Raw genomic sequence first — 288,358 nt, 5'->3', positions numbered from 1 at the left:
CAAAGAGATTGACACAGTGAAGAAAACTTTAACCGAAGTCCTGGAGATGAAGAATCAACTCAGGGAACTACAAAATACTGTGGAAAGTCTCAAGAACAGGGTAGATCAAGCAGAAGAAAGAATCTCAGAGCTTGAAGATAACACCTTCCAATTAAATAAATCAGTCACAGAAATAGAGCAGAGAAACAAGAGAAAAGAGCAAAGCTTACAAGAGCTGTGGGATTATGTGAAGAAACCTAATGTGAGGGTCATAGGGTTACAAGAAGGGGAAGAAGACAACACTCAAGGGCTGGATAAGCTTTTTGAAGATATAATAGAGGAAAATTTCCCAGGCCTTGCTCAAAATCTCGATATACAAGTTCAAGAAGTCCAGAGGACCCCTGGGAGATTCAATGCAAACAGGAAGACGTCAGGTCATGCAGTCATCAGACTGACCAAAGTATCAACTAAAGAGGCCCTTCGAAAAGCTGTAAGACAAAAGAAGCAAGTAACATATAAGGGAAAGCCAATTCAAATAACATCAGACTTCTCTAATGAGACTTTGCAAGCAAGGAGAGACTGGGGCCCCATTCTCACTCTTCTGAAACAAAACAATGCCCAGCCTAGAATCCTATTCCCTACAAAACTAAGCTTCATATATGAAGGAGAAATAAAGACATTCTCAGACAAGCAAAGCCTCAGAGAATTCACCAAGACAAGACCAGCCCTACAAGAAGTTCTCAAAACAGTGTTACACATCGAACACCATAATAGAAACTCACGAATATAAAAAAAAAAAAAACCAACATCCAATGATTAAAGGCCAGATATCTCTATGGCTCAAAAGAGAAATCAAAGCAACAACATCCAACCCAACAGAATGAACAGTAATCTACCTTACCTATCAGTTCTCTCAATAAATGTGAATGGCTTAAACTCTCCACTCAAGAGACATAGGCTGGCTGAATGGATAAGAAAATACAGGCCAAGTATATGCTGTCTTCAGGAAACACATCTAACCTGCAAGGATGCATATAGACTAACAGTAAAAGGGTGGAGATCAGTATTCCAGGCAAGTGGAAGCCAAAAGAAGGCTGGTGTGGCTGTTCTAATTCGAGACGATTTAGTTTTTAAACCAACAAAAGTAGTGAAAGACAAAGAGTGTCATTACATAATGGTGAAGGGCACAGTTCAACAAGAAGAGATAACAATTTTAAATATATATGCACCCAACTTAGGTGCACCCAGTTTCATAAAGCAAACCTTACTGGATCTAAGCAAATGGATTAATACCAACTCCATAATCACTGGAGATTTCAACACCCCACTGAGGGCTCAAGACAGATCCTCCAAACAGAAAATTAATAAAGAAATAATGGACTTAAACAAAACTCTAGAACAATTGGGTCTGACTGACATCTACAGGACATTCTATCCCAAATCCACTGAATACACGTTCTTCTCATCAGCTCACGGGACATTCTCTAAGATTGACCATAACCTAGGACACAAAATAAACCTCAAGAAATTTAAAAAAATAGAAATCATACCATGTATCTTCTCAGATCACAATGGAATAAGGGTAGAAATCAACCCTAACAGAAACTCACATTTCTACACAAAAACATGGAAATTAAACAACCTTCTACTAAATGATTACTTCATAAATGAAGAAATCAAGATGGAAATAAAAAAATTCTATGAAGAAAATGACAATGGAGAGACAAGTTATCAACTCCTCTGGGACACAGCTAAAGAAGTTCTGAGAGGAAAGTTTATCTCCATAAATGCCTATAACCAAAAGTCAAAAAGATCACAAATAGACAATCTAATGAAACGACTCAAAGAGCTGGAAAAAGAAGAAAAGACCAGCCCCAAACCCAGCAGAAGAAGTGAAATCAACAAGATCAAATCAGAACTAAATGAAATTGAAAACAGGGAAGCTATTCAGGAGATTAACAAAACAAAAAGTTGGTTCTTTGTAAAAATAAACAAAATTGACACACCATTGGCTAAGCTAACGAAAAGCAGAAAAGAGAAATCTCTAATAAGCTCCATCAGGAATAAAAAAGGAGATATCACAACTGATCCCAAAGAGATACAAGATATAATTTATGAGTACTACAAAGATATTTATTCACAGAAACTGGAAAATGTGGAGGAAATGGACAAATTTCTAGAAACACACAGCCTCCCTAGGCTCAACCAGGAAGAAATAGATTCCCTGAACAGACCAATCTCAACAGCTGAAATAGAAACAGCAATTAAAAATCTCCATAAAAAGAAAATTCCCGGTCCCAATGGCTTCACACCTGAATTTTACCACACTTACAAAGAAGAACTAATATCTATCTTGCAGAAACTATTCCACAACATCGAGAAAAATGGAAACCTCCCTGACACCTTTTACGAAGCGAATATTACTCTGATACCAAAACCAGGAAAGAATCCAACAAAAAAAGAAAACTACAGACCAATATCCCTAAAGAATATAGATGCAAATTTTTCAACAAAATCTTAGCTACCCGAATCCAGACGCTTATCAAAAAAATAATCCATCATGACCAAGTAGGCTTCATCCCAGGAATGCAGGGATGGTTCAACATACGCAAATCTATAAATGCAATTCACCACATAAACAGAAGCAAAAACAAAGACCACATGATTCTCTCAATAGATGCAGAAAAAGCTTTTGACAAAATTCAACACCCTTTCATGATACGAACACTCAAGAAAATAGGCATAGAAGGGACATATCTAAAAATGATACAAGCCATTTATGACAGACCCATAGCCAACACCATACTGAGTGGTTAAAAACTGAAAGCATTCCCACTTAGAACTGGAACCAGACAAGGCTGCCCACTATTTCCACTTCTATTCAACATAGTACTGGAAGTCCTGGCTACAGCAATCAGACAGGAAAGTGGAATTAAAGGTATCTAAATAGGGGCAGAAGATATAAAACTTTCACTGTTTTCTGATGTTATGATATTATATCTAGAAAACCCCAAAGATTCAACCAGGAAACTTCTGGAATTGATCAATGAATTTAGCAAAGTCCCAGGATACAAAATCAATACACAGAAATCAGAGGCATTCGTATATGCCAACAACAATCAAATTGAGAACCAAATTAAAGACCAATACCCTTCACAATAGCAACAAAAAAATTAAAGTACGAGGAGTATACTTAACCAAGGAGGTAAAAGACCTCTATAGGGAGAACTATGAAACACTGAGGAAGGAAATAGCAGAGGATGTAAACAGATGGAAATCCATTCCATGCTCGTGGATCGGCAGACTCAACATCATTCAAATGTCTATACTACCCAAACTGATCTACAGATTCAATGCAATACCTATTAAAATCCCATCAGCATTCTTCACAGATATAGAAAAAATAATTTTACGCTTTGTATGGAACCAAAGAAGACCCCGAATATCAAGAGCAATTCTAGGCAACAAAAACAAATTGGGAGGCATTAATATGCCAGATATCAAACTATACTACAAAGCTGTAGTAATTAAAACAATCTGGTATTGGCACAAAAATAGGATTATTGACCAGTGGAACAGATGTGAGAATCCTGATATAAAACCATCCTCATATAGCCATCTAATCTTTGACAAAGTAGACAAAAACATATGCTGGGGAAAAGAATCCCTTTTCAATAAATGGTGCTGGGAAAGCTGGATAGCCACTTGTAGAAGGTTAAAACAGGACCCACACCTTTCACCTCTCACAAAAATCAACTCACGCTGGATAACAGACTTAAATCTCAGGTGTGAAACCATTAGAATTCTAGAGGAAAATGTTGGAAACACTCTCCTAGACATTGGCCTAGGCAAAGAGTTTATGAAGAAATCCCCAAAGGCAATCAAAGCAGCAACAAAAATAAATAAATGGGACATGATGAAACTAAAAAGTTTCTGCACAGCCAAAGAAACAGTCATGAAAGTAAACATACAACCTACAGAATGGGAGAAAATTTTTGCATCCTACGTATCCGATAAAGGGCTGATAACTAGAATATACTTAGAACTCACGAAAATCAGCAAGAAAAAATCAAATAACCCTATTAAAAAGTGGGCAAGGGACTTGAACAGAAACTTTTCTAAAGAAGACAGAAGAATGGCCAACAAACATATGAAAAAATGCTCAACATCCCTAATCATCAGGGAGATGCAAATCAAAACTACAATGAGATATCACTTAACTCCGGTGAGAATGGCCTTTATCAAAAAGTCTCCAAATAACAAATGCTGGCGTGGATGTGGAGACAGAGGCACACTCCTACACTGCTGGTGGGACTGCAAACTAGTTCAACTTCTGTGGAAAGCAATATGGAGATACCTTAAAGCGATACAAGTGAATCTACCATTTGATCCAGCAATCCCATTGCTGGGCATCTACCCAAATGATCCAATGACACTCTACAAAAAAGACACCTGCACTCGAATGTTCATAGCAGCACAATTCATAATCGCAAGGCTGTGGAAACAGCCCATGTGCCCATCAATTCAAGAATGGATTAATAAAATGTGGTATATGTATACCATGGAGTACTATTCAACTCTAAGAAACAATGGTGATATAGCACATCTTATATTTTCCTGGTTAGAGCTGGAACCCATATTATTAATTGAAGTATCCCAAGAATGGAAAAACAAGCACCAGATATATTCTCCAGCAAACTGGTATTAACTGAGTAGCACCTAAGTGGACACATAGGTACTACAGTAATAGAGTATTGGGGAGGGTGGGAGGGGGGGGCGGCTATATACATACATAACGAGTGATAAGCGCACCATCTGAGGGATGGTCATGCTGGAGCCTCAGATTTGTGGGGGGAGGGGGGACGGGCATTTATTGAAACTTTAAAATCTGTACCCCCATAATATGCCGAAATAAAAAAAAAAGATAAAAAAAAGTGGGCAAATGATCTGAATAGAAATTACTCCATAGAAAACATACAAATGGCCATGAAATATGTAAAAAAAAAAAAACCGCTATTTCTCATTATCAGGTAAATACAAACCAAAACCACAATGAGGTATCATCTCACCCCAGTTAGAATGGCTATTATCAAAAAGACAAAAAATAACAAATGCTAGTGAGGATGCAGTGAAAAGGGAACTCTTACATATTGTTGGTAGGAATGTAAATTAATACAGGCATTATGGAAAACAGTGTGGAGGTTTCTCAAATAAATTAAAACAGAACTATCATATGATACAGCAAACCTACTATTGGTTATTTATCCAAAGGAAAGGAAGTCAGTATATGAAAGGGATACCTCTGCCCCCATGCTTATTGCAGCAATATTCACAAAAGTTAAAATATATAATCAACCTAAACATTCATCAGTAGATGAATTAATAAAGAAAATGCAGTATATATATATACACAATGGAATAATACTCAGCCATAAAAAGAATGAAATCCTGTTATTCAAGGCAATATGGATGAACCTGGAGGACATTATGTTAAGTGAAATAAATCAGGAGCAGAAAGATAAATACCACATGTTCTCACTCATATGTGGGAGCTAAAAGGAAGAGTCCATGGAAGTAGAGAGTGGAATTGTAGATATTAGAAGCTGAGAAGTGTAGTGAGGAGAGGAAGATAGGGAGAGTTTGGTTAACAGATACAAAATTACAGCTAGATAGGAGGAATGAATTCTGGTGTTCTGCAGAGGTTCACTGTCAACCATATTTCACCCTACAGTGGTCCTACAGTGAATTCCATATTTACTGTAGGATGAATACGGTTAACTATAATTTATTGTATATTTTCAAAAACCTAGAAGAAGGGATTTTGAATATTCCCAACACAAAGAAATGATAAGTGTTTGAGATGATGTATATGCTAATTGCCTTATTTGATCATTACATATTGTATACATGTATTGAAATATCACTCTATATCCCATAAATATGTACAATTGCTACATGTCAACTAAAAAAGGAAAAAAAAATTCATGCATAGCCGAAATAATATATATATAATAAAATTCTACTGAGAATAAAAAGGAACAAATTACTGATATATAAATCAACATGCATACAGCTCAAATTGTTATGATGAGTAAAATATGTGACATGCAGAAGATTACATACTGTGTGATTAAATGTGTATAAAAGACTAGTAAATGCCAACTAATCTATAGTAAGATAAAGCAGACATGTAATTGATGAAGTATGGGGTGCAGGGAGGGATGGATGACAAATGTGCATCGGAAACAAGGGGTGATGAATATGAATATGTCAAATATCCTAATTCGATAGTAATTTAACGATGTATACATCTCTCAAAACTCTTTGAATTGAATAATTTAAATATGTGCAGTATAAAGTGTATCTCAAAGTTAATTTTAAAAAGAAATAAAAATAATATGTTTGTAGATAACTAGATTAACTGAGAAACTGAAATCCTAATTAAGCCTTTTAATTATTTTGAATGCTAAATGATTTGGAGCAGGGTCCTCAAACTTTTTAAACAGGGGGCCAGTTCACTGTCCCTCAGACTGTTGGAGGGCTAGACTATAGTTTAAAAAAAACTATGAACAAATTCCTATGCACACTGCACATACCTTTTTTTGAAGTAAAAAAACAAATGGGCAAAAACACCCGCATGTGGCCCGCGGGCCATAGTTTGAGGATGCCTGATCTGGAGGAACAAGCAGACCTAATCCTTTGTCTGAAAAAGTTTTCCACTCATCCTATTTTTGTCTCTGGCTCTCATACATAGCCTTAATATGAGGTAGAAGGAGTGTGATTAAATTTGGAAGTTTGATTTTTTGAAGATTATGTCATTAAGATATTATATATAATGGTCTACTTATATTTGTTCCTGTAGTCTATAAAAGTTCAAATGTTTCTCATCTATACACTGAAGACTGTGGCACCTGGATCACAATAATTATCTTCATCCCAATTCTCATTCTCTATTACATTTTGTTGACTTTATCTACAGACTTTCCACTCCTCCTTATTCATCAAATACTTGGGATGACAACCTTCCTCTTCACCGCATCCATTCATTAAACATTTATTGAATGTTATATCAGGATAGGCTAGATTGTTTTTCAGTAACAAATATCCCTCAAATCACATCGGCTTAACTCAACATGAGTTAGTTTTTAACTCATCCTACATGTCCAAAAATGATTGACAGGGGGATTGTCTTTATACAGTCCCTCAAGACAGCTCTGCCATCATCTGTCTGGACCATGTGGAACATATGGCTGTCTTGTTCACTGCCTCAGGGGAGACATAACTGGCTGATTTCACATGAATAATTAAAGCTCTGTTCTATAAGTGATACATGTCACTTTTTCTCACAGCCCACTGACAAGAGCTAATAACATGTCCTCACTTAACTTCAAGGGAACAGGGAACTATAATCTTCCCCTGTGTGTAGAAAGTGAGGAAAATTAGACATTGGTAAGTACTATAAGTTTTTAAAAGTGTGTACTATATGCCAGGTTTTTTTTTTCTAGTGCCAGGGATATAGCAGAGAACAAGACAAAACAGGTCTCTTCTCTCTTAGACCTTACCTTATAATTTGAGAGATATTAAACAAATAAGTAAACATATCCTGAAACATTCTCTTCCCTTGACTTCCCTTATTACCACTCTCATGGCTTTCCTTATACTTTTCTGGTTAGTCTGCAATTTCATTTGAATTCTTTACTTTTGCCTGACTATCTCTTAAATGTCAGTGTTCTTGAAGTAATTAGACCCCTTCTTTTCTTTGAAAAGAACTTTTTATTGCCTAAGTAATACATGAACACATTCTCATGATAACAACCACATATGTTGCAGATAATGTCCACCTTTTAATTCCTACCTCTATCCCTATTATCTCAAACCTGATTCTACATAAGAATAACCTGGAGGAATTATTAAAACACTGGTTTCTGGACCCTCTCCCAGTAGTTTCTGAGTCATTAGGTCTGGTATGGGACCCAAAAACTTGAATTTCTAACATGTTCCCATGTTATGCTGATGCTGTTGGTAGAGAGAGCAGACTTTTAAAACTACTTAATCTTAAACTTAACCTCTATGCCAGAGAATTTCATCCTATACATGGTTTCAATTACAATATATAAGCTTCTTTTCTGAAGAATGAACAATAATAGAAACTTGTAAGGACACAGCAGGGAAAGAGAGATTCACTGGGTTAATGAAAAGTACAGAGGGAAGGAGGGTCATTATAAGCATGCCTATTGGAAGTCATTGAGTTCTCTGGGTATACTATATATTTGTTGTTTCTGTCTCCTACCATCCATTCCCTCTTTATTTGGTAGTGCCATCCTGATTTGCCTAGCCTCCACCTTCACTTTATGTGCTTCGGGTAAAGTTGACTCTGGTTCTAAGAATAGTCATGGAACACAAACCTTGTAGGCCACCACAATATGTGGTTAAGCCTATGGTGCTCAAATGGTGATAGTCAAGGGTTTGGGGGAGGGGGAGATATACATCTTAGGGTTGTGGCAAACATTGTGTGTGTGTGTGTGGGGAGGGAATACCTTTAACCCTTTGTAGGAAAAGGCAAAGATATATAATGTAACCCAAAGGTCAAAAAAAGAAAAAAAAAAACTTTTATCTGGTGGTGGGAAGATGGGAGGGGGGAGGAGGGAAAGGATATATACTTACAAAATAGGTGTGATACGCACCACCTGGAGGTAGGACACTCTTGATGTTTTAGTAAGGCAGGGGCAGGGGGAGGAATGGCAGGGGCAATATATGTAACCCTAACAATATTTGCACCCCCATAATATGATAAAATAAAAGTAAAATAAATACATGGGCATATGACTCAAGTAAAACATTCTGATATGACCAGAAATAATATCAGAAATCACTCTATTCTACTGTCCTTAAAATCATAAAGTTATAGGCCAGGAATTATTGGCAACTATCCTGCCACAATGAGGAAAGAACCTTTAATAAAATAGATTCAATGCTGAGGAAAGTATAACTGAGAAATAGAGAGAATTTATATATTAGCATTATTTGAATTTCTAGATTCAGTCATATTACCTGAAACTAGATATATCCTTGTATTATTTTGTTACATGAGCCAATAAATTTCCTCTTGGGTAAAGTTAATTTAGATTAAGTTTCTTTTTTTTTTTTTTTTTTTTTTTTTTTTTTTTGAGACAGAGTCTCACTTTGTTGCCCAGGCTAGAGTGAGTGCCGTGGCGTCAGCCTGGCTCACAGCAACCTCAATCTCCAGGGCTCAGCGATCCTACTGCCTCAGCCTCCCGAGTAGCTGGGACTACAGGCATGCGCCACCATGCCCGGCTAATTTTTTGTATATATATATATTTTTAGTTGGTCAATTAATTTATTTCTATTTTTGGTAGAGACAGGGTCTCGCTCAGGCTGGTTTCGAACTCCTGACCTTGAGCAATCCGCCTGCCTCGGCCTCCCAAAGTGCTAGGATTACAGGTGTGAGCCACCATGCCCGGCCAAGATTAAGTTTCTTAATAGTTGCAAATATTAATCCTAACTGAAATACAAGTCATGTGGGTATGGAGAATTTTTTCTGTTAGTAAACAGGTATCCTGAAGCCTGCAGCAGGTTGGCCTGGTGTATACTGAGAAACGAAAGACAGGCAGGTCATTCAGGCTCAGAGTAAGCCAGGTTGAGTTTGGCACATTGCTTGATCAATTTCTAAGTGCCATTTCTTACAAATTTTGTTGCTGTGGATAAGGTGAAAGTTTAAAAGGACTTAGGTAGAAAAACATTCAGTTCTTGAAAAGGTGGAATAATCACATACCTCCATTTCTCTCCTATTGAACTCAACTGTAAAATGTGGACAGAATGCATGGACAACTATTCGAGAACTTTGAAAAGTAAACACCAGAAGACATACCATGGAAGAATACCAGAATTTGAAGTATCAATGAACCAGCAACATGGTTTTTTCCTCTGGTATCCCTGGTTTCAACTCAAAGCAACCCAAATCCCAAAAGTCACAGTAGTGCCAAGAAAGATTCAGGAGAAACTTGGCTCAAGGAGAATGAAAGATAATACCTAAAGTTCAGGGGTGGGAGAATATTCTATTTCTTCTCTCTTTTTCCTCCATTCTTGTGTGATCCAGACTCCAGATAATACTATGACAGTGATATAGCCTGGCACCAGAGGCATGCATAAACCAAAACTCAGAGAAGAGAATATTCCTCTCAATTGGATGGATTTGTGGCTCCATGAGGGCAGGACAAAATCCCATTGCTTTTTCCCCTTTCTTTATCTTCCTTTTGCTTGACACCTGGACAGGTGTAATCATGGAAGTGGGCAATTTGGGGCTGGAAGACTAGAAAGGAAAGACTTGAGAACTGAAAAATAACACAGAGGGAGGAACTTGGGGAAATGATCCTCAAAAGCTGTTGATGAAATCCTGAGCTGAACCTAACTCATTCATGCATGGATTTGTTCTTTCTTTTTCTTTTTTTTTTTAATACTTTTTAAATTTCAGAATATTACAGGGGTATAAATGTTAGGTTATGTATATTGCCCTTGCCCCACCCAAGTCAGAACTTCAAGCCTCTCCATCCTCCAGAGGGTGCACACCACACCAATTAGGTGTGAATATATCCATCTCCTCTCCCCCTCCCATCTTCCCAACACATGATAAGTGTTATTACTATGTATTAATTTAAGTGTTGGTCAGTTAAAACCATTTGATGGTGAGTACATGTAGTGTTTGTTTTTCCATTCTTGGGATACTTCACTTAGTAGAATGGGTTCCAGCTCTATCCAGGGTAATACAAGAGATACTATATCACCATTGTCTTATCCCCAGTGAGAATGGCCTTTATCAAAAAGTCCCAAAGCAATAAATGTTGGCTAGATGCGGAGAGATAGGAACACTCCTACACTGCTGGTGGGACTGCAAACTAGTACAACCTCTGTGGAAAGTAATATGGAGATACCTTGAAGAGATACAAGTAGAACTACCATTTGATCCAACAATCCCATTACTGGGTATCTACCCAAAAGAACAAAAGTCATTCTATAAAAAAGACATCTGCACTCGAATGTTTATAGAAGTACAATTCACATTTGCAAAGATGTGGAAACAACCAAAGTGCCCATCAATACATAAGTGGATTAATAAAATGTGGTATATGTATACCATGGAGTTCTAGTCAGTTATGCATGGATTTGATACTAACTAATATATCAAAGACTTTGAGAACTGAGCTAACAAATAGATCTTCACCCAGACCATAGGCTGACCACTGGATGGCACAAATGCTAAACAGACTCAAATAGTACTGCAAAAATTTTGAAAAGTAAACTTACATTGGAATCTACAACCCATGGAAGACTAAAACAAAAATATCAATATTTTTCTAGGATTTAAACATGACTGAGGGTCTCCAAATGTAATATTCAAAATGTCCAGGATATAAACCAAAACTACTTTACACACAAAGATGCATGAAAATCTCAACTTGCATGGGAAAAAACAACAGATACCACCATGAGATAACAGATATATTATTAATAGAATTTCTGACAAGGACTTTAAATCAGATAATAAAAATTCTCTAATGAGCAATTGGGAACACTCTTGAGACAAATACTAGAAATTATCAACAAAGAAATAAAAAAAGAGCCCAATAGAAATTTTAGAACTGAAACAATCCATGAAATAAAAAAAAAATTACTAGATAGACTCAGTGGAAAAATAGAGAAGGCAGAAGAAAAAGTCAGTGAACTTGAATATAGATCATTTGATATTATCCAATCTGAACACAGAGAAAAAGATTGAAAAAATGAAGAGAGACCCAGAGAACTATGGGATAATAACAAAACTTCTATAATTCACATGATTGGAATCCAAGAAAGAGATGAGAAAGAATGCTGAGTTGAAAAAAATATTAGGAGAAATAATGTCTGAAAATTTCTCAAGTTTGGCAGAGACATAAATCTACAGATTCAGGAAGAGGAGCCAACCCCATCCAGGATAAACTCTGGATACATCATAATGAAATTACTGAAAACTAGTGAGAAAGGAAAAGTCTTGAAATCAGCCATAGAAAAATAACGTATTCTATAGGGGAAAAGAGATTTCTCATTCAAAACTACAGGGTCCAGAAGGAAGTACACATTTTTCAAGTGCTGAAAGACTATCAACCAAGAATTCTAAACCCAGTGAAAATATCCTGAATAAAGGTGAAATAAATACATTTTCAGATGAAGAAAAACTAAAAAAATTCAAGACTAACAGATCTGCTTTAAAATAATTGCTAAAAGTTCTTCAGATAGAAGGGAATGATACCAGAAGAAAATCTGGATCATCAAGAATGAACAAAAGCAACAGAAATGATAAATCTCTGGATATTATATATATATATTTTTTAATAGAATTTTCTCCTAAGTTTCTTATAAAATGTTTGGTGGTTGAAAGCAAAAAATATAACAATTTCTGATAGTGTTTTCAATATATGTAGATGTAATATATAAGACAACTATAGCATATAGATGTGAAAGGTAAAGAGACCTATATGCTGGCAAGGTTTCTGCATTCCAAATGAATTGGCGAAATATTGATTCTAAAGAGATTGTATACATTTGGTAGTCTCTAGACCAACCACTAAATTATTGTACAAGGAGTAAGACTGAAAATCACTAATAAATATATTTTAATGGAATACTAAAAAATGTTTAAAGATAAACAAAAATAAAACAGTAAACCTAAATACAAATACATCAATAAGTACATTAAATGTAAATGATCTAAACACATCAATCAAAATACAGAGATTGTGTCAGATTGGATAAGAGAAAGCATGACACAAACATAAACTGTACCCTAAAAATTAAACAACTCATATGTTCTTCAATGGGTGAATTTGTAATTGTTGAAACATCCATACAATGGAATATTACTCAACAATATAAAAGAACAACCTATTTCTACCTGAAAAAAACTTGGCTGATTCCCAAAGGCATAATGTTGAGCAAAAGAAGCTACACTCAAAAGATCATATATCAATTCTATTTATATGGCAGTCTATAAAGACAAATTGTTGAGATGGAGAACAGATAAGGGTTTGCCAAGAGTTTGGGGTAAGGGGAAGATATAACCATAAAGGGATAGGAATAAGAAGATTTTTGGAGTAATGGATCTGTACTAAATCATGATAATGGTGGTGGTTATGTGTGTGTAAATCTATGTGGTGGTGAATCTATGTATGTGTAAAATTTTACACTGAAAGAAAAAAAGTCAGTTTCGGTGTGTGACAAATTTAAAAATATATTTTAAAAATACAACCAATCACAATAAGTGAATCTTATTTGGATGCTGATTTAAAAAGAAAATATATAAAATGTTTTTGACATTCAGGAGACAGTTGGAAATTTGAACACTATATATTTAATGATATTGAGGAATTATTAATATTTCTAGGTATATTTATAATTTTTAAGTCATTTATAAATATATTAAAAATGCTGACATTTTTATTGATAAATTTGAAAACAAAAGTACTTCGGAGAAATGTCACTAGTAACAAAGTGTAGAGTCCCCTCCCCAGCTCAGAGATTAGCAGAAAGCCTGTGGGAGCAACCAGGGCATTGTTCCCAACATTCAGTGGAAGCCTCCCTGCCCCTCACTCTGATCCTGCTGACTTTGATCAGGCACAGAATTCTAATTATCGAGTATTGGCTTTCCCCGGTGGAGAAACTGGGTGGTGGGGGAAGGCTTCACTTGATGCCAGGAAACAGACTGGGGACAGCCAGAGGTGGAATGCCAGGGAGGCAAAAGAAAACCCAAATCACCCCCAACCCCTCAAGCCTCAGCCACAGGCTCAGGTGGCCACCCTGGTGATGACCTCCATAGTAGGGCAAGGAAGGGTCCTACACTCACTGGCAAAGAGTTGCTGGATGTGAGGAAAGCCACTGCCAGGCCCACACAGGAGGATGCTGACTATGATCCAGGTGAGACCCACAGTGACGACTAGGGCCACAATGTGGAAGGGGCCTAGAGGCAGGACAGACACGGGTCAAGTCCACCCCAGACACCAGGTAACTTTGGAATGAATCCATAGCCTGTGATGACCAGGTCTCCCCTTCCACTTGGGAAGAAGTGACTGGAGGTCAGGAAGGTGGGGACCTGTAGCCATCCACCAGGCCTGAGAGGGAGACTCAAGCTCCCAGGAAGATGGAAGGAGGAAACTGAGTTCAAAGCCAAAGATTGTCTGGTTTGGCTCTCCCTGGAAGGTTTATAGGAGACTTCCAGAACTCCCTGCTTGAGAGGGGGTCCAGGCCTTCCCCAGAAACCCCTTAAACTTCCTGCCTCTGAGACTACCAATATATTTGTACCCCCTATACACCTCTCCTTTCCTCCTGTTCTGATAGAAAGAGTCCCTACTCCATTTTTTTTTAATTATTTTTTTTATTTTGGTATATTATGGGGGTACAGATTTTAAGGTTTCAATAAATGCCCATTTCCCCCCCTCCCCCCAAAAGTCTGAGTCTCCATCATGACCATACCCCAGATGGTGCCCATCTCACTCACTATGTATGTATATACCCTCCCCCCTCCCCCCTCCCACCTGCCCAATACCCTATTACTGTAGCACCTATGTGTCCACTTAGGTGCTACTCAGTTAATACCAGTTTGCTGGAGAATATATCTGGTGCTTGTTTTTCCATTCTTGGGATACTTCACTTAGTAGTATGGGTTCCAGCTCTAACCAGGAAAATATAAGGTGTGCTATATCACCATTGTTTCTTAGAGCTGAATAGTACTCCATGGTGTACATATACCACATTTTATTAATCCATTCTTTGATTGATGGGAACTTGGGCTGTTTCCACAGCCTTCCAATTATGAATTGTGCTGCTATAAACATTCGAGTGCAGGTGTCTTTTATGTAGAGTGTCACTGGATCATTTGGGTAGATGCCCAGCAATGGGATTGCTGGATCAAATGGTAGATTCACTTGTATCGCTTTAAGGTATCTCCATATTGCTTTCCACAGAGGTTGAATTAGTTTGCAGTCCCACCAGCAGTGTAGGAGTGTTCCTCTCTCTCCGCAACCACGCCAGCATTTATTGTTTGGAGATTTTTTGATAAAGGCCATTCTCACTGGGGTTAAGTGATATCTCGTTGTGGTTTTGATTTGCATTTCCCTGATGATTAGAGATGTTGAGCATTTCTTCATATGTTTGTTGGCCATTCTTCTGTCTTCTTTAGAAAAATTTCTATTCAAGTCCTTTGCCCACTTTTTAATGGGGTTATTTGATTTTTTCTTCCTGATTTTCGTGAGTTCTAAGTATATTCTAGTTATCAGTCCCTTATCGGATGCATAGGATGCAAAAATTTTCTCCCATTCTGTAGGTTGTCTGTTTACTTTCATGACTATTTCTTTGGCTGTGCAGAAGCTTCGTAGTTTGATCATGTCCCATTTATTTATTTTTGTTGCTGCTGTGATTGCCTTTGGGGACTTCTTCATACAGTCTTTGCCCAGGCCGATGTCTAGGAGAGTGTTTCCAACTTTTTCCTCTAGAGTTCTAATAGTTTCATATCTTAGGTTTAAGTCTGTTATCCAGCGTGAGTTGGTTTTTGTGAGAGGTGAAAGGTGTGGGTCCTGTTTTAGCCTTCTACAGGTGGCTATCCAGTTTTCCCAGCACCATTTATTGAAGAGGGATTCTTTTCCCCAGCGTATGTTTTTGTCTGCTTTGTCAAAGATGAGATGGCTATATGAGGATGGTTTTATATCAGGATTCTCACATCTGTTCCACTGGTCAATATTCCTGTTTTTGTGCCAATACTATATTGTTTTAATTACTACAACTTTGTAGTACAGTTTGATATCTGGCATATTAATGCCTCCCATTTTGTTTTTGTTGCCTAGAATTGCTCTTGATATTCGGGGTCTTCTTTGGTTCCATACGAAGCGTAAAATTATTTTTTCTATATCTGTGAAGAATGCTGATGGGATTTTAATAGGTTTTGCATTGAATCTGTAGATCAGTTTGGGTAGTATAGACATTTTGATGATATTGAGTCTGCCGATCCACGAGCATGGTATGGATTTCCATCTGTTTACATCCTCTGCTATTTCCTTCCTCAGTGTTTCATAGTTCTCCCTGTAGAGGTCTTTTACCTCTTTGGTTAAATATATTCCTAGGTACTTTAATTTCTTTGTTGCTATTGTGAAGGGAATTGAGTCTTTGATTTGGTTCTCAATTAGATTGTTGTTGGCGTATATGAATGCCTCTGATTTCTGTGTATTAATTTTGTATCCTGAGACTTTACTAAATTCATTGATCAGTTCCAGGAGTTTCTTGGTTGAATCATTGGGGTTTTCTAGATACAATATCATATCATCAGCAAACAGTGAAAGTTTGATCTCTTCTGCCCCTATTTGGATACCTTTGATTCCATTTTCCTGTCTGATTGCTGTAGCCAAGACTTCCAGCACTATGTTGAACAGAAGTGGAGATAGTGGGCAGCCTTGTCTGGTTCCAGTTCTAAGTGGGAATGATTTCAATTTTTCCCCATTCAGTATGATGTTGGCTATGGATGTGTCATATATGGCTTGTATAATTTTTAGGTATGTCCCTTCTATGCCTATTTTCTTAAGTGTTCGTATCATGAAAGGGTGTTGAATTTTGTCAAAAGCTTTTTCTGCATGTATTGAAAGAATCATGTGGTCTTTGTTTTTGCTTCTGTTTATGTGGTGAATTGCATTTATAGATTTACGTATGTTGAACCATCCCTGCATGCCTGGGATGAAGCCCACTTGGTCGTGGTGGATTATTTTTTTGATAAGTGTCTGGATTCGGTTAGCTAAGATTTTGTTGAAAATTTTTGCATCTATATTCATTAGGGATATTGGTCTGTAGTTTTCTTTTTTTGTTGCATCCTTTCCTGGTTTTGGTATCAGAGTAATGTTCGCATCATAAAAGGTGTCGGAGAGGTTTCCGTTCTTCTCGATGTTGTGGAATAGTTTCTGCAAGATAGGTACTAGTTCTTCTATGTAAGTATGGTAAAATTCAGGTGTGAAGCCATCTGGACCGGGACTTTTCTTTTTAGGGAGATTTTTAATTGCTGTTTCTATTTCAGCTGTTGAGATTGGTCTGTTCAGGGAATCTATTTCTTCCTGGTTGAGCCTAGGGAGGCTGTGTGTTTCTAGAAATGTGTCCATTTCCTCCACATTTTCCAGTTTGTGTGCATAAAGATTTTTGTAGTATTCATAAATTGTATCTTGTATCTCTTTGGGATCAGTTGTGATATCTCCTTTTTTATTCCTGATGGAGCTTATTAGAGATTTCTCTTTTCTGCTTTTCGTTAGCTTAGCCAATGGCGTGTCAATCTTGTTTATTTTTTCAAAGAATCAACTTTTTGTTTTATTAATCTCCTGAATAGCTTCCCTGTTTTCAATTTCGTTTAGTTCTGATTTGATCTTGTTGATTTCATTTCTTCTGCTGGGTTTGGGTTTGGTCTGTTCTTGTTTTTCCAGCTCTTTGAGTCGTTTCATTAGATTGTCTATTTGTGATCTTCTTGCCTTTTGGTTATAGGCATTTATGGAGATAAACTTTCCTCTCAGAACTGCTTTAGCTGTGTCCCAGAGGAGTTGATAACTTGTCTCTCCATTGTCGTTTTCTTCATAGAAGTTTTTTATTTCCGTCTTGATTTCTTCATTTACGAAGTAATCATTTAGTAGTAGGTTGTTTAATTTCCACGTTTTTGTGTAGAAATGTGAGTTTCTGTTAGGGTTGATTTCTAGTTTTATTCCACTGTGATCTGAGAAGGTACATGGTATGATTTCTATTTTGTTAAATTTCTTGAGATTTTCTTTGTGTCCTAGGATATGGTCAATCTTAGAGAATGTCCCGTGAGCTGATGAGAAGAACGTATATTCAGTGGATTTTGGGTAGAATGTTCTGTAGATGTCTGTCAGACCCAATTGTTCTAGAGTTTTGTTTAAGTCCATTATTTCTTTATTAATTTTCTGTTTGGAGGATCTGTCTCGTGCCGTCAGTGGGGTGTTGAAATCCCCGGCGATTATGGAGTTGCTATTAATCCATTTGCTTAGCTCCAGTAAGGTTTGCTTTATGAATCTGGGTGCACCTAAGTTGGGTGCATATATATTTAAAATTGTTATCTCTTCTTGTTGGACTGTGCCCTTCACCATTATATAATGACCCTCTTTGTCTTTTACTACTTTTGTTGGTTTAAAAACTAAATCGTCTGAAATTAGAACTGCCACACCAGCCTTCTTTTAGCTTCTATTTGCTTGGAATATTGATCTCCACCCTTTTATTTTTAGTCTATGTGCATCCTTGCAGGTTAAATGTGTTTCCTGAAGACAGCATATACTTGGCCTGTATTTTCTTATCCATTCAGCCAGCCTATGTCTCTTGAGTGGAGAGTTTAAGCCATTCACATTTATTGAGAGAACTGATAGGTAAGGTAGATTACTGATCATTCTGTTGGGTTGGATGTTGTTGCTATGATTTCTGTCTTGAGCCATTGTAATATCTGGCCTTTAATATCTTTGGGTTTTGGTTGTTTTTATATCCGTGGATTATTATTATGATGTTCCGTGCATAATGCTGTTTTAAGTACTTCTTGTAGGGCTGGTCTTGTCTTGGTGAATTCTCTGAGCCTTTGCTTGTCTGCGAATGTTTTTATTTCTCCTTCATATATGAAGCTTAGTTTTGCAGGGAATAATATTCTAGGCTGGGCATTGTTTTGTTTCAAAAGAGTGAGAATGGGGCCCCAGTCTCTCCTTGCTTGTAAAGTCTCATTAGAGAAGTCTGATGTTATTCGAATTGGCTTTCCCTTGTATGTCACTTGCTTCTTTTGTCTTACAGCTCTTAGAAGGGCCTCTTTAGTTGATACTTTGGTCAGTCTGATGACTGCATGACGTGACGTCTTCCTGTTTGCATTGAATCCCCCAGGGGTCCTCTGGGCTTCTTGAACTTGTATATCGAGATTTTGAGCAAGGCCTGGGAAATTTTCCTCTATTATATCTTCAAAAAGCTTGTCCAGCCCTTGAGTGTTGTCTTCCTCCCCTTCGGCTAAACCTATGACCCTCACGTTAGGTTTTTTCACATAATCCCACAGCTCTTGTAGGATTTGGTCTTTTCTCTTGTTTCTCTGCTGTATTTCTGTGACTGATTTATTTAATTGGAAGGTGTTATCTTCAAGCTCTGAGATTCTTTCTTCTGCTTGATCTACCCTGTTCTTGAGACTTTCCACAGTATTTTGTAGTCCTCTGAGTTGATTCTTCATCTCTAGGACTTCGGTTAAAGTTTTCTTCACTGTGTCAATCTCTTTGTTGAACCTTTGTTCCATTTCTTGGAGGTTTTTTGTGTTTTCTTGGTGTTAGTTATTGAGTTGTTCTTGCAGCTGGGTGAGTGTTCTTATGATCCACATACGAAATTCCTTTTCTGTCATATGGGTTGCCTGATTTTGGTCGGTGTCCATTTCTAGGGGGCTGGTTCTCCTCCTTGGGGGTGTGTTTTCCGTTTGGTTCTTCATATTTCCTGAGTTCTTTCGCTGATTTCTTCCCATGTCGATCAGTTGTTGTTTCTTTCCTTAGGTTATTGTTTGGGTATTCACACACCTTGTTTAGTTTCTGAGGCGTTAGATGGTGCCTGTGGGTGAATATGGACCCTCCCTGTATATTGAGTCAGTGGATGCCGTGGCAAGGCTGTGCAAGATGCTGTCCCTGTCAGTAGGTGGCGTTTGCTTGGAGGAACAGGCTATGGTGTTGATTTTGAGTCCTGTTATCAGCTCTAGTTCTGGGCGGAGCTGGGTTGGATAAGCCTGCCCTCAGGCCGTTAGCAGGGGTCAAAGTTCTGTTCTCAGCCTCCAGGGAAAGGTGTCAGGGCGGGGCTGGAATGGTCCCGCTCAGCCAGAAAGTCTGGGTGTGGGGGTGGGGCTGTCTGAGACCCGCAGTCTGCAGCAGGCCTAGCTTCTTTCCACCCTCCCCAACTCTGCAGCTACTCCTGGGCCTCTGCCAGCAGGCCAGACCACAAGCCACCAGGCCTCCCCGGACTGTGGTGCCGGCGGGGAGGTTCCCTGCACAGGAACGCCACCTGGGTTGGGCGCACGGCCTCCTCCTGGGAGGAGGGTTGTTCTCTAGGGCGCCGATCCGCCCCTGGAGGCACACAGCCCTCAGTAGGCTGTTCACGTATATCCCTTCTGTGCCCCGGGCAATGCTAGCCCTCGGTGCAGGGGATCTGGTCTGCAGGTCCGACCTCTGGGTCCCAGAGTTCAAACTGTATTCCCACCAGGGAGAGGATTTCCGGTCCTAATTCACCCACAGGGAGCCCAAGCTGTGTCTATTTCTCTCAGCCTCTGAGTTGGCACCGTTTTCCTGGGATCACGGTGCCAGCAGCACCTGGGAGGGCGGGCGGGGTCCCAAACGGGAAGGTCCCGTTCCCTGGAGGTGCCTCTGGCTGGTGGCTGTATTGTCTCTCTGGGCAGCCGCGGGTAGGGTCGGCGGAGGGGAGGAGGAGGCAATATGGCGCCTGCCGCGCGGCTCGAGTCCGTGCACACAGAGGTGCCCGGAGGAAGTTGGGAACCTGGTGCCACGTCTGCTACAGGCTCACCATTGGCAGGCGGCGGCAGTCTCTGGGCTGGTGTCCGCAGGTCTCTCCACCCGCTGGGGAGCCCACCAGCAGTCCCGAATGCAGGGGAGGGGAAACAGCAGATCCACCTTCCCTTGCCGCTGGTCTCCGGGCTGTTCCGGTGGTCTCAGCCTCCAGTTCTCCTCCGCAGCCTCCTCCTGTGGAGTCTCCCGGGGTCTCAGGTACCCCTCCTTCCGGCCCTTGTCCGCTGTATGCTCGTCTTCTTGCTTCTTTCCTCTAGTTTCTGCTAGAATCGGTCTTTTCTGCAGAGACCCTCTGTCTGGCGGTGTTATTCGTCCGCCATCTTGCTTCGCCCCCCTCCCTACTCCTTTTAATACCAGTCCCTTCACCTACCATGAGCTGCATCCCTCTCTACCTTACTCTTTTTCCTGTATATTCAACATCTCCCTTCATAAGAAATCAAGAAAAGTACTCCTTCAAAACCACATCCCCATCCTCACTCCCCTAACCTTCCTATTTCCTGTCAAACCCTTCCAAAGTTACCTATGCTCACTCTTTACAATATATCACATCTCATTCTTTCCCCAACCTGCTCCAATGTCTCCTTGCCTCCACCACCCCATGAAAACAACATGTTGCCAAGGCCATCGATGACCTTCATGGAGTCATTGCCTCTAGTCATCTGTCATCCCTCATCTTCCTTGCCCTCTCAATGCACTTCCCATGTATTGATAGACACACTTCTCTACTGATACCACACTTTCCTGACTTGACCTCTCTGCATACTCATTGTCTTTGGTTAGATAACCTTCCTCTACCTCGTCTTAAAAGCTGGACTTTCCCAGACTTCTGTTTCAGGTTGCCCTTCATGGCCCTTTATACATTCTCCCTGAATCATCTCATCCATTCCTATGGTCAAAATTACTATTATTGGGAGCAGAGCAAGATGGCGGAGGAGAAACACCACCAGACAGAGTGTCTCTGCAAAAATGAGTTTCTAGGAGAAATTAGAAGAAAGAAACAAACAGACGGGCATACAACAGCCAAGAGTCAGAAGGAGGGGTACCTGAGACCACAGGAGACTCCACGGGAGGAGGTTGTGGAGGAGAACTGGAAGCAGAGACCTCCTGAGTAGCCTGGAGACCAGCAGCAAGGGTAGGTGGAACAGTTAACTTCCCCCTCCCTTGCATCTTGGACTGCTGATGGACTCCCCAGCGAGTGGAGAGACCTGCAGACACCAGGTCAGAGACACCCACCACCAGTGAGTGGTAAGCCTGTAGCACACAGCACCAGGCTCCCAACTACCTCAGGGCACCTCCGAGTGCACAGACCCGAGCCACGCAGCAGGTGCCACATTACCTCATTCTCCCCTCCCCCATCCCTATCTGCAGCTGCCGAAAGAGACAATATAGCCACCAGCCGGAGGCATCTCCAAGGAATGGGACCTTCCCTTTTGAGGCCCTTCAGCTGACTGAGCTCCCTACCCGCCATCCCACCCAGGTGCCGCTGGCCTGGTGACTTCAGGAAAATGGGGCAGACCCTAAGACTGAGAGACATTGACCCAGCTTGGGCTCCTGTGAGTGAATTGAGATGGCACTCATCTCCCTGGTGGGGTCAGGGATTGAATTCCAGGGCCCAGAGGTCAGACCTGCAGACCAGATCCCGTGCATCCAGGTCTCGCATTGCCCAGGGAACAGAAGGGTTATTCATGAACAGCCTACTGAGGTGTGTGTGCCTTTAAGGGCAGATCAGCATGCTTGAGGGCAACTCTCCTCCCAAGGGGGGGCAGGAACATAGCCCAGGCAACGATCCTGCGATCCTGTGTAGGGAACCTCTCAGACAGCATCACACCCAGGGGAGACCCGGGGCGAGAGGTCTGGCCTGCTGGCAGAGGCCCAAGAGAAGCCACGGAGTTGGGGAGGGTGGGAAGGAGCAAGGCCTGCTCCAGACTGCAAGACTCAGATGGCCCCACCCAAACACAGATTTTCTGACTGAGTGGGGCCATTCCAGCCCCTCCCTGAAAGCTTTTCCTGGAAGCAGAGAACAGAACTATGAGCCCTGCTAACAGTATTTGTGGTACCTGAGGGAAGGCTTACACAACCCAGCTCTACCCAGACTCACTCCCAGACAAGCCCTCACTGAGGTGGAGAATAAGGACAAACCTGGAAGTCTCAGAGCCCCATCCACCACCTGAGGCACTAGAGTGCCTCTCCAGAGGATCAAGAGCAGGTTACAGGACACAAAAGCAACAATGTAGCCTGCTCCTCCGAGCAAACACCACCTGCTGGCAGGGAGGACATTCTGCACACCCTTTTCACAGCACTTACTGACTCATCATACAGGGTGTGGTCGAATTGCACCCACAAATACCACCTATTGGCTCCGAGACTAAACAAGGTGTGTCATTAAGCAAACGAAAACCTAAAGGAAAGAAGCAACAACTGATTAAGATGGGAAGAAATCAGCGAAGGAACTCTGAAAATATGAAAACTCAGATGGATAGCACACCCCCAAAGAAGAACACCAGTCCCTTAGAAAGGGACTCCAACCAAAACCAGACAACTAAAATGACAGAAGAAAAACCGATCATAGATTGTAAGAAAATTCAACAAGTTGCAAGAAACACTGGATAATCAACACAAAGAAAACAAAACCAAAAAAAAAAAAAAAAAGGCTCCAGGACCTGGAACAAAAATTCACTAGAGAAATTGAAACAATGAAGAAGAGTCTAACGGAACTCCTGGAAATGAAGAACCCATTCAGGGAACTACAAAACACAGTGAAAAGCCTCAAGAACAGAGAAGACCAAGCAGAAGAAAGAATCTCAGAGATTGAAGATAACAAATTCCAATTAAATAAATCAGTCACAGAGATAGAGCAGAGAAACAAGAGAAAAGAGCAAAGCGTCCAAGAGATGTGGGATTATGTGAAGAAACATAATGTGAGGGTTATAGGGCTACCTTAAGGGGAAGAAGAAAACACTCAATGGTTGGATAAGCTATTAGAAGATATAATAGAGGAAAATTTCCCAGGCCTTAGTAAAAATCTCTTGATATACAAGTCCAAGAAGCTCAGAGGACACCTAGGAGATTCAATGCAAACAGGAAGACGTCACGACATGCAGTCATCAGACTGACCAAAATATCAACTAAAGAAGCCCTTCCAGGAGCTGTAAGGCGAGAGAAGCAAGTTGCATACAAAGAAAAGCCAATCCGAATAACGCCAGACTTCTCTACTGAAACTTTACAAGCAAGGAGAGACTAGGGCCCCATTCTCACTCTTCTGAAACAGAATAATGCCCAGCCCAGAATCTTATTCCCTGAAAAACTAAGTTTTGTATATGAAGGAGAAAGCAAGACATTCTCAGATAAGCAAAGACTGAGGGAATTCACCAAGACAAGACCAGCCCTTCAAGAAGTACTCAAAACAGTGTTACCCATAGATCAGCACAATAAACACTCATCAATGCAAATCTACTCAAAAGCTAAAGATCAAAGCCCAGAAACCAATGGCTCAAGAGAGAAAACAGCGCAACAAAGTTCAACCAAAGAGAATGAACAGAAATCTGCCCCATCTATCAGTTATCTCCATAAATGTGAATGGCTTGAACTCCCCACTCAAGAGACATAGGCTGGCCGAATGGATAAAAAAATACAAGCCAAGTGTCTACTGCCTTCAGGAAACACATATAACCTGCAAGGATGCACATAGACTAAAGGTAAAGGGGTGGAGAACAATATTTCAAGCAAACGGAAGCCAAAAGAAAGGTGGTGTGGCGGTGCTGATTACAGATATCCTAGTTTTTAAATCAACAAAAGTAATAAAAGACAAATAAGGTCACTATATAATGGTAAAGGGTACAGTTCAACAAGAAGACATAACAATTCTAAATATATATGCACCCAGATTCATAAAGCAAACTCTACTTGATCTAAACAAATGGGTAAACAATAACACCATAATACTTAGAGACTTTAACACCCCACTGAAAGCATAGGACAGATCCTCAAAACCAAAAATCAACAAAGAATAATGGACTTAAATGGAACTATACAACAAATGGTACTGACTGACATTTACAGGACATTATACCTCAGAACCACTGAATATACATTTTTCTCATAAGCTCATGGGTCATTCTCTATGATTGACCATATCCTAGGAGACAAGGCATTTCTCAAACAATTTAAAATTTAGAAGTTATACCATGTATCTTTTCAGATCACAATAGAATAAAGGGGAAATCAACCCTAACGGAAACTCTCACTTCTACATCAAGTCATGGAAACTAAACAACCTTCTGCTCAATGATCACTTCATAAACGAGGAAATCAAAATGGAAATCAAAAGATTCTTTGAACTAAATGACAAAGGAGACACAAGTTATCAAAACCTGTGGGAGACAGCTAAAGCAGTCTTGAGAAGAAAGTTTATTTCCATAAATGCCTATATCCAAAAGTCTAAAGGATCACAAATAGACAACCTAATGTATCATCCCAAAGGGCTAGAAAAAGAAGAACAGACCAACCCCAAACCCAACAGAAGAAGTGAAATCATTAAGATCAATTCAGAACTAAACGAAATTGACAACTGGGAAACCATACAGAAGATTAAGAAAACAAAAAGTTGGTTCTTTGAAAAATAAACAAAATTGATCCACTTTTGGCCAGACTAATGAAAAGCAGAAAAGAAAAATCTGTAATTAGCTCCATCAGGAACAATAAAGGAGAAATTACAACTGATGCCACAGAGATACAAGATATAATTCATGAATACTACAAAAACCTCTATGCACACAAACTGGAAAATGTGAAGGAAATGGACAAATTCTTGCAAACACACATCCTCCCTAGGATCCAGTAGGAAGAAATAGAATTCCTGAACAGACCAATATAAAGTACTTACATTGAAACAACAATAAAAACCTTCCTAAAAAGAAAAGTCCTGGACCAGATGGTTTCACACCTGAATTTTACCACACCTATAAAGAAGAACTGGTGCCTGTCCTGCAGAAATTATTCCACAACATTGAAAAAGATGGAACTACCCCAACACATTTTTGAGGTGAACATCATCCTGATACCAAAACTAGCAAAGGTTGCAACAAAAAAAAAGAAAACTATGGAACAATATCCCTTATGAATATAGATGCAAAAATTCTCAACAAAATCCTAACCAATCGAATCCAGGTGCTTGTCAAGAAAATAATCCATCACAACAAACTGGGCTTCATCCCAGGGATGCAGGGATGGTTCAACATGCAGAAATCTATAAATGTAATTCACCATATAAACAGAAGTAAAAACAAGGACCATATGATCCTCTCAATAGGCACACAAAAACATTTAACAAAATTCAACACCCTTTTATGATGAGAAAGCTCAACAAATAGGCATAGATGGGGCTTACCTAAAAATGATACAAGCCATGTATGACAAATCCACAGCCAATATCATACTGAATGGGGAAAAATTGAAAGAATTCCCACTCAGAACTGGAACAAGACAAGGTTTCCCACTGTCTCCACTTCTATTCCACATAGTGCTGGAAGTCCTTGCTGCATCAATCAGACAAGATAGCAGAATTAAGGGTGTCCAAACGGGGCCAGAAGAAATCAAACTCTCACTCTTTGCTGATGACATATTATACCTAGAAAGCCACAAGGATTCAACCAAGAGACTCCTTGAATTGATAAATGAATTTGCCAAGTCTCAGGATACAAAATCAATACACAGAAATCAGAGGCATTCATATATGCCAACAACAGTACAAGTGAGTACCAAATCAAAGACTCAATTCCCTTCCAAACAGCAACAAAGAAAATAAAGTACCTATTTAAGTAAGGAGGTAAAAGACATCTACAGGGAGAACTATGAAACACTGAAGAAGGAAATATGAGAGGACAAAAAGAGGTGGAAGAATATACCATGCTCATGGGTCGGCAGAATCAACATTGTTAAAATGTCTATACTACCCAAAGTGACCTATAGAGTCAATGCAATCAAAATACCATCATCATTTTTCACAGATATAGAAAAAATAATTTTATGCTTCATATGGAACCAAGGAAGACCTCATATAGCAAAAGCAATCCTAGGCAATAAAAACAAAATAGGAGGTATCAATCTACCAGACTTCAAACTATACTACAAGGCTATAGTAATTAAAATATCTTTGCAATAGCAAAAGAACAGGGACATTGACCAGTGGAACAGAACCCAGATATAAAACCATCCTCATATAGCCAACTAATCTTCAACAAAGCAGACAAAAACATACACTGGGGAAAAGAATCCTTATTCAATAAATGGTGCTTTGAAAACTGGATAACCACATGTAGAAGACTGAAGCAGGATCCACACCTTTCACCTCTCACAAAAATCAACTCATGCTTGGTAACAGACTTGAACCTTAGGTGTGAAACTATTAGAATCCTAGAGGAAATCGTTGGAAATACTCTTCTAGAAATCGATGTAAGCAAAGAATTTATGAAGAATACCCCAAAGGCAATCACAGCAAAAACAAAAATAAATAAATGAAACATGATCAAATTAAAAAGCTTCTGCACAGCCAAAGAGACTGTCAACAGAGCAAACAGACAACCCACAGAATGGGAAAATTTTTTCACAAGCTACACATCCGATAAAGGGCTTATAAATAGAATCTATTTAGAACTAAGGAAAATCAGCAAGAAAAAATCAAGCAACCCTATCAAACAATGTGCAAAAGACATGAACAGAAACTTCTCAAAAGAAGACAGAATAATGGCCAAGAAACATATGAAGAAATGCTCAACATATCTAATCATCATGGAAATGCAAATCAAAACCACAATGAGATATCACTTAACTCCAGTGAGATTGGCCTTTATCACAAAGTCCCCAAACAATAAATCCTGGTGTGGATGTGGACAGATAGAAACACTCATACACTGCTGGTGGGACTTCAAACTATTTCAACCTCTGTGGAAAGCAATATGGGGATACCTCAAAGTGATATGAGTAGATCTACCATTTGATCCAGCAATTCCACTACTGGGCATCTACCCAAAAGATCAAAAGTCACTTTATGAAAAAGACACCTGCGCTCGAATGTTTATAGCAGCACAATTCACAATTGCAAAGTTTTGGAAACAACCCAAGTGCCCATCAATTCATGAGTAGATTAATAAAATGTAGCATATGTATACCATGGAGTACTATTCAGCTCTAAGAAACAATGGTGATATAGCACTTCTTGTATTTTCCTGAATAGAGCTAGAACCCATTCTACTAAGTGAAGTACCTCAAGAATGGAGAAACAAGCACCACATGTACTCACCAGCAAATTGGTATTAATGGATCAACACCTAAGTGGACATATAGAAATAATATTTATCGGATGTGGGGCAGGTGGGAGTTGGGAGGAGGGGATGGGTATATACAAACACAATGAGTAAGATGTGCAACGTTTGGGGGATGGTCACGCTTGATTCTCTGACTCGATGGGGGAGCTGGGCATGGGCAATATATGTAACCTTAACACCTGTACCCCCATAATACACTAAAATAAAAAAAACAAATAAATAAATAAATATGTTCAGTAAAGCATGTGGTAAATAGACATGCAGTCTTCCAAGTTTGTTGTTTCATTCGTAGAGCATAGAATAGTGTTAGCATATTTCTTAAGGACCTTAGGATTTTCAGAATGGTAAATGAGCACTGGCTTCAACTTATGTCACCAGCTACATTAGCCCCTAATAAGAGAGTCAACCTGTCCTTTGAAGCTTTGAAGCCAAGCATTGACTTTTTCTCTCTGCCTGTGAAAGTCCTAGGTGTCATATTCTTCCAATAGAAGACTATTTCATCTACACTTAAAATCTGTTGTTTAGTGCAGTTACCTTCATCGACTATGTCAGCTAGAACTTCTGGATAAATTTCTGCAGCTTCTACATCAGCACTTGCTGCTTCACCTTGCACTTTATGTTATGGAGATGGCTTCTTTCCTTAAACCCATGAACCAACCTCTGCTAGCTTCAAATGTTTCTTCTGGAGCTTCCTCACTTCTCTCAGCCTTCATAGAATTAAAGAGTTAGGACTTTGCTCTGGATTAGGCTTTGATTTAAGAGAATGTTGTGGCTGGTTTCATATTCTGTCCAGACCACTAAAACTTTCTTCCTATCAGCAGTAAAGCTATTTCACTTTCTTATCATTCATGTGTTCACAAGTAATTCACTGAAGTAGCTAGCACTTTTAATTTCTTTCAAGAACTTTTCCTTTGCATTCTCAACTTGGCCAACTGGTGCAAGAGGCCTATCTTTCAGCCTATCTCAGCTTTTAACATGCCTTCCTCACTAAGCTTAAAGCAAGAGATGTGGGACTCTTCCTTTCACTTGAACACTTAGAGGCCATCGTAAGGTTATTAACTGGCCTAGTTTCAATACTGTTGTCTCTCAGGGAATAGGGCGGCCCTAGGAGACAGGGAGATATGGGGGAATGGCTGGTCGATGGAGCAGTTGGAACACATGTAACATTTATCAATTAACTTTGCCGTCTTACATGGGCATGGTTCATGGCACCTCAAAACAATTAAAATATTAACATCAAAAATTACTGGTCATAGGTCACCATAAAAGATATAATAATAACGACAAAGTTTTAAATATTACATGAATTACCAAAATGTCACACAGAGACACAAAGTGAGCACATGCTATTGGAAAAACGGTGCAATAGACTTGTTTGATGCAAGATTGTCAGAAACCTTCAATTTATAAAAAGGCAGTATCTGTGAAATGTGATAATGAAAAGCACAATAAAACAAGGTATGCCTGTAGAATAAAAATAAAACATCCTCTAAACAGTCTAATACAGAATATGAGCTCAAGGATATTTGTTGAATGAGCGGTCCTCTCTCAGTATTGATCAAAGAGTATAAAGAACTCACTATACTCTGATTTTAGTTGAAAAACATACAATTTTTCAAAATTAATCTTTGCTGGGAAAATAAAATGCACAGTAATAATTGAGATTATAGATTACAGGTGTGTCATTCAAATTTATATAAAATATATCCCAGTTTGGCTTGGCTTGCACACTTTGCAAGGCATCACAGTTTTATATTTCTTTCACTTGCTTCAACCAAGTATTTTAAAGTGCCATCCAAAGCCAGTCTTTTCAGTTCTTTAACAGTATAGTTACTCCTCCCCTCTCACTTATGGTCTCTTTTTTTGCTCTAAGGGAAAGGGCTAATTTGGGAGCTCTGGCAAAGAAACATAGATTGTTAATTCACTAAATATTTGCTAAGGGATTTCTCCAGTCATAAAAATAGGACCTTAGAATTATATACTTTATAGATTAGCATAACAGAATCGCAAGTAGACAGGCCAGCATCTTACTCATCATGGTTTTTTCTGTCCCTTCTGAAGGATGGTGGAGTCATTCTATTGCAGTCATTAAAGTTTTTTTTCTCTCCTGAAATAATAGTATAGGAACTTTCTCCTAACTGCATTTTAGGAGATTGGAGTTAGAACACTTTCTCATAAATTTAGAGCACAGACAATAAAGGTAATAAAAGAAGAATTTCTGTTACACTAGGAGAAATTCCTTTTGAAAACAAGCTCATTCAATCTAGAAGTACTACTCCATTAGGATCTGTAGGGGTCCCCAAATTTCAGCCCAGGCCATCTCATTCAATGTGACAGTGCTGAGATACCCCTGGAAATATCTCTGTCTTATTCAAAAGGCCTACAAGCTTATGTGGAACGTGCCAATATAGCTAAACACAGGTCTAAAGTTTTTCCATAAGAACCAGATCTGGTGTGTTGCCTTCCTAGTGGGAGTTTTCCAAGGTTACCAGGGTGTCTAGTACCAAATAGTCATTCAGTAAAGAGTTCAGGCTGTCAATAGTTGTAATGAAATACTATTCTATCAGGAAATCCAAAAGTTTTGGCCAGGAAAATAGACAAACTTTCTTTTCTGATAAGACATTTATTGGAATGACTCCCCAGATCCACAATGGAGCATGACTTAAGTCCACAGAGATTGCATGTTCTTTCTAGGTTTGTAGGAGTTCTACTTTCTGGTTATATGGATTTGAGGGAGCAATATAACTCAGCCTTTTTTGCCTGAATTTGGAACCACTTGAAAGGTAGAGAAGTGATGCACATGGAGATCAAAATATTGGCTTTATTACTGATAAAACTGATATTGTGAAATGTGGCTTTCTTAATATTGCACCGAAGAATTAGTCAGACTTACCCATTACACAGGTAATACACAGGTAATGCTATACAACCCCAGGTAACCTCATGTGAAAGCCTGTCCCTGTAAAACTTAATAAATGAAGGAACAGACAAGAATGCATGTTTCCTAAGAGCAGGTAGCTCCCAAAGGAATAGAAGAAGAAAGAGGTTGAGTTGCACTTGCTCGTTCCATGCTCTTAAATTCATTAATCAAGTCAAGTCACCATAATTAGTAGGTGAGGAAACAAAAAGATGACAGGAGTGTGTAGAGAAAAATCTTCCCTCATGGAAACCAGAGGAGAATGGAAAAATTGGTCACTATCTTCCAGAAAATCAGTTTTCATCTGTAAAATCTAACATTCTATAAATATATGTCTCCAAGTAATCAGACATTTCCAAATTTTTGCATCAGTACCTTTTCATTGATGAACATTTATCTTTAAATTGATATTACTGATGATAACTTTATTTATGGCACCTTGTCAAATGACTCTGATTTGTTGGTATTCCTCATTGTGGACATGCGTGAGAAATGCAAATAAACAACTCTATCAATTCTTTTTTTTATTTCAGAATACTAGAGGGCTACAAATGTTTTGGTTACATAAATTGCTTTTGTACCATTTGAGTCAAATTTATGCATATGCCTATTCCCAAGATAGCGTGCACTGTGCCCATTAGGTGTGAATTTACCCATTCTCTCCTCCCACCTCCCACCTGCTTGATTTCCGATGATTTTTATTTTCATATGTGCCCGTAAGTATTGATCAGTTAGATCAAATTTAATGGTCAGTACATGGCGTTTTTTTTTCCATTCCTGTGATACTTCATTTAGATGAATGGGCTCCAGCTCCATCCAGGTTAACACAAGAGGTAGTAGATCACCATTTTTTATGGATGAGTAGCATTGCATGGTATATATATATATATATAAAACACCTTTTATTAATCTACTCATGGATTGATGGACACTTGGGTTGTTTCCACATCATTGCAATTGTGAATTGTGCAGCTATAAATATTCAAGTGCAGATGTTTTTAAAGAATGCCTTTTTTTCCTTTGGGCAAATACCTAGTACTAGGATTGCTGGATCAAATGGTAGTTCAACTTTTAGTTCTTTGAGATATCTTCATAATACTTTCCATAGAGCTAGTACTAGTCTGCAGTCCCACCAGCAGTGTATGAGTGTTCCAATCTCTCCACATCCACGCCAACATTTGTTGTTTTGGGACTTTTTGATAAAAGCCATTCTCACTGCAGTTAAGTGATATCTCATTGTGGTTTTGATTTGCATTTCCCTGATGATTAGAGATGTTGAGCATTTTTCTTATGTTTGTTGACTATTAGTCTGTCTTCTTTTGAAGTTTCTGTTCATGTCTTTTGCCCACTTCTCAATGGGGTTGTTTGATTTTTTTCTTGCTGATTTGCTTTATAAATTCTAGTTATCAACCCTTTATAAGATGTATAGCATGCAAATATTTTCTCCCATTCTTTAGGTTGTCTATTTGCTCTAATGATTGTTTCTTTGGCTGTGCAGAAGCTTTGTAATTTAATCAGGTCCCATTTATTTATATTTGTTTTTGTGATTGTCCTTGAGGTCTTCTTCATAAATTTGTTGCCTAGACCAATGTCTATAAGAGTTTTCCAACATTTTCTTCTAGAATCCTTATGGTTTCATGTGTTAGGTTTAAGTCCTGTTATCCATTGTGAGTTGATTTTTGTGAGTGGCGAAAGGTGCAGATCTTGTTTCTGTCTTTTACATGTGGCTATCCAATTTTCCCAGCATCTTTTATTGAATAGGGATTCTTTTCCCCAGTGTATGATTTTGTCTGCTTTGTCAATGTGCAAGGATGGTTTATATCTGGGTTCTCTGATCTGATCCATTGGTCTATGTCTCTGTTCTTGTGCCAGTGCAATGGTGTTTTAGTTACTATAACCTTGTAGTATAGCTTGAAGTCTGGAAAATTGATGCTTCCCAATGTTTTGTTTTTGCTTAAGATTTCTTTGACTATACAGGGTCTTCTCTGGTTCCATATGAAGCACAGAAATACTTTCTCTAGATCCGCGAAAAATGATGTTGGTATTTTAATAGGGATTGCATTGGATCTGTAGATCACTTTTGGTAGTATAGACATTTTAACAATGTTGATTCTGCTGACCCATGAGCATGATATGTTTTTCCACTTGTTTACGTCCTCTGTTATTTCAATCATCAGTGTTTATAGTTCTCCCTGTAGAGGTCTTTCTCCTCCTTAGTTAAATATTGCTAGGCATTTTATTTTCTTTGTTGCTATTGTCAAATAATTCCATGAATTATATGATTCAATTAACATTTATGATAACTGATCTGAATTGACTAAAATAATATATCTAGAAATGGAGAGGATGCGAAGAAAACATAGGAAGAACATAAAAGAGGCTCGAGATATCTTTAGGGACAATGAATAAGTTAAAAGCATGAATACTATGGTTTAAATGTGTCTCCTCCAAAATTCAGTTGTTTCTATTGTGATAGTATTAAGAGGTGGATCCTTTAAGAGGTGATTAGGCCAGGAGAGCTTCTCCCTTATGAATGGGATTGGGTGCCCTTATAAATTGTCTCTTGCCCTCCGCCTTCTACCATGTGAGGACACAACAAAAAGACCTTCACTAGGTGGAAATGGCTTGATCTTGGACTTATTAATCTCTAGAACTTTGAAAAAGAAAAAGTTTCGTTTTGCTTTTATAAATTACCTAGTCTCAGGTATTTTGTTATAGCAGCACAACACAGAGTGAGACACTGAGTATTCATGACTATAGATATTGCATATTTGAATATATTTTTAGAATAAGAATCTATAAAAGATCCTAGGCATCACTTGACCCAACTTATTTGATACTATTGTACAGAGAGGGGAAGGGACTTACTAAAAATCATAGCAGCAAATATGAGCACAGGGAGGAAAGTAGGGTTAAATTTTAGGTCTTCTGACTCCCATTACAAGATATATCACCAAGATTTATCCTTTGAGAACCACTTACATATGATGATTCATGTAGGGAAACTGCTTGGGCCATATGTTATGTTAATAGATGATTAAAATTGGATCAACACCTGAGTCCAGGAGCCTGGTGCTGCAGTGAGCTATGTTCACTAGAATACTAGAACACCACTGCATTCCAGCTTGGATGACAAAGTGAGACTCTGTCTCAAAATACATAAGGTCAAAATTACTCAGCTGCCATTTTTCCACCGTCTTCTCTGTCAGTGTAATTATATCTACAGTAGACATACTAGAACATTTAAAAGAGAAAGTATAACCCAAGACAGATGATAAAACAGAAGAAAGTATGTAGTTCACTCAATAGTTTCAAGTCTTCTGATCAGATGATTCATATTCCTACTGAGAAAAATTATGAATTAGATCCTTCTTGGTGATCTTGGAAGACTCATGGAGAATGGGAGAGATACTCTAAAACAGGGGCTAGAAAATGTAGTCCTTAGTTTCAAAAACATAAGATAAATTTCCATAATGTATTAAATGTGACCTCGATGTAAAATTTAATCAAGGCTTTAGAACTGATTTTTTAAAAAGAAGTATTAATATTAATGAGAAGAAAAAGAATTGGTGATCACCAGTAATTAACATGCATGACAAACAGCTACTTTTGACACAATAATCTAATTACTTACTGAAAACTCCATGCTCATGTTTGCTAAAACAGAAGACCCAAAGTAAGTTACTGTGAATAACCTATTTTTGTATGTGGTATAGCTAGAAATATCTGTTATACTGGTGAAAGCAGCTTTCTTTTCCCCTAAGCAAAATATTTTGCATATTATGCACCCTTGGCACAAAGTTACATTAAGAAGTTCAATTAACAAAAAACAATATATAACAACATTGTTAGTAGCTGGCATATGCAGCTAGCCAGCTACACCTATCCAAACTGCCTAATTCATAGTCTTTTGGACATCCTTTGTCTCGCTCATAATGACCAAAGTTGTAGAAAATATTTTAGTTTGGGAACCACCACTTTTCAGTGTGTCTCTTGACACCTAAAATCTTGTCCCTCCCACCATTGTGGGCCTCAATTGATTGCTTTACTTCTTAATTTTGGAGTTTCTGGTGTATCTTCAAGCTATGTCCTGGTCACTCTCAATTACTTTCATATATCACACATCCTCTGATTACTTGACCCCTAATATTTTCCTCTTCTCTTTCCATGCAGAGACACACTTCTGTCTTCCCTTGGAGCTGTTCTTCTCAAATAAACTATATATATATCTCCACAAATTCTTTTTGTGTACTTATTGGCATGCTACAACCATGCTTCCAATTTACCTTTTCGTGTCTATTTACAGATGTGTTGCACTTCCTTCACAGGGTTAGTAGATAAGATGAATGCTGTATACATAGTGTATCTGGATTGAACAATTCAGGCATTTGACAATGTTTTATATATTTATGAAAAAATAGAAAGGTGCCAAAACAACTATATAGGCTCATGACTAATTTAATAACTATACCCAAAATGTTCTGCTTATTTGATTAAATCATAAGTTCCATGAGGAGATGAACTTCAGGTGTTTTGTTAATCAAATAAAAGTGGTCGAGAAATACTAAGCAAAAGGATAGAAGGTATCAAATTTAGGGAGAGCTTTAGTCCTTGGCCTGTTCAATATTTTTGTTGATGATTTGGATATACATGAAAAAAGCTGAAAAGGACCTACTTTTTTTAATGTGATAATGATTAATGGAAAAATCCTTAAGATACACAGGATAAAGCAGACCTGGCTTAAGAGTTTGACATGTGAAAAAAGACTTAGAGGACATAGTTGACAGTAAGCTTGGGTCAACAATACATAGTTACTAAAAAAGCTAATAAAATTTCAGTCTTCATTAATTAAAACATAGTATGCAAAGGAAGTTATAAAAATCCTAATTAAATTTGCTTTAAATAGCACCTGAAGTAATGTGTTCTGTTCTGAGAGGCAAATTTTAGTTTGATAATAAATAGAACTGTATAACCAACAGACTTCCTTGCTTGAGAGGCAGTAAGTTTCTCAACACTAGAAATATTAAAACAGAGAATTGAAATATACTTGAAAAGACATCATACAGGAAACTCATCTTGAATATGAGACGATTGTGAAAAAAATAAAAATGAAATCTTGGAGCTGAATTGGTGTGTTGTCTTTCTCATACTTGTTCCCACAAATTGACTACAGGTATGCAATAAGATATTGATCCCTTCAGTCCCTATGGTGACTAGACATGGCTTTGGGCAGCTGGAACCTTTAAGCCTGTTCCCTTTGGCTGCAAGCAGCCTTACCTGTATGTCCCAGTGAAATATATCATACAAATAGAATGTTTTGTGTTATTATGTGAAAAAGATTGGGAACTACTATTCAAAATGAACTCTTGGCTCCTTTTAACTATGATAAGTGCATTGTCCAAGTTAATGTCAGAGTTGTCACTAGAAATTAGTCTAGGGTTCTTTCTAAATTATAGCTCCTATAATAGAGAGCAAAACATCTATAGAATCTGGAATCAAAGCAAAATAAAGATAGCTTCTGTGGAATTTGATTCAGAGAAAGATAGTAAAGAAGACAAATGGGTAGGCTACAGTTCTAAAAGATCTGGTACAAGAAAGTGAAATCCTATCCTTTATGCATTGATAGTGGAATTGACAAAGATGGCTGCCCTCTATTAAGTGTATCCTGAATCAGTGCTTATCTCCAGATAATTAGTCTCTCAAATTCTAAGGCCTTCTGAAAAAGAGTATAAATACATATGAATGGTAAAAGACTAAATAGAAAAACTCCAAGCAGGAGCTGCCCAAATAAGGAAGATGTGGGTGCAATGCTATAGAAGGAGGGCTTATAAAGCTTGGGACAGTCTGAAGGCATTGAAGATTTGAGAGTCAGTAGTCAGGGAGGTTGGAAGGGCACCAAAGAAACCTTGGCTGATTTAATACTTTGGCAGCATTTCTGACAAACTTCAGCCAGAAACTTCTTCTACTGCAATGTCCCTTTTGGATAATATCAGGTAAAATTTACTAAAACCAACCCCCAAATGATTTTCACAGGAGCAATTCCAGAAGCCTTTCAAATCTACTTTAATCTGATGAACAAATAAGAAAACAGTATTATATATGTATAGTGGTTTTAAAGTATATTATGTTCATTATCATATGTTGCTCTCATGACAAAAGGTCCTTATAGGCAGAATCTGTCTTTAGCTTTTGTATTTGTATCCTGTTGCCTAACAGAGCACAGCATTAATAGTTTGATAGATAGATGATAGATAGATAGATAGATAGATAGATAGATAGATAGATAGATAGATAGATAGATAATGAAGACACTATGGATATCTGCTCAAAAGAAATGTTTGACTCAAATAGTTGGATAATTGTTAGGGCTTTGAATGACACTCATAGCATAGCAGAAAATGATTTTTTTCCTAGCCCTTGGCAGGTCCTTTCTGCTTCCTCACCAGGCCCAAATACCAACTCTCAAGATATCCCTATCCTCTAGAACTGGGAGAAGCAATAACCTTCCTACAGAATAAAACTGGCTGTGTGCCTCAGGGATCAGAATGACTCAGGGGAGAGAGAGAGTGATTAACAAAAACTTTATCAGGCTCAAAGATTACTGTTTAAATCATAAGTTTAGAATAAGTAACTCTTTTAATTTTCCCAACCTAACCCATCTTTCCTTTATCTTTCCTAGTTCTACGGTCTCAGCCTCCAGTTTCCTTAAAATTGAGTAAATGCTGAGGACTCTTTACCTATAACTTCTGAATGGTTATACTTTTAACTTGGAAGTAATTATACATTTTAAAATATAAATGTGGTATATAGTATTATAATTCTGATTGGTAACCTTGCATGCTTTAGGACTTTATTTGCATCGTATTATCAGTTTGGGTGAAGAAAATATTTATGGATGAATTTCATTATTATTGCAGAATTTTATATCCTCTGTGGTGAATTGGGTATAGTTATCATGAAGTGTAAAGCTGAGCATGCAGCCATGAAGTGTCTAATTAATTTAGAATGAAAATCTACACATTTGCTTTCATACTGCAACAAAACTTATTGAGGAATGTCTAGATATCATCACTGTAGATTTAGGCATTTTCTGTGGATTTTTATTTAGAAAAATGTTTGTAATGCTAAACATGTCTAGTCATTAATTGAAACAGTACTGTGGTCTGTGTTGTGATGAGCAGATCATGTATCAGCATAGGGATTATAAATATGCTTATGATTTATCTTTCTGGAAAGTGTGAGATTTTCAGTTTGTACTCAGTTTCTTAGATATCCAGGTAATAATGTGGTATAATAATTTAACTTATAAGTATTATATACTTTAAATAGTTCAATGTTTAAAATGTCAGTAATGAGAGGCCCAAGGATAAATTTTAACAGGCTTTATGAAGATGAATGAGGAATATTATAGTATAATTATTTTAAATGCATAATATAATGTGAAGAAATAAGAACATAAGGATGGAGGAAGGATGAGAAAAGAGGGAAAAGGAGAATTAGCTTAAAGGTAACCTTATAATAGCTGTGAATGACAATTTAGAGATGTATTAGAAATTATTCAGTGCCCCAGAAAGCCCCAGAAAGAATCTCTTTATTATTTGTTTGATCTAGGCTGTTTATCTCCAAAAGCAAGTCATTGGAATGGAGCCAGTATTGCATTAGGATTACTAATAGCTCACTATGATTGCCTATTTTTTTTTTATCTGAAAGACACTTAAATAATCAATCCTCAGTAAGTATTCCTGAGCCCTTGGACCTTTACAACATGGACAATCCTAAATCATGGAACAGGCAAAAGGGGAGAAATAGAATATCCTAAGAGCTGACAGTTAAGACTTGGAACATAGTGACTGTAATATTCTATAAGACTGACCTAAGCAAAAGAGAAAAAAGAGGATCATCAATAGAACAGGGAAGACACAAGGACAATATGGCCCCAAGGAGACATATTTCTGTTGGGAATCCAAGGATAGTATTGAGTTTCATGGTTTAAAGCAGAGGCTTAAAAAAAAAGGAGTAAGAAGAGATGAAATATAAGAATTACTTCAGGAGCTTAACATTTTTATTAAGATATAACATGTATAGAAATGCATAAGGAGCAATAATTTTAAGTGTAAAGCTAAATGAATTTCCATATATGGACATATGCCTGTGTAACCCCTATTCAGATAAAGATATAGAACACATCCAGGACCCTAGCAAGTTCTCTCTGGACATTTCTGATTCTACATCCCATTCATCCCTTCCCAAGAGGTAACCTTACTCTGAATTCTTATTATATTAACAATAGAATAAATTATCCTTTCTATAAATTTCTATAAATGAAATAATACAGCACATACTCTTTTGTGTCTCTTTCGCTCAGCCTGTTTTTGAGATTTATTCATATCATAGTATGTGTCAGTGGTTCATAAGGGTACTCAGAAAAGTTTTATTCACTCTACTATTGATGAACCTTTGGGCTGTTTTCATCTTAGGGCTTTTCAAATCATTAAATGATGCTTTTCAAATCATTAATATACACATCTTTGGGTGAACATGCACATTTGTTTCTGTTAGTTATGTGCTTAGGAGTGAAATTGCTAGATTGTAGAGTGTTCATAATTTCAGCTTTGATACTGTCAAATACTTTTTTAAAAAGTTATTCCACCAGAAATGTATAAAATGTCAATTGTTCAACAACCCTGGCAACATTTTGGATGTATTGTTTAATTTTTAACCATTATTGTGGGTGTACAGTGGGCACATTATGGGTTTAATGTGCATTTCAGACAAAATGCAAGAATAGATGGGTAATGCAAGCAGAAAGATGGAAACTACAAAAGTAAAGGGAATTGCTTAAATCAAAAACACCGTAACAGGGGGAGGGACGCGCAGGGGCGGCCGCCGCCGTCGTCAGGCCACCTGGGCGACATGCGGCCGCTGCCCGAGCCTCGCTAACTTCCCGGGCGGAAGAGGAGGAGGAGGAAGGGGCTGTGAGCGACTGGGGGGATGCCGAGAAGCAGTCAGTTCCCTGCACCCAACACCTAACAGCCCTTCCTCCGTGCGCCCCGCGGGGCGGCGGGCTCGGCGGCGGCGCGGCGGGCTCGGCGGAGCGGCCCATGTCCGGCGCGGGCGAAGCCGGCGCTCCCGGGCCCGCGGGGCCGCAGCGCGCGGCCGAGGCGGGCGGCGGCCGGCTCGGCGCCCCGGCCCAGGGAAAATGTGATAAAGACAATACTGAAAAAGATATAACTCAAGCTACCAATAGCCACTTCACACATGGAGAGATACAAGACCAGTCCATTTGGGGAAATCCTCTTGATGGTGAACTTATCAGAACCCAACCTCAGCGTTTGCCTCTGCTTCAAACTTCAGCACAGGAACCCAGCGAGGAGGAAATAAGCAAGATAAAGAACGGCCACACAAGTCTGAGCAATGGAAATGGAATTCACCACGGGGCCAAACACGTATCCACAGATAATCGCAAATTTTCAGCACCTGTTTCTCAAAAAATGCATAGAAAAATTCAGTCCAGCTTGTCTGTAAACAACGATATCAGTAAAAAGAGCAAAGTAAATGCTGTCTTTTCCCAAAAGACAGGCTCTTCACCTGAAGATTGCTGTGTCCACTGTATCCTGGCATGCTTGTTCTGTGAATTCCTGACCCTCTGCAATATTGTCCTGGGACAAGCGTCGTGTGGCATCTGCACCTCAGAAGCCTGCTGCTGTTGCTGTGGAGACGAAATGGGGGATGACTGTAACTGCCCTTGTGACATGGACTGTGGCATCATGGACGCCTGTTGTGAATCATCAGACTGTTTGGAAATCTGCATGGAATGCTGTGGAATCTGTTTTCCTTCATAAATATTTATCTTTTGTTTGTGTTAAAACTGGAGAGTGTTTTAATTCTTTTTTTTTTCTTTTGAGGGGGCAGAAAAGCACATGGTAAGATTCTCATAAAGCAACGTGGTATTTGCACTGTTAACTTGTTATTTTAAGTAATCTCTGAATGCCTTTTTTCTTTAACCAAATCTATATGGTTTAATATGTGAATTTTCAACTACTTTTTTAGTTTTCTAAACTTCTTAATAGGTTACAATAACTTAGGGACATTTGGACACCCCCTCATATTAAATGTCTCCTCCTTTCTATTGCTATTTCTGTTTCTTCTAACCATTCTTAGGAGTCCCTCTCTCCAAATATATTATTTCCAAATATATTATTTAAACTGGACAGTTTATTTTTGGGTGTGTATCTATTGATGGTTAAAGGTAAGCATTCTTTGCTTTAAAGTACACTTTGGGGAAAAAATCCACATAATAGTTAGGCCATCAGTGTTGATATCTGCACTCCCGTTCCTTGCCTTCTCCATTTACTCAACCCACCTTGAGTGCCTGCTGTGTAGACTTTCTTGCCCAGACTGTGGATATGGGTATCATTCCTCTCCTGTCCACAGGAATATGCAGTTTAGTAGAGGAAAGAGACATGTAAAGAATGAACCATACTAAAAGACATATTGAAATGAAGACTACAAGAGAGGTAAACTAAAAAAGCTGTAGGAAAACACAGAAAGCAGCTACCAGAATATTCAGAAAGTCTTCAAGGAGGATGTGGAATTTGAGGAAGCTTCTTAGGTAGAGTGAGTCATCTTCTACTTGAATGAATTATTTAGATTTATGACAAAGTTTTAGATGGACAGCCTGGACTGTGCCTTTAACTAGTTAAAAGAAAAATGTCGTCAGCATATTTTGTTTTTGTGTGTGGCAGAAATACAGCTTTTTAAAGCAATAAAATTTAAATTCACTGAAAATATGCATTTTATTACCTATAATTTAAATGCTATGATAATTTTTGATGAAAGAATAATGCTATTATTTATAAAGCAATTATTTATAAATAATAGCTATTTTTTATAAAGAAGATTGAATATTTTTTGACAAATTGCATTTAAATTAAAATTGCATTATATTAAAATCCCAGTGTTCTGATTTTGATTTATTCAAAGAATTTCTTTTATTTTGAGAGCTCTATGTCTTTTTTTGAGGTAGAGATATGGTTCATTTGTTTTGGTTTGTTTGTTAACCAATGTTATATTTTATACATACAGTTAATATTAAATGCAATCCATTCCTTCCAATGAATGCACTAGAGGGATTCTAGACATCCACTAGTGTGACCAAATCTCAGTATTGCAATTTTATGTTAAATTAAACTAATATGGCAGGTTATAAAGATCCTTAAGTATAAAGAAATAAGTCAATTACAAGACTAATTATGTAGTTACTGAGACATAGAGACTGTGTGGCTCAGATGAAAGGGAGAGTAAATTTTCATACAATTTGGTCTCCTACTCAGTTTGATCTCTCCAAAATTATAGTTTGGTTTCATTTAATATAATTCCTTGTAGAAGTTTTAAAAGTGTACTTTGGGATTAATAATTATTTTCAGTTTTTCTGGCTGAATATCAAATTGGTAATAACCACAAAAGCATACTTTTAGGAAGCCTTTAGCAAATATAGACTTTTAAGAGAGATTTTTAACCTGAAGCATGAGAACATCACCTATGGTTTTTCCTTTGAAATGAAGCCAGGTTTCTAGTTATATCCTTACTTAAAGGGCTTAAGAAATAAAAAAAATGTTAGCAAACTCTTGAATCTCTCTTTTAGTGCTATTTACACACACACAAAGCCTTTAAATTGTTAGATTTAAATAGAATTCTAGTAAATAGCTGTTTTCCTTTTTTGTCCTCTAAAGAATTTATTTCATGTGTTACATCAAATATAAGGAGATCTTTGTACTATTTCACAATAATCAGAATCTGAATATTTACATATACCCCAAATTAACTTATGCTTATATATTAGAATGTAAGAGTATCATCTGTTTATGAGCACATAAAGCCTCCTAATGACCTGGAATTGTTAGAGTATTTGACTTTTTCTTTTTATCCTGCAGAGTATTTCAGTGAAGTGGGTTGTCTAATATTTAAATATATCCTGCTACTATTTGTGATAAAAATATTAGCACATTTGAAATAATGTTTCTCCATAACAGAGAACATTAATGGATACCAGAATTTTATTTTCATATTTATATTCATAGTATTTTTCCTCTATTGTCTACTCCAGGCATTCATTCCATAAAGCATCTTGTATAATTTCAAAAATAAAATAAGAAAGTAGGCAAATGTGAAAATAGTTTCAATACATTTTAGGATTTCTGTATGTAAAATGTTTTGTTGAATTATATGGCAATCGTGACTAAGTGCTGTAATTTACAGTTACAGATTTGTTCTGTTTTTAAATGTGGAAACCTAATCTTAAATATTTTTAAACTGGACCTGTATTATCCTGAATATATTATTTTAAAATAAAAAAAAATACTTCTTTAAAAAAAAAAAACACCGTAACAAAAATAAAGAATGCCTTGAGTGGGCTCATCGGTAGACAGAATATGGACAAAAACAATCAGTGAATGTAAAGATAGGCCAAGAGAATCCCCCCCAGAAACAATGCATCATCAGCTATTTAGGCATTGCTCAATCCAGTCAAACTTATACCTAATATTAATCACCAAAAAAGTGAAGGAGAAATAACTATTTTCTCAGACAAACAAAAATTGAAGAAATATGTCACTAGTAGACCTGCCTTGCAAGAAATTTTAAAGTAAGTTTTTCAGGGAGAAAGAGAATGATACAGGTCAAAACCTTGGATATATATACAGAAAGGAATAAAAAAACAACAGAGAAGGAATAAATTAATGTAAAATAAATTTAAATTTATTCTTATTCTTAATTGTTTTAAAATATAACTATTTAAAGTAATAGTAGCAAAAATGTATTGGCTGACTATAGCATATGTAGAGGTGAAATGACTGAAAGAAAAATCTGGGTATGGGAAGAATATCTGTTATAAGGTTTCTGCACTACATGTGATGCTGTATAGTGTTATTTGGAGAAGAACTTTGATTCATCAAAAAATATATATTGCAAACTCTAAGGCAATCACAAAAACATTTAAAAAGAAGTATAATTGAAATTCTAAGAGAGGAGATAAAATGGAAACATAAAGTGCTCAGTTAAAAGCAAAGAAGGCAGATAAAGTGAGGATGAAACAAAGAAAAATGCAACAAACAAAAAAAAGATACCAAATATAGTAGATATTCATAAAAATAATAATTACTTAATATAAATGGCCTAAATGCACAAAATAAAAGAAAAATCTTCACTGTGATCCTTTTGTAGTTCATAAGCATGATGATTTGGTTTTGGTTTTCACACTCATGTGTGAGATGTGCTTCCCTCAAACTTTGTTATGACATTGGTACCTTGCCTGTCTGACATGAACTTGGAAAAGATGTGTGTGTATGTGTATACACACATATATATTATATATACATAAAGATAGTGTGTATTTCAAAAGAATCTAACTATATATTGCCTACAGATGGCCACTTAAAAAAAGATAGCCCCTTTAAATACATAGCACAGGTTAAAAATTATGTGATGGATAAAAAGATATAAAATTCAAACACTAATCACAAGAAAGCTAGAATAGCTATATTAATTTCAGATAACTGGTCTTGGAAAAATAAAAAATTATCAGGGATAAAAAGGGGCATTACATAATGATAAGGGGTCAATTCTTCCAAAGCATAACAGTTCTAACATTGTTTTCTAGTTTCTGTACCTAACCAACAGAGCATCAAAATATTTGAGGCACAGACTTTAAGTTGAAAATTGTTACAAAAGACAAAGAAGGAAATGATATATTAACAAAAGTTAAATTCATCAAGAAGGTGCAACAATTATAAATATATATGTACATAAAAACAGAGTCCAAAAAATAAATGAAGAAAAAATTGACAGAAATTGAAGGGAGAAACAATTATGCAATAATAGTTGAAGACTTCAATATTCCACTTTCAGCAATGGATAGAATGAATAGACAGGAGATCAATAAGAAAATAAAGGACTTTAAAACACTATAAACCAAGTAAATCTAACATACATATAGAGAACACTTCACCCAACAAAAGTAAAATAAACATTTTCAATGATACATAGAAAATTATCCATGATACATCACATGTAAAGCCACAAAACAAGTCTCAATAAATTTAAAAGATTGAATTCATACAAATTATCTGCTCTGACCACAATGGAATGAACTAAAAAATAATAACAGGATGAAACCCCACAAATATGTCAAAATTAAACAACACACTCTTAGGCAACTAATGGGTCAATATAGAACTCACAAGGGAAATTAGAAAATACTATGTGATGAATGAAAACAAAAGTATAACCTACCAAAACCTATAGGATGCAGCAAAAACTCATGCTCAGATGGAAATTTACAACTATAAGTGCCTATCTCAAATAAATTACCTAGCTTTCCACCTTATAGAGCTAGAAAAAAGAAAACCAAACTAAACCAAAGTTATAATTGCAGAAATTAAAGAAGATATAAATAAATGGAAAGACATCCTGTATTCATGAATTGAAAGATTTAATAACTTTAAAATGTCAACACTTCACAAGGCAATCTATAGATTGAATGCAAGACCCTGGTTCCTGGCACAGAGCTGCTAAAACCCTCATAATTTCCCAAGCAATAAGGATTCTAGGTGAATCTTTTGTTCTAATATTTGGTCTTAGACCCTGGTTCCAGACACAGAACTCTCAGCTTAATCCCAGGAAATTTTCTGGGTGATAGGAACACATTTTGTTCTTATGAGGAGACTCTAGCTGGTCACCAGAAAGGCCAAGCAATGATCAGAAGCTTGGAACTTTCAGCTCCATCTCCAGCCTGAAAGAAGGAAAGAGGGAATGGAGATTGAATTAACAATTGATAATGCCTGGGTAATGAAGCCTCCATAAAAATTCCAACTACTATGGGATTTGTAGAGCAGTCCACAGCCCAGCCATCATGGTGTGATACTGTGTGGCAGGCATATCCCCTCGCACAGCCTAGAGATTCTCCTGACAAATTCCACCCTTACATAATCTGCAATCAGCTGGCCGGGCCTGGCTCTATCAATGAACTCTGAACTCTAGTATGGAGGCAGCTAACGCCAAGGGGAGTTACAGCCACTGGGGGGCCAGGGTACAGAGCAGACTGGGGTGCTACCTCCTCCCCCTAGCCTGCATCTTTCACACCGAAAGCGATAGGTTCCACCCCTGGAGGCAGGACAAGACAAGAAAAGCCACTCTCCCTCTGATCTAGGGTGAATCTTCTGGGCCTATGCACAGATCAATAGCTGACAGCCATATGACATTGCCACCCAGAACAGTTTAGGTCACCCAGTTGATCAAAACACTGGGGCTGGATCTCCTCCCCCAGTCAGTGGCCAACAGTCAGGACCGTGGTCAAGGAACAAATCCTCTGCAAGTGGCCACAATAGGCTCCACAAGTAAACCCTCATATCAGGGGTAGCCTCCCAAGTGTGGTGGAAGAGCTCTGTCCAGTGGCAGATCAAGAAACCATAGAAGAGAGGACACTCAGGTTTCCTCCTTAATATACCACCCACAGAAATAGTGTATACACAGAGTCTGCTACATATCATATGAAAACACAACAAGTGACCCAGATTGGGAGGGTTCAGCAAAATAATTCAAGAACTATGAAGAATCAATCCAAAAACACACCTCCAAAGAAATACACTGGCTCTCAAGTAATGAATATGAACCAAACCCAAAACACTAAAATGACAGAAGAAGAATTTCAAAATTGGATTATAAGAAACCTCAATGATAGGCAAGAAAAAATTGATAACCAACACAAATAAACCACAAAAATAATCCTGGACTTGGAACAGAAATTCACTAAGGAAATCAAGATCTTAAGGAAAAATCAATCCGATCTCCTGGAAATGAAGACTTTATTCAGGCAACTATAAAACACAGTGGAAAGCCTCAAAAATAGGGTGGACCAAACAGAAGAAAGAATCTCAGAGATTGAAGATAACACCTTCAAATCAGATAAGTTAATCATAGAGATAGAGCAGAAAAATGAAAGACATGAGCAAAGCTTACAAGAATTGTGGGATTATATGATGAACAATAACCTGCAGCTCCACGGGATTCCGGAAAAGGAGGGAAAAAAATGCAAGGGTTGGATAAGCTATTTGAAGAAATGATTGAGGAAAATTTCCAAGGTCTGGCCAATAACTTAGAATTAGAAATACAAGAGGCACAAAGGATCCCTGGGAGCTTCAATGCAAACAGGAAAACACCTCGACACGTAGTCATCAGACTGACCAAAATATCAACAAAAGAGACCCTTTGACAAGCTGTAAGGTGAAATAAGCAAGTTAAATTCAAAGGAAACCCGATTTGAATAATGCCAGACTTTTCAATCGAAACCTTACAAGCATGGAGAGAATGGGGCCCCATTCTCACTTGTCTGAAAGAGAATAATGCCCAGCCTAGAATCCTGTACCCTGAAAAACTAAGTTTTATGTATACTGGAGAAATAAAGACATTCTAAGATAAGCAAAAACTGAGAGAATTCACCAAGACAACACCAGCCCTACAAGAAGTACTCAAGACAGTGTTATACACGGATCAGCATAATAAACACTCATGAATGTAAAACACTCAAAAGCTAAAGATTAAAGGCCAGATATTACAATGACTCAAGAGGGAAAACAAAGCAACAATGTCTAACCCAACGGAATGAACATTAATCTGCCCCACCTGTCAGTTCTCTCAATAGCTTAAAGTCCCCATTCAGGAGACATAGGCTGGCTTAATGGATAAAAAAAAATACAATCCAAGTATCTGCTGTCTTCAGAAAACACATATATCCTGCAAGGATGCATACAGACTAAAAGGAAAGGGGGAGAGATCAGTATTTCCAGCAAGCGGAAGCCAAAAGAAGGCTGGTGTGGCAGTTCTGATTTCATAGTTTTTAAACCAAGAAAACAAGTGAAAGACAAAGAGGGTCATTATATAATGGTGAAGGGTACAGTTCAACAGGAAAGCATAACAATTTTAAATATTTATGCACCCAACATAGGTGCACCCAGATTCATAAAGAAAAAATTACTGAATCAATGCAAATTGATTAATAGCAATGCAATAATAACTGGAGATTTCGACACCCTACTGAGTGCACAGAACAGATCCTCCAAACAGAAAATTAATAACTAAATAATCACACTTCTTGTATTTTCCTGTATAGAGCTAGAACCCATTCTACTAAGTGAAGTATCTCAAGAATGGAAAAACAAGCATCACATGTACTCACCAGCAAATTAGTATTAATGGATCAGCACTTCGGTGGACATATAGGAATAACATTTATCAGGTGTCAAGCAGATGGGATGGGCGAGGAGGGGATGGGCATATACAAACACAATGAGTGAGATGTGCAACGTTTGGGGGATGGTCACGCTTGAGGCTCTGACTCAAGGGGGAAGGGGTGTATGGGCAATATACTCAACCTTAACACTAGTACCCCCATAATATGCTAAAATGAAAAAAAAAGAATTAAGGGACTTAAACAATATTCTAGAAAAATTGGGCCCGAGTGACATTTGCAGGATATTCTACTCAAAATCCAATGAATATACGTTCTTCTCATCAGCTCATGGGACATTATCTAGGATTGACCATATCCTAGGACACAAAGCAAGTCTCAAAAAATAAAAAAAAATAGAAATCATACAATTTATCCTCTCAGATCACAGTGGAATAAAAGTACAAATCAGGAGAGAGAGTCAAGATGGCTGACGAATAACACCGCCAGACAGAGTGTCTCTGCAGAAAAGACAGATTCTAGCAGAAATTAGAGGAAAGAAGCAAGAAGACGAGCATACAGCGGAAAAGGGCTGGAAGGAGGGGTACCTGAGACCCCGAGAGACTCCACGGGAGGAGGCTGCGGAGGAGAACTGGAGGCTGAGACCACCTGAGCAGCCCGGAGACCAGCGGCAAGGGTAGGTGGATTTGCCGTTTCCCCTCCCCTGCATTCGGGACTGCTGGTGGGCTCCCCAGCGGGTGGAGAGACCTGTGGACATCAGCCCAGAGTCCGCCGCCGCCAGCCAGCAGTGAGCCTGTAGCAGACGTGGCACCAGGTTCCCAACTTCCTCCAGGAACCTCCGTGTGCACAGACCCGAGCCGCGCGGCAGGCACCATATTGCCTCCTCCACCCCTCCACCGACCCTACCCGCGGCTGCCCAGAGAGACAATAAAGCCACCAGCCAGAGGCACCTCCAGGGAACGGGACCTTCCCTCTTGGGACCCTACAGCTGACTCAGGGGAACTCAGACTGTGAGCTCCCTAACCGCCCGCCCTCCCAGGTGCTGCTGGCACGGTGTTCCCAGGAGAACGGTGCCGACTCAGAGGCTGAGACACATAGACCCAGCTTGGGCTCCATGTGGGTGAATTGGGACTGGAATGCCTCTCCCTGGTGGGGATACAGTTTGAACTCTGGGACCCAGAGGTCGGACCTGCAGACCAGATCCCCTGCACCGAAGGCTAGCATTGCCCGGGGCACAGAAGGGTTATAGGTGAACAGCCTACTGAGGTGTGTGTGCCTCCAGGGGTGGATCGGTGTCCTAGAGGGCAACCCTCCTCCCAGAAGGACGCCATGGACCCAACCCAGGTGGCGTTCCTGTGCAGGGAACCTCCCCGCCGGCATCACAGTCCCGGGAGGCCTGGTAGCTTGTGGTCTGGCCTGCTGGCAGAGGCCCAGGAGTAGCTGCGGACATGGGGAGGGTGGAGAGAAGCGAGGCCCGCTCCAGACTGCGGGTCTCAGACAGCCTCTCCCCCCCACCCAGATTTTCTGGCTGAGAGGGACCATTCGAGCTCCACTCTGACAGGTTTCCCTGGAACCAAAGAACAGAACTTTGACCCCTGCTAATGGCCTGAGGGCAGACTTACACAAAATCAACAGCATAGCCTGTTCCTCCAAGCGAACGCCACCTACTGACAGGGACGGCATCCTGCACAGCCTTTTCATGGCACCCACTGACTCAATATACAGGGAGTGGTCCAATTTCACCCACAGACACCACCTCACGCCTCAGAAACTAAACAAGGTGTGTGAATACCCAAACAATAACTTAAGGAAAGAAACAACAACTGATCGACATGGGAAGAAATCAGCGAAAGAACTCAGGAAATATGAAGAACCAAACTGAAAACACACCCCCAAAGAGGAGCACCAGCCCCCTAGAAACGGACACCAACCAAAATCAGGCAACCAATATGACAGAAGAGGAATTTTGTATGTGGATCATAAGAACACAAACCGAGCTGAAACAACAATTCAATAACCAACATAAAGAAACCACAAAAAGCCTCCAGGACATGGGAAAAAAATAGACACAATGAAGAAAAGTGTAACCGAACTCCTGGAAATGAAGAATCAATTCAAGGAACTACAAAATACAGTGGAAAGTCTCAAGAACAGGGTAGATCAAACAGAAGAAAGAATCTCAGAGCATGAAGATAACACCCTCCAATTAAATTAATCAGTCACAGAAATAGAGCAGAGAAACAAGAGAAAAGAGCAAGGCCTACAAGAGCTGTGGGATTATGTGAAGAAACCTAATGTGAGGGTCATAGGCTTACCAGAAGGGGAAGAAGACAGCTCTCAAGGGTTGGACAAGCTGTTTGAAGATATAATAGAGGAAAATTTCCCAGGCCTTGCTCAAAATCTTGATATAAAAGTTCAAGAAGCTCAGAGGACCCCTGGGAGATTCAATGCAAACAGGAAGACGTCACGACATGCAGTCATCAGACTGACCAAAGTATCAACTAAAGAGGCCCTTCTAAGAGCTGTAAGACAAAAGAAGCAAGTAACATACAAGGGAAAGCCAATTCGAATAACATCAGACTTCTCTAATGAGACTTTACAAGCAAGGAGAGACTGGGGCCCCATTCTCACTCTTTTGAAACAAAACAATGCCCAGCCTAGAATATTATTCACTGCAAAACTAACCTTCGCATATGAAGGAGAAATAAAAACATTCTCAGACAAGCAAAGGCTCAGAGAATTCACCAAGACAAGACGAGCCCTTCAAGAAGTACTTAAAACAGCGTTACGCATGGAACATCATAATAATAACCCACGAATATAAAAACAACCAAAATGCAAAGATATTAAAGGCCAGATATTACAATGGCTCAAGACAGAGATCATAGCAACAACATCCAACCCAAAAGAATGATCAGCAATCAACCTTGCCTATCAGTTCTCTCAATAAATGTGAATGGCTTAAACTCTCCACTCAAGAGACATAGGCTGGCTGAATGGATAAGAAAATACAGGCCAAGTATATGCTGTCTTCAGGAAACACATCTAACCTGCAAAGATGCATATAGACTAAAAATAAAAGGGTGGAGATCAATATTCCAAGCAAATAGAAGCCAAAAGAAGGCTGGTGTGGCAGTTCTAATTTCAGACGATTTAGTTTTTAAACCAACAAAAGTAGTAGAAGACAAAGACAATTATATAATGGTGAAGGGCACAGTCCAACAAGAAGAGATAACAATTTTAAATATATATGCACCCAACTTAGGTGCACCCAGATTCATAAAGCAAACCTTACTGGATCTAAGCAAATGGATTAATAGCAACTCCATAATCGCCAGAGATGTCAACACCCCACTGACGGCACGAGACAGATCCTCCAAACAGAAAATTAATAAAGAAATAATGGACTTAAACAAAACCCTAGAACAATTGGGTCTGACTGACATCTACAGGACATTCTACCCCAAATCCACTGAATACACGTTCTTCTCATCAGCTCACGGGACATTCTCTAAGATTGACCATATCCTAGGACACAAAGTAAATCTCAAGAAATTTAGAAAAATAGAAATCATACCATGTACCTTCTCAGATCACAGTGGAATAAAAGTAGAAATCAACCCTAACAGAAACTCGCATTTCTACACAAAAACGTGGAAATTAAACAACCTCCTACTAAATTATTACTTCATAAATGAAGAAATCAAGACGGAAATAAATAAATTCCATGAAGAAAACGACAATGGAGAGACAGGTTATCAACTCCTCTGGGACACAGCTAAAGCAGTTCTGAGAGGAGAGTTTATCTCCATAAATGCCTATAACCATAAGACAAAAAGATCACAAATAGACAATCTAATGAAACAATTCAAAGAGCTGGAAAAAGAAGAACAGACCAAACCCAAACCCAGCAGAAGAAGTGAAATCAACAAGATCAAATCAGAACTAAACGAAATTGAAAACAGGAAAGCTATTCAGGAGATTAATAAAACAAAAAGTTGGTTCTTTGAAAGCAATATGGAGATACCTTAAAGCGATACAAGTAGATCTACCATTTTATCCAGCAATAACACTACTGGGCATCTACCCCAAAGTACAAAGGACGATCTACAATAAAGACACCTGTACTCGAATGTTTATAGCAGCACAAGTCACAATTGCAAAGCTGTGGAGACAACCAAATTGCCCATCAATACATGAGTGGATTCATAAAATGTGGTATATGTTTACCATGGAGTACTATTCAGCTCAAAGAAACAATGGTGATATAGCACATATTGTATTTTCCTGGTTAGAGCTGGAACCCATACTACTAAGTGAAGTATCCCAAGAATAGAAAAAGAATCACCACATATACTCACCAGCAAACTGGTATTAACTGAGCAGCACCTATGTGGACACACAGGAATTACATTTAGTGAGAATTCGGCAGGTGGGAGTGGAGATGAGGGGACGCGTATATACACACATAATGAGTGAGATGTGCACCATCTGAGGGATGGTCATGCTTGAAGCTCAGAATTGTGGGGGAAGGGGGGTGAGTGCATTATACACAACCTTAAAATTTGTACCCCCATAATTTGCTGGTATTCAAAAAATCCTAATGACACTTTCTGAAGAAATAGAAAGGCCAATCCTAAAATTCATATGAGATTATAAGGGAGTGTGAATATTTGAAACAATTTAGAAAAGGGAGAAAAAATTTGGAGGAGTCGCACTTCTCAATTTCAAAACTTATTACAATGCAGTAATCACAGCAGTGTGGGACTGGCATAAGGACAGACAATGGAATCTAGAAATCAATAGAGTCAAATTGAAATTCCAGAAATAAATGCAAATATCTATGTGAAACTGATTTTTAACAAGGTGCCAAGACCATTACATAGGAAAAGAACACTCTTCAACAAATGGTGCTGGGAAAACTGGATATTTACATGTAAAAGAATGAAGTTGGACCCTTAACATCATGTATAAACATTAACTCAAAATAGATCAAAAGACCTAAATATAAGTACTAAAACTATACAAATATTAGAACAAAACTTGAGAGTAAATCTTCTTGATGTTGGATTAGGAAATGATTTCTTAGACATGGCACCAAAAGCACAAGTAACAAAAGAAAAACATGTATACAAATGTTCATAGAAGTACTATTCACAGCAACCAGAAAATGGTTAAAAACCTAAATGTCTATTAATAGATGACTATATACATAAAACATGGTGATATACATAATGGAGTACTATTCAATAATAAAAAGGAATTAAATTTTGATATATGATACAACATTGATGGAACTTGAAATCATTGTACTTATGAAGTAAGCCAAACACAGAGGGACCAATATTATATGATTCTGCTCACAAGAGGTACCTATAATAGGGAAATTCATAGAGACAGAAAGTAGAAGTTACCAGGGGCTGTGGGAAAGGGGTAAGGAAAGTTATTGTTTAATGGATATACAGTTTGTCTTGGGGATGATAAAAAAGTTTTGGGAATAAAGGGGTTGGAGGTGTATCAAGGCAGACTAGAAGCAGACTTCTCATGCTGCTCTCAAGAGAGGATCAAAAGTTGCAAGTTTATGCCCTCCTATGGCTGGTTATTCTTGGAGAGAAAACTGTGAATCATTGGAGAAGAAACAGGGGATGCTCAGAGTGAAGGAGAAGCTGATGGGGTGATCCACTCTACAAGATTGGAAGGTAACTGGGGGAGACATCCATACATCATGAAGAAAGGGGAAAGAACCCCAGGGCTCCATGCTCCCCCCATGAACACCTGAGTTGTGAGGGGGCCTCCCCCCACACCACAGACCTCTGGACTAATCAGAGAGATGCTTGAAGTCTGTGCAGTGACAGTGACATTGCACTGGAGAGTGGGCAAATCAGGGACCCAGTGCCTTCTGTTCCTGAGTTGCTGCAACTGATCCCATTCTGAACTCTCAGGCCAAGAGCACCTGGTCCACACAAGGTTCAGATTTGATGCAGCCACCTCTGCAGTGCTCAGGCTGGGCTAGGAGGGAACAGAGAGAGCAGACACTTTCATATATCCAATGGCTAGGAGCCAAGTACCCCCCTCCTACAGGGGATTTCTGTAGAACTGGTGCTACAGATGCTAACCTGAGAAGTGCTGTGGCAACTGCCTCTGTGGGACCGGGGCAGTGGGAGAATTATAGGTATCATGGAGGGAGAAGAAGAGAAAGCAAAAACATGGAAAACCTATTTGAGGAAAACTTCTCTGCTATCACCAGATATTAAGATACTCAGATAAAGAGCAAGACGGTGGGTGAGAAAAATCGCCAGCCAGAGTGTCTCTGCAAGAAAGACAGATTTTAGAAGAAAGTAAATAAGTAAGTAAATAAATAAATAAATAGGCAGACAAGCATAGATCGGATGAGGCTAGGAAGGAAGGGTGCCTGAAACTACAGAAGACTCCACAGGAAGAAGTTGTGGAGGAGAACTAGAAGGAGAAAGGCCACTGAAAGGCTTGGAGAACAGCGACAACGGTAGGTGGAGCTGTTAAATTTCCCCTCCCTTGTATCTCGGACTGCTGGTGGGCTCCTGAGTGGTCAGAGAGACCTACCAACATCATCCCAGAGATGGTTGCCACCAGTGAGCATTGAGCCTCTTGCAGAAAGGACACCAGGCTCCCAGCTCCCGTGGGGAATGTCCCAGCCCACAGAACCAGCCAATAGGCAGGCACCATATTGCTTCATTCTCCCCTTCCACTTCCCTACCCACAGCTTCTAAGAAAGATAATTTAGCCACCACCCAGAAGCATTTGCAGGGAATGAGACCTTTCCTTTTGGGGCTCTACAGCAGACTGAGGCATACTCAGACTGTGAGCTCCCTACCCACCAGACCTCCCAAGTGCTACTTGCCTGGTGACTCCAGAAGAGTAGGGCAAATCCTGAGGCAGAGATACATCAGTCCAGCTTGGGCACTCTGTGGGTGACTTGAGACAAGCACTACTCTCCCTGGCAGGGTCAGGTATTGATCTCTATGGCCCAGGGGACAGGCCTGTAGACCAGATCCCATACACCCAGGTCTCAATCACATGGCCCCGGGGCACAGAAGGGATATGTGTGAACAAGCCTACTGAGGTATGTGTGCCTTCATGGGCAAATATGGGTGCTTGAGAGGCAACACTCCTCCCATGGGAAGGCCATGCACCCAGCTCCGACTGTGATGCTGGGCAGGGAACCTCTCAGCCCTCATCACAACCAGGGAAAATCCACTGGCTTGAGGTCCTACTTGCTGGCAGAGGCCCAGGAGAAACTGTGCAATAAGGGAGAGTGGAAAGAAGCAAGATCTGCTCCAGACTGCAGATCTCAGAGAGCCCCACCCAACACGCAGATTTTTTGACCAAGTGCAGCCATTTCAGCCCCTCCCTGGCAGCTTTGCCCAGAAGGAGAGAACAGACCTTTGACCCTTGCTAACACCACTTGTGGAGTTTGAGGGTGGGCTCATGAAACCTAGCTCTGCCAAGACTCATCCCCTGACCTGCTCCACTGAGGTGGAGAATAAGGACACACCTGGGAGTCCCAGGGCCCCGCCCACCACCTGAGGCATGAGAGTGCCTCTCTAGAGGAACAAAACTGGTTACAGGACCCAAAGAAAACTGCAGCCTGATCCTCCCAGCAAGCACCACCTACAGACAGGGAGGTCATTCTGCACACCATTTTACTGCATCTACTGACTCATCATACAAGGTGTGGTCAAATTGCACCCACAAATACCACCTACTGGCTCAAGACTAAACAAGGCATGTCACTATTCAAACAAAAATTTAAAGGTAAGAAGCAATAGATGATCAAGATGGGAAGGAATCAGCAAAAGAACTCTGAAATTATGAAGAATCAAATGGAAAGCACATTCCCAAAGTGGAACACTGGTCTCTAGCAATGTACATCAATCAAATTCAGAACACTAAAATAACAGAAGAAGAATTTTGAACATGGATTATAAGAAAACTCAATGATATGGAAGAAAAATGGATAATCAACAAAACCACACACACAAAAAATTCAGGGCTTGGAAGAAAAACTCACTAAAGAAATTTAAATATTAAAGAAAAGCAAACTGAACTCCTGGAAATTAAGAATTTATTCAAGGAATTACAAAACACAGTGGAAGTCATCAAGAACAGGGTAGATCAAACAGAAGAAAGAATCTCAGGGATTGAAGATAACACCTTCCAATTAAATAAGTCAGTTGCAGAGATAGAGCAGAGAAATAAGAGAAAGACCAAAGCCTAAAAGAAATGTGGGATTATGTGAAGAGGCCTAACGCAAGATTGATAGGCATCCATGATAGTGAAGAATGGCTGGATAAGATAGTTGAGGATATAATAGAGGAAAATTTCCCAGGCTTGCTAAAATTCTAGATATCCAGGTACAAGAAATTCAAAGGACTTCCAGGAGATTCATTGCAAACAGTAAGATACCATGACACACAGTCATCAGACAGATGAAAATAGCCACTAAAGAGGCCCTCCTATGAGCTATAAGGTGAAAGAAGCAGGTAATCTACAAAGGAAAACCCATCTAAAAAATGGCAAATTTCTCAACAAAAACATTACAAATGAGAAGAGACTTGGAACCCATTATCACTCTTCTCAAACAGAATAATGCCCAGCATAGAATCTGTACCATTCAAAACTAAGTTTTGTATACGAAGGAGAAATAAATGCCTTTTTTAGATAAGCAAAGAGTGAGGAAATTCATCAAGACAAGACCTGCCCTCCAGGAAGTACTCAAAACAGTGTTACACATGGATCAGCACAATAAACACTCAAAATCATCCAAAGCTAAAGGTCAAAGGCCAGTCACTGGAATGGCTCAAGAGAGAAAACAAAGCAACAAAGTTCAGCTCAACAGAATGAACAGAAATCTGTCCCATCTATCAGTTCTCTCAATAAATGTGAACGGCTTGAACACTAAAGAGGCATAGGCTAGCCAAATAGAAAAATATACACAAGTCAAGTATCCACTGTCTTCAGGAAAAACATCTAACCCACAAGAATGCATTCAGACTCAAGGTGAGGGGATGAAAAAAAATTTCAAGCAAATGCAAGCCAAAGAAATGTGGTTTGGTGGTTCTGATTTCAGATAACTTAGTCTTCAAATCAATAAAAGTAATGAAAGACAAATAGTGTCACTATATAATGTTGAAGAGTACAATTTGACAAGAATACATAACAATTCTACATATTATGCACCTAACTCAGGTGAACTCAGATTCATGAAGCAAATCCTACTTGATCTAAACAAAATGATAAACAGCAACACCATAATAGTTGAAGACTTCAACACCCCTCTGACAGAACAGGACATATCCTCCAAAAAGAAAATAAACAAATAAACAATGTACTTAAATAGAACTCTGGCTGATATTTACAGAACATTCTACCCCCAAACCACTGAATATATATTTTTCTCATCATCTCATGGGATATTCTCTAAGATTGACCATATCCTAGGCCACAAAGAATGTGTCAAAAAATATGTAAAAAGTTGGAATTATACTATGCATCTTCTTAGACCACAGTGGAATAAAATTGGAAATCAACTCCAACAGAAACTCTCATATCTACCCTGAGTCATGGAAACTAAACAACCTTCTGTTGAATGATTATTTCATTAAGCAGGAAATCAAAATAGAAATCAAAAGATTCTTTGAGCTAAAAGATAAAGGAGACACAAGATATCAAAATCTCTGGGACAAAGCTAAAGCAGTCCTGAGAGGAAAATTTGTATCCATAAATGCTTACATCCAAAAGACAGAAAGATCACAAATAAACAATCTAATTAATCATCTCAAATAACTGGAAAAGGATGAGAAAACAAACCCAAAACCCAGCAGAAGAAAATAAATAACAAATATGAGAGCTGAACTAAATAAAATTGATAATAAAAAAACTATATGGAAGATTAATAAATCATAAAGTTGGTTCTTTGAAAAAATAAACTAAATTGACATGCTGCTAGCAAGATTAAGGAGAAGCAGAAAAGAAAGAACTCTAATAAGCTCCATCTGGAATGAAAAAGATTAAATTACAACTGATGCCACATATCATCTATGAATGCAAAAAAACCCTCTCTATGCACATAAACTGGAAAATGTCGAGGAAATGGACAAATTCTTAGAAATACACAGCATCCCTAGGCACAATCAGGAAGAAATAGAATTTCTGAACAGACCAACATCAAGCACTGAAATTGAAACAGCAATAAAAACCTCCCTAAAAAGAGAAGTCCTAGATGAGATGGTTTCACACCCAAATTTTACCAGACCTACAAAGAAGAACTGGTGCCTATACTGTAGAAATTATTCTACAACTTCGAGAAAAAAAAAGGAATCATCCTCAACAAATGTTATGATGACAACATCATCCTGATACCAAAATTAAGAAAGGACACAACAAAAAAGAAAACTACAGAACAATACCCCTTATGAATATAGATACAAAAATTCTCAATGAAATGTTAGCAAACAGAATTCAGGTGCTTATAAAAAATATAATCCATCAGGACCAAGTGTGCTTTATCCCAGAGATGCAAGGATGGTTCAACATATGCAAATCTATAAATGTAATTCATAACATAAATAGAAGTAAAAACAAAGACCATATGATCTTCTCAACAGACACACAAAAAAATTCAACAAAATTCAACACCCTTTTATGATAAGAAGGCTTAAAAAATTAGGCATAGATAGGACTTAGCTAAAAATGATACAAGAAGCCATATATGACAAACCCATAGCCAACATCATACTAAATGGGGAAAAACTGAAAGCATTCTCGCTTAGAACTGGAACCAGACAAGGTTGCCCACTATCACTGCTTCTATTCAACATAGTGCTAGAAGTCCCAGTCAGAGCAATCAGACAAGAGAAACAAACCAAGGACATACAAATGGGGGCAGAAGAGGTCAAACTATCTCTCTTTGCTGACTTATGATCTTATATCTAGAAAACCCCAAAGATTCTGCCATGACACCACTGGAATTGATAAACAAATTCAGCAAATTCTCAGGTTACAAAATCAATGTACAGAAATCAGTAGCATTCCTAGACGCCAACAACAGTGAAACTGAGAACAATTCAAAGACTCAATACGCTTCACAATAGCAACAAAGAAAATAAAATACTTAGGAATATATTTAACTAAGGAGGTAAAGACCTCTACAGGGAAAACTATGAAATACTGAGGAGGAAATGGCAGAGGATGTAAACAAGTGGAAAATCATATGATGCTCATGGGTCAGCAGAATCAACATTGTTAAAATGTCTATACTACCAAAAGTGATCTACAGATTCAATGCAATCCCTACTAAAATACCAACATTATTTTTCATAGATATAGAGAAAGTAATTCTATCCTTCATATGGAACCAGAGAAGACCCTGTATAGTCAAAGAAATCTTAAGCAAAGAGAACAAATTAGGAGAAATCAGTTTGCCAGACTTCAAGCTATACTACAAGGCTATAGTAACTAAAACACCATTGCACTGGCACAAGAACAGAGACATAGACCAATGGATCAGACCAGAGAACCCAGATATAAACCATCCTCACATAGCCATCTGATCTTTGACAAAGCAGACAAAAACATACACTGGGGAAAAGAATCCCTATTTAATAAAAGGTGCTGGGAAAATTGGAATGCCACATATAGAAGACTGAAACAGGATCTACACCTTTCACCACTCACAAAAATAAACTCACAATGGATAACAGATTTAAACCTAACACATGAAACCATAAGAATTCTAGAAAAAAAATGTTGGAAAACTCTTATAGATATTGGTTTAGGCAAAGAATTTATGAAGAAGACCCCACAGGCAATCACAGCCACAACAAAAATAAATAAATGGGACCTGATCAAATTAATATGCTTCTGCACAGCCAAGGAAACTATCACAGAGCAAACAAGAACCTGCAGAATGGGAGAAAATATTTTCATGTTACACATCTGATAAATAGCTGATAACTAGAGTCTATATAGAACTTAGGAAAATCAATAAGAAAAAAATCAAGCAACCCCATTAAAAAGTAGGCAAAGGACATGAACAGAAACTTTTCAAAAGAAGATAATCTAATGGCTAACAAACATATGAAAACATGCTCAACATCCTCTAATCATCAGGAAATTTCAAATCAAAACCACAGTGAGATATCACTTATCTCCAGTGAGAATGGCCTTTATCAATAAGTCCCCAAACAATAAATGTTGGCATGGATGCAGAGAGATAGGAACACTTCTATACTGCTGGTGGGACTGCAAACTAGTTAAACCTCTGTGGAAAGTAATACAGAGATACCTCAAAGAGATACAAGTAGATCTACCATTTGGTCCAGCAATCCAATTACTGGACATCTCTCCAAAAGAATAAAAGACATTCTATAAAAAAAGACATCTGCACTCGAATGTTTATAGCAGCACAATTCACAATTGCAAAGATGTAGAAACAATCCAAGTGCCCATCAACACATGAGTGGATTAATAAAATATGTTATATGTTTACCATGGAGTTCCATTCAGCCCGAAAAAAGAATGGTGACATAGCACTTCTTGTATTATCCTGAATAGAGCTGGAACCCATTCTTCTAAGTGTAGTATCCCAAGAATGGAAAAACAAACACCACATGTACTCACCACCAAATTGGTTTTGACTGATCAACACTTAAGTGCACATATAGTAATAACATCCATCTGGTGTCAGGCAGTCAACAGGGGTAGGAGGGGATGGGTATATACACACCTAATCTGTGTGGTGCACACTCTCTGGGGGATGGGCATGCTTGAAGCTCTGACTTGGCTGGAGAAGGGAAATATATGTAACCTAACATTTGTACCCGTTTAATAGGGTGAAATAAAAAAATCTAGATTCACATAGGGAGAAAAACTGAACTGAAGATAATGATAGTGACAGTATCAGTAGTGACAGTATTTGATCCCAAAACTTAGCTGTTCTTGCATGTTCTTGCATTCATGCTCTCTCTGTGAGCAACAGCAATAGTTGCCAGATTGAGTTTCCACCATAGAAGTGGCAGTAATTGACATTACTGGCTGCTAGTAAGGTTGAATTTCTGTTGTAGAAGTAGCAGTTATATGAATAGCAGCATCTAGTATTTTATGGTAGCAAAAAGTGTTTTATGGTTAGTGTTTTATGGTTTCCTTATCACATCAGTTGTACAGTGAGGTTTTGGTGGTTAGTCCTGGAAACCTAGTCCTATGCCTGATTCTCCATGCCTCACAATGATTATGTTAGCTACCAAGTATTTTTTTTCTAAATTAAGTTTTATTGATGTATATTTTATATACAGTTACATGTATAGATATTAACTGTACAGATCAATGAGTTTTGACAAATGTATAAACTGTGTAACCAACATCACAATCAAGATATAGAAGAATATCATCATTCCAAAGGGTTCTGCCATTCCTCTTTTCAGTAAATACATACCCACTCGACCCCAGGAAAACATATTTTGCTTTCTATCAGCATAGTTTAGTTTTATGATTTCTAGAATTTCATATAAAATGAGTCATACAATGTATGTTCTTTTGTATCTAGCTTCTTTAGCTGAGCATAATATGTTTGAGATTCATCCATGTTTGTTGCTTTTGAGGAATTCATTTCTTTTATATGTGCCAGTAGTATTCCATTTTATGGATGTATAGTTTATCCACTTGCCTGCTTTGAATTGTTTGCAGTTTGGGGCTATTACAAATAAAGCTGCTGTAAATTTCCATTTCTCTTGCGTAAATATCTGTATTCCTGAGTCATGGGGAAACTGTATGTTCAACATTTTTGTTGTTGCTGTTGAACTCTTTTTTTTTAGACAGAGTCTTGCCTGTTGCCCAGGCTGGAGTGCAGTGGTGTCATAGTTCATAGTTTGCAGCCTTAATTCTTGTGCTGAAATGATCCTCCTGCCTCAGCCTCCTGTGTAGCTGGGATCACAGGCATATCCCACACGGGGATAATTTTTTTCTTTTTACCTTCTGTGGAGACAGTGTCTCACTATGTTGCTCAGCCCAGTCTTGAAGTGGCCTCAAGCAATCCTCCTGCCTCAGGCTCCCAAAGTGCTAGGATTACCGGTGTGAGCCACCATGCCCGGCCATATGTTCAACTTTATGAGATACTGCTAACCAGTTTTCTAAAGCAATTGTGCCATTTTGTTTTGCCATCAGCAATGTATGACAGCTCAAAATGAGCCACAGTCTCATTAAACACTTCTTTTAAATATTACATATTTTAGTTTGTGTGAAGTGCTTTGTTTTTGTGATTTTACTTTTTCTTCAGTTTAAAAGTAAGTGATGTTGACCATTTTTCATTTGTTTATTGGCCATTCATACATCTTTTGTAAACTGCATGTTTAAGTCTTTGTCCCATTTCTCTAATCCAAGTCCTAACCAGGCCCAACCCTGCTTAGCTCCTGAGATCAGATGAGATTGGGCACATTCAGGGTGGTATGGCTATAGACTTTTTGCCCATTTCTCATTGGGGTTTGTTTGTGTTTTTATTTTTGATTTTTAAGAGTTCTATATGCAATACACACACACACACACACACACACACACACACACACACACACACCTGACTTTTGTAAGATATATGTATTGTGAATATTTCCTCTTTAGCCCGTGGCTTGTGTTTTCATTTTCATGTCTTTGATGTGAAGAAGCTTTTAATGTTGATGAAGTTTGATTTATCAATTTTTCCTTTTATGGTTAATGATTTTTTCTATTCTGAGAAATGTTTGCCTAACACAAGATCATGGAGATATTCTCCTATGTTTTCTTCCTTATGCTTCATAGTTTTAGCATTTATGTTTAGGTCTATGATTCATCCTAAACTGACTTTTGTGTATAGTATGAAGTAGGGTTTGAGGTTCATTTTCTTCAATATTCAGTGGTTTAAGAGATTTCCTTTCCCTATTTAATGTCATTGGTGACTTTATAAAAATTAATTGAAGTAATCAAGACAGTGTGGTGTTGGCAGAGGGTTGGCACTTAAATCAATGGAACAAAATTAAAAAAAAAAACAGAATTAGATGCACACAAATATGCCCAACTGATTTTTGACAAAGGTGCAAAAGCAATTCAATGGAGTAAAGATAGCCTTTCAACAATGGTCCTGAAGCAACTGAACATTCATACGCAAAAATATGAACATCAGCCTGTTTCACAGGTAAAAACAAATCACTTAAAATGGATCATAGACTTAAAAATAAAAGAAAAAAACTATAAAACTATTAGAAATATTGAGAAAATCTTTGGGATATATGTCTCAGCAGAGGTTTATAAGACTTTACATCTAAAGCATAATCAATTAAAAATTGACAAATTGGATTTAATCAAAATCTAAAATTTTTACTTTGTAGAATACTCTCTTAAGAGGATGAAAAGACAAGGAACAGAGTGGCAGAAAATATTTGTAAACCACACATATAACAAAGGATTAGCATCTTAAATATATAAAGAGTTCTCAAAACTCAACCATAAAAGAGAACCAAACAACCCAAGTAGAAAATGAGCAAAAGACATGAAGAGGTCTTTCACCGAAGATGATATACAGATAGCAAATAAGTTCATGAACATATGTTCAATATCATTAGTCATCCGATAAAGGCAAATTAAAACCACAATGTGATATCATTACAGACCTATCAGAATAGCTGAAATTTAAAATAGCTAAGATAAAAAATATTGGCAACACACACAAAAAAACTGGATCTCTCATATATTGCTGGTGGGAATGTAAAATAGTACAGCCACTCTGGAAGACAATTAGGTAGTTTCTTAAAATATTAAATATGCAACTAGAATACAACCCAGTAATTGTATTCCTGGGAATTTAGGCCAGAAAAATTAAAACTTGTGTTCCCACAAAAGAAATGTACATGAATGTTCATATAAGCTTCATTCACAATAGCAAAATACTGAAAACAGCTCAAATGCTCAAATGTTCTTTAGTGGGTTAATGGTTGAACAAACTCTGATATATACATACCATGGAATGCTACTCAACAATAAAGGAGAATGAACTATTATTCAATATACACAACTTAGATGGATCTCAAGGGAATTAGGCTGAGTGGAAAAAAGCCAATCCCCAAAGGTTACATATTACATGGATTCCATTTGTATAACATTCTTGAAATGACAGATTTATAGAGATAGACAACAGATTAGTGGCTGCCAGGTGTTGAGGAGGAGAGAGCGTGGGAAACGAGTGTGGTTATAAAAGGACATGAGGGAAATGGAATGGAAATGTTCTGTATCTTAACTGTGGTGGTCATTATATGAGATTACACATGTGATAATATTTCATAAAACTATACACACATATGTATGTTTAACTGGTGTAATCTGAATATCCTCTATGAATTGTACCAATGTCAATTTCTTGAATTGATAATTTACTAGAGTTATGCAAGATTTTACTATTCGGGAAACTGCATAAAAAGTCCATGAGATATCCCTGCAATTTTTTGCAACTTCCTGTTAATTTATAATTATTTTAAAATAACAAGTTAAAACAAACAAACAAAATGACCATATATGTGTAGGTCTATTACTGGATTCTTATCTGTTCCATTGACTTATTTCTTATTCCAATCCCACATTGTTTTGCTAAGTACAGCTTTACAGTAAGTCTTGAAACCAAGGAGTATAAGTTATATAACTTTTTCTATTTTTAAAGTTTTGCTGGAAATCCCACGATGTATGTTTGCCCACCACAACATCTGCACAGCTTTGTCCTCTCTGAAGCCTGGCTCTACAGATTTCAGCTGCTTTACCTACCCAGAACTCTGATCTTTGCCTCCTCCAGTTGATGAGACTGCCTAAGGTCTGAAAATTGTCAACAGGCAAAGAGCTGGGACAATCTTGGGCTTAATTTATGAATTTCTCTTTTCCTGAGGATCATAACCATGTGCTGACTATTGTTCAATATCTATAAACTGCTCCTTGCATATTTTATGCAGTTTTATGATTTTTGTAATAGCAGGAGTGCTAGTCTAGTGTTGTCCCCAATATAAATTTATTAAACTTTTTTTTCTGCTGAAATCTGCCAGATTCAGCTTCTGTTGCATGCAACTAAGAACCCTGACTGATACAAGCCCCTAGTTTATGCCATGCCCTATGACAGGTTCTTGGGATTCATTATGTGATTTAATCTTCATTTAGAAAAATCTTTCCTCATGGAAACCAAAACAAGGGCAAAAAGGATTTATCTCCAATGGTGAGGAAGAGAGTGAGGGGAGAGAAGTTTCAGTGAGAAAAGCATTGTAGATAGAGGAAGCATGTATAAATGCACAAGACAGCATGCAAAAAACAAAGTATGAAACCTTTGAAATTTTCAAGGAAATGGTCCTGAGACCTGCATAAATTTTCCTGATCCAATAAAACCACTATAACATAGAATTTCCTCTATAAAATGCAGTAAAATATAATTTGTTGTAATGTAGGTTCCTATAGGATTGTTTTAGCTGTCCCTGCCACCCGCATTAATATGGGCACCACTAGAATAACCAACCATCCCAGTTTGCCCTAGACTGTTGTAGTTTTAGCAAAGACCCTCATCCAAGGGAATCCCTCCATTCCAGGAAAACTAAGAACATTCTCTTTTAGTATCATGAGACCTCGTTCACCTGGCTACAGTTAATTGGTCTTGGACGGGTACCAGACTCAAACTTGGCCAATGAATCCCTCCCTAGATTTATGGATATGGGACCATAGTGTCTGTGGTAACCATGTAAGTGCCTTTCAGATCTTTCAAGAGAAAACTTACTGTGAGGTGTAGAGTCAGCTAACAGCCTCTAGCTGGAGCCCTTCTAGGATATTTTTGCATCATTTGATCCAAAGCCATTTCCTTCTCATGCATCTCCATCCAATTTCTGAGTATAGGAGGGATACTATGGTTGTTTCTTCCCAATTCAGGATTTCTATAATCAGCAATCTTTGCTCTAGGTTTTCTGGTTAGGGTGGTGGGGACTTCCCTAGGGCTGTACTATAATCTGAAGCCCTTCCTATCCATTTCTCCTTTCTTTCCTCTCCTTTTATAAGTATCAGACCTGCACTGTGGTCTGCCTAGTCCTGCTGCTTCTTCTCTTTATCTTCCCAGTCATTACCCACAATAGATCTCTAGACTTGTAACTATTTATTGGCATCTGCTTTCCAGAGAACCTGATCTGGCTTGGTATCTCTTTCCAGTGGCTGAAGCTGTGATATAAAAATCTATGAAGGTGTCAGTAACCATATTTCCTTTTACATGGACTTATAAAACAAACGGATCTTGTGGTAAAGGGAAGGGGGGTGTAGGGAGAGAGAGAGCGCGTGAAAGAACGAGAACGAACGAGAGCCAGAACAAGAGCGAGAGCATGAGCGAGAGAAACCTTTGCCCACTTTTTAATAGGGTTATTTGATTTTTTCTTGCTGATTTTCGTGAGTTCTAAGTATATTCTAGTTATCAGCCCTTTATCGGATACATAGGATGCAAAAATTTTCTCCCATTCTGTAGGTTTTCTGTTTACTTTCATGACTGTTTCTTTGGCTGTGCAGAAGCTTTGTAGTTTCATCATGTCCCATTTATTTATTTTTGTTGCTGCTTTGATTGCCTTTGGGGATATCTTCATAAACTCTTTGCCTAGGCCGACGTCTAGGAGAGTGTTTCCAACATTTTCCTCTAGAATTCTAATGGTTTCATACCTGAGATTTAAGTCTGTTATCCAGCGTGAGTTGATTTTTGTGAGAGGTGAAAGGTGTGGGTCCTGGTTTAACCTTCTACAAGTGGCTATCCAGTTTTCCCAGCACCATTTATTGAAAAGGGATTCTTTTCCCCAGTGTATGTTTTTGTCTGCTTTGTCAAAGATGAGATGGCTATATGAGGATGGTTTTATATCAGGATTCTCACATCTATTCCACTGGTCAATAATCCTATTTTTGTGCCAATACCAGATTGCTTTAATTACAACAGCTTTGTAGTATAGTTTGATATCTGGCATATTAATACCTCCCAATTTGTTTTTGTTGCCTAGGATTGCTCTTGATATTCGGGGTCTTCTTTGGTTCCATACAAAGCGTAAAATTATTTTTTCTATATCTGTGAAGAATGCTGATGGGATTTTAATAGGTATTGCGTTGAATCTGTAGATCAGTTTGGGTAGTATAGACATTTTAATGATGTTGAGCCTGCCGATCCACGAGCATGGAATGGATTTCCATCTGTTTACATCCTCTGCTATTTCCTTCCTCAGTATTTCATAGTTCTCCCTATAGAGGTCTTTTACCTTCTTCGTTAAGTATATTCCTAGGTACTTTAATTTCTTTGTTGCTATTGTGAAGGGTACTGAGTCTTTAATTTGGTTCTCGATTTGATTGTTGTTGGCGTATATGAATGCCTCTGATTTCTGTGTATTGATTTTGTATCCTGAGACTTTGCTAAATTCATTTATCAGTTCCAGGAGTTTCCTGGTTGAATCTTTGGGGTTTTCTAAATATAATATCATATCATCAGCAAACAGTGAAAGTTTGATCTCTTCTGCCCCTATTTGGATACCTTTAATTCCACTTTCCTGTCTGATTGCTGTAGCCAGGACTTCCAGTACTATTAAAAAGTGGGCAAAGGACTTGAACAGAAACTTTTCTAAAGAAGACAGAAGAATGGCCAACAAACATATGAAAAAATGCTCAACATCCCTAATCATCCGGGAAATGCAAATCAAAACCACAGTGAGATATCACTTAACTCCAGTGAGAATGGCCTTTATCAAAAAGTCTCCAAATAACAAATGCTGGCGTGGATGTGGAGACAGAGGAACACTCCTACACTGCTGGTGGGACTGCAAACTAGTTCAACCTCTGTGGAAAGCAATATGGAGATACCTTAAAGCGATACAAGTGAATCTACCATTTGATCCAGCAATCCCATTGCTGGGCATCTACCCAAATGATCCAATGACACTCTACAAAAAAGACACCTGCACTCGAATGTTTATAGCACCACAATTCATAATTGCAAGGCTGTGGAAACAGCCCAAGTGCCCATCAATCCAAGAATGGATTAATAAAATGTGGTATATATATACCCTGGAGTACTATTCAGCTCTAAGAAACAATGGTGATATAGCACATCTTATATTTTCCTGGTTAGAGCTGGAACCCATATTACTAAGTGAAGTATCCCAAGAATGGAAAAACAAGCACCAGATATATTCTCCAGCAAACTGGTATTAACTGAGTAGCACCTAAGTGGACACATAGGTACTACAGTAATAGGGTATTGGGGAGGGGGGGAGGGGGAGCGGGTATATACATACATAACAAGTGATAGGCGCACCATCTGAGGGATGGTCATGCTGGAGACTCAGACTTGTGGGGGGAGGGGGGGAAGGGCATTTATTGAAACCTTAAAATCTGTACCCCCATAATATGCCGAAATAAAAAAAAAAGAGCGAGAGAAACAAAAGTATGCAGGGAAGAACAGAGATAAAAGAATGATAGTCTCGATGTCATTTGAATCCTTGCTTTTGGCTTTGAGCATTTTTGAGGCTTATCTGTACCTTGCCCTTTTCAAGTTTTGATTGTTCCAATCCTTGAATTCTGTGAGATACCCCATTATCTTTCCATAAATTTCTCCCTTTTGCTTGTTAATTTCAGGTTGGTTTTTGTTACCTTCAACTAATAAGTCCTGATTACTACCTCTTCACTGCAAATATAATTTTGTATAGGCCACTGAGTTTGTGCTCAAACATGCTTTTCTTGGGAATCAGAAATGTTCAAATCCCTAGAAACAAATTAATATACTTTTCAACTTTTACTAAATTTTCGTCCATCAGTAGATAAAGAAAATTTTGCATGGCCTAGATAATTTCTGAAAAGTTTTAGCATTTGTTTCTCTGTAGAGTACATAGCAGAATCGTTGTCATAGAGCAAAGCCTCAGCCAAATTCAAATTGCACTATATCCAGAGTATTTATTTTCTGGATCAAAGTCACTACTTTCATTATAAATTTTATTCTTTTCTTTCTTTCATTTTTTTAAAACTATTTCAAAGATTACTAATAGTTGGTTATTTTAAAGACCATTTTTGATAATTCAAAATCATAATTAATATACAGTTTTAATCATATTTCAAGAACTATTAAGGTTTATACATAGGATTAGACAGCAATAGAGCTTCATTAAGATGCTGGTAAAAGCAAGATGTAGATATTAGTGAAAATTGACAAGTCCCACACATCATTCAATACAATAGTCCATGTAAGAGAAGGTGGTAATTTGGTCTAGAGCAGCAGTTGGTAAATTATAGCCCACAGGCCAAATCCTGCCTCCTGCCTGTTTTTATAAATAAACTTTTATTGTAACACATCCACTCATTCATTTATGTATTGTCTGTGACAGCTTTCACTCTATGAGATAGAACTGAGTAGTTGCAGACAGAGAGTACATCTTATAAGCCTAAAATACTTACTATTTGACCCTTTGCAGAAAAAAATTGTCAAACCCTGGCCTTGAATGTTAGAAGCTTAGGCAGGGACAAATGGATGAGCAGATTATATTTTCAAAGCAGAATAGCAACAAGCTTGGTGTGTTCTCAGAACAGAAGGAAGGCTAGTGTGGCAGGAACATAAAAGGACCCAGATACTATTGTTGTTATTTTCTAGTTTATTTCCTAGCACATTTGTACTTTTTGCTGTTTATTCAGCCATTAATTCATTTGTTCCAATTAAACATTCTTTAAGTACTACTCTGTGTCATACACTGTGTGAGCTGCTACACATGCAAACAAAGAAATGCGCGCACACACACACACCCTAAGGGAATCCAACAAGTAAACAATTACAACACTTAATTACTAACGGTAAGTGCTAACTAAAATTCAGGAACAAAACAGTATAACTGATGCAAAGCAGTGGGAATCAACTTTCCACCACTTGTTCAGTATTTAACTGACATTCCATGTCATCTTCCTCAAACTGTATCTGAACCACTTCTTCCCTGGTTGATCATGCCTCCTCTTCTTCAGTCATTAAAATACAACATTGTAATATTAGTCACGATCATCATAGCAGCCAGTACTCATTGAGCATTGACTAGGTGCTGGGCATGGCCAGGTGCTATATACACATTGTCTCATTTAATCATCACAGCTCTGTGAAATAGATTACTAAAAGGAAACTGAGGGTCAGAGAAGTGAAGTTCTTTGCCAAAGGTTTCATATGTGCTCCTCAAAGTAGCACTCAGGTCATCAACCATTTTCTTCCTGCTCTGCTCTGGCTTGCTGCTTATGTTCAGATCTTATGTTAAGATCCCAGCTTATGGAGGAGGCTGCTGAGGAGAACTGGAGGCTGAGACCACCGGAGCAGCCCGGAGACCAGCGGCAAGGGTAGGTGGAATTGCTGTTTCCCCTCCCCTGCATTCAGGACTGCTGGTGGGCTCCCCAGCGGGTGGAGAGACCTGCGGACACCAGCCCAGAGACTGCCGCCGCCTGCCAACGGTGAGCCTGTAGCAGACGTGGTACCAGGTTCCCAACTTCCTCCGGGCACCTCCGTGTGCACAGACTCGAGCTGCGCGGCAGGCACCATATTGCCTCCTCCTCCCCTCCCGCCGACCCTACCCGCGGCTGCCCAGAGAGACAATACAGCCACCAGCCGGAGGCACCTCCAGGGAACGGGACCTTCCCGTTTGGGACCCCGCCCGCCCTCCCAGGTGCTGCTGGCACCGTGTTCCCAGGAAAACGGTGCCGACTCAGAGGCTGAGAGACATAGACCCAGCTTGGGCTCCCTGTGGGTGAATTAGGACCGGAAATCCTCTCCCTGGTGGGAATACAGTTTGAACTCTGGGACTCAGAGGTCGGACCTGCAGACTAGATCCCCTGCACCGAGGGCTAGCATTGCCTAGAGCACAGAAGGGTTATACGTGAACAGCCTACTGAGGTCTGTGTGCCTCCAGGGGCGGATCGGTGTCCTAGAGGGCAACCCTCCTCCCAGGAGGAGGCTGTGCGCCCAACCCAGGTGGCGTTCCTGTGCAGGGAACCTCCCCGCCGGCATCACAGTCCGGGGAGGCCTGGTGGCTTGTGGTCTGGCCTGCTGGAAGAGGCCCAGGAGTAGCTGCAGAGTTGGGGAGGGTGGAAAGAAGCGAGGCCTGCTGCAGACTGCGGGACTCAGACAGCCCCACCCCCACACCCAGACTTTCTGGCTGAGCGGGACCATTCCAGCCCCGCCCTGACAGCTTTCCCTGGAAGCAGAGAACAGAACTTTCACCCCTGCTAACGGCCTGAGGGCAGGCTTACCCAACCCAGCTCCACGCAGAACCGGAGCTGATAAAAGGACTCAAAATCAACACCATAACCTGTTCCTCCAAGTAAACGCCACCTACTGACAGGGATGGCATCTTGCACAGCCTTTCCACGGCACCCACTGACTCAATATACAGGGAGTGGTCCAATTTCACCCACAGGCACCACCTAACGCCTCAGAAACTAAACAAGGTGTGTGAATACCCAAACAATAACCTAAGGAAAGAAACAACAACTGATCGACATGGGAAGAAATCAGCGAAAGAATTCAGGAAATATGAAGAACCAAACGGAAAACACACCCCCAAAGAGGAGCACCAGCCCCCTAGAAACGGACACCAACCAAAATCAGGCAACCAATATGACAGAAGAGGAATTTCGTATGTGGAACATAAGAACACTCACCCAGCTGCAACAACAACTCAACAACCAACACCAAGAAACCACAAAAAGTCTCCAGGATATGAGAAAAGAAATAGACACATTGAAGAAAAGTGTAACCGAACTCCTGGAAATGAAGAATCAATTCAAGGAACTACAAAATACAGTGGAAAGTCTCAAGAACAGGGTAGATGAAGCAGAAGAAAGAATCTCAGAGCTTGAAGATAACACCCTCCAATTAAATAAATCAGTCACAGAAATAGAGCAGAGAAACAAGAGAAAAGAGGAAAGCCTACAAGAGCTGTGGGATTATGTGAAGAAACCTAATGTGAGGGTCATAGGGTTACAAGAAGGGGAAGAAGACAACACTCAAGGGTTGGACAAGCTGTTTGAAGATATAATAGAGGAAAATTTCCCAGGCCTTGCTCAAAATCTTGATATACAAGTTCAAGAAGCTCAGAGGACCCCTGGGAGATTCAACGCAAACAGGAAGATGTCACGACATGCAGTCATCAGACTAACCAAAGTATCAACTAAAGAGGCCCTTCTAAGAGCTGTAAGACAAAAGAAGCAAGTAACATACAAGGGAAAGCCAATTCGAATAACATCAGACTTCTCTAATGAGACCTTAAAAGCAAGGAGAGACTGGGGCCCCATTCTCACTCTTTTGAAACAAAACAATGCCCAGCCTAGAATATTATTCCCTGCAAAACTAAGCTTCATATATGAAGGAGAAATAAAAACATTCTCAGACAAGCAAAGGCTCAGAGAATTCACCAAGACAAGACCAGCCCTACAAGAAGTACTTAAACCAGTGTTATGCACGGAACATCATAATAATAACCCATGAATATAAAAACAACCAAATCCCAAAGATATTAAAGGCCAGATATTACAATGGCTCAAGACAGAAATCATAGCAACAACATCCAAACGAACAGAATGATCAGTAATCTACCTTACCTATCAGTTCTCTCAATAAATGTGAATGGCTTAAACTCTCCACTCAAGAGACATAGGCTGGATGAATGGATAAGAAAATACAGGCCAAGTATATGCTGTCTTCAGGAAACACATCTAACCTGCAAGGATGCATATAGACTAAAAATAAAAGGGTAGAGATCAATATTCCAAGCAAATAGAAGCCAAAAGAAGGCTGGTGTGGCAGTTCTAATTTCAGATGATTTAGTTTTTAAACCAACAAAAGTAGTAAAAGACAAAGAGGGTTATTATATAATGGTGAAGGGCACAGTCCAACAAGAAGAGATAACAATTTTAAATATATATGCACCCAACTTAGGTGCACCCAGATTCATAAAGCAAACCTTACTGGAGCTAAGCAAATGGATTAATAGCAACTCCATAATCGCCGGAGATTTCAACACCCCACTGACGGCACAGGACAGATCCTCCAAACAGAAAATTAATAAAGAAATAATGGACTTAAACAAAACTCTAGAACAATTGGGTCTGACAGACATCTACAGAACATTCTACCAAAATCCACTGAATATACGTTCTTCTCATCAGCTCACTGGTCATTCTCTAAGATTCACCATATCCTAGGACACAAAGAAAATCTCAAGAAATTTAAAAAAATAGAAATCATACCATGTACCTTCTCAGATCACAGTGGAATAAAACTAGAAATCAACCCTAACAGAAACTCACATTTCTACACAAAAACGTGGAAATTAAACAATCTCCTACTAAATGATTACTTCGTAAATGAAGAAATCAAGACGGAAATAAAAAACTTCTATGAAGAAAACGACAATGGAGAGACAAGTTATCAACTCCTCTGGGACACAGCTAAAGCAGTTCTGAGAGGAAAGTTTATCTCCATAAATGCCTATAACCAACAGACAAGAAGATCACAAATAGACAATCTAATGAAACGACTAAAAGAGCTGGAAAAAGAAGAACACACCAACCCCAAACCCAGCAGAAGAAGTGAAATCAACAAGATCAAATCAGAACTAAACGAAATTGAAAACAGGAAAGCTATTCAGGAGATTAATAAAACAAAAAGTTGGTTCTTTGAAAAAATAAACAAAGTTGACACACCGTTGGCTAAGCTAACGAAAAGCAGAAAAGAGAAATCTCTAATAAGCTCCATCAGGAATAAAAAAGGAGATATCACAACTGATCCCAAAGAGATACAAGATACAATTTATGAATACTACAAAAATCTTTATGCACACAAACTGGAAAATGTGGAGGAAATGGACAAATTTCTAGAAACACACAGCCTCCCTAGGCTCAACCAGGAAGAAATAGATTCCCTGAACAGACCAATCTCAACAGCTGGAATAGAAACAGCAATTAAAAATCTCCCTAAAAAGAAAAGTCCCGGTCCAGATGGCTTCACACCTGAATTTTACCATACTTACAAAGAAGAACTAGTACCTATCTTGCAGAAACGATTCCACAACATCGAGGAGAACGGAAACCTCCCTGACACCTTTTATGAAGCGAATATTACTCTGATACCAAAACCAGGAAAGGATGCAACAACAAAAGAAAACTACAGACCAATATCCATAATGAATATAGATGTAAAAATTTTCAACAAAATCTTAGCTAACCGAATCCAGACACTTATCAAAAAAATAATCCACCACGACCAAGTGGGCTTCATCCCAGGGGTGCAGGGATGGTTCAACATACGTAAATCTATAAATGCAATTCACCACATCAACAGAAGCAAAAACAAAGACCACATGATTCTTTCAATAGATGCAGAAAAAGCTTTTGACAAAATTCAACACCCTTTCATGATACGAACACTTAAGAAAATAGGCATAGAAGGGACATACCTAAAAATGATACAAGCCATATATGACAGACCCATAGCCAACATCATACTGAATGGGGAAAGATTGAAATCATTCCCACTTAGAACTGGAACCAGACAAGGCTGCTCACTATCTCCACTTCTGTTCAACATAGTGCTGGAAGTCTTGGCTACAGCAATCAGACAGGAAAATGGAATCAAAGGTATCCAAATAGGGGCAGAAGAGATCAAACTTTCACTGTTTGCTGATGATATGATATTGTATCTAGAAAACCCCAAGGATTCAACCAAGAAACTCCTGGCACTGATCAATGAATTTAGTAAAGTCTCAGGATACAAAATCAATACACAGAAATCAGAGGCATTCATATACGCCAACAACAATCTAATTGAGAACCAAATCAAAGACTCAATTCCCTTCACAATAGCAACAAAGAAATTAAAGTACCTAGGAATATATTTAACCAAAGAGGTAAAAGACCTCTACAGGGAGAACTATGAAACACTGAGGAAGGAAATAGCAGAGGATGTAAACAGATGGAAATCCATACCATGCTCGTGGATCGGCAGACTCAATATCATCAAAATGTCTATACTACCCAAACTGATCTACAGATTCAATGCAAAACCTATCAAAATCCCATCAGCATTCTTCACAGATATAGAGAAAATAATTTTACGCTTCGTATGGAACCAAAGAAGACCCCGAATATCAAGAGCAATTCTAGGCAACAAAAACAAAATGGGAGGCATTAATATGCCAGATATCAAACTATACTACAAAGCTGTAGTAATTAAAACAATCTGGTATTGGCACAAAAACAGGAATATTGACCAGTGGAACAGATGTGAGAATCCTGATATAAAACCATCCTCATATAGCCATCTCATCTTTGGCAAAGCAGACAAAAACATACGCTGGGGAAAAGAATCTCTCTTCAATAAATGGTGCTGGGAAAACTGGATAGCCACCTGTAGAAGGCTAAAATAGGACCCACACCTTTCACCTCTCACAAAAACCAACTCACGCTGGATAACAGAGTTAAACCTAAGATATGAAACTATTAGAACTCTAGAGGAAAATGTTGGAAACACTCTCCTAGACATCGGCCTGGGCAAAGAGTTTATGAAGAAGTCCCCAAAGGCAATCACAGCAGTAACAAAAATAAATAAATGGGCCATGATGAAACTACAAAGCTTCTGCACAGCCAAAGAAATAGTCAGGAAAGTAAACAGACAACCTACAGAATGGGAGAAAATTTTTGCATCCTATGCATCCGATAAGGGATTGATAACTAGAATATACTTAGAACTCACGAAAATTAGGAAGAAAAAAATCAAATAACCCCATTAAAAAGTGGGCAAAGGACTTGAACAGAAATTTTTCTAAAGAAGACAGAAGAATGGCCAACAAACATATGAAGAAATTCTCAACATCTCTAATCATCAGGGAAATGCAAATCAAAACCACAATGAGATATCACTTAACCCCAGTGAGAATGGCCTTTATCAAAAAATCTTCAAACAGTAAATGCTGGCGTGGTTGGGGAGAGAGAGGGACACTCCTACACTGCTGGTGGGACTGCAAACTAGTTCAACCTCTGTGGAAAGCAATATGGAGATACCTTAAAGCGATACAAGTGAATCTACCATTTGATCCAGCAATCCCATTGCTGGGCATCTACCCAAATGATCCAGTGACACTCTACAAAAAAGACACCTGCACTCGAATGTTTATAGCAGCACAATTCATAATTGCAAGGCTGTGGAAACAGCCCAAGTGCCCATCAATCCAAGAATGGATTAATAAAATGTGGTATATGTATACCATGGAGTACTATTCAGCTCTAAGAAACAATGGTGATATAGCACATCTTATATTTTCCTGGTTAGAGCTGGAACCCATACTACTAAGTGAAGTATCCCAAGAATGGAAAAACAAGCACCAGATATATTCTCCAGCAAACTGGTATTAACTGAGTAGCACCTAAGTGGACACATAGGTACTACAGTAATAGGGTATTGGGCAGGTGGGAGGGGGGAGGGGGGCCGGTATATACATACATAATGAGTGAGATGTGCACCATCTGGGGGATGGTCATGATGGAGACTCAGACTTTTGGGGGGAGGGGGGAAATGGGCATTTATTGAAACCTTAAAATCTGTACCCCCATAATATGCCAAAATAAAAAAAAATTAAAAAAAAAAAAGATCCCAGCTTATGTTAAGATCCCTGCTGCTTGATGGTATCACCCACCAAACTACAACCATTGCTACTATCAACCAATGTCTATGCCAAAGCCTTATGTCTAAAGCATTCATGTTTGAGTCCAGGATATTGTTTCTTGAAGCTCTTAGTATGGTTTCTTATAAATGCCAAATATCTAGGATCAATGAAAATATTTTGTCAAAGAGTTCTTTGTAATTTATGCTCGTGCTTTTATTATAGTCCTGGCTCGTGCTTTTATTATAGAGCCAGATTATCTAAATTTGAATCTCAGCTCTCAAATATAACTGTCATGTGATCCTGGTGAAATTGCTCAACCTATCTGCGTATTAGTTGCCTTATCCTTAAAGTAAGAATAATAATTTATCTACTTTAAATGTTTATTATAAGATACATAGCCAAGTTTTTGGCATATAGTTCAGCTTTAATAAATGTTGATTTCTATTACTATGGCAACTAGCTTCTTTTACTGACTCAAACAGGTTTTGTTTATCAACCTCTTGCCTCTTTCTGAGTACCTTCTATCTGTTGATTTCACCTTTCCTTTACTGAGTTTATGCACTCTAATCACTACTGTCATGCTTCTTCCTTTTGCAGGACCTTGGATCATGCTGTTCCATGTGTCTGGAAATTTCTTCCTTTTCCTGTTTGCCTGGCCAACTCCTTTGTCTTTAAACATAAGAGCACAAGGGCATGGACTATATCTGGCCTTTATCATTTTACACCCAGAGCTTTGTATAGTGCCTGGAATACAGTAGATACTCATTAATGTTTGTTGCATGAATGAATACCAGCCTGACTAAAGCTAGAATCTCACCATATTCAGTTTTTTCTCTTCACATTAGTTCACATTCTGGCTATGGCCTTTTGTTTGTCTACTCATTGGTTCTAGGCAATTCTCAACAAATATTTATTAAATATATAGACGTTAGGCTCTGTGCTATGGGCTTGGAAAACAAATATGAAAAATACGAGTGTTTTTCTCTCAAGAAGCTACTTGTTCATTGGAGGCCACAAATATGGAAAGAGAGAAATTATAATTCAGAATAAGTGAATGCTTGGGCATATCAGAAACAGGGAAAAGAATATAAATTTATCCTGGAAAGACAGGGAAGGGTTCACAGAGGAAGTAATATCTAAATTGAGTAAAAAATGAGTTAATAGGTTTTCATGGAGGTAGAGCATCCATGGCAGAAAGAATTTCAGGGCAAAGGTGTGGAGGCCTTTTCTTCTTCTATTGATTCTGAATTTTTACAAACCATTTCTTTTATTGCCTTTTTGACATTAGACTAATACTTTAAATCTCTAATATCGTACTGCACAATTTCCCATTTTTCAATGTATGTACATTATATTTTCTTGTTTGTTTTTTCTCTCAAACTTTTTTCTCTGCCCTGGATTTCCATTGCCTTCTTTGTAATATGTATTGTTCTTAAATTTTTGCCTGCAGAAAGTGTTCCTTCCTGATGGCTTATTCCCTTCTAGTGCTCACTATATTTAGCACTGTACCTGGACCCTGGATTCAGCATGCTCAACTGAATTTATGGAAGTACAGCTGTGAGTGCTATATGACGTCCATAAGTTCAAGAAAGTGATGGAAGGGTAGTAGAAGAATTTTAGTTCTAGCAAACCTCGATAAGCCACTGTAAATAGAAGTACACTGGGGCAATCGGGAAGAGCACTGAAATGGCAGGCAGACGACCCAGGTTTCACACTCAGTGTAGCTTTATGAGTCAGTCTTTTATCCTCCCTGCGCCTATGGCTTCAAAGCCGTTCAATGATGGCGATTGACTAGAGCGCTTTAGTCCAATCCTTGCGGACCAGAGACTCTAGGTTCCAGGCGCGCTTAGGCACCCACCCAGCACTGCCGGAAGGAGAGGGGCGGGGCCTTGAGGCTCACCAGTCAGCCCGAGCGGGCTGGGGGAGGAGACCTCCGGGTCGAGAGTTTTTTAGGGAGGAGGAAAAGGCGGGTGCAAGGCTTCCTCCTGAGACCCTCGTTGCTTGGAATTCCGCCCGCTTTGCGCAGCTGGGAGTCACGACCTCCAGCACAGGTGGGTCCTGTCCTGTGGGTAGGGGAAGGGTAGTCGTGCATGAGTGCTACGGAGGGGTTTGTCCAACTGCTTGCTTTCAGGCCTGGCGCAGTGGGCGGCGGCGACGGCAGCGGAGGCTCCTGTCCAGGCTGCTGGATCCTCGGGGAGTGGTACTTACCTTAGTCTTGGCTAGGAGAAGGACACTCTTGCCTTGCCGCAGGGCTGTCGTCACGGTTTGTGCTGGTTGCGCGACAGAGACTGCCCAGAGATCAGCGTGGGGCCAGAGGGGCCTAGCACTCAGGAAAAGCAGGAAGAGCTGGAGCAAGCTCGCATTGGGACTGTGTCGCCCAGAGTACATTGTTTCAAACTCGGTTGGACTTTCAAGCCCTGAATCTGTCACTGACTTGGTGTATAGCTTTCAGCGAGTTCCTACCCTCTCCATACCTCACTTTGCCCTGCAGGAGAGTGGAAGGTGGAACTTGGCTGTCTGCAAGACCTCGCAGCACTTGCTTTTGTTCTCATTAACCACTAAAGTTCTCTGCCAGGTTTTACCCTTTGTCTGCCCCTCTGGAGCAAAGCTGCCTAGGAAGTGGCAGAGTAGGGCATTAGGTGAGTTGGGCTAGAAGTTCTCCTTGTGTTCTGAAAACTACCCTGAAAAGCCTTTTAACACTTCTGTGTGGCCTGAAAACTGGAAATGACATTCATTCAACGCATTGTCATCTCTGAAGAATGTTTTTGTGAATGTTTTTACTATTACAAATTTTAACTAGATGATTGCCTAAAATGTTATGTGGCGAATGGACATAGTACACTTCCTAGCAAAAATACCATGATAAAAGAGTTGTTCAGTGATTTAACTGTATACCCAATCACTGAAAGAAAAACTTGAGCTCTCATATTTTAGAAATGCTTCCATAATCTGCTCCCATACAATAGTCTTTTACATTTGCTTCTTAGCTTGGTATTGCCTTTTCAGGACCCACTATAGTAAACATTACATACGATTTATTTTACATTAACTTAACTATATAGACAAAGAAGAATTACAAACACTATGGACCAACATTATGGTGTCAACTTCCAATTCCTTTTCATTAAAGAATTGATTATAATGGCAACCATATGTTATGCAAAATACTCTAATTTTCATAACAGCCAGGAGAAATAAGTATGGTTATTTATCATAATACTTAAAGAAGTTCTACTTTATTGCATAACCAGTATGATGAAGGGAATGTTCACTGGGGTGGTTGAGTCTGAGGGCTTGTTCAGTGTGTCCCATTTAGTCCTTTATTTCTTGGAAGTGTGGACTGGGACAGATCACTTCCTTGTTTAGGCATCTGTTATCAGGAACCACAAGTAGTTCTGTATCTGCTTGTCCACCCTGGGAACAGTAAAGTATCCAAACTGATCACACAGTGTCTATGATGTTTCTAGCAGCTGTGTTTTCTGCCCACCCAGGCTAGGGCTGTGGACCCCTGGATTAATAAAATTCTTTGATGGGAATAGTCTCTTCCTGCTTGGAGCCAAACTGAACATAGATCCACCAGTTGGGCACCACCGTGGCCCTCTCTCTACAGTACCAAATGTTTCCCATGCTCACACGGGCTGTACATGCACCTGCCATTGTCCTGTGTAAAGATTTACAAGTTAAGAGGCTCTTAGAAAAACCCCAGCCTGTTCCATACCTACAGGTTCTAGGCAAGGGGTGGCTGATATGAAGGTGAGTGTTGTTTTCAGTGAGGGAGAGACCTGATGATTTCCCAGATGGTCTGAAAAGTAAGAGTGAAATTGTGCTGGGCATCTGCTGAACCAACCTTGAGGGTGAGTTTAGGACTGACTGTTTGGCAGGACTTGGTGACTGCTTTGATTAGCCATATTTTTACACTATTCACCATACTCTATTTGTTCATTCTGAAGACAATCAATGAATGTTTACTCTGTGCCAGGATGCTGATCCACTGATGGAGACTGGCAGCATGGGAGGACAGGAAGTTTGGGAGGACATCAGGAATTCAACTTTAAGCCCACTCAGTCTGATGCATCCTTACGTTTCCCTTACTGTCTATATCTAATGAGTACAAATCTTGTCACTTCTATATCCTGACTATTTTAAGAAACCATCCACTTCTCTTTGCCTCCACTGCTACTGCAAATTTCAAAACAGCAACATTCTTTTTAAATTGATTTAAAAATTTTTATTTTGAAAGACCAAATCTTTACTCGACCCTCAGGTCTCACGGGAAAACCACTGTCCTTACCATCACCACCACCACCACACAACCACTGCAACAACAACCAACAAGGGCCTAATACCCTGTGTATGATCTCTAATAAATTGTCAAAGTAAAGAGATAAGGTTTCTCTTTTATTTCTTGCTTCATAGAATGTTTAAAAATTATTTAGGATTAATTTACATACCATCAAATTCACTTATTTAAAGTACTTTTATGTAAATTTATTGAGTGGTGCAAACATCACTACAATCCAATTTTAGGACTTTTCCATCACATCAATGACATCTCTCTTGCCCATTTTCAGTCGATCCCAGTTACCAACTCTAACATCAAGCAACCACTAATCTACTTTCTGTGCCTATGGATTTGCCTATTGTGAACATTTCATATAAATGGAATCATATAATACATTGTCTTTTGTAGTAATTTCTTTCACTTAGCATAATGTTTTCAAGGTGTATTAATCTTGTAGCATATATCAATACTTCATTCCTTTTTATAGCTGAATAATATTCCATTGTATCAATATACTACATTTTATTTATCCATTCATAAATTGATGGACATTTGGATTGTTTCCAGTTTTTGGTTATTGTGAATAAGCTGCCATAAATATTCAGGTGAATTTTTAGGGTGGTTTTTAATTCTCTTGGGTAGATACCTAGAAATGGAATTGCTTGGCCATATTATAACTGTATGTTTACTCTTTTCCCAACCTGTTTTCCAAAGGAGCTGTACTGTTTTACATTAATTACATTTACATGAACTACCAGCAATGTCTGAGGATTCTAATTTTTCCCCATCCTCCCCAACATTTGTCACTGTCCATTTTTTAAGAAAAGTATAGCTCTCCTCGTGGGTATGGAGTTGTATCTCATTGTGGTTTGGATTTACATTTTTCCTAATGGCTAACTGAGCATCTTTACATGTGCTTTATACATTTGTATATGTTCTTTGGAGAAATGTCTACTCGCACATTTTACCCACTTTTAATTGGATTGTTTGCTTCCTTATTATTGAAATGTAAGAGTTTTTTGAATATTAGATCCTTATCAGATATATAATTTGCAAATATTTTCCCCCAGTATGTGGCTTATCTTTTAATTTTATTAATGGCATCTTTTGAAGGGCAAAGATTTTGAATTTTAATAAAGTCCAAGTTATCACTTATTTTTTCTTTTTAATTATGTTTTTTGGTGTTTTATCTAAGAACTATTTGCCTAACCTATGATAATGAAAGTTTTCTCCTATGTTTTCTTCCAAAAGTTTTATAGTTTTACTTCTTTCATTTATGTCTCTGATTCATTTTTAACTACTTTTGTTTATGGTGTGAGGTAAGAGTCTAAATTCATCTTTTTGTATACAAAATCAATATACAAAGGTCATTTGTATTTCTATACTCTTAGGGAAAAAATCATAAAGTGGTATTATAAGAATAATTCACAACAACACCAAAAAGAATAAAATGATCCTTCTTGGTCATGCTGTGTAATCCTTTTATTTATATTGGTGGGTTTGATTTGCTAACATTTTGTTGAGGATTTTTGCATCTATATTAATATATGATAAATATTTGATATATATGAATATAGTAATATTCATAAGAGATATTAGATTATAGTTTTATTTTCTTATGATGTATTTGTCTTGTCTTATGTCAAATACCAGCCTCATAGAATGAGTTGGGAGAATTTTGCAGTCAGGTGTTTATCTGTTTATAATTATTATATCTTCCTGATGAATTGACTCATCATTATAAAATGTCCCTTTTTCCTCTTATACTAACATTTTTTTCTTAAAGTCTATTTTGTCTGATATTAGATATCAGTCTAGCTAATACAGCTCTCTTATGGTTGATCTTTGCATTGTATATATTTTTTCACTCTTTATTCATTTAACATATTTATGTCTCCACTGTTAAACTGTGTTTTTCCACTATTGTACATGCCGTATCTTTGGAATCTGTTGTTTTATCCAACTTCATGTGCATTATCTTTTGATTGCATTGTTTAACCCATTTACTTTTACCTCAATTAAAGATGTAATTGGATTTACATCTGAATTTTCTATTTGTTTATTCATTTATTTATTCATTTTAATGTCTTTTGACTTTTTTGTTCCTCTGCATTGCCTTTATTACCTTCTTTTATGTTATATAGCTATTTTTTCATGAACCATTTAAACACCTTTTTATATTTTTACTATAACTTTTGGAGCTTTTTATTGATTGCGCTGAGGATTACAATATATATGTCAACTTAAAATAATCTACTTTATATAAATAATAATTTAATTTCAGTAACAGGGAAGTTTTGTTCCCCCATCCTTTGTGCTATTAATGTAGTATATTATACATCTTAATATGTTATAAGCCCAAAATGAAGTTTTAAAATTATTGTTTTATGTAGTTACCCTTTAAAAGAAAGAAATAAAAAAAATATACTCTCTTTTATGTTTACCTATATATTTTACTAGTCCTGGTTATTTCTTCCTGTGGATTCAAGTTACCATCTAGTGCCGTTTCTTTTTAGCCCGAACACTTCCTTTAGTATTTTTTCTAAGATAGACCTGTTAGCAGTGAATTCTGTCAGTCTTTGTGTCTTATGGAACTTCTTTATTTTACCTTCATTTTAAAGGATAGTTTTGCTGGATATAGAATTCTTCATTGACGGTTTTGGGTTTTTTTTCTCTTTTCTTTTAAAAAATTTTTAATGCTTTAATACATTGTATTTATGGGATACTTGTGAAATTTCGCAATATGCATAGAATGTATGATGATCAAGCCAGAGCATTTAAAGTATCCATCACTTGATATTTATCCTGTCTATGCATTGGGTATATTTCAAGTCCATCCTTCTAGCTATTTTGAAAAATATAATATATTGTTGTTAACTATACTATACAACCTACTATATGATCAGAGATTAGAACCTACTCTTTATATCTAAGTATACCGTGTACCCATTAACCTCCATCTCTTTATGCCACCCATCCTTCCCATAAGGAAGGATAGATCCCAGTCTCTGGTATTTGTCTCTTCACTCTCTACATCCATATGATCAACTTTTTTAGTTCCCATGTATTAGTGAGAACATGCAGTATTTGTTTTTCTGTGCCTGGCATATTTCACTTAAAATAATGACCTCCGGTTCTATCAAAGTTGCTGAAAATGACATGATTTCACTCCTTTTTATGGCCAAATAATATCTCATTGTGTATATATACCTATTTATAGACCCATAAGTTGATTTTGTATCTTTGCTATTGTGAATAGTGCTGTAATAAACATGGGAGTGCAGATACCTCTTCAACATACTGATTTCCTTTCATTTGGATAAATACCCAGTAGTGGGATTGCTGGATCATATGGTAGTTCGATTTTTAGTATTTTGAGAAATATCCATACTGTTTCCATAGTAGCTGTGCTAATTTACATCCCCACCAACAGTATATAAGGGTTCCCTTTTCTCCACATTCTCACAGACATCTGTAATTTTTTGTGTTTTTATTACTAGCCATTCTAACTGGGGTAAGATGATAGCTCATTATAGTTTTGATTTGCATTTCCCTGATGATTAGTGATGTCGACCATTCTTTCATATACTTGTTGGCCATTTGTATGTCTTCTCTTGAGACATGCCTATTCATGTACTTTGCCCATTTAAAATGGGATTATTTGGGGTTTTTTGCTGTTGTTTGAATTTCTTATATATTCTACATATCAGTCCCCTGTTGCATGAAAAGTTTGCACATATTCTTTCCCATTAAACAGGTTGTCTCTTCACTCTGTTGATTGTTTCCTTTGCTGTACAGAAGCTTTATAATTTAATATACTACTATTGTTTTATTGTCTGTGTTTTTAAGATCTTAACCAAAAAATCTTGGCCTAGACCTAAATGTCCTGAAGTTTTCCTTGTGTTTTATTATAGCAATTTTATAGTTTCAGGCCTTATGTTTAAGTCTTTAATCCATCTTGAGTTTGTTTTATATAGAGTGAGAGATAGAGATTCCATTTTATTTTTCTGAATATGGTGATCCAGTTTTCTCAGTACCATTTATTGAAGAGGATATACTTTCCACACTGTTATGCTTTTGACAGCTTTGTAAAACATCAGTTGGCTTTAAATATGTGGTTATATTTCTGGGTTCTCTATTCTGTTCTATTGGTATATATGTATATTCCTATACCAATGCCATGCTGTTTTGGTTATTATAGCTTTGTAATATATTTCAGAGTCAGGTAGTGTGATGCCTCCAGCTTTCTTTTTTTTTTAATTGGAGAAAACACGTACAAATTGTAATTTTAACATGTATACACAGGAGCCTTTACAATTAAACTTGGCTGGGCATTGTAGATCATGCATGTAATCCTAGTACTGTAGGAGACTGAGGTGGGAAGATTGCTTGAGGCCGGGAGTTCAAGACCAGCCTGGGTAACATAGCACGATGTGTTCTCTACAAAAAAATTTAGCTGGGCATGGTGGCCTGTACCTATAGTCCTTACTACTTGGGAGGCTGGAGTGGGAGGATCACTTGAGCACAGGAGGTAGAGGTTGCAGTGAGATATGATCACAACACTGCACCCCAGCCTCAGTGAAAGAGCAAGACTCCATCTCTTAAAACAAAACAAAACAAAAAGCACTCAACTTCTTGGTGAGGTACAGAATTTTTTAAAGAGTGGGGATTGGATTTTAGCCAAATAGGTTTTTAGTGGCAAGATAGATTATGGGAGAGAGAAAGGAAGCTTAGTTAGCAAAGACAGTCTTGGCCTAGTGGTTAAGATTCTGTCCTTTCACCTCAGCAGCATTGTTCTTTTTGCTCCAGATTGCTTTGGCTACGTGGGCTGTTTTTGATTTCATACAAATTTTAGGATTATGTTTTCTGCTTCTGTGAAAAATGTCATTTGTATTTTGATAGGGATTACATTGAATCTGTGATTGCTTTGGGCAGTATGGACTTTTGAACAATATTAATTCTTATGATCCATCATCATGGAATGTCTTTCCATTTGTTTGTATCCTCTTCAATTTCTTTCATCAGCATTTTGTAATTTTTCTTCTAGAGCTCTTTCACCTCCTTGGTTAAATTTATTCCTAGGCTTTTTTTTGTAACTATTTTAAATGGGCTTGCTTTCTTGATTTCTTTTTCCGCTAGTTCATTATTCTGTACAGAAATGCTACTGTTTCTTGTATGTTCATTTCATATGCTACAGATTTACTGAAGTTGTTCATCAGATCTAAGAGATTTTGATGGAGTCTTTAGGAATTTGCTTAATGTAAGATCCTGTCATCTGCAAAGAGGGAAAAACTGAATTTCTCTTTTCCTATTGGGATATCTTTTATTTCTCTCTCTTGCCTGATTGCTCTGGCTAGTAGTTTCAGAACACTCTTGAATAGGAGTGTTGAAAATGGGCTTCCTTGTCTAGTTCCAGGTTTAGAGGAAAAGTTTTCAGCTTTATCTCATTGATATGAGGTTAGCTGTGGGCTTGTAATACATGGCCTATGTAATACTATGTTGAGGTATGTTACTTCTATGCTTCTATACTTTGAGAGGTTTTTTTGGGTTTTGGGATTTTTTTTTTACCATAGAAGGATGTTGAATTTTATCAAATGCTTTTTCTGTATCTATTGAGATGATCATATGGTTTTTGACCTTCATTCTGTTTATGTGATACATCACATTTATTGATGTACATATGTTCAATAACCATTAAATCCCTGAGATAAATCTCATTTTATAATGGAGTGTTATGTTTTTTCCATGTACTGTTGGGGTTGGTTAGCTATCTATGTTAATCAGGAATATTGGCCTGTAGTTTTCTTTTTGTATGTATACCCTTGTCTGGTTTTAGTATCAGGGTGATGTTGGCTTCATGGAATGAGTTAGGAAGAATTCCCTCCTCTTCTATTTTTTGGAATAGCTTGAGGAGAATTGATGTAACTATGACTATTCTTGCTTCCTTTTGGTTTTTGTTTGTGTGGAATTTATTTCCATCCCTTTACTTTCAGTCTATTAGTATCTTTATAGGTGCAATAAGTTTCTTGTAGGCAGCGTGTAATTGTGTCATGTTTTCTTATCCATTCAGCCAGTCTACATCACTAAAGTAGAAAATTTACTGTGTTTATAGTCAAGGTTATTATTGATATGTGAGGACTTATTCTTGTCATTTTGTTAATTTTTTATTGTTGTTTTCTTTTTTTTTCCTTTTTTTATTTCAGCATACTATAGGGGTACAAATTTTAAGGTTGCATATAATGCCCTTGCCCCCCCAAGCCTAAACTTCAAGCATGACCATCCCCCAGACGGTGCATATCTCACTCATTATGTATGTATATACCCGCCCCCTCATACCCCCAACCACCTGCCCAATTCCCAATAAATGTAATTTCTATGTGTCCACTTAGGTGCTGATCAGTTAATACCAATTTGCTGGTGAGTATATGTGGTGCTTCTTTTTCCATTCTTAGGATATTTCATTTAGTAGTATGGGTTCCAGCTCTATCCAGGAAAATACAAGATGTGCTATATCACCATTGTTTCTTAGAGCTGAATAGTACTCCATAGTATTCATATACCACATTTTATTAATCCACTCATGTATTGATGGGCAATTCGGTTGTCTCCACAGCTTTGCAATTGTGAATTGTGCTGCTATAAACATTCGAGTGCAGGTGTCTTTTTTGTAGAGTGTCCTTTGTACTTTTGGATAGATGCCCAGTAGTGTTATTGCTGAATCAAATGGTAGATCTACTTGTATCGCTTTAAGGTGTCTCCATGTTGCTTTCCACAGAGGTTTAACTAGTTTGCAGTCCCACCAGCAGTGTAGGAGTGTTCCTATCTCTCCACATCCACGCCAACATTTATTGTTTTGGGACTTTTTGATAAAAGCCATTATTACTGGAGATAAGTGATATTTCCAGTAATACTAATAGACTGAAAGATACTAATAGACTGAATTAGTAAAGATACTAATAGACTGAAAGTCAAGGGATGGAAATAAATTCCACACAAACAAAAACCAAAAGGAAGCAGGAATAGTCATAGTTACATCAATTCTCCTCAAGCTATTCCAAAAAATAGAAGAGGAGGGAATTCTTCCTAACTCATTCCATAAAGCCAACATCACCCTGATACTAAAACCAGACAAGGGTATACATACAAAAAGAAAACTACAGGCCGATATTCCTGATTAACATAGATAGCTAACTGACCCCAACAGTACATGAAAACCAGTTTTGTTTTCCATTTCCCTGATGATTAGAGATGTTGAGTATTTTTTCATATGTTTGTTAGCCATTATTCTGTTTTCTTTTGAAAAGTTTCTGTCCATGTCCTTTGCCTACTTTTTGATAGGGTTGTTTGATTTTTTCTTGCTGATTTTTGTGAGTTCTAAGTAGATTCTAGTTATCAGCCCCTTATCAGATGTGTAGGATTGGAAAATTCTCTCTCACTCTGTAGGTTGTCTGTTTGCTCTCATGACAGGTTCTTTGGCTGTGCAAAAGCTTTTTAGTTTAATTAGTTCCAATTTATTTATTTTTATTGTTGCTCTAATTGCCTTTGGGGTCATCTTCATAAATTCTTTGCCTAGGCCAATGTCTGGGAGAGTGTTTCCAACATTTTCCTCTAGAATTCTAATAGTTTGATACCTTAGGTTTCAGTCTGCTACCCAGCGTGAGTTGATTTTGGTTTTATTAATCTTCTGTATAGTTTCCCTGTTGTCAATTTCATTTAGTTCTGATTTTATCTTGTTAATTTCACTTCTTCTGCTGGGTTTGGGGTTGGTCTGTTCTTCTTTTCCCAGTTCTTTGAGTCAATTCATTGGATTGTCTATTTGTGATCTTTCTGACTTTTGGATATAAGCATTTATGGAAATAAACTTTCCTCTCAGTACTGCTTTAGCAGTGTCCCAGAGGATTTGATATCTTGTCTCTCCATTGTCATTAAGTTCAAAGAATTTTTTTATTTCCATCTTGATTTCCTCATTTATGAAGTAATCGTTTAGCAGAAGGTTTTTTAATTTCCACATTTTTGTGTAAAAATGTGAGTTTCTGTTAGGGTTGATTTCTACTTTTATTCCACTGTGATCTGAGAGGATAAATGGTATGATTTCTATTTTTTTTAAATTTTTTGAGACTTGCTTTGTGTCCTATGATATGGTCAAACTTAGGTAATGTCCCATGAGCTGATGAGAAGAACGTATATTCAGTGGATTTGGGGTAGAATGTCCTGTAACTGTCAGTGAGTCCCAATTGTTCTAGAGTTTTGTTTAAATTCATTATTTCTTTATTAATTTTCTGTTTGGAGGATCTGTCCTGTGCACTCAGTGGGGTGTTAAAATCTCCACCTATTATGGGGTTGATGTTTATCAATTTGCTTAGATCCGGTAAGTTGTGCTTTATGAATCCGGGTGTACCTAAGTTGGGGGCATATGTATTTAAAATTATTATGTCTTCTTGTTGAACTGTACCCTTCATCAGAATATCATGACCCTCTTTGTCTTTCACTTCTTTTGTTGTTTTAAAAACTAAGTTATCTGAAATCAGAACTGCCACGCCAGTCTTCTTTTGGCTTCTTTTTTCCTGAAATACAGATTCCCTCCCACCACCCTTTACTTTTAGTCTATATGCATCCTTGTAGGTTAGGTGTGTTTCCTGAAGACAGAATATAATTGGCTTGTAGTGTTTTTTTTTTTTTTTTATCAATTCAGCCAGCCTATGTCTCTTGAGTGAGGACTTTAAGCCATTTACATTTATTGAGAGAACTGATAGGTGAGGCAGATTACTGTTCATTCTCTTGGGATGGACGTTTTTGCTTTGTTTTGTCTCTTGAGCCAAAGTGATATCTGGCCTTTAATCTTTAGCATTTAAGTGGTTTTACCTTTATGAGTATTTATTATGCTGATCCATGTGTAACACTGTTTTGAGTACTTCTTGTAGGGCTGGTCTTGTCTTGGTGAATTGCCTCAGTCTTTGCTTATCTTAGAATATCTTTATTTCTCCTTCATACATAAAACTTAGTTTTGCAGGGTAGAAGATTCTAGGCTGGGCATTATTCTGTTTCAGAAGAGTGAGAATGGGACCCCAGTATCTCCATGCTTGTAAGGTTTCAGTTGAGAAGTCTGGCATTATTCGAATCGACTTTCTTTTGTATGTAACTTGCTTCTTTCACCTTACAGCTTGTCGAAGGGTCTCTTTTGTTGATATATTGGTCAGTCTGATGACTACGTGTCGTGGTGTTTTCCTGGTTGCATTGTATCTCCCGGGGGTTCTTTGAGCTTCTTGTACTTGCATATCTAGCTTATTGGCAAGACCTCGGAAATATTCCTCAATTATTTCTTCAAATAGCTTATCCAACCCTTGTGGTTTTTCTTCCTTCCCTTCCGGAATCTAGAACAGCCTCAGGTTATATTTCTTCATATAATCCCACAATTCTTGTAAGCTTTGCTCATACCTCTCATTTTTGTGCTCTATCTCTGTGATTAACTTATTTGATTTGAAGGTATTATCTTCAGTCTATGATATTCTTTCTTCTGTTTGGTCCACCCTATTTTTGAGGCTTTCCACTGTGTTTTATAATTACCTGAATAAATTCTTCATTTCCAGGAGATTGTATTGATTTTTCTTTAAGATCTTGATTTCCTTAGTGAATTTCTGTTCCAAGTCCTGGATTATTTTTGTGGTTTATTTGTTTTGTTTATCCATTTTTTCTTGCCTATCATTGAGGTTTCTTATAATCCAATTTTGAAAATCTTCTGTCATTTTAGTGTTTGGGGTAATAATTTTAGTGTCATTTTAGTATTTTGCTAATATCCATTACTTAAGAGCTGGTGTATCTCTCTGGGGGAGTGTTTTTGGTTGATTCTTCATATTTCTAGAATTCTTTCACTGAGCCCTCCCCATCTGGATGACCTGTTGTTTTTTCCATATGATACATAACAGAGTCTGTGTATACACTATTTCTGGGGATGGTATATGAAGGAGGCAACCTGGGCATCCTCTCTTCTATGGTTTCTTGATCTGCCAATGGCCAGAGCTCTTCCACTACACTTGGGAGGCTACCACTGATGGGAGGAGTTACTTGTGAAGCCTATTGTGGCCACTTGCCGGGGATTTTTTCCTTGACCACGTTCCTGACTGCTGGCTGCTGACTGGGGAAGGGGATCCAGCCCCAGTGTTTTGATCGACTGGGTGACTTAAACTGTTCTGGGCGGCAAAGTCATATGGCTGTCAGGTATTGATCTGTTCACAGGCCCTGCGGATTCACCCTAGATCTGGTGGAGTGTGGCTTTTCTTGTCTCACCCTGCCTCCAGTAGTGGAGACTGTTGAGAAATATGATTGAGGAATTAATGAAATGTGGCTCATAAGGCAATTATTTTATTGTATCACCCAGTATTGCTATATTAAAAACAGAAACAGGAGTTTGCAGGGTTTTGCCTTGAAGGAATGTGTGGACTCCATGGTTCACTTATTAGAGGCTGCTATTGTGGGAGAGCTCTCAAATCTCTGGCAGGGATGTTTTCCAGGAACGCTTCCTTTTATCTCCAAATCTGTGAGCTTCCCTGTGTCTTGAAAGACAAGACAAGGCAAATATGACCCACAGGATGGGAGCCAGAGATAATGAGTGTACTTTGCCCAGTGATCTGCCCTGGTGGTTATAAACAACCTGTTTTATAGAGATGGGCTTCCTGCTCTCTACTATCTGTCTACCTTTAAGTCCACCATAACTAATCAAAGAAATATTGAGTCACTATATCTATTTTGTTTTACCTCTGTTAATTGACAACTACCTCTTAGAACATAGAAGCTAGCCCCAGAAAGATTTCGTACCTGTTTGTTCATCTACATAGATTAGAATCCCCTTGAGAGGACTTTTGAGCCTAACCCACTACCTATATCCCCTAGTAACTGCATTCCCTGATATGCAAATATGTTACCCTGACAACTGGTAATTGATGTCTGTGATTATAAAAACCTGTATGAATCTATCCATATTGTTGGTGTTTATGGTGATACACCAGGTACTCTCCTAGGTACTCTTCTAGGTACTCCCCGCTGTGTTATATTTGATCTTTATATATATATATATATATATATATATATAAAACTATAAAATATACCTTAGTCTCTGTGTATTCTTTTATTTCTCTCTGTTGCATATCAGTTTCCTTATCCTCTGTGACAACCCCTATCTTAGGGACTTGGCTCCATGGGGAGAACTAGCTAATCTCCCCGTAGGTCTCCCTCAAATACTCTCGCCCTACAGGAGCCTACCACTTTGGGGTGTGAAAGATGCAGGCTAGGGGGAGGAGGTAGCACCCCAGTCTGCCTTGCACTGGCACCCCAGTGGCTGTAACTCCCCTTGGCATTAGCTGCTTCAATACTAGAGTTCAGAGTTCATCAATTGAGCCAGGCCTGGCTAGGTGATCCTAGATTGTGTAAGGGTGGAATTTGTCAGGAGAGTCTCTGGGCTGGGGGAGGGGATCTGCCCACCACACCATATCACACCACGCACCGTATCATACCACAGCGGCTGGGCTGTGGACCCCTTTAGTGGCGATCACCTGCCCACTCACAGAGTACCAGCACTGGGGGCGACTGTTTAGGAGGTGGCAGGTGCCGGATTGGGGAGGTGGGTCATCAGGACACCCCTTTGCCTCCTCTATGCCACCTTCCCACTGACTCACTCCTGTTCAGCCATAGCTCTCGGTCTTATTGACCCACCCTGGGCGGGCCTATTCCCCCCAAGCGGTTCCAGCTTAGAGACCCCACTTCGTGAACAGCTCTGTAGGACTGGTCCTGCTCTGTAGGACTGGTTACCAGAGGCAAGATATCTAACTGCCTCCCCTATCAGCTCAGACAGTTTTCCTCCCCACTTGATGCCATGGTAGCATGCAGATCCAGGTGATTCACAGTGTTTTCCACTAATGATCACGCTCTACAGCATCCACTACTCCTGCCACAATTTTGCACCAACTTCAGGCAGGTCCCTGTCTGGGTGGTTGTGGAGGTCAATGAGGAAGCAAGAAGTTCTCCTGTGAGGCTGATCTCACTTCACCCCCTGGCCCAGGGCTGGTGCCCTCCCGTGGTCCAATAGTGCCCTATTGTTTGTTTTGCAGTCTCCAGAGAATGCGATCTTATCTCCCGTTCAATTTGTTTTTTCCATTTTGAGAATCCTGCGCTGAACTTCCTGAACCTCCACCAATTCACAAATGCTGTTCTTGTGGAGGAGATGTCCACTTATGTGTATGAGACCAAGATCTATGTCTCTTTCTCTGGGAGCAGAAATCCAGGGAGTTACCTTACTTTGCCATTTTTGAACCCATTTATTATTGTTTTCTATATCCTGTGTTCCTTTCTTTTTCTCTTATTATCTCCATGGTTTGGTAGTAGAGTAAATGTTACCTCTGTAGTGGTAACATTTGAGTTCTTTCTCTTCTTCATTTGTGTGTTTTCTCTACCACTTAGTTTTATAGCCTCATTTGTTTCCATAATGGTAGATCTCATCCTTTCACTTCCAGGTATAGGACTCCAGTAAGCATTTCTTATAGGGCCAGTCTAGTAGCAATGAATTCTCTCAGTTTTTGTTTATCTGGGAAAATCTTCATTTCTCCTTTATTTATGAAGTATCTTTGCTGGATATATAGTATTATTCCTTATTCCTGGGAAGTTATTGGTTTTTGTTTGTTTTGTTTTTGGCCTGAAACATTTCTCCTGAGAAATCTGCTGTTATTCTCATGGGTATTCCCTTATATGTGACTAGACACTTCTCTATTCTTGTTTTTAGAATTCTTTCTTTGTCTTTGATTTTCAGTTTGACTATAATATGCTGGGAGAAGACCTTTTGAGTTGTAACTATCTGACCTTCTTGTATGTAGATGTCTTAATCTCTTACTGGACTTGGAAATTTTCATCTATTATTTCATTAAATAATTTGTATGTACCATTAAATTTCTCTTTGCCTTCGTGAATACCCAAAATTCAGATATTTAGCCACTTTATGATGTCCTATACATCATGTAGGCTTTCTTCATTCTTTTTTATTTTCGTCTGTCTGGTTTATTTTGAAATATCTATCTTTGTGTTCTTAGAGTCTTTCTTCTGCTTGATCTAGTCTATTTTGAAGCTCTCATTTTTTTTAATTTTATTCATTGAATTCTTCAGTTATAGGATTTCTGTTTGGTTATTTTTTTCATGATAATTATCTCTTTGGTGAATTTCTCATTCATATCCTGAATCCATTTTGTTATTTCTTTGTATTGTTTTGTTTGTATTTTTATTTATTATATTGTTTATCTGTGTTCTCTTATATCTTGTTGAGTTTCTTTAATATCATTATCTTGATTCATTTTTCAGGCATTTCATCAATTTCTTTATTGTTGGAATCTATTTCTGGAGAATTATTGTATTCCTTTGGAGGTGTCTTATTTCCTTTTTTGTAATATTTCTTATGTCCTTTCGTTGATATCTGTGCATCAAGTATAACAGTCACTTCTGCTAATTTTTTGGGTTGGATTTCGCAGTGAAAGACTTCTTCCTGTAGTTGTATCTGTAGTGTTTCTTAGGTAGGATACTTTAGCTTTGATTCTAGGTGTGTGCAGTAGTATAATCTCTGTATGTTATCTTCAGCTGTAAACAGTGTCAGTGGTATCTGTGATTTTCCTGGTGGCTTAGGTTGCAGTTGTTAGTGAAGGCTGTGGTGAGGTTTTGTTGGGGATGAAGACACCAGATGGGCCCATCTTTAGGCCCTGGTAATGGCTGAGGCAAGCCAAGTGTGACTGTCCTTGGGCCCCTGGTTGGCATATGTGGGTATTTATGTTAATAGGTATAGGTAGCTTGATTGGGTTCCAGGGATGGCAACAGTGTATAGGGATGGCAACAGTGTATTGGGAAGCTGGGCAAGTTCTCAGGCCCCTGAGCTGCATGCTTGTTATAGGCAGTGGTAATAGTGTTGGTAGGACAACCCTCAGGCTTCCAGATATTACTTGGTGGTATTAGTGGTAGCTGTGATGGGCTGTGTGGACCTGTCTCTAGGCACCCAGGTGGTGTGAGTGGATGGGTGCCAGTGGAAGTGATGGTGGTAGCCTAGGTGGGCCTGTCCTCAGTGGCCCAGGATAAGTGCCCAGATGCCAGCAGTGATGGATGAGATGGAGTGATCCTTAGGCTTTTGGATGACATGCTTGGTCACTAGGGGAAGGTTTTCTGGGCCTATTGTTTGGTGTGATTATGTGTGTGTATGTGCCTGGGGTTACTGATGGGGCATGACAATCCCCAGGACTCCAGGGAATGTGCTAAGGCAGGTGGTGCTAGGATGGACAGGTTTGTCCTCAAGCCCCACCCATGTGGTACACATGGGTGCAGGCTGTGGTGAGCAGGGCTGAGCAGTCACCAGGCCCTGGGCTATGTACTGAGGTTATAGCAATAGTGGCACAGTTGTCAGGGAAACCCTGTACTCAGGACATATGCAAGTGTATGGAAGTCCTGCTGATGAGGGCAGTGGGGTTGATAATAGTGACAGCGGTCCTAAACAGGCAGGTTTCAGGCTCTAGGAGCATGTGCTTTGACTCGCATCAACAGCGGTGGCTGTGGCAGCTAGTGAGGAAAGCCTGTTCTCAGGGAGTGTGCAAGTGTGTGCCAGCCCTGTTGCTAAGGGAACTCAGGTTACTGTTAGTGAAAGCAATCCCAGGCAAGGGTTTCAGGGTCTGGGTTACGTGCTTCAGTACCCATCAATAGGCAGTGGCTGAGCTGCTGGTGAGGAGAGACTATCCTCAGGGTACATGCAAGTATATGGAAGCCCTGCTGCTGGGGGAGCAGGGAGGGTGGAGTTGCTGTTAGTGACACTTACCCCAGGTAGGCATATTTCAGGCTGTGGACTGCATGCTCTTTGGCTGCCTTTGTCCTGGAGGCAGATCCCCCTGGTTTGCTGTATTGCCCTTTCCCCAAAGTGCAGGACAGTGTGTGAACTAGAGTGCTGGGGACCATGTCACTTCACTGGGTCCAAATGATGTCTTGCCACTGCAACCCTCTGGGTGGATGCAGGGATGATGTCAGTGGGGCTCTAGAAATATGGAGATGCAGAGGCTGTTGGGAGGGACACAGTCTGGTGGGGGCTAGGATCTTAAAATAGCCCATGCTACAACTACCTGGGACTTGGGGTATATGTAGGACCCAGCACGAGCTCCCTTTCTGGAGCAGTGCCATTTCACGGACTCTAGGCAGCTCCCTATGTCAGTCTCAGGTCCTGTGGGGTCAAGGGACTCTCCTTTGGCTAGGGTTACAGTAGTCTGTGGTGAGTAAGTGGACCACTGTGGATCTCTCACTTGCCCTTTCCCTGAACTGTGAAACCCTTTATGGGCTCCCAGCCAATCTTTGCTGGGCTTTCCTTTCACTTCTCTGCTGAATTCTAGCATTCTCTCTTAGATACTCTGTCTGAAGTGTGATTATATACTTGCTATTTTGGTTCTTCCTTGTGGAGGAATTGTCTTCTGCCTCTAGTCAGCCATTTTGAAAGAATCTCCAAGTTCTTCCTTTTCATAAGAAATACTTTGTACCAACTTCTTAATTAACCACAAGTGAAATTCACAGATAGCATAACCTACCTATATACTTGATTTTAAAATATGAGTGTGATGCCCTAACTAGAATTTAAGGGAAAAATTAAATGTAAGTGATTTACAATAAAATAATGTATTTAATGTAAATGCTATAGCACGACTACTTGAAGTAGCCAAATGATTACACCTATACATGAATCACCATGAATGTCACATGATTTTCTAAAATAATGAATAATTTTGGATAAATTTCTCAACAAAAGGAAATACACACTTAATTTACTTAGTAGATTTATTCCTAGAAAATTCAGTGCATAGTAAATTTGTGCAGAAATGCCATGTTTATATGTAACAAAAGGAGTTAAGTTCTGGGCTCTGATAATTGTAAATAGGTTTTTAATTTATAGGCATGTCCAGGCTAATATTCAAAGATGAGGCAGGATTTTCCACTGCCTGAGACTATCCTGAACATTTCAGGATGCCTAGTAGTCCTGATCCCACTAAATGTCAATAATGCTTGTCAATCATTGTGATAACCAACCCCACCATACACATTTCCAACAAACCTCCTAGAGATGGCAAGATGGCTGTTGAGCATCACCATTCTAGGATAAAGTATATGCATTTCTTCAACTCTGGTAGATATAAAAATACCAAATTGATATTCAAAATGGTCATATCAATTTTTATCTCACCAGCAATATATAATGGGAATGCTTTTATTATTTTATTGTTAAGTATGTTTGCTGTGTTTTTTGTACCCTTTAAGAGTTCTATGCCTAATTTACTAAGAGGTTTTTTTTTTTAATATCATGAATGGAAATGTTATCTAATGCTTTTCTGAACATATTGAAATGAAAGTATTTTCCCCTATAATCTATTAATTTGTTGACTTCTATTATGTATTTTCTAAAATTTAAGCAATGTTGTATTCCTAGGACTAATCTGTCTTGGACATGATGATTCATGTCTTCAGTTCTTTCTTGGATATGCTCTACTAATATATTTTGTTTTTGGCAAGCATGTTCATGAGTGAGATTGGTCTATAATTGTGTTATCTTGATTTGATTTTGATATGAAGGTTATACTTGCATTACAAATGAATATGAGTGTCTTCTCTGTGTATGTTCTCAGGAAGAGTTTGTGTAATAGGCAAAATTTACACTTGAACTATGTAGAGGTTAGGATGCTGACTCCTACACAGTTGAAAATACACATATAACTTTTGACTCCCCAGAAAATTAACTACTAATAGCCTACTGTTTACCAGTAACTGTTACCAATAGCAGTCAATTAACATATATTTTGTATATTATATGTATTATATACCGTATTCTCATAAAGTGGGCTAGAGAAAAGAAACTGTTATTAAGAAAATCATTAGGAACAAAAATATATTTACTATTCATTAAGTGGAAATAGATCATCAGAAAGGTCTTCATCCTTATTGTCTTCACATTGAGTAAGCTGAGGAGGAGGAGAATAAGGTGGAGTTGCTATCTCAGGGGTGGCAGAGACAGAAGAGGTGGAGGAGGTGGAAGGGGAGGCGGGGGAGGGAGAGACACCCAGTGTAACTTTACAGAAATACATCATAATTTCCATCTGAATTTTTTTGCCTTTTCATTTCTCTAAAAATGTTTCTAGATGGTATCAATCCTTCTTTCACTATTTGTTTTAGTGCCTGTATCATAGGAGGGCCCATGTCGTAAAAGCTGTCTTGAATAATTGTAATCCTTCTCCCAGATTATCTAATGTCAATTTCTTTTCTGACATTGCTTCTTCTACATCTTCTTCCTCATCATCTGGTACTGATTTGGAAGCACTTATCTCTATCAAGTTATCTTCTGTTAATTTCTCTGGTATGATGCCTATTAACTATTGAATTTCTCCAAGATACATATCATGAAACCCTTCACCCCCCTACTTGTTTTTGCCATATCCATAATCTCCTTTATGATTTACTTGATTGGCTCTGTCATAAATCCTGTGAAGTAATCCACAACATCTGAACACAGTTTTCTCTACCAGGAATTTATTGTTTGGGGCTTGATGACTTTCACAGCTTTTCCTGTAACAATCATGGCATCTTCAATGGTGTAACCATTTAGACTTTCACAATGTTCTATCAGGGTTTCTTCCATTGTATTGACAGTTCTTTCCATAGAGTACTTACTGTGTGTAATGAGCCTTAAAGTTTCATTACCTTTATGACCCCCCGATCTAGATGTGGAATTAGAAATCTTGTGTTTGGGGGCAAGTAGATTACTTGGATGCCATTGGTGTTGAAGTCATGGTGTTCTGGGTAGCCAGGGGCATTGTCCAATATCAAAAGAACTTTAAAAGGCAGTCCCTTACTGACAAGGTACTTTCTGACCTCAGGGACAAAGCATTGATGAGACCAATCCAGAAAAAGGGTCTCACTGTCCAGGCCTTCTTCTTGTACAACCAAAAGACTGGCAGCTGGTGTTTATTTTTTCCCCTTTAAGATTCAGGTTTAGGTTTATAGATAGGGGCAGTCTTGATCATAAACATGACTGCATTTGCACAAAACAATAGAGTTAAGCTATCCCTTCTCGTCTTAACTCTTTGTGCTCAATTCTCTTACTTACTAGTAAATGTCCTTTGTAGCATTTTTTCCAGAATAGGGTACATGTGTCTGCATCAAAAACCTGTTCAGGCAGATATCATTTCTCCTCAGGCATTTTCTTTATGATGTCTGGAAATGGTCTGCTGCCTATTGATCAGTAGAACCTGCTTCTCTCGATATTTTTTAAACCAAACCTTTTTCTAAAATTATCAAACTATCCTTGGCTAGCATTAAATTTTCCATCTTTAGATCTTTCACCTTCCTTTTGCTTTAAGTTGCCAAATAATGACTTTATGTTTTCTCAAATCATATTAGAGTCTATAGATGTGCCTTTCTTATAGAAATCCTACACCTAGTTAACAACAGCATTTTCAGTACAAGATAAAAAGATATTTCACAAAAAGTGCAAGGTTTTTATGCCTACTGACATAGCTGTAGCTACAATTTCACTAATTTCTTTTCTTTTTTTTTTTTCTAGCGATCCTTACACTGGATTCATTTATCTTAAAATGTCATGCAACTGCAGCTGCAGACCTTAATCTATTGTAGATATTAAGAAATTCAGCTTTTTATTGTAATGTCATGACTTTCCTCTGCTTCTTGGGAGCACTTCCACCATCACTAGTGGCACTTTGTGTGGATCTCATGGTGTTATTCAAGGTTTATGGTATTGCACTAAACACAATATAAAATACACAAGAACCATGAGAGTGCACTTTTTACTATGATATGCAATTTACTGGAGAGATGAACTGCTCACATGGAGATGATTTGCATCACATGGCTTTTTAAGGAGATAGTAATAGCACTGGAATTTGCCACAATAGCAATAGGAGGTGTCTACAAAAGTACTACAATAGTACAGTGTGTACTATGGTTAATTTTGTGCAGTTATGATTTAATACTGCATCTTCACATTTGTTTTATATTTTCTCAACTGTGAATAGCACTGTGTGTGGTCTGTAGTTTGTGTGTATAAGTTCTGGTGAATTTTAACTTTTTATAATTATGCATATTTTATTGTAGTAAATACAATATACTAGTATCTACACATATTTTATACATTCATGACATATCTAACTTCTTAATTTTTTTGATATTTCTGAGCTATGTGGTTCATCTGTGAGTTTTTTCAAATTGTTGCAAATCTCCAAAAATTTTTCCAATATGTTTATTGAAAAACATCTGTGTATAAGTGGACCTATGGAGTTCAAACCTGTGTTGCTGAAGAGCCAACTGTACTGTAGATTTTTACTTTGTCATTATCATGAGGCTTGCATAGCACATACTTACAATAGGTTATTGCAAGTTGATAACAACTTGACTTTGATCACATACAACTCTACACTTTTATTCCCCCAGCACACACATTTTGTTTTTAATTTCAAAATTTATATCATTTTGTAATTTGTATCCCTTGATACTTTATTTTCAGCTGTAGTTGTTTTTAATAGTTTTGTCTTCAACCATTGTACTTGAAGTAAAATTGTTTTACATACCACCATTACAATACTAGAGTATTCTGTATATAACTATGTATTACTCATAACATTGAATTTTATGTTTTCATATGCTTTATGTTATTAATTGGTGGCCTTTTGTTTCAGCTTAGAGACTTCCTTTAGTAATTCCTATAAGGCAGACCTAGTGATGATGAACTCCCTTAGCTTTTGTTTGTGGAAAAGTTTTTATTTCTTTCTCATTTTTTTTCTTTTCTCAAAAAATTTCTTCCTCATTTCTGAAGGATAACTTTGCCAGGTAAACTATTCTTGGTTGGCTGTATTTTTCCTTCAGCACTTTGAATATATTATCTTACTCCCTCCTGGTCTGCAGGGTTTCTGCTGAGAAGTCTAGTGATAGCTATATTGGTACCCCCTTGTATGTGATATATTATGTCTTGCTCCTTTCATAGCTTTGTCTTTGATTTTTGATAGTTTGACTATTGTGTCTTTGTGAACTCCTCTTTGGTTTGAATTTGATTGGCAGGCCTCTGCCTCCTGTGCCTGGATTTTGTGATGACAAAGATTTTCCCAGATTTGGGACGTTTTTAGCCTTTATGTCTTTTAATATGCTTTCTGGCTCTTTTCCTCTCTCTTTACCATGTACTACTGTTATGCAAATGATAGGTATCTTGATAGTGTCCCTTAATTCCCATGAGATTTCTTCATTCTTTTGCATTCTTTTTTCTTTTTCCTCTTCTAACTGGATAATTTCAAATGTTCTGTCTGTAAGTTCACTGATTCTTCTACTTTATCAAGCCTGCTGTTGGAACTTTCTATTGAATTTTTCATTTCAGGCATTATATTCTTCATCTGTAAGATTTTAATTTCTTAATTGTATTATTTCTTTGTCAAATTTTGCCCATGCATTGTTTTCCACATTTTATTTAATTTTCTATCCAAAGAATATATTCTTTTAGTTTACTGAACTTTTGAAAGAGCATTAGTCTGAATTCTTTGTCAGTCATCTCATAGATATTTCCATTTCTTTAGGGTCCATTGTTGGAGCTTTATTAGTTTCTTTTAGAGGTGTCATGATTATTTTGGAGTAAAGTGTTCCATTGAGGTCAGTTATGCCACAGATACATAGTATTGTCTAAGTCTTTTGTATATTTCTGAATTGTATTTCTTATTGCTATATCCATTATTAAGAGAGGGGTTTTGGAGTCTTCATCTATTACTGTTGAATTATTTCTTTCTTTCTTTAATTCTGTCAGTTTTTTCTTCATGTGCCATGGGGCTCTATTTGTTAGATGCTTATATCCTTTTAATTTTCATATTTCCCTGATAAATTGAATTACTGAAATAAAAAACGTTCCTCTTTTACTTTTAAGTCTATATAGTCCAACAATAGTATAACCACTCCAGCTCTTTTTTGGTTATGTCTTACATGGTGTATCTTTTCCAATTCTTTTACTGTTTCTTTGACTATAATGTGTGTCTCTAATAATATAGTTAGATCTATATATTTTCATCCAGTGTTTAAAATCCAGTTTTACAGTCTCTGCTTTTTGATTTGAATGTTTAATTCTTTTATACTTAATGTAATTGTTTATATTTAGTCCATTTCAATTTGTATCTGCCATTTTACTCTTTTTTTAACTATATACATCCTGTCTTTTTGTTCCTCTGTTTCTCTTGTACTACCTTTTTTGTGTTAAATAGCTATTTTCTAATGTACCATTTCAATTCATTTTTTGGTATTTTTACTATATGCTTTATAATTATTTTCCTCCTGGTTATTCTAGGGATTGTAATGTGCATCTAATCACAATCCACATAAGATTTGTGCCAACATCATTCCAGTGTATATAGGCAGTCCCCAGGTTATGGACGAGATATGTTCCTGAGAAAGTCTTTAGGTCACATTTGTATGAAACTCAGATCCCTGATGAACAGTGCATATATGATAATAATAATAATAATAACAACAACAACAATATTATAATGGTTCATGTGGTAATAATACAGTGTAATACTGTAATAATAGTAATACCCCTATACTGTAATAATAAGTTATGGAAACTATATTCTACTCTTTCTTTTAATTCAGACAAACAGAACATAAAAATCTGCTCATACAAAAAGCTTAGTTAGAAGATAGGAGAAATTTCAAAAAAGAATTTTAAAGGTTAGCAACACTCAGCTATTGTTGCATAAGCGTTTTGCTTACTAGAAGGGGCATTTTTGAGGCAAAAAGGTCAGTAAAATAAATCAAAAGATGGTGATGGAGCTGGTGCTGGAGAGGATGGAGTGGGTGCTGGAGAATCAGGATTTGGTTCTGTTGCTGGAGGAAGGTAGCTGACCACTGAAGTTGGTTTCTTGAAAAAGGTACCCAGGCTTGTTTGCACAGCCTTTTTCTTTTTTTCATCATAAATGGCCTCATAGCAGCTGATGTTCTCATTAACTGCATGGTAAATCTTTGTAAACCACTCAGTGTTAGGTTCTTGCTCCTCAAGCTTAGTAAATCCTGCTTCGATGAGATGAAAGGCTTCAGCTAATTCTTTTTTCATAAGCTTTCTTGGCTCTGGACCCCTCTGACTCTTCATGTTCCTGAGTTTCCATCAGCTGCTTCTCTGAGACTAGCTGCTTGCTTGTGTAAATATACAGTGCCAATGAACCACTTAACGCCATGCAGGTTTGTTTATATGCATGGAATATTTAATTATAAATTATCTTTATGAGGAGCCTTGGGAGCCCATTTGTAAATACAAAATTCCATAAGTCAGGTTATCCATAACCCGGGGACTGCTTGTATAGAAATTCACTCTAGTAGAGCTCCATTCTCTACCCTCCTTTGTGCTATCACTGTCATGTATATTATATGTAATATAAAGCCCTAAATACAGAGTTATTATTATGAATTTGTAAACTTATATATCTTTTAAAGAAGAGAAGGAAGAAAGAAAATACATTTATAAGATCTTTTAGACTAATTTACATATTTACCTTTTCTAGTGGTCTTCAGTTCTTTCTGTGGATTCACATTGCCAATGACATCATTTTCTTGCACCAGTATTTTCTATTTTCTCCCCCACCCTTTTGTAATTTTCATATATATTTGTACCTTTATATGTTGTAAGACCAACCATACAGTTTTAGAGTGTGTATTTACCATCTTTTATATATACCTATGTAATGACCTTTATTATTATTCCTTTGTGATTATTTGATTACTATCTGGTTTCATTTCCTTTCAACCTAAGGAACTTCATTTAGTATTTCCTGTAAGGGATATCTGCTAGTAATAAATACAATCTTTTTTTCCTGGAAAAGTATTTATTTTACCTAAATTTTTGAAATATAGTTTTGCTGCCTATAGCACTCTTACTTGACAGTTTATCTGTATTTCAGCATTTTGCATATACCATTCCACTGCCTTTGGCCTCCATTGTTTCTGATGAAAAGTCAAATATTAATCCTTTTGTAGCTCCCTTATACACAATGAGCCATTTTTCTTTTGTTGTTTTGAAACTCGCCTATTGTCTTTGGCTTTCAAAGACAGCTTTTTCAATATGTGGGCATCTTCGTGTTTATCATACTTGAGGTTCTTAGAGCTTCTTAGATGTGTAAATTAATATTTTTCATCAAGTGGGGAAGTTTTTGACAATTATATTTTCGAATATTTTTTCTGTCCCTTTTTGCCTCTCTGTTCTTTCTTAGACTACAATGTTTCATAGGTTATCTTGTGGGTTGACTTATTGAAGTCAAGAAATTCCTATGTTGAAGTCTATTCCTCTACCTCGGAAGGTAGCCTTATTTGGAGATAAGACCTTTACAGAGGTAATCAAGTTAAAATTTGATCTTGTTTTAACTTGTATGATCATTTTAACTTTAAAAGATCATTTTAACTTATATTCTTATAACAAGAGGAAATTTGGAGATACATACATGCAGAGCAAAGACAATGTGAAGACACAGGGAAAAGATGGCCAATCTACAGTCCAAGGAGAGCAGTCTAACAGATCTTTCCCTCACATGCCTTAGAAGGAATTGGCACTGACAACATGTAATCAGAGACTTCTAGCCTGTAGAACTGTGGGATAATACATTTCTATTGCTTAAGACACCAAGTTTGTGATTTTGTTATGGCAGCCCTAGCAAACTAATATAGATTGATATGTTTAGTGGTGTCCCACAGGTCTCTGTGGCTCTGTTAATTTTTCTTAACTCTTTTTTCTTTCTGTTATGTAGGTCAGATCATCTCTGTTCATTTGCCTTTTAGCTTATTGATTCCTTCTCAGTCAGATCAAATCTGTGGAGTCCCCTAGTGAATTTTTCATTTCAGTTATACTTTTCAACTCCTGAGTTTCCATTTGATTCTTTTTTATAACCTCCTGTCTCTTTATTGATATTCTCTATGCAATAAGTCATTGTCCTCATACCATAATTCACTAAACATGGTTTATTTTGTTCTTTGAGCATATTTTTATGTCTTTGACTATGTGTGACATCTGAGCCTCTCAGAAAGTTTCTGTTGACTGCCTTTTTCCTCTTGGATATGGATCACACAATCCTTTTTCTTTGCATATCTCATATTTTTAAATGAAAACTGGGCATTTTGGATAATATACCTATGTGATAAGATACCTCTGTGTCAGCATAGCTTAAAAGTCAGTTAATAGTTGGTCAGAGACTGTGATTAAAATCTTGAACCAGTAGGGGTAGGCTCCTACCTTTTGCCAGTGGATTTGCATGTGGGATGGGAAACACATTCAAAGTTCAGGCTATTTACAAGCTTGTCTCAGTTTTTGCTTTCTCTGTGGACAATGCCTCACATTCTTCCAGGGACAAGTACATATCTGGGATCCACTTTGACTACTCCTAAGCAAATGTGCAGTTTTGCTCGTATAAATATTCTGTCAGACCCCCAGTGATATGTGAGAACTTTTCATGGCCCACTTCGGCTGTCTCATTACTTGAATATCCTTGTTAAATTTCTTGCTGGTCTTCTGGTCTATGGATCTCTACAACCAGTATCAAGACTTTCGGCTAGATGTGATATTGGCCTTCCTTGATTGTTTGCCACTGAGATTGCTATTGTTTTCAGCAGTGCCACTGGATGTGGGTTTTATTGTGCTTTACTCCAAATCATGGCAGCACCCTGGCATCAGTAGAGTTTTCAGTCCTTAGGACTTCCACTACACATTTAGAACTACCATGCTCCAGAGCTGATGGGAGGAATGGAAGTAGCCCCAGATTTAAATGCCACAGATTCCTACCATTCTTACCTAAGATTCAGTAATTTTTCTTAAATTATTGTCAATTTGTTATATGATTTTGGTCAATTTCCAGAATCATGAGGGGGTTGTTTTTGACAATTTTGTCCATTTTATCTTTGCTCGTTGGATAGTACTTTTACAGAACTCCTCACTCGGCCATTTCAGAGTCCCCTGTATTTAACTTTAAGCATTTGTTATTTTTCCAATTGGATAGTTTGGTTTATTTTGTTTTGTAATTTGAGCTAAAACTTAGACATTTGGGATTTCAAGTTCTTAGCTTGATTCTTGTACTTCACAAAAAGTAGAGGCAAAGTTGTTTTTATTCCGATTCCTAATGTAGTCATTCTTCTCAGATGTTACTGCCAGTCATTCAGAAAGTAAACTGCTCTGGCTGTTGGCTTTCAGCCTTTCAGGAGATGCTGTTTTTTTCTTTGTAGTAACCATAAAGAAATTGAAGTTGGCCCATATGTGATTGCCTGCTCTGACTAGAATTTCCAGTTGTTCCATTTCCCAGGCATTTATGATTATTCTGTAACCAATGATTGTTGGATCTTTATTTAATTTAATTCACATAAGAAACATATTGAGTCCTTGGTGTATATTTGACATTGTAGAGGTTATAAAGAAATTTATTCTCTGAACTGATGGAATTTATAGCCTAGCTAGAGAATCAAAGCTTGAATACATACATACTTGAATCACTTAGGAGGACACTTAAAATCAAGACAACACTACACTTTGAACATTTGGTTCAAACAATATGTATAATTGGCCATCGGGAAAGATAGAAATCTGTGTGTCCAGATGAGATGAGGAAGGCTTGCTTCTTTGAATGAATAGGATTTGAAATGGTCTGTGAAGAATAAATAGATATTTTATATAGAATGAAGAGAATATTCCAAGGTAAAATATTATGAGTGAGACCATGATCAGTACCATTGACACCTTTTGGCTAGAATAATATGTCTGTTTTAGTCATATATACCTACTCTTTCCACAGGTACCTCAACTGATAAAAAAGAGAATCCCAGCATTTAAATGACCATTCATAGGGAAATCATCAGCCATTAACTCTAATATTGGCTCATCTCTTACTTGACTCACTCAGAAACCAACTTTGCCGTTTATTCTTCTATTGTACATCTATCTGCCTTATCCTTCTTGTTGGGTAATCAGTCTTATCTTGCTGTATTAGTAGGTCATCCTTTGACTATTCTTGATGGTTTCTTTCCTGATTTTAGTAGTGCTCACAACCTTCCTGCTTAGACATTGGTAGAAATCCTCCTTGGATTGCAATACCTATTTCTCAGAAAATCTATCCTTGAGAAAATGACTTCTAGTGGCCATACGATATCCCCTTGGAAGAGAAAATAGTGCCCCAGTAGACAATGTATCTGGCAAGCACAACCCTGAGAAAAGAACTGCCTTCCTTCATATTAAGAATGCTAACTAATCAACCAGCTAACATAACCCAAGAGTATAATCGCTAACCTTGAAATCACCTTGCTCTACTTCCTGTCCTAGAAAGCACAAACATGCACATAGCTTTGGTTCAGGTTTCACTTTAAAGGTACTAACCATACACAATTGCTTCTATTGGAACATTGTTTCTAGCTACTTATTATAGCTTTCCAGATTCAAAATGGTCCGTAGGATTCCAAAGCAATGCAAGACATTCAGAGGGCTCTTCATTTATATCCCATTTTATCCCATAACAATTACACATCTGAGAGAGGGACCTCTCAAACAGAGCATGCAGGAGATCCCCACATGAGTGATGGAGTACCCTGCCCATACATTTTACTACAAACTCTCAGAAGCCAAAGGCCACCCCCAAAGGCCAGGTGGGTGGTCTGTACTATTAAGTCAGTATCTCTAGAGCAGGGGTCCTCAAACTTTTTAAACAGGGGGCCAGTTCACTGTCCCTCAGACCGTTGGAGGGCCGGACTATAGCCTAAAAAATACTATGAACAAATTCCTATGCACACTGCACGTATCTTATTTTGAAATAAAAAAACAAACAGGCAAAAACACCTGCGTGTGGCCTGCAGGCCGTAGTTTGAGGATAGCTGCTCTAGAGTATAGAGGCACCCCCTCCAACAAGCATGAATGTCAATAGATTTCATCCAGGATCAACAGAAAACCAACACCTGTGCTCATCAGAGCCTGGTGGACATTCAGAAAGACCTTACTTGGCACCTGGAGATGGAATGTGTGATTGAGGGATGTATATGACTGTGGATTGGAGAAGCCACACTTACACTGCCATATGTAAGTCCTGATGGGCTAAGTGCAAGCCCTACTTTTCTGTCCATATCATAATGCCACCCTAGTGTGCCTCTGTGGCCCCTGGCAGAAATATCTTTAAGACTTATGGTGGCATTACGTCTGACATGATGTCCCATGGCACATGGAAACATGAGGTCTGTGCAGTGGAACCAAAGGCACACCAGGAAACCCAAAGGGCAGCACCTGTTCTGCCTGCACCTGTTCTTAACCCTAGACCACCCTTGTTTGACATAAACTTTACCTCAACCTGTTCTGCCCTGCCTTCCGGTAATACAAGTCATAGTCATTATGATAATACACTGATGATATTGGCCATGTCCTGTCTGACATTGTTGTCTGTCACCAAGGGCCACAGTTGTCACTGCTTTTCAGACTCCAATTCTTTAAAGTCTTGCTTCTCCTCTCACAGCATGCTCTCAACACTAAATAAAGTATACGTAACAGTGCTCATTCTCCCTTTCATATAAAAAAGATCTAAAATGCTCTGCTTAGTCAATTGTTATCATCTATTTCTGTTTTTTGACTTCACTGTTTATTCTCCTATAATGCTTGAGGATACTTTGCTTTAATTCATATTTCCTTTCAGATTGTAGTTTTAGCTCCTCCATACAGTTTTAGCTCCTCCATACTGTGAAACTACCTCTCTATTCTTGTGGTACATTTTAAACCCACCTCAGCTAATGCTTTTCCTGGTACCTTAAACCCTACTACCTAGATGCTATTGCTGATCCATTTGGGCCTAACTCAGGATCTATATATAACTGGCCCACTGATGGTGAAACATATCTTAGTGACTAGAGCAGAGGTTGATATCTGTTCACAATTTGGCTGAATATAACTTGAAGATGTGTTTTTGGCCTGTACTGTTCTGGCTACCGCAGTGTTAAATTTAGTTATTGTGATGCCCACCACAAAGTACCTCTCAAATTTCTTACTGAAGGGAGTATAAATGACCAAGAGCCAGCTTCTGTATTCTATAATCCGTCATTGTTTTCCTGCCAAGACCACAAAGCCCATGGACTACTCCCAACTACTGAATGAGTATTCTTAAAATACTAGTGAAAGTTTATTCCTTGTAGATGTAGACTCCTGTTATGGCCACCTTTGGGTTGGGAAATCCCCAAGAGCCTTGCTGAAACCTTCTTAGAAGTACATTGCAGTAGAAGCCCTTGCTTCCTTTCCTCTCTTCTCTATAGGGACAGGGCCTGTACCATGGTCCAAAAGCCCTCCAAGTCTAGACTTTTCCCATTTTCCCTCACATGTGTTTTCCTCAATAAATTACTTGCACATCTATTCCAATCTTGGTATCTCTTTTTTAGTGCTGGACTAATGCAGTTTTCAGCACTATAATTTGGGAGATTTCATATATAATCTGTATATCTAGCTCCTCTCAGAAATTCTGAAGATCTGACAATGCTAGACCTGGCAATAATCAGCTGGAACTAAGAAGTGGCTATGATTTTTGGACACTTCAGTTCATCCCTTTCTCCATGACCCATTGTCTGTTATACACAACTTATTTATGTTACTTGCCTAGCCCCTGTCAACATTTCATTTTTGAGACATTGATGTAAAGGAACATTCTTTTAATTCATGCAATCCAGTATATTATTTTGCTAGTTATGCCAGATACTGGTAGTGATGGAAAAAAATGCATAGACCCTGCTTCCCTTGGAGCTTTTTCTTGTAATAAGGCAAACAGACATTAGCCAATCACAGAAATAAAAACAAATAAATACACAATTATAAGTTGTAATAAGTTCATTGAAGGAAAAATGGGATTTATGAGAAAGTTACAAGGGTATTGATCCCCTTCTTTTCTCTATCTACATTTCTTCCCTTGGTAGTCACATCCAGTCTCATGACTTTAAATACCAATTGAAATCCCAAATTTGTATCTCCAACTCAGATCTCTCCCCTGAACTAATGACTCATATATCCAGCTGCCTATCTGATATTTCCATGTAGAAATTTAATAGATATTTCAAATTTAACAGATCCCAAACCGAAGTCCTAATATTTACCTACAAACCTGCTCCAGCGGTTTTCCCCATCTTGATTGATGACAATTTCATCCTTTCAGTTTCTCGGTCCAAATACCTTGGATCATCATTCATTCCTCTTTATCTCTCACACCATATCTAATACATCAGAAAATCCTGTTGTCTGTACCTACAAAAAGACATAGAATTCTGGCCCATTTTCATCACTTCCATTGCCACCACCCTAGTCCAATCTACTATCATCTCTTACCTGGATTATTGCAGTAACTGCAATACTGCAGTAGCCTACTAAAAGGTCTCCCTCCTCCTTTCCTTGGCCCATTTACAGTTTATTCTCAATATGGCAGCCAAAACGATCCATTTAAAACATATCATCATGTTACTTCTTTGCTTTAAAACCCTATAATGGTCTGTCATTTCTATCAGTAAAAACTGAAGTTTTTATATATTACCTTACAAGGCCCGACAGGATCTGACCTACCTACCCCCACCTTTCTGACTTTATCTCCTATTATTCTACCACTTGCTAAGTGAGCTACAGCCACAATGGTTTCTTTTGCTGTTCTTTGCCCACAACAGATACAATCACAATTTAGAGCCTTTGCACTGGCTTTCATCTCTGCCTATCTTATTTTACCCCAGATGTCCTCATTGCTAACTCTTCATTTAATTAAATGTCATCTTTCTCAATGGGGCCTACCCTGACCACCATGTATAAAAGTCTAACCTCCAGCACAACCCTTTATCCTGCTGTCTTTTCATAGCTTACTATATAATTTACTTATTATTTTTGTCTTTAATTATCTACATTTTCCTATTAGGAGATGAGCCCCATGAAAGCAGACTTTTTGTCTGCTTTGTTCACTGATATATCTGAAGTGCCTAAAACAGTGTCTGGCACATAATAGGCACTCAATAAATATTTGTTCAACTAATTGATTAATTAGTTAATAAAAATGTCAAGGAAGGTTTCTCAGTGAATTTACATTTAATCTGAGACCCAAAGAATAAGTGAGAGAGCATAGTAGGTAGAGAAGACAATATATGTGATAGCCTTGAGGTAGTGGGTCAAGATAGATGGAGCCAATTATGTATAAATCCTTGTAAAGAGATAACTCAGACCTTTTGCCTCCTCTCAAGGAGCTCACAGCAAATGGGGTGAGAAAAATAATTAAACAAATTGTTATAGATGTTGTAAGTGCACTAATAAGGGTACACACAGAGAGTTGTAAAAAACACTGAGTAGGTAGCTATTAACTCTTCTAAGAGAGCTGGGAATATTTTACAAAGACGGTGATATTTTAGCTAGGTCTCAGGCAGGAGAGTGACATGATGAAAGTGTTTTAAAAAGATTAATCTGGCAGTAGTATGGAAAATGGATTTGAATATGGATGGACTGGAGACAAGAAAACCATCTAGTCTATGGCAACAGTCCAGGTATGAGATGATGAAGGCATTTATAGGAATGCAAAGAGAAGGACAAATATGAAAGACATTTGGAAGGAACTAAATGAACTCTTGGCTTTAAGCCTTCCAGGAGGTAATGCTTCTTCCTTAGTAATAACCATGAAAAGATTCAGATTGACCTATTATGTAATTGCCTTCTCTGACTAGAATTTCTAGCTATGGCTGTTCTCCAAAAGTTTCTGTTATTATGATTGATACTTGTTGCAGACTCTAATTTACATTAAGATGGCTTTAAACTCTAAAGGTTGGGAAGCTTTCAAAAACAATTTTGACTATGAAACAGCAAATTATTCCATTAACGGAGAAAAGAGGAAAACCATGGGGGCACATAGGAAGTTTTACAATGAGCTCATGGTTTCTTTTTTTTTTTTTAAGATGATATATAAAAGATGGAAATAAACAATACAAAAACAAGGATAAATATAACAGGGGAGATGAAACTATGACAATCCTAGAGGAAAATGTTGGAAATATTCTCCTAGACATTGGCCTAGGCAAAGAATTTATGAAGAAGACCTGAGAGGCAATCACAGCAATAACAAAAATAAATAAATGGGACCTGATCAAACTAGAAAGCTTTTGCACAGCCAAAGAAACGGTCATGAAAGGAAACAGACCACCTACAGAATGGGAGAAAATTTTCGCATCCTACACATCTGATAAGGGGCTGATAAGTAGAATCTATTTAGAACCCATGAAAATCAGCAAGAAAAAATCAACCCTATCAAAAAGTGGGCAAAGGACATGAACAGAAACTTTTCAAAAGAAGACAGGATAATGGCCAATGAACATATGTAAAAATGCTCAACATCTCTAATCATCAGAGAAATGCAATACAAAACTGCAATGAGATATCACTTATCTCCAGTAAGAATGGCTTTCATCAAAAAGTCCCAAAGCAAAAAATGTTGGAACGAATGTGGAGAGATAGGAACACTCCTGTACTGCTGGTGGGACTGCAAACTAGTTCAACCTCTGTGGAAAGCAATATGGAGATACCTTAAAGCAATACAAGTAGATCTACCATTTGATCCAGCAATCCCACTACTGGGCATCTACCCAAAAGAACAAAGGACAATCTACAAAAAAGACACCTGTGTGGGGCGCGGTGACAACGCCATTAAAATATGGCGCTGATATCCGGTGCCTCGCCCTTGCTTCTCCCGCTGGTAAACAAGTTCTGCGCCTGTGTGTCGAATGTAACCAATGATATGAGTTTCCTGCTTTGCAGTGTATATAAGAAACTGCCCTTCCCCTTTTCTGGGTCTTCCGCAAAATGTAGCCTAAGGGATCCCCCAATAAAGCACGGTCAGAAGAACTCCAGTTGCCGCGTCTTCCTTGCTGGCGAGGTGGGCGCGACAAGTGGTGCCGAAACCCGGGAAAACGAAACAACTTTAAAGCACCAGCGGAGACGACCTCATTAGGAGGTGAGTTCAGAACTGACGTGCGGGACGGCCGTTCTCTCCCTTTCCCCAAGTCACTATGGGCAACATACCGCTTCGGCGCTTTGTGTGGCCTCTGAAGAACCTTTTATCTAGTAATAGGATTCACATTGAGAAACGTGATTTAAAGAATTTTTTGAAGGAAGTGGACCGGATTGCTCCTTGGTTTTTATGCTCTGGTTCGCTGACGATAGCGTCCTGGAAAAAACTAGGGAGAGACCTTAAGGGAGCATCAGATTTAAAACCCGGTGTGCTTCTGCTTTATAGGCTGATTTTAGATTGTTTGAAATGTGATCCTCTCGGTTCTCAGAGTGCCGCAGAGCAATTAGCGGAAGTTCAGTCCGAGTGTTCAGAAGGAGGATGTGGGGGAGGTGCTGCAGCGAGGAGTGATAAGGAGAAGTTGCGAAACAAGCAACAAAGGTCGGGGACTAGCTCAGGGGCATTGGCCACGCCCCTGCCCCCGGTACCACAGTTTCCAGACTTGCACTTTGAGCCTCACTCTGACAAGTCTGGGTCCTCGTCCGAGTCTTCTGACTCCGAGGGAGGAGACCCTCCGTGCCCTACTTTCGCTGACTTAAGGAGGGAGCTCCGGCGGCTCGATACACAGGAGGCGACACAGATCGCTCCTGAAACTGATCCAGGTGCAGCGGACGGAGATACTAAGTGGCCGCCCCCGTATAGTCCAGAGACTAAACCTCTGGCGCCCCCTGGGCCGCCATGAAATCCTACATCTTTTTTGGCACCTGAAACTGCTGCTGCCATGGATGCTGCTTCAGTTTTTCCTGTCTTCATAGATCAGAATAATCAAAGATTTTGGCAACCTATAGATCAAAAGCAATTAAAAGAGTTAGCAGAGGCGGTCCGTAATTGGGGCCATGGCGCTGCTTATACTCTGGCTTTAGTTGAGCGCCAGGCCAACGGCGCCTTTACGCCCGACGATTGGAATAAACTTACTCGGGCTGTTTTAACCACAGGACAGTACCTTGATTGGAAGTCTATTTATTGTAAAGGCTGTCATGGGCAGGCTAGGCAAAATGCCGCTCATGGGCAAGGAAAGGAACATTGGACTTACGATATGCTGACAGGACAGGGACAATGGGCCAACAATCAGACAGGTTACCCTGAGGAAGTATATGCGCAAATTAATAGTCTAGCTATCAAGGCATGGAAGAGCTTGCCCAACCGGGGTGAGGTTAGGGGAAACTTGACTAAGATTATTCAAGCCCCAGCTGAACCATTCTCTGATTTTGTGGCACGCTTGGTAGAGGCGGCAGGAAAGATCTTTGGAGACCTAGAGACAGCTATGCCTTTAGTAGAGCAGCTAGTGTATGAGCAATGTACCACCGAGTGCAAAAATGCCATTGCTCCCTGGAAATCAAAGGGCTTGGAGGCGTGGCTAAAAGCCTGCAGAGAGATCGGCGGTCCCCTGACTAATAGCGGGTTGGCGGCTGCCGTTCTGGCGGCCCAATCGCGCCAAGAGAGGAAGTGCTACAACTGTGGTAAACCGGGGCACTTAAAGCGGCAGTGCCGTGCTCCGAAAAAACAGGAGGCCCCTAGGGCTCCCCTACCGCAACCGGGAATATGTACGGTTTGCGGCAGGGGCTGTCACTGGAGTTCAGAATGTCGGTCAGTAAGAGATAAGCAGGGCAGACCCATTCATAGAGATGCTGAAGGTAGACCTGTACAGCAGCAAAAAAACGCCTGGCAGGGCCCACCATCCCAGGGCCCGCAAACATATGGGGTAATGATGGCTCAGGGAGGCCCTCAGGGGCCCCATGGTTCGTCCCTGCTACAGATGCCAGGGAACAACCCGTTTCTAACACCCCTGACTCCGGGGGCCCCCGAGAGCCACGGCGGGCGACACCCGGGTCAGCAGGATTGGACCTCTGTGCCACCACCCCAGTAGTTCTGACCCCTTCCTTGGGGTGCCAGCCTATCCCTTCTGATTTCAAAGGGCCATTGCCCAATAACACGGTGGGGCTGGTTCTGGGGCGGTCCTCCTCTACCCTAAAGGGACTCATAGTCCACCCAGGGGTGATTGACTCTGACTTTCAAGGCCACATAAAGATCATGTGCTCGGCTGCGCGTGGCATCATCTCCATCACACCTGGAGATCGCATAGCCCAGTTACTTATCCTCCCTAGTTTGCATAGTCTTTTTGCCAGCAAGCAGGAAGAGCGAGGAACAAAAGGTTTCGGTTCCTCGGGTGGCCATTGTGCTTTCCTCTCGTTAGATTTGCAAGACAGACCCACCCTTCGGCTGAGGGTGCAAGATAAAGAGTCCGAGGGGCTGTTAGATACAGGGGCTGACACAAGCATCATTTCCGAGCGCTGGTGGCCTAAAGCTTGGCCTACCGTTTCCTCACCTAACACCCTGCGCGGGCTCGGTTACGCCTCGGCCCCTTTTATGAGTGCCTCCCTCCTCCCATGGAAAGATACTGAAGGACATTCTGGGGTGTTCCAACCATATGTTTTGCCCCTCCCGGTCAACCTGTGGGGGCGAGACTTGTTACAGCAGTTAGACTTCAAGCTGACTAATGACTATTCCCCTCAAAGTCAGCAAATGATGAAAAACATGGGAGCTGTCCCTGGAAGAGGGCTTGGAAAGCAGCTGCAGGGCTCGAGTAGCCCTGTACCAGCATCGGGCAATAACTCTAGGCAAGGGCTGGGTTTTTCCTAGGGGCCACTGAGGAGCTTCTGCCCATACCCTGGAAAACAGACGAGCCGGTGTGGGTGCCTCAGTGGCCCTTGCCTAAAGAGAAGTTACATGCTGCCCGTGATTTAGTACAAGAACAGCTTACTCTTGGACATCTTGAACCCTCTCAATCTCCTTGGAATACTCCTATTTTTGTAATTAAAAAGAAGTCTGGTAAATGGAGACTGTTGCATGACCTTAGAGCAATTAATGCCCAGATGCAGCTTATGGGGCCTGTTCAAAGAGGATTGCCCCTTCTCTCAGCATTGCCTAAACGTTGGAGCCTTATTATTATAGACATCAAAGACTGTTTTTTCTCTATTCCTCTGCATCCGCAGGATAAGAACAGATTTGCATTCACGCTGCCCTCCACAAACCACGAGCAGCCTGATGCAAGATATCAATGGCAGGTTTTGCCTCAGGGCATGGCTAACAGTCCCACTATGTGCCAACTTTATGTGGCCTCAGCTATCCAGCCGGTTAGGCAGAAGTTTTCAAAGGTAAAGATTATTCATTACATGGATGACATTCTCTTATGTCATCGTGATGAGGGCACGCTTCGCCAAGCTTACGCATCCCTTCAGGCTCACTTGAAAAGAAAAGGCTTGTTAATTGCCCCTGAAAAGGTGCAAGAGGGAGAGGTAGGCACGTTTCTTGGCAGTAATATTCTCCCTGACAAGATTGTGCCCCAAAGACTGTCCATCCGAAGAGATGCCTTGAAGACCTTAAACGATTTTCAGAAACTGCTAGGAGATATCAATTGGCTTCGACCTTTTTTATGTCTTACCACAGCAGAGCTGAAGCCATTATTTCAGATTCTAGAGGGAGACTCACACATCACGTCTCCTAGAACTTTGACTCCTGAGGCCCTTAAGGCTCTTCATAAGGTAGAAGAAGCAATTCAAAGGGCGCAACTAGTGCACATTCAACACCATGATCCTTTCTCCCTCTGTGTACTCCCTTCTCCTACGCTTCCTACGGCAGTGCTTTGGCAGGATGGTCCCCTTTTATGGGTGCATCCTCAAGCCTCTCCAGGAAAAGTGATTGGCCATTATCCTACCTGTGTGGCTGAGATAGCATTAAAGGGTATTAACTTGGCTGTTTCTCATTTCGGACGCTTTCCTGATATCCTGATCTGTCCATATACTGCCAATCAGGTAAACACCTTATGTGCCACTCTTGATGTATGGGCCATATTGAGATGCACCTTCCCAGGGAGCATTGACAACCATTATCCCAGACATGCCTTACTGCAGTTTGCAATGAGAAACGAGCTCATTTTCCCAAGAGTAACGTCACTGTTACCTTTGGTTAATGCCTTGAATGTGTATACCGATGGCTCTAAGACAGGTATTGGGAGCTATGTCATTCAAGACAAGGTGTATACAAAACAGTTTGACTATTCTTCTCCTCAGCTAGTAGAGTGTGCCATAGTTGGTCTGGTTCTCAGTACTATCACTGAACCTATCAACATCATCTCAGACTCCTTTTATGTGGTCAACGCAGTTAAACAGTTAGAAAACTCCTTTCACATTCTTGCCAAAAGTACAGTCTTTTCTGTATTTACAGAAATTAGGAATACTATTCTAAACAGGAAAAACCCATTTTCTATTCAGCACATCAGAGCCCATTCTCTGCTGCCAGGACCCATGGTGGCAAAGAACAACTTGGCAGACCGCGCCACTCGGGCCCTCTGGGTAGCAGACCCGCTTGTTGCTGCTACTGAGTTTCACAAGTTGTATCACGTGCCAGCCGAAACTCTGCGCCTCAAGTTCAACATCTCTCGCGCTGAGTCTCGTGACATAGTTCTGCAGTGCGCACCTTGCGCTCCCTTTCGTTCTGTTACTCACACTGGGGTTAACCCCCGAGGGTTGCGCCCACTGCAACTTTGGCAGATGGATGTCACCCACATTCCTTCATTTGGCAAATTACAGTATGTGCACGTTTCTATTGATACCTGCTCAGGTGTCCTTCATGCTACTCCTCTGCCTGAGGAAAAGGCCAGTCAGGTAATTACCCACTGCCTAGAGGCTTGGGCAGCCTGGGGTAAACCCCAGATTGTCAAAACTGATAATGGCCCAGCCTATGCTTCCAAAGCTTTTCAACAATTTTGCACTCGCTTGGGTGTGGAGCACCGCACCGGTCTTCCCTACAACCCTCAAGCGCAAGGCATTGTGGAACGTGCCCATGGCACACTCAAAATGTATCTGCAAAAACAAAAAGGGGGAGATGCCTTACCGGCAATAGCACCAAAAGGACGCCTTTCCCTTGCTCTCTTTACTTTGAATTTTTTGAACCTAGACGCCAGAGGGCGCTCCACCGCTGACAGGCATGTTGCACCTGGACAGCCTAAGAAGGAGCTGGTAAAGTGGAAGGATGTGTTGTCTAACCAGTGGAAAGGCCCGGATCCGGTAGTGGCCAGATCCAGGGGATCTGTTTGTGTTTTCCCACAGGACCAAGAGAACCCTGTTTGGGTACCAGCCCGGCTGACCAGACTAGTCCGCCCAGATCCCAGCGACGATGAGCCTGTTGTGGCTGAGCCTGCTGATGGACCTGATGATGACGGGGTCTGGGACGGAGCCCAGGTGGGCGGTGATGGACGTCTTCCCGATGCCGATGCCGATCCGCCATGACTCCACCGTCTTTCCTCGTTTCCTCACCACCAACATCTCACTGGACCTGCCTTATGTTCCTTTTGACCCTGACCAGGCAAACTTTTCCCATAGCGCAAACATTACTATCCCAGGGTCACTTTGCTTTGAATGTCAACTCGCAGCTTAAAGGAGGAATTACGATCATTAATCAAAGAGTGGACTTAGTCCAAGAACAAGTGGACTCGTTATTGCAGCTTGTGCAGCTGGGATGCGAGCAGCGGTGGCCCGGTTTATGTGTTACCTCCATCCCCTATCATAATTTGTCCCGTGCAGCAAACTTGTCTCGCCAACTGTCCCATTACCTAATGTCTAATTGGTCTCATGGATTTGAGGGACTGTTACTTGAGTTACAGCAGTCCATTATTCATATTAATTCTACACGGGTTGATCTTGCTGTTGCTGAAGGTTTAACTAGCTGGATTTCACAGGCTGCCAATCATCTTAAGGAATGGGCTGGTATGGGCGCCCTGGCAGGTCTCCTTGCGCTTATTGCCATATTAGGGCTCATGTGCATTGTCAGAATGGCGCGTCAGAATCAACGTAATCAGATTTTGATGATTCAGGCTTTTGCTGCGTTAGAGCTTGGGCAAAACCCACAGGTTTGGCTAAACATGTTGAACTAGGGCGCTGTTATCGCCCCAGCAGCCCCCCGAGTTGGCTGTAAGGTTACTCCATGACGGGAATGCATGGGGCCCCATCATTGAGTGTCGTAGATTTGAGCCATGATGGGGAAGCAACCCATGTAGCCTAAGACAGAGGCCTTACCCATTTTGTCTGCCTGGCAGTCAGCCTTTGCACGCCTCCGAGTTCTGCTCATTGCACGAGGCAAGGTGACAGCTGTTGGCTATGAGGCTCTGCAGCCTTGATCGCTCTGTCGAAGGACGGGGCTGAGCGGCTGCTCAGTGCTCATTTATTAAATAAAACAGGGGGAGCTGTGGGGCGCGGTGACAACGCCATTAAAATATGGCGCTGATATCCGGTGCCTCGCCCTTGCTTCTCCCGCTCGTAAACAAGTTCTGCGCCTGTGTGTCGAATGTAACCAATGATATGAGTTTCCTGCTTTGCAGTGTATATAAGAAACTGCCCTTCCCCTTTTCTGGGTCTTCCGCAAAATGTAGCCTAAGGGATCCCCCAATAAAGCACGGTCAGAAGAACTCCAGTTGCCGCGTCTTCCTTGCTGGCGAGGTGGGCGCGACACACCTGCACTCAAATGTTTATAGCAGCACAATTCACAATTGCAAAGCTGTGGAAACAACCCAAGTGCCCATCAATACATGAGTGGATTAATAAAATGTGGTATATGTATACCATGGAGTACTGTTCAGCTCTAAGAAATAATGGTGATATAGCACATCTTGTATTTTCCTGGATAGAGCTGGAACCCATACTACTAAGTGAAGTATCCCAAGAATGGAAAAAGAAGCATCACATGTACTCACCAGCAAATTGGTATTAACTGATCAGCACCTAAGTGTACACATAGGAATTACATTTAGTGGGTTTTGAACAGGTGGGATGGGGGAGGAGGGGATGGGTATATACATACATAATGAGTGAGATGTGCACTGTCTGGGGGATGGTCATGCTTAAAGCTCAGACTTGTGGAGGGAGGGGGGCAAGAGTATTATACGCAACCTTAAAATTTGTACCCCCATAATATGCTGAAATAAAAGAATATATATATGTAATAACAGTAAAAAGAAAAAAAAAACCTTTTCATTTTATTACACACTATACATAAAGAATTATACTATCAGTTGTATTATCCTCTAAAAATAGCTGATTGGCACTTTAATTTCTGAAAAGGAGGATGACTTGATCATAGATTTAATTTAATAAGAAAAATCTGTCTAAAGCATAAGAAAGTACAGTTTTGAATCATGGAAAATATCCAGAAGTAGTCAAAAATCCAGGTAAAAGTAATTGTATCCTTAGATTGTGGCCATAGTTATATAAATTGAAATAAGAGGTTAATATTGAAATAAGGCGGAAAAGCATAATTGTCAGAAATTGGCACTCGATTATATAGCAGAGAATGGGTGAGAGTTCAAGCATGACTTTAAGGTTTTGATTGTAGTGGCAGAAAGTATGGTGATAGTATTAAGATGGGGAGTAGGAGAGAGGAAGATCAAAGATAGGGTGATAAAATACTTAAAATGCAATATAATCTGTCAGTAGATCTAACTTACTGTTGAATAATATAAAATCTGAAGACTGTTAATATAGGTTAAATGAATTTTTTAAAACTTGCTTTGAGAGTTTAGGGGAAAAGTAGAAAAAATTACTGAAGTTTGTGACAAGTTTTAGAAATTCAAAAATCTAAGACTGTATTTTTAAACACATGAGCTATGAGTTATCATGTTTTCTGCTATATCTTATGCTTAAAAAAGATTGCATTTTTTTTCTCGCTAGGAGCAAATGAGAAAGTCAGCAGTGTTGTGTTTACCGATAAGTAGACTTGTTATAAAAATGCTGTTTTCACTAGGGAAATCTAGTGCCAACTGTGTTATTATTGGTCTTAATTATAAAGGCACATTTTAGAACCTAAAAACCCCCTACTATTCATATAAAATATTTTGGAAAATGATCAAATAATGAAAAATTTATGTATATTTTAGGCATGTAAAATGCATCATTGTAATAATCAAAAGTTTTCATTATGTACATACATAATATTTCATTATACTAGCTACATGCAAAAAAATTAAAAAATATATATATGTATATGTATATATAACAGGTGGCATGTGCTTAAAGGATTAGTATCTGGAACTATAAGGCCCCAAATTACCTCAGGCTTATAGAAATATATATTTGTAAAGACAACAAGAACAATATTTTAACCTTGGTCTCAGAAGAAGTACATGTGTCCTGTCATGGGAAACTTATAATTCAGACAATATTATTAAACTATTCTCAGTGATCAAATGAATTCAGAAAAATAGGAGAGGTGATTTAAGATTGGAATTTATGTAAAAATATTACTGATTCTAACAAAGAAGAAGGGGAAAGTCTTCAATTTGCTAACCAGTGAGCTAAATATCTCCTGGGTTTACTTCTAGAACAGATTTTCAACAAAATGAGTACTTAGAAAATTGCAAAGTTATCAACAAAGTCATTTAACACAAACCTAGTTTTTATTTCTGGCAAGGTTATTAGAGATAGTTTATGGAACTGTGGCAAACATAGTATATATGTTGAATGAATGAAACTTCAGCAAGACTTTAACAAGTTTTTTTATGACAAGAAAATATGAATTAGATAATATAATTGTATATTAATTAAATTACTGTATTCAAAGAGTACTGAGTAATAGATTATAGGCAATGGAAGAATTTTTTTGATGACCTGCTATAAACTCTATCTTTGGCTTGACCTGGTCAATATTTCTATTAAGTGAAGATTTAGAACAGACATCAGATTTAAAGAGGCTGTGAAACTGGAAGAAGAGTAATTCAATCCACTTCCCACAAACATTTATGGAGTTCTAGTAAGTACTAGGAACCATGCTAGATGTTAAGGTATAAAACTGAATGAGACCTATAGTTCTTCCTATTGAAGAACATCCAGTATTACTAGGGGAAAAGGAAAGGGGTGTATGCTTTCATAACGTATGTGGTGCACACCACCAGGGGATTGGACACATTGGGGGGAGGGAGGGGGGAACAGAGGCAATATTTGTAACCCTAACAATATTTGTACCTCCATAATATGATGAAATAAAAGGAAAAAAACATACCCTTTCAGCATAATGTATTAAGAAGAAAGAGATATAAACAGAGTGTTATGAGAGAAGAAAAGAAAGCAAATTGTTTATTCTGGAAGTTCAGAGACTTCTTTGATATGATGATATCCAGGCTGACTCTTAAAAGATGAATAAAAGTCAGAGTAGGAAGGACTTCCAGTTTGAGAGAACGAAGGGCATCAACATGAGTTTATCTGAATAGGAAAGAATATGGTGGATCTAGGAGTAAGTAATAAAGTACAAAAAGGTAAGTAGCAGGAAATTAGGCTGAGATATCTCAGGACCAGGGAGTAGAAGGCAGGGCAAGAATAGATATGGATAGATCAGTTAGGAGACTTTGGTGGGCCTAGACTGGAATGGTGGCAAGTATAGATAGAATACAGTAGGTCAAGTTTGAGAATCATGTAGGGAGTAAAACTTACCATGACTTGCTAATTGACTATGGGTGAGAAATTTTTAAAATGAGCCATCAAGTTTGAAGCACTGATTTCTGGGTTATGCTGCTGTTTGAATGGTAGTGGAATTTACTGTGAGGAAGAACTCTGCGGAGGAGCCAGTTTAGGTGTAGGGGAGATCAGGATATCATTAAAAAGTTCTTCATGAGGATATGAATATTTGTTTTATTTGCTGCTATATTTCCAAACCCTATACTAGTGCCTGGCACCTAATATGTTTAAAGGTCTGATATATTTGTAATAGGAGTCCTAGAACAAGAGGAGAGAAAATGGTACAGAAACAATATTTGAAGAGATGACAAGGAATTTTCCAAAAGTAACGAAAGCATTGCGATATTTTTTATTGCCACATACCAAATTGCCACAAACTTAGTGGCTTAAAACAGCACCCATTTATCAGCTCACACTTCTATAGGTCAGAAGTCCAGGTGTGGCATGTATGGGTTCTCTCATCATGGTATTAAAGGCTGAAATTGGTGTTAGCTAGGCTGCATTCCTTTCTAGGGATTTTGGCTAAGAATATACATCCAGCCTCATTCAGGTTGTTGGCTGGATTCAGTTGCCTGTAGCTATAGAACTGAGGTCCCTGTTTCCTTCCTGCATGTCAGCTGTGAGTCAGTCTCAGCTCTTAGAGACTGCCTACCTGACTTGCCACATGATCTCTATCTTCAAAGCCAATGGAGAACCTTCCTGACATCAAATCCCTTTCCTGGCTGGGCATGGTGGCTCACACCTGTAATCCTAGCACCCTGGGAGGCCGAGGCGGGTGTATCGTTTGAGCTCAGGAGTTTGAGACCACCCTGAGCAAGAGCAAGACCCTGTCTCTACTAAAAATAGAAAGAAATTGGCGGGACAACTAAAAATATATATTAAAAAATTAGCCAGGCATGGTGGCATGTGCCTGTAGTCCCAGCTACTTGGGAGGCTGAGGCAGAAGGATCACTTGAGCCCAGGAGTTTGAGGTTGCTGTGAGCTAGGCTGACACCATGGCACTCTAGTCCTGGAAACGGAGTGAGACTCTGTCTCAAAAAAAAAAAAAAATCCCTTCGTGCTTCAGGTCCCTTTCATTAAGAAGACCCCTATGTGTTCATTTTAAAGGATAGCTGGATTAGGCCAGCCTAGCCAAGGATCATCCCCCTTTCTTAAAGTCATTTTCATTATATACATAACCTAATCATGAAAGTGAAATCTCATATTCACTGTCCCTCTGGCACTCCAAAGAAAGGCACAACAGAAAGGGTTACTGAAGGTCATTTTAAAATTCTGCCTGTCACAAGGATAACATCATAGATTCAAAAAGTGCTATCACCCAAAGCAGAATAAATACAAGGAAAACCTCGTCTAGGTGTATTTCAGTAAGAACTGCTGAAAAAAAAGAAAAATCTTAAAAGTAGTTAGAGAAAAATAATGTATTGCCTTACAAGGAGTAGCAAGTAGATTTGTTTTGACTTTTCAACAGAAGCAATGTGAAGATAATGGAATGATAACTACAAAATGCTGACAAAAGTAACTGCCAACCTAAAATTTTATATTCCATAGCTTAGAGAAACTGCCACCAAAAACCAAAGGAAATATGAAGGATCTTCAAGCAGGAGTAAAATGATCTCAAATGAAATTTTAAAGACATATAATGAATGAAGTGCAGTAGAGAGGTTAAATAAGTGGGTAGATTTGAATGTCCATTAATTATATAAAAATTAGTAATGTCATATGTGATATATATATATATACACACACACACATATATATGTATGTGTATATATATATATATATATATATATATTTAAAATATACAACAGGCTGGGCACAGTGGCTCATGCCTATAATCCCAGTAATTTGGGAGGCCAAGGAGGAAGTATCTCTTGAGGTCAGGAGTTCAAAACCAGCCTGAGCAAGAATGAGACCCCCATCTCTACTAAAAATGGAAAAATTACCTGAGGGTTGTGGTATGTGCCTGTAGTCCCAGATACTTGGGAGGATGAGTCAGGAGGATCCCTTGTGCCCAGGTGTTTGAGGTTGCAGTGAGCTATGATGACACCACTGCACTATACCCAGGGTGACAGAGCGAGATTCTGTCTTGAAAAAAAAAATACATATATATATATATATATAACAATAAAAGCACTTGAGGGATTGAGGATAAATTGGGTTAATATAAATTATCTAATTTGAAGTATATTTTAATAAGTCAAAGATATATGTTATTCTATATATGTATATAGAGAGTAATCACTAAAAATTAGTAAAAGAAACTATAACTAACAATTAAAGGAGAAAATGGACTGACACAAATTTCCTAATTAGTACAAAACAAAGCAAGGAGAGAAAAGGTAACAGAATAAGCAAGACAAATACCAAATAGTGATATAGCAGAGTTAAATATATCAGTAATTATAGTAAATGTAAATGGACCAAACACAATAATTAAATGAAAAAGATTATTAGAATGGTTAAACACAAAATCTATGTCCTGTTTATAAGAAACACATATAAAATGTAAAAATATAAGACAGCTGAAAGAAAAACAATGAAAGAAGTATACAATGCAAACACTGATGTGTCACTATATACTAAGAGAAAAGAAAACTGATATTACTACTGGACAAAGTTTACTTTAAGGCAGGAATATATATTTTTTTTTTAGTTTTTTTATTTTATTATTATTTTTTTATTTCGGCATATTATGGGGGTACAGATTTTAAGGTTTCAATAAATGCCCATTTCCCCCCTCCCCACAAGTCTGAGTCTCCATCATGACCATCCCCCAGATGGTGCACATCTCACTCATTACGTATGTATATACACGCCTCCCTCCCCCCTCCCACCTGCCCAATACCCTATTACTGTAGTACCTATGTGACCACTTAGGTGCTGTTCAGTTAATACCAATTTGCTGGTGAGTATATGTGGTGCTTGTTTTTCCATTCTTAGGAAACTTCATTAATAGTATGGGTTCCAGCTCTAGCCAGGAAAATATAAGATGTGCTATGTCACCATTGTTTCTTAGAGCTGAATAGTACTCCATGGTATACATATACCACATTTTATTAATGCATTCTTGGATTGATGGACACTTGGGCTGTTTCCACAGCCTTGCAATTATGAATTGTGCTGCTATAAACATTCAAGTGCAGGTGTCTTTTTTGAAGAGTGTCATTGGATCTTTTGGGTACATGCCCAGCAATGGGATTGCTGGATCAAATGGTAGAATCACTTGTATTGCTTTAAGATATCTCCATATTGCTTTCCACAGAGGTTGAACTAGTTTGCAGTCCCACCAGCAGTGTAGGAGTGTTCCTCTCTCTCCCCAACCACGCCAGCATTTATTGTTTGGAGATTTTTTGATAAAGGCCATTCTCACTGGGGTTAAATGATATCTCATTGTGGTTTTGATTTGCATTTCCCTGATGATTAGAGATGTTGAGCATTTTTTCATATGTTTGTTGGCCATTCTTCTGTCTTCTTTAGAAAAGTTTCTGTTCAAGTCCTTTGCTCACTTTTTAATGGGGTTATTTGATTTTTTCTTCCTGATTTTCGTGAGTTCTAAGTATATTCTAGTTATCAGTCCCTTATCGGATGCATAGAATGCATAAATTTTCCCCAATTCTGTAGGTTGTCTGTTTACTTTCATGACTATTTCTTTGGCTGTGCAGAAGCTTTGTAGTTTCATCATGGCCCATTTATTTATTTTTGTTGCTGCTGTGATTGCCTTTGGGGACTTCTTCATAAACTCTTTGCCCAGGCCGATGTCTAGGAGAGTGTTTCCAACATTTTCCTCTAGAGTTCTAATAGTTTCATACCTTAGGTTTAACTCTGTTATCCAGCGTGAGTTGCTTTTTGTGAGAGGTGAAAGGTGTGGGTCCTGTTTTAGCCTTCTACAGGTGGCTATCCAGTTTTCCCAGCACCATTTATTGAAAAGGGATTCTTTTCCCCAGCGTATGCTTTTTTCTGCTTTGTCAAAGATTAGATGGCTCTATGAGGATGGTTTTATATAAGGATTCTCACATCTGTTCCACTGGTCAATATTCCTGTTTTTGTGCCAATACCATATTGATTTAATTACTACAGCTTTGTAGTATAGTTTGATATCTGGCATATTAATGCCTCCCATTTTGTTTTTGTTGCCTAGGATTGCTCTTGATATTCGGGGTCTTCTTTGGTTCCATACGAAGCGTAAAATTATTTTTTCTATATCTGTGAAGAATGCTGATGGGATTTTAATAGGTATTATATTGAATCTGTAGATCAGTTTGGGTAGTATAGACATTTTGATGATATTGAGTCTACCTATCCACGAGCATGGAATGGATTTCCATCTGTTTACATCCTCTGCTATTTCCTTCCTCAGTGTTTCATAGATCTCCCTGTAGAGGTCTTTTACGTCCTTGGTTAAGTATATTCCTAGGTACTTTAATTTCTTTGTTGCTATTGTGAAGGGAATTGAGTCTTTGATTTGGTTCTCAATTAGATTGTTGTTGACGTATATGAATGCCTCTGATTTCTGTGTATTGATTTTGTATCCTGAGACTTTACTAAATTCATTGATCAGTTCCAGGAGTTTCTTGGTTGAATCCTTGGGGTTTTCTAGATACAATATCATATCATCAGCAAACAGTGAAAGTTTGATCTCTTCTGCCCCTATTTGGATACCTTTGATTCCATTTTCCTGTCTGATTGCTGTAGCCAAGACTTCCAGCACTATGTTGAACAGAAGTGGAGATAGTGGGCAGCCTTGTCTGGTTCCAGTTCTAAGTGGGAATGATTTCAATCTTTCCCCATTCAGTATGATGTTGGCTATGGGTCTGTCATATATGGCTTGTATCATTTTTAGGTATGTCCCTTCTATGCCTATTTTCTTAAGTGTTCGTATCATGAAAGGGTGTTGAATTTTGTCAAAAGCTTTTTCTGCATCTATTGAAAGAATCATGTGGTCTTTGTTTTTGCTTCTGTTTATGTGGTGAATTGCATTTATAGATTTACGTATGTTGAACCATCCCTGCATCCCTGGGATGAAGCCCACTTGGTCGTGGTGGATTATTTTTTTGATAAGTGTCTGGATTCGGTTAGCTAAGATTTTGTTGAAAATTTTTGCATCTATATTCATTAGGGATATTGGTCTGTAGTTTTCTTTTTTTGTTGCATCCTTTCCTGGTTTTGGTATCAGAGTAATATTCGCTTCATAAAAGGTGTCGGGGAGGTTTCCGTTCTTCTCGATGTTGTGGAATAGTTTCTGCAAGATAGGTACTAGTTCTTTTTTGTAAGTATGGTAAAATTCAGGTGTGAAGCCATCTGGACCGGGACTTTTCTTTTTAGGGAGATTTTTAATTGCTGTTTCTATTTCAGCTGTTGAGATTGGTCTGTTCAGGGAATCTATTTCTTCCTGGTTGAGCCTAGGGAGGCTGTGTGTTTCTCTAAATTTCTCCATTTCCTCCACATTTTCCAGTTTGTGTGCATAAAGATTTTTGTAGTATTCATAAATTGTATCTTGTATCTCTTTGGGATCAGTTGTGATATCTCCTTTTTTATTCCTGATGGAGCTTATTAGAGATTTCTCTTTTCTGCTTTTCGTTAGCTTAGCCAATGGTGTGTCAATTTTGTTTTTTTTTTTCAAAGAACCAACTTTTTGTTTTATTAATCTCCTGAATAGCTTCCCTGTTTTCAATTTCGTTTAGTTCTGATTTGATCTTGTTGATTTCACTTCTTCTGCTGGGTTTGGGGTTGGTCTGTTCTTCTTTTTCCAGCTCATTGAGTCGTTTCATTAAATTGTCTATTTGTGATCTTCTTGTCTTTTGGTTATAGGCATTTATGGAGATAAACTTTCCTCTCAGAACTGCTTTAGCTGTGTCCCAGAGGAGTTGATAACTTGTCTCTCCATTGTCATTTTCTTCATAGAAGTTTTTTATTTCCGTCTTGATTTCTTCATTTACGAAGTAATCATTTAGTAGGAGGTTGTTTAATTTCCACGTTTTTGTGTAGAAATGTGAGTTTCTGTTAGGGTTGATTTCTAGTTTTATTCCACTGTGATCTGAGAAGGTACTTGGTATGATTTCTATTTTTTTAAATTTCTTGAGATTTTCTTTGTGTCCTAGAATATGGTCAATCTTAGAGAATGTCCCGTGAGCTGATGAGAAGAACGTATATTCAGTGGATTTTGGGTAGAATGTTCTGTAGATGTCTGTCAGACCCAATTGTTCTAGAGTTTTGTTTAAGTCCATTATTTCTTTATTAATTTTCTGTTTGGAGGATCTGTCTCGTGCCGTCAGTGGGGTGTTGAAATCTCCGGCGATTATGGAGTTGCTATTAATCCATTTGCTTAGCTCCAGTAAGGTTTGCTTTATGAATCTGGGTGCACCTAAGTTGGGTGCATACATATTTAAAATTGTTATCTCTTCTTGTTGGACTGTGCCCTTCACCATTATATAATGACCCTCTTTGTCTTTTACTACTTTTGTTGGTTTAAAAACTAAATCGTCTGAAATTAGAACTGCCACACCAGCCTTCTTTTGGCTTCTATTTGCTTGGAATATTGATCTCCACTCTTTTATTTTTAGTCTATATGCATCCTTGCAGGTTAGATGTGTTTCCTGAAGACAGCATATACTTGGCCTGTATTTTCTTATCCATTCAGCCAGCCTATGTCTCTTGAGTGGAGAGTTTAAGCCATTCACATTTATTGAGAGAACTGATAGGTAAGGTAGATTACTGATCATTCTGTTGGGTTGGATGTTGTTGCTATGATTTCTGTCTTGAGCCATTGTAATATCTGGCCTTTAATATCTTTGGGTTTGGTTGTTTTCATATTCGTTGGTTATTATTATGATGTTCCTTGCGTAACACTGTTTTAAGTACTTCTTGTAGGGCTGGTCTTGTCTTGGTGAATTCTCTGAGCCTTTACTTGTCTGAGAATGTTTTTATTTCTCCTTCATATGCCAAGGTTAATTTTGCAGGGAATAATATTCTAGGCTGGGCATTGTTTTGTTTCAAAAGAGTGAGAATGGGGCCCCAGTCTCTCCTTGCTTGTAAAGTCTCATTAGAGAAGTCTGATGTTATTGGAATTGGCTTTCCCTTGTATGTCACTTGCTTCTTTTGTCTTACAGCTCTTAGAAGGGCCTCTTTAGTTGATACTTTGGTCAGTCTGATGACTGCATGTCCTGACGTCTTCCTGTTTGCATTGAATCTCCCAGGGGTCCTCTGAGCTTCTTGAACTTGTATATCAAGATTTTGAGCAAGGCCTGGGAAATTTTCCTCTATTATATCTTCAAACAGCTTGTCCAACCCTTGAGTGTTGTCTTCTTCCCCTTCCTGTAACCCTATGACCCTCACATTAGGTTTCTTCACATAATCCCACAGCTCTTGTACGCTTTGCTCTTTTCTCTTGTTTCTCTGCTCTATTTCTGTGACTGATTTATTTAATTGGAGGGTGTTATCTTCAAGCTCTGAGATTCTTTCTTCTGCTTCATCTACCCTGTTCTTGAGACTTTCCACTGTATTTTGTAGTTCCTTGAATTGATTCTTCATTTCCAGGAGTTCGGTTACACTTTTCTTCAATGTGTCTATTTCTTTTCTCATATCCTGGAGACTTTTTGTGGTTTCTTGGTGTTGGTTGTTGAGTTGTTGTTGCAGCTGGGTGAGTGTTCTTTTGTTCCACATACGTAATTCCTCTTCTGTCATATTGGTTGCCAGATTTTGGTCGGTGTCCGTTTCTAGGGGGCTGGTGCTCCTCTTTGGTGGTGTGTTTTCCATTTGGTTCTTCATATTTCCTTAGTTCTTTCGCTGATTTCTTCCCATGTCGATCAGTTGTTGTTTCTTTCCTTAGGTTATTGTTTGGTTATTCACACACCTTGTTTAGTTTCTGAGGCGTTAGGTGGTGCCTGTGGGTGAAATTGTACCACTCCCTGTATATTGAGTCAGTGGGTGCCGTGGAAAGGCTGTGCAAGATGCCGTCCCTGTCAGTAGGTGGCGTTTGCTTGGAGGAACAGGCTATGGTGTTGATTTGGAGTCCTGTTATCAGCTCTCGTTCTGGGCGGGGCTGGGTTGGGTAAGCCTTCCCTCAGGCCGTTAGCAGGGGTGAAAGTTCTGTTCTCTGCTGTCAGGGCGGGGCTGGAATGGTCCCGCTCAGCCAGAAAGTATGGGTGTGGGGGTGGGGCTGTCTGAGACCTGCAGTCTGCAGCAGGCCTCCCTTCTTTCCACCCTCCCCAACTCCGCAGCTACTCCTGGGCCTCTGCCAGCAGGCCAGACCACAAGCTACCAGGCCTCCCCGGACTGTGATGCCGGTGGGGAGGTTCCCTGCACAGGAATGCCACCTGGGTTGGACGCACGGCCTCCTCCTGGGAGGAAGGTTGCCCTCTAGGATGCCGATCCGCCCCTGGAGGCACACAGACCTCAGTAGGCTGTTCACGTATAACCCTTCTGTGCCCCGGGCAATGCTAGCCCTCAGTGCAGGGGATCTGGTCTGCAGGTCCGACCTCTGGGTCCCAGAGTTCAAACTGTATTCCCACCAGGGAGAGGATTTCCGGTCCTAATTCACCCACAGGGAGCCCAAGCTGGGTCTATGTCTCTCAGCCTCTGAGTCGGCACCGTTTTCCTGGGAACACGGTGCCAGCAGCACCTGGGAGGGCAGGCGGGGTCCCAAACGGGAAGGTCCCGTTCCCTGGAGGTGCCTCCGGCTGGTGGCTGTATTGTCTCTCTGGGCAGCCATGGGTAGGGTCGGCGGAGGGGGGGAGTAGGCAATATGGCGCCTGCCGCGCGGCTCAGGTCTGTGCACACGGAGGTGCCCGGAGGAAGTTGGGAACCTGGTGCCATGTCTGCTACAGGCTCACCGTTGGCAGGCGGTGGCAGTCTCTGGGCTGGTGTCCGCAGGTCTCTCCACCCGCTGGGGAGCCCACCAGCAGTCCCGAATGCAGGGGAGGGGAAACAGCAGATCCACCTACCCTTGCCGCTGGTCTCCGGGCTGCTCCGGTGGTCTCAGCCTCCTGTTCTCCTCCGCAGCCTCCTCCCGTGGAGTCTCCCGGGGTCTCAGGTACCCCTCCTTCCGGCCCTTGTCCGCTGTATGCTCGTCTTCTTGCTTCTTTCCTCTAGTTTCTGCTAGAATCTGTCTTTTTGCAGAGACCCTCTGTCTGGCGGTGTTATTCATCCGCCATCTTGCTCCGCCCCCCACTCAGGCTGGTTTTTAACTCTTGACCTTTAGCAATCCTCCCACTTCAGCCTTCCAGAGTGCTAGGATTACAGGCATGAGCCACCTTTGCCAGCCTCCAGAATACATATTCTTTTCTGCACATAGAAAAATACATCATATATTGAACCATAAAGCAAGTCTAACAACCTTTAAACAATTACAACTGTAGTGAGTATTTTTTGGCCATAGTGATATTCAGTTAGAAAATAAGAAAAAGAAAACTATAAAATCCCCCTAAGATAAGTAGTGTACTTTTAAATAGCCTATGAGTCAAATTATAAAAATTGTAATGTAAATTAGAAAATATTTTGACATGGAAATATGGCATATCAAAACTCATGGGATATTCCCAAACCATTTCTATAAGGGAAATTTATAGCCTCAAAATACATATTCCACAAAAGAGGAAAGGCTAATATGACCTATGGGTCCATCTCAAGAAATTGGAAAAAACTATAGAAAATTAATATTAAAGGATGTAGAAGGAAGCAAATAAATATAAGAATATAATTTCCCATAGGTAAGATATATTTGACACAGAGAATTATTGAAGCCAAAAGTTTCTTTTATGAGAAGCCCGATCAAGTTGATAAATGTCACTAGAAATACTGATAAGAAACAAAAGAAGAGAAGGCATAAATAACTAATATTAAGAATGAAAAGGAAGATCTCACTATATACCATAAAACATAGAAGTTGCAGTTTGTTACTATAAATAATTTTAAGTCCATGTATTTAAAATTTAAATAAAATAGGTTTCTAGAAAAATATAACTTACTAAAAAGGATACAAGAAGACAAATTTCTACACTGACCTGTAGCTATTAAAGAAATGGATCCTTTCCCACAAAGAAAAATCCAGGCCCAGATGTCTTCACTGAGTAATTCTACCAAAATTTAAGAAATAAATTATATAAATTTCACAAAGCATTTTCCAGAGAACAGAAGAAAAGGGGTGCTTTACTAACTCTGTTTGTGAAGCTAGAATAATCCTGTAACTAAGATATTATAATTTTATTCATCAACATTGGTATAAAATTTCTAACAAAATATTAAAAAACTGTATTTAGTAATATATTAAAAGATAATATACACTATTGTCATTGGGTTTATGCCAAAAAGGAAAAATTGGCTTAAATTTTGAAAATGAATCAAGGTAATTCACCACAGAAACAAGATAAAAGGGAAAAATGATATGGTCATCTCAATAAATGCAAAAATACCATAGAGTTTATATCCATTTATGACAGAAAAAAAAAGAAAGAATAAAAAGTAGCTTCTCATAAAGGGTATTTATGAACAATGTATATTCAACACTGTCCATATTATCCAACATTCAAAAAAATACTAGATATATAACAAAATGAGTAAATGTGAGCCATAGTCAGGAGGGGCAAATAGTAAGTATAGACTCACAGATGGCCCAGATATTGGCATTTTCAGACAAGGACATTAAATAAGTTATTGTAAATGTGTTAGAGAATTTACAGGGAAAAAATGAATGGGATGGATGAACAAATGGGAAATTTCGGAAGACAAATATAATTGCTAAATAAGAGCCAAATGGAACTACTTAAACTAAAAAGTGAAATATATGAAATGAAAAAATTTTGGGATCACCTTAACTGCAACTAGAAATAGAAAGGGACCAGTAAATAGAAAACATCAAAGTTGAAGAACAGAAAAAATAAAATGAAAGATGATAACAGAGTATAAGAGAAACATGATATAAGAGAAATGTGAGATTCAGACAAAAGTTCTAGCAGAAATTTGGGGCTCCAGAAGGAAAGATACTACCCACAAAGAAAACATCAGACATACTTGGCTTCTCAGTGAATTCTACTAACCATTGAAAGAAGAAATAATATCAATCTTGCATAGGTTTTTTTCAAAGAATAGAGGTAGAGATAGAGGCAACAGTTCCCAACTTATTTTGTGAAATCAGCTTAAATCTGATAAAATAACAGATAAAGACATCACACACAAAAAATACAGAATGTGTATTCCTCCTGTATCTGGATGAAAAATACTATAACAATTTCAGCATTTTTAATCCAGCAACACATAAAAAGAATAATATATCATGATCAAGTGGGGTTTATCCTAGAAATCCAAGATTGTTTTAACAAGGGATAATCAATCAATTAACTACATTATTGTTATAGAATAAAGCAAAAAAACATATGGTAATCCCAATAAATGCAGAAAGTGCATTTGATAAAATTCAACACTTATTCCTGATAAATACTCTCAGAAAACTAGAAATTAAAGGGAACTTTTCCAGCCTGACAAAGGCCATTGATAACCACAAAAACCAAACCATGGTTAATATCATACATAATCATTGCATATTGAATTTTTCCCCTTAAGATCAAGAATAAGGCAAGGATGTTCATGCTTACCTCTCCTATTTTGTATTGTACTTGAGGTCCTAACTAGTGCAATAAGGCAAAAACACAAAAGGTACAAAGTTTCAAAAGGAAGGTGTAGAATTGTCTTTATTCATGGTATCCCTTATGTATAACATCCTAAGAAATATCCAAAATAGTTACTGGGAGTCATAAGTGATTTTAGTAAGATCACAGGATTCAAGGTCAAAATACAAAAAATAATTGTATATGTGTACACTAGTAACAAACAATTACAAATTGAAATTTAAAAATACTGCTTATAATTGCATCAAAACTCAATGACTTAGGAATGAATTTAATGAAAGATTGTAAGACCTCTACACTTGATATTATCAGACTTTTTAATTTTTGCCAATCAAGTGGGTCTAAAATGATATATCTTTGTGGTTTTATTAAATTCTTTAAATTTCCCTAATCATTAATGATATTGAACATGTCTTCATAAATTTATTGACCATATGTGTTTCCTCTTCTTAAAAATGTCTGTTTATCTTGTTTGCTCACATATTGTTTGCCTTTCCTATTGATTTGTAGGATGCCTGTAAATATTCTTGATACTAATATTTTGTCAGTGGTATGAATTTCAAATACCTACTCCCAGTTTGTAAATTGCATGGATTTTTAAAAATTTTAAATTTTTAAAATATTAAAACTGGTAATATTTGAGTAGTAAAATAAGAAAAAGTGGGGAAGGAGAGACTTTCTTTTTGTTTTCTACTCTTCTCTATGGTCTGAATACTAAAACATATGTATTTTTGTATGTGTGTATGGCAGTAATGGAGATTTCAGTTGTATGTGCCAAACCTCATCAACAGTTTCCTTGACGGAATGGGAATGGCAAATAATGAGAGAAGGATGTTTTTACTTTTTATTTTATATGTTTTTTTGGTTGTGTAGGTTATTTTTAATCCCTCCTCCTTTTTTTACAATGAGCAAGTTTTGTTTTTAAAGTATATACAAAACAATGAAACACTTCTTCAAAGAACCCAAATCATGCAGAGTTCTGCCAGTTTTCCCAGGCATAATTAACTACTTTCTCCTTTGCAGTTTTTCACTGTACTCTGTGCTTAAAATTATTATATATAGTAGTAGTTATCACCCTGTACTTGTGTTTCTTCTCCACTAAATTGTGAGCCTCTTGAATGGTAGCTGGAATTGCTGAGTTGTTTGTGTTTGTGTTCTCAGTACTTAAGAAAGTACCTATTCCACATATGTTTAGTAATATTTATTGGGTAAAATAATGAAAAAAATGAATGAATATATTTGCTTAAGGGTAGATTTTGGAGGTATTCAATGCAGTGGGAGAAGAGTATTTTGATTAAGAATTAAGTATTAGACCAGGGGTTGAAAATTTCTTTCTTTGAAGGGCCAGATAGCAAATATTGTAGGCTTTGGTGTCATAATCTTCTTTTTTTTTCCTTACAATCCTTTAAATATATAAAATTTGTTCTTAGCTTGTGGGCTGTAGATTGTCTGCCCCTTAGACAGTACCTGTAGATAAGAGGTTGGAAAACAAGAGACAGTGAAAAAATAAATGTAACCCAGATAGCAGCAGAGACTTTTCTATGCTCTCCTCCTTGCCCTTATCTACAAAATCTCAATAAATATGACTTTAGCCCTCAATTTCATAGCCTGTTATTTCAGAATGCTCCCAAGTCATCAATAAATTGTGTTATGTCTCCAGCTATGGCCTTTGTGTATGTGATTAGTTTTAGCCCACATCAACATGAACTTCAGTCCTTTCATCAGCTTACACTTTACATATATACACGTGTGTGTGCACAGACACACACACAAGTCCCCTCAAAATAAACATTTTGTGGATTTAATTACTTTATTGCATATTTGGGGGGTGATTGAGAAGGTTCATGTCAAGAACCACACAGCCTATCTGCAGTTATGTGGCTTCCTCCTTCCTTTCTTACAAGACAAATTAATGTCTTTTACAATCTTATGCAGATGGAGTTGTCTTATTAATTTTTCTAAAACTATGCTACTCAGAGTCACCAATTCCAAGCAGACTTATCAAGGCACTTTCTCTGACAGATACAGTTTATTCCTAACTCTAGCCATAATAATTATAGTGATAACAGTAGCAGCTGACACATATGGGACATATGGGCTTACTATGGGACAGACTCAATTCTAAGTAGTTTAGTCCTCACAGTAAACCCATGAGATATATGTCATCTTCCTTTTCCAAAAAAGGACATGGAATTACTGAGGATTTAAGTAGTTTGTCCATAGTCACACATATTCAGTACACATGAAAGTTTCAAGTAGTTAGGATAAGGATGATCCAGCAGAGAGGCCCAGAAGGATGATACCTGAAAAGTGATCTTTGTACAGTCATGTATTGCTTAATGACAAGAATACTTTCTGAGAAATGCATTGTTAGGTGATTTCATCACTGCATTACTATCACAGAGTGTACTTACACAAACCTAGATGGTATAGCCCACTACACTCCTAGGCTACAATGGTACATCCTACTGCTCCTGGGCTACAAACCTGTATAGCATGTGACTGTGCTGAATACTGTAGGCAATTATAATATAGTGCTAAGTATTTGTGTGTCTAAACACATCAAAATATAGAAAAGGTATTTTTCAGGTCCATTATAATCTTATGGGACCTAACTTCAAAAGATTATTTCCTTTAGCCATTCGTTGGCACTATACAACCTACAAGGCTCAGAATTGTGCTTGGAAGCAACATGAAGATCATTTTGGTAAGAGATGTGTGGGGACAGATACTTTTTCAAAATTGTACAAAAACTTGTGTTAAGAATGATAAAATTGTATTAAAAAAACATAAAACTTACCATCTCCATCTTAACCATTTTAAGTATACAATTTAGTAGTGTTAAGTATATTCACATTGTTATGCAATAACAGATATGTTTTGTATGGTCTGAAAATACTTTTTGTGGAGTTGAGAGAACCTCTAGCCATTTAGTTCCTAGATTATTCTAGAAGTTGGGAGAAAGACAAAATATAGGGAGGGCACTAGTGAAATCCCATCCCAACTAGAGGAAGGCAACTCTGCCCTGCTCCAGCCTGACTCACTCATCTCCTTGCCTTACCTAAGGAAAAAAAGACGTAAAGAAAGACTCAATATTCAAGGAAAAGGGTTTTAAAGACATAGACTAGGAATATTGCAATCATAGAAAGTAATAGGTTGCTAATGGAGGAGAAGCTTTACCCCTATGTATGAGTTTTCTAGGGCTGCCATAACAAATTACATAAACTAGATGGCTTAAAACAACATAAATTTATTCTTTGATAGTTCCAGAGGCTAGACACCTAAGATCCAGGTCTTGGCAGGGCCACACTCCCTCCCAAGGCTCTAGGAGATAACCTTCCCTTGCCTCTTCTAGTTTCTCGTGGTTGCCTGCAACCCTTGATGCTTGTGGCAGCATCACTCCAATCTGTGCCTCCATCTTCACATGGCCTTCTTCATTGTGTCTTCAAATCTATTATAAAGATAACATTCATTGGATTTAGGGCCCACCCTAATCCATTGTGAGCTCATTTTAAATTGGTTATATCTGCAAACTCTCCAAATAAGGTTATATTCACAGGTACCAGGGGTTAGGACCTCAACATAGCTTTTGGGGGAATACATTTTAATCCACTATACCCTGGAAAAAGAGACAAAAACAATTGTGAATGCCACACCCCCAAGACACGGTTCCGCTGTGTACTCTATGGACTGAGACTGAGACTTAATCAGAAGATTATAGAATGCCCTCCTTCCCCACACACTACAACAAGCTAATAAACCTCCAGTTAAAATAACAATGGGAAGATGGTGGACGAGAAACACTGACAGACAGAGTGTCTCTGCAGAAAAGACAGATTCTAGCAGAAATAAGAAAAAAGAAGCAAGAAGACGAGCATACAGTGGACGAGGGCCGGAAGGAGGGGTACCTGAGACCCCGGGAGACTCCACGGGAGGAGGCTGCAGAGGAGAACTGGAGGCTGAGACCACCGCAGGAGCCCGGAGACCAGCAGCAAGGACTTTCTGGCTGAGCGGGACCATTCCAGCCCCGCCCTGACAGCTTTTCCTGGAAGCAGAGAACAGAACTTTCAGCCCTGCTAACTGCCTGAGGGCAGGCTTACCCAACCCAGCTCCACCCAGAACAAGAGCTGATAACAGGACACAAAATCAACAGCATAGCCTGTTCCTCCAAGCGAACTCCACCTACTGAGAGGGACGGCATCTTGCACAGCCTTTCCATGGCACCCACTGACTCAATATACAGGAAGTGGTCCAATCTCACCCTCAGACACCACTTAATGCCTCAGAAACTAAACAAGGTGTGTGAATACACAAACAATAACCTAAAGAAAAGAAACAACAACTGATCGACATGGGAAGAAATCAGCGAAAGAACTCAGGAAATATGAAGAACCAAACGGAAAACACACCCCCAAAGAGGAGCACCAGCCCCCTAGAAATGGACACCAACCCAAATCAGGCAACCCATATGACAGAAGAGGAATTTCGTATGTGGATCATAAGAACACTCACCCAGCTGCAACAACAACTCAATAACCAACACAAAGAAACCACAAAAAGCCTCCAGGATAAGGGAAAAGAAATAGACACAATGAAGAAAAGTGTAACCGAACTCCTGGAAATGAAGAAGGAATTCAAGGAACTACAAAATACAGTGGAAAGTCTCAAGAACAGGGTAGATCAAACAGAAGAAAGAATATCAGAGCTTGAAGATAACACCCTCCAATGAAATAAATCAGTCACAGAAATAGAGCAGAGAAACAAGAGAAAAGAGCAAAGCCTACAAGAGATGTGGGATTATGTGAAGCAACCTAATGTGAGGGTCATAGGGTTACAGGAAGGGGAAGAAGACAACACTCAAGGGTTGGACAAGCTGTTTGAAGATATAATAGAGGAAAGTTTCCCAGGCCTTGCTCAAAATCTTGATATACAAGTTCAAGAAGCTCAGAGGACCCCTGGGAGATTCAATGCAAACAGGAAGACGTCACGACATGCAGTCATCAGACTGACCAAAATCTCAACTAAAGAGGCCCTTCTAAGAGCTGTAAGACAAAAGAAGCAAGTGACATACAAGGGAAAGCCAATTCCAATAACACCAGACTTCTCTAATGAGACTTTACAAGCAAGGAGAGACTGGGGCCCCATTCTCACTCTTTTGAAACAAAACAATGCCCAGCCTAGAGTATTATTCCCTGCAAAACTAAGCTTCGTATATGAAGGAGAAATAAAAACATTCTCAGACAAGCAAAGGCTCAGAGAATTCACCAAGACAAGACCAGCCCTACAAGAAGTACTTAAAACAGCGTTATGCACGGAACATCATAATAATAACCCACGAATATAAAAACAACCAAAACGCAAATTTATTAAAGGCCAGATATTACAATGGCTCAAGACAGAAATCATAGCAACAACATCCAACCCAACAGAATGAACAGTAATCTACCTTACCTATCAGTTCTCTCAATAAATGTGAATGGCTTAAACTCTCCACTCAAGAGACATAGGCTGGCTGAATGATAAGAAAATACAGGCCAAGTATATGCTGTCTTCAGGAAACACATCTAACCTGCAAGGATGCATATAGACTAAAAATAAAAGAGTGGAGATCAATATTCCAAGCAAATAGAAGCCAAAAGAAGGCTGGTGTGGCAGTTCTAATTTCAGACGATTTAGTTTTTAAACCAACAAAAGTAGTAAAAGACAAAGAGGGTCATTATATAATGGTGAAGGGCACAGTCCAACAAGAAGAGATAACAATTTTAAATATGTATGCACCCAACTTAGGTGCACCCAGATTCATAAAGCAAACCTTACTAGAGCTAAGCAAATGGATTAATAGCAACTTCATAATCGCCGGAGATTTCAACACCCCACTGACGGCACGAGATAGATCCTCCCAACAGAAAATTAATAAAGAAATAATGGACTTAAACAAAACTCTAGAACAATTGGGTCTGACTGACATTTACAGAACATTCTACCCAAAATCCACTGAATATACGTTCTTCTCATCAGCTCACGGGACATTCTCTAAGATTGACCATATCCTAGGACACAAAGTAAATCTCAAAAAATTTAAAAAAAATAGAAATCATATCATGTACCTTCTCAGATCACAGTGGAATAAAACTAGAAATCAACCCTAACAGAAACTCATATTTCTACACAAAAACGTGGAAATTAAATAACCTCCTACTAAATGATTACTTCGTAAATGAAGAAATCAAGACACAAATAAAAAAGTTCTATGAAGAAAACGACAATGGAGAGACAAGTTATCAAGTCCTCTGGGACACAGCTAAAGCAGTTCTGAGAGGAAAGTTTATCTCCATAAATGCCTATAACCAAAAGACAAGAAGATCACAAATAGACAATCTAATGAAACGACTCAAAGAGCTGGAAAAGGAAGAACAGACCAACCCCAAACTAAGCAGAAGAAGTGAAATCAACAAGATCAAATCAGAACTAAATGAAATTGAAAACAGGGAAGCTATTCAGGAGATTAATAAAACAAAAAGTTGGTTCTTTGGAAAAATAAACAAAATTGACACACCATTGGCTGAGCTAACGAAAAGCAGAAAAGAGAAATCGCTAATAAGCTCCGTCAGGAACAAAAAAAGAAGACATCACAACTGATCCCAAAGAGATACAAGATACAATTTATGAATACTACAAAAATCTTTATGCACACAAACTGGAAAATGTAGAGGAAATGGAGAAATTTCTAGAAACACACATCCTCCCTAGGCTCAACCAAGAAGAAATAGATTCCCTGAACAGACCAATCTCAACAGCTGAAATAGAAACAGCAATTAAAAATCTCCCTAAAAATGTGGTATATGTATACCATGGAGTACTATTCAGCTCTAATAAACAATGGCGATATAGCACATCTTATATTTTCCTGGTTAGAGCTGGAACCCATACTACTAAGTTAAGTGTCCCAAGAATGGAAAAACAAGCACCAGATATATTCTCCAGCAAACTGGTATTAACTGAGTAGCACCTAAGTGGACACATAGGTACTACAGTAATAGGGTATTGGGCAGGTGGGAGGGGGGAGGGGGGAGGGGGGTGGGTATATACATACATAATGAGTGAGATGTGCACCATCTGGGGGATGGTCATAATGGAGACTCAGACTTTTGGGGGGAGGGGGGAATGGGCATTTATTGAAACTTTAAAATCTGTACCCCCATAATATGCCGAAATAAAAAAAATATGAAGAAAATATAAATAAAGAAGAAAGAATTAAAAGGAATGAACAAAGACTACAATAAATATGGCATTATGTAATATGGCCTAATATAAGAATTATGGGCATCACTGAGGGAGAAAAAATGCACAAAGGCTGGAAACCCTATTTGAGGGAATAATTGAGGAAAACTTTCCTGTTTTTGCTAGAGATTTAGACATCCAGCTACAAGAAGCTCAATGAACACTTGGCAGATTCATTGCACAGAGACAATCACCAAGATAAAAAGTCATCAGACTGGCCAAAGTCAACATGAAGGGGGAACTCTTGCAAGCTTTGAGGTAACAACATGAAGTAACTTACAAAGGAAAACTCGTCAGGCTAACTACAGACTTCTCAACTGACACCTTACAAGCCAGAAGGCAGTGTGGCCATATCTTCAGTCTTTTTTAACAGAACAACTGCCAGCCTAGAATTTTGTGTCCTGAAAAACTAAGTTTCATACAAGAAGGAGAAATAAAGCCTTTTTCAGAGAAGCAAACACTGAGGAAATTTGTCCAGTCCAGACCTGCCCTGTAGGATATACTCAGAACTGCATAATATATGCAGACTCAAGGTGAAAGGATAGATAAAAAACATTCCATCTCATTGCTTGTTATTGATCTGTTCAGAAGTTCTGTTTCTTCCTGATTGAGTCTTGAGATGTCATGAATTTCCAGAAAGTTGTCCATTTCTGTTACATTTTTTATTTTATGTACATAGAGATTTTCATAGGATTCACAGATGATATTTTGTATTTCTGTGGTATCAGTTGTAATATCTTCGTTTCCATATCTGATTGAGCTTATTTGGGTCCTTTCTATTCTGTTCCTGCTCAGTCTAGGAAGAGGTCTATTAATGTTGTTTAACCTTTTGAAGAACCAAGTTTTTGTTTTGTTGATCTGTATTGTTTTCTTGTTTCCAATTTCATTTAGCTCTGCTCTATCTTTAGTTATTTCTTTTCTTCTGCTGATTTTGGGATTGATTTGCTCTTCCTTATCTAGTTCCTTAAGAAGTGTCATTAGATTCTTGTGATATTTCTTAGATTCTTGTGATATTTCTGGTCTGTCTTTCTTTTCTTTTCTTTTCTTTTCTTTTCTTTTCTTTTCTTTTCTTTTCTTTTCTTTTCTTTTCTTTCTTTCTTTCTTTCTTTCTTTCTTTCTTTCTTTCTTTCTTTCTTTCTTTCTTTCTTTCTTTCTTTCTTTCATGTAGGCATTTAAGACTATCAACTTTCCCCTTAGGACTGTTATTGCTGAATCCCATAGATTTTGATAGCTTGTGTCCCCTTGATCATTCAGTTCAGGGAACTTTTTGATTTACATCTTAATTTCATTATTGACCTAATAATCATTCAGCAGTAGGTTGTTTAATTCCCATTACTTCATGTAGAATTAAGTGTTTCTATGGAAGTTGATTTCTAGTTTTATTCCACTGTGGTCTGACAAGACACATGGTATGATTTCTATTTTTTTTTTAATATATTGAGACATCTTTTGTGGCCCAAGATATCATCAACCTTGGAGAATGTTCCATATGCTGATGAGAATGTATATCGAGTAGTTTTGGGGTAAAATGTCCTGTAAGTGTCTGTTAGACCCATTTGTTCTACAGTCCTCTTTAAGTCCAGTATTTCTTTATTTTCTTCTTTGATGATATGCCCAGCTCTGTCAGTAGGCTGCTGAAGTCCCAGGCAATTATGATGCTGATGTTTATCTCTTGACTTACATCTTTATAGTAGGGTTTGCTTTATGAATCTGGGTGCTCCTAATTAGGTGCACAAATATTTAGGATTGTTGTATCTTTTTGTTGAATTGCTCCTTTACCATTTTATAATGACCATCTTTGTATTTCCTTACTATTGTTTATTTAAGGTCAATTTTATCTGATATAAGAATGGCTACACCTGATTTTTTGTGATTTCCATTGCATGGAATATTTTTTTCCATCCTTTCAACTTGAGTCTGTATGAGTCCTTATGGGTTACATGTGTTTCCTGGGGACACAAGATACCTGCGTTGTATTTTTTCATCCATTCAGCCAGCCTGTGTCTCTTGAGTGGGGCATTCAGACAATTCACTTTAATTGGTAGAATTGATATAGAGGATGCAGTTTGGTTCATCCTGTTGAGTAGTATATTATTACTTTGTTTTACCTCTTATGCTATTGTTTTATATGAGATATAAGCTTTAGCTTTGGAGTGGTTTTACACTGATGAGTGACTCTTGTGCTGATCCATGTATAATATAGTTGTGAGTATTTCCTGCAAGGCAGGATTGGTCTTGACAAATTTCCTCAGTGTTTGCTTTTTGGGATAAGTCTTTACTTATCCTTCAGATATGAAAATTAGTTTCACAGGATACAAAATTCTAGGGTGGCAGTTGTTCTGTTTAAGAAAACTGAAGATGTGGCCACACTGCCTTCTGGCTTGTAAGGTCTCAGTTGGGAAATCTGCAGTTAGCCTGATGGGTTTTCCTTTGTAAGTTACTTCATGTTGTTACCTCATAGCTTGCAAGAGTTCCTCCTTCATGTTGACTTTGGCCAGTCTGATGACTTTTTATCTTGGTGATTATCTCTGTACAATGAATCTGGCAAGTGTTCATTGAGCTTCTTGTACCTGGATGTCTAAATCTCTAGCAAAACAGGAAAGTTTTCCTCAATTATTCCTTCAAGTAGGGTTTCCAGCCCTTGTGCATGTTCTTTTTTTTTTCCAAATAAGAATTTTTAAAAATTTTTTCAGCATATTGTGGGGGTACAAATTTTAAGGTTGCATATAATGCCCTTGTCCCCCTCCCCCAACAAGTCTGAGCTTCAAGCATGACCATCCCCGAAATGTTGCACACCTCACTCATTGTGTATGTATATACACATCCCCTTTTCTCCCCTCCCACCTACCCAATACCCAATAACTGTAATTTCTACGTGTCCACTGATCAGTTAATACCAAACTGCTGGTGAGTATATGTGGTGCTTCTTATTCCATTCTTGGTATACTTCACTTAGTAGTATGGTTTCTAGCTCTATCTATGAAAATACAAGAGGTCCTATATCACCACTGTTTCTTAGAGCTGAATAGTATTTCGTGGTATATATATACCACATTTTATTAATCCACTCATGTATTGATCGGCACTTGGATTGTTTCCACAGCTTTGTGATTGTGAATTGTGCTGCTATAAACATTTGAGTGCACATGTCTTTATTGTAGATTGTCCTTTGTTCTTTTGAGTAGATGCCCAGTAGTGGGATTGCTGGATCAAATGGTAGATCTACTTGTATTGCTTTAAGGTATCTCCGTATTGCTTTCCACAGAGGTTGAACTAGTTTGCAGTCCCACCAGCAGTACAGGAGTGTTCCTATCTCTCCACATCCACGCCAACATTTATTGTTTGGGGACTTTTTGATAAAGACCATTCTTACTAGAGATAAGTGATATCTCATTGAGCTTTTGATTTGCATTTCCCTGATGATTAAAGATGTTGAGTATTTTTTTATATGTTTGTTAGTCATTATCCTGTCTACTTTTGAAAAGTTTCTGTTCATGTCCTTTGCCCACTTTTTGATAGGGTTGTTTGATTTTTTCTTGCTGATTTTCATGAGTTCTAAGTATATTCTACTTATCAGCCCCTTATCAGATGTGTAGGATGTGAAGATTTTCTCCCATTCTGTAGGTGGTCTGTTTGCTCTAATGACTGTTTCTTTTGCTGTGCAAAAGCTTTTTAGTTTGATCAGGTCCCATTTATTTATTTTTGTTGCTGAATGTCTGGGAGAGTGTTTCCAACATTTTACTCTAGAATTCTAATAGTTTCATACCTTAGGTTTAAGTCTGTTACCCAGGGTGAGTTGATTTTTGTGAGGCATTTTCTTCTTCACTCTCAGGGATGCCTATAATTCTTTCATTTGCCTGTTTTAAATAATGCCATGTTTCTTGTAAGCTTTGTTCATTCCTCTTAATTCTCTCTGTCTCTCTCTTTTTTTATTTGTTTGAATGAGTTAATTTGAAAAAGTTGTTTTTAAGCTCTTAGATTCTTTCTTGTGTCTGGTGTATTCTTAAAACTTTCCACTGTGTTTTCTATTTCCTTAAATGAATTTTTCATTTCCAGAGGTTCTGTCTGGTTTTGGTTTTTTTTAGTATATTTATCTCTGTAGTGAAGTTTTCATTCATTTCCTGAATTGTTTTTTCTGGTTTGTTTGAATTGGTTTTCCATTTTCTTTTGGATTTCATAAAGCTTCCTTACAATCCATATGTAGAATTATTTATCTTTCATTTCAATATTTTCATTGTTATTGATATCCATTGCTAGACAGCTGATTTTCCCATTTGGATGTATCCTTTCTCTCTGATTTTTCATACTTCTGGAGTTCTTTTACTGATTTTTTCTCATGTGGGGAACCTGTCACTTCTTATTTTTAGATTACCTTTTGTTTAGATGGGGCTTTTTTCCTTCCTCCTTCACTTTTGTTGGTGTGTTGTTGCATATGTTGGATAAGAACATTTGACTTTGTGGGTGCTTTGATGGGTGTCTAGTTTCTAGATGGATGCCATAGTTATAGATATATTTAGTGTTGTGGTTTTCTCAGTTGTTAGTTGTTTGTAGGCTATAGCAGTGGTGAGCTATTTGCATGAGCATATCCCCTGTCTCTCACTGATGAGGGAGGATTAAGGTCTTTGAAATCCTTTCTCTTTCCCCAGCCCTGTGGTCTTCTTAACAGTGTGAGTTGTACCTGCATGCCCAGTTTAATCTGTGATATTGTAGGCGATTCTTATTGGTAAGAATCAACCACACCATATATGATTGAGTCAGTGAATGCTGTAAAGGGCTTTGCAAGTTAACCTCCCTGTCAGTAGGTTATGCTTGCCAGAAAGAGCAAGCTGTAATGTTGTTTTTAAGATCTTTGGCCCACTGTAGCCCCTCAGGAGAAGCACTTCAATGCTCCAGTTGTTGCGTGGAGCTTTGGAACATCCAGGTGAATCTATATTCTTCACCAAAGCAGAAGCAAGTTGGGGAGTGAGGATGGGCATGCATGAGTTGGGCTATCTTTCCCTTAGGCTCCACAAAAGCTGGTAAGGTAGTTATTTTGGCAGGTATCTAAAGTCTTCTCCCAGACTTCTAGGAAATGCCACCACAGAGTGGCTGCAGTGCCCCCATCCAGCCATAAAGACTGCTTGTGGATGTGGGGGGTCATCTGAGATCCACAGACTGGTTGTCAGAAGCACATTTCACTCTTCTCTTCCCTCCTCTGCTCCATAATATTACTCCAGTGTCTCCTGGCAGGCAGGAGTTCAAACTAGCTGAGCTTCCCCATGATGCTCCTGTTGGCTGGGAGCTTCCTTGTCCTGGTTCCTGGCATGGGTTGAGCAATTTGCCTTTCTGTCGGGTGAAGCATGCTCTGTTAATGTGCTGTGCCTGGGACCTACACTGCACTCTCTTTTTGTTCTGCCCATGTGGGCTCCCTAACCTCCCAAGATTATCTCACAAATCTCCCCTTTATTCCCCCAAGCAACATGATCAAGTCCTGAGGGTACAGGATCTGGCCTTTCCCCAGGTCCCCAAAGATCAATCCTTAACCTTAGAAGCTCCCCTTGAAGTCTGTCTATGATACTGCCACCTCCCTGGTGCTGTAGTAAGCTAGAGTACTAGAGCTCCACATAGTGTCAGCCTGTGGTCTGTAGACTCTGGTGCTAAACCAAACCATGTTGATTTCCTTTGTCCTCAAAGAGCCCCCCAAAATGGTTACCTTGTTGCTGACAGTGCTTAGATTCAGGTAAGATAGAAACCAATCTATTGGGTAGCACCCTGAAATGTTAGAATGTTGCATATCCCACTCCTTTTCATCACCAGGGAGAAGTCAGGAGTTGGGAGTTTCCTTTCTGTTGCCCTGCACCAAGCCAGGTGGGAAGGGCTCTGGTGAATGAATACCATGAATTGTCCTACTGGGTTTTTGTGAGGTTGGCTTTGTAATCACCTGGGGTATGGGAACCTCTTAACTGGTTTCTGAATTTCTCATAAATGCTGTTGTTCCATAAATTCCTTGTCTCCAGGGGGGGAGGAGGGTCTTGGGATTTTTATTTTGCTATCTTGCAGACATCACTCCTGGAATGTAGTTTTAAGATGGTAGATATTACAACATGTTTCCTGATGAGAATGATCCAGTAGTGTGGGAAAATTTGATGATGCAAAAGAGAGGAATGGAATAACCTCAAGACTGTAGTCCCTGAGTAGGAGACAAGAGATGGAATCTAATTCAAAAATGGAAGTATTAGTCCTGATTAGGTGCACAGATATTTCAAAAATTTTAACAAATGTAGGCAGACTATATAGGAACAGATGCAGGTAAGTGATTGGATATAGGGCTTAAGTTTGTAGCAATTTTGTCCTGATTGCTTCCATATTCTTTTTGAAGGAGGAAGCAAGGTCATCAGTTGAAAGCGGGAAGTGAGAGGTGTTGGCAGTTTAAAGTGAGAGGAGATGGTATGAAAAATACTCTTTTTAGAAGGCAAGAAATTTTACTAGGAAATTATGCAAGGATTGTTTGGCAATGTTGACCACTCATTTGAGATTTTTTTACACTTCAGATAGGTCATGGAATCATTTGAGATATTTTATGATGAGTTTAACATATTAGCCAGTGAAGTTTTTAAAAATTTCTCCAACCTAAATGTCCATCAGTGGATGAATGGATAAAGAAAATGTAGTATATATACATAAGGGACTACTACTCAGCCACACAGAAAATGAAATCCTGTTATCTGTAATAACATGGATGAACCTGGAACATTATGTTAAGTGAATTAATCTAAGCACTGAAAGACAAATACACAGGATACTACTCATACATGGAATCAAAAATATTTGATCTTATAGAAATAGGGAGCATAATGGTGGTTATCAGAGGTGGTGGTGATTAAGTATGGAGGGAAGGATGGGAAACTGTTGGTCAGATGATACATAATTACAGTTAGATAGGAGGAATAAATTTCAAGAGATCTAGTATACAGCAAAGAGACTATATATTGTATTCTTAAAAAATATAAAGAGGCAGAAAAGACAGATTCTAGCAGAAACTAGAGGAAAGAAGCAAGAAGACGAGCATACAGCGGACAAGGGCCGGAAGGAGGGGTATCTGAGACCCCGGGAGACTCCACGGGAGGAGGCTGCGGAGGAGAACTGGAGGCTGAGACCACCGGAGCAGCCCGGAGACCAGCGGCAAGGGTAGGTGTATTTGCTGTTTCCCCTCCCCTGCATTCGGGACTGCTGGTGGGCTCCCAAGCGGGTGGAGAGACCTGCGGACACCAGCCCAGAGACTGCCGCCGCCTGCCAACGGTGAGCCTGTAGCAGACGTGGCACCAGGTTCCCAACTTCCTCCGGGCACCTCCGTGTGCACGGACCCGAGCTGCACAGCAGGCGCCATATTGCCTGCTCCTTCCCTCCGCCGACCCTACCCGCCGCTGCCCAGAGAGACAATACAGCCACCAGCCGGAGGCACCTCCAGGGAACGGGACCTTCCCGTTTGGGACCCCGCCGGCCCTCTCAGGTGCTGCTGGCACCGTGTTCCCAGGAAAACAGTGCCGACTCAGAGGCTGAGAGACATAGACCCAGCTTGGGCCCCCTGTGGGTGAATTAGGACCGGAAATCCTCTCCCTGGTGGGAATACAGTTTGAACTCTGGGACCCAGAGGTCGGACCTGCAGACCAGATCCCCTGCACCGAGGGCTAGCATTGCCCGGGGCACAGAAGGGTTATACGTGAACAGCCTACTGAGGTCTGTGTGCCTCCAGGGGCGGATTGGCGTCCTAGAGGGCAACCCTCCTCCCAGGAGGAGGCCGTGCGCCCAACCCAGGTGGCTTTCCTGTGCAGGGAACCTCCCCGCCGGCATCACAGTCCGGGGAGGCCTGGTGGCTTGTGGTCTGGCCTGCTGGCAGAGGCCCAGGAGTAGCTGCGGAGTTGGGGAGGGTGGAAAGAAGCGAGGCCTGCTACAGACTGCGGGACTCAGACAGCCCGACCCACACACCCAGACTTTCTGGCTGAGCGGGACCATTCCAGCCCCACCCTGACAGCTTTCCCTAGAAGTAGAGAACAGAACTTTGACCCCTGCTAACGGCCTGAGGGCAGGCCTACCCAACCCAGCTCCGCCCAGAACGAGAGCTGATAACAGGACTGAAAATCAACACCATAGCCTGTTCGTCCAAGCAAACGCCACCTACTGAGAGGGACGGCATCTTGCACAGCCTTTCCACGGCACCCACTGACTCAATATACAGGGAGTGGTCCAATTTCACCCACAGGCACCACCTAACGCCTCAGAAACTAAACAAGGTGTGTGAATACCCAAACAATAACCTAAGGAAAGAAACAACAACTGATCGACATGGGAAGAAATCAGCGAAAGAACTCAGGAAAAATGAAGAACCAAAGAGAAAACACACCCCCAAAGAGGAGCACCAGCCCCCTAGAAACGGACACTAACCAAAATCAGGCAAACAATATGACAGAAGAGGAATTTCGTATGTGGAACATAAGAACACTCACCCAGCTGCAACAACAACTCAATAACCAACAACAAGAAACCACAAAAAGTCTCCAGGATATGAGAAAAGAAATAGACACAATGAAGAAAAGTGTAACCGAACTCCTGGAAATGAAGAAGGAATTCAAGGAACTACAAAATACAGTAGAAAGTCTCAAAAACAGGGTAGATCAAACAGAAGAAAGAATCTCAGAGCTTGAAGATAACACCTTCCAATTAAATAAATCAGTCACAGAAATAGAGCAGAGAAACAAGAGAAAAGAGCAAAGCTTACAAGAGCTGTGGGATTATGTGAAGAAACCTAATGTCAGGGTCATAGGGTTACAAGAAGGGGAAGAAGACAACACTCAAGGGTTGGACAAGCTGTTTGAAGATATAATAGAGGAAAATTTCCCAGGCCTTGCTCAAAATCTTGATATACAAGTTCAAGAAGCTCAGAGGACCCCTGGGAGATTCAATGCAAACAGGAAGACGTCATGAAATGCAGTCATCAGGCTAACCAAAGTATCAACTAAAGAGGCCCTTCTAAGAGCTGTAAGACAAAAGAAGCAAGTAACATACAAGGGAAAGCCAATTCGAATAACATCAGACTTCTCTAATGAGACTTTACAAGCAAGGAGAGACTGGGGCCCCATTCTCACTCTTTTGAAACAAAACAATGCCCAGCCTAGAATATTATTCCCTGCAAAACTAAGCTTCGTAAATGAAGGAGAAATAAAAACATTCTCAGACAAGCAAAGGCTCAGAGAATTCACCAAGACAAGACCAGCCCTACAAGAAGTACTTAAAACAGCGTTATGCACGGAACATCATAATAATAACCCATGAATATAAAAACAACCAAAACCCAAAGATATTAAAGGCCAGATATTACAATGGCTCAAGACAGAAATCATAGCAACAACATCCAACCCAACAGAATGATCAGTAATCTACCTTACCTATCAGTTCTCTCAATAAATGTGAATGGCTTAAACTCTCCACTCAAGAGACATAGGCTGGCTGAATGGATAAGAAAATACAGGCCAAGTCTATGCTGTCTTCAGGAAACACATCTAACCTGCAAGGATGCATATAGACTAAAAATAAAAGGGTGGAGATCAATATTCTAAGCAAATAGAAGCCAAAAGAAGGCTGGTGTGGCAGTTCTAATTTCAGACGATTTAGTTTTTAAACCAACAAAAGTAGTAAAAGACAAAGAGGGTCATTATATAATGGTGAAGGGCACAGTTCATCAAGAAGAGATAACAATTTTAAATATATATGCACCCAACTTAGGTGCACCCAGATTCATAAAGCAAACCTTACTGGAGCTAAGCAAATGGATTAATAGCAACTCCATAATCGCCGGAGATTTCAACACCCCACTGACGGCACGAGACAGATCCTCCAAACAGAAAATTAATAAAGAAATAATGGACTTAAACAAAACTCTAGAACAATTGGGTCTGACAGACATCTACAGAACATTCTACCCAAAATCCACTGAATATACGTTCTTCTCATCAGCTCACGGACCATTCTGTAAGATTGACCATATCCTAGGACACAAAGAAAATCTCAAGAAATTTAAAAAAATAGAAATCATACCATGTACCTTCTGAGATCACAGTGGAATAAAACTAGAAATCAACTCTAACAGAAAATCATATTTCTACACAAAAACGTGGAAATTAAACAAGCTCCTACTAAATGATTACTTCGTAAATGAAGAAATCAAGACAGGAATAAAAAAGTTCTATGAAGAAAACGACAATGGAGAGACAAGTTATCAACTCCTCTGGGACACAGCTAAAGCAGTTCTGAGAGGAAAGTTTATCTCCATAAATGCCTATAACCAAAAGACAAGAAGATTACAAATGGACAATCTAATGAAACGAGTCAAAGAGCTTGAAAAAGAAGAACAGAACAACCCAAAAGCCAGCAGAAGAAGTGAAATCAACAAGATAAAATCAGAACTAAACGAAATTGAAAACAGGAAAGCTATTCAGGAGATTAATAAAACAAAAAGTTGGTTCTTTGAAAAAATAAACAAAATTGACACACCATTGGCTAATCTAACGAAAAGCAGAAAAGAGAAATCTCTAATAAGCTCCATCAGGAATAAAAAAGGAGATATCACAACTGATCCCAAAGAGATAAGAGATACAATTTATGAATACTACAAAAATCTTTATGCACACAAACTAGAAAATGTGGAGGAAATGGACAAATTTCTAGAAACACACAGCCTCCCTAGGCTCAACCAGGAAGAAATAGATTCCCTGAACAGACCAATCTCAAAAGGTGAAATAGAAACAGCAATTAAAAATCTCCCTAAAAAGAAAACTCCCGGTCCAACTGGCTTCACACCTGAATTTTACAATACTTACAAAGAAGAACTAGTACCTATCTTGCAGAAACTATTCCACAACATCGAGAAGAACGGAAACCTCCCCGACACCTTTTATGAAGCGAATATTACTCTGATACCAAAACCAGGAAAGGATGCAACAAAAAAAGAAAACTACAGACCAATATCCCTAATGAATATAGATGCAAAAATTTTCAACAAAATCTTAGGTAACCGAATCCAGACACTTATCAAAAAAATAATCCACCACGACCAAGTGGGCTTCATCCCAGGGATGCAGGGATGGTTCAACATATGTAAATCTATAAATGCAATTCACCACATAAACAGAAGCAAAAACAAAGACCACATGATTCTTTCAATAGATGCAGAAAAAGCTTTTGACAAAATTCAACACCCTTTCATGATACGAACACTTAAGAAAATAGGCATAGAAGGGACATACCTAAAAGTGATACAAGCCATATATGACAGACCCATAGCCAACATCATACTGAATGGGGAAACATTGAAATCATTCCCACTTAGAACTGGAACCAGAAAAGGCTGCCCACTATCTCCACTTTTGTTCAACATAGTACTGGAAGTCTTGGCTACAGCAATCCGACAGGAAAATGGAATCAAAGGTATACAAATAGGGGCAGAAGAGATCAAACTTTCACTGTTTGCTGATGATATGATATTGTATCTAGAAAACCCAAGGATTCAACCAAGAAACTCCTGGAACTGATCAATGAATTTAGTAAAGTCTCAGGATACAAAATCAATACATAGAAATCAGAGGCGTTCATATACGCCAACAAAAATCTAATTAAGAACAAAATCAAAGACTCAATTCCCTTCACAATAGCAACAAAGAAATTAAAGTACCTAGAAATATACTTAACCAAGGACATAAAAGACCTCTACAGGGAAAACTATGAAACACTGAGGAAGGAAATAGCAGAGGATGTAAACAGATAGAAATCCATACCATGCTCGTGGATCGGCAGACTCAACATCATTAAAATGTCTATACTACGCAAACTGATCTACAGATTCAATGCAATACCTATTAAAATCCCATCAGCATTCTTCAAAGATATAGAAAAAATAATTTTATGCTTCGTAAGGAAAAAAAGAAGACCCCGAATATCAAGAGCAATTCTAGGCAACAAAAACAACATGGGAGGCATTAATATGCCAGATATCAAACTATACTACAAAGCTGTAGTAATTAAAACAATATGGTATTGGCACAAAAATAGGAATATTGACCAGTGGAACAGATGTGAGAATCCTGATATAAAACCATCCTCATAGAGCCATCTAATCTTTGACAAAGCAGACAAAAACATAAGCTGGGCAAAAGAATCCCCCTTCAATAAATGGTGCTGGGAAAACTGGATAGCCACCTGCAGAAGGCTAAAACAGGACCCACACCTTTCACCTCTCACAAAAACCAACTCACGCTGGATAACAGACTTAAACCTAAGGTATGAAACTATTAGAACTCTAGGGGAAAAAGTTGGAAACACTCTTCTGAACATCGGCCTGGGCAAAGAGTTTATGAAGAAGTCCCCAAAGGCAATCACAGCAGCAACAAAAATAAATAAATGGGACATGATCAAACTACAAAGCTTCTGCACAGCCAAAGAAATAGTCATGAAAGTAAACAGACAACCTACAGAATGGGAGAAAATTTTTGCGTCCTATGCATCCGATAAGGGACTGATAACTAGAATATACTTAGAACTCACGAAAATTAGGAAGAAAAAATCAAATAACCCCATTAAAAAGTGGGCAAAGGACTTGAACAGAAATTTTTCTAAAGAAGACAGAAGAATGGCCAACAAACAAATGAAGAAATGCTCAACATCTCTAATCATCAGGGAAATGCAAATCAAAACCACAATGAGATATCACTTAACCCCAGTGAGAATGGCCTTTATCAAAAAATCTCCAAACAATTAATGCTGGCGTGGTTGCGGAGAGAGAGGAACACTCCTACACTGCTGGTGGGACTGCAAACTAGTTCAACCTCTGTGGAAAGCAATATGGAGATACCTTAAAGCGATACAAGTGAATCTACCATTTGATCCAGCAATCCCATTGCTGGGCATCTACCCAAATGATCCAGTGACACTCTACAAAAAAGACACCTGCACTCGAATGTTTATAGCAGCACAATTCATAATTGCAAGGCTGTGGAAACAGCCCAAGTGCCCATCAATCAAAGAATGGATTAATAAAATGTGGTATATGTACACCATGGAGTACTATTCAGCTCTAAGAAACAATGGTGATATAGCACACCTTATATTTTCCTGGTTAGAGCTGGAACCCATACTACTAAGTGAAGTATCCCAAGAATGGAAAAACAAGCACCAGATATATTCTCCAGCAAACTGGTATTAACTGAGTAGCACCTAAGTGGACACATAGGTGCTACAGTAATAGGGTATTGGGCAGGTGGGAGGGGGGAAGGGGGCGGGTATATACATACATAGTGAGTGAGATGTGCACCATCTGGGGGATGGTCATGATGGAGACTCAGACTTTTGGGGGGAGGGGGGAAATGGGCATTTATTGAAACCTTAAAATCTGTACCCCCATAATATGCCAAAATAAAAAAAACAATTAAAAAAAAATCTCCAAACAATAAATGCTGGCATGGTTGCGGAGAGAGAGGAACACTCCTACACTGCTGGTGGGACTGCAAACTAGTTCAACCTCTGTGGAAAGCAATATGGAGATACCTTAAAGCGATACAAGTGAATCTACCATTTGATCCAGCAATCCCATTGCTGGGCATCTACCCAAATGATCCAGTGACACTCTACAAAAAAGACACCTGCACTCGAATGTTTATAGCAGCACAATTCATAATTGCAAGGCTGTGGAAACAGCCCAAGTGCCCATCAATCCAAGAATGGATTAATAAAATGTGGTATATGTATACCATGGAGTACTATTCAGCACTAAGAAACAATGGTGATATAGCACATCTTATATTTTCCTGGTTAGAGCTGGAACCCATACTACTAAGTGAAGTATCCCAAGAATGGAAAAACAAGCACCAGATATATTCTCCAGCAAACTGGTATTAACTGAGTAGCACCTAAGTGGACACATAGGAGCTACAGTAATAGGGTATTGGGCAGGTGGGAGAGGGGAGGGGGGCGGGTATATACATACATAATGAGTGAGATGTGCACCATCTGGGGGATGGTCATGATGGAGACTCAGACTTTTGGGGGGAGGGGGGGAAATGGGCATTTATTGAAACCTTAAATTCTGTACCCCCGTAATATGCCGAAATAAAAAAAGGAAGAAAAAAAAAAGAAAAAAAAAGCTGTAGTAATTAAAACAATATGGTATTGGCACAAAAACAGGAATATTGACCAGTGGAACACATGTGAGAATCCTGATATAAAACCATCCTCATATAGCCATCTAATCTTTGACAAAGCAGACAAAAACATAAGCTGGGCAAAAGAATCCCTCTTCAATAAATGGTGCTGGGAAAACTGGATAGCTACCTGTAGAAGGCTAAAACAGGACCCACACCTCTCTCCTCTCACAAAAATCAACTCACGCTGGATAACAGACTTAAACCTAAGATATGAAACTATTAGAACTCTAGAGGAAAAAGTTGGGAACACTCTCCTAGACATTGGCCTGGGCAAAGAGTTTATGAAGAAGTCCCCAAAGGCAATCACAGCAGCAACAAAAATAAATAAATGGGACATGATCAAACTACAAAGCTTCTGCACAGCCAAAGAAATAGTCATGAAAGTAAACAGACAACCTACAGAATGGGATTAAATTTTTGCATCCTATGCATCCGATAAGGGACTGATAACTAGAATATACTTAGAACTCACGAAAATTAGGAAGAAAAAATCAAATAACCCCATTAAAAAGTGGGCAAAGGACTTGAACAGAAATTTTTCTAAAGAAGACAGAAGAATGGCCAACAAACATATGAAGAAATGCTCAACATCTCTAATCATCAGGGAAATGCAAATCAAAACCACAATGAGATATCACTTAACCCCAGTGAGAATGGCCTTTATCAAAAAATCTCCAAACAATTAATGCTGGCATGGTTGCGGAGAGAGGGGAACACTCCTACACTGCTGGTGGGACTGCAAACTAGTTCAACCTCTGTGGAAAGCAATATGGAGATACCTTAAAGTGATACAAGTGAATCTACCATTTGATCCAGCAATCCCATTGCTGGGCATCTACCCAAATGATCCAGTGACACTCTACAAAAAAGACACCTGCACTCGAATGTTTATAGCAGCACAATTCATAATTGCAAGGCTGTGGAAACAGCCCAAGTGCCCATCAATCAAAGAATGGATTAATAAAATGTGGTATATGTACACCATGGAGTACTATTCAGCTCTAAGAAACAATGGTGATATAGCACACCTTATATTTTCCTGGTTAGAGCTGGAACCCATACTACTAAGTGAAGTATCCCAAGAATGGAAAAACAAGCACCAGATATATTCTCCAGCAAACTGGTATTAACTGAGTAGCACCTAAGTGGACACATAGGTGCTACAGTAATAGGGTATTGGGCAGGTGGGAGGGGGGAAGGGGGCGGGTATATACATACATAGTGAGTGAGATGTGCACCATCTGGGGGATGGTCATGATGGAGACTCAGACTTTTGGGGGGAGGGGGGAAATGGGCATTTATTGAAACCTTAAAATCTGTACCCCCATAATATACCAAAATAAAAAAACAATTAAAAAAAAAATCTCCAAACAATAAATGCTGGCATGGTTGCGGAGAGAGAGGAACACTCCTACACTGCTGGTGGGACTGCAAACTAGTTCAACCTCTGTGGAAAGCAATATGGAGATACCTTAAAGCGATACAAGTGAATCTACCATTTGATCCAGCAATCCCATTGCTGGGCATCTACCCAAATGATCCAGTGACACTCTACAAAAAAGACACCTGCACTCGAATGTTTATAGCAGCACAATTCATAATTGCAAGGCTGTGGAAACAGCCCAAGTGCCCATCAATCCAAGAATGGATTAATAAAATGTGGTATATGTATACCATGGAGTACTATTCAGCACTAAGAAACAATGGTGATATAGCACATCTTATATTTTCCTGGTTAGAGCTGGAACCCATACTACTAAGTGAAGTATCCCAAGAATGGAAAAACAAGCACCAGATATATTCTCCAGCAAACTGGTATTAACTGAGTAGCACCTAAGTGGACACATAGGAGCTACAGTAATAGGGTATTGGGCAGGTGGGAGAGGGGAGGGGGGTGGGTATATACATACATAATGAGTGAGATGTGCACCATCTGGGGGATGGTCATGATGGAGACTCAGACTTTTGGGGGTAGGGGGGGAAATGGGCATTTATTGAAACCTTAAAATCTGTACCCCCATAATATGCCAAAATAAAAAAATAAAAAATAAAAAAAATAAAAAAAAATAATAAAATAAAATACAAAAAAAAAACAGAAAGAAAAAATTCTAAATCAATGTTCTTCACTTTCTTGGCTGCAGGCACAGAGGAGATAGAAACTTGAGTTTACCATGGTTGGGCCTTTGCCAGGAAAGTATGGCACACAGAGAAAGGCGGCAAAGAAGTTAAAGCCATTTGTAGGGAATTGATCAAAATGATAGACCGTGGATTCTGGGCTCTGTAAGGAGGGAAATGAAACCATTAAAGGATACAAGATGTTGGATAGTGGAAGGAGCTTGGGATCAATGGATTGGAGCTCTCTATGGGGTTGAAGGCTTATTGGAGTGTGGAATGCCAGAATAATTGAACTGGAATGGTGACAGGTGGTGGTCAGAGTATGGGGTGTTTAAAATGAAAATTTTGAATGTGCTGCAGTTAATGGTGATAAAGTTGCCAAGAATGGTGACAGGGAAAGGGGTAAAGTGGGCAACAGTAAGTTGATCATCATTAAAAATGGAGAGTGAACAGGAGGCACTTGCTTAGGGTAATGAAAAGGAGTAAAGAATTGTGTAGGATGGCATAAGCTTCAAAGGAGCTTTGGTTTTAGAGGAAAGAGGAAGAAATAGTGATCCAAAAGCAGCATTGAGGAGCAAGGAGGTAGCTATCCTACCAACATTACTAGAGCCTTGTCTTTCTCCCCCGATGATCCATTCCCAATTCAGAAACTAGAATGCTTTTTCTAAAATACAATCTGATTTTACTACTCTGATTTTTATAATCCTTTAATGGAGTCCCCCTGTCTATAGATGGCTAAAACCTGAATGTAACACAAGAAAGGAATAGAAATGGAGAGGTCATATGGATTTCAGAGATATTTAGGAGGTAGAATCAACAGACCTTGGTGATTGATTAAATGTGGGTTATGAAAGAGATGAGTTGAGTTCCAAGTTTCTTTTCTGTATTGAAACTTTGATGAGGTCTAATTAATAAGCATTTGTTGAGTGCTGATTTCATAGAGAGCTGAGAACTAGAGAACTGAATATGGAAGCAGAGTCCCTTTTTCAGTGTAAGATGTATAGTCCATGAAACAAAAGAAAATAAATGAATATAAGACGCATAAATAGGTTATGATATACACAAATGTAGATTCAGTTGATACCTACCAAATACTTAATGTCAAAGAGAACATAGGATATTAAAGGAAGGTACATTGAATAAATGAAATTTTGTCTAGATTTTGAAGAAGATGGTCTTTAGAGGAATCTGTGATTTCAAGGAGAAAAATGATGAATGAAATGATAAGAATAAGCTCCAGTCAATGAAAGGACAGTAAGCATACCAACTTAACTAAAATGAAGGGGATATATTGGAGCTTGCTAAAAGGTGAGTCCAACTGCATAGTACAGATTATTCCACTACTGTACTGCTTACGTACCTAGCAACTCAACCTGAAAATGGGATGTAGCAGATAGTCAGGATTACTATGTCTCTTGTAGGGCAGGAGAAGATTATTTGTAGTTTTGATGAGAGAATACTTTTCACTTCTGATATGTGGCCTATGTTGGAGTTACCAATAAGGCAACTAGAAAACTGCTTGATTTACTATTGATTTATCATTGATTTACTTGAACAACATTTAATGAGCTCTGACCAAGAGCTAAGCATTGTGGTAAGCATGCAGTGATGAAAAAGTACATTTCCTATCCTCAAGGTACTCACATTCTTGTGACAAAGACAGACAATTATAAGACTGTGATAAATGTATTTGGGCAATATATAGGGTGCCATAAGAACATAGTAGAAAGTTACTTAATCCAAATTGGAAATTTATGAATGACTGCTTACAGATTACAACTACTGAGTTGAGTCATGAATATTGAGTATGAATTAGGCAGTAAAAGAGGGCAGAGGAGGTGAGGAGGAATGTTCTATCAGAGAGAACTGCACGTACAAGAATTTGAAGGGTACAGAGAAGATGGCATATTGGCCCATATGGACTACTACATGAAATGCAAGGAAGGATTGATAAAAGAAGCTGGAAAGATTGACAAAGGCCACATTATGTAGAGCCTCATAGGCAATTTCAATTTGATTGGTCTTTACCTTGTTGGAATGGGGAACTACTTAAGGGTTTTAAGCTAAATGTCATTGGAAAGATTATTCTGATCGATGCATGGAGCTTAGATGGAGCCAGAGAGATCAGTTAGGATGTTTCAAATGCCATCAAGGTGGTAGTATTACCTGTCTTTCTAACTCCCTAGAAGAGGAGAAGAAGGTGAAAAAGGAATTTCTGCTATGGATTATCACAGGGGTCAGCAAACTTCCATCCACGAAGGGCCAGTTCAATGGACTAAATGTTTATGCTTCCCCCAAATTTGTATGTTGAGGCTCTAATCCCAGTGTGATGGTATTTGGAGATGAGGCATTTAATAGAGGGATGTAATTAGGTCATAAGAGTAGAGTCCTCATGATGGGATTAGTGCCCTAATAAGAGACCTCCCCGCCCCTCCCTCCCTCCCCCCTCCCTCCCCCCCAACGCCAAGTAAGGATATGGCAAGGACGCAGCCATCTGCAAACCAAGAAGACGACACTCACCAGGAACCAAATTGGCCAAAACTTTGATCTTGGACTTCCTAACCTCCACACTGTGAGAAATAAATATCTATTTAAGCCACTCGGTCTATAGTATTTTTGTTATAGCAGCCTGAACTGACTAAAGCAGCCAGATAGTAAATATTTTAGGCTTTTTTGAGCCATGTACAATCTCTTTTGTATGGATGTCTTAGTCAACTCAGGTTGCTTTGAGGTATCTCCATATTACATTCCACAGAGGTTGTACTAGTTTGCAGTCGTGCCAACAGTGTAGGACTATCCCTATCTCTCCACATCCATGCCAACATGTATTGTTTTGGGACTTTTTGAGAAAGGCCATTTGCACTGGACATAAGTGATATCTCATTATGCGTTCAATTTGCATTTTCCTGATGAATAGAGATGTTGAGCATTTTTTCATATGTTTCTTGGCCATTGTCTTCTTTTGGAAACTTTCTGTGCATGTATTTGCCCACTTTTTAATAGCATTGTTTGATTTTTTTCTTGTTGATTTTCCTGAATTCTATATAGATGCCAGTTATTAGCCCTTTATTGTATGTGTAGAATGTGGATATTTTCTCATATTCCGTAGGTTGTCTGCTCTGGTGGTAGTTTTCTTGGCTGTGCAGAAGCTTTTCAATTTGATCAGGTCCCACTTATATGCTTTTTTTGTTGCCGTGATTGCCTTTGGGATCCTCTTCATAAATTCTTTGCCTAGGCCAATGTCTGTAAGAGAGTTTTCCAACATTTTCTTCTAGAATTCTTATAGTTTAATGCCTTAGGTTTAAGTCTGTTATCCACCATGAGTTAATTTTCATGAGAGGGGAAAGATGCAGATCCTGTTTCACTTTTATACATGTGGCTATCTGATTTTCCCAGTGCCATTTATTGATTAATGATTCTTTTCCCCGGTGTATGTTTTTGTCTGTTTTGCAAAAGATTAGATGACTACATGAGGATGGTTTTATATTGGGGTTCTCAGTTCTAGTCCATTGGTCTATGTCTTTGTTCTTGTTCCAGTCCCACGCTGTTTTAGTTACTATAGCCTTGTATTATAACTTGAAGTCTGGTAAATTGATGCCTCTCAATTTGTTCTTTTTGCTTAAGATTGCTTTGGCTATACGGGGCCTTCTCTGGTTCCATATGAAACGTAGAATTATTTTTAATAGATCTGTAAAAAGTGATTATGGTATTTTAATAGGGATTGCATTGAATCTGTAGATCACTTTTGGTAGTATAGACATTTTAACAATGTTGATTCTGCTGACCCATGAGCATGGTATTGTTTTCTACATGTTTAAGTCCTCTGCTGTTTTCTTCCTCAGTGTTTCATAGTTCTCCCTGTAGAGGTCTTTCACCTTAGTTAAATATATTCCTGGGTATTCTACTTTCTTTGTTGCTATTGTTAATGGTATTAAGTCTTTGATTTGGTTCTCAGTTTGACTGTTGTTGGCATATGTGACTAGTATTCATTTGTATAGATTGATTTTGTAACCTGAGACTTTGCTGAATTTGTTTATCAATTCCAGTAGTCTCATGGCAGAATCTTTGGAATTCTCTAAATATATGATCATATCTTCATGAAAGAATGATAGTTTGACCTCTTCTGCCCCCATTTGGATGCCCCTGATTTCCTTCTCTTGTCTGATTGCTCTGCCTAGGAATTCCAACACTATGTTGAATAGTAGTGGTGCTACTGGGCAACCTTGTCTGGTTCCAGTGATAATCAGGAATACTTTCAATTTTTCCCCATTCAGTACAATGTTGGCTGTGGGTTTGTCATTTTGAGGTATGTCTTATCTATTCCTATTGTGTTAAGCGTTCTTGTCATTAAAAGGTGCTGAATTTTGACAAATGCTTTTTCTGTGTCTTTTGAGAGTATCATGTGGTCTTTTCTTTTTTGCTTCTATTAATGTGGTGAATTACATTTATACATGTGCATATGTTGAACCATCCCTCCATTGCTGGAATGAAGCCCACTTACTCATGATGGGTTACTTTTTGATAAGCACCTGAGTTCCATTTGCTAGGATTTTGTTGAGAATTTTCACACCTATTTCATAAAGATATTGATCTGTAGTTTTCTTTTTTTGTTGCATCCTTTCCTGATTTTGGTGTTAGGGTGTTTTTGCCTTCAAAAAATGTGTTAGGGAGGATTCCTTCCTGATTCATGTTCTGGAATTACTTCTACAGGATAGGCACCAGTTTTCCTTTGTAGGTCTGGTAAAATTCGGATATAAAACCATCTGGTCCAGGACTTTTCTTTTTAGGAATTCTATTTCTTCCTGATTGAGCCTAGGGAGGTTCTGTGTTTCTAAGAATTTGTCCATTTCCTCCACGTTTTCAAGTTTATGTGAATAGAGGTTTCTATAGTATTCATAGATAATATTTTGTATTTCCATGGTATCAGTTGTAATTTCTCATTTTTCATTCCTCATGGGGCTTAGTAGATTCCTTTTTTCCTGCTTCTCATTAATCTAGCAAGAGGGAAGTCATTTTTTTTTGAAAGAACCAAGCAGAGAAATAAGAGGAAACATCAAAGCCTATAAGAAACGTGGGATTATGTGAAGAGGCCTAACATGAAAATTATAGGTATGCATGAGAGTGAAGAAGAAAATACACAAGTGTTAGATAAACTATTTGAGGATATAATGGAAGAAAATTTCCCAGGCATTGATAAAAATCTAGATATCCAGGTACAAAAAGCTCAAAGGGCTCCTGGGAGATTCGTTGCAAACAGGAAGTCTTCACGACAGATAGTCATGAGACTGGCCAAAATAACCATGAAAGAGACCATCCTACAAACTGTAAGGCGTAAGAAGCAGATAGCCTACAAAGGAAAACCCATCAGAATAGTGACAGACTTCCCAACTGAGACCTTACAAGTCATAAGAGATGAGGGGGTATTCTCACTCTTATCAAAGAGAATAATGCCCAGCCTAGAATCTCGTACCCCAAAAAACAAAGTTTCATATATGAAGGAGAAATAAAGACCTTCTCAGACAAGCAAAGACTGAGGGAATTCATTAAGACAAGACCTGCCCTCCAGGAAGTACTCAAAACAGTGTTACACACAGATCAGCACAATAAACACAAATGTAAAATCATCCAAAAGCTAAAGGTCAAAGTCCAGTAACACAATGACTCCAGAGAGAAAGCACAGCAACAGAGTTCAACTTAACAGGATGAACAGAAATCTGCCCCACTTATAAATTCTCTCAATAAATGCGAATGGCTTGAACTGTCCACTAAAGAGACATAGGCTGGCCAAATAGATAAGCATACACAATCCAAAGTTCTACTGTCTTCGGGAAACATATCTAACCCACAAGGATTTATTCACACTCAAGGTGAAGGGATGGAAAACAATATTTCAGGCAAACAAAAGCCAAAAGAAAGCTGGTGTGGCAGTTATGATTTCACATAACTTAGTCTTCAAATCAACAAAAGTAATGAAAGACAAAGATGGTAATGGTGAAGGGTACAATTACCCAAGAAGATATAACAATTCCAAATATTTATGAACCTAACTCAGGTACACCCAGATTCATAAAGCAAATCCTACTTGATCTAAACAAAATCATAAACAGCAACACTGTAATAGCCAAGGACTTGAACACCCCTCTGACAAAACAAGACAGATCCCCCAAACAGAAATTAAACAAAGAAACAGTGGACTTAAACATAATTCTAGAACAAATGGGCCTGACTGACATTTACAGAACATTCTACCCCAAAACTACTGAATATACATTTTTCTCATCAACTCATGGGACACTCTCTAAGATTGACCATATCATAGGCCACAAAGCATGTCTCAAAAAATTTTTAAAAAATAGAAATTACACTATGCATCGTCTCAGAGCACAGTGAAATAAAATCAGAAATCAACTCCAACAGAAACTCTCATCTCTACACAAAATCATGGAAACTAAATAACCTTCTGCTGAACAATTATTGCATTAAAGAAGAAATTAAGATGGAAATCAAAAGATTCTTTGAACTAAATGATAAAGGAGACACAAGTTATCAAAATCTGTGGGACACAGCTAAAGCAGTCCTGAGAGGAAAATTTATATTCATAAATGTTTACATCCAAAAGACAGAAAGGTTACAAATAAACAATCTAACAAATCATCTTACAGAACTGGAAAAGGATGGACAACAAACCCAAACCCAGCAGAAGAAAAGAAATAACAAAATCAGAGCAGAACTAAATGAATTTGATAACAAGAAAACTATATGGAAGATTAATAAAACAATATTTGAATTTCCAAATATCCAACTGGCATATACCTTGAAGGAACAGTTGCTCACAAAGTGACTCAAAGAAAGCCAATGGTTCACTCTGCTTCTCTCCTATAAAGCCTGACTGTTAGAAGGAAAAGACATTTTTATAGGCAGTAGGTTTCCTTCTATCTGCACGCGTGACTTAGACAATATGCTTTTGTATAATATTATTCTCAGAGAGTTTGTTGCCTGCTTTTTTTTTCTATGCATAAGTTACCCTTCTGTTTCTATATATACTTCATTTTTTTGTCATTGAAAATCTGTACATTTTAGATAATATGTTGTAGAAGCTGAGGCTGACCTCCCCAGGGGTATTATTTTTGTTTGTTTTGGGTGTATTTGTTTATTTGTTTACTTGCCTGGAGTAATTCTATGGAGTCTATGTCTCCTGCAGTGTGTTGCAACTGATATCTCTGCTGAGGTTTTATTTTTATTTGTTGTTTTTATTTTTATGTATGGCTTCCTAGGCATTGCACTGGGGTCACCATAGCCCAGTGGCTCTCTGAGGGCGTCTATTTTGACCCTCAGGGAACATTTGGTATTATTTGGAGACATTTTTTCTTTGCACAACTGGAGAGAAAGATGCTACTGACATCTGGTGAGTAGAGATTGGGGATGTTACTAAGCATCTTATAATGAATAGGACAGTGTCCTACAACAAAATATTATCTGATCCCAATATCCATAGTAACTGGTTGAGGCATCAGGTGAGAAACCCTCGTATAGTTTATTCGCCAGCCAACTATTAGTCAGAGGTTATGCTTAAAAACCTAAGCCAGTAAAGCTTCTTTCCTTTGCCAGTGGATCTGTGTACGGTTTGGGGCAAACATTCAAAGTTCAGACTATTTAAAAGTTTGCCATGGTTTTTACTTTCTGTCATTCTTGTCTCCTTTGTGCCTGCACAAAGCTTCATTTTCATCTATGGGTGTGTAGATGATAGGGCCATTTCCAGTCTCTCTTCAGTGTGCACCCAGCATTGCATATTTGCACAACCTTCCAAACATTGGGGATGTATGGGAGCATTTCAAGGCCCATTATAGCTGCCTCATTCCTTTTATCTCCTTGTTAGGGTACTGACTATTCTTCTGGTCTGTTGCTTGCCCCAACCAGTATGCCTTCCCCAAAGATTTTCAACAACACCCAGGGACATGGAGTTTTTATGTGTGCTCTGCTCCAAATCAATTAGTCCACATTTGCAGTAAAGCTACTATTTTTCTTGGTTTGTCCACCTTTGTGAAACTATTGCTGATGGAGGTAGGGGTGGTGGATAGTGAGTGGGAGCATCTCAGGCTAAAGCACATCACAGATGCCCATTGTTCTTACCCAAAGTTCAGTATTTTTTCCTGTATAAAAGCTTTTTTTTGAAAATAAATTTTATTGTGTATGTCTACAGCATATAACATGATGTTATGAGATACATATATATTCTAAAATGGTTACTATGGTGAAGCAAATTAACATATCCATCATCTCACATAGTCACCCATTTTTTTGTGGCAAGAGCTACAGATCTACTCATTTAGCAAAAATCCCAAATATAATGCATTTTTATTAATTGTAGTCCTCATATTGTACATTCAATCTCTAGATTTGTTCATCCTACAAATATGCAACTCTGTATCCTTTGACCTACATCTCCCATTTTCTCCTCTCTCCTCATACCCCTGATAACCACTGTTTTATTCTCTGTGTATATTTGACTGTTTGTTTTTAGATTCCTCGTGTAACTTAGATCATGCAGTATTTGTTTTTCTGTTCCTGGCTTATTTCACTTAGCATAATGTCCTCTAGGTTCATTGATATTATGGCAAATGGCAGAATTTCCTCCTTTTTAAAAGCTGAATAATATTCCACTGTGGTATATGTGTATATACACATATATATCACAGTTTCTTATATTCATACACTGACAGATATACCTAGGCTGTTTCCATATCTTGGCTTTTATGAATAATGCTGCAATAAATATGGGAGTGCAGATGTCTTTACAAGGTGGTGATTTCATTTCCTTTGGATACATACACAGAAGGCAAAAGGATTAAATTAGACTCTCATCTCATACCATATACAAAAATCAACTCAATTCAGATAAAAAAAACTTAAACATAACATCTGAAACATAAGACCTTCTAAAACTACGAGAAGAAAACTGAAGAGGAAAGCCTCATAACATTGGTCTGGACAAATATTTTTTGTATATAACTTCAAAAGCATAAATTATCAAATGGAATTACATCAATCTAAAAAGCTTCTGCACAGCAGAGAAACCAATCAACAGAATGAAGAGAAAACCTACACAATGGGAGAAAATATTTGCAAGCCAAGGGCTAATATTCAAAATATATAAGAAATTCAAACTCAATAGCAAGGAAACATATAACCCAATTTAAAAAATGGGCAATGGATCTAATTATACATTTCTCCAAAGAACATAAAAATGGCCAACAGATATATGAAAAGATAAACATCACTAATAATCAGGAAAATACAAATCAAAACTACTATAAAATACCACCTAACACCAGTTAGGATACCTACTATCAAAAAGACAAGACATACAATTAAGTATTGGAAAGGATGTGGAGAAAAAGAAACTCTTGTACACTGATAATGGGAATGTAGATTAATGCAGCCATTATGGAAAACAGCATGGAAGTCCATAAATTAAAAATAGAATGAATACTTCTTAATTTATTATATGTTGTTAGAAAATGTCCTGAGTGCTACAATGGTCATTTTTAAGTTTTGACCATTTTTATCATTGCTTTTGGGGGAGAGAAGTTGCCAAGATCCTCACTGTGCTTTTCCAGAAGTCTCAACTCCAGATTCGCAAGGCTACACTTTGGGATTCGTTAGTATAGTGAGCTATGAAGTTGTACAATTTGTGTTCATATCCTAGCTCTACCACCTAATGATTAGTATATCTTGCAAAGTTACTTAACATCTCTGATCCTTAGTTTTCTTGTCTTTAAAATGAGAATGATTATGCCAGTGGAAGTCAATGGGAAGAGTATAGGTACACCATTTTTAAGAAAATCATTAGTGAAATGCAAATCAAAACGACAATGAGATAACCAGGTGACCCCAGTGAGAATGGCCTGTATCAAGAAATTCCAAAACAACAAATGCTGGTGAGGATGTGGAGAGACAGGAACATTCTTATACTGCTGGTGGGACTGAAAATTAGTGTAACCTTTGTAGAAAAGAATTTGGAGATACCTCAAACAGCTAGAAATAGAAATATCATTCGACCCAGCAATAGCTTTGTTAGGCATCTACCCCAAAGAGCATAAGACATTCTATTATAAAAACATCTGCACCCATATGTTTATGGCAGCACAATTCACTATTTCAAGGACATGGAAGCAGCCCAAGTGCCCATCAATTTATGAGAGGATAATCAAAATTTGGTATATGTTCACAATGGAATATTACTCAATTCTAAGAAACAACAGCAAGCTAGCACCCTTGTACTGTCCTGGATTAAGCTTAAGCCCATTATCCAAAGTAAGGCGACACAAGATCAGTAAAATGGGCTCCACATGTACTCGCCATCAAATTGGTACTGATTAAAACTATGGTGCCTGAATGGTGATAGTGTTCACCAGAGATTTGGGGCGGGGATGGGGGGGTAGACCCACATCTTAGGGATCTGGTCAGCATTGTGGAGGGGAAGAGCATACCTCAAACCCTTCTTAGGGAGAGGCAAAGATATAAAATGTAACCAAAATGTAAAAAAAACACTTTTATTGGGTGGCGGGTGGGTGGGGCGGGGGAAGGGGATGGGTGTATACTTACATAATGAGTGTGAAGGATGGACACGCTTGAAACTCTGACTCAGCGGGGCAGGGGGGGTGGCAAGGGCAATATATGTAACCTTAACAATATTTTTACCCCCATAATATGATGAAAAAAAAGAAAAAGAAAAGAAACTGTTACTTAATATCTTATAATGGGATAAACCACAATTTATTCAGCTGTTCCCCCACTTCCCGAAATGATAGACATTTAGTCTTATTTTCTAATATTTTTGCTATTATAAACAACACTATTATGAATATATTTATGTGCTCCTCCACGTGTGTAACAATTTCTATAAAATAAATACTGAGAGGTGAATTTCTTGGTCAAACAATAAATACACAGTTTTTATTATTTTTATAGAAACTTCCTGATTGCCATCTAGTGTGACTTTAACAATTTATACTCCTACTGCTAAATGTTTGAGCATATGTATTTCCCCACATCCTTACTTTATTTTATTTTATTTTATTTTTTTGAGACAGAGTCTCACTTTGTTGCCCAGGCTAGAGTGAGTGCCATGGTGTCAGCCTAGCTCACGGCAACCTCAAACTCCTGGGCTCAAGCAATCCTACTGCCTCAGCCTCCCGAGTAGCTGGGACTACAGGCATGTGCCCCCATGCCCGGCTAATTTTTTCTATATATATTAGTTGTCCAATTAATTTCTTTCTATTTATAGTAGAGACATTATCTCGCTCTTGCTCAGGCTGGTTTTGAATTCCTGACTTTGAGCGATCCGCCTGCCTCAGCCTCCCAGAGAGCTAGGATTACAGGCGTGAGCCACCGTGCCCGGCCTCCCCACATCCTTAAAAACACTCATTTTAATCGAATTTTTAAAATGTTCCTGTTCTGATGTATATAAAATGGTATCCCATTTTGGTTTCAACACACATTCCTTTGATTACTATTAAGCCTGGGGGCAATTCATATGTTTATTGGTCACTTTTGGTTAACTTTTCTATTGACATCACTCACCCATTTTTCTGTTAGAACTTTATCTTTAATGACAAGGATTATATGCTGGGTATTAATCCTTTTATGTTATGAAATTTTTCCTGTTACTTACTTTTAAGTTTGTTTTTATAGTATTTATAAAACAGAAGGTTTTTATTTCCATGTAGATAAATTCATCTTTTATGCTTTTGTGTCATATTAAAACAGAATTTCCTACCTCAAGGTTGTCAACATATTTTTTTAATATTTATGTTTCATTTTATTAGAAATTTACTTTTCTGAATGATATCAAGCCAGAATTTATTTTTCTTTTCTTTGGTAAATTCTATCTTCTTTTATTTACCTTTTTAAAATGAGTAACCTAGTTTTTGATGTTTTTTGCACCTTTTCATTATGGTATAACCTCAAACTAACAGAAAATTTGCCATAATAGCACAAGGACCTCCTGTATATACTGTACCCTACCCATGTTTCCTTTCTTAAAATTTGGTATATGTATACAATGGAATATTACTCAATTATAAAAAACGACAGTGATCTAGCACTGCTTATATTTTCCTGGATTGACCTTAAGCCCCTTATCCAAAGTGAGGTGACACAAGATCAGAAGAATAGGCTCCACACGTACTCGCCATCAAATTGGTACTGACTGATAAACACTATGGTGCTCAAATGGTGGTGGTGGTGGTGTTTTCCAGGGATTAGGGGGTTGGGGGGTAGACTCACAACTGAGGGATGTGGTGAGCATTGTGGAGGGGAAGGGCATACCTCTAACCCTACCTGGAGAGAGGGAAAGATATAAAATGTAACCAAAATGTTTGTACTTTCATATTTTTCTGAAATAAAAAAATACTTGAATAGTTTTATGTTCCAAATTTAGAACTCTTACATATTTTGAGTTTATCTTAGTGACCTGGTGAAACATGAGATATGGACACAAATTTATCTTTTTCCAAATAGCTATCTAGTTGTCCTAACACCATTTATTTAAAAATTCTTTTCCCCAGTGATTTTTACTGTCACTTTATTACATACCAGATTTCCATATGCATTTAAGTATATTTTTGGGTATTTATACTCTTCCATTGTTTTATATGTCTATTCCCATACCAACATCACACCATTTTAATTATAGAATTTCTGTAGCAGCAATCCCCAAGCTTTTTGGTACCAGGGACCGGTTTTATGGAAGACAGTTTGTCCATAGACCAGGTGTGGGGATGGTTTGGGGATGATTCAAGTGCATGACATTTATTGTCCAGTCAAACCTCTCTGCTAATGATAGTCTGTGTTTGCAGCCACTCCCCAGCACTAGCATCACCGCCTCAGCTCCACCTCAGATCATTGGGCATTAGAGTCTTATATGAAGCACACGGACTAGATCCCTCATATACATGGTTTACAGTAGGGTTCATGCTCTTATGAGAATCTAATGCTGCCATTGATCTGACAGGAGGCAGAGCTCAGACTGTGATGTGAGTCATAGGGAGTGGCTGTAAATACAGATGAAGCTGGCTGTTCCACCACTCACCTGCTGTGCTGCCCAGTTCCTAACAGGCTACAAACTGGTACTGGTCCGTGGCCTGGGGGTTGGGGACTGCAGTTCTATAGTACATTTTAATATCTGATAAGGAGAAAATTCCTCCCCTCCCCCTTATTGGTCTTATTTCTTTCTTGGTAGAAGACTTTTTAAAGAAAGTTTTCTGGCTACAGATTTTTTTAAGTTTTCTTAATAATTTTTTTTTTTTTTTTACGAATGTGATCTTTTCCCTAGAACTGCAATATGCTAACACTGTGATGTGCTTTGATTATGTCTGGCTTCAAGACAACTGCTGCTCAGCATCTTGCTACAACTCTAAGACTCACCAGCACAGCATGGACATTGCAAGTGTGGATTTATGTATCAAGCCAAAGACCATTCGTCTGGATGAGACCATGCTCTTTTTTACTTGTAAGTGGACAGAAGGCTTGGTCTTCTTTGGTGGTATTCTTCTAAATAACAATTATTTTGTGAAAAATGATATGCCCCTTTCCAAAATTGGTTATTCTTTTAGATACTTTTTTCTTTTTTCCTTGCTTTGGAAGCATTTTTGGAACCTTTTATTTTTCTCTTCAAATAAAATTTTAATCCACAGCTAACATTATACTTAATGATGAGACTGAATGCTTTCCCTCTGAGATAGGGACATGCCAAGGATGTCTGTTCTCACCACTCTTATTTAACATAGTACTGAAAGTTCTAGTCATTACAATAAAGCAAGAAAATGAAATAAAATGCTTACATATTAGAAAGGAAATATCTCTTCATTTGAAGATACATCACTGATTACATAGTCTACCTTAGGTAATCTATCATAAAACTGCTACAACTAATAAGTGAATTCAGTAAGATCACAGAATACAAAATCAACACACAGAAATCAATTTCATTTTTATATGAGTACAGTGAATATGCAGAAACTGAAGTGAAAAATGGCTATTTCAATTGCTTCAAAGACATTTAAGTACTTAGGTATAAATCTAACAAAATATATAAAAGATCTATATGATTAAAATTATAAAATGCTGTTGAAAGGATTAAAAGAAGATGTAAGTACTTGGAGAGAGAAACTATGTTCATGAATTGGAAGACTTGATGTCAATATTCTCCAAATCAATCTATAGTTTTAATGCAATTCCTGTCAAAATTCTCAGCAACATTCTTATATAGTTATAAAAAAGCTTGTTCTAAAATATAAATGGAAATGTATAGGCCCTAGAATATCCAACACAATTTTGAAAAAGAATGAAGTGGGAAGAATGACTTCCTGATGTTAAGACTTCAGTAATTAAGACAGTGTGATATTGGTGGAGGGATAGACATATAGATCAATGAAACAGAATAGAGAACCCAGAAGTGGTTACACAGATATATAGATAACTAAGCTATGGCAAAAGTGTAAGCCATTCAATGGAGGACAGATAGTCTATTTAACAATTAGTGTTGGAGCAATTGGACATCCATAGCAAAAAAATAAAAGACCCTCAACTAAAGTCTCACACCTTATACAGAAATTAGCTCAGAATGCATTGTGGACTTAAATGTAAAACATAAAATTTCTAGAAAAGAATGTTGGTGAACATCTTCAGGTCCTGACTGGGGCTAGGCCTAAATAACTCTTAAAATTCAACATATGGGGCATAATATGCTGAAATTAAAAAAAAAAAAATAAAACAAAAATACTCAACATAAAAGAATGTTTTTTCCTTAAATAGGTGTTCTTTTAGTTTTGTTTTCTCTTTAACTTATAGGACACAAAAATTCCTGTATTTTGTCACTTTGTGGTGTCCTATTTTGTCACAAATAATTTTCTCATTCTTTTTTATTCTTTTTTATTTTTGTCTTACTATGTTATTTCAAAAGACCTGTCTTCAAATTCTGAAATTTTTTCTTTTTCTTGATGCAGTCTTTGTCAAAGCATTCAAATGTATTTTATATTTCATTTGATGAATACATCAGGTCCAGAATTTCTTTTTCTTTTTTATTTGAAAAGATTTAGGTGATACAAGTAGTTTTTCTTTACATGGATGAATTGTGTAGTAGTGAAGTCAGGGCTTTTAATGTACCTCTTATGCAAAGAGTGTACATTGTACCCAACAGATAATTTATTTTATTTTATTTTTTTAATTATTCTTCATATTTTATTCTTTTTTTAAAATCTCAATCTTTGTAATGAATGTGTACCAACAGATAATTTTTGATCCCTTATCCTGCCTCCCACCTTCCCATATTCTGATTTTCCCAAGTGTATGATACCACTCTGTAAATGATGTATACCTATTATTTATCTCCCACTTATATGTGAGAACGTGTGGTATTTGTGTTTCCATTCTTTAGATATTTCACTTAGGATAACGGTTTCCAGTTCCATCCAAGTTTCTGCAAAAGTCATTATTCCATTCTTTTTTATGGCTGAGTAGTATTCCATGGTGTATATAGGATGTATGTGTATATACGGTGTATATATGATATATGTATCGTATATACACCATAGTATAATATAAGCCACATTTTCTTTATACACTCATTAACTAATGGGCGCTTAGGTTGATTCCATATCTTTGCAATTGTGCTGTAATAAAAATAAAAGTGCAGATATCTTTTTGACAGGATGTCTTCCTTTTGGTATATACCCAGTAGTGGGATTACTGGATTGAATGGTAGGTCTACTTTTAGTTCTTTCAGGAATCTGCATACTGTTTTCATAGAGGTTGTACTAATTTCCATTCCCACCAACAGTGTATAAGCATTCCCTTTTCACTGCATCAGTGCCAACTTCTATAGTTTTTTAACTTTTTAATTATGACCATTCTGACAGGGGTAAGGAAGTTTCTCATTGTGCTTTTAATTTACATTTCCCTTTTGATTAGTGATGTTGAGCATTTTTTCATATGCTTGTTGTCCATTTGTATATCTTCTTTTGAAAAATGTCTGAATATTGGCTCCCAATCTGCAGATTGTCTATTTACTTTGTTGATTATTTCACTTGCTGTTCAGGAACTTTTTAATGTAATTAATTACCATTTATTTACTTTCTTTTTTGTTATATTTGCTCTTGGAGTTTTAGTCATAAATTCTATGCCTAGGCCAATGTCCAGTTCCTAAGTTTTCTTCTAAAATTTTTATGGTTTGCGGTCTTGCATTTAAGTCTTTAGTCCATCTTGAGTTAATTTTTGTGTATGGTAAAAGATAGGGATCCAGTTTTATTTTTCTGCATGTGGCTCTTCAATTTTCCAAGCACAATTCATTGAATAGGGCTTCCTTTTTCCACTGTATATTTTTGTCTTTTTTGTCAAAGATCAGTTAATTGTAGGTATATGGATTTATTTCTGGGTTGTTTATTCTGTTCCATTGATCTAGGTGTCTACTTTTATACCAGTGCCATTCTGTTTTGGATACTCTACCCTTGTAGTATAATTTGAAGTTGGATAATGTGATGCCACCAGATTTATTCTTTTTGCTTAGTATTCCTTTAGCGATTTGGGCTCTTTCATGATTCCATATGAAATTTATGATTGTTTTTTATAATTCTGTGAGAAATGATGATATTTTGATGGCAATGATATTGAATCTGTAAATCACTTTGAGCAGTATGGACATTTTAACAATATCGATTCTTCAATTCCATGAGCATTGGATATTTTTCCATTAATTTGTATAATCAACAGTTTCTTTCATAAGTGTCTTCTAGTTCTTCTTGTAGATGTCTTTCATCTTTTTGGTTAAGTATATTCCTAGATATTTTTTGCAGCTATTGTAAATAGTAGTCAATTCTTGATTTGATTCTCAGCTTGGCTGTTTTTAGTGGGTTGAAAGGCAACTGATTAGTGTGCATTAATTTTGTGACCTGAGACTGTACTGAATTTATTTATCAATTCTAGGAGTCTTTGGTGGAATCTTTAGGACTTTCTAGATACAAGATCATATAATCAGCAAACAGGGATAGTTTGACTTCTTTTATCATTTGGATGCACGTTATTACTTTCTCTTGCCTGATTGCTCTGGCTAGGACTTTCAGTGCTATGTTGAATAGAAGCGGTGAAAGTGGGCATCCTTGTCTTGTTCCATTTCTTATGGGAATGCTTTTAATTTACCCCATTCTGTATGATGTTGTCTGTGGGTTTCTCATATGTGACTTTTATTATTTTGATATATGTTCCTTCTATTCCTAGTCTGTTGAGAGTTTTTATCATGAAGAGGTGTTGGATTTAATCAAATGCTTTTTCTGCATGTATTAAGATGATCATATGGCTCTTGTTTTTAATTGTATTTATGTGGTGAATCACATTTATTGATTTGTGTATGTTGAACCATCTTTGCATCACTGGGATGAAACTCAATTGTGGTGAATTATTTTTTTGATGGGATAATTGGATTCAGTTTAGTATTTTGTTGAGAGTTTGCATTTATGTTAATGATGGATATTGATCTGTAGTTTTCTTTTCTTTGTGTGTCCTCTCCTGGTTTTAGTGTCAGTATGAAACTGGCTTCGTAAGATGAGTTAAGGAGGATTCCCTCCATTTTGATATTATGGAATAGTTTTCATACAATAAGTACCAGTTCTTTATAGATCTGGTAGAATTTGCCTGTGAATTAGTCTGGTCCTGGGCTTTTATTTGTTGGAAGAATTTTTATTACATACTCAATCTTTCTACTCATTTTTGGTCTGTTCAGGATTTCTGTTTCTTCCTGATTCAAGCTTCAGGATTATGATTTTCCAAAAATTTATCCATTTCCTCTAGATTTTCTAGTTTGTATGTGTCAAAGTGTTCATAGTAGTCTCAGGTTATCTTTTATGTTTCTGTGGTATCAGTTGTGATGTCTCTTTTTTCATTTCTGATTGAGCCTATTTGAGTCCTTTCTCTTATGTTCTTGGTTTATCTAGCTAGTAGTCTATCAATTGTGTTTATCTTTTCAAAGAACCAAACTTGTTGTTTTATTGATCCTTTGTATTTTTTTGGTTTCAATTTCATTTCTTTCTGCTCTGAATTGTGCCAGTAAAATTTCTTGTCTTCTGCTAGGTTTAGGTTTATTTTTTTCTTATTTTATCTAGTTCCTTGAGGTGTAGGTTGTTAATTTGTGATCTTTCTGTCTTTGATGTAGGCATTTCATGCTATGAACTTCCTCCTTAGCACTGCTTTTGCCATATCTCAAAGATTTTGCTAGTTGTGTCACCCTTTGCATTCAATTCAAAAAAAATTTTATTTCCACCTTAATTTCTTAGTTAACCCAAAGATCATTTAGCAGCAAGTTGTTGAGTTTGCATGTATTTGTATTGTTTTGAGAGTCCTTCTTAAAATTGACTTCTAGTTTTATTCCACTGTGGTCTATGAAGATACATGATATGATTTTGATTTTTTTAAAACTTGTTGAGGCTTGTTCTATGGCCTAACATATGATCTATCTTGGAAAATGTTCAATATATTGATGAGAAGAATGTATATTCTGCACTTTTTCTATAGAATGTTCTGTAAATGTCTGTTAGGTCCATTTGTTCTAGAGTCTTGTTTAGGTCCAGTGTTTCCTTGTTGATTTTTTTCCTCAATGATCTGTCTAGTTCTGTTTATTTCATTTCTTAGTTTTAATAGTATTTATCTTATGAATCTGGGAGCTTCGGTATTAGATGCATGCATATTTAGGATTGTTATATTTTCTTGTTGAGTTGATCCCTTTATCATTATATAATGACCATCTTTGTCTTTTTTTACTGTTGTTAGTTTAAAGTCTGTTTTATCTGATACAAGAATAAGTACTTCTGTTCAATTTTGGTTTCCATTTGCATGGAATAATTTTCCCACTCCTTTACCTTGAGTCAGAAACTCTTTACAAGTATAATGGATTCCTTGGAGAGAGCGAATATTTGGCTTTTTTAAAAAATCATTTCCAACAATCTGTATCTTTAAAGTTTGGCGTTTAGACCATTTACATTCAATCTTAATATTGATAAGTTTGATACTGTTCCAGTTCCATATTTTTTGTTACCTAGTTTGCTTTGTGTTACTGTTTTATAAGAGCTCTGAGTTTTTACTTTTATGTATATTTACACTGGTAGTATTGATCATTCTTTTAAATGTTTAAAGCACTTTCGAGGACTTCTTGTAGAGCAGGTCTAGTGATGACAAATTCCCTTAGTGTCTGCTCATCTAGTAAATAGTTTATTTCTCTTTAATTTATTAAATTTAATTTTCCAGGATACAAAATTCTTGGCTAACAGTTATTCTATATTAGATGACTAAATATGGGACCACAATCCCTTCTGGCTTGTAAGTTTCTGCTACACAGTCTGATATTAGTCTGATGGGTTTTCCTTTGTAAGTTACTTGGTGTTTCCTTTGTAATTTTACTTGTCCTGCAGCTTGTAGAATTTTCTCCTTCATTTTGAGTTTGGCCACACTGATAACTATGTGCCTGGCTGATATTCTATTTACAGTGAATCTTCTAAGAGTACTATCACCTTCTTGTATCTGAACGTCTAAACCTCTAGCAAGACCAGGGAAATTTTACTCTATTATTTTCTCAAATAGGTTTTCCATGCTCTTTGCTTTTTCTTCTCCTCCCTCAGAGATACCTATGATTCTCATGTTTGTGCATTTCACCTAATCTACATTTCTTGGAGACTTTCTTAATTTCTCTTGATTTTTTTTTCTTCATTTTTGACTACTTGGGTTCATTCAAAAGCCTTATCTTAAAACTCTTAAATTCTTCTGCTTGGTCTAGTCTGTTGTTAAAACTTTCTACTATATTTCTAAATTCTCTAAATGACTTTTTCCTTTCCAGAAGTTCTGTTATGGTGTTTTGTTTTGTTTTTAAATTTGTCTCATTAGTAAATTTTTCATTCATGTTTTGGTTTTTTTCTTTCTTTATCTTTTTCTTTTTCTTTCTCTTTTTTTTTTTTTTTTTTTTTTTGTTTCTTTGTGCTGGTTTTCTTACTGGACCTTTTATTTTTAAAAGCTTTCCTTTTCTAATCTAGCCTGTTGCCATTATGTGATAGTTTTCTTTTTCTTAATTCCTAAAAAAAATATTATGCTTGTCTAAATATCTTTTTTGTTGTTGCATAGTGTTCTTTATAGTACCATTTATTATTATTATTTCCAATTATTACTTAACCTGATATTAATACTTTTAACTTTTCACCTATTTATAAGTTTTCTGAACTAGACTGTGAGCTTCTCAAGGGTCCTTAACTTTTTGTCTTCCTCCCTGGAACTTTCTCAAATACTCAAATTCTCGGGAACTTTTCTCTTTTCATACCTACAATATAAACTTGACACCAGCTTATATTGTCCTGCCTATGTGGCTAATTCCATTTTAAGTTTTCTCTTCCCAAGAAGAACCAAAATGCCCTTTGGGATGGACATACATTTTACTTCTTTGTGAAAGTGTCTTGACAAAGCTGATGTCCAATCAACAGTTGTTTAATTACTAGTTCATCCATGCTAAAAAATTGAATACAATTGATTGTCTCCAGAAAAGTCTTCATAATCTTGCTGTCAACATTATGTTAGGCCTACAGTGTGGCCAGTATATTTGGATAATAGAAATGACTTATTAAAACCAGGAAATTTATTTGGTTCAGCTATCCTTAGTGCTTAAAACCAACCTTAAATGAGCATGAACAGGATGGTTTCCACATCATCAGTGTCCCCGGTATTCCCTATCATCCATGCATCCATGTCCTCCTTCCAGGCCCCATGAATCACCCATCAAATTTCCCTACTTCCTAAAAGAAACAAAACTTTTTTTCCCTTTCCCCGCAAAACAATTTATTATTTAAAATCCATGAACAGTGTTTAGCACCTTCAAAAAAAAAAAAACCTAGCAATCCAGGCCCTCTAATTTTAACTAAGTCAGAAACCGAGATTATACGATGCCCATCCTGCCAGGGAAGCATTTCCTTCTCTTAGGTTTGCCTGTTACTAGAACCCAAATAGTGGGGTTGATAGCCTGAGAGGGTTCGGTGCTGCCCTGGAGGCACTATCTTTTGTTCTTTTAGAGTTTTCTCATTGTGTTGGTTTGGCTCCATCACCATATCCCTGATCACAGTCATTCCAGGTGATTCCAGGAGTGTGCGCTACCAAGAAAGTTATTTGGGTAGCCCTGATATTAGTAAGATTTACCTTTACCCCATAAAAGTTTTTTGAACAGAATGACTTGAGCAGAGCTGGGTTATGGCCATTTACCTCAACCTCATCATAGTATCTACTATGAGTAGAAATACTAATTTTCTAAAATTTTAAATGAGTTGCTTCAGTTATTATTTTTTGAATTCCCCAGATTGAACATCCTATTTTAAGGGTCACTCCCTCATTCCTACTGTATAATCTCCAGAGGTATTTATTTAAATTCAGCAATTAAGATCATCCCTTAGATCAGAAATCTAGAAACCATAAAATAGCTTTCTCACCTCTTCATTTCTCCATAGACATCACTATTATACTATCATCTATGCATTTGTGTGTGTATATATGTATTTGGTTTTTTAAAAAAGTAAAAAATGCTCTTCTCATTTTCTTTGTCTAATATATGTACCAGGTATGTAGTTAGAAATTAAATAAAGGTCACAAAAACTTCTCAAGAAAGATCGTTAAAAAGAAAAAAAAATATTCTCTTCCTCTAATATCATACAGCTGGCCTTTAAGGCATGCCAGGTAAAAAAATGATTATCACCCACTGTGACAAGAAGACTGGCCCTTTCCCTCTTTCAGTGGTAGCTGAATTTCTATCGAACGTCTTGCTTTTTCATGTTTCCTATGTTCTTATGTTGATATCTGTCCATCTAGTGAAACAGTCACTTCTTCCAATTTTTTGAATTTGCTTTTGTTTGTAAGAAAGAACATTCTCCTTGAAGATGTATCTATGGTGTTGGTTGGTCGGGGCACTTTGGCTTTGATTCTGGATACCTACCACAGTATAGTCTGTGTATGATTTCTATGTCTGTAAAGCATTACAGACATAGCATTACGCCAAGTCTTATTTCTTCAGTAGTTTAGGATGCATTTGTTATTGAAGGCTGTAATGAAGTTTTAAAGAAACAAGGGCACCAGAAGAGACTATCCTTAGGCCCCACTGGTAACAATGACAAGTTTAGCATGTCTGTTCATGGGGCCCAGTGTGGTCTATGCTGGCATCAGTGTTAATGAATCTACACAGACCTATTATTGGGTCTCCAGGAAGCTTACTTAGGTACCAGGAATGGTACCAGTGGGCCAGGCAGATTTTCAAGCCCCTTGGCAGCAGGTATGGCATGGGTGATGACTGTAGCAGTCATGGGACAACACTTTAGGACCCAAGTGGTCCACCTTAATGTTGGCAGAGGCTGCAACAGCTAGGCAGGCCATTCTCCAGACCTTTAGGTGGCAAGTGTGTGTGTGTATCAGCTTCTGGTGGTAGTAGCAGGTTGGGTGGGCCCAACCTAAGACCCTGGAATAAGTTCTCAGGTGCCACCAGTGGTGGACAAAGCTGGGTAATTGCCAGGCCACTGGACATTGTTCTAAGGTACCGGAGTGTGGGGTAGCGTAGCAGTAGTTAGAATCAGGCCGAGTGGTGCCCTCAGGCCACCTGGTGATGTGTGCAGGTGCTAACTGGTAGCCAGGGGCAGGATGATCCTCAGGCCTCTGGCAGAAAGTTCTCGATGGGAAGAAGTAGCTGTGTGTGGCCCTGCCACTGAGAAGGGCAAGGTTGTTTTTCTGAGAACAGCCGTAGACATAGAGCGCAGGCTTTGTTCATGCCTCAACCATGCAGCAGCAGCAGTTGCAGGCAGTGAAATTTGTCCTCAGAGTACATGAAAATATGTGACAACTCCGCTGTTGGGTGAGGGGATCACTGCCTATAGCTCCCACCTTGCCCTCAGCAGGAGAGCAGGACACAGTCCAGTGGGGTGGGTACTGTGCTATCAAAATGGTGCCTTGTTGCACTTGCTTAGGAATTGGAGTCTGTAGTACTGGATGGCTTCTACCAAACTTTCAAAGAAGAACTAATACCAGTTCTCCTCAAACTATTGCAAAAAGTTGAATAGGAGGGAATTCGTCCTAACTCATTTTATGAAGTCAGCATTACCCTGATACCAAAACTAGACAAGGATCCAACAACAAAAAAGAAAACTACAGACCAATACCCCTAATGAACATAGATGCAAAAGTTCTCGAAAAATACTAGTAAACCAAATCCAACAGCACGTCAAAAATATAATACACCATGATCAGGTAGAATTTATACCAGGGATACAAGGATAGTTCAACATATGAAAATCATTAACTGTGACTCACCACATAAAGATAATGAAGGACAAAAGCCACATGATCATCTCAATAGAAACAGAAAAAGCACTTGAGAAAGTTCAACATCCATTCATGGTAAAAAAAAAAAAACTCTCAACAGACTAGATATTGAAGGAACATACCTCAAAATAATAAAGGACATATACAACAAACTGACAGCCAACATCCTACTGAATGGGGAAATATTAAAAGCTTTTCCTCTAATAACTGAAACAAGACAAGGGTGCCCACTGTCAACACTTCTATTCAACATAGTACTGGAAGTCCTAGCCAGAGCAATCAGGCAAGAGAAAAAAAAATAAGGAGCATCCAAATTGAAAAAGAAGTCAAATTTTACCTCTTTTCTGATGATATGATCTTATATCTAGAAAAACCTAAAGACTCCACCAAAAACTCTTAGATCTAATAAATAAATTTAGCAAATTTGCAGAATATAAAATCAACATACAAAAATTAGCATTTCTATATGCCAATAATGAACTAACTGAGAAAGAAATCAATAAGATAACACCAGAATAGCTACAAAACATACCTAGGAACAAATTTAATAAAGAAGGTAAAAGAAACTTTACAAGGAAAACTATAAAACACTGATGAAAGAAATTAGAGGACACAAACAGATTGAAAGACATCCCATGATGCATTGTTGTTCAAATGACTATATTGCCCAAAGCAATCTACAAAGTCAATGTAATCCCTGTCAAAATACCAATGACATTTTTCACAGAAGTAGAACAAACTATCCCAAAATTTATATGGAATCACAAACGAGCTCAAATAGCCAAAGCATTACTGAGCAAAAATAACAAAGCTGGAAGCATCACAATACCTGATTTCAAAATATGCTACAAAGCTATGATAACCAAAACAGCATTGTATTGGTATAAAAACAGATACATAGACCAATGGGACAGAATAGAGACTACACAAATAAATTCACATATTGACAGCCAACTGATTTTTTACAAAGGCACCAAGAATAAACACTGGGGAAAGGACACGTTCTTCAATAAATGGTGCAGGGAAAATTGAATAGTCACATGAAACTGAACCCCTCTCTCTCACTATATACAAAAATCAACTCAAGATGGATTAAATAGTTAAACGTAAGACCCAAAACGATAAAACTACTAGAATAAAACTTAGGGAAAATGCTTCAAGACATTGGTCTAGGCACAGACTTTATGGTTGAGACCTCAAAAGTATAGGCAACAAAAACAAAAATAGGTAAATGGAACGATATTAAACTGAAGGCTTCTGCACAGCAAAGGAAACAATCAACAGAGTAAAGAGACAACCTGTTGAATGGGAGAAAATATTTTCAAACTATTCATTCAAGAGGATACTAATATCTAGAATATACAAAGTACTGAAACAACTCAACAGTTAAACCCAAATAATCCCATTGAAAAGTAGGCAAAGGATAGAATAGCCATTTTTCAAAATAAGACATACAAATGGCCAACATATATATGAAAAAATGCTCCCATTGCTGATCATCAGGGAAATGCAAATCAAAACTACAATGAGATATCATTTTACCACAGTTAGAATGGTTATTATTGAAAAGATAAAATATAACAGGTGCTGGTGAGCATGCAGAGGAAAGGAAACTCTTATATACTGTTGGTAGGAATGTAAAATAGTATAGCAAGTATGGAAAACAGTATGGAGATTTCTCAAAAAAATTAAAAATAGAACTACCATATGATCCAGCAATCCCAGCAATCCTATATCCAAAAGACAAGAAATCAGTATATCAAGGGGTTACCAGCACTTCTATGTTTATTGTGACACTATTTACAACAGCTAAGATATAGAATCAACCTAAGTGTCCATCAGTGAATGAATGGATAAAGAAATGTGGTACATATACACAATGGAATACTATTCAACCATAAAAATTATAATCCTGTAATTTGTAGCAACATGGATATAAAATAAGTGGAGGTCATTAGTTTAATTAAAATAAGCCAGACACAGAAAGACAAATTTTGCATGTTCTCACTCATATGAGAACTCATCACATGTTCTACTCTCATATTCTCATGGATGTAGAGAGTAGAATGATAGTTACCAGAGGCTAGGAAGGGTGTGTGGGTGGGTTGGGAGGGATGAAGAGACATTGATTAATGGCACAAACATATACTTAGATAGAAGAAATAAGTTCTAATGTTTAATAGTAGAATAGGGTGACTATGGTTTGCAACAATGTATTTTATATTTCAAAGTAGCTAGAAGAGAGAACTGGAAATGTTCCTAACAAATGGAAATGATAAATACTTAAGATGATAGATACCCCAAATACCCTGAGTTGATCATTACATATTTTATGCATGTAACAAAATATTGCATGTACCCCATAAATATATAAAATATTATCTATCTAACCCCACATACAGTCCAATTTAAAAATGGATAAAAGACATGCACATTTTGCTGAGTAGAATATACACATGGCAAATAAACACATGAAGAGATATTCCTCATCATTAGCCATTAAAGAAATTAAAGTTAATATCACAATGATATTTTGTTACATATCTATCAGAATTATTAAAATAAAAACTAGTGACAGCACCAAATTCTGCAGAAGATGCAGAGAAATTCTATACATCATACATTCCTCATGGGATTGTAAAGTGGTACAGCCACTCTGGAAAACAGTTTGTCAGTTTCTTAAGCTAAATGTTCAACTACCATACAAGCCAGAGATCACACTCCTGGGGATTTCTTCCAAAGAAACAAAAACTTATGGATACAATTCCTTCCTTCCTTCTTCTAAATATTATTTTTAATATTTGTGTAATATTCTATAGTAGGGACTACACAATTGATTCAATTCTCTATTGATGGAGATATGTTTCTGAATTTTGCCACTATAAATAGAACAGCAATAAACATTCTATACATAAAAAAACTTATGTTCACACAAAAACCTGTACATTAATGATGTTAATTTCAGCCTTGTTTGTAGTAGCCAAGAATGGGAAACTAGCCAATGGATAAATGATTAAACAAACCATCTCTACAATGGAATACTACTCAGCAATAAAAAGGAATGAAGTAATACACTCAATAACTTGGAAGAACTTCAATGAAAGCAAAAAATCCAATCCACATGATTCCATTTATTTCCATTTATTTCACATTTGTGAAATAATATAATTATACATAGATAACAGGCATTAGTTGCCAGGAGTTGTAGGGTTCAGGGGTATAAGATGATAGTTGTGGCCATAAGAAGGCAACACGAAGATGTTACCTCCTTGTGGTGGTGGTTACGGGAAGTCACACATGTAATAACACTGCATTGAGATACAGACGCACACAAGCACACACACACACAAGTATATGTTTAAGTGGTGAAATCTAAATAAGCTCTATGGATGGTACCAATGCCATTTTCTTGATTTTGATATTGTATTGTGGTTGTATAAAATGGTAACTTGAGGAAGGCTTGGGGAAGGGTGCATGGTACTTTCCTATACCTTTCTTCGAAACATCTTGGGAATCTATAATTTACATATAAAACGTTAAAAGAACAAAGCATTATAGGAAAAAAAATGCTTACGAGCAATACATTGACTACTAATTTCTATATAGTAAAAAATGCCATACGATGTTTTTTTAAAAAAAACCAACTGACTTGGCAAAATATTTGGAAAATGTGTGACAAAGGCTAAATACCCTTAATATATAAGATTCCATTGGAAAATTGTAAGAAAAGCACAAGTATTCCAATAGAAAAATGTGAGAAAGAGGTGAACAGACAAATCATTAAAGCTGGAATCGGCAAACATTTTCTGTAAAGGGCCAGATAGTAAATATTTTCAGGCTTTGTGGAGTATATGCTCTGTCACAACTATTCAACTATTTAACTCTTCAGCCTTAGAATGAAGGCAACTATACACAATATGTAATCAAATGGATGTGCATATGTTGAAAAACAGGAGTTAAAAAAGCAAGCACCAGATTTGACTAACATACCATAATTTGGTGACCCCTATGTTAAATAAATACAGATGTCAAATATGAAATATGAAAATGCTTTTATTAGCCTTATTAGAAAGCAAATAAGATAAAATTGTTACAAGATAGTGGTTTTACTTACCAAATTAAAAATATATATATTTTAAAAATAAGAATACTCAATTTGGATGGTCACATACATACTACTGGAAGGAATGAGGATTGGTAGACTCTTTCTAGAAAGTAATTTGGTCATATGTATAAAGACTCTAAAGATATAAACTTTTAAGAGTCCTGTCATATATTTTATTTTGAGAAAATTATCAGAAATATGAGTAAAGATGATTACTATTAAATAAGGGAAATTTTTCAAAAATAAACCTACATACCCCAGAAGAACAGATTGGTTAGGCAAATCTTGGTAGTCTATATTTTGCAAATTTTAAGAATTAATTTTTATGAAAATTTAATTTTAAAAATAAAATGATTGTTAAAATGTTAAACGACAATGGCAGGGTGCAAAATTTTATATGTACATATAACTTTATATTATATATTATATAAAGTAAAAGAATACTTTGCATTAAAAACTGGACAAGATGATGCCAAGCTGGCAATCATGAATTCATCTGGGTGGTAAAACAATCATAAGTACAAGTGATTTTTAATTTCCTGATACTTTTTATGCTTTCCAAATTGTTTACAATAAACGTGATACTTTCATCATTAGGGGGAGGAAGAGAAAGAAAGATATAAGTAAAAAGGAGAGACAAGTTGCCAACATAGACTTTCACTCCTGCTGCTTCTTTTGCTTATCTTGAAGATTTTCTAAAGCATCTGGGATTGGCTTTTAACTTATTTTTTTGCATAGTAGGTGAAGTCAGTTACAAAGTCACTTTATCATGTCATATTAATGTCATATCATTAGACAGAAATGCCCTGAGTCATGTAGAAGAGGAAGGCAGCATAGAATAGAACTGAACTGTGAGAAGCAAAAGGCAGAGTTCTATTATAGTTCCAACTGTGGTACTTAGTTGTATGATCTCGAGTGAGTCCCTAACTGACTTTTTCTCCATATGTAAAATAAATATTAGTCCCTTCTAGCTCAACCATTCTGAGTTCCTGTGTAGATGGAAGATGGGGAAAAGAGTGTCCAGTGGGCTAAAAATCTGGGATTATCAAAAAGTCCTGGAAGATGGCGGATGAGAAACACCGCCAGACAGAGTGTCTCTGCAGAAAAGACAGATTCTAGCAGAAATTAGAAGAAAGAAGCAAGAAGACGAGCCTACATCAGATGAGGGTCGGAAGGAGGAGTACCTGAAACCAAGGGAGACTCCACAGGAAGAGGTCACGGAGGATAACTAGAAGCTGGGACACCCGGAGCAGCCCAGAGACCAGCGGGAAGTGTAGGTGGATCGGCCGTTTCCCCTCCCCTGCATCCCGGACTGCTGGTGGGCTCCCCAGTGAGTGGAGAGACCTGCAGACACCAGCCCAGCGACAGCCGCTGCCAGTGAGCGGTAAGCCAGTAGCGGACATGGCACCAGGCTCCCAACTCCCTTTGGGCACCTCCGTGTGCACAGACCTGAGCCGAGTGGCAGACACCATATTGCCTCTTCCTCCCCTCCCCCGACCCTACCCATGGCTGCCCATAGAAACAGAGAGACAATATAGCCACCAGCCAGAGGCACCTACAAGGAATGGGACCTTCCCTTTTGGGGCACTACAGCTGACTAGGGAGAACTCAGACTGTGAGCACTCTACACGTCAGCCCTCCCAGGTGCTGCTGGCACGGTGATCCCAGGAGAACGGGGCAGACCCTGAGGTTGAAAGACATAGACCCAGCTTGGGCTCCCTGTGGGTGAATTGGGACTGGCACTGCTCTTCCTGGTGGGGATATAGTTTAAATTCTGGGACTCAGAGGTCAGACCTGCAGACCACATTCCATGCACCGAGGCCTCGCATTGCCTGGGGCACAGAAGGGATATTTGTGAGCAGCCTACTGAGGTGTGTGTGCCTTCAGGGGCAGATCAGCGTCTTAAGGGCAACCCTCCCCACAAAGGGAGGCATTGCGCCCAGCCCAGGTGGCGTTCCTGCACAGGGAACCTCCCCAACGGCAGCACATCCAGGGAAGGCCTGGTGGTGTGTGGTCTGGCCTACTGGCAGAGGCCCAGGAGTAGCAGTGGAGTTGGGGACAGTGGAAAGAAGCCAGACCTGCTCCAGACTGCGAGTCTCAGACAGCCCCACCCTCACACGCAGACTCTCTGACTGAGCCAGGCCATTCCAGCCCCTCTCTGTCAGCTTTGCCTGGAAGCAGAGAACAGAACTTTGACCCCTGTTAATGACATTGGTGGTGCCTGAGGGCAGGCTTACCCAACCCAGCGTGGCACAGACTCTCTCCTAGAATAGCCCTCATTGAAGGGGAGAAAAGGACACACCTGGAAGTCCCAGGGCCCCACCCACCACCTAAGGCACTAGAGTTCTTTCTACAGGAACAAGAGCTGATAACAGGACATACAAACAACAGCATAGCCTGTTCCTCCAAGTAAGCAACACCTACTGACAGGGAGGGCATCCTGCACACCCATTTCAGTACACCTACTGACTCATTCTACACGGAGTGGTCGAATCTCACCCACAGACACCACCTACCTGCTCCGAAACTAAACAAGGTGTGTGAATACCCAAACAAAAACCTAAAGAAAAGAAACAACAACTGATCAACATGGGAAGAAATCAGCGAAGGAACTCAGGAAATATGAAGAACCAAAGGGAAAACACACCCCCAAAGAGAAGCCCCAGCCCCCTAGAAACGGGCACCAACCAAACTCAGGCAACCAAAATGCCAGAAGAGGAATTTCGTATGTGGATCATAAGAACACTCACTGACCTGAAACAACAACTCAATAACAAACACAAAGAAACCACAAAAACCCTCCAGGATCTGGAAAAAAGTTCACTAAAGATAGAGACACAATGAAGAAAAGTTTAACCAAACTCGTGGAAATGAAGAATCAATTCAGGGAATTACAAAATACAGTGGAAAGTCTCAAGAACAGGGTAGATCTAACAGAAGAAAGAATCTCAGAGATTGAAGATAACACCCTCCATTTAATAAATCAGTCACAGAAATAGAGCAGAGAAACAAGAGAAAAGAGCAAAGTCTACAAGAGATGCGGGATTATGTGAAGAAACCTAATGTGAGGGTCATAGGGTTGCCAGAAAGGGAAGAAGACAACACTCAAGGGTTGGACAAGCTATTTGAAGATATAATAGAGGAAAATTTCCCAGGCCTTGCTCAAAATCTCAATATACAAGTTCAAGAAGCTCAGAGGACCCCTGGGAGATTCAATGCAAACAGGAAGACATCTCAACATGCAATCATCAGACTGACCAAAATATCAACTAAAGAGCCCCTTCTAAGAGCAGTAAGATGAAAAAAGCAAGTAACATGCAAGAGAAAGCCAATTCGAATAACACCGGGCTTCGCTACTGAAACTTTAGAAGCAAGGAGAGACTGGGGCCCCATTCTCACTCTTTTAAAGCAAAACAATGGCCAGCCTAGAATCTTATTTCCTGTAAAACTAACCTTCATATAAGAAGTAGAAATAAAGACATTCTCAGACAAGCAAAGTCTCAGAGAATTCAGCAAGACAGGACCAGCTCTGCAAGAAGTACTCAAAACAGTGTTATCCACGGAACACCATAAGAAAAACTGAGGAATATAAAATCAACCAAAACCCAAAGACTAAAGGCCAGATACTACAATGGCTCAAGAGAGAAATCAAAGCAACAACATCCAACCAAACAGAATGAACAGTAATCTACCATACCTATCAGTTCTCTCAATAAATGTGAATGGCTTAAACTCTCCACTCAAGAGACATAGGCTGGCTGAATGAATAAGAAAATACAGGCCAAGTATATGCTGACTTCAGGAAACACATCTAACCTGCAAGGATGCATATAGACTAAAAGTAAAAGGATGGAGATCAGTACTCCAGGCAGTGGAAACCAAGGGAGGCTGGCGTGGCAGTTCTAATTTCAGACGATTTAGTATTTAAACCAACAAAAGTAGTGAAAGACAAAGAGGGTCATTATATAATGGTGAAGGGCACACTTCAACAAGAAGAGATAACAATTTTAAATATATATGCAACCAACTTAGGTGCACCCCGATTCATAAAGCAAACCTTACAGGATCTAAGCAAATGGATTTATAGCAACTCCATAATCACCGGAGAATTCAACACCCCACTGACAACACAAGACAGATCCTCCAAACAGAAAATTAATAAAGAAATAATGCACTTAAACAAAACTCTAAAACAATAGGGTCTGACTGATGTTTACAGGACATTCAACCCAAAATCCACTGAATATACGTTCTTCTCTTCAGCTCACAGACATTCTCTAAGATTGACCATATCCTAGGACACAAAGTAAATCTCAAGAAATTTAAAAAAATAGAAATAATACCATGTATCTTCTCAGATAACAGTGGAATAAAAGTAGAAATCAATCCTAACAGAAAATCACATTTCTACACAAAAACGAGGAAATTAAACAACCTCCTGCTAAATGATTACCTCATAAATGAAGAAATCAAGATGGAAATTAAAAAATTCTATGAAGAAAATGGAAATGGAGAGACAAGTTATTAAATCCTATGGGACACAGCTAAAGCAGTTCTGAGAGGAAAGTTTATCTCTATCAATGCCTATAATCAAAAGTCAAAAAGATCACAAATAGACAATCTAATGAAACGACTCAAAGAGCTGGAAAAAGAAGAACAGACCAGCCCCAAACCCAGAAGAAGAAGTGAAATCAACAAGATCAAATCAGAACTAAACGAAATTGAAAACAGGGAAGCTATTCAGGAGATTAATAAAACAAAAAGTTGGTTCTTTGAAAAAATAAACAAAATTAAAACGCCACGGGCTAAGCTAACGAAAAGCAGAAAAGAGAGATCTCTAATAAGCTCCATCAGGAGCAAAAAAGGAGATATCACAACTGATCCCAAAGAGATACAAGATGTAATTTATGAGTACTACAAAAATCTTTATGTACACAAATTGGAAAATGTGGAGGAAATGGAGAAATTTCTAGAAACACACAGCCTCCTTAGGCTCAATCACGAAGAAATAGATTCCCTGAACAGAGCAATCTCAACAGCTGAAATAGAAACAGCAATTAAAAATCTCACTAAAAAGAAAAGTCCCGGTCCAGATTGCTTCACACCTGAATTTTACCACACTTACAAAGAAGAACTAGTACCTATCTTACAGAAACTATTCCACAACATCGAGAAGAATGGAAACCTCCCCGACACCTTTTATGAAGCGAATATTACTCTGATACCAAAACCAGGAAAGGAAGTAACAAAAAAAGGAAAACTACAGACCAATATCCCTAATGAATATAGATGCAAAAATTTTCAACAAAATCTTAGCTAACCGAATCCAAACGCTTATCAAAAAATAATCCATCACGACTAAGTGGGCTTCATCCCAGGGATACAGTGATGGTTCAACATATGTAAATCTATAAATGCAATTCACCACATCAACAGAAGCAAAAACAAAGACCACATGATTCTTTCAATAGATGCAGAGAAAGCTTTTGACAAAATTCAACACCCTTTCATGATACGAACACTTAAGAAAATAGGCATAGAAGGGACATGCCTAGAAATGATTCAAGACATATATGACAGACCCATAGCCAACATCATACTGAATGGGGAAAGATTGAAATCATTCCCACTTAGAACTGGAACCAGACAAGGCTGCCCACTATCTCCACTTCTGTTCAACATAGTGCTGGAAGTCTTGGCTACAGCAATCAGACAGGAAAATGGAATCACAGGTATCCAAATAGGGGCAGAAGATATCAAACTTTCATTGTTTGCTGATGGTATGATATTATATCTAGAAAAGCCCAAAGATTCAACCAAGAAACTCCTGGAACTGATCAATGAATTTAGTAAAGTCTCAGGATACAAAATCAATACACAGAAATCAGAGGCATTCATATATGCCAACAAGAATCTAATTGAGAACCAAATCAAAGACTCTTTCCCTTCACAATAGCAACAAAGAAATTAAAGTACCTAGGAATATACCTAACCAAGGAGGTAAAAGACCTCTGCAGGGAGAACTATGAAACACTGAGGAAGGAAATAGCAGAGGATGTAAACAGATGGAAATCCATACCATGCTCGTGGATTGGCAGACTCAACATCATTAAAATGTCTATACTACCCTAACTGATCTACAGATTCAATGCAATACCTATTAAAATCCCATCAGCATTCTTCACAGATATATAAAAAATAATTTTACGCTTTGTATGGAACCGAAGAAGACCGCGAATATCAAGACAAATTCTAGGCAACAAAAACAAAATGGGAGGTATTAATGTGTCAGATATCAAACTATACTACAAAGCTGTAGTAATTAAAACAATCTGGTATTGGCACAAAAATAGGAATATTGACCAGTGCAACAGATCGGAGAATCCTGATATAAAACCATCCTCATATAGCCATCTAATATTTGACAAAGCAGACAAAAATATACGCTGGGGAAAAGAATTCCTTTTCAATAAATGGTGCTGGGAAAACCGGATAGCCACTTGTAGAAGGCTAAAGCAAGACACACACCTTTCACCTCTCACAAAAATCAACTCACGCTTGATAACAGACTTAAACCTAAGGTATGAAACTATTAGAATTCTAGAGGAAAATGTTGGAAACACTCTCCTAGACATCGGCCTAGGCAAAGAGCTTATGAAGAAGTCCCCAAAGGCAATCAAAGCAGCAACAAAAATAAATAAATGGGACATGATGAAACTAAAAAGCTTCTGCACATCCAAAGAAATAGTCATGAAAGTAAACAGACAACCTACAGAATGGGAGAAAAGGTTTGCATCCTATGTATCTGAATAATGACTGATAGCTAGAATATACTTAGAACTCACAAAAATCAGCAAGAAAAAAATCAAATTACTCTTTTAAAATCTGGGCAAAGTACTTGAACAGAAACTTTTCTAAAGAAGACAAAAGAATGGCCAACAAACATATGAAAAAATGCTCATCATCTCTAATCATCAGGGAAATGCAAATCAAAACTACTATGAGATATCACTTAACTCCAGTGAGAATGGCCTTTATCAAAAAGTCTCCAAATAAAAAATACTGGCGTGGATGCGGAGAGAGAGGAACACTCCTACACTGCTGGTGGGACTGCAAACTAGTTCAACCTCTGTGGTAAGCAATATAGAGATACCTTAAAGCTATACAAGTGAATCTACCATTTGATCCAGCAATCTTATTGCTGGGCATCTACCCAAAAAATCCAATGACACTCTACAAAAAAGGCACCTGCACTCGAATGTTTATAGCAGCACAGTTCATAGTTGCAAGGCTGTGGAAACAGCCCAAGTGCCCATCAATCCAAGAATGGATTAATAAAATGTGGTATATGTATACCATGGAGCTTACAGCTTCTTTAGCTGTAAGAAATAACGGTCATATAGCACATCTTATATTTTCCTGGTTAGAGCTGGAAGCCATACTACTAAGTGAAGTATTCCAAGAATGAAAAAAAAGCACCACATATATTCACCAGCAAACTGGTATTAACTGAGTAGCACCTAAGTGGACACATAGGTACTACAGTAATAGTGCGTTGGGCAGGGGGGAGAGGGGAGTAGGGCGGGTATATACATACATAATGAGTGAGATGTGCACCATCTGGGGGATGGTCATGCTGAAAACTCAGACTTGTGAGGGGAGGGTGCAAAGGGCATTTATTAAAACCTTAAAATCTGTACCCCCATAAGATGCCGAAGTAAAAAAAAAAAATCTGGGATTATCATTCTATGATGACCTGATGAATGTTCCAGAAGTTCCTTTACTATGTAGCTATAATTCTGTAAGCTTATCTTTTTAATTTCAATATATTTAGGGGTTACAAGTACAGTTTTGTTACATGGATATATTTTATAGTGATGAAGTCAGGGCTTTTAGTGTATCCTTCACCCAAATATTGTACATAGTACCTGAGTGGTTATTTTTCATCCCTCACCCCCTCCCACCTTTTGAGTCTCCAATGTCTATTATTCCACTTGGTATATAACCATAGTTTAGTTCCCAATTAGAAATGAGACTATCCAGTATTTGATTTTCTGTTCCTAAGTTACTTCACTTAGGATAATCACCTTTGGATCCATGTAAGTTACTGCAAAACATTATTTCATTCTTTTTTGTGGTTGAGTAGTACTTCATAATATACCACATTTGCTTTATCCACTCATAAGATGATGGACACTTAGGTTGATTCCATATCCTTGCAATTGTGAATTGTGCTGCAATAATAATAAAAGTGCAGGTGTTTTTATGACAGGATTTCTTCCTTTTGATATGTACCCAGTAGTGGGATTGCTAGATTGAATGGTAGGTCTACTTTTAGTTCTTTCAGGAATCTGCATACTGTTTCCCATAGAGGTTGTACTAATTTCCATTCCCACCAACAGTGTATGAGCAGTCCCTTTTCACTGCATCAGTGCCAACTTCTATAGTTTTTTAACTTTTTAATTATGGCCATTCTGACAGGGTTAAGGAAGTTTCTCATTGTGTTTTTAATTTACATTTTATGTAAATTAAACTGTGCTGCTATAAATTTATTTCCCTGATGGTTAGTGATGTTGAGCATTTTTTTTTCTATGCTTCTTGGCCATTTTTATCTCTTCTTTTGAAAAAATGTCTGTTCATGTCTTTTGCACACATTTTTATTTCAGCTTATTATGGGGGTACAAATGTTTAGGTTACGTATATTGTCCTTGCTCCCCTGCCCCCTGAGTCAGACCTTCAAGCGTGTCCATTCCCAGATGATGCTCATTGCACTCACAATGTGTGTATATACCCATCCCCTCCTCTCCCATTCCATCTACCCAATGCCCAATGAATGTTATTCCCATATGTGCACTTAGATGTTGATCCATTAAAACCAATTTGCTGGTGAGTACATATGGTGGTTATTTTTCCATTCTTGGGATACTTCCCTTAGTAGAATGGGTTCTAGCTCTATCCAGGAAAATACCAGAGGTGCTATATCACCATTGTTTCTTCTAGCTGAATAGTACTACATGGTATACATATACCACATTTTATTAATCCACTCATGCATTGATGGGCACTTAGGTTGTTTCCACATATTTGCAATTGTGAATTGTGCTACTATAAACATTCGAGTGTAGGTGTCTTTTTTATACAGTGTCTTTTGTTTTTTGCATAGATGCCCAGTAATAGGATTCCTGGATCAAATAGTAGATCTACTTGTATCTCTTTGAGGTATCTCCATATTGCTTTCCACAGAGGTTGCAGTCCCACCAGCGCAGTGTAGGAGTGTTCCTATCTCTCCGCATCCACACCAACATTTGTGCCCACTTTTTAAATGAGGTTATTTGGTTTTTTCTTGCTAAGTTGTTTGAGTTCCTTATAAATTCTGGATATTAGTGCTTTGTCAGATACATAGTCTGTGAATATTTTCTCCCAATCTGTAAGTTGTCTATTTACTGTGTTGATTATTTATTTTGCTGTGCACAAGCTTTATAGTTTAATTAAGTTCCATTTGTTTATTTTTGGTTTTGTTACATTTGCTTTTGAGGTCCTAGTCATAAATTATTGGCAATATATTTAATTATTATTATATTTTTTTGAGGCAGAATCTCACTCTATTGCCCAGGCTAGAGTGCCATGGCATCAGCCTAGCTCACAGCAACCTCGAACTCCTGGGCTCAAGTAATCCTTCTGCCTCAGCCTCCCAAGTAGGTGGGACTGCGGGCATGTGCCACCATGCCCAGATAATTTTTCTATATATTTTTAGTTGGCCAATTAATTTCTTTCTATTCATAGTAAAGACAGGATCTCGCTCTTGCTCAGGCTGGTTTCGAACTCCTGACCTTGAGCGATCCTCCCACCGCAGCCTCCCAGAGTGCTATGATTACAGGCGTGAGCCACCACACCTGGCCTAATTATTATTTTAATGTCTTTTATTTTTCCCCTTAAAAGGGCTAGATGGTCATGTGACTAGATATAATTTGGATTGGCTGGTGAAAAACAGCTATGAAGGGCAGAAACAAAATGTCATCCGGCCTAGAATATTATGGAATGCTGAAATCTACCGGGAAGCTCAAGTTCCATCTGTGGATTTTCAGGGCTTCTTAGAAACCAACAAGGGATTCAAGAAGTTACTGCAAAACTTTCTGCTTTATGGAATTGCATTTGTAGAAAATATCCCTCCCACTCGAGACCATACAGAGAAGTTGGCAAAAAGGATCAGCTTGATCAGGTAACTCATTAGTTTCCTGAAATTGACAGTACTATAATATCTAAAGCATAAACACCAATAAATAAATGTAACAGGTATGGTCACCGTTGTTTTCAATGCAGAATATTTGTGGCCTGAATAAGGAAGGGGACTCCCACATGGAGTGCTTTATTTAAGGCCTAGACTTCTAATCTCTAAAGACACTTATTTGATAAATATAATGATGCCTTCAAAGTCATTGGTATATTTTTCTAACCCAGTGATCCTTGAATTGACTGTAATAAGTCTTTATTTCATTTGGCAGAGAAACTATCCATGGGAGGATGTGGTATTTCACTTCAGACTTCTCCAGAGGTGACACGGCATACACCAAAGTAGCTCTGGATCAGCACACTGACATTACTTATTTTCAAGAGCCTTGTGGGTAGATGGATTAGACTTTACAGAGTAGGGTCTTTATGTGTGATAGTCTTGAGTAGTTTCTTAATCACTTTTCATTGTATTTAAACCATTATCATATCTGCTGCTGCAAATTTGTATGACTGTTCCCTTCTCTTCCCCTAGAAACATGATCATTTTGAAATACCCTAGTTCAGTTTCTTTAGACTTGTGGGAATAAAAAATTTTTAATGAGCTGACCAATATTTCTCTGAGATCTGATTCATATGTAAAATGTAGTGATAAAAATCTAACTCAAAGGTCACCTAGCAGAGTAAAGGTGAGACTTAACAAATTTTATCTTCACTACTGCTCCCCTCCCTCTTATTTGGAGTGTATGGTGTTTTGTTGTTGTTGTTGTTGGAGACTCAGACTTTTGGGGGGAGGGGGGGAAATGGGCATTTATTGAAACCTTAACATCTGTACCCCCATAGTATGCCAAAATAAAAAAAAAAAGAATGAACCATAGCACCCTTCAATAAACTTTGCTAACAATGAAAAAAACTTTAAGTGATTGAAAACCCTCCTTACTACATAAATGGAGTCTTAATTTTGTTAAATTTATATTTTTTCTCAAAGTAATTATAAATTACCCCCCAAAAATGTTTTCACTAATCATTAGTTTTGGAATGTGTACAGTTTCTTGTATGTAGTTATTAACATGTTGCAAAGGGGTCGTCATGCAAACACAGATACTTTGTGTATAATACTAAGAGGAATTTGAATCCGATTTTTAAGAAGTTAGAGAGGAGAAATGACTAAAAAATAATCTTTTTCACATGGAATCAGAAGCTCTTGAGCCAAAGATGATCTATACCATACTTAACTTTCCTATTATTAATATTTGCTCCTTATTAGAGGCACCTCCGTGATTATTTCTTTGTTGTTGATCTTGCTTCTACATATGCATGATGATCCTGAGACACAAAGATATTAGTAAAGTAAGTGCACATACAGATTTATGAAGACTGTATGAGAAGATGATAATATGCAATTGATTATGGTTACATTGATTTACTTTAAGAGTTTAGAATTTAAGAATTGTTTGGTTCAATGGAGGAAGAACAAAGCAGCTTTTAGAAATCCTGCTCCATGTTATCAATATATGAGATCAGTATCCCTCCATCCTCACTCTAGGGGATGCAAAAGGAAGAAAAAGCAAATGAGATGAGAGGCAGCTGGACAGAGATTGAGGTTCAAATACTGATTAGCTCTTCCCTTCATGACCAACACCAGAGATAAACAATTGTCTGTGCCTTTAATTTAACCCTTTCTAATCAATAGCAAGGACCAAGTAGATTAGCAGTATAGTAATAGTGGATAAGAGTTCCAGCTATGGCATCAGCCAGACCTAGATTTGTATCCCAGCCTGAACATGTACTAAATTTGTGATCTTAGACAAATAATTTAACTTCTCTGTGCCTCAGGTTCTTCATCTGTAAAATGGGACTAGTAATAAAACCTATTCATTGGTGTTGCTAAGGATTAAATTACATGATATGTTTAAAGCACTTGACATACTGCTTGACACATATTAAATGTTCAACAGATATTAGATATTATAGTTATCATTTTATTCATTGTCATGATCATCCTCATCATCTGCATTGCTATATGCCTTGCTCTGTCTAAAGCTATCTTTGTTCTGGATCTCATCCTTTCCAGCCTCCTTGTGGATTTCTGTCTCCTCTATCTTCAGCCTTTCCATACCTAGTGACTCCTTCATATCAACTTCTCATATCTTAATTCTCTACTTTTATACTTCCTTGAACTCTATCTCCCTCCAGCTACATCCATGTCTTTCTCCTCCCCTTCATGGCTAATCTTATTAAAATAATTATCTACATTCACTATCTTTCCATTCTCACTTCCCATTCACTCCTCAAACCGATAGGCAGCTAATGTTTCCAACCCTGCCCTGCCCAAATTAAAATTATTCTCTCCAACATCACCAGCAACTAACTTATTGCCATATCCAGTGTGTACCTTCATCTTACTTGACCCCTGGGGCATGTAATTAACCACTACCTTTTCTTAAATATCCCTTCTTTCCTAATTTTTCTCCTATATCTTTGACTATTTTTCTCAACCTCCTTCACTGGATAATTTTCCCCTGTCCATGTCCTAAATATTACTGTTCCTCAAGGTTTTTCCCTTTTCCCTGTTTTCTTACTTAAAATGATCTCTCCAAATGACTTCTTCCATGCTTTTGGCTTTAGCTATCACCCATAAATCGTGAAATCTACATCTCTTCTGAGTTAAACAACTTTAACTAACTACTAAATAATCCTGACCTAGAAGTTTCACAGAAATTTCAACATGGCCAGAACTGACCTTTCTTATTTTAATTGTATTTATTGGATTATCTTTGATTTTATTCCTTTCATTTTTTCCATCTTTCTTTATGTTTATTGTAATTTGTGGTTTACTTTCCTTGTTTTTGCTTATTTGATTAAATTACTATTGATTTTATTTCCTCTCATTAATTTGAATATTCTACTGTAGTTTTCCAGTCCATTAATAGTCACCTTCCCTTTCCCTGTTAACCTATACAGATACATATGATTCACCTATTTCAAATGCCCTTAACCCAAACTTCTTCCTAATCCCCTGATACTCCTTCATTATCATACAATTGAACATATGCTTGCATTCTCTGTCTTAGTAAACAGCATTATCATCTTTCAGGTTGCCCAAGTGAGAAACCTGTAGTCATTCTAAATTCTTGCCTGTCCTTCATCCTTTATATTTAATAAGTTATAAAATCCTACCAGTGCTACCTCCTTAGTATCTCTCAGGTGTGTTTTCTTTTCTACCATGCTCTTCTCTAAGCTCAAGCCCTCTACATGTTTTTATTTTTTATTTTTTTACTATTTCAATTATTCAAGTTGTTTTCCAAGTTTTTTTTTTCATTTTTTTTTTTATTTCAGCATATTACGGGGGTACAAATGTTTAGGTTACATATATTGCATTTGCCCCAACCAGTCAGAGTTTCAAGTATGTCCAGCCCCCACACGGTGCGCACCTCGCCTATCAGGTGTGAACATATCAATCCCTTCCTCCCCCCTCCCACCTGCCCAACACCCTATGTGTGCACATAAGTGTTAATCAGTTAATACCAATTTGACAGTGAGTACATGTGGTGCTCGTTTTTCCATTCTTGGGATACTTCAGTTAGTAAAATGGGCTCTAGCTCTATCCAGGATAATACAACAGGTGCTAGATCACCATTGCTTTTTGTGGCTGAGTAGGACTTCATGGTTTTTTTTTTTTGTTTTTTTGTTTTTTTTTTTGGTCTCACTTCCCACCAGTCCACCTTCCACATTAGCACCATAATCAACTCTTTAAAATGTTAATATGACCATAGAGTTTCGCAGTTTAAATTCATTTTGTGGTTGTCCATGCTATGCCTATAGGAACTTCTTATTCTCTTCCTTAAATATACCTTGTTGTTTCACATCGGTATCTTTTGTTATGCTTTTTCTCTGCCTGGAATGCCTTCTCCTCACCTCAATCTCATTCCAGTATAATTCCTGCTCATTCTTTAAGACTAACAAAGCCATATCCATTCTCCAAAACATTTCTTTATATAATACCCCGCTAGAACAGATCATTCCTTTCTTTGCAGCACCACTATATCTTGTATACAACTTTATTATAGTACCTATCATATTTTATTAGTACTTATTTGCTTCATCTCTTCTTACTAGACTATAAGCTTATTTAAAACAGAGACTGTATCTTATTCATGCCTGTATTTCCAGGGCCCATCATATACAGGCTTCAATATGTATTCGATATGTTTAGAAGAAGCCTTTCTTTAGTGGCATTAATATTTCAAAACAAACAAAAAAAAGTACAACTGGATATGAGGGAAAAACAATTAGGAAATCAGATTTATTTCATCATGCAAAGAAAATGACACAAGTAGATTCAGTAATCATTTTATATGTAATTTTCTAGAATTTCTCCACTGAACATAATTTTCTTTTCCCTCCTTAGCATTAAGGTGTTTCACTGTCTTAAGCATGAAGGAACAAGAGGCAGGACACTGCTAGTAAATGGTTTCTATGCAGCAGAACAGGTACTTCAAAAGGCATCTGAGGAATTTGAACTCCTTAGCAAAGTGCCTTTGAAGCATGAATATATTGAAAATGTTGGAGAATGTCACAACCACATGATTGGGATTGGGCCAATCTTAAATATCTACCCATGGAATAAAGAGCTGTATTTGATCAGGTGAGTACCAAAGAATTATCCTCCATTGTAATGTATTTACCAAATATTAGCCTTCTAATGTCATGAAAATCTCTAAGATCCTTATATCTGCCCACATTTTAATCTTGCTACTGTATAGCTTTCTATTATAGAATGATTTATATTCTTATTATAATCCTCATGGAATAATAGGCCAACAGCCAAAGAATACTATATTTTTTGGAGGGGCAGATATTAAAGGTAATATTATTTAAATGAAAATGCTATTAAAATGAAAAACAGTTATTAAATTATCCTCAGTGAACAAACAGCTAGGGTACCCAAAGACATGATAACAACAACATTTATGTCTCTAGCTCAGATTTATGCAAAGCTCCTGACCAGTGCCTACTGGATAACACGACTTAGATATCTGGTAGAATCATAAAACACTGTATTCAAAACGGAACTCATTGTCTCCACTCATTTTAAGCCTACTCTTCCACTTGTTTCCCTAATTTCACTGAATGGCACCACCTTCCATCAAGTTTCCCAAGCCATAAACCAAAAGTCATTTTTCAGTTTTCCCTCTCCTTCACACTCCACAACCAATCTTATCAACTGTACCTCCTAAATTTTTCTCAAACCATCCCCTGATTTCTATCTGCAGTGCCACTTCTTTCAGTGAGACTGCTCTCTTCAGTACCATTGCTAAACACTTAATTGGTGTCCTTGTTTCCATGTCCTTGTTTCCCCTTTTATTCATTTTCCATGTGCAGCTAGAGCATCTTTCTAAACTACAAGTTTTATCTTGTTGCTCTCCTGTTAAGATCCTTCTAAGTCTCCTCAGTGCTTTTCATGACTTACAAGGTTCTGTATGATCTGATTCATTCTTACTCTTCTAGCATGATTCCAAGCAATCTATTTTTCCCCCACACATTCTGTCCAGATGTACCAAATTACTTTAGGTTTCTGGAGCCAATTATTTTCCATCTTTCAGTCAATCTTTTCCTTATGCTGTTTTTCATATGGATTACCTTTCCTATTCCAATTATTCCAAGCTAACTTCTACTGTGCATCAATTCAATTTACTTAGCAAATATTTCTTGAACATCTACAGACACTATTCTCGACACTAGCAATGCAACTGTGAACAAATAAGACAAAATTCCTGGCACTCATGGAATTCTCATTCTAGTAGGAGGAGATAGTTAATTGAAAATTAAGCAAATATATAATTTATCAAATGGTGATTCTTACTAGGGAAAAGTAATAAAGCAGGAAAGGAAGAAGTACAAAGTCGGGGTGGAGGTAGCTGTAAAATTTGACATATTAGAAATAGTACAGACATTATAATTAGAAGGAGTTCAGTATAAAATCCTGACTGCTGTTTATTGTTTTTTGATTTTGGATAAGTCACTTAGCCTGCTGATCATGATATTCCAGTTATAATATCTACTGTACTCAGTTACTGTAAAGATAAAAATAAACTGTTCTCCTGCTTTTGCCCCTGGCTTGTAGTAGGAACTATGTAAATACTAAGTTACTTCATTTGGATAAGTTCTTCTGGGAAACTTTCCCTCAGTCATATCTTATCTACCCATTGCCAAAAAATGATGATTAGATACTCAATATTTTTCCAGCATTTTATTATGAACATTTTTAAACATATATAAAAATTGAAAGCATTTGAAAGGAAGCACCCATAGACTACCACTTAGATTCTACCATTAAGATATTACTATTAGTATATTTGCTTTATTACCAATGTCTCTCCATCTGTCCATTCATTGGTTAATCTTATTTTTGATGTATTTTAAAGTCCATTACAGATATCAGTATGTCTCCCTAAAATACTTCAACATTTATATCATTAAGTAGAATTCAATATTTATTTACAGCCTTTTTTGTTTTAAGTTAAAACTAAGCATGATGTTTTGATACATGTATATACTATATATAATTATTTTAAAAATATTAAATATACAGTTACTGAGTTTTAACACATGCATATATCTGTGTAACCCAAACCCCTATCAAAATATAAAATACTACTATCACCACAGGAAATACCCTCATAGTCCTATACACACATCGCAGAGGAAGCCACAGTTTGATTTTTTTATTACCATAGATTATTTTTGCTTGTTCTGGAATAAATCCATTTCTTTCATGAATAGATACCTGGGCTGTTTCCAGTTTGGGGTTTTATGAATAAAGCTGCTATGAATGTTCATGTAAAAGTGTTTTTGTGAATATGTTTTCATTTCTACAAAATCCTAAAGGTAAATTCTAGGAGGAGAATTGCTAAGTCATAGATTAAGTGAGTGTTTAGTTTCATAAGTATTATAATAAGTATTATAATAACTGCAACAAGTTTTATCAAAATAGATGTACCATTTTACACTGTCATGAACAATGTGTGAATTGTAGCTGCTCCAAATCTTTGTCAATACTTGGTGTTGCCAGTCTTATTAATTTTGGCCATTATGGTGAGTTTCTCCTTTAATTTGATCTTTTTGATAACTAATGATGTTGAGGACCTTTTTATGTATTTATTGGCCATTCATATATCTTTTTCTGAGCCAATGACTTTATTTTTTAATTGATAAATTAAAATTATATATATTTATCATGTATAACATATTATTTTGAAATACACATACATTGTGTTTGGTTAAATTGAGCTAATTAACATATATATTACCTCACATACTTATCATTTTTGTGGTGAGAACACAAAAATATATTTTCTTTGCAATTTTCATGTTTAAGTTTGTTTTTAATTGACATATAATAATTACATATTTATGGTATATGGTGTGATGTTTTGCTGCATATATACATTGTATAATGATCAGATTGGGGTAATTAGCACATCTATCATCTCAAACACTTGTCATTTCTTTGTAATAAGAATATTCACAATCTTCTCTTCTAGGTATTTTGAAGTATACAGTATATTATTGTTGAGTCTAGGCACCCTGCTGTGCAGTAGATCACCAGAACTTATTTCTCCTATCTAACTATAACTTTGTGCCTTGTGATCAATGTCTCCTTATCTCCCCCTGCCCCCTACTCTCTTCATCCTCTAGTAACTACTATTCTATTATCTACTTCTATGAGATCAACTTTTTTAGATTCCACATGTGAGTAATATTATGTGATATTTGTCCTTCTGTGCTTGACGTACTTCACTTAACATAATATCCTCTAGCTTTATCTATGCTGTTGCAAATGACAGGATTTCATTCTTTTTTTGGCTTAATAGTATTCCACTGTGTGTGTGTGTGTATATATATATATATATATATATATATATATATATATATATATTACATTTTTTATCCACTCATCTGTTGATGAGCACAGGTTGATTTTATATCTTAGCTATTGTGAATACTGCTGCATTAACATGAGTTTATTAATCAGGGTTGTCCAGAGAGACAGAACCAATAGGATATATGAGAGGGGATTTATCGGGAGAATTCACTCAGATAATCACAGAGGTGGAGAAGTCCCACAATAGGCTATCTGCAAGCTGGAGAACCAGAGAAGCTAGTAGCATGGCTCAGTCCAACTCTGGAAGCCTCAGAACCAGGGAAGCTTACAGTGCAAATCTGAGTCATAGGCCAAAGGCCTGAGAGCCCACGGGAGGCTTCTGGTACAAGTCCCAGAGTCCAAAAGCAGAAGAACCTAGAGTCTAATGTCCTAGGGCAGGAGGAGAAAATACATCGTTCTCTGAAAGGGAGAGAGAGAGAATCCCCCCTTTTCTGCCTGTTTGTCCCAGTTAGGCTCCCAGCCAAATGGACAATGCCCACCCACAGTGAAGTCAGATCTTACTTTTTCAGTCTGTTGTCTCACATACCAGTCTCCCCTGGAAATTCCTTGACAGACACCCCCAGAAACAATTATTCACCAATCATAGAAATATCTCTCAATCCCGTCAAGTTGACACCTAAACTGAACCATCACAATGGGAGTGCAGATATCTTTTTGACATACTGATATCATTTCCTTTGGATATATACCCAATAGTGGGGTTTTTGGATCATATGGTAGCTCTATTTTTTTAAGAATCTCCATACTGGCGTTGTCAAAAATGGCAGATTAGGGATGACCTCCTGGCTCTCTGCTCTCAGAGTGGGAGGTGAAGAAAATGGTCTAAATCACTCTAGTGGGTAGTATTCCCACAGGATCGGCTTCACAGAATTGCAAGGAAGCTTCGAGGGTCAACAGTGCTGGGAAAAGGAGGAAAGTAACTCAGTGGATTTGCCGCAAAGTTCCAAGAGTCTGAGTTGTACAGCGGGGATTGAAGTGCAAGCCGGCTAAGCTCATCAGCCAGCCGGCTGGGACTGTGTGATCCATCCCACAGGGAGATGCCTTCTCCTTCACTGACCAAAGTTCCAAGAGTCCAAGTTGTACAGCGGAGATTAGAACACAAGCCGGCTGCACTCAGCGGCCAGCCAGCCAGGACTCTGTAATCCATGCCACAGGGGGACACCTTCTCCTTCACTGACCTCCATGCCCACGCAGGCAGTGAAGTGCCTGAAGTCAGTGCAAAGAGGTAACATGGGTGGTCAGGAAGTTCAGAGAGGATACAGGAGCAGAAAGCAATTTGAACTCTCCAGTGCACAGTGCAGGGTCTCCTTGGCTGGGAGGTCTATACACACTGGTGGCTTATGCTTCGCTTTTGAAGGGGCAGAAAAGTGAGATAGATTACTCATTCAGCTGAGTTATCTGGTGGACTTGGGTGGCTCAAGCTCCACTGGTGAGGGGGTGGAAGAGGAAGGGAGCTTTCTCCTTGGTGAAGTGTCCTGGCAGACCCTAGTGACTCAAGGCCCACCAGTGAGGGAATGGAAGAGACAGAGAGATTGCTCTCCAGGAAGTGTCCCCCGGTGAGGTCAGGCAGTCCCCAATCCCACCCAGCCTCCTCTGTTTTGTGCCTAATGAACAGAATCTTCCTTAGCAGGGTGGAATTGGGGAGGAGAGCGATTTTACAACTGTGACCTGGGACAACAGTACCACTCACACTTCCTTGGGTTTTGAGCTAGGTGCTTCTCTCCAAAACTACAGACTCCACCCCTGTATGGAGTAGTGAAGCAAGCCATTGTTCAATCTAAAACTGGGGGCTGGATTGCTGTCTCCTCTTGCTTATTATCCACTGCTAGCCCGTTTTTCATCAAAGGGCCAGATCCCCCCCCAAAAGGGATTAGTAGAAGCTTTTCTACACAGCTATCCAAGCTGAGACCCATGCCCATCTCCTGGATGCAACTTGGTAGACAGGGCCTTCAGCCAAAGGATCAGCCCCCAGTCCTGGAAGCAGGCAGTGGTGAGGGAGTCCACTTTTAGGGCTAAGACCCTCCTGGGTTGCGGAATGTCCTTGTCTGCGACCAGGCTACTGGTATTTCGTAGGGAAGGGCCTGACCCTGCTTATGCAGGAGCAGAGTAGCCAGGCAGGTCACTGTCTGTTCTGTGTCCCTCAGGGGCCCTGGGCAGGGTCTCTTCAACAGCCCTGAGGCTTTTACTTCACACCAACCAGATAAACCCCATCCTTGGAGGGGCGGAGTAAAAAGAGAAGATGCCCTACTACAGCGAGTTGGTTTGGATCATCTGTTAAAAGCAGAATACAGGGGCTTTCCCTTGGTATCCAGGCAGTTGCCAAATTACTGGCTTGTATTATGGGAAGGAAAATCTCAACCAGAATCCCTAGCTATTGCAATGAAAGACACCTTCCACCAGGAGCTGCCCCCATAAACAGGGAAAGATCTCTGAATAAAGTTTTAGCAGTTCCCCTCTAGCCACAGATCAAGCAAACTCTAAAGTATACTCTCATAGGCTTGCCGATACCTGTTCCTTATCTCACCCCAACTAAATAGGTAACAGGGCTCAAGGATCCCCTGGGAGAGGCACAACACTCCCCAAAGGCTGAGATTTCAGTTTACCACATTTAGGGGTTTAGAGATCCTTACATAGGTATTGGAATAGCTGGATAACCAACCCCCTTGTGCAAACCACAAGCAACAAAAAGAGAGAATAACCTCATAGCTCATCACAGTGCCTTCCACCTCATACTAGTAGTTGATAGGAGAGTCATGTTCACAAGAGGGATACAATTCTGGGGATTCTAAGCAAGGGATCCAATCTCATGAATCTCTATTAAAAGATGGTGAAGACAACAGGCCAAAGATAACCCAACAGGCTCAAACTCCTCTAAGACATTACAGGTCCAGAGCACATATCCCCAGATATGCCAAAGATCATCCCTTTGGAATCCCAGAAATTAGCTCATAATCCAGTCCCTGCACCTCTGGTCCTTGATAAAGCACCCAGATGAGAAAGAACAAGCAAAAGTTCACAGGAAACGTGAAGGAGCAGAGAGCAAAGTCACCCTCCAAAAGAAAATACCAATTCTCCATCAACTAACACCGACTTAGATGATATGATTAAACTGATGGAGGAAGAATTCCGAATATGGATTGTTAGAAAACTCAATGGAATTGAAGATAAAATAGAATCCAAACATACAGAAACCACAAGAACAATATAGGAAATTAATGAAAGATTCTCCAAAGAAATTTAAGTTATTCAGAAAAACCAAACAGAAATTCTGGCAATGAAGGAAACAATCAAGGAACTCCACTATACAGTGGAAACCATCAAGAACAGGATGGACCATGCAGAGGAAAGAATCTCAGAGCTTGAAGATTAGGCCTATGCGCTAAAAAAAAATCAGAGGAAAAAATGGAAAGAAGAGACAAGACCAAAGTTTACAGGAAGTGTGGGATTATGTAAAAAAGCCAAATCTCAGATTGATTGGGATTCCAGAAGAAGACTGAAACAGAATCTATATGGTTTCCTGTCTTAGATTTAAGTCTATTATCCATTTTGAGTTGATTTTTGTGAATGGTGAGAGGCACAGATCCTGTTTCAGTCTTCTACATGTGTCATGAACCCATAAGAATTCTAGAAGAAAATGTTGGAAAAACTTTATAGGCATGAGCCTAGGCAAAAAATTTATGAAGAAGACCCCAAAGGCAATCACAGCAACAACAAAAATAAATAAATGGGACATGATCTAATTAAAAAGCACAGCCAAGAAAACTATCACGAGAGCAAACAGACAACCTACAGAATGGGAGAAAATATTCACATGCTACACATCCGATAAAGGGCTAATAACTAGAATCTATAAAGGGCTGATGACTAGAATCTATATAGAATTGAGGAAAATCAGCAAGAAAAAAATCAATCAACCCATTAAAAGTGGACAAATGACATGAACAGAATCTTTTCAAAAGAAAACAGAGTAGTGGCTAATGAACATATGAAAAAATGCTCAACATCTATAATCGTCAAGGAAATGCAAATCAAAACCACAATTAAATATCACCTAACTCCAGTGCGAACAGCTTTTGTCAAAAAGTCCCAAAAGAACAAATGTTGGCGTGGATGCAGAGAGATAGGAACACTCATACACTGATAGTGGGACTGCAAACTATTACAACCTCTATGGAAAGTAGTATGGAGATACCCCAAAGAACTTAAGGTAGAACTACCATTTGATATAGCAATTCCACTGCTGGGTATTTACCCAATGGAACAAAAGACATTGTATAAAAAAGACATCTGCATTTGAACGTTTATAGAAGCATAATTCACAATTGCAAAGTTGTGGCAACAACCCAAGTTCCCATCAATATATGAGTGGATTAATAAAATGTGGTATATATGTGCCATGAAGTACTACCCATCTGTAAAAAATAATGGTGAACTAAAACCTCTTTTATTATCCTGGGTGGAGCTGGAGCCCATTATTCTAAGTGAAGTATTACAAGAATGGGAAAACAAGCATCACATGTACTCACCATTAAATTAGTGCTCATTGATCAACACTTATGCCCCCATATGGAAGTAATATTCATCAGGTTTTGGGCAGGTGAGAGTGGGGAGGAGGGTATGGGTAAATTCACACCTAAGAGGTGCAGTGTGCGCTGTCTGGGGGAGGGGCATACTTGTCTCTCTGAATTGGGTGATGCATAGGCAATTTATGTAACCAAAGCATTTGTACTCCCATAATATTCTGAAATTTAAAAATATTGAAATCTATTTGCACATGGATAGTCTAAAGAAGTATAATTGAATTTTTTATTCTTACTTTGTATCCTATAACTTTGATAAACATATATATTGGTTGTAGGATCTTTTTAAAAATGGAATCTTTAGTGTTTTCCTCATAAACAATTATATCATCTGTAAGAATATGTAGTTTAATTTCTTCTCTTTCAATCTCTATACTTTTTTCCTTTATTGTATTGATTAGAACTTCCAGTACTTCATTGAAACTGTATAATGAAGTTATGAGAAGGGATTTCCTTGATTTGTTTTTCATCTGTCAGGAAAAGCATTCAGTCTCTTACCATTATGCATGATAGCTGTCAGTTTTTGGGGGGGATACCTTTTATGTTAAGAGAATTTCCTTCTATTCCTAGTTTCTTGGACAAATTTTTGTCATGAATGGATGCTTACTTTTGCCAAATGTTTTCTCTGTATCCATTGAAATGATCATATAATTTTTAGGATTTAGCTTTTTAATATGGTGAATTACATTGATTTTCAAATGCTGAACCAGGCTTTCATTACTAGAATAAACCACTCCCCTCTTGGACATGATGTATTATTTAATTTGTATATTGCTAGATTTGATTTGCTAATATTTTATGGAGTACTTTTACAACTATATTCATGAGAAATATTTGTTTTTAGTTTCTCTGCTTGAAATATCTTTGATTTGACATTAGAACAATGCTTGCCTCATAAAAAGAGTTGGAAAGTGTTCTCTCTTCTATCCTCCATAAAGGATTGTGTAACATTGGTCTTATTTCTTCCTTAAGTGTTTTTGAGAATGCACCAATGGAATCATATGGACCTGGAGGGTAATTTTAAAGTAGATGTTGGATTGGTATGGTTATCTTTATCTGTTTCTTCTTGGGTGAGTTTTTGTCTTTCAAGATTAGACCATTTCATCTATATTGTTTTGTTCCTGAGCATAAAGTTGTTTATATAATAGTATTCCTTTATCCTCTTAATATCTGTGTAGCATTTAGTGACATTCCCATTTTTCATTCCTGATATTGGTAATTGTCTTCTCACTTGTTTTTTCTTGGTCATGCTGGCTAGAGGTCTATCAATTTTATTGATCTTTTTAGAAAGCTAACTTTTGTTCCATTGATATTATCTATTCATTTTCTTTTAAATTTTATTAATTTTTGCTCTCACCTTTATGATTTTCTTCCTTCTGCTTGCTCCGGGTTTATTTTGCACCAATTAGGTGAAAGGTTCGATTATTTACATAAGACTTTTCTTCTTTTCTAACATAAGAATTTAACAACATAAATTTCCCTCTAAGCATTAATGTGGCTACATCCCACAAATTTTGATTTGTGGTATTTTCATCTTCATTCAGTTCAAAATATTTTAAAATTTATTTTCATATTTCTTCTCTGATCTGGTTCCTTTGGCCTTAAATATAAATTTAAGAATAATTTCATCAATATCTACCAACAAAGAAGCCTTCTGGGATTTTGATTCGGATTGCAACAACATACAAAAATATATGTATGATGCTTAATTTCCAAGTGTTGGGGAATTTTTCATACATCTTCTTGTTATTGGTTTCCAGTTTAAATCCATTGCAATGTAAGAATATATTTTTTTATTTATTTGGGATATTATGGGGGTACAAACATTTTGGCTGCATGTAATGCGTTTGTTTGCGTCACCCGAGCCAGGGCTACAAGCCTGTCCCTCCCCCACACAATGCATTCCACTTACTTCAGTTGTGGGTTTAGCCCCCCAACCTCCAACTGGCACCCAATGAGTATTTCTACCATGTGAACACCTTAGTGTTGGTCAGTTAGTACCAGTTTGATGGCGAGTACATTTGGTGCGTGTTTTTCCATCCTTGTGATACCTCACTTCGAAGGATGGGCTCAATCTCTATCCAGGATAATATAACAGGTGCTAGCTAGATCACCACTGCTTTTTGTAGTTGAGCATTCCATGGTATATATATACCACATTTTATTAATCCACTCATGTATTGGACACTTGGGTTTCCCCCACATCCTTGCAAATGTGAATTGTGCTGTCATAAACATTCTAGTTCAGATCTCTTTATTGTAGAATGTCTTTTTTTTCCTTTGGATAGATGCCTAGTAGTGGGATTGCTGGATAAATGGTATTTCTATTTTTAGCTCTTTGAGGTATCTCCAAATTACTTTCCACAGGGGTTGTACTAATTTGCAGTTCCACCAGCAGTGTAATTGTGTTCCAGTCTCTCCACATCCATGCCAGGAGTGATCACAACAGACACCTCAGAAATACAAAACATTATATTTGATTACGATAAAAATCTATATGCCCCAAAACTACAGAACAAAGATGAAATGGACAAATTCCTGGATACATACAACCTCCCTAAATTCACCCAGGAGGCAACAGATCTCCTGAATAAACCAATTTCAAGCTCAGAAATTGAAGCAGTAATTAAAAACCTCCCCAAACGTAAAAGTCCCGGACTTGATGGCTACCCTTCAGAGTTCTACCAAACCTACAAAGATGAACTCATACTTATACTACAGAAACTATTCAACACCATTGAGAAAGATGGTATCCTTCCTAACTCATTCTACGAAGCCAATATCACCTTGATACCAAAGCCAGGAAAGGACATAACAAAAAATGAAAATTATAGACAAATATCCCTCATGAATACAGATGTAAAAATCCTATATAAAATTCTAGCAAACAGAATTCAGCAGCACATCAAAAAAATAATTCACCACAACCAGGCGGGCTTTATCCCAGGGATCCAAGGCTGGTTCAACATACGCAAGTCTATAAATGCAATTCACTTCATAAATAAAATTAAGAACAAAGACCATATGATTCTGGCAAATAGATGCAAAAAAGCCATTGATAAAGTCCAACACACCTTTATGATAAAAACTCTTAGCAAAATAGGCATAGACGGTTCATACCTTAAACTTATCAAATCCATTTACAACAATCCCACTGCTAATATCATCCTAAATGGGGAAATATTGAAATCATTCCCGCTTTGATCCAGAACCAGACAAGGATGCCCACTATCTCCTCTCCTATTCAACATAGTACTCGAAGTCCTAGCTATAGCAATCAGACAAGAGAGGGGTATTAAGTGTATCTAAGTGGGGGCAGATGAGATTAAACTCTCACTCTTCGCTGATGATATAATATTATACCTAGAAAACCCCATGGAGTCATCCAAGAGACTCCTTCACTTAATAAATAAATTTGGTAAAGTCTCAGGATATAAAATCAATATACACAAATCAGAAGCATTCATATATGCCAAGAACCATCAAACAGAAATTCAAATAAAAAATGCAATACCCTATACTATAACCCCAAGGAAAATTAAATATCTAGGAGTATACTTAAGGAAAGATACGAAATATTTATATAAGGAGAACTACGAAACACTAAAAAAAGAAATTGCAGATGATTTGAACAGATGGAAAAATCTACCTTGTTCATGGATTGGTAGAATCAATATCGTTAAAATGTCAATTTTACCTAAAGTTATCTACAGAATTAATGCAATCCCCATCAAAATATAACCAGCATTCTTTACAGATCTAGAAAGAACAATTCTGCACTTTGCATGGAGCCAGAAAAAATCTCGTATAGCCAAAGCTATAAGTAAGAAGAACAAACTGGATGGCATCAGTATTCCTGATTTCAAACTTTACTATAAAGCAATGATACTTAAATCAGCCTCGTACTGGCACAAGAACAGAAGCATCGATATCTGGAATAGATCTGGGATACCAGAGATGAAACCATCAGTACACAGCAACCTAATATTTGATAAAGAAGACAAAAATATACAATGGGGAAAAGAATCCCTCTTCAATAAATGGTGCTGGGAAAACTGGTTAGCTACATGCAGACGATTGAAACAAGATCCATCTCTCTCACCTCTTGCAAAAATTCACTCAAGATGGATAACAGACTTAAACGTAAGACATGAAACCTTAAGAATCTTAGAAGAAGACGTTGGGAAAACCCTATCAGACATTGGTCTAGGCGAAGAATTTTTAAGGACGAGCCCCAAGGCAATCGCCGCTACATCAAAAATAAACAAATGGGATCTCATCAAATTAAAAAGTTTCTGCACAGCTAAGGAAACCATCATTAGAGCAAATAGACAACCCACAGTGTAGGAGAAAATATTTGCTCTCTACACTTCTGATAAAGGCCTAATAACAAGAAAGGATCTAGAACTTAAAAGAATAAACAAGAAAAAATCAAACAATCCCATCAAGAAATGGGCAATGGAAATGAACAGAAATTTCTCCAAAGATGACAGAATAATGGTCTGCAAACATATAAACACATGCTCAACTTCTCTAATCATCAGAGAAATGCAAATCAAAACCACAGTGAGATACCATCTAACACCAGTGAGAATGGCTTGTATCAAGACATCCCAAAACAACAAATGCTGGCGAGGATGTGGAGAGACAGGAACACTCCTACACTGCTGGTGAGACTGCAAATTAGTGCAACCTCTGTGGAAAAGAATATGGAGATACCTCAAACAGCTACATATAGAAATACCATTCGACCCAGCAATAGCATTGTTGGGCATCTACCCGAAAGAGCATAAGACATTCTATTATAAAGACATCTGTACCCAAATGTTTATGGCAGCACAATTCACTATTGCAAGATCATGGAAGCAACCCAAGTGTCTGTCAATTCACGAGTGGATAACTAAAATTTGTTATATGCTCAGAATGTAATACTATTCAATTCTAAGAATTGACAGTGAATTAGCACCATTTATGCTATCCTGCATTAAGCTGAAACCCGTTATCCAAAGTGAGGTGACACAAGATCAAGAAAACTGGCTCCACATCTACTCGCCATCAAATTGGTACTGACTAATTAAATCTATGATGCTCACATGGGGATAGTGCCCACTAGGGTTTGGGGGAGGAGGAGATACACATCTTAGGGTTGTGGTGAGCATAGTGTGGGGGGGAATACATCTAAACCTTCCAAGGGAAAGGCTAAGATATACAATGGAACCCAAAGGTCAAAAAAAGGGAACAAACAAACAAACAAACTTTTATCGGATGGTGGGCAAATGGGACGGGAAAGGAGGGGAAGAATTTACACTTACAAAATAGGTGCGATTAGCGACACCGAAGAGTAGGACATGGTTGATGTTTTGGTAAGGCGGGGGGTGGGAGCAGGACGTGGGGAGGAATGGCAGGGGCAATATATGTAACTCTAACAATATTTGTACCCCCATAATATAAAAAATTAAAAATTAAAAAAGAAGATATATAATTTACATATCTCTTATTAATTTTATTCCTAAGTATTTTTATGTTTTGATGGGATTGTAAATTAACATTTTAATATTATTTTCTAATTGTTTACTGCTATTATAAAAACTCAGTTGAATTTTTAAATTAGAATTTTATCATGAAACTTGCTATAGTCATTTATTAGTTTTAGAAGTTTTGTTTTAGATTCCTTTGGATTTTCTGTATAGACAATAATGTTGTCTGCAAATATAGACAGTTTTAAATTTTCTTACAAACCTATATGCTTATTTATTTGCTCTCTTGCTTTACTGTACTGGCTAGAGCTTCCAGTACTATGTTAAATAATAGTGCATATCTAGACATCCCTGCCTTGTCCTTAAGATTAGAGTATTCAATATTTCAGTATGTACAATGTTAGCTGTAGCTTTTTTGGTAATGTCTTTTATCAGCTTGAGTAACTTCCCTTCCAAGTTTTCTTAGAGTCTTTTTCCCCCTTAATCATTGAAATAATCATGTGATTTTTCTTGAAACTATTAGAATTCTTTATTCTGATAATTCAGTAAATTACATTAGTTTTCAAATGTTAAATCAATCTTGCATCCCTGGGATAAATCCTAACAAACCCAATCAGAAGACAATACCACATGGTAGTTTAAACAGAAAATGTTTAGTATAAAGTATTTTGAGCTGTGGTAAAATAGTAACTATAAGATATAAGAAAAATCAATATGGTACCCTATTGGGCCAAGGAAGAATATCTAGGGAAGAATAAACTTGCAGGGGTTCATATCGTGACAAAAGAGTGATTCAGCTACGTGATAGCAGAGAAGCTCTCTAGTTTGGCCAGGCTGGACTTCATCTGGAATTGCTAAGCAAACAACAAGCCACCCTCTGGAGTGCAGACAGGGGAGCATGCAATGAGTAACTGGTGGTATAAATGTGTAGTGGAAGACTAGGTACCTGCTAGAGCAGGAGGACTTCAGAAAACATGGGTTGCCTGGGATGGGGGTGAGAAGTGAGAATTTTGCAGAAAAAAATGACTGCTCAGTGTGTGAACCTATGAGAGACAGGAGGCTGTATCGTGGGTCACAAAGGGACTTGCCTAGGGAGTCCAGGTAAGTGGCTACAGGTAGGCAGCTGAAGGAAGGCTATGATGGGGTTCTGGTTTACTGCGTCAAGAGAGGTGTGGAAAGGTTGTCACCAGGCTGAGACTGCAGGGTCCTGTAAGGACCAAGTCCTGGCCTAGAGGCTGGGGCTGGCTCTGCCAGATGTCTTCACACTGACACCTCAGAGCCTCTACCAGTATCAGAAACAGCAGAAAAATCTCTTCCTCTTTCAGCGTCTCTCCAGTGCCCTTATCTGAGAAAGCTTAACATTGTGCTTAATATAAAGGAAAAATGCTTCAAGGGATTCTTATATCTACAGCATATAGAGACAGATGCCTTTGGAACTGAGAGGCAATAAATTAATAACTGACATATATACATAGCTGGTGTCAGCTTAATAATTGAGAATTTTGATATCTAGGTTCCAGAAGGATACTGTTCTATAATTTTCTTTTTTTGTAATGAGTTTTGTCAAATATTGTTATCATACTTACTTTGTAAAACTCTGGTTTACCAAAGAGTTTATGTAATAGTGCTTATTTCCCTCCTTAGATGTTTGCTGGAATTTACCAAGGAAGCTCTCTGGACACGGAGTTCACTTTGTGGAAAGGCTTTGGATATTAAATTCAAATTTTCCATAGATATGAAGCTAGTAAGCTTTTTCTATTTCATCTTTAATTAGTGGTTCTTTTGAGAAATGTGTACATGTTACCTAAGTTGTCAAATTTATAGTCAAAAAGTCATTCATAACATTCTTTTTATTTTCATGGTATCTATGGCCTCTATAGTGATATCTGATTATTTATAGTGACAATTTTTGTTCTGTTTTTTTTTTCTTCTTCAGTCTTGCTAAGAGTTTATCAGTATTGTTGGCCATTTCAAAGAGCTATCTTCTTGTTTTACTTTTCTCCACTGTTTGTTTCTATTTCCTTCATTTATGTTCTTATCTTTGTTTTCCTTTCTTTTTTCTTTTTTTTTCCTTTTTTTTAATTTCGCCATATTATGGGGGTACAAATTTTAAGGTTTCAAAAAATGCATTTTCCTCCCTCCGCCCACAAGTCTGAGATTCCAAAATGACCATCCCTCAGATGGTGTACATCTCACTCATTATGTATGTATATGCCTTCCCCCCTGTCCCCTCGCACCTGCCCAATACCCTATTACTGTAGTACCTATGTGTCCACTTACCACCTGCTCAGTTAATACCAGTTTGCTGGTGAATATATGTGGTGCTTGTTTTTCCACTCTTGGGATACTTCAGTTAGTAGTATGGGTTCCAGCTCTAACGAGGAAAATATAAGATATGCTATATCACCGTTGTTTCTTAGGGCTGAATAGTACTCCATGATATACATATACCACATTTTATTAATCCATTCTTGGATTCATGGGCACTTGGGCTGTTTCCACAGCCTTGCAATTATGAATTGTGCTACTGTAAACAACGAGTGCAGGTGTCTTTTTTGTAGAGTGTCATTGGATCTTTTGGGTAGATGCCCATTAATGGGATTGCTGGATCAAATGGTAGATTCACTTGTATCGCTTTAAGGTATCTCTATGTTGCTTTTCACAGAGGTTGGACTAGTTTGCAGTCCCACCAGCAGTGTAGGAGTGTTCCTCGCTCTCCACATCCACGCCAGCATTTGTTATTTGGAGACTTTTTGATAAAGGCCATTCTCACTGGAGTTAAGTGATATCTCATTGTAGTTTTGATTTGCATTTCCCTGATGATTAGAGATGATAAGCATTTTTTCATATGTTTGTTGGCCATTCTTCTCGATGTTGTGGAATAGTTTCTGCAAGATAGGTACTAGTTCTTCTTTGTAAGTGTGGTAAAATTCAGGTGTGAAACCATCTGGACAGGGACTTTTCTTTTTAGGGAGATTTTTAATTGCTGTTTCTATTTCAGCTGTTGAGATTGGTCTCTTCAGGGAATCTATTTCTTCCTGGCTGAGCCTAGGGAGGTTGTGTGTTTCTAGAAATTTGTCCATTTCCTCCACATTTTCCAGTTTGTGTGAATAAAGATTTTTGTAGTACTCATAAATTGTACCTTGTATCTATTCGGGATCAGTTGTGATATCTCCTTTTTTGTTCCTGATGGAGCTTATTAGAGATTTCTCTTTTCTGCTTTTCATTAGCTTAGCCAGTGGCATGTCAATTTTGTATATTTTTTCAAAGAACCAACTTTTTGTTTTGTTGATCTCCTGAATAGCTTCACTGTTTTCAATTTCATTTAGTTCTGATTTGATCTTATTGATTTCACTCCTTCTGCTGGGTTTGGAGCTGGTCTGTTCTTCTTTTTCCAGCTCTTTGAGTCGTTCCATTAGATTGTCTATTTGTGATCTTCTTGACTTTTGGGTATAGGCATTTATGGAGATAAACTTTCCTCTTGGGACTTCTTTAGCTGTATCCCAGAGGACTTGATAACTTGTCTCTCCATTGTCATTTTCTTAATAGAATTTTTTAATTTCCGTCTTGATTTCTTCATTTATGAAGTAATCATTTAGTAGGAGGTTGTTTAGTTTCCACGTTTTTGTGTAGAAATGTGAGTTTCTGTTAGGGTTCATTTCTACTTTTACTCCACAGTGATCTGAGAAGATACATGGTATGATTTCTATTTTTTTAAAATTTCTTGAGGTTTACTTTGTGTCCTAGGATATGGTCAATCTTAGAGAATGTCCCATAAGCTGATGAGAAGAACATATATTCAGTTGATTTTGGGTAGAATGTTCTGTAAATGTCAGTCAGACCCAATTGTTCTATAATTTTATTTAAGTCCATTATTTCTTTGTTAATTTTCTGATTGGAGGATCTGTCTCGTGCCATCAGTGGGGTGTTGAAATCTCCAGTGATTATGTTATTGATATTAATCAATTTGTTTACATCCAGTAAGGTTTGCTTTATGAAACTGGGTGCACCTAAGTTGGGTGCATATATATTTAAAATTGTATATCTCTTCTTGTTGAACTGTGCCCTTCACCATTATATAATGACCCTCTTTGTCTTTCACTACTTTAGTTGGTTTAAAAACTAAATTGTCTGAAATTAGAACTGCCACACCAGCCTTCTTTTGGCTTCCACTTGCCTGGAATACTGATCTCCACCCTTTTACTTTTAGTCTATATGCATCCTTGCAGGTTAGATGTGTTTCCTGAAGACAGCATATACTTGGCCTGTATTTTCTTATCCATTCCTCCAGCCTATGTCTCTTGAGTGGGGAGTTTAAGCCATTCACGTTTATTGAGAGAACTGATAGGTAAGGTAGATTACTGTTCATTCTGTTGGGTTGGATGTTGTTGCTTTGATTTCTCTCTTGATCCATAGAGATATCTGGCCTTTAATCTTTGGGTTTTGGGTTTTTTTATATTTGTGAGTTTCTATTATGGTGTTCCGTGTGTAACACTGTTTTGAGTACTTCTTGTAGTGCTGGTCTTGTCTTGGTGAATTCTCTGAGCCTTTGCTTGTCTGAGAATGTCTTTATTTCCCCTTCATATATGAAGCTTAGTTTTGCAGGGAATAAGATTCTAGGCTGTGCATTGTTTTGTTTCCGAAGAGTGAGAATGGGGCCCCAGTCTCTCCTTGCTTGTAAAGTCTCATTAGAGAAGTCTGGTGTTATTCGAATTGGCTTTCCCATGTAAGTTACTTGCTTCTTTCTTTTTTTTTACAGCTCTTAGAAGGGCCTCTTTAGTTGATATTTGGTCATTCTGATTACTGCATGACATGACGTCTTCCTGTTTGCATTGAATCTCCCAGGGGTCCTCTGGGCTTCTTGAACTTGTATATTGAGATTTTGAGCAAGGCCTGGGAAATTTTCCTCTATTATATCTTCAAAAAGCTTGTCCAGCCCTTGAGTGTTGTCTTCTTCCCCTTCTGCTAACCCTATGACCCTCACGTTAGGTTTTTTCACATAATCCCACACCTCTTGTAGGCTGTGTTCTTTTCTCTTATTTCTCTGCTCTATCTCTGTGACTGATTTATTTAATTGGAAGGTGTTATCTTCAATCTGTGAGATTCTTTCTTCTGTTTGATCTACCCTGTTCTTGAGACTTTCCACAGTATTTTGTAATTCCCTGAGTTGATTTTTCATCTCCAGGACTTTGGTTAAAGTTTTCTTCACTGTGTGGATCTCTTTAGTGAACCTTTGTTCCATATCTTGGAGGCTTTTTGTGGTTTCTTTGTGTTGGTTATTGAGTTGTTGTTGCAGGTCAGTGAGTGTTTTTATGATCCACATTCGAAATTCCTCTTCTGTCATTTTGGTTGCCAGGTTTTGGTTGTTGTCTGTTTCTAATGGGCTGGTGCTCCTCTTTGGGGGTGTGTTTTCCATTTGTTTCTTCATATTTCCAGAGTTCCTTCGTTGATTTCTTCCCTTTTTTCTCAGTTGTTGTTTCTTTCCTTTAGGTTTTCCTTTGGGTATTCACACGTCTTCTTTAGTTTCTGAGACAGTAAGTGGAGTTGCTCACTGGCGGCAGCTGTCACTGGGCTGGTATCTGCAGGTCTCTCTACCCGCTGGGGAGCCAGCAGTCTGAGATGTAGTGGAGGGGAAATGGCCGATTACCCTACCCTTCCCGCTGGTCTCCAGGCTGCTCTGGCGGCCTCCCGTCTTCTGCCTCCTTAATTACACAGGTGGAGATAGATGGCAGGAACTAGAGAAGTTCCTATCTCAGCTCCATCCCCAAGGCAGGGCTAGAAACTTTGGAACCGAAGGCCCAGCCCCAAGTCACCAGAGTGTGTGGGTTGTAACGTCTCTCTGTCTTGTATTCACCAGAGGCAGCCACCTACTAGGCTCATTCCTGCCCAGGCAAACTCCAGGGCCTGGACACGGAGTGCAGAAGACCTGTGCAGATAGAGACTGGCCTGTAGCCGGCAGGCCCGTAGTCAAACCCACGGTTCCCTGTCTTCTGTCTCTTTAATTGCACAGGTGGAAATAAGTGGTAAAAATGGGAACAGTTCCTATCTCCACTCTGCCCCCAAGGCGGGGGCAGAGACTTTGGAGCCAAAGGCTCAGCCACAAGACACTGGAGCGTGGTGGACATAAAATCTCTCTGTCTTATAGCCACTAAGGGCTGTCTCTCACGAGGCTCAGCCCTGCCCAGGCGGGCTCCACACTCTGGACACAGAGCGCAGGAGACCTGTCCAGGGAGAGACTGACCAGAAGCAGGCAGGCAGTCAATGGGACCCACCTATCCCTGTCTTTTGTCTCTTTAATTCCACAGGTGGAGATAGGTGGCAGGAATGAGAACAGTTTCTATCCCAGCTGCGCCCCCAAGGCGGGGACAGAGACTTTGGAGCCGAAGGCTCAGCCACAAGACACAAGACGGTGGTAGACGTAAAGTCTCTCTGCCTTATAGCCGCTAAGGGCAGCCTCCTTCTATAGTAGGCTCTGCCCAGGTGGGCTCTGCACTCTGGACACAGAGCAAGGGAGACTTGTGCAGTGAGAGATTGTCCTAAAGCCAGATCCACTAGGCCCCATGTTCTGTCTCTTTAATTCCACACGTGGAGATAAGCGGCGGGAACGGGAGCAGTTTCTATCTTGGCTCCGCCCCCAAGGCGGGGATACAAACTTTGGAGCCAAAGGCCTAGCCCCAAATCCCCAGATGTGGGGGTCATAAAATATCTCTGTCTTATAACCACTAATGACTGCCTCCTGCAAGGCCGGGCTCTGCCCAAGCGGGCTCCACACTCTGGGCACAGTGCAGGAGACCTGTGCAGGGAGAGACTGACCAGAAGTGGACAGGCAGGCAGTCAATGAGACCCACCTATCCCTGACTTTTGTCTTTTTAATTACCCCGGTGGAGGTAAGCGGCAGGAATGAGAACAGTTTCTATCTCAGCTCCCCCCCCCCAAGGCTGGGACAGAGACTTTGGATCCCAGGGCGGGGCTCCGGGTCTCAGGAGAGTGTGGAAGGCAATGTTTCTCTGCCTTAAATCCACCAAAGGCAATCTCCCCTGTAGCACTGCCCCGTCCAGGCAGGGTACACTCTCTGAGCACAGAGTCAGTGCCACTTGTGCAGCAAGTGATGGTCCAATATCAAATTGGTGGAGCAGTTGTGCGTACCAGCGCTCTCTCTGCACCTCCTCTCCAAACCCTGAGCCCAAGTCTGCGCTGGAATGCCGAGTCAGCGCCGGAATGCAGGGGCAGGAGTGGTGCTGGAGGGGCAGAGGGGGGGGTCCTAATGGATCAAGGAGTCTAACTTTGCGCACTCTGACCTCTCAGTGCTATCCCAAACCTCCTCTATATCCAAAGTCAAAGCCTCCTTCTGTTTAAACTCCCCTTGACCTTGATCTGGGAGTGTTCTGCAGGGAGATGCCAGAGTGGGCTCTGGTTCCTGCTGCGCGGAGAGCAGTTGCTGTGCTTGGACCCTCCCACACCTTAAACTGCGGCAGCTGTGTGCTCTGGAGAACTCACCACGTTCCCTGCTCTAGTCTTCTCTCCACACGGCTTAGTCCCGTGCTGCCACTTCTCACCAACTTCAGGCACCTCCTGGCCTATGTGGAAGTGGAGCTCTGTGTGGGAGGGGTTGTTTCTCAGCACCGGGTAAGGCTGGCGCCACTGCCAGCCGGCAGCGGCCTAAACCACGTCTCGCTCCCTCTCTGTTGTGTGCCTCCAAATCCCCGAGTTTTGCGGAAGAATGATCGGTTCACCTTTGCTTTAGGCTGCAAATGGTCTTATCCCTCCGTTTCCTGTTGGATGTCTGCAGGCTTGCAAAGCTGTTCTAGTGGAAGTGCAGATCGCTCAAGTGTGGTTATCCACTTTCTTCACTTTTCGCTCTGGGAGCAGAGAGCCAGGAGGGCACCCCTACTCCGTCATTTTTCTGTCTCTTATTCAGAGATTTTTTGATAAAGGCCATTCTCACTGGAGTTAAGTGATATCTCATTGTGGTTTTGCTTTGGATTTCCTTGATGATTAGAGATGTCGAGCATTTTTTCATATGTTTGTTGGCCATTCTTCTGTCTTCTTTAGAAAAGTTTCTGTTCAATACCAAGGCACACTTTTTATTGGGTTATTTGATTTTTTTTCTTGCTTATTTTTGTGGGTTCTAAGTATATTCTAGTTATTAACCCCTTATCAGATGCGTAGGATGCAAAAATTTTCTCCCATTCTGTAGGTTGTCTGTTTACTTTCATGACTGTTTCTTTGACTGTGCAGAAGCTTTTTAGTTTGATCATGTCCCATTTATTTATTTTTGTGGCTGCTGTGATTGCCTTTGGAAAATTCTTGATAAACTCTTTGCCTAGGCCAATGTCTAGGAGTTTGTTTCCAATATTTTCCTCTAGAATTCTAATAGTTTCATACCTTAGGTTTAAGTCTGTTATCCAGCGTGAATTGATTTTTGTGAGAGGTGAAAGTGTGGGTGTTGTTTTAGCCTTCTACAAGTGGCTATCCAATTTTCCCAGCACTATTCATTGAAAAGGGATTCTGTTCCCCAGCATATGTTTTTGTCTGCCTTGTCAAAGCTTAGATGGCTATATGAGGATGGTTTTATATCAGGATTCTCAGATCTGTTCCACTCATCAATATTTCTATTTTTGTGCCAATACCAGATTGATTTAATTACTTCAGCTTTGTAGTATACTTTGACATCTGGCATACTAATACCTCATATTTTGTTTTTGTTGCCTAGAATTGCTTTTTATATTAAGGGTCTTCTTTGGTTCCACAGGAAGTGTAAAATTATTTTTTCTATATCTGTGAAGAATGCTGATGGGATTTTAATAGGTACTGCATTGAATCTGTAGATCAGTTTGGGTAGTATAGACATTTGAATGATGTAGAGTCTGTTGAGGCACGAGCATGGAATGGATTTCCATCTGTTTACATCCTCTGCTATTTTCTTCTACAGTGTTTCATACTTCTCCCTGTAGAGGTATTTTACATCCTTGTTTAAGTATATTCCGTACTTTAATTTCTTTGTTGCTATTGTGAAGGGAATTGACTCTTTGATTTGGTTCTCAATTTGATTGTTGTTGGAGTATATGAATGCCTCTGATTTCTGTGTATTGATTTTGTATCCTGAGACTTTACTAAATTCATTTATCAGTTCCAGGAGTTTCTTGGTTGAATCTTTGGGGTTTTCTAAATATAATATCGTATCATCAGCAAAGAGTAAAATTTTGATCTCTTCTGCCCCTATTTGGATAACTTTAATTCCACTTTCCTGTCTGATTTCTGTAGCCAAGTCTTCCAGCACTATGTTGAATAGAAGTGGAGATAGTGGGCAGCCTTGTCTGGTTCCAGTTCTAAGTGGGAATGCTTTCCATTTTGCCCCATTCAGTGTGATGTTGGCTATGGGTCTGTCATAGATGGCTTGTATCATTTTTAGGTGTGTTCCTTTTATGCCTATTTTATTATGTGTTTGTATCATGAAAGGGTGTTGAATTTTATCAAAAGCTTTTCCTGCCTCTTTGAAAAAATCATCTGGTCTTTGTTTTTTCTTCTTTTTATGTGGTGAATTGCATTTATAGATTTACGTATGTTGAACCATCCCTGCATCCCTGGGATGAAGCCCACTTGGTCATGATAGATTATTTTTTTGATAAGCATCTAGATTCGGTTAGCTAAGATTTTGTTGAAAATTTTTGCATCTATATTCCTTAGGGATATTGGTCTGTAGTTTTCTTTTTTGTCGCATCCTTTCCTGGTTTTGGTATTAGAGTAATATTCACTTCATAAAAGGTGTCGGGGAGGTTTCTGTTCTTCTCGATGTTGTGGAATAGTTTCTGCAAGATAGGTACTAGTTCTTCTTTGTAAGTGTGGTAAAATTCGGGTGTGAAACCATCTGGACCAGGACTTTTCTTTTTAGGGAAATTTTTAATTGCTGTTTCCATTTCAGCTCTTGAGATTGGTCTGTTCAGGGAATCTAATTCTTCCTGGTTAAACGTAGGGAGGCTGTGTGTTTCTAGAAATTTGTCCGTTTCTTCCACATTTTTCCGTTTGTGTGCATAAAGATTTTTGCAGTATTCATAAATTATATCTTGTATCTCTTTGGGATCAGTTGTGATATCTCCTTTTTTGTTCCTGACTGAGCTTATTAGAGATCTCTTTTCTGCTTTTCGTTAGCTTACCCAGTGGCGTGTCAATTTTGTTTTTTTTTTTTCAAAAAACCAACTTTTTGTTTTAGTAATCTCCTCAATAGCTTCCTTGTTTTCAATTTTGTTTAGTTTTGTTTTTATTTTGTTGATTTCACTTCTTCTGCTGGGTTTGGGGCTGGTCTATTCTTCTTTTTCCAGCTCTTTGAGTCGTTTCATTAGATTGTCTATTTGTGATCTTTTTGACTTTTGGGTATAGGCATTTATGGAGATAAACTTTCCTCTCAGAACTGCTTTAGCTCTGTCCCAGAGGATGTGATAACTTGTCTCTCCATTGTCATTTTCTTCATCGAATTTTTTTTATTTTCGTCTTGATTTCTTCATTTACGAAGTAATCATTTAGTAGGAGGTTTAATTTCCACGTTTTTGTGTAGAAATGTGAGTTTCTGTTAGGGTTGATTTCTACTTTTATTCCACAGTGATCTGAGAACATACATGGTATGATTTCTTTTTTTTTTTTAATTTCTTAGGATTTACTTTGTGTCCTAGGATATGGTCAGTCTTAGAGAATGTCCTGTGAGCTGATGAGAAGAACGTATATTTAGTGGATTTTGGGTAGAATGTCCTGTAAATGTCAGTCAGACCCAATTGTTCTAGAGTTTTGTTAAAGTCCATTATTTCTTTATTAATTTTCTGTTTGGAGGATCTGTCTCATACTATCAGTGGGGTCTTGAAATATCTGGTAATTATGGAGTTGCTATTATTCCATTTGCTTAGATCCAGTAAAGTTTGCTTTATGAATCTGGGTGCACCTAAGTTGGGTGCATCTATATTTAAAATTGTTATCTCTTCTTGTTGAACTGTGCCCTTCACCATTATATAATGACCCTCTTTGTCTTTCACTACTTTTGTTGGTTTAAAATCTAAATCATCTGAAATTAGAACTGCCACGCCAGCCTTCTTTTGTCTTCCACTTGCTTGGAATATTCATCTCCACTCTTTTACTTTTAGTCTATATGCATCCTTGTAGGTTAGATGTGTTTCCTGAAGACAGCATATACTTCGCCTGTATTTTCTTATCCAGCCAGCCAGCCTATATCTCTTGAGTGGAGAGTTTATGCCATTCACATTTATTGAGAGAACTGATAGATAAGGTAGATTACTGTTTATTGTGTTGGGTTGTATGTTGTTGTTTTTTTTCTCTCTTGAGCCATTGTAATATCTGACCTTTAATCTTTCGGTTTTGGTTGTTTTTATATTCGTGAGTTTTTATTATGGTGTTCCGTGCATAACACTGTTTTGAGTACTTCTTGTAGGGCTGGTCTTGTCTTGGGGAATTCGCTGAAACTTTGCTTATCTGAGAATGTCTTTATTTCTCCTTCATATATGAAGCTTAGTTTGCATGGTACAATATTCTAGCCTGGGCGTTGTTTTGTTTTATAAGAGTGACAGTGCGTCCCCATTCCCTCCTTGTGAGTATTGTTTCAGTTGAGAAATCTGGGGTTATTCGGATCGGTTTTCCTTTATTTGTAACTTCCTTCCTGTTCCTAACAGCTTGTAGGTGTATTTCTTTTGTTTATATTTTGGTCAATCTGATGACTACATGGCGTGGTTTTTTCCTGTTTGATTGTGTCTCCCAGGAGTCTTTTGGCCTCTTGTATTTCTAATTCTAGGTTACTGGTTAGACCTGGGAAGTTGTCCTCAATTATTTCTTCAAAAAGCTTATCTAACCCTTGGGTTTTTTTTTCCTCCTTCTCTGGAATCCAGTGGGCCTGCCGGTTATTTTTCTTCGTATTTTCCCACAATTCTTGTAAGCTTTGCTCATGTCTCTTATTTTTCTGCTCTAACTTTGTAATTAACTTATTTGATTTGAATGAGTTGTCTTCCAGTTCTGAGATTCTTTCTTCTGTTTAGTCCACCCTATTTTTGAGGCTTTCCACTGTGTTTTGAATTTCCCTGAATACATTCTTCATATCAAGGATGTCTGATTGATTCTTCTTCAAGATGTCGATCTCCTTAGTGAATCTTTCTTCCATTTCTTGTATCTTCTTTGTAGTTTCTTTGTGTTGGTTATCCATTTTTTCTTGCATTTCATTGAGTTTTTTTACAATCCAATTTTGGAATTCTTCTGACATTTTAGTGTTTTAGGTTTGTTCAGACTCCATTTCTTGAGAGCTGGTGTTTCTCCTAGAGGGAGTATTTTCTGCTTGATTTTTTGAATTGCGTTGGGCCCTCCCCATCTGGGTCAATTGCTAGAGCTCAGTTGTCTACTTTTTGTATTTTCTTGATCAGCCACTGGGGGAGCTCTTCCACCACACTTGGAAGGTTCCCCTGACAGGGGTAGCTTTTGGGGAAAGTGGGTTTTCTTGTCTCGTCCCGCCTCCAGGGGTGGGGCCAACCACTTTTAGCGAGACAGCTGCGGTCTGAGGAGAGGAGGTATCTCCCAGTCTGCCCTGCATGCCCTACACCCCAGTGGCTGTAACTCCCCTCTGCTGCTAGACTTCTCAGTAGATCCTTGATGGAGCCAGGCCTGACGAGCCGATCGCAGATTGTGTAGGGGTGGGAATTTTCAGGGGAGACTCTAGGCTGGGCAGGGGTGGGGGACTTAGCCCGCTGACGGCTGGGCTGTGGACCCCCTCTATGGCGATCGCTAGCCCACTCATAGGGCACCAGTACTGGGGGTGACTGATTAGGGTGCAGCCGGTGCCAGGTTGGGGGCCTGGTTCAATAGGACACCTGGTAGGTTCCTCCACGCCGCCTGCCTGACCACCTGTTCAGTCAGAGCCCAAGCTTTTACTGACCCAGCCTGTGCGGTTTTGTTCACCCAGGGCAGTTCCAACTTAGAGCCCCCGCTTAGTCTCCCTGGTTACCAGAGGCGAGACCTCTAACCACCTCCCTGGTCTGCACAGATCAGTTTCCTCCTGTCTTGGAGCCGTCCCTAGCACGGGGCTCAGGGGGGACCACTCCGCTGCCTTTCACCATCAACCACACCCTCCGGCACCCTCTTCTTCTGCTGCGATTTCACACCAGTTTCAGACAGGTCTCTGGCTGGGTGGGTGTGGAGGTCAATGGGGAAGCAAGGAGTTCTCCTGTGGGTCTGATCCCGCTTCACCTCCTGGCTGGTGCCCTCCCACGCACCCTATTGTTTGCTTTGTACTCTCCAGAGAACACGATCATATTTCCAGTTCACCTTGTTTATCCTTTTATGAGAGTTCCACGTTGCTCCTCTGCAGATTCTCAAGACTGTCCTTGTAGTGGGGAGGTCCACTCATGCGTAGGAGACCAAGAACTGTGTCTCCTTCTCTCGGAGCAGAAGTCCGGAGAGTTACCTCTACTCTGCCATTTTTTCTCCTCCCTGTGTATCCCTATTTCTTTCTTTTTACATACTTTGGTTTAACTTATTCTTATTTTCCTAGCTCCGTAAGGTATAACATTAGATAATTGACTTTATACATCCAGTTATCATCTAATATAAGCATTTAAAGCTATATTTTTATCTCTAAGCCTTTTTCTCTAAGCTGAATATTGATATATTTTATTTTAATGATCATTAAATACAAAATATTTTTGAATTTTCTTTGTTTTCTTCCTTCAACCACATATTAAAGTATGTTCTTTAATTTCCAAGTATTTGAAGTTTCCTAGATGTCTTATTATTAATTTCTAATTTGATGCTATAGTTGAAATAAAACCTATTCTATAGGATTCAAAGTTTTAAAAGTTTATTGAAACTTGAATTTAACCCAACAAATAGTCTATCTTGGTAAAAATAGCATGTATACTTAAAGAGCATGTGCATGTGTTTCTTCTGCATTACTTCAGCGAACTCATAGATATCAATTAGTTCAAGGTATTTGATAGTGTTATTTGATATTCTATGTACTTTCTATGGTATTTTCGTCTAATTTTTCTCTTAATTGCTGAGAGAGCAACATTAAAATATCCAACTAATACTGAGATTTTGTCTATTTTTCCCTTTAATTCCATTAGTTCTTCATGTATTTTGAATATCTGTTATTAAGCACATACACATCTATGACTAGTATGTTTTCCTGATAACATGACCTCTTGTCACCATGAAATGTCTCTCTTTAAGTTTACGTTGAAGTATACTTTACCTGGAATTAATATATCCACTTCAGCCTTTTTATGCTTACTATTTACATAGTATGTGATTTTCTATCATCTTTTCTTCGGACCTATGTATATTTTTGTGTTTAAAGTTTAGTTTTGTAAACAGCATATACTTCAGTCTTGCTTTCTTATCCAGTATAACAATCTCCAATTGAATTCTTTTATTTCAGAATATTATAGGAGTACAAATATTTTAGTTACATAAATTGCTTTTGTAGCATTTGAGTGGAAGTTTTAAGTGTGTTCCTCTCCCAGATAGTGAGCATTGTACCCATTAGCTGTGCATTTACCCATCCCGTCCTCCCCCCACCTTTCTGACATGCTATGAATGTTAGTACTATATGTGCACATAACTGTTGATCAGTTAAAACCAATTTAATGGTGAGTACATGTGATGCTTATTTTTTCATTCTTGTGGATCTTGTGATACTTCAGTATATATGGATCAACACGATAGACACCCACCAGTGAAAAATCACAGAAAAGCTAAAGGTCAGCACCCAGATACTACAATGGCTCAAGAGATAAAACAAAGCAAAAAAGTTCTACTCAACTGGATGAACATAAATTTACCCCACTTACCAATTCTTTCAATAAATGCGAATGGCTTGACCTCCCCACTGAAGAGACATAGGCTATCTGAATGGATAAAAAAAATACAATACAAGAATCTGATGTCTGCAGAAAACACATCTAATCTACAAGGACTCATTCAGACTCAAGGTGCAGGGATGGAAAACAATATTCCATGCAAATGGAAACCAAAAGAAAGCCCATGTAGTAGTTCTAATATCAGATAACATATTCTTCTAATCAAAAAAGTAATAAAAGACAAAGATGGTCATTATATAATTTTAGAGGGAAAATTTCAATAAGAAAACATAACAATTTTAACATTTATACACATAACACAGCTGCACCCAGAGTGATATGGCAAGCACTATTGGCTCTAAAAAAATTGATAAACAGCAGCAATGGAATAGCCATGGACTTCAACACCCCTCTGACAGAGCAGGAAAGATCCTCCAAACAGCAAATAAAAAAAGAAACCATGAGCTTAGACAGAATGGTAGAACAAATGGGCCTAATAGACATTTACAGAACATTCTACCCAAAATGACTGAATATATGTTCTTCTCATCAGCTCATGGGACATTCTCTAAGATTGATCACACCTGGGACACAAGACATGCCTCAAAAAATTTTAAAAAAGAGAAATTACACCATGTATCTTCTCAGACCACAGTGAAATAAAATTAGAAATCAACTCCAACAGAAACACTCATATCTACACAAAGTCATAAAAACTAAACAGCCTACTGCTGAATGATATTCAGGACAAGGAGAAAATTAAGATGGAAATCAAAAGACTCTTTGAACTAAATGACAAAGGGGACACAAATTATCAAAATCTGTGGGACATAGCTAAAACATTCCTGAAAGAAAAGTCATAGCCATAAATTCATATATCCAAAAGACAGAATGAGCACAAATCAACAATCTAATGAGTCATCTCAAGGAAATTGAAAAGGCTGATCAAACCAATCCCAAACCCAACAGAAGAAAAGAAATAACCAAGAGCAGGGCAGAACTAAATGAAACTGAGAAAAAATAACTGTAAAGAAGATTAGTGAAACAAAAAATTGGTTCATTGAAAAGACAAACAAAGGTGACTGGTCTCTTACTAGATTAAGCAAAAGCAGAAAATAAAGTAGTCTAATAAGCTCAATCAGTAACACAAAAGGAGAAAATAAAACTAATACAGCCATACAAAATATCTCCAAATACTATAAAAATCGCTATGCACATAAACTTGAAAAGGAGGAGGAAATGGACAAATTCTTAGAAACACATAACCTCCCTAAGCTCAATCAAGAAGAAATAAAACTCTTGAACAGACCAATATCAAATGCTGAAATTGAATCAGCAATACAAAACTTTCCAACAAAAAAGTCCTGAACCAGATGGTTTCACACCTGAATTTTATCAGATCTACAAAGAAGAACTTGTACCTGCTATGCAGAAATTATTCCCTAACACTGAGAAGAAAGGAATCCTCCCCAACGTGTTCTATGATGCCAATATCACTTCGATATCAAAGCCAGGAAAGGACTCAACAAAAAAAGAGAACTACAGACCAATATCCCTTATGAATACAGACACGAAAATTCACAATAAAATTCTAGCAGACTGAATTCAGCTGCTCATCAAAAAAGTAATCCACCATGACCAAGTGGGCTTCATCCCAGCTATGCAAAAATAGTTCAACATACACATATCTATAAATGTGACCCACCACATAAACAGAAACTAAAAAAAAGACCATATGATCCCTCAATAGATGCAGAAAAAGCATTTGACAAAATCCAGCACCCTTTTATGATAAGAACTTTAACAAAATAGGCAGAGACAGGACTTATCTCAAAATGATAAAAGCCATATATAACAAACACACAGCCAACACCATACTGAATCAGAGAGAAATGAGAGAATTCCCCCTTAGAACTGCAAATAGACAAGGTTGCCCACTACCATCACTTCTCTTTAACAAAGTGCTAGAAATCCTAGCCAGAATAATCAGTAAGAGAAGCAAATTAAGAAACCCCCAAGGATTCTGTGAAGATACAACTGGAACTGATACATAAATTCAGTAGTCTCAGGTTACAAAATCAAGGTACACAAATCAGTAGCATTCTTATATGCCAACAACGATCAAGCTGAGAATCAAATCAAAGACTCCATAGCTTTCAGAATAGCAACAAAGAAAATAAAATACCTAGGAATATATTTAACCAAGGAGTTGAAAGACCTCCACAGGGAGAACTATGAAACACTGAGGAAAGAAACCACAGAGGATGTAAACAAATACAAAAGCCTATCATGCTCATGAATCAGCAGAATCAGCATTGTTAAAATGGCCCTTAATGTAGTCAAAGTAATCTTAAGCACAAAGAAGAAATTGGGAGGCATCAATTTGCCAGACTTGAAACTATAATACAAGACTATATTAACTAAGACAGCATGGTATTGGCACAAGAATAGAGACATAGACCAATGGAAGGCGACTGAGAAACCAGATATAAAACCATGCTTATGTTGTCATCTGATCTTAGACAAAGCAGACAAAAACATACAGTGGGGAAAAACCCCTACTCATTAAATGGTGCTGGGAACATTGGATAGCCACATGTACAAGACTAAAACATGGCCTGCACCTCTCACCGTTTACAAAAATTTATTCACTATGGATAACAGACTTTAACCTAAGGCATGAAACTATAAGAATTCTAGAAGTAAATGTTGGAAAAACTCTTATAGATATCAGACTAAGCAAAGAGTTTCTGAAGACCCAAAGGCAATCACAGCAACAACAAAAATATATAAATGGGACTTCATCAAAGTAAAAAGCTTCTGCATAGACAAGGAAGCAATCGATTGAGTGAACAGATGACCTACAGAATGGGAGAAAATGTTTGCATGCTATACATCCCATAAAGGCCTAATAACCTGACACTTATAAGAAACTCAAGCAAAATGACAAGAAAAAGAAATCGAGCAACCCCATTAAAAAGTGGGCAAAAGACGGGAACAGAAGCTTTTCAAGAGAAGAGAGACTCGTGACCAATAAATACATGCAAAAATGCTCAACATCATTAATCATCAAGGAAATGCAAATCAAAACCACAGGGAAATGTTACCCAACTCCAGTGAGAATAGCTTTTATCAAAAAGTCCCAGAACAAGAGATGCTGGTGTGGATGCAGAGACAAAGGAACACTTATACACTTGCAGTGAGACTACAAACTTGTAAACCTCTGTAGGAAATAGTATGGAGATACCTCAAAGAACTAAAAGTAGACCTCCCAATTCAGAAAAAATAGCACAGTAAAGGTAAGCCCCCGGACTCCTGCTCCCAGAGAAGGAGACATAGATCTTGGTCTCCTACATGTGAGTGGATCTCCCCCCTACAAGAACAGCATCGAGAATCCACAGAGGTTCATCGCGGAACTCTCAAAAAAGGAAAAAAAACAAGGTGATCGGGAGATAAGATCGCATTTTCTGGAGAGTGCAAAACAAACAATAGGGCACATGGGAGGGCGCCGGCCCAATGGGCCAGGGAGTGAAGTGGGATCAGACCCACAGGAGAACTCCTTGCTTCCCCATCGACCTCCACACCCACCCATCCAGGGACCTGTCTGAAATTGGTGCCAAATTGTGGCGGGAGAAGAGAGTGCTGGAGAGTATGGACATAAGTGGAAACTCGCTGGAGCCCCATGCTACGATGGCTCCAAGATGGTAAGACCCCAAACTGAGCTGTAAGGAGAGGCAAATAGATGTCTTGCCTCTGGTAATGCGTGGGGCCAGCCCTACAGAGCTGTTCACTAAGTCAGGGACTCTAAGCTGTAACTGCCTCGGGTGAATAAGACTGCACAGGGTGAGTCAATAAGAGCGAGGTCTATGGTAGAACAGGCGCTCGGGCAGGCGGCATAGAGGAGGCTACAGGGCGTCCTGATGACCCAGACTCCCAACCCGGCACCTGCCACCTCCTAAACAGTCACCCCCAGTGCTGGTGCTCTGCAAATGGGCAAGCGGTCGCCATTGAGGGGGTCCACAGCCCAGCCACCATACGGTGCAGTGGGCAGGCCCCACCCCGCCGCCCAGCCTAGATACTCTCCTGGCAAATTCTGCTCCTACACAATCTGCGATTGGCTCACCAGGCCTGGCTCAATCAACAATCTACTGAGAAGACTAACTGCTAAGGGGACATACAGCCACTGGGGCGCCGGGGTGCAGGGCAGACTGGGGAGCTACTTCCTCCTCCTAGCCCTCATCTCTCCTGCCTAAAGTGGTAGGCTCCACCCCTGGTGATGGGGTGGGACAAGAAAAGACACTCTCCCCCACATCCAGGGAGAACCCGCTAGGCCTGTGCAGCGCGTAAGCACACAATATAAAAGACTTTGCTTCCCAGAACAGTTTAGGCACCCAGTTGATCAAAAAGCTGGGAGTGGATCTCCTCCCCGGTCAGGGGTAGGCCCCACAAGTAACTATTCCCATCAAGAATACCTTCCAAGTGTGGTGGAAGAGCTCTCCTGAGTGGCTGATCAAGAAACTACAGAAGAGAGGATGCCTGAGCACCATCAGTTGATCCAGAAGGGGAGAGCCCAGTGTAAAATTTCTGGAAATTCAAAAAATCAATCTGAAAACAGGAGATACATCAGCTCTCAAGAAGTGGAGACTGAACAAACCCCAAACACTAAAATAACATAAGAAAGATTCCAAAATTGGATTTTGTAAGAAAGCTCAATGATATGCAAGAAAAAATGGATAATCAACACAAAGAAACTACAGAGAAAAGGAAATTGAGATCTTGAAGAAAAATCTATCCGATCTCCTTGAAATGAAGAATCTATTCAGGGAAATACAAAATACAGTGGAAAGCCTCAAAAACAGGGTGGACCAAAACAAAGAAAGAATCTCAGAGATTGAAGACAGCACCTTCAATTCAAATAAGTTAATCACAAAGTTAGAGCAAAAAATAAGAGACATGAGCAAAACTTATAAAATTGAGGGATTATACAAAGAAATATAACCTGCAGATCCACTGGATTCCGGAGAAGGAGGAAGAAAAAACCCAAGGGTTGGATAAGCTGTGTGAAGAAATAATTGAGAAAAATTTCCCAGGTCTAACCAGTAACTTAAAATCAGAAATACAAGAGAGCAAAAGGACTCCTGGGAGATACAATGTAAAAAGGAAAACACCATGGCAGGTAGTCATCAGACTGACCAAAATATCAATAAAAGAGACCCTCCTACAAGCTGTAAGATGAAAGAAGCAAGTTATATACAAAGGAAAACTGATCAGTATATTGCCAGATTACTCAACTGAAACAATACCTGCAAGGAGAGACTGGGGCCCCATTCTCACTCTTTTGAAACAAAATAATGCCCAGCCTAGAATCTTGTACCCTGAAAAACTAAGCTTTATATATGAAGGAGAAATTAAGACATTCTCAAATAACCAAAGTCTCAAGAATTAACCAAGACAAGATGAGCCCTACAAGAAATACTTAAAACAGTGTTATGCACAGAAGAGCACAATAAATACTCACAAATATAAAAACTACCAAAACCTAAATGCTAATGGCCAGATATTACAATGGCTCAAGAGAGAAATCAAAGCAACAACATCTGACCCAACAGAATGAACAGTAATCTACCTAACCTATCAGTACTCTCAATAAATGTGAATGGCTTAAACTCTCAACTCAAGAGACATAGGCTGGCTGAATGGATAAGAAAATACAAGCCAAGTATCTGCTGTCTTGAGGAAACACATCTAACTTACAAGGATGCATATACACTAAAAGTAAAGGGGTTGAGATCAGTATATCAAGCAAGCGGAGCCAAAAGAAGGCTGGTGAGTCAGTTCTACTTTCAGACAATTTAGTTTTTAAACCAACAAAAGTAGTGAAAGACAAAGATGGTCATTATATAATGGTGAAGGGCACAGTTCAACAAGAAGAGATAACAATTTTAAATATATAGGCACCCAAATTAGTTGCACCCAGATTCATAAAGAAAACCTTACTGGATCTAAGCAAATTGATTAATAGCAACTCCATAATCACCGGAGATTTCAACACCCCACTGACTGCACAGGACAGATGTCCAAAGAAAAAAGTAATAAAGAAATAATTGACTTAAACAAAACTCTAGAGCAATTGGGTCTGACTGACATTTACAGGACATTCTACCAAAAATCCACTGAATACATGTTCTTCTCATCAGCTCACGGGACATTCTCTAAGACTTACAATTTTCTAAGACACAAAGTAAGCCTCAAGAAATTTTTAAAAAATAGAAATCATATCATGTATCTTCTCAGATCACAGTGGAATAAAAGTAGAAATCAACTCTAACAGAAACTCACATTTCTACACAAAAACGTGGAAATTAAACAACCTCCTACTAAATGATTACTTCATAAATGAAGAAATCAAGAGGGAAGTAAAGAAATTCTTTGAAAAAAAATGACAATGGAGAGACAAGTTATCGAATCCTCTGGGACACAGCTAAAGCAGTACTGAGAGGAAAATTTATTTCCATAAATGCCTATAAGCAAAAGTCAAAAAGATCACAAATAGACAATTTAATGAAACGACTCAAAGAGCTGGAAAAAGAGGAACAGACCAACCCCAAACCCAGCAGAAGAAGGGAAATTAACAAGATCAAATCAGAACTAAACGAAATTGACAATAGGGAAGCTATTCAGGAGATTAATAAAACAAAAATTTGGTTCTTCGAAAAAATAAAATTGACACACCTTTGGCTAGGCTAATGAAAAGAAGAAAATAGAAATCTCCTATAGGCTCCATCAGGAACAAAAGAGGAAATATCACAATTGATCCCCAGGAGATACAAGATATAATTTACAAATACGACAAAAACTTTTATGCACACAAACTGGAAAATGTGGAGGAAATGAACATATTTCTAGAAACACACAGCCTCCCTAGGCTCAGCCAGGAAGAAATAGAATTCCTGAACAATCCAATCTCAAGAGCCGAAATAGAAACAGCAATTAAAAAGGTCCCTAAAAAGAAAAGTCCCGGTCCAGATGGTTTCACACCCGAATTTGACCACACTTACAAAGAAGAACTGGTGCCTATATTGCAGAAATTATTCCAAAACATTGAGAAGAATGGAAACCTCCCTGACACCTTTTATGAAGCGAACATTACTCTGATACCAAAACCAGGAAAGGATGCAACAACAACAAAAATAAAACTACAGATCAATATCCCTTATGAATAGAGATGCAAACATTTTCAACAAAATCCTAGCTAAAAGAAATCCACATGCTTATCAAAAAAATAATCCATCACGACCAAGTGGGCTTCATCCCAGATGCAGGGATGGTTCAACATACATAAATCTATAAAAGTAATTCACCACATAAACAGAAACAAACAAACAAAAAAGACCACATGATTCTTTCAATAGATGCAGAAAAAGCTTTTGACAAAATTCAGCACCCTTTCATGATAAGAACACTTAATAAAATAGGCCTAGAAGGGACATACCTAAAAATGATACAAGCCATATATGACAGAACCATAGCCAACATCACACTGAATGGGGAAAAATGAAAAGCATTTAGAACCATTCAGAACCGGAACCAGGCAAGGCTGCTCACTATCTCCACTTCTATTCAACATAGTGCTGGAAGTCCTGGCTACAGCAATCAGACAGGAAAGTGGAATTAAAGGTATCCAAATAGGGGCAGAAGAGATCAAACTTTTACAGTTTGCTGATGATATGATATTATATTTAGAAAAACCCAAAAATTCAAGCAAGAATCTCCTGGAACTGATAAATGAATTTAGTGAAGTCTCAGGATACAAAATCAATGCACAGAAATCACAGGCATTCTTATACACCGACAACAATCAAATTGAGAACCAAATCAAAGGCTCAACTCCATTCACAATAGCAACAGAGAAATTAAAGTAGGTAGGAATATACTTAACCAAGGAGGCAAAAGACATCTACAGTGAGAACTATGAAACACTGAGGGAGGAAATAGCAAAGGATGTATTAGATGGAAATCCATACCATGCTTCTGGGTCAGCACACTCAACATCATTAAAATGTCTCTACTACCCAAACTGATGTATAGATTCAATGCAATACCTATTAAAATCCCATCATAATTCTTCACAGGTATAGAAAAACATAATTTTACACTTCATATGGAACCAAAGAACACCCGCATATCAAAAGCAATTCTAGGCAACAAAAACAAAATGGGAGGTATTAATATGCCAGATATCAAACTATACTACAAATCTGTAGTAATTAAATAAATTTGGTATTGACACAAAAATAGGAATATTAACCAGAGGAACAGATCTGAGAATCCTGATATAAAACCAGCCTCATATAGCCATCTAACATTTGACAAAGCAGAAAACACATATGCTGGGGAAAAGACTCCCTTTCCAATAAATGGTGCTGGGGAAACTGGATAGCCACTTGTAGAAGGCTAAAGCAGGATGCACATCTTTCAGATCTCACAAAAGTCTACCAACACTGGATAACAGTCTTAAACCTAAGGTGTAAAATTATTAGAATTCTAGAGGAAAATGTTGGAAACACTCTCCTAGACATCAGCCTAGGCAAAGAATTTATGAAGAAGACCCCTAGGACAATCACAGCAGCAACAAAAATAAATAAATGGGACATGATCAAACTAAAAAGCTTCTGCACAGCCAAAGAAATAGTCATGAAAGTAAACAGACAACCTATAGAATGGTAGAAAATTTTTGCATCCTACACATGTGATACGGGGCTGATAACCAGAATCTACTTAGAACTCACGAACATCAGCAAGAAAAGTCAAACAACCCTATCAGAAAGTGGGCAAAGAACATCAACAGAATCTTTTCTAAAGAAGACAAAATAATGGCCAACAAACATATGAAAAAATGCTCAATAACCCCAATCATCAGGGAAATGCAAATCAAAACCACAATGAGATATCACTTAACTCAAGTGAGAATGCCCTTTATCAAAAAGTCCCCAAATAATAAATGCTGGCATGGATGTGGAGAAAGAGGAGCACTTCTATAGTGCTGGTGGGAGTGCAGACTAGTTCAACCACTGTGGAAAGCAATATGGAGATACATTAAAGCGATGCAAGTGGATCTACCATTTGATCCAGCAATCCCGTTACTGGGCATCTACCCAAAAGATCCAATGACACTCTACAAAAAAGACACCTGCACTCGAATGTTTATAGCAGAACAATTCATACTTGGAAGGCTTAGGATACAGCCGAAGTGTCCATCAATCCAAGAATGGATTAATAAAATATGGTATATGTATACCATGGAATACTATTCAGCTCTAAGAAACAATGATGATATAGCACATCTTGTATTTTCCTGGTTAGAGCTGGAACCCATACTACTAAGTGAAATATGCCAAGAATGGAAAAAGAAGCATCACATATACTCACCAGTAAACTGGTATTAACTTAGCAGCACCTAAGTGGACACATAAGAACTACAGTAATAGGGTATTGGGAAGGTGGGAGGGGGAGGGGGAGGGGGAGGGGGGCGGGTATATACATACGTAATGAGTGAGATGTGCACCATCTGGGGGGGAGGGGGGAAAGGGCATTATTTGAAACCTTAATATTTGTACCCCCATCATATGCCGAAAAAAAAAAAAAAAGAATAAAGAATAAAGAAAACCCCAAGGATTCAACCGAGAAACTCCTGGAATTGATAAATGAATTTAGTAAAGTTTCAGGATACAAAATCAATACACAGAAATCAGAGGCATTCATATACACCAACAACAATCAAATTGAGAACCAAATCTAAGGCTCAATTCCCTTCACAATAGCAATAAACAAAATAAAGTACCTAGGAATATACTTAACCAAGGAGGTAAAAGACCTCTACAGGGAGAACTATGAAACACCGAGGAAGGAAATAGCAGAGGATGTAAATAGATGGGAATCCATACCATGCTTCTGGGTCAGCAGATTCAACATCATTAAAATGTCTGTACTACCCAAACTGATCTACAGATTCAATGCAATACCTATTAAAATCCCATCATCATTCTTCACAGATATGGAAAAAATAATTTTACACTTCGTTTGGAACCAGAGAAGACCCTGAATTTCAAGAGCAATTCTAGGCAACAAAAACAAAATAGGGGGTATTAGTATGCCAGATATCAAACCATACTACAAAGCTGTAGTAATTAAATCAATATGGTATTGGCACAGAAATAGGAATATGGACCAGTGGAACAGATGTGAGAACCCTGATATAAAACCATCCTCATATAGCCACCTAATCTTTGACAAAGCAGACAAAAACATACGCTGGGGAACAAAATCCCTTTTCAATAAATGGTGCTGGGAAAACTGGATAGCCACTTGTAGAAGGCTAAAGCAGGACCCACACCTTTCACCTCTCACAAAAATCAACTCACGCTGGATAACAGACTTAAACCTAAGGTGTGAAACTATTAGAATTGTAGAGGAAAATGTTGGAAACCCTCTCCTAGACATCGGCCTAGGCAAGGAATTTATGAAGAAGATCCCTGGTACTTGCACAAGAACAGAAACATCGATATCTGGAATAGATCTGAGTTCCAGAGATCAAACCATCTGTATATGGTAACCTAATCTTTGATAAAGCAGACAAAAATATCCTATGGGGAAAAGATTCTCTCTTCAATAAATGGTGCTGGGAAAACTGGTTAGCAATATGCAGAAGAGCAAATCAGGACCCCAACCTCTCACCCCTCACAAAAATTCACTCAAGATGGATAACAGACCTAAACCTAAGACACGAAACTTTAAGAATTCTAGAAGAAGATGTTGGGAAAACCCTATCAGATATTGGTCTAGGCAAAGAATTTATGAGGAATACCCCCAAGGCAATCACTGCCACACCTAAAATAAACAAACGGGATCTGATCAAATTAAAAAGTTTCTGCACTGCCAAGGAAATGATCATTAGAGCAAACAGACAACCTACAGAATGGGAGAAAATATTTGCTCTCTACACTTCCGATAAAGGACTAATAACAAGAATCTATCTAGAACTTAAAAGAATAAACAAGAAAAAAAAATCAAACAACCCCATCAAGAAATGGACAATGGAAATGAACAGAAACTTCTCCAAAGAAGACAGATTAATGGCATGCAAACATGTAAAAAATGTTCAACATCTCTAATCATTAGAGAAATGCAAATCAAAACCACAATGAAATACCACCTACCCCCAGTGAGAATGGCCTGTATCAAGAAATCCCAAAACAACAAATGCTGGTGAGGATGCGGAGAGACAGGAACACTCTTACACTGCTCGTGGGACTGCAAATTAGTGCAACCTTTGTGGAAAAGAATTTGGAGATTCCTCAGACAACTAAAAATAGAAATACCATTTGACCCAGCAATAGCATTGTTGGGCATCTATCTAAAAGAACACAATTCACTCTATTATAAAGACATCTGCACCGGAATGTTTATAGCAGCACAATTCTCTATTGCACGGACATGGAAACTACCCAAGTGCCCGTCAACTCATGAATGGATAACTAAAATGTGACATATACTCACAATGAAATATTACTCAATCCTAAGAAACGATAGTGAACTAGCACCGTTTATGCTATCGTGGATTAAGTTTAAGCCTGTAATACAAAGCGAGACGACACAAGACATGGAAAATGGGCTACACATCTACTCACTATCAAATTGGTACTGACAGCCTAAAACTATGGCGTTCAAATAATTGTAGTGTTCAACAGGGATCTGAGGGGGGAAGACCGACATCTTAAGGATGTAATGAGCATTGTAGGGGGGAAAGGATTACCTCTATCCCTTTTTAGGGAGAGGCAAAGAAACACACTGTAACCAAAATGTCTAAAAAAATTTTTTTTTGTTGTTAATGGGCAGTGAACAGGTGGAAGGGGGAAGAAGGGGAAGGGTACGCACTTTCATGGTGGGTGCAGGGTGCACCACTTGAAGACTTGACACGCTTGAAGCTCTGGCAGAGCGGGGTGGGGAGGGGGGCAGGGGTAAGACATGTAACCCTAACAATATTTGTACCCACAGAATTTGGTAAAAATAAATAAATAAATTTAAAAAAAGAAGACCCCAAAGGCAATCACAGCAGCAACAAAAATAAATACATGGGACATGATCAAACTAAAAAGCTTCTGCGCAGCCAAAGAAATAGTCATGAAAGTAAATAGACAACCTACAGAATGTGAGAAAATTTTCACATCCTACACATCTGATCTTGGGCTGATAACTAGAATTTACTTAGAACTCACGAAAATCAGCAAGAAAATATTAAATAACCCTATTAAAAAGTGGGCAAAGGACTTGAACAGAAACTTTTCTAAAGAAGGCAGAAGAATGGCCAACAGACATTTGAAAAAAATTATCAACATCTCTAATTATCAGGGAAATGCAAATCAAAACTACAATGAGATATCACTCTACTCCAGTGAGAATGGCCTTTATCAAAAAATCTCCAAACAATAAATGCTGGCGTGGATGCGGAGAAAGAGGAACACTCCTACACTGCTGGTGGGAGTGCAAACTAGTTCAACCTCTGTGGAAAGCAATATGGAGATACCTTAAAGCGATACAAGTGGATCTACCATTTGATTCAGCAATCCTATTACTGGGCACCTACCCAAATGTTCCAATGACACTCTACAAAAAAGACAGCTGCCCTCAAATGTTTATAGCAGCACAATTCACAATTGCAAGGCTGTGGAAACAGTCCAGGTGCCCATCAATCCAAGAATGGATTAATAAAATGTGGTATATGTATACCATGGAGTACTATTCAGCTCTAAGGAACAACGGTGATATAGCATATCTTGTATTTTCCTGGTTAGAGCTGGAACCCAGACTACTAAGTGAATTATCCCATAATGGAAAACCAACCACTACATATACTCACCAGCAAACTTGTATTAACTGAGCAGCACCTAAGTGGACTCATAGGAACTACAGTAATAGGGTATTGGGCAGGTGGGAGGCGGGAGGGGGGCGGGTATATACATACATAATGAGTGAGATGTGCACTATCTGGGGGATGGTCATGCTGGAAACTCAGACTTGTTGTGGGAGGGGGGGAAGGGCATTATTTGAAACCTTAAAATTTGTACCCCCATAATATGTTGAAATTTAAAAAAAATGAAAAAAAATGAAGAAACCTTGCACATTAAAATAATAATAATAATAAAATAATAAAAGTAGACCTACCATTTGATTCAAAAATTCTATTATTGGGCATTTACCCAAGGGCAAAATTGTCATTTTATTAACAAGACATTTGTACTAGTATGTCTATTGCAGAAGAATTCACAATCATAAAGATGTGGAATCAATCTAAGTGCCAATCAATACTTGAATGGATTAATAAAATGTGGCATATATATACCATGGAGTGCTACACAGCCATAACAAATGGGGAACTAATACCTTTTGTAACAACCTGGATGGAACTGGAGACCATTCTTCCAACTGAAATATTACATAATGGAAATCCAAGCACCACATGTACTCAGTGTTAAACTGGAACTAATCAATCAACACTTATGTGCACATATGGAAGGAAAACTCAATGGAAATCAAGCAGGTGGGGGGCGGGGAACAGGTTGGGTATATGTACACCTAATGGGTACATTGCACGCTATCTGTTCATGGGCACACTTATAACATTGACACAATGTGTATAAAAAGCAATATATGTAACTAAAACGTTTGTTCCCCCACAATATTATGAAATAAAAAAGGAATAAAAGGCATCTAAATTTGAATGAAAGTAGTTTTGTTTGCATTTCCTTAATGACTAATGTTATTAATCATCTTTACCTGTACTTTTTGGCCATTTCTATATCTTCTCTGAAGAAATTTCTTTCCCCTTTCTAAGACTTCTTTTAAAATTTTTTTCTAAATTCCCCATACAGCTTTACTGATGTATAATTGATTAATAAAAACAGTGTACATTTAGAGTGGAAAATGTAACGTATTGACATATGTATCCATCATGAAATGATTCCCACACGCATGGTAGTAAACATATCCCTCACCTCAATACGTTATCATTTTGGGTTATGTGTGTGTGTGTGTGTGTGTGTGTGTGTGTGTGTGTGTGTTTGTGTAGAACAGGGTAGAAGATCTACCCCCTTAATAAATTTCAAGTATACCATATAGTATTTTTTTAAATTTGAGAATATTATGGGGGTTACAAAGGCTTTGGTTACATAAATTGCCTTTGCACCACCTGTCAGAGCTTCAAGTGTGTTCATCCTCCAGACAGCATACACTGCATTCTATAGGTGTGACTTTACCCATCCTCTCCTTCTACTCCCACCTGCCTGACACCCTATGAATGTTAATTCCCATATGTACACAATAATGTTGATCAATTAGTGCCAATTTAATGGTGAGTACATGTGGTGTGTCCTTTTTCATTCTTGTGACACTTCACTTAGAAAAATTTGCTCCAGCTCCATCCAGGATAAAACTAGAGGTACAAATTCATAATTTTTTTATGGCTGGGGAATACTCCATGGTATACATATATCACATTTTATTAATCCATGCATGTATTGATGGGCACCTGGGTTCTTTCCACATTAGAGTGCAAATGTGTTTTTTATAGAATGTCTTTTTTTCCTTTGGGTAACTACCCAGTGGTGGGATTGCTGGATCAAATGATAATTCTACTTTAAGTTCTTTGAGGTGTTTCCATACTAATTTCCATAGAGGTTGTACTAGTTTGCAGCCCTACCAGCAGTGTATGAGTGTTCCTGTCTCTCTGCATCCATACCAGCATCTGTTGTTTTCATACTTCTTGATAAAAGGTATTCTCACTGGACTCAAGTGATATCTCATTTTCGTTTTGGTTCAAACTTCCCTGATGATTAGAGATATTGAGCATTTTTTTCATGTTTGTTGGCCATTAGTCCATCTTCTTTTGAAAAGTTTCTGTTCATGTCATTTGCCCACTTTTTAATGGTATTGTTTGATGTTTTTCTTGCTTATTTTCCTGTGTTCTATATAGATTCTACTTATCAGCCCTTTGTCAGATGTGTAGCATGCAAATATTTTCTCCCATTGTGTACTTTGTCTATCCACTCTAATGAATGTTTCCTTGGCTGTGCAGGAGCTTTTTAATTTTATCAGGTCCAACTTATTTATTTTTGTTGCTGCTGTGATTGCCTTTGGGGTCATACTCATAAATTATTTCCATAGGCTGATGTCTATAAATGTTTTTCCAACATTTTCTTACCAGAGAAGAGCCCGTATAGTAAAAGTAATCCTAGGCAATAAAAACAAAATAGGAGGTATCAATCTACCAGACTTCAAACTATACTACAAGGCTATAGTAATTAAAATAGCTTTGCAATGGCACAAGAACAGGGACATTGACCAGTGGAAAAGAACCAAGAACCCAGATATAAAAGCATCCTCATATAGCCGACTAATCTTCAACAAACCAGGCAAAAACATACACTGGGGAAAAGAATCCTTATTCAATAAATGGTGCTCAGAAAACTGGATAGCTACATGTAGAAGACTGAAAGAAGACCCACACATTTCATGTCTCACAAAAATCAACTCATGCTGGATAACAGACTTGAACCATAGGTGTGAAACTATTAGAATTCCAGAGGAAAATGTTGGAAATACTCTTCTAGACATTGTTCTAGGCAAAGAATTTATGAAGAAGACCCCAAAGGCAATCACAGGAGCAACAAAAATAAATAAATGGTACCTGATCAACTTAAAAAGCTTCTGTATATCCAAAGAAACTGTCAAGAGAGCAAATAGGTGACCCACAGAATGGGAGAAAATTTTCACAAGCTACACATCCAATAAAGGGCTGATAACTAGAATCTACTTAGAACTCATGAAAATCAGCAAGGAAAAATCAAACAAAAAGTGGGCAAAGGACATGAACAGAAATTTTTCAAAAGAAGACAGAATAATTGCCATCAAGCATGTGAAAAAAATGCTTACTATTTCTAATCATCAGGGAAATGCAAATCAAAACTGCAATGAGATATCACTTATCTCCAGTAAGAATGGCCTTTATCAAAAATTCCCCAAACAATAGATGTTGGCATGGTTGTGGAGAGATAGGTACACTGCTGGTGGGACTGCAAACTGGTTCAACATCGGTGGAAGGCAATATGGAGATACCTTAAAGTGATACAAGTAGATCTACCATTTGATCCAGCAATTCCACTACTGGACATCTACTCAAAAGATCAAATGACACTCTACAAAAGGAACACCTGCTCTAGAATGTTTATAGCAGCACAATTCATAATTGGAAAGTTATGGAAACAACCCATGTGCCCATCAATACATGAGTGGATTAATAAGATGTGATATATGTATACCATGGAGTACGATTCAGCTTTAAGAAACAATGGTGATATAGCACCTCTTGTATTTTCCTGGATAGAGCTGGAACCCATTCTACTAAGTGAAGTATCTCAAGAATGGAAAAACAAGCACCACGTGTACTCACCAGCAAATTGGTATTAACGGATCAACACCTAAGTGGACATATAGGAATAACATTTATCAGCTGTCGGGTGGGTGGGAGGGGAAAGAGGGGATGGGTGTATACAAACATAATGAGTGAGATGTGCAACATTTGGAGGATGGTCATGCTTGAAGCTCTGACTCGAGGGGGGAGGGGCATGGGCAATATACATAACCTTAACATTTGTACCCCCATAATATGCTGAAATGAAAAATACCTAAATAATAATAGTAATAATAGAATTCTTATAGTTTCATGCCTTAGGTTTAAGTCTGTTATCCATCATGAGTTGATTTTTTGAGACATGACAGGTGTGGATCCTGTTTCTGTCTTGTACATGTGGCTATCCAGTTTTCCCAGTACCATTTAATGAGTAGGGATTTTTTTTCCCCAGTGTATGTTTTTGTTTGCTTTGTCAAAGATCAGATCACAATATGAGCATGGTTTTATATCTGGGTTCTCAGTTCTGTTCCATTTGTCTATGTGTCTATTTTTGTGCTACTACTGTGCTCTTTTGGTGACTATAACCTTGTAGTATAGCTTGAAGTCTGGTAAATTGATGCCTCCCAATTTGTTCTTTTTGCTTAATATTGCTTTGGCTATACAGGGTCTTCTCTGGTTCCATACAAATCATATAATTATTTGTTGTAGATCTGTGAAAAATGATGTTGGTATTTTAATAGGGATTGCATTGAATGTGTAGATCACTTTGGGTAATATAGCTATTTTAACAATATTGATTCTTCTGACCCATGGGCATGGAATGGTTTTCCACCTGCTACTTCCTCCGCTATTTCCTTCCTTAGTGTTTCATAGTTCTCCCTGTAGAGGTCTTTCACCTCCTTAGTTAAATATATTCCTAGGTATTTTAATTTCTTTATTGCTATTGTGAAGGGTATTAAGTCTCTGATTTGGTTCTCAGTTTGACCGTTGTTGGTGTGTGTGAATGGTACTGATTTGTGTACATTGATTTTGTAACCTGAGACTGCTGAATTTGTTTAGAAGTGGTCATAGAGGGCAACCTTGTGTTTTTATACTTCTAAGTAGGAATGCTTTCGATTTTTCTCCATTCAGTATGATTTTGGCTATGGGGTTGTAATATAGGGCTTTTATCATTTTTAGGTAAGTCCTGTATATGTCTATTTTTAAAGCATTCTTATCATAAAAAGGTGCTGAATTTAACTGCAACCCAGCAGAAGAAAAGAAATAACCAAGATCGGAGCAGAACTAAATTAAATCAATAACAAAAACTATATGGAATATTAATAAAACAAGACTTTGGTTCTTTGAAAGAATAAACAAAATTGACATGCCTTTTGCTAGATTAACCAGAAGCAGAAACGAAAGGACTGTAATAAGCCCAACCAGGAATGACAAAGGAGAAATTACAACTGATATCATGAAAATACAAAATATTTGAATGAATAGTGTGAATACTATATGAATACTATGAAAATCTCTACACACAGAAACTCAAAAACATGAAGAAAATGGACAAATTCTTAAAAACACACATTTTTCCTAAGTTCAATCAGGAAGAAATAGAATTCTTCAACAGACCAATATCCAGTATCAAAACTGAAGCAGCAATAAAAAAACCTTCCTTCCTAAGTCCTAAAACCTTCCTAAGTCCCAGACCAGATGGTTTCACACCCAAATTGTACCAGACCTACAAAGGAGAACTGGTGCTTATACTGCAGAAATTATTCTACAACATCGAGAAGGAAGAAAACCTCCCCAACACGTTTTAAGAAGCCACCATCACGCTGATACCAAAACCAGGAAAGGACGCAACAAAAAATGAAAACTACAGATCAATGTTCCTTATGAATATAGATGCAAAAATTTTCAGTAAAATCCTTGCAAACTGAATTCAGGTGCATATAAGAAAAATAATCCATCACAACCAAGTCGGCTTCATCCCAGAGATGCAGGGATGGTTCAACATAGACAAATCTATAAATGTAATTCACCACTAAATAGAAGTAAAAACAAAGACCAATTGATTCTCTCAATAGATGTATAAATCAAGATCTTGGTGCAGGGGCCCAAATACTTTTCATTTTTACATTTTACCTCTATTAACAACTATTTCTAGATTCTTTTATTATTTTTAATGGTTACCTTAGACATTACAAAATGCATATTTCACTTATTATAGTCTAGTATAAATTATTACTCTTACCCTCTCCTTGATCATGCTAGAAATTTAGAAATATTTAATTCTCTTTACCACCCTGATATATTTTGCATTTTTAGTCTACATACACTTTAAGTCTCACAAGACATTACTGTTACTATTTTTAACAGGCTATATTCAATTAATATTAATGTATATTTACCAACATATTTACTTTTCCTGTTGCTATTTGTTACTTAATCTAATTCTATAGTTTCATCTGGGATCATTTTTTTTCTTAGTGAAGAACTCCCTTAAGTATATCTGTTAATGCATTGGTGCTCTCAATAAACCCTATTAGGTTTTCTTTGTCTGAAACATCTTTATTTTGCCATTATTTTTTGAAGGGTATTTTTACTATAATTCTCAGTTGGCAACTATTTTCTTTCAGCACTTTAAGAAATAATTGCATTGTCTTTTGGCTTCCAGTTTCTTTCTACTGAGTGCTCAGATGCTGGTCTTAGTGTTGCTTCTTTATTTTTTTCCAACTTAAAAATATTAAAACTTTATTTAAGATATTAAATCAAGATGATTAATGCAATATACACTGTGTTCATGGATAGAAAAACTCAACATTCTGAAGATGTCAGTTCTACCCAAATTAATCGATACAGTAATGCAGTAATAATAAAAGTCCCCATGTTTGTTGAGGAACTGACAAGCTGATTTTTTTAATTGACATAAAAGAGCAAAGTCTCAAGAATAGTTGAGAAGATTGGTTCTACTAGATATCAAGATTAATTATAAAGCTGTAATAACAATATGATTTACTGGATAAAACTAAAACATCACTAAGCATGAGAATAAGATTGAGAAAAGTGATGTTTTTAAAATGAAGACCATCTAAAGAGCACCACAAAGAAAATGACAAACAAAGGCTATAAACTGGAAGATGATATTGATAGGATTGCACTCTGAGGATCAATTTGAAGAGAATTTGTATCTTTACAATATTGACCTATTTTCTATTAATGCAGTAAACCTCTCTACTTATTTGACAATATATAATCCCTTTCAATGAAGTTTTGTCATTTAAACATAGACAATGCAAAAAATGTGCAGTCAAATTATTAGAAATAACATGATTTAGTAAGGTGACTCTTTTTGGTTTTATCTGAAAGTGGAATCTGAGAAAGGGGCTAGGATGCACGTTGTTTATTTGGGAGGTGACCTCAAGGAAGCAACAGCTAAGAAAATAAAACAAGTAGTAAGGACAAAGTATCTTGCATTAGTTACTGCTATGGGCAACTGGAGTTTAATATTAATACCACTGGTGACCAATTGGAGATCTGTGTAATATGTGACTTAGAATTATTCCTCCAAAGAGGATAACTGAGACAGAGCACAGTATATCCTAGAGACAGGACAATGGCAGTATGTATGAAAGTGTCCACCACTGTTGTGTTGAAATTAGAAGCAGGATGAGGAATGATGGTGCAGAGCACAAAAGCATCTGCTGCTGTGACCAGATATAAGGCCAATATATCCATTTTCTAATGTTTGCCATATGTCTAGGTTATAAAAAAGCATTTTCCTTAATTTCAGATACTGTGGAATCTGCATTAGAAAAGAAGCTGACCTTTTTTCTCTTAACCACCAAAAGTTTGGAAAATGAGTTTTATTATTTTAGGAAAGATCTTTGACCTGATTTGGGGTACCTAGGAAGATAAGAATAAAGATAACTGTGAAAAATTAAAAAAAAAGTGGATGGGAAAGTGTTTTTGTTCTATAATTTCTTTTAAAAATTTAGTCTTTGTTTATGGTTTGCAGAAATCTTACTATGATGCATATACTCATGTTTTTCTTTGATTTTTTTTCCTGTTTGGAGTTCATAGACCTTGAAATCGTGGGTAGTTGTTTTTCATCAATTTTGGATAAAAATGATCTCTTCAAGGATTTTTTTCCCATTCATTTTCTTCTCTCATTCTGGGGCTCTATTATATATATATGTTAGACATTTCCCCGAATTCCACATGTCTCTAATGCTCATTTATGTATTTTTATTCATTTCTCCTCTCTTTGTACCAGTTTGGATATTTCCTACATACCTATTTACCAGTTCACTCTGTATCTTTTATGCTGTATCTCATCTGCTGCTAAACACATGTAATCAATTCTTAAATCCAGATATCTTGTTTTTAAGTTATAGAATTTCATTAATTATTTAAAAAATATATCATAATTCTTTAGTGAAAGTCTCTATATTATAGAGACAGGATCTCACTATGTTGTTCAGGCTGGTCTTGAACTCCTGGGCTCAAGCAATTCTCCCACCTTGGCCTCTCAAAGTGTTAGGAATACAGGCATGAGCCACTGTGCCTGGTCTAAGTCTCTATCTTTACATTTGTTTTCTCCATGTTTTCCTCTATTTTCTTGAATATATCAATCATAGTTATGTAAAAATACTTTTTAGCTAACTCCACTATCTGGATCACTTGCTGGTTTATTTGTATTATGTTTTTTCACTCTTATTTTTCCATTATATAGTCTTGTATTTTGTTATTTATAGTTATTTTTACTAAATGACAAGCATGCTTAAAAATTATAGAGGCTCAAAATTATCTTCTTCTAGAGGGGTGCATCTACTGATTTGCTGGGAAGTTAGAGATCACCTTAAATAAATCAGAGGGTGAGTCAAGGCTGTGTTAGAGTCCTGGAAAGGCTTGGTCCACATCTGGTTCACCCCTGGTCCTCTGGAATTTTCACATGAGTGCCTGGAATATTCTTCATGGAACTGGTACCCTGGACAGTACTAAACTCAAATTTTGGTATCAGGACACTATGGAAAGGCTGAACTTCCTTTTCAGAGGTTTTATGTTTAGTGTTTCTTCTGTATCACTCTGAGCAGCCTCAGAATTTGGCAAATGTTGTGATGAGAAAACTGGCCATGTACTTAAGAACCAAAAAGTCTTCAAGAAAAGGTCTGTGGTTTCTCTGTCTCCCATCAGCAATTTATTGTTGCTATATGTTAGGCACAAGGGACATGCTTAAAACAAAGTGTTTCAGAAATACTGAAAATAAAGGTCTAGAATATTATGTATTAGGCAAAATAACTAAAAGAATATAGCAGTGTAATTTTTTTTACTTTAATTTTTTTTATTTCAGCATATTATGGGAGTATAGATTTTAAGGTTTCAATAAATGCCCTTTACCCCCCTGCCCCCATAAGTCTGAGTCTCCAGCATGACTATCCCCCAGATGGTGCACATCTCACTCATTATGTATGTATATACCCGCCCCTCACCCCTCCCACCTGCTCAATACCCTATTACTGTAGTACCTATGTGTTCACTTAGGTGCTGCTCAGTTAATACCAGTTTGCTGGAGAATATATCTGGTGCTTGTTTTTCCATTCTTGGGATACTTCACTTAGTAGTATGGGTTCCAGCTCTAACCAGGAAAATATAAGGTGTGCTATATCACCATTGTTTCTTAGAGCTGAATAGTACTCCATGGTATACATATACCACATTTTATTAATCCATTCTTGGATTGATGGGCACTTGGGCTGTTTCCATAGCCTTGGAATTATGAATTGTGCTGCTATAAACATTCGAGTGCAGGTGTCTTTTTTATAGAGTGTCATTGGATCTGTTGGGTAGATGTCCAGTAATGGGATTGCTGGATCAAATGGTAGATCCACTTGTATCGCTTTAAGGTATCTCCATATTGCTTTCCACAGAGGTTGAACTAGTTTGCAGTCCCACCAGCAGTGTAGGAGTGTTGCCCTCTCTCCGCATCCACGCCAGCATTTGTTATTTGGAGACTTTTTGATAAAGGCCATTCCCACTGGAGTTAAGTGATATCTCATTGTAGTTTTGATTTGCATTTCTGATGATTAGAGATGTTGAGCATTTTTTCATATGTTTGTTGGCCATTCTTCTGTCTTCTTTAGAAAAGTTTCTTTTCAAGTCCTTTGCCCACTTTTTAATAGGGTTATTTGATTTTTTTCTTGCTGATTTTCGTGAGTTCTAAGTATGTTCTAGTTATCAGTCCCTTATCAGATGGGTAGGATGCAAAAATTTTCTACCATTCTGTAGGTTGTCTGTTTATCTTCATGACTGTGTCTGTGGCTGTGCAGAAGCTTTTTAGTTTGTTCATGTCCCATTTATTTATTTTTGTTGCTGCTGTGATTGCCTTTGGGGACTTCTTCATAAACTCTTTACCTAGGCCGATGTCTAGGAGAGGGTTTCCAACATTTTCCTCTAGAAATCTAATAGTTTCATACCTTAGGTTTAAGTGTGTTATCCAGCGTGAGTTGATTTTTGTGAGAGGTGAAAGGTGTGGGTCCTGCTTTAGCCTTCTACAAGTGGCTATCCAGTTTTCCCAGCACCATTTATTGAAAAGGGATTCTTTCGCCCAGCGTATGTTTTTGCCTGCTTTGTCAAAGATGAGATGACTGTATGAGGATGGTTTCATATCAGGGTTCTCAGATCTGTGCCACTGGTCAATATGCCTATTTTTGCGCCAATACCAGATTGTTTTACTTACTACAGCTTTGTAGTATAGTTTGATATCTGGCATATTAATACCTCCCATTTTGTTTTTGTTGCCTAGAATTGCTCTTGATATTCGCGGTCTTCTTTGGTTCCATATGAAGCGTAAAATTATTTTTTCTATATCTGTGAAGAATGCTGATGAGTCTCCTATATTTCTATTATTTCAACTGTTTTTTTGGTTTCTGTTTGTATAACTTCCAGGAAGCTCTTATTTTTAATTGTCATGTGAGCTCCAAATAACATTCACATTTGCTTATTAGGTAGCCCCACCTGAGTATATCATTGGCATCTCAAATATCCAAAATAGAACTCATCATTTCCCCTCCAAAATTTTCTTCCTCATGAGTTTTCTACCTCTGTAAATGAAATGACTATCTTCCATTGCTAAGACTATCTCAAAGCCATCGTTTATTTTCTCCTTTTCTTTATTCTCCTCTTCTAGTCTTGTGCAAATCTTTTTGGCATTCTATCTCTAGAAATGACCCTTTTCTGTCCACTCCCACTACTAAGAGAGTAAGGAAAAAAGATAATTGAGTACTAAACCTTAGGAAGCTGTATCTATTTCAAAATCTTGCCTTAGGTTAGCCTAGTCCATGAAATGGTACTTTTGGAATAAAATGTGTAAACTATATAGTTTTTTATGTGGTGAGGTTTTAAGTCTTTTTATTTTCTGTATTTTCCAAATTGTCTTTAAGAAAAATGTATTATTTTTGTAGTTGTGTAATAAAGTTATGATGCAAAAACACTTTATGTGGATTGACAGGAGACTGAAGCTAGCAGAGATGTTTAGATAATATCTGAAAACAATTACCTCCTTGGTTTATAATTATATTTTTTCTCTAAAGACATAAGTATTGTTAAACATTTACATTTAAGTTTTTCTTCAAAAATGCTCAACCAAATGAGGTTTGTGATCTTTGTATATACCAGATTAACGTTACCCTTTGTACTGTAAGGGTTATGGCTATTTCATAAATTTACATTTGTGTAAATTTAAGTAAGGGAAATATGGATATATTCTCCTTGTATAATTTATGAAGAGTAAGGGACCTAATACTAACAAAATATTGTTACAGTAAAATAATTGAATTGGAAAGTATAAGCTGTATTTATACATTAAGATGTTATAGTCTTATTTTTTGATTTTTAGTTCTATTTTCAATGGACTAATCAGTTCATTAATTGATTAAGGGGCCTTGTAAAGGACTAATAGAAAGTCATGAAGGGAAAATATATTCTTAAAAGAAATTCCTTAAACTGTTCTAAAAGGTTTCGCTTATCAATATGAACTTTCTGAAAATCTTTGCTATCCTGTAATAGGCACACATCCACTCTGTGGACACTATAAATTTAACCTGTCAGGGATGGTTTCTTTTGGACTGATTTATGTGTAGTGATGACCTCATTTAAAACCATGGGACATGTGCGCTGACAAGGGTTTGCTCTAGCTGTCACAGGCTAGAGCCCAGTGACATACACCTACCTTGAAAGAGAGCTTCATTGACACACTGATTCTGCCATCTTCATCCAAACAAAATAAGTAGGAAGGCCAGGTTTTGCAGCAATTCAGCCTTAAAAGGGAAGGTAGTTCATTAGTTTGGGTATATTCGGGGTGTGGAGAATATTTTCTTTAAGAATGGAAAGTAACTTGTGGGATTTGTAATAAAAAGATATGTTTGGATTACTGAAAAAAAAAAAAGAATGCTGATGAGATTTTAATAGGTATTGCACTGAATCTGTAGATCAGTTTGGGTAGTATAGACATTTTAATGATGTTGAGTCTGCCGATCCACGAGCATGGTATGGATTTCCATCTGTTTACATCCTCTGCTATTTCCTTCCTCAGTGTTTCATAGTTCTCCCTGTAGAGGTCTGTTACCTCCTTGGTTATGTATATTGCTAGGCAATTAGTTTCTTTGCTGCTATCATGAAGGGAATTGAGTTTTTCATTTGGTTCTCAATTTGATTGTTGTTGGCATATATAAATGCCTCTGATTTCTGTGTATTGATTTTATATCCTGAGACTTTACTAAATTCATTTATCAGTTCCAGGAGTTTCTTGGTTGAATCTTTGTGGTTTTCTAAATATCATATCATATCATCAGCAGACAGTGAAAGTTTGTTCTCTTCTTCCCCTATTTGGATACCTTTAATTTCACTATCCTGTCCGATTGCTGTAGCCAGGACTTCCAGCACTATGTTGAATAGAAGTGGAGATAGTGGGCAGATTTGTCTGGGTCCAGTTCTAAGTGGGAATGCTTTCAGTTTTTCCCCATTCAATATGATGTTGGCTATGGGTCTCTCATATGTGGCTTGTATCATTTTTTAGGTGTGTTCCTTCTATGCCTATTTAATTAAGTGTTCGTATCATGAAAGAGTGTTGGATTTTGTCAAAAGCTTTTTCTGCATCTGTTGAAAGAATCATGTGGTCTTAGTTTTTCCTTCTGTTTATGTGGTGAATTGCATTTATAGATTTACGTATGTTGAACCACCCTGCATCCGTGTGATGAAGCCCACTTGGTCGTGATGGATTATTTTTTTCATAAGCGTCTGGATTCGGTTAGCTAGGATTTTGTTGAAAATTTTGCATCCATATTCATTAGGGATATTGGTCTGTAGTTTTCTTTTTTTGTTGCATCCTTTCCTGGTTTTGGTATCAGAGTAATATTCGCTTCATAAAAGGTGTCGGGGCGGTTTCCGTTCTTCTCGATGTTGTGGAATAGTTTCTGCAAGATAGGTACTAGTTCTTCTTTGTAAGTGTGGTAAAATTCGGGTGTGAAGCCATCTGGACCGGAACTGTTCTTTTTAGGGAGATTTTTAATTGCTGTTTCTATTTCAGCTGTTGAGATTGGTCTGCTCAGGGAATCTATTTCTTCCTGGTTGAGCCTAGGGAGGCTGTGTGTTTCTAGAAATTTGTACGTTTCCTCCACATTTTCCAGTTTGTGTGCATAAAGATTTTTGCAGTATTCATAAATTATATCTTCTGTTTCTTTGAGATCTGTTGTATTGTCTCCTTTTTTGTTCCTGATGGAGCTTATTAGAGATTTCTCTTTTCTGCTTTTCGATAGCTAAGCCAATGGCATGTAAATTTTGTTTATTTTTCAAAGAACCAACTTTTAGTTTTATTAATCTCTTGAATAGCTTCCCTGTTTTCAATTTCATTTAGTTCTGATTTGATCTTGTTGATTTCACTTCTGCTGGGTTTGGTGTTGCTCTGTCCTTCTTTTTCCAGCTCTTTGAGTCATTTCATTAGATTGTCTATACGTGATCTTTTTTTTTTTTTATTTTGGCATATTATGGAGGTACAGATTTTAAGGTTTCAATAAATGCCCATTTCCCTCCCTCCCCCCAAAAGTCTGAGTCTCCATCATGACCATCCCCCAGATGGTGCACATCTCACTCATTGTGTATGTATATACCCGCCCCCTCCCCCCTCCCACCTCCCCAATACCCTATTACTGTAGCACCTATGTGTCCACTTAGGTGCTACTCAGTTAATACCAGTTTGCTGGAGAATATATCTGGTGCTTGTTTTTCCATTCTTGGGATACTTCACTTAGTAGTATGGGTTCCAGCTCTAACCAGGAAAATATAAGATGTGCTATATCACCATTGTTTCTTAGAGCTGAATAGTACTCCATGGTATACATATACCACATTTTATTAATCCATTCTTGGATTGATGGGCACTTGGGCTGTTTCCACAGCCTTGCAATTATGAATTGTGCTGCTATAAACATTCGAGTGCAGGTGTCTTTTTTGTAGAGTGTCACTGGATCATTTGGATAGATGCCCAGCAATGGGATTGCTGGATCAAATGGTAGATTCACTTGTATCGCTTTAAGGTATCTCCATATTGCTTTCCACAGAGGTTGAACTAGTTTGCAGTCCCACCAGCAGTGTAGGAGTGTTCCTCTGTCTCCGCAACCACGCCAGCATTTATTGTTTGGAGATTTTTTGATAAAGGGCATTCTCACTGGGGTTAAGTGATATCTCGTTGTGGTTTTGATTTGCATTTCCCTGATGATTAGAGATGTTGAGCATTTCTTCATATGTTTGTTGGCCATTCTTCTGTCTTCTTTAGCAAAATATCTGTTCAAGTCCTTTGCCCACTTTTTAATGGGGTTATTTGATTTTTTCTTCCTAATTTTCGTGAGTTCTAAGTATATTCTAGTTATCAGTCCCTTATCGGATGCATAGGACGCAAAAATTTTCTCCCATTCTGTAGGTTGTCTGTTTACTTTCATGACTATTTCTTTGGCTGTGCAGAAGCTTTGTAGTTTGATCATGTCCCATTTATTTATTTTTGTTGCTGCTGTGATTGCCTTTGGGGACTTCTTCATAAACTCTTTGCCCAGGCCGATGTCTAGGAGAGTGTTTCCAACTTTTTCCTCTAGAGTTCTAATAGTTTCATACCTTAGGTTTAAGTCTGTTATCCAGCGTGAGTTGGTTTTTGTGAGAGGTGAAAGGTGTGGGTCCTGTTTTAGCCTTCTACAGGTGGCTATCCAGTTTTCCCAGCACCATTTATTGAAGAGGGATTCTTTTCCCCAGCGTATGTTTTTGTCTGCTTTGTCAAAGAGGAGATGGCTATATGAGGATGGTTTTATATCAGGATTCTCACATCTGTTCCACTGGTCAATATTCCTGTGTTTGTGCCAATACCATATTGTTTTAATTACTACAGCTTTGTAGTATATTTTGATATCTGGCATATTAATGCCTCCCATTTTGTTTTTGTTGCCTAGAATTGCTCTTGATATTCGGGGTCTTCTTTGGTTCCATACGAAGCTTAAAATTATTTTTTCTATATCTGTGAAGAATGCTGATGGGATTTTAATAGGTATTGCATTGAATCTGTAGATCAGTTTGGGTAGTATAGACATTTTGATGATATTGAGTCTGCCGATCCACGAGCATGGTATGGATTTCCATCTGTTTACATCCTCTGCTATTTCCTTCCTCAGTGTTTCATAGTTCTCCCTGTAGAGATCTTTTACCTCTTTGGTTAAATATATTCCTAGGTACTTTAATTTCTTTGTTGCTATTGTGAAAGGAATTGAGTCTTTGATTTGGTTCTCAATTAGATTGTTGTTGGCGTATATGAATGCCTCTGATTTCTGTGTATTGATTTTGTATCCTGAGACTTTACTAAATTCATTGATCAGTTCCAGGAGTTTCTTGGTTGAATCCTTGGGGTTTTCTAGATACAATATCATATCATCAGCAAACAGTGAAAGTTTGATCTCTTCTGCCCCTATTTGGATACCTTTGATTCCATTTTCCTGTCTGATTGCTGTAGCCAAGACTTCCAGCACTATGTTGAACAGAAGTGGAGATAGTGGGCAGCCTTGTCTGGTTCCAGTTCTAAGTGGGAATGATTTCAATCTTTCCCCATTCAGTATGATGTTGGCTATGTGTCTGTCATATATGGCTTGTATCATTTTTAGGTATGTCCCTTCTATGCCTATTTTCTTAAGTGTTCGTATCATGAAAGGGTGTTGAATTTTGTCAAAAGCTTTTTCTGCACCTATTGAAAGAATCATGTGGTCTTTGTTTTTGCTTCTGTTGATGTGGTGAATTGCATTTATAGATTTACGTATGTTGAACCATCCCTGCATCCCTGGGATGAAGCCCACTTGGTCGTGGTGGATTATTTTTTTGATAAGTGTCTGGATTCGGTTAGCTAAGATTTTGTTGAAAATTTTTGCATCTATATTCATTAGGGATATTGGTCTGTAGTTTTCTTTTTTTGTTGCATCCTTTCCTGGTTTTGGTATCAGAGTAATATTCGCTTCATAAAAGGTGTCGGGGAGGTTTCCGTTCTTCTCGATGTTGTGGAATAGTTTCTGCAAGATAGGTACTAGTTCTTCTTTGTAAGTATGGTAAAATTCAGGTGTGAAGCCATCTGGACCGGGACTTTTCTTTTTAGGGAGAATTTAATTGCTGTTTCTATTTCAGCTGTTGAGATTGGTCTGTTCAGGGAATCTATTTCTTCCTGGTTGAGCCTAGGGAGGCTGTGTGTTTCTAGAAATTTGTCCATTTCCTCCACATTTTCTAGTTTGTCTGCATAAAGATTTTTGTAGTATTCATAAATTGTATCTTGTATCTCTTTGGGATCAGTTGTGATATCTCCTTTTTTATTCCTGATGGAGCTTATTAGAGATTTCTCTTTTCTGCTTTTCGTTAGCTTAGCCAATGGTGTGTCAATTTTGTTTATTTTTTCAAAGAACCAACTTTTTGTTTTATTAATCTCCTGAATAGCTTTCCTGTTTTCAATTTCGTTTAGTTCTGATTTGATCTTGTTGATTTCACTTCTTCTGCTGGGTTTGGGGTTGTTCTGTTCTTCTTTTTCCAGCTCTTTGAGTCGTTTCATTAGATTGTCTATTTGTGATCTTCTTGTCTTTTGGTTATAGGCATTTATGGAGATAAACTTTCCTCTCAGAACTGCTTTAGCTGTGTCCCAGAGGAGTTGATAACTTGTCTCTCCATTGTCATTTTCTTCATAGAACTTTTTTATTTCCGTCTTGATTTCTTCATTTACGAATTAATCATTTAGTAGGAGGTTGTTTAATTTCCAGGTTTTTGTGTAGAAATGTGAGTTTCTGTTAGGGTTGATTTCTAGTTTTATTCCACTGTGATCTGAGAAGGTACATGGTATGATTTCTATTTTTTTTAAATTTCTTGAGATTTTCTTTGTGTCCTAGGATATGGGCAATCTTAGAGAATGTCCCGTGAGCTGATGAGAAGAACGTATATTCAGTGGATTTTGGGTAGAATGTTCTGTAGATGTCTGTCAGACCCAATTGTTCTAGAGTTTTGTTTAAGTCCATTATTTCTTTATTAATTTTCTGTTTGGAAGATCTGTCTCGTGCCGTCAGTGGGGTGTTGAAATCTCCGGCGATTATGGAGTTGCTATTAATCCATTTGCTTAGATCCAGTAAGGTTTGCTTTATGAATCTGGGTGCACCTAAGTTGGGTGCATATATATTTAAAATTGTTATCTCTTCTTGTTGGACTGTGCCCTTCACTATTATATAATGACCCTCTTTGTCTTTTACTCCTTTTGTTGGTTTAAAAACTAAATCGTCTGAAATTAGAACTGCCACACCAGCCTTCTTTTGGCTTCTATTTGCTTGGAATATTGATCTCCACCCTTTTATTTTGAGTCTATATGCATCCTTGCAGTTTAGATGTGTTTCCTGAAGACAGCATATACTTGGCCTGTATTTTCTTATCCATTCAGCCAGCCTATGTCTCTTGAGTGGAGAGTTTAAGCCATTCACATTTATTGAGAGAACTGATAGGTAAGGTAGATTACTGATCATTCTGTTGGGTTGGATGTTGTTGCTATGATTTCTGTCTTGAGCCATTGTAATATCTGGCCTTTAATATCTTTGGGTTTTGGTTGTTTTTATATTCGTGGGTTATTATTATGATGTTCCGTGCATAACGCTGTTTTAAGTACTTCTTGTAGGGCTGGTCTTGTCTTGGTGAAATCTCTGAGCCTTTGCTTGTCTGAGAATGTTTTTATTTCACCTTCATATACGAAGCTTAGTTTTGCAGGGAATAATATTCTAGGCTGGGCATTGTTTTGTTTCAAAAGAGTGACAGTGGGGCCCCAGTCTCTCCTTGCTTGTAAAGTCTCATTAGAGAAGTCTGATGTTATTCAAATTGGCTTTCCCTTGTATGTTACTTGCTTCTTTTGTCTTACAGCTCTTAGTAAGGCCACTTTAGTTGATACTTTGGTTAGTCTGATGACTCCATGTCGTGACGTCTTCCTGTTTGCATTGAATCTCCCAGGGGTCCTCTGAGCTTCTTAAACTTGTATATCAAGATTTTGAGCAAGGCCTGGGAAATTTTCCTCTATATCTTCAAACAGCTTGTCCATCCCTTGAGTGTTGTCTTCTTCCCTTTCTTGTAACCCTATGACCCTCACATTAGGTTTCTTCACATAATCCCACAGCTCTTGTAGGCTTTGCTCTTTTATCTTATTTCTCTGCTCTATTTCTGTGACTGATTTATTTAATTGGAGGGTGTTATCTTCAAGCTCTGAGATTCTTTCTTCTGTTTCATCTGCCCTGTTCTTGAGACTTTCCACTGTATTTTGTAGTTCCTTGAATTGATTCTTCCTTTCCAGGAGTTCGGTTACACTTTTCTTCAATGTGTCTATTTCTTTTCTCATATCCTGGAGACTTTTTGTGGTTTCTTTGTGTTGGTTATTGAGTTGTTGCAGCTGGGTGAATGTTTTTATGTTCCACATACGAAATTCCTCTTCTGTCTTATTGGTTGCCTGTTTGTGGTCGGTGTCCGTTTCTAGGGGGCTGGTGCTCCTCTTTGGGGGTGTGTTTTCCGTTTTGTTCTTCATATTTCCTGAGTTCTTTTGCTGATTTCTTCCCATGTTGATCAGTTGTTGTTTCTTTCCATAGGTTATTGTTTGGGTATTCAGACACCTTGTTTAGTTTCTGAGGCGTTAGGTGGTGCCAGTGGGTGAAATTGGACCACTCCCTGTATATTGAGTCAGTGGGTGCCGTGGAAAGGCTGTGCAAGATGCCGTCCCTGTCAGTAGGTGGCATTTGCTTGGAGGAACAGGCTATGGTGTTGATTTTGAGTCCTGTTATCAGCTCTCGTTCTGGGCGGAGCTGGGTTGGGTAAGCCTGCCCTCAGGCCGTTAGCAGGGGTCAAAGTTCTGTCGTCTGCTTCCAGGGAAAGCTGTCAGGGCGGGGCTGGAATGGTCCCGCTCAGCCAGAAAGTCTGGGTGTCGGGGTGGGGCTGTCTGAGACCCGCAGTCTGCAGCAGTCCTCGCTTCTTTCCACCCTCCCCATCTCCGCAGCTACTCCTGGGCCTCTGCCAGCAGGCCAGACCACAAGCCACCAGGCCTCCCCAGACTGTGATGCCGGTGGGGAGGTTCCCTGCACAGGAACGCCACCTGGGTTGGGCGCACAGCCTCCTCCTGGGAGGAGGGTTGCCCTCTAGGACACCGATCCGCCCCTGGAGGCACACAGACCTCAGTAGGCTGTTCACGTATAACCCTTCTGTGCCCCGGGCAATGCTAGCCCTTGGTGCAGGGGATCTGGTCTGCAGGTCTGACCTCTGGGTCCCAGAGTTCAAACTGTATTCCCACCAGGATTTCCGGTCCTAATTCACCCACAGGGAGCCCAAGCTGGGTCTATGTTTCTCAGCCTCTGAGTTGGCACCGTTTTCCTGGGAACACGGTGCCAGCAGCACCTGGGAGGGCGGGCGGGGTCCCAAACGGGAAGGTCCCGTTCCCTGGAGGTGCCTCCGGCTGGTGGCTGTATTGTCTCTCTGGGCAGCCGCGGGTAGGGTCGGCAGAGGGGAGGAGGAGGCAATATGGCGCCTGCCGCGCGGCTCGGGTCCGTGCACATGGAGGTGCCCGGAGGAAGTTGGGAACCGGGTGCCACGTCTGCTACAGGCTCACCTTTGGCAGGCGGCAGCGGTCTCTGGGCTGGTGTCCGCAGGTCTCTCCACCCGCTGGGGAGCCCACCAGCAGTCCCGAATGCAGGGGAGGGGAAACAGCAAATCCACCTACCCTTGCCGCTGGTCTCCGGGCTGCTCCGGTGGTCTCAGCCTCCAGTTCTCCTCCGCATCCTCCTCCCGTGGAGTCTCCCGGGGTCTCTGGTACCCCTCCTTCTGGCCCTTGTCCGCTGTATGCTCGTCTTCTTGCTTCCTTCCTCTAGTTTCTGCTAGAATCTGTCTTTTCTTCAGAGACCCTCTGTCTGGCGGTGTTATTCATCCGCCATCTTGCCAGGATCGATCGGTGTTTTATTTTTTGATGCTACTTTCCTAACCTCATCTTTGAATTGGTCATGTCAGTAGATAGAAATAAAATTGATTTTTAAAAAGAAATTTTTATTTTGGAATAATTTCAGATTTACAGAAATGTTTCAAAGATAGTACAGAGAGTCCTTGCATCCTCCTTACCCAGTTTTTCTTACCATTAATAATACCTAATGGGTGCAGTGCACACTGTCTGGGGAATGGGCATGCTTCTAGGTCTGACTTGGGTGGGGCAAAGGCAATATATGTAACCTAAACCTTTGTACCCCTGTAATATTCTGAAATAATAAAAAATTTAAAAGATAAATATCTTACATCACTATGGTACAGTTATTAGATCTAAGAGACTCACATTGTTACATTACTATTAACTAAATTTTGGGCTTTATTTGGAATTCAGCATTTTTTCTACTAATATCCCTTTTCTATTCCAAACTCCTTTCCAAGAAATCACATGACATTTAGTTACCATATCTGTATAGTCTTCTCTCATCTGTGACACTTTATTCTTTCCTTGTTTCTAATGACACTGGCAGTTTTGAGGTACTGGCCAAGTATTTTGTAGAATCTCTCTATTTGGGTTTATCTGATATTTTTCTCATGATTAAACTAGCAGTTATTTGTTTAAAGAAGAATACTACAATGGTGAAGTTCCTTTCTTATCACATGATATCAAAGGGTACATACTATCAACATGATTTATCACTGGTGATGGCAACCTTCATTATTTTCCCAAGGTGGTAGTAGCTGGGTTTCTCTATGTAATTACTATTTGCTCCATTCCCATCCACACTTCATTCTTAGGAAGCAAGTATCTAAGTCTAGCTCACACTTAATATTGGGGAGGGAGATTAAGATTTGCTTTCTGTAGTGGTTTATATCTACAAAAATTATTTGGAATTCTTCTCTAAATTTTGTCTCTGCTGGCCCATTTTATTATGTATTAAATTATTTATATTAGTATGGAATCATGTATATATATTTTATACTTTGGATTGTAATCCACTACTACATTTTTATTGCACAAATTGTTCCAGCTTCTGCCATTGGGAGACATTTCAGTTTGGCTCCTGTATCCCTTAGACATAACCTATCCTTTTACTTATTTTCTTTAGCACTTCCTTACTTTCTTGCATTGCAAGATGCTCCCAGCTTATCTTGTATTTCCCTTGCCCCAAGTCATTTCTCCAAAGAGCCCTGGTTACTTTTATTAGAGAATGGTATTTAGAAACCAGTATCTGGGTGCTGGGTATGCTCATCACTAAAGGGATGTCACCATTTCTAGGTGTTCCCAGTGGATAGAGTTAGGAAATCTATATATGTGTACTAACCCATATATATGCACGCATCTACAACTGTTTCTGTATCTATTAATCTGTATAAATATTAAGCTAAATATAAGTTTATACTAACATTTCCAACTCTAATTCAGCATCACATGATTTAAATATCATTTTTGGTTGAATGTCTGTTCAGACCTTTTGCTAATTATTTTATTGATTTTTCTCATTGTTGAGTTTTAAAAGTTTTAAGTTAAAGATACACCTTATATCTAGTTATGAATCAATTATCAGACATATGATTTGAAAACATTTTCTTCCAATCTGTAATTTGTCTTTCCATTCCCTGAACAGCATATGTCATAGGACAAAAGTTTTAATTTTTGATATAGTCCAATTTATCAATTTTTGCTTTTATAGATTATAATGTCATGTCTAAGAACTCTAATTCAAGGTAATGAATATTTTTCCTGTCTTTTCATTTAGGAGTTTTATAGTTTTATACTTTAAAGTTTTATACTATAAAGTCCTATGATTCATTTTTAGTTAATTTTGGTGGAAGATGTGAGATAAATGTTGAGGTTCATTTTTTCAGCATATGAATCTCCAATTGTTATAGCACCATTTGTTGAAATGATGATTCTTTCATCATCGACTTGCCTTTACATCTTTGTAAAAAATATTTAACTATATTTACATGGGTCCATTTGGGGTTTTCTATTCTAATACATTGAGGTATTTGTTTATACTTTACTTTTGTCAATACTACACTGTCTTGATTATTGTAGCTTTATAGTACATCTTGAAATTGAGTAATTTGAGTCTTCTGACTTTGCTTTTCCTTTTCAGAGTTGTTTTAGCTATTATAGTACCTTTGCCTTTACATACAAATTTTAAAATAAGCTTGTGAATATCTGCAAAATGATGAATTTTGATTGGGATTTTATTGAATCTGTAGATCAAATTGGGGATAATTGACATCTTAAGAATATTAAGTCTTCCAATCCACAAACATGACATATGTCTCAATTTAACTGTCTCATTTGACTTCTTATATTGGTGTTTTGTAGCTTGTCACATACATATCCTGCACATATTTTGTTGGAATTTTACCTAAGTACTTCATTTTTGGGGTGTTAACCCAAATTCTATTTTCTTATTTGAAATTCCAATAATTTATTCCTAGTATACAGAAATGAAATTTTTTATATATTGACCTTGTATCTTGTGACCTTGCTAAACTTAACTTATTATTAATAGTTCCAGGAGCTTTATTGTAGATTATTTGGGATTTTCTAAATAAAGATATTTTTTCCCTTTCTAATATGCATACCTTTTATTTATTGTCTTATTGCACTAGCTAGGAATTTCAGTACAATGTTTCATAGTAGTGGTGAGAAAGGATATCTGCCTTGTTCCCAATCTCAATGGAAAATCACTCAATTGTTCACTGTAGGTTTTACATAGATAGCTTTTATTAGGTTAAGGCTAATATTCTATTTCTAAGTTGCTGAGAGTTGTTATCACGAATAAATATTTAATTTTGTTGAATATTTTTAGCATAAATTTATATGGTCATTTGGTGTTTCTTATTTAGTCTGACAATATGAGAATTACATTTATTAATTTTTGAATGGTGAACCAACTTTGAATTCCTGGGATAAACCCCACTTGATCTTGGTGTATTATGTTTTTTATATATTGCTAGCTTTAATTGGCTAATATCTTAGTAAGAATGTTTGTATCTATGTTCCTGAGCGATATTGGCCTTTAGTGCATTTTTTTTCTTGTAACATCTTTGATTTAGACGTTAGGATGATACTGGCTTCATAAAATGAGTGGTGTAGTTTTCTCTATTTTGCTTTCTGAAAGAGACTATAAAATTGGTATGTTTTACTTAAATGTTTGGTAAAATTGATGAGTGAAACCATCTTGCCTGGGGGGTTCTTTTTAAAAATATTTTAACTACAAAATTTGTTTCTTAAATGGATGTCCGGCTATTCAAATTATCTATTTTTCCTTGAGGTACATTTTTAGCTTGTGTGTTTAAGGAATTGATTCACATAATCTAAGTGTATAGGCTAGATTGATTGTAGTAGTCCCCCTGCTATACTTTCAAGGTCTGTAGGATCAGCAATGATGTATTATTCTGTTTCAGTCCTCATATTGGTACTTCTTCTCTTCCATATTTTTTGTTTGTTAACCTGGCTACAGGGTTTTTTGTTTTTTGTTTTTTTTTTTTTTCAATTTTATTGATCTATTCAAATAACCAGAGTTCAGTTTCATTGATTTTTCTCTATTGTTTTTCTGTTTTCAATTTTATTGATTTCTGCCCTAATTTAAGATTTTCTCTTCTTTCTCCAGTTTCCTCAGGTAGTAGCTTAGGTTTTTGATTTTATGTCTTTCTTCTTTTCTGATATCACATTAACTTCTCTAAATTTTACTCTCAGTACTGCTCTTGCTGCACACTCAAATTTTGACATTTTGTATTTTCATTTTCACACAGTTTAAAATATTTTTACATTTCCATTAAGATTTACTCTTTGATCCATAGGTTATTTAGAAGTATATTGTTTTGTTTCTTAATATTTGAGTATTTAAAAATACCTTTATATTATTTATTTATAGTTTAACTTTGTTATGGTCTGAAAATATACTTTACATGATGATTTCTGTTATTTTAAATGTGTTCATGTTTATTTTATGGCCAAGAATATGGTCTATTTTAGTGAATGTTCCATGTGCATTTGATGAGAAAGTGTATTGTGCTGTTGTTAGGATAGCGTATTTTAAAAATTCAGATAAAGCTGTTTGATTACACTGTTAAAGTTGTCTATATCCTTGTTGATTTTCTTTCTGTGTGTTCTACTAATTGCTTAGAGAGAGGTGTTGAAATTTATAGCTATAATTGTGGATTTGTCTATTTCTGTTTTTATCTCTATCAGTTTTTGCATTACATACTTTGAAGCTTTGTTGTTAGGTACATACCTGCATAGGATTTTTGTGTCTTCTTGTAAAATTGATTCCTTTATCATTAAGTATTGTCTCTTTATCCCTTGTAATATTCCTTTTTCTGAAGTCTACTCTGTCTGAAATTAACATAATTCAACTAGGTTTCTTTTGGTTAGTGTTTGATGCTATCTCTTTCTCCAATTCATTACTTATATGTCTTTATATTTAACGTTGGTTTGTTGTAGACACCATATAGTTTGACCTTACTTTTTTATACAACCTATTTCTTTTTTCTACTCGTGTTTTTAGATATTTTGCTTTAAAATTATTACTAATATTGTTGAATTAAAATCTGTCATCTTGCTAGTCGTTTTCTATTTATTACAGGTCTTGTGAATTATTTTCCCTCTTTTTATGCCTTCTCTGTTTTTAATTGGGCAATTTATATGATTCCATTTTATCTCCTCTACTAAGATCACTTAGATCTCTTAAACTATTTAAGTGGTTACTTTAGAGTTTACAGTATAAATTTTAAAATATTCTGAGGTCCCCTTCCAGTAATATTATACCAGTTCTTGTGTAGTGTAAAGACTGTATCCATCCCTTGTGCCATTGTTGTTATATATTATTTTTACATATGCTATAAACATCCTATACATTGTTACCATTAATGCTTTAAACTGTTATCTTTTAATGCCCTTAAAATGAAAGAAAATATTGCATTTTGAGTACATTTATTCTGTAATCAAGGTTCTTAATCTCTTTGTGTAGATCCAAGTTTCTAACCCCTGTTGCATTCCTTCTGCCTTCAGAACTTCCTTTAGCATATCTTGTATGGTAGGTGTGCTAGAAATTCTCAGTTTTTGTTCATCTAAAAATCTTTATTTCTTCTTTGCTTTTATGGGATATTTTCAATTGGTATAAAATTCTGGGTTGAATCTTTCAACACTTTAAAGATGTGACTCTGAGAACACCAGCAAGGTAGAGGTACCAACACTCATCTCCTCCACTAAAACAACAAATAAACAACTGCATACCAATGAAAATAGCTCTGGGAGAGCTCCAGACTACAAAGCAGCAGAAACCTTGTGGAGTGCAAGAACTGAGGATGGAGACATAGGAAAGGGTAAAATGTATTTTACTTACATCACCCCATCCCCTACTCCAGAGCAGCTCAGAACCAAGAGGGATCCATTTGCTATGGGGAAAAGCAGAACAGAGAGATTCCAGCCAATCTTCCTAACTATCATGGACACCTTCAGCTTTAGCTACTGAGGACTCTTTCAGTCTTCATCAATGATGAGCCTAGCTAACAGGCTTGGCCAGAACCCACACTTCAGTGCTTCCCTAGAGAAGGAGCTGTCACTGTGCCCCCTCCCTGGGGCTGGAGCTACTGTTGCACTGAGCCCTGTCCCCAGGGAACCAAGTTGCTGTTGTGCCCCACCATCCAGGATCAAAACACCAAACTCGTTTGCCAGCTATGGGACTAGAGCTGTGCTGTCCTCTGCGCCACCACCTGGGGCCTAAATCTCAGCTGTGACATATCATCACCAGAGCTGTGCTACAACTTCTCTGCACTCCACTCTCTGGGTCCTGAGTCATGGCTTAATTCTGTCATCATGGGGGCTGCACTTCTACTGCTCTTCCCCATCCCCTGGGTCCTGAGTCACAGCTTTGAACCAATCACCAGGGCTGCACTGTCACTGCTCTGCATCACACGTCTGGAATTCTGAGTCACAGTTTCATTTTTCCATCACTAGGGCCATACTGCTGCTATTCTGTGCTCTGCCTCTGGGATCCTAAGTTGTAGCTTTGATCCACCATCATGAGGGCCATGGTGCTCCTGCTCTGCACCCCACAATCCCCTGGGACCTATGTCCCATTTGTGACCTGTCTTCAGGAACATGCTGCTGTGAAGCCCAGCCCAGGGCTCAGGCCACTGTTGCACCCTGTTATCCATGGGCCTCTGACCCTACTGCATCCTGCTATACCCAGGAATAACTCACTGCAGTGTACCCCAGAGACCTAGACCCTGGCTCTATGGGCAATATGCACACACTTGCACCTCAGATACCTGTGCCATTGCTGTACCAAGTGTGTTCATAGCTGAAGTTCCAGGCATCATGGTAGTTCCAAGCACCCCTAGCTCAGAATCACAGTTCCACTACTGCTTTGAGTGTCTGGGTTCCAAACACCAGCGCCACTACTGCAATAAGCACACATTCTCCCTGGTTTCCAGACACAGCTGTGTTCATGCTAGCATGACAGACACAGTACCAATAAAGGATCCCCTCAGCTAGAACTTCCCTCCATGGGAAAAGAGGAAAGAAAAAAGACCCCAGCAGCCTTCACCACTGAGGAACCTAAAAACACTAGCAGTCACCACAGCTGTTGACAACCACAGCTTTTATTGCTGAGGACCACCTCAGTATTCACTGATATTGACCTGAGCTGACAGAACTTCACAGAGACTATGCCACGGTACCTTTCCTGGAACTGTAAATGCTTCACTTGACATAGTGTAAACCCTTGTAGCCACTCATCTGTAAATTTATATCTTTCACCAAATTTTGGTCATTATTTCTTCAGATTTCTTTTCTGCCTTATTTTCTCTCTTATACTTCTGGGACTCCAATTACACATGGGTGAGACCTTTTGATACTGTCCCACAAGTCCTTTTCTTTTTGAAAAATTTTCTCTCATTCCCTGTTATTGGCCACTTCTTGTAAAAAAAATGAAAAAAAAAGTATAGAAAATTAAGTTTAAGAAGAGAAAAAAAGAGAGAAAAAAGAAAATTTTTCTCTCTGTTCTTCAGATAGATCAAACAAAGTCATCTGGTTTTCAAATTCACGGACTGTTTTATCTGTTGACATCATTCTGTTGTTAAGCTCACCCAGTAGATATTTTCGTTCAGATATTGTATTGTTCAGTTCTAGAATTTTCATTTTTTTTTATAGATCTAGGGTTTCTAAATTTTTTTTCTTTGCTGAGGTTTTCTATCCTTTCATTGCAAGCATAGTTTCCTTTACCTCATTGCACGTAGTTATAATAGCTGCTTTAAAATCCTTGTCTGTTATTTCCAACACCTGGGACATCTCAAGGTTTGCCTTGATCAATCGTCTTTTCCCTTAGTAATCAGTCACATTTTCCTGGTTCTTGTTATATTGAATAATTTTGGATTGCATCCTGGACAATGTGAATATAATGTCAGTGAGATTTTGGATTCTGTTATGCTTCTCCAAAGGGTGTTACTGTTTTTGCTTTTGTTTTAATGGGCAATTAATTTAGCTGTACTCAAAATTCAAACTCTGTTCTTTGGTAGCTCAAAGTTCCGTTCAGTTATTTTTATCTTTAGATGGAATTCTGGGAGTCTGCCTTGTTCATGGGAAATTCAGTGATCATCTAGCTTATACACATAGTTTAGTGCTCTACTTTTCTGAATCTCTTTTTTCCCAGGATTTCCTCTTCATTTTCTGGTTGCAGCAGTTGCCCAAACTCTGTCCTCTGGTTCTTCAGACCAGAAAGACCCAGGGTTTTCTTTTGGAGTTTTAACTTCCCTATATGGTGCAGGTACAGGCTGTGGCATGCCCTCAGGCTATATGCCATGGAACTGGGAAACTCACCCAATGCAGTTTGTTTCTTCCATATGTCAACTCTCCTCCAGAATCTGCCTGTACACTATCTTCAGGCAGTTGTTTTTTATATTTTGCCTAGAGCTTTTTAATTGTCACCTGTGGGACAATGGGGTGGATCAAATAGGAGTTTACCCAGCCATTACCAGAGCAGAACCCAGTGCTTAATATTTTTAATGACATAAAAATATAGGATGCTTTGTATTATACATAAGTAAGGTTTTTCTACAAGTGGGATATTGTAACAGTTAAGCATAACGACTATTCACAAAAGCATTTTAAAACTTTATTAAACATTTTAGAGCAAGGGGTTTTAAAATGTAACTATTTAGATATAATTACTTGCCTATTCTTCAGCCACTATTATTCAAAGCTTAGTCTAACCTTGTCCTCCAAGTCTGAGTATAACTAACTCACTGTGAAGATGTTCATGGTTTCTAGGGCTTGTTTTTGTGGCTTGAGATAGCTAACCAGTTTTTATTTTAGCTAACATTATTTACCTCCTTTATTTACCTCCTATTATTTACCTCCACTGTGTCAAGCACAGTGTTAGGGTGTAATATATAATGCTTTATATAATCCTCATAACAACTGTATAAGGTATTTATTATTAACATCAGTTTTCAGGTGGGGAAACTGAGGCTCAAGGAGGTCAAATAGCTCCTCCAAGGTCACACATCCGAACTGAGATCGTAATGGTGATCTATTTGACTTCAGTGTCCATCATCTTTCACTTCCACCACAATCCACTCAATCACTGAGCTCTCTTTACTTGGAAAATCTTTCATTGTCTGTCAGTGAAATAATAAGAGGAATAGTTTTGTTAAACTTTCCTAGGTTTTCTTGTCAGATAAATGCCTATTTTATTTGCTTTTCCCTACTTCTAGATCTCTCTTGCTTCATATCAAAGCCAAGAAAAAAAAAAAGAAATATTACACAATAATTTGATGACATCACTTTGTGCAAAAGTCCAGAAATAGTCTCATTCTAATCAAAAGAACATTGCACAACCATTTTGCTAATTTGTCATAGACTTTTCCTTCTGCATCCTGCTATTGGCTTTAGGAAACAACATCATCTAATATAAATAGTGAATACTAGATCCTATGTAACCCTGGGCAAATCACAGGCCTTATCGTTATTTTCCTTATCTATAAAGTAAGCTAATAATAGCTGTACTACTTCCGTCACAGAGTTATCAGATAGCAGGTCAATGAGGTAATGTGTATGAAAACATTTGTAAACTGTAAATCTCTATTTGGGGTCAAGAGATTACAGTTAAAATATGTAAAAATTTGGTTTTATGAATAAGCATACACAGGAATTAAGATCATGTTTCTGCTCTGTGGTATAAACCATGAGTTAAGGTATTAGGGAGACCTGATTTCAAAACCTCTCTGCTACTTATAAACTCTATAGCAGGTTCAACCTATCTAAGTTTCAGGTGCCTTACATGTAAAAGGAGGTTAATAACACCTTCCCTTCCGGGATGATGAAAGGAGTGAATGAAATAATATTTGTGCAAGTGCCTAATAGAGCACTGGAGGTTTCTGGAGGCGACAATGGGTGTCGAGACCTTGGTGAAGACTATGCTTCCTCACTCTATTCTACCTCCAGGCACGGCTCATCGAAGGACTATTACATTCCTTCATTCAATTCGCACAGTAGTCCTGTGAGATCAGCTAAGCAGGTGTTTATTATGCTCATGTTATATATGAGAAAACTAAGAATATTGGCTCTGATTGTGCCATGTACTATCTAACACTAATGAATACCGTCTGATGTCCAAAAAGGGCACCATTGGATGTTTGTTTCTCTTTTTTAAACATGTTAATATTATATTTAATTTAACCCCATATATCCAAAATATTATCATTTCAGTATATAGCCAATTTAAACATTACTGGGCTATTTTATAATCTTTTCTTATTCCAAGTCTTCAAAATCCAATGTGAGTTTTACACTTATAGCACATTTGTGCTATAAGTGTATTTCTCTTTGAAAAGAGTATCTTTGAAAAGAGACATTTGTCTTTGGAAAGAGTATCTTTGGCAGTATTTATCGAAGCTGAGCATACACATACCTTATGACCCAGAAATTCCATACTTAAGTTTATATCAAACAGAAATGAATATATATGTTCATCAAAAGGCATGTAATAGGATGTTCATAGCAGCATTATCTGTAACAGTTCCAAACTGTAAACTACTCAAATTTCCATCAACAGTAGAATGGATAAATAAATTGCAGTGTGGTTACAGAATCAAATTCTATTTAGCACCAAAGATGAATTAATTACTGCTAGACAATGATGAGTCTCCTAAACATAATATTTAATATTAAATGAAAGAAGCTAGCCACAAATGAGTACATCCTGTGTGATTCCATTTATATAAAGTTTTATATAAACAGGCAAACCCAATCTTTGGGTAATAGAAGTCAGGATGGTAGTTACCAATGGGTTGGGGGAAAGGGTGTGACTAGAAAGGGGCCCACGGGAAGGTTCTGGGGTTCTGGTGGTGCCGATATGGATGTGATCACATCATGAAAATTCTTCAAGCTTATTATGATTTTTACACTTTGCTGTATGTATACATACAGAAAATTAACTTCAGTGAATTAACAGATTTTGTTTTAATTCAGGATATTATGGGGGTACAAACATACTGGTTACATGTAATGCATTTGCCTCGCCCAAGCCAGGGCTACAAATGCGTCCTTCCCCCATACAGTGCGCTTCACTTCCATTACTTGTGGATTTACCCCCCTGCCCCAGCCGACACCGCAAGAGTATTACTACAATGTGAATGAACACATTAGTGTTGATCAGTTAGTACCAATTTGATGGCAAGTACACATGGTGCATGTTTTTCCATCCTTGTGATACCTCACTTCGAAGGATGGGCTCAATCTCTCTCCAGGATAATATAAGAGGTCATAGTTCACCACTGTTTTTTGAAGTTGAATAGTATTCCATGACTATATATATATCACAAATTAAAAAGCTTCTGCACAGCCAAGGAAACTATCATTAGAGCGAATAAACCAACTCTCAGAATGGGTTAAAATATTTGCTTTCTACACATCCAAGAAATTAACTTCAGTAAAAAGTTAATTTGCCTTAGGTGAAACAGAAATCCGTTATCTTAGCCAAGGCTTTTCAGTGGCTTTCAGTAGTACTCAGAATAAAATCCAAAGTCTTTACCATGGCCTGCATGGCTATACATACGTGACACGGCCCCCAGAAACCTCCTCCACATCATTTCTTCCACCATTATTCCCCTTGCTTACTCAACTCCAACTACATGGCCTTCTTGCTCCATTCCACCCCAACACTTTGTACTTGCTGTTCCCTCTGCCTGGAACACTCTTTCCTCAGCTTGTCACATGGTTAGTTTCTTACCATATAGGAACCAGCTCAAATGTCACTTCTTCAAAAAGTCCTTCACTCAACACTCCATCTGCAATAGATTTCCCAGTGACTCTTTATCAGATAGCATTATTATTTTTCATAGCATCTGTAACTAGCTGAATTTATCTTGCTTATTTTTATGTATTTATTACTTGTTTATCACCTGTATTCCTCAATACAATATAGACTCCACTAAGGCTGAGATCATGTCTGCTATATTTATTCATCATTGTGTCTTTAATGCCTGACACGCTGCCTAGCACATAGCCAGTACTCATATAAATGTTAGGGTTGAATGAATGAATGAAGATCCCTGGGCGAACTGCCTACTAAGTTATAGCTGGGATATCTGCAACAAAGAAAGACACTTGAGAAGGTATCAGCCATCCTGTTAAAAAGAAAGCTTTGTTAGTACAGCCTCTCTTCTCTTGTCCACTTCAGCTTGGTGAGGAGAAAGCTCAGAGCTTTCCCCAGTGGTCCCATGAACTTTAGCCCATAAGGATTTACTCTATGCAAAGTGCTTTAGATAAAACATCTTATCCTAGGTTTGGAGAAACCAAGTGGAACTTAACTTCTATCCCCCACCCCCAGATTCTCCAAAGAAAAACAAAATATGGTCAACAGCCAGTGGAGTTCCTCACTCCAATCTTATATTCCTGAGAGAACATTGACTTATTGTCGCTTCATCTCTGGGGCAAGTAGTGAACATAGGGAAAGCCTTATATAAAATTGTTCAATAAACAACAGATGTCTTTAACATGTGTTTGAGATCTTTCTTCTCATTTTTCCATGTTAGGTACAACAACTATGACCGGGCTATCATCAATACCGTACCTTATGATGTTGTCCATCATTGGTATATAGCACATCGGACTCTAACAATAGAGTTGAGGAGACCTGAGAATGAGTTTTGACTCAAACTAAGGCCTGGCAAGGTAGGTAGGTCCTAAACTCTAAAGATGTCAAGTAAGCTCATTATACTGAAGCAGTTGAAGAACGGGTACTTATTTATTATGTGAGTCACAATATTAGTATTTATATGTTGCACAGGAAAAAGGGAAAAAGAGTCCTGGGGGTTGGCCCTGGTCCTGCCACTCACTCACTGAATAACCTGGAAGCAGGCCCTATCCCATCTCTAGGCATCAGTGACTCTATTTATATGATGAGGGGGTTTAACTAGATGATTCCTAAGGGTCCTTCCAGCTTCATGATTCCATTTTCTTAAATCTTGATATTTCCACTGGATGAAAAACATTTTCAACTTAGCATAAAACATAATGAAATAGTTTAACCCTTTGAGAAAGTATAGAATAAGAAGTAAAGAGAAAGAAAAGAAAAGAAAAAAAGAAAACAACTACTTGATTTGCTTTACTAAGAGAACATTTACTCAAAAAACAGAAGCACCTCCAGTGCAGGGGCTATTACCTACTATTGCCTTTGTAACTTCCGTTTAGCCTACTACAGGGCTATACACATCTTAATTTCGAAAAGTCCATTTAATTTCAAAAGAAACATACCTCGTTGAATGTAACCAGAGAACAACCTAAAGCTTTTCTTTTAAATGATCTCTTCTGATTTAGGTTACTTTGATCTGCCTTTGTTCTGATGGTGTTTTTTGTCTCTCTCGTTGCCCATTAACAGGTCCTATTCATAGACAACTGGCGTGCCCTACACGGAAGGGAATGCTTCATTGGCTACCACCAACTCTGTGGCTGCTATTTAACAAGAGATGATGTATTAAACACTGCTCGTCTCTTGGGGCTTCAGGCTTAAAATTGACAGCATCAGGATTATGAATATACCTGGTACCCTTGCCACAGGAATTTCGTATCAGTAGAATAATATTGTGTCAAAACCTACTTCAGATTGTCTCCTTACTCCATCCCACAAAACAGAAGCTGTCCCTTTCTTTAGTAGGGGAAGCTTGTTAAAGAGTAGGGCTCTGAGTTATCTGATGTCAGGCCATCTAAGTGTGGTATCTGTCTTCCCCAAGTTATAACATGGGCCCAACATGTTTTTTAAAGCTTTTGATATAATTTTGGTCAATCTACTTTAGAATAATAATCTCCATATAAATAGGAAAGCAATAATAGTCATAAGGTAAAAATTTTTTCCAGCTACATCAGTTAGAAAGAAAGACAGTCTAGAAATAACAAAATCTTGATAAAGCAGCAATTTGCAAAATTTCTGGTCTTAGGATACCTGAACACTCTTAAAAGTTACTGAGGTTCCCCAAAGAGTTCTTGGGTGTGGGATCTTTCTATTGATACTAATTATATCAGATATAAAGACTGAGAAATGTTTAAAGCTCAAGGAACATGGAAGTATGAAGGAAGCTGAATTGAGCCGTCCCAGGGTCAGATTGGCTGAGACCCCGAGTCAGCAGAACGGGAGTCCATTGTTTGTTCCCACGATTAGCAGGACGTGGCTTGTTGACCGGCTGAAGGAACTGTTTCTCCTGGCAAACGGCCAAGAACCTATGGCCTTGCATGCAAGCCAAGGTTACCTGGTAACCAGCACGCGGTGCTAGGCACTTGCAAGATGGCCTAGAATTCAAGGTCTCGCACTCGAGCCGAGATTGTTTGTTATCCGAAAGTGGTGCAAAACATCAAAGAGATCTCTTGTAGAAGGCCATGCTTTTTGCTTTGACTGGAAAAGCAGGTGTTGTTGGCCATGGGAAGTCACGTACCAAAAAGTAGCTGGGAAAGTAGCTGGCATGAGAAAATAGCTGTGGGACACTTGCCCAATTAAACTGTGTATAATAAATTGACCAGCACTTTTCCAGTGCTACAGTCCGAAACCGTCTCTTGTCTCTGTGTCCTTTTTTCTTCTGGGGCTGCAGCCAATTCTGTCTGTCTGTGTCTTAAGTATATGTTCTGTGTATGTCATTCCCCGTTCTGTAATCGGGCCACGACAGAAGTACACATTTCTCAGCTACCAGAGAGATGACAACATCACATGTCATGTAGGCTCTGGAAAAGTCCTCTGTAGAACTCATGAGATAATGACAATGAAAAAAATAAATATCATCTTAATGTTCTTATAAAGAAAATTTTTAACCCACAGACCCACTACAAGGGCCTCAGGGACCCCTCCATATGTCTTCAGACCATACTTTGAAAAACCCATGGGCTAAAGGATACCTTGGAACAGTGCAGTGCTTTACATAGGCCTGTAGATTGAAGGGTTTAACTTGAAACACTGGATCTTTCTCTATAGTCTAACACAACTCCAGACATTGTAGGAATTGGTTGGCAGGACAAGCTCAGTGATAAGTTGGGATCTGAGTTCAAATATAGTGTTTTATTTTCTGAGAAGTGTTATCTCCATCCAAATCATCCCTCAAAGAGTTAGGAAGTCACAACAGCTCCTGTTGAACAGACTCATCAGTTTGGTAATTCTGTGAGGGATAATTGCAGAAAGTTTTTAGAGACTTGTGAGTTTCCATGTTTCCATGCGCACACACATATACACACACACGAGAGAGAGAGAGAGAGAGAGACTACATAGGGTTGTTCTGTAAGATTGTTCAGAGAATTCAGCATGGTAGATGATGTGCCTCCAGAGAACTGGAGATTATTATCCAAGTTTGTGTTTTGGCAATTTGCTGGCATTTAGAATGTAATCTGTTTTCTTCCACTTCTGCTGGTCAGAATTCTGCTGGTCCCCTCATCTCTTAAAATATTATATATGATATTTGCCACATATTATATGTGATATTTGCCAAATATTATATGTGATATATAATATCACATATTATATATATTATATGTTATATATAATATATATAATATTTGCCAAATATTATATGTGATATTTGCCAAGAATTGACTGGATCAAATTGAATATCTTGCTTCTTTTATTTTTTAAATGGCTTCTTTATGTATGGGGAAGGGTGGTATAAGGCTTCTTTTCCCCTAGCTTTCATTGGAAGTGAAGCTGTACAATAGCCACATTGGCCACTGTAGAATGATGAAGGAGAATCTAAGCTAGGATGCACACAATAGGAAAAAAAAAAAAAACAAACATTATTAGTGAAGATAGGAGTCACCAAGCAAAGCAAATTCAGTATTCTGACAGAGAATAGAGCCTAATCTGATGTTTTCAGGGAGTTTCTAGGTCACATTTGGTAGTATATGTATTATTTTATTGACCTGTCCAGGGCTTCAAAATGTGTTCTAAAAATATTTCTGTATTTTATTTGTACTATATAGGAATTTGGGGGGATCTTCCATGAAAATTTTTTTCCTCTTAGGTCAAAGGATTGATAATTAAGTTTATTATCAAAGTGTATAATAACCTTTATACACTTAGAGTGTATAACCTCTAGCAATCATAACAGAAGTAACAACATCTTACCATGCAATATTTTCTCTCTACTATTATGCAGTCCTCATGATATGCACAATTAATTTTCATGAGGACATTTACCTTTTTTGAAATTTTGTGTAAATTAGCATTGAAAATTATACCATAACTGAGGTCAACATTTATTTATGACAAGCAAAGGGCATCCTCATGGCCCTGGAAAGATGAGGACAAAACAAAAATCAATTTACCCCGATGCCCCTTTGCCCGCTTACCTTCTGTGTCTCCTGGGACCTTGATTAATTAATTATTTCACCCTCCTTCTCCTAAATTTTCAATCAATCCTTCTCAACATTGTACTCCCTTCAGTACACTGAATAAAGAGGAAAGGTAATTATTTGAGTGCTGACTATGGTACATAGAAAATTTTCTATGTGAGATGTTTCTTTTTTCACATCTCTTCCAGGTGTCCCTGATTATATAAGCATGGTTCTGTGTCTACCAAGCTCACTATAGAGTCACTTTTACCTTTTGCTATGGTGGGATGGGATCAATAGGGTCAGGAGACAGCACCTTACACAGTGTCTTACAAATAGTTCATGATAGAGATTTGTTGGAAGAAGAATAAATGAATGAGTCATTTTCAAACAAACTCAGCGGGAATTACCACATTCTCTGTAAGTATGTCCTTTTGTGTTTGGCAGTTAACTGACGCTGAATTTTGTTCACCTTCATCTAGACTTAACAATCATCCCTGTGTTCCTGGGACTGAGGGGTTTTCAGAGCTGCAGAACTTTCCATTTTAAAACTATGAGAGTCCCACACAAATAAGGACTGTTGGTTAGTCACCCTGCCATCTTGCTGCTAGCTATGTATTTTTCTTTAGCTGCCATCACTGGTTCCCATTTCTTTCAAAGTGTTTGTAGATCACAGACTGTGTAGTCCATGAGGAAGAGGAAAGAAGATGTATGACCCACGGAGTGCTGTGGTGGTCCCCACAGTAGGATCCCCAGACCAGCATCATTTGAGAATTTATTAGAAACGCAAATTTTCAAGTCCTACCCCACACCTACTAAATCAGAACCTCTGGGCAGGGGAACCAGCAATTTGCTTTATCAAGCCCTCCAGGGGATTCTAATGCACTCCAAAGTTGGAGAACCACTGACAGGAAGAGCCCCGTTGCTGAGTTGTAGGCCCAGTTCTAGGCCCACTGACTCACTAAATGACTTGAGGCATGTCCTGCTCCTATCTTGAGCTTCAGTTCGCTCTTCTGTGAAATGAAAGCCTTGGACTAGGCAGCATCTAAAGGCTCTGCCACTCTGTAGTTGTGTGACTTTGGTCATTTTGTTTGACTTTTCATTGCTTAAGTTTCCTCATATGGGTATAGTAAGGAAAATACCTACCTCACAGGGTTTTCTAGCAATTTTCTGATTGTTGAGTAAGATGTTTGCAGCGCATGTTGAAGACTAACTATAATAGCTAACTCTTAAATAGTGCTTTCTATGTGTTGGGCATTGCTCTAAGTGCTTTTTAATCCCCACAACAATCTTATCCCCATTTTGCAAATTAAAAAAAATAGAGGCAAGGAAAGTCTAAGTGGATTGCCCAAGGTCACACTGTTAAATAAGTGTCAGAGTTTGGCTTCATCCCAGAGATGCAAGGATGGTTCAACATTTGCAAATCTATAAACGTAATCCACCACATAAATAGAAGTAAAGACAAAGACCATATGATCCTCTCAATAGACACAGAAAAAGCAAAGTTCAGCACCCTTTTATGATAAGAACACTTAACAAAAGAGGCATAGACGGGACCTGACTTCAAAATGATAAAAGCCATATATGACAAACCCACAGCCAACACCATACTGAATGGGGAAAAATTGAAGGCATTCCCGCTTAGATCTGTAACTGGACAAGGTTGGCCTCTGTCACCACTTCTATTCAACATAGTGCTAGAAGTCCTAGCCAGAGCAATCAGACAAGAGAAGCAAACCAAGGACATCCAAATGGGGGCAGAAGAGGTCAAACTTTCGCTCTTTGATGACAATATGATCGTATATCTAGAGAACCCCAAAGGTTCTGCCATGATACTATTGGAATTGATGAACAAATCCAGGAAAGTCTCAGGTTACAAAATCAATGTACAGAAATCAGTAGCATTCCTATACACCAACATAGTCAAACTGAGAACCAAATCAAAGACTCAATATAGACGGGTCATACCTTAAAATTGTCAAGTCCATTTATGACAAACACATGGCCAATATCATACTGAATCAGGAAAAATTGAAACCATTCCCACTTAGAACTGGAACCTGAAATGGTTGCCCGCTATCTTCACTTCTATTCAACATGGTGCTGGAAGTCCTTGCTAGAGCAACTAGACAAGCGAGGGGTATTAAGGGTGTCCAAATGGGGGTAGATGAGGTAAAACTCTTGCTCTTTGCTGACGATATGATATTATATCTAGAAAACCTCAAGGATTCAATGAAGAGACTCGCACAATTGATAAATGAATTCAGTAAAGTCTCGGGATACAAAATCGATACACAAAAATCAGAGGCATTCTTATATGCTAAAAACAGGCAAGCCAAAATTCAAATAAAAAACACAATACCTTTTACAATAGCCTCAAAGAAAATTAAATATCTAGGAATATATTTAACAAAAGATGTGACAGACATAAACAGGGAGAACTATGGGACACTAAGAAAAGAAATTCTAGAAGATGTAAACAGATGGAAAAATCTAACTTGCTCATGGATTGGTAGAATCAATATCTTTAAAATATCCACACTACCTGAACTGATCTACAGAATTAATGCAATCCCTATCAAAGTACCATCATCCTTCTTTACAGATCAGGGAGAAAGATAATTCCATGCTTTTACTGAAACAGAGAAGACCTCGTATAGCCAAAGCAATCTTAAGTAAAAAGAACAAACTGGGAGGCATTAGTCTACCAGACTTCAAGCTGTACTACAAGGCTATAGTAACTAAAACAGCATGGTACTGTCACAAAAACAGAGGCATAGACCTTTGGAAGAGGACTGAGAATCCAGAGATGAAACCATCCGCATATGATAATCTAAACTTTGATAAAGAACACAAAAATATACATTGGGGAAAAGAATCTCATTTCAATAAATGTTGGTGGTAAAACTGGATAGCTACATGCAGAAGAATGAAACCTCTCACCTCTCACAAAAATCAATTCAAGATAGGGCCGGGCGCGGTGGCTCACGCCTGTAATCCTAGCACTCTGGGAGGCCGAGGCGGGCGGATTGCTCGAGGTCAGGAGTTCGAAACCAGCCTGAGCAAGACCCCGTCTCTACCAAAATATAGAAAGAAATTAATTGACTAACTAAAAATATATATACAAAAAAAAAAAATTAGCCGGGCATGGTGGCGCATGCCTGTAGTCCCAGCTACTAGGGAGGCTGAGGCAGTAGGATCGCTGAGCCCAGGAGATTGAGGTTGCTGTGAGCCAGGCTGACGCCACGGCACTCACTCTAGCCTGGGCAAGAAAGTGAGACTCTGTCTCAAAAAAAAAAAAAAAATCAATTGAAGATAGATAACAGACTTAAACCTAAGGCATGAAACCTTAAAAATTCTAGAAGAAGAGGGGCAGAGCAAGATGGTGGACGAGAAACACTGCCAGACAGAGTGTCTCTGCAAAAAAGACAGTTTCTAGAAGAAATTAGAAGAAAGAAGCAAGCAGACGAGCATACATCGGACGAGAGTTGGAAGGAGGGGTACCGGAGACTACGGGAGACTCCACGGGAGGAGGTTGTGGAGGAGAACTGGAAGAAGAGACCTCCCAAGAAGTTTGGAGACCAGCGGTAAGGGTAGGTGGAGCGCTTAACTTTCCCCTCCCTTGCACCTCGGACTGCTGGTGGGCTCCCCAGTGGGTGAAGAGACCTGTGGACACCAGCCCAGAAACAGCCACTGCCAGTGAGCGGTAAGCCTGTAGAGGATGTGGCACCTGGCTCCCAACTCCCTCGGTCCACCTCTGTGTGCACAGACCCGAGCCATGCAGCAGGCGCCATATTGCTTCATTCTCCCCTCCCCCTTCCCTATCCATGGCTGCCAAGAGAGACAATTAGCCACCAGCCAGAGGCATCTCCACGGAATGGGACTTTCCCTCTTGGGGCCCTTCAGCTGACTGATGGGTACTCATATTGTGAACTCGCTACCTGCCAGCCCTCCCAGGTGCTGCTGGCCCAGTGATTCCAGGAGAATGGGGCAGACCCTGAGGCTGAGAGACATCGACCCAGCTTGGGCTCCTGTGGGTGAATTGGGACTGGCACTCCTCTCCCTGGTGGGGCCAGGGAGTGAATTCTGGGGCCCAGAGGTCAGGCCTGCGGACCAGATCCCATGCACCCAGGTCTCGCATTGCCCGGGGCACAGAGGGGATATTCGTGAAAAAGCCTGCTAGGGTGTGTGTGCCTTAAAGGGTGGATCAGCGTGCTTGAGGGCAACCCTCCTGACAAGGGGGGGCCGTGTGCCCAGCCCGGGTGGCAACTCAGTCAGGAAGCCTCCCGGCCTGCATCGCAGCCAGGGGAGACACGGTGGCGTGGCGTCTGGCCTGCTGGCAGAGGGCCAGGAGCAGCCGTGGAGTTGGGGAGGATGTAAAGGAGCGGGGCGTGCTCCAGACTGCAAGTCTCGGGCAGCCCCACCCCCACACGCAGACTTTCTGACTGAGTGGGTCCATTCCAGCCCCTCCCTGACAGCTATTCCCGGAAGCAGAGAACAGAACTTTGACCCTGGCTAACAGCATTTGGGCTGCCTGAGGGCAGGCTTAACCAACCCAGTTCTGCCCAGACTCACGTTTGTCAATACCCAGACCAGCGCTCACTGAGGTGGAGAATAACGACACACCTGGAAGTCCCAGGGCCCCACCCACCACCTGAGGCAAAAGAGTGCCTCCCCAGAGGAACAAGAGCTGGGTACAGGACCCAAAACCAACAGCATAGCCTGCTCCTCCCAGCAGGCACCACCTACTGACAGGGAGGACATTCTACACACCCTTTTATGGCATCTACTGACTCATCATACAGGGTGTGGTAGAATCTCACCCACAAACACTGCCTACTGGCTCAGAGACTAAACAGGTCGTGTCATTACCCAAACAAAAACCTAAATGTAATAAGCAAAAACTGATCCAGATGGGAAGAAATCAGTGAAGGAACTCTGGAAATATGAAAACCCAAATGGAAAGCACACCCCCAAAGAGGACCACCAGCCCCTCAGAAATGGACATCAAACAAAATCGGGCCCCTAAAATGATGGAAGAAGAATTATGAGCATGGATCATAAGAAAATTCAATGATTTGCAAGAAAAAATGGAAAACCAACAGAAAGAAAATGCAAAAAGATTCCAGAACCCGGAACAAAAATTCGCTAAAGAAATTGAAACAATGAAGAAAAATCTAACCGAACTCCTGGAAATGAAGAATCAATTCAGGGAACTAAAAAAATTCAGTGGAAAGCCTCAAGAACAGGGTAGATAAAACAGAAGAAAGAATCTCAGAGATTGGAGACAACACCTTCCAATTAAATAAATTAGTCACAGAGATAGAGCCGAGAAACAAGATAAAAGAGCAAAGCCTACAAGAGATGTGGGATTATGTGAAGAAACATAATGTGAGGGTCATAGGGTTACCCGAAGGGGAAGAAGAAAACACTCAAGGGTTAGATAAGATATTTGAAGATATAATAGAGGAAAATTTCCCAGGCCTTGGTAAAAACCTCAATACACAAGTTCAAGAAGCCCAGAAGACCCCTGGGAGATTCAGTGCAAACAGGAAGACATCACGACATGCAGCCATCAGACTGACCAAAATATCAACTAAAGAGGCCCTTCTAAGAGCTTTAAGACGAAAGAAGCAAGTAACATACAAAGGAAAGCCAATCCCAATTTTGCCAGACTTCCCTAGGGAAACTTTACAAGCAAGGAGAGACAGGGGCCCCATTCTCACTCTTCTGAAACAGAATAATGCCCAGCCCAGAATCTTATTCCCTGAAAAACTAAGTTTTGTGTATATGAAGGAGAAAAAAAGACATTCTCAGATAAGCAAAGACTGAGGGAATTCACCAAGACAAGATCAGCCCTTCAAGAGTATTCAAAACAGTGTTACCCACGGATCAGCACAATAAACACTCACGAATGTAAATCTACTCAAAAGTTAAAGATCAAAGCCCAGAAACCACAATGTCTCAAGAGAGAAAACAAAGCAACAAAGTTGAACCCAACATAATGAACAGAAATCTGCCCCACCTATCAGTTATCTCAATAAATGTGAATGGCTTGAACTCCCACTCAAGAGACATAGGCTGACCGAATGGATAAGAAAAATACAAGCCAAGTATCTGCTGCCTTCAGGAAACACATCTAACCTTCAAGGATTCAGTTAACTAAGGGTAAAGGGGTGGAGAGCAATATTTCAAGCAAACAGAAGCCAGAAGAAAGCTGGTGTGGCGGTGCAGGTTACAGATAACTTACTTTTTAAATCAACAAAAGTAATAAAAGACAAAGAAGGTCACTAAATAATGGTGAAGGGTACAGTTCAACAAGAAGACATAACAATTCTAAATATATATGCACCCAACCTTGGTGCACCCAGATTCATAAAACAAACTCTTCTTGATCTAAACAAATGAATAAACAACAACACCATAATAGTCAGAGACTTTAACACCCCACTGACAGCACAGGACAGATCCTCCAAACAGAAGATCAACAAAGAAATAATGGAGTTAAACAGAACTCTAGAACAAATGGGCCTTACAGGCATTTACAGGACATTCTACCCCAAAACCACTGAATATACATTCTTCTCAGCAGCTCATGGGACATTCTCTAAGATTGACCATATCCTAGGACACAAAGCATGTCTCAAACAATTTTAAAAAATAGAAATCATACCATGTATCTTTTCAGATCACAGTGGAATAAATGTAGAAACCAATGCTAACAGGAACTCTCATTTCTACACAAAGTCATGGAAACTAAACAACCTTCTGCTGAATGGTCACTTCATAAATGAGGAAATCAAGATGGAAATCAAAAGATTCTTTGAATTAAATAACAAAGGAGACAAGCTGGGGGCGGAGCAAGATGGCGGATGAATAACACTGCCAGACAGAGTGTCTCTGCAGAAAAGACAGATTCTAGCAGAAATTAGAGGAAAGAAGCAAGAAGACGAGCATACAGCAGACAAGAGCCGGAAGGAGGGGTACCTGAGACCCCGGGAGACTCCATGGGAGGAGGATGCAGAGGAGAACTGGAGGCTGAGACCACCGGAGCAGCCCGGAGACCAGCGGCAAGGGTAGGTGGATTTGCTGTTTCCCCTCCCCTGCATTCGGGACTGCTGGTGGGCTCCCCAGCGGGTGGAGAGACCTGCGGACACCAGCCCAGAGACCGCCGCCGCCTGCCAACGGTGAGCCTGTAGCAGACGTGGCACCAGGTTCCCAACTTCCTCCGGGCACCTCCGTGTGCACAGACCCGAGCCGCGCGGCAGGCGCCATATTGCCCCATCCTCCCCTCCACCGACCCTACCCGCGGCTGCCCAGAGAGACAATACAGCCACAAGCCGGAGCACCTCCAGGGAACAGGACCTTCCCATTTGGGACCCTACACCTGACTCAGGGGAACTCCGACTGTGAGCTCCCTACCCGCCCGCCCTCCCAGGTCCTGCTGGCACGGTATTCCCAGGAGAACGGTGCCGACTCAGAGGCTGAGAGACATAGACCCAGCTTGGGCTCCCTGTGGGTGAATTGGGACCCGAAATCCTCTCCCTGGTGGGGATACAGTTTGAACTCTGGGACCCAGAGGTCGGACCTGCAGACCAGATCCCCTGCACCGAGGGCTACCATTACCCAGGGCACAAAAGGGTTATACGTGAACAGCCTACTGAGGTGTGTGTGCCTCCAGGGGCGGATCGGCGTCGTAGAGGGCAACCCTCCTCCCAGGAGGAGGCCGTGCGCCCAACCCAGGTTGCGTTCCTGTGCAGGGAACCTCCCTGCTGGCATCACAGTCCTGGGAGGCCTGGTGGCTTGTGGTCTGGCCTGCTGGCAGAGGCCCAAGAGTAGCTGCGGAGATGGGGAGGGTGGAAAGAAGCGAGGCGTGCTCCAGACTGTGGTCTCTGACAGCCCCACCCCCACGCACAGACTTTCTGGCTGAGCAGGACGATTCCAGCCCCGCCCTGACAGCTTTCCCTGGAAGCAGACGACAGAACTTTGACCCCTGCCATTGGACTGAGGGCAGGCTTACCCAGCCCAGCTCCGCCCAGAAAAAGAGCTGATAACAGGACACAAAATCAACAGTATAGCCTGTTCCTCCAAGCAAACACCACCTACTGACAGGGACTGCATCTTGCACAGCCTTTCCACGGCACCCACTGACTCAATATACAGGGAGTGGTCCAATTTCACCCACAGACACCACCTAACGCCTCAGAAACTAAACAAGGTGTGTGAATACACAAACAATAACCTAAGGAAAGAAACAGCAACTGATCGACATGGGAAGAAATCAGCGGAAGAACTAGGAAATATGAAGAACCAAACGGAAACACAACCCCAAAGAGGAGCACCAGCCCCCTAGAAATGGACACCAACCCAAATCAGGCAACCAATATGACAGAAGAAGAATTTCGTATGTGGATCATAAGAACACTCACCCAGCTGCAACAACAACTCAATAACCAACACAAAGAAACCACAAAAAGTCTCTAGGATATGGGAAAAGAAATAGACACAATGAAGAAAAGTGTAACCGAACTCCTGGAAATCAAGAATCAATTCAAGGAACTACAAAATACAGTGGAAAGTCTCAAGAACAGGGTAGATCAAACAGAAGAAAGAATCTCAGAGCTTGAAGATAACACCATCCAATGAAATAAATCAGTCACAGAAATAGAGCAGAGAAACAAGAGAAAAGAGCAAAGCCTACAAGAGCTGTGGGATTATGTGAAGAAACCTAATGTGAGGGTCATAGGGTTACAAGAAGGGGAAGAAGACAACACTCAAGGGTTGGACAAGCTGTTTGAAGATATAGAGGAAAATTTCCCAGGCCTTGCTCAAAATCTTGATATACAAGTTCAAGAAGCTCAGAGGACCCCTGGGAGATTCAATGCAAACAGGAAGACGTCACGACATGCAGTCATCAGACTGACCAATGTGTCAACTAAAGTGGCCTTTCTAAGAGCTGTAAGACAAAAGAAGCAAGTAACATACAAGGGAAAGCAAATTTGAATAACATCAGACTTCTCTAATGAGACTTTACAAGCAAGGAGAGACTGGGGACCCATTCTCACTCTTCTGAAACAAAACAATGCCCAGCCTAGAATATTATTCCCTGCAAAACTAAGCTTCGTATATGAAGGTGAAATGAAAACATTCTCAGACAAGCAAAGGCTCAGAGAATTCAACAAGACCAGCCCTACAAGAAATACTTAAAACAGCGTTACACACGGAACATCATAATAATAACCCACGAATATAAAAACAACCAAAACCCAAAGATATTAAAGGCCAGATATTACAATGGCTCAAGAAAGAAATCATAGCAACAACATCCAACTCAACAGAATGATCAGTAATCTACCTTACCTATCAGTTCTCTCAATAAATGTGAATGGCTTACCCTCGCCACTCAAGAGACATAGGCTGCCTGAATGGATAAGAAAATACAGGCCAAGTATATGCTGTCTTCAGGAAACACATCTAACCTGCAAGGATGCATATAGACTCAAAATAAAAGGGTGGAGATCAATATTCCAAGCAAATAGAAGCCAAAAGAAGGCTGGTGTGGCAGTTCTAATTTCAGACGATTTAGTTTTTAAACCAACAAAAGTAGTAAATACAAAGAGGGTCATTATATAATGGTGAAGGGCACAGTCCAACAAGAAGAGATAACAATTTTAAATATATATGCACCCAACTTAGGTGCACCCAGATTCATAAAGCAAACCTTTCTGGAGCTAAGCAAATGGATTAATAGCAACTCCATAATCGCCGGAGATTTCAACACCCCACTGACGGCACGAGACAGATCCTCCTAACAGAAAATTAATAAACAAATGATGGACATAAACAAAATTCTAGAACAATTGGATCCGACAGACATCTACAGAACATTCTACCCAAAATCCACTGAATATACGTTCTTCTCATCAGCTCACGGGACATTCTCTAAGATTTTCCATATCCTAGGACACAAAGTAAATCTCAAAAAATTTAAAAAAATAGAAATCATACCATGTACCTTCTCAGATCACAGTGGAATAAAAGTAGAAATCAACCCTAACAGAAACTCACATTTCTACAGAAAAACCTGGAAATTAAACAACCTCCTACTAAATGATTACTTCGTAAATGAAGAAATCAAGATGGAAATAAAAAAGTTCTATGAAGAAAACGACAATGGAGAGACAAGTTATCAAATCCTCTGGGACACAGCTAAAGCAGTTCTGAGAGGAAAGTTTATCTCCATAAATGCCTATAACCAAAAGACAAGAAGATCACAAATAGACAATCTAATGAAACGACTCAAAGAGCTGGAAAAAGAAGAACAGAACAACCCCAAACCCAGCAAAAGAAGTGAAATCAACAAGATCAAATCAGAACTAAACGAAATTGAAAACAGGGAAGCTATTCAGGAGATTAATAAAACAAAAAGTTGGTTCTTTGAAAAAAAAAAACAAAATTGACACACCATTGGCTAAGCTAACGAAAAGCAGAAAAGAGAAATCTCTAATAAGCTCCATCAGGAATAAAAAAGGAGATATCACAACTGATCCCAAAGAGATAAGAGATACAATTTATGAATACTACAAAAATCTTTATGCACACAAACTGGAAAATGTGCAGGAAATGGACAAATTTCTAGAAACACACAGCCTCCCTAGGCTCAACCAGGAAGAAATAGATTCCCTGAAGAGACCAATCTCAACACCTGAAATAGAAACAGCAATTAAAAATCTCCCTAAAAAGAAAAGTCCCGGTCCAACTGGCTTCACACCTGAATTTTACCATACTTACAAAGAAGAACTAGTACCTATCTTGCAGAAACTATTCCACAACATCGAGAAGAACGGAAACCTCCCCGACACCTTTTATGAAGCGAATATTACTCTGATACCAAAACCAGGAAAGGATGCAACAAAAAAAGAAAACTACAGACCAATATCCCTAATGAATATAGATGCAAAAATTTTCAACAAAATCTTAGCTAACCGAATCCAGACACTTATCAAAAAAATAATCCACCACGACCAAGTGGGCTTCATCCCAGGGATGCAGGGATGGTTCAACATACGTAAATCTATAA

General features: G+C 38.4%; 3 protein-coding genes and 1 pseudogene across 4 annotated transcripts; all 4 read left to right on the top strand.

Annotated features, from left to right (window-relative positions):
• The first annotated feature begins 39,689 nt into the window (after nucleotides 1-39,689).
• Nucleotides 39,690-41,244, top strand: LOC105866629 (myoD family inhibitor domain-containing protein). Its single transcript, XM_075999688.1, has one exon. The coding sequence runs from the start codon at nucleotides 39,923-39,925 to the stop codon at nucleotides 40,661-40,663; it is 741 nt and encodes a 246-aa protein (XP_075855803.1). The 5' UTR covers nucleotides 39,690-39,922; the 3' UTR covers nucleotides 40,664-41,244.
• A 2,786-nt stretch (nucleotides 41,245-44,030) lies between these two features.
• Nucleotides 44,031-44,140, top strand: LOC142866178 (uncharacterized; annotated as a pseudogene).
• Nucleotides 44,141-78,738: 34,598 nt separating this feature from the next.
• Nucleotides 78,739-115,008, top strand: LOC142866173 (igE-binding protein-like). The gene is made up of 2 exons (XM_075999695.1): nucleotides 78,739-78,826; nucleotides 112,036-115,008. The coding sequence occupies exon 2, from the start codon at nucleotides 113,863-113,865 to the stop codon at nucleotides 115,006-115,008; it is 1,146 nt and encodes a 381-aa protein (XP_075855810.1). The 5' UTR covers nucleotides 78,739-78,826; nucleotides 112,036-113,862.
• Nucleotides 115,009-136,565: 21,557 nt separating this feature from the next.
• On the top strand, nucleotides 136,566-275,513 carry TMLHE (trimethyllysine hydroxylase, epsilon). Of its 2 annotated transcripts, XM_075999696.1 has the most exons (6): nucleotides 136,566-136,966; nucleotides 171,220-171,396; nucleotides 195,307-195,586; nucleotides 195,870-195,989; nucleotides 200,006-200,242; nucleotides 273,305-273,447. In XM_075999696.1, the coding sequence occupies exons 1-6, from the start codon at nucleotides 136,864-136,866 to the stop codon at nucleotides 273,438-273,440; spliced, it is 1,053 nt and encodes a 350-aa protein (XP_075855811.1). In that variant the 5' UTR covers nucleotides 136,566-136,863; the 3' UTR covers nucleotides 273,441-273,447. The 2 variants fall into 2 exon arrangements, 1 of the variants encoding a protein (XP_075855811.1); XR_012916219.1 differs by lacking the exons at nucleotides 136,566-136,966; nucleotides 195,307-195,586; nucleotides 195,870-195,989; nucleotides 200,006-200,242; nucleotides 273,305-273,447 and adding exons at nucleotides 273,510-273,648; nucleotides 274,355-275,513 and having other exon boundaries at nucleotides 171,309-171,396.
• The last annotated feature ends 12,845 nt before the right edge of the window (nucleotides 275,514-288,358 follow it).

The sequence above is a fragment of the Microcebus murinus genome, unplaced genomic scaffold, assembly GCF_040939455.1.
Source record: "Microcebus murinus isolate Inina unplaced genomic scaffold, M.murinus_Inina_mat1.0 scaf001_hap2_Mmur4.0, whole genome shotgun sequence".
Taxonomy (NCBI): Eukaryota; Metazoa; Chordata; class Mammalia; order Primates; family Cheirogaleidae; genus Microcebus; species Microcebus murinus.
The sequence above is the reverse complement of the archived record's forward strand: the minus strand, read 5'-3'. Positions and strand labels throughout refer to the sequence as shown.

What these genes read in the sequence shown, in the direction of transcription:
- LOC142866173 (XM_075999695.1), top strand. Translation starts at nt 113,863, where the DNA reads ATGGATGCTGCTTCAGTTTTTCCTGTCTTCATAGATCAGAATAATCAA.
- LOC105866629 (XM_075999688.1), top strand. Translation starts at nt 39,923, where the DNA reads ATGTCCGGCGCGGGCGAAGCCGGCGCTCCCGGGCCCGCGGGGCCGCAG.
- TMLHE (XM_075999696.1), top strand. Translation starts at nt 136,864, where the DNA reads ATGGGACCTAACTTCAAAAGATTATTTCCTTTAGCCATTCGTTGGCAC. An exon ending in AAAAGGATCAGCTTGATCAG is followed by an intron (nt 195,587 to 195,869) that starts GTAACTCATTAG and finishes TTCATTTGGCAG; the next exon opens with AGAAACTATCCATGGGAGGA. An exon ending in TATTTTCAAGAGCCTTGTGG is followed by an intron (nt 195,990 to 200,005) that starts GTAGATGGATTA and finishes TTCCCTCCTTAG; the next exon opens with CATTAAGGTGTTTCACTGTC.